This window comes from Lagenorhynchus albirostris, chromosome 5 (genome assembly GCF_949774975.1).
Source record: "Lagenorhynchus albirostris chromosome 5, mLagAlb1.1, whole genome shotgun sequence".
Lineage (NCBI taxonomy): Eukaryota > Metazoa > Chordata > Mammalia > Artiodactyla > Delphinidae > Lagenorhynchus > Lagenorhynchus albirostris.
This window is the reverse complement of record NC_083099.1, coordinates 31,347,657-31,636,014: the sequence shown is the minus strand read 5'-3', so window position 1 is coordinate 31,636,014 and position 288,358 is coordinate 31,347,657. Positions and strand designations below refer to the sequence as shown.

Sequence of the window (288,358 nt, the reverse complement as noted above, 5' to 3'; positions counted from 1 at the left end):
CCCAGGAAAGATGCAGTGGTGACCCAGTTCTCAGAGTAAGCCAGGCTTGATGCCTTTGCTCAGGAGGGTGCAGCTCCCAGGGGTGTGGCTGCCTCATAGGCCTGTACGTGGCTTAGCAAGGGATCCAGGCACCCACACCCTCATCCCTGCTTAGCCTGGGCCTGGGCTCCGGCCTGGGTCTGTGCCTGTGACGTGGCCTCAGTCTGACCCTGCCACTGTTCCCCACTGCACCCAACAGGAAAAATAAAGGCGAGTTCTAAGCTAGACTCTAGCAGCCCAGGTCCCCCATGGAGCTGGGAAGGGAATGGTCCCCTTACTTCCCAAATGGTTGATAGGCAAAGGAGGGGCTCCAGGGCCCAGGGGGCAGCATCAAAGGAAGACTCTGCTAGTTGTGAAATCCTCCCTTCCAGCTTCCCCTGGACACTTCCTTTGACAGGTTATGGGACACAGGCTGCCCACCAGAATCTGGAGCAGGGAGCAAATTCACAGAAAGAGCCTGGACGTTGGGATGGAAGTTCCCATCTCCACTTCCAAGAGTCAAGCTGGGGGCCTTCTTCTCTTTGTCCTTTTGCAAGTCCCCGTGGCCCACTTTCTGCCCCCTTCTCGGCCCTCCCCCACCCCAGGTTTCCCCGTAAGTCTCTCCTTCCACTACCACCTCTCCTTCTATTCCAGGCATCAGGCCCGAATCTCCATCAGGCACTGGCTGTTTCACAGGGTCTATGTCTTTCGGGGGATTAATTCCTCCAGAGTTGGAGCATTTTGGAAATTAGGCCCCACAATGGTTGAGGTAAGAGGATGTTATCCTAAAAAATGAAGGAGTCCTAACTTTCCAAACTGCACACACCCCTCAAACCCCTGGCCTCCATCCGTGCCCCTTGGCTTCTGATGCTTCTGCAGGCCCAAGGCTGGGATGATTCCTGTGGGCAGTGAAGTCCCCCTGGGGCAGGGTCTCTGAACACTGCTCCCATTTCCCCTCCCTGCTCTGGGGTCTATAACTGCCCAGAATTTCCACTGGCCCAGCCCTGCAGACAGGTGTGTCCGGTGTATATTGTGAATAAACGGGGAAACTGCAGGAGTCCACTTTTCAATGTATTCTTATCTGAGCAGCCCTCAGGCTGGGGAAGGTGATGGGGATGGAGATCTCAGAACTGGCATATTTGAGGCAGTAAAGGAGGGAAGATCGTTTTGAAATATCAACGTAACCCCAGACACCGGTCTTTTCTGCAAAGCTACTTTGTACTGAGTGGGTACCGATTTGGTGGATGCTCACTGCTGCTTGGAAAGAACCTCTGCTCTTGGCCAGAGGCCGCAGGGAATGTGAGGAGGCCCCAGGGTCTGCAGGGTTCCTTGAAGAAAAGAGCCTGGGGCAGGTTTCTGTGTCTGCTTGGGCAGGGCCAGTGTAATGGAAGAGTGCCCCCTAGTGAGACTCATCCCTGGCTACTGGGGACAGCTCTACCCAGGGCTCCCAAGGTGGACCTGGGGTCCCAGAGCCGGCCAGCAGGGATGTTCGGGACAAGGTTTCATTCCAGGGACACGTATTTCCCAGGTCCCTCCAAGAATGGACTAATGGCTCCAGTTGTGTTTCAGAGCTTTCCTCGCATTTCAACCTCTCCTGGGCTTTCCCTTTTTCTTTAAGGAGATACCATCTTTAATACAAACAATCTTACATCATTGACATCATTGGGAAAATACCTTTCATTTACTCACCCATTCACCCTTCCATTCATCTCTTCTGTCTTCTATTTCATGTATTCATTCAACAAATATTTCCTGAGCATCTGCTCTAAGCCAGGCCCTCTGAATTGAAGGGGGTCTCCATCTTTGCGGAGGTCATGGGTCACTGGGCACGGGAGAGAAAAGGCCAGTACACTGCAGAACGGAAAGTTCTGGAGGTACAGGGAGGCAGTCAGGCAGGCTTCCACTAGGAGGTGGTCCTCAGGTTGAGCGCTAAAGGCCAAGATGGCCTGTGAGGTCTTCCCCAGCCTGGCATCTGGAGAACCCGCACTAGAAACACAGACCGAAGGGGGAGGTGTTGAGCCATTCACAGGTGGTTCCTGACCTCCAGTCACCCATACGTCCCTGTCCAGGAATGATTCTGAGTGGGAGGGACTACAAAGGGACACAAGGAAACTTTGGGGGAGTATGGTGTGCATATGCCCAAATTTATCAAATTGTGTACTTTTAATCAGCATTGTTTATTATAAGTCAAGTATACCTCCATAGAAAAGAAAAACATTTTAAAAAGTCAAATAGTAGTACAATGTAAAAAGCAGCACCCTGTCGTACTCTTCTCCCCACCAAATTTCATTCCAAAGAGACAACCACTTTCAAGTCTTTTAGATGTTCTGTTATTTACACCTAAATTTCTAAAAAATCTTTTATTCCATGGTGTTTCTGTTTTAGGTACTGCCTATCTACTTCCTACTACTTCTTACTCACCGCATACACACACAGACACTTAAACACATACACACTTCTCCATCCTCCACATGGAAACATGACAGTTTGGTTAAATTACTATTCAGTGTTTATGTTATTGTGACTGTGTAAATATTGCTAAAAGCTGAATCACCTACTGTGCCATGAGTACACTTCCTTTCTTGTACAACTTTTGTTTTTCTTGGAGTTAAATATTTGCCTCATTTTTTCATTTTCTTGGCATGCTATATATTTAGCATTGATTTGTGCCCAAAGGGATAGACAGAACCCTAAAATTCTACTCAGTGAGGGTAGACCCACTGGCGTTCAATCAGGTCCATTTTGGCCTTGGCGTCATCTCTCCTGTAGAGTTGGGTGGGCTGCTCTCTAGTCCCACCAAACAGCTTTCATCCTGAGATCTCCCTTCATCTTCACCGTGGGTCCTCCCCTCACTTCTGTTTGGTTCCTTGTTTTCTGGATCCCTTGTCTTCATCTTCCTAAGAATGGAACTGTGGGAGGCAAATGTTTTTAACCATTTTATGTCTCAAAGTGTCTCTACTCTACCCTCATACACTATTGATGGTTGGCTGGGTATAAAATCCTAGGTTAGAAATAATTTTCCCTCTGTATTTTGACAGTGTTGCTTCATTTTCTTCTTGCTTCCAGTGTTGCCATTGAGGAAAATGATGTGATTCTGAGTAGTGATCTCTGGATAGAAACCGTTTTCTCTCTGGAAGCTTTTAGCATTTTCTCAGCATGTATGTTGTCCTGAAATTTCCCAGGGATATTTCTTTGCTCTGGGCCCTTGATGGGTCCATCATTCTGGCACTTCAGGTCCCTAAGCACTGGGAAATTTTCTCTTATGATTTTGTTGTTACTTTCCTCCAGTTTAACTGTTCTCTTTTTTGGAACACCAGTTGTTTGGATGTTAGAACTCCCAAAATTCTTCTCTAAGTTTTAAATGTTTTTTCCTGTTACCTTCATTTTTCTGGGAAATTTCCACCCCTTTATATTTCAACCCTTCCATATTTTGCTGTCATTTCTAATTTTCAAGAGATGTTCCTTACCCAGTGTTCTCTTTTATAACATCATCCTCTTGTTACATGAATTAACGATCTTCTCTTATCCCTCTGGAAGTGGTGATTATAATGAAAATTGTTTTTCTTATTGCCATCTCCACATTATCTCTGTTTCCTTGGAGTTCATTTTTTTCTGCTTGTTTGCTTTGGTCTGTGTTTTTCGTAGTTAAGGCTTCCCTCAAATGACTTTGATTCTTGGCTGTCTGGTCCTATTTAAGAGGGAGGCGGTTAAGAGCTGAGGGAAGCCCCATGTGGATGCAGAGCCAGTTTCTTGGTGGGTCTCACAGATAAAGGATGGGATACGGTTTTGGCCCTGATGTGGAGGACCCCAAAATATCATAATATGTAGGTCGATTCCCTTGATCCAGTCAGTTTCCCAGTGACGGATCCTCTGAATTTCCTGCTGGAGGCTGGAAGCCTGGCTCCCTGTGTTTGGAGAGCCGAACAAGAAAAGGGAGCAGAAGGGGGTTGGGGAAGTGAGCTGCGCCAGACCCCAGGGCTCCGACCACAGCCTTCAGTCCCTAGACGCTGGAGGCTCCGTTTGCTAAGACTGTCTGAGGCTCCACTGACCTTGCTTCTTTCCCTCCCGGAACACTCAGCAGTGCGGGGAAAGCTAAAACCTCATCTATCTGCTTTCCCTTTTCCAGAATTTTGTTGACATTCCTCTCCTGCTCTCTCCTCCCCAGCCTTCTTTCGCTGAGCGGTTAGGCTTTTCCCTTTCAAGTCTGTCCTGTCCGGGAGGCGGGGCCTGGGGCGGAGCCAGGGTGAAGGTGCTGGTCTCTGCTTCCTCCCAGTTCGGCTGGACTGGGTCTCCTCCTGGTTTTTCTCACCGAGGTGGCTCATTCCACGCCATGTCGGGACTGGTGTGGGTACTTGGGGCAGGAAGCTGGCAAGCTCAGGGTTGTTGAGCTAGTTCTACAACTTCGGGGCTTGCTTTCCCTGCTGTGGTGGGCTAGGTCCCCGTACGTCCGCCCAGGATAAGCCGGGCTGGGGGTGCTTCCGTGACGCGAGCTGTCTGCGTGACGCACGCTCCGGGGTTCTGCCACTCAGGCCCTGTACGGCTGCAGCTAGGACATCGGACAGGATGACTTGAGGCTTGGGGTTTCAGAGCTGCAGCTCCAGGAAGTGGATGATTCTCCTTCAGACACCGCTTCGTCTTCCGAACTTGGGTCTCTGGGCGAAGGCTGGCCTGGAGCTGTCCTTGCTTCCCGTCTGACCCCTCTCGGTGCATTCACAGGAGAGGGTGGTGGGGAGAACACCGCCTCTCCCAGGCCCAGCTTTGCTGCCTCCTGAGGGCCGAGTCTCTGGCCTTTCAGCCCTGTTGGAAAGGTTCTGTTGTTCGAATGGGTAGGGGATGGAGAGTCACTTGGGAAACATCACAATATCTGGCTTAGTTCATGCAAGAGGCTCTCAGGGTGTGTTGTGTGGGTACTGGCCCTGTGGGGTGCTCCACGAGCAGTCAGCTGTGCCAGGGAGACTCCATAAACAGTATTCCTTCCTTAGAGATCCACGATGGCATCAACCTGTGTGGAGTCTGAAAAACATCTGCAGGAAAGAAACCATATCTTTGTTTAAGGCACCCATATGGGTGAGGACAGGCTGAAAGAAATTACACTGTCTGAAAAGGTATCAGGTAGTAGACAATTGGGAGCGTCCAGTGTATCATCTTGGTGGAAACTAAGGTGGCCGCAGAGTTGGAGACAGTGAAGAATGTAGCCCATATTTAGGCCAGTCCTTGGCTAAACTCTCCTGAAAGCCCAGTGGGTCTTGGCTTTCTGGCCTGCTTTTTCAGACCCTTTCGGCAAACTCCTCCCCAAAGCAGCCCAAATCCAAATGGCTGGTGCTGGAAGAGACACGGAATCTGGCCCTAGGACAAAGAAATGATCTTGGAGAGGTACAGGGAGGGTGCTTCCTCTGAGGTCAGCAGAAACAAAAGGACATCAGCCGTGGGGAGGAGATGGTAGAAAGAGGGAGAGGCAGGGTCGTGGGTCAGGCAGATCAGTTATCATTATTTCTGGACAAGATCTTATATCTTAGTAAGATACAATGTAACATAACATATATAAGAATATATATAATATATAACAAAATTCAACCTTTTTAACGTACAGTTTGATGGAGTTTGATAATTGTGTACAGTGGTATAACCACAATCACAATAAAGATTTAGATTTTTTCTATCTCTTTAAAGAGTTTCCTTGCACTGCTCTGCAGGCAGTTTCCTCCCTTGATCCCCAAGCCCCAATAACTGCAGGTCTGCTTTCTGTCACTACAGTTTTGCCTTTTCTAGAATTTTATTTTATTTTTAATTAAAAAAATTTTTTTTAGCTGCCCTGCGTGGCTTGCGGGATCTTAGTTCCCTGACCAGGGATTGAAGCCGCGCCCTAGTCAGTGAAAGCACAGAGTCTTAACCACTGGACCGCCAGGGAATTCCCATAGAATTTTATATAAATAGAATCATTAATCATACAGCAGCAGTCTTTGGCATGTAGCTTAATTTCTTTCACTTAGCATTGTTCTTTTTAGATTCTTTCAACTTGTTGCCTGTATTAATATTCTGTTCCTTTTTTAATCAATGAGCAATATTCCAGAGTAGGGATGTACCACAGTTTGTTTGTCCTTTCATCAGTTGGTGGACATTTGGGTAGTTTCCAGTTTTTGGTTATTATAAATAAAGTTGCTATGAATATTCACATACAAGTCTTTGTGTGGACACACATTTTTATTTCCCTTGGGTGACCAGCTAGGAATGAAATTGCTGGGTATGTGGAAAATGTGTGTATCTTGATAAGATACCACCACACTGTTTTCCAAAGTGCTGAACCATTTTACATACCCACCACGAATGTATGAGACATCCAGTTGCTCCACATCTGTCTACACTTGGTATTATCAGCCTTTAAAATTTTACCCATTCTAGTGGGTCCATGATGGTGTCTCATCATGATTTTAGTTTGCAACTCTCTGATGAATAGTGATGATGAGCATCTTTTCATATGCTTATTTGGCACTCATACATCTTCTTTTATGAAGTGTCTGTTCAAATGTTTTGCCTGTGGCTTGCCTTTCCTTTTGAGCTGGAGATGGACCACAAACTCTCTGGGTAACCTTGGGCAAGTGACTTAACTTCTCTAAGCCTTGGTTTCCTCATGTGTAAAATAAGAATAAAAATGGTATTTAACCATAAATTTGTTATGAGAATTAATTCATAGTAAGATAAGAAGTCTCCCTGGCACTGCCTGGGACAAAGTGGGCTATTGTTTCCAGGGGAAACTTGCTCTTCCAAGCATGAAGATGAGGTGACAACCACCATAGAGATACCCATGGCCACTGCTAGTAAACTTGACAGATGACCTGGTGCCAGGCTACATGATTGTGGGCCTAGGAGAGGCTGGGTGGGCTCCATCTGGTATGTGTAGGGATACTCTAGGCCAGTGGCCTTGAAATATTTTCTCACATACACCCAGCACTTTTGAACATTTTTTGCTCTCTAGCATGCTTTTAAGCTAACATTTAAATTTATAGCAGAAGTTTAAATAGTTCCAACTGATGCGATTTTCAGTAAAAATGATATTTAAAAATAAGACTGCTCAATTGCTCTTTTAAATGTATCATATGGGCTCTAAATATTATCACAATTTGATACCAATATGCTTTAGGGAAATAAAATTACATGAAAGATCTTTTTTTAAAAAATCAGAAATTCTAGTTAGTTCTTTTCTTCTTGAAATCGTATTTCTATTCTCTTTTCCACAGAAATTTTTCTCTTCTAGTATATTTTTATGCTAGAAAGTATTTTAATGATCCCTCCTTGTTCCTCTCTTCAATAAAAATATAAATTAAACTTTTAAAAAAATTATATTTTTATTGAAGGGATAAAGTAGGAATTTGGGATTAACAGACACACACTACTATATATAAAATAAACAACAAGAACCTACTGTATAACACAGGGAACTATATTCAATATCTTGTAATAGCCTATAATGGAAAAGAATCTGATAAAGAATATGTATATATGAATAACTGAATCACTTTGCTGTACACCTGAAACATTGGAAACCAACTATACTTCAATAAAAAAACTTCCAAAAATAATTTGAAACATTTAAAAATTGTCTGTGATTGTAAGGCTCTAGGAATTAAACATTTCTATCCTGAATTGAGTTATTATTGCAATTATTATTAGTGTACAATTGATCAAAACAAAACATATTACACATTTTGAAAAATAATTATTAAACAAAGTAACATTTTGTTGGAAATCTATTTCTCAATGATATGGATGGGGTGTGTGTTAAATGTCCTCTTGTCTGGGATTCTGGCCCTGGGTGGGGCAATGCACGTAAGTGAGACTGCTTCGCCCTGTGGAGAGGGTGAGGCTGAGAGTGGGGATGGGAAGGAGTCCAGCAGGACACCTCTATCACAGGACTCTCAGGTAGACCAGTTTTAAGAGGTTGTACAAGTAAACTGAAGATCAGGAAACCGGTTCTGTTAAAACACTTGTGCCCTCATAGTCCTTGGCAAGTCCATAGACACCCCGGGAATGTGCACCAGTTTGCAGCATGCCAATGTAGGTTACACAGAGGACTGTTTGGCCTGTGTCCCATGCCAATGATGCAGACATCTGATGCATAGGGTGAGTGTGTGTCTGGAGGTGAGTGGGGCATGAGTGTGGGGTATGAGGTGTCTATAAGGAGGCAATAGACCAGTAACACACAAGCAGAATAAATAAATAATACACAATAAAATGCTTGGTGTATTTTATCAATGTTGCCTCCTCAGCAAAGCAAATGGCAACACATTTTCCCCCCAGAAATGTTTTTTTTTTTTTTAATGCGGTACGCGGGCCTCTCTCTGTTGTGGCCTCTCCCGTCGCGGAGCACAGGCTCCCGATGCGCAGGCTCAGCGGCCATGGCTCACAGGCCCAGCTGCTCCGTAGCATGTGGGATCTTCCCGGACTGGGGCACGAACCCATGTCCCCTGCGTCGGCAGGCGGACTCTCAACCACTGCGCCACCAGGGAAGCCCGAAATGTTTGTTTTTTATGCATAGAAAAACAATTCATATTGAATTGAATTCACTGATATAAAAGGCAACTTAATCTAAGTAGCTTTTTTTTAAGAGAAATGTAGCTGTGGTGGTTAATTTTATGTGTTCACTTGCCTAGGCTGTTGTGCCCAGCTGTCTGGTCAGACACCAGTCTAGATGTTGCTGTGAGGGTGTTTTGAAGATGTGATTAACAATGAAATCAGTAGACTTGGAGTAAAGCAGACTGCCCTCCATAATGTGGGTGGGCCTCATCCAATCAGCTGAAGACCTTAAGAGAAAAGATTGAGAACCCCAGAAAAGGAAGGAATTCTGCTTCGAGACTGCCTTCAGACTCAAGGGGCAACATCAAATCTTACTGGAATTTCCAACCTGCCTACCCTACAGATTTTGGACTTGTCAGCCTCCACAATTGTGTGAGCCAATTCCTTACAATCAATCAATCTCTCTCCCTCTCTCTCTCTCTCTCTCTCTCTCACTCTCTCCCTCCACACACACATCTTATAGGTTCTGTTTTTCTGGAGAACCCTGACTAATACAGTAGCCAATGTTATATTCATTGGATTTTCAGATTACACACAACCTGCCCTGGGATTTTTGTGAGAAAAGAATAAATTTCTTGTTTTTTAAATTGCCGCAACTTGGGGTTTATTTATTATTGCTGCCTAGTCCACAGTAATACACAAATCTACTATGTGCTGGACACTGTCTGGGGATAATATTCACCTCAAGTTGTTTTTTTTTTGTGAGAGTTTAATGACGTCTTATCTGTGGGAGAGTGGTTTGGCTACACAGGGTCTCTCGTGAGGTTGCAGCCAAGACACTGGTGGGGCTGAAGTCCTCTGAGGTATTGACTGAGGCTGGAGAATCGACTCCCAAGGTGGCTCACTCGCATGGGTAGCAAGTCGGCGACCCTCAGACCCTCTCCTCTTGGTCTCTCCTTTGAACATGCATCTCCTGGGGATGCCCTGAGTATCTCCTTTCTTTGCCTGGGAGCCCCAATGTATCCTTAAGGACTCAGCTTGGTGATTACTGGGAGGAAGTCTACCGGCTTCTTGAAAAAGTCAGCTGCCTACTGGGAGGGATTCCATTCTTTAAGTTTCTACATAGCTTCACTGCCAGCTTTTACGTTGACATGTCTGAACACTTCGTTTGTGCCATTGCTTTCCTTCTACAGGCACCACTGGTGTCATGAGTGTGACCCTCTGGCGCAGCCTTGAGCTCAGCTGCAGGCATTGTCATCTGCATCTGCCGTAGGTGCAGGTTTGGAAGAGCCCCCTGAGCTCTCTCCATAGCCTCCTATCCCCATTGAGGTGGAGTTGGCCCCTCCTACCTGGTCCCCTGTACCTGTACAGACCTCTCTCTCCACACTTAGAAGAGCAGCCAGTGAGCTTGTTCCCATGACCATCTTCTCACTGGACACCTTACAAAGGCAGGGACATGGGTCTTACTCATGTCTTGGCACCTGGCACTTAGGAGGTGCCTAGTAAATGCCCATTTCTCTCCAGCGCTACTAATTTTACCCTAGTCCACACCACTGCCCCCTCTCTCCTGGCTCTGCAATCGTGTCCTCACTCATTTCCCTGCTTCCACGACTGCCCCCTTCAAACTATTCTCCCCACCACAGCTGGGGTGATCTTTTAGAAACACGACTTAGATCACAGTAGCTCCTTTCCTGAAAAACTTGGTCAGGCATTTAGAATGACATCAGAGTCTTTTCTGCGTGGCCCCTCTCGGCTCTGCTGCCCCGTCTCCCTGGAACTCACAGTGCTCCAGCCGCACTGGCCTTTTATCCCTCACGCTGGGGTCTTTGAGCCTGCAGCTCCCACCACCTGGAACGCTTCTGCTCCGCCTCTGCCCATGGCTGGTCCCTTCTCTTCCTTCATGTCTGATCTCAAATATCACCTCCTCAGAGAGGCTGTCCCTGACCACCCAACTGAAAACACCCCTACCTGCCATGCTTTCCAGCACACCTTGCTTCTTGTTCTCTTTACAATGGAACAGCGATTCCATTACCACCTAATATTTTGTGCGTTAGATTGTTTCCTCATTGTCAGTCTTCCTCCAGTGACAAGTAAACCTGATGAGGAAGGATTGTCTTTCTTCACTGCTTTATTCTCAGTGCCAAGCACAGTGCTTGGCACAAAATAGTTGAATTATAAATATTTATTGGATCAATGCATACAAAGAAGAAAGGGAAAGAGGAAAAGAAGAAAGGAAGAAGACAGAGGGCAGACTAAAAGATCAGAAAGGGAAAATTGGGGAGAGGGGAGGGGAGAGAAAGACCATATGACAGTGGCTATGAACCAGGGCTGGGAATTCCCTGGCGGTCCAGTGGTTAGGACTCCATGCTTTCACTGCCGAGGGCCCGGGTTCAATCTCAGGGAACTGAGATTCTGCAAGCCATGCAGTGTGGCCAAAAAAAAAAAAAAAAGAGAAAAGAACCAGGGCTTTGCATCAGCAGAATCTTGAGCATGTGACCATCTCATTTCTGTCTCAGCCCCCTCGTCTATGAAATGGAGTTTCCCTCACTGGATAAAAGGGAGGGAGAGAAAAGAGAGAGAACTTTGGGTCTCCTCTCATGCGTACTCACTTGGGAACTCTGTCTCCATTCGGGGGAGTGGAGCGCTGAGGAGCATCCCGCTGCTCAGACGTCTTCATGTCCTGGCACACACTGGTGTCCAGCTCCTGGTGGCTGAGATGTCCTGTTTACAACGAGCAGATTAGAGGGACTGAGCAGGCTCCAGCTGGGGTTCCCCAGGAGAGCTAATGTCCCCTGCACGTTCCAGACCCCTCCCTTTGGGTCGGGGCCTATAAAAGTGTCTGCCCCTCAGCCTCATTTCCATGAGGAACAAGGGCCTAGCAAGGAAGGTCCAGGGGAGCAGCTGGGTGGGGCAATGGGGTCGAGGGGTGGGATGGGGCCTAGGTGAGGGCAGAGCCCCTGGTCTCTGCAGCTGTGAAGCCCTTAATGCTAAGACCTGGCCCTTTGTCCCCTGCACCTGCGCTGCCACCGGGCCTCTGGAACCACAGAACCCATCTCAATGCTTCAGTCAGAGGAGGAGGGAAACGCTCAGCTCAGGCTTCCAAGGGGGGCCAAGACTTCCTAGTGTTCCCTTCTCTTTACTTCTGCATTCTCTGTAGCCCCTGCCCTTTCCCCGATGTCAGCCTGAGGTCGGCCCTGGAAATTGGATGGGTGGGTTTCTGAGGTGCTGAGGGCATCAACGAGGGAAGCTTCCCTCCCCATTTACTAGCTTTGCCACCTTTAGCCAAAAGATGAACCTCCTTCTCGTCTTGTGTAAAACGAGCATCACAATAGAACCCATCTCATACATAGGGTTGTTTTGAACATTAAATGGAATGATCTTTCTAATGGCATCCAGAATGCGTGTAATAATTACCCTCACCACAGAGCAGTTCTGTAAATCCTCACCTTACACTGCTTTGCAATGGGACCTCCCATATGCTCGATTGCCCCTCCCCAAGACTTAAGGGCAGTTCCCAAGCAAGCAGCACCCTCAGCCAAAGCCATCCAGGAAGACAAGTTGTATTTTTCTGGAATCTTTCCTCTGGCTTTGTCATGAGTGGGTTGAAACATTTTGCCCATGTCTTTTGTCTCCTACTTTCTCCATTCAGATCTTTCATCAAACATCACCTCTCAGTATGACCTTCCCTAATCATACTGAATAATCATTATTTAAGTTGCAACCTGGACTTCCCTGGTGGCACAGTGGTTAAGAATCCGCCTGCCAATGCAGGGGACATGGGTTCGAGCCCTGGATCTAGGAAGATCCCACGTGCTGCAGAGCAACTAAGCCCGTGCGTTACAACTACTGAGCCTGCTCTCTAGAGCCCGCGAGCCACAACTGCTGAGCCCGCGAGCCACAACTACTGAGCCCGTGTGCCACAACTACTGAAGCCTGCGCACTTAGACCCCATCTCTGCAACAAGAGAAGCCACCGCAATGAGAAGCACGTGTACCACAACGAAGAGTAGCCCCTGCCTGCCACAACTAGAAAAAGCCCACGTGCAGCAACGAAGACCCAACGCAGCCAAAAATAAGTAAATAATAAAATAAATTAATTTAAAAAAAATTGCAACCTACCCCATTCCCTGTTCTCTTTCCTCCACTGTTTCTCTCCATCAACTTATTACCATTCTATATGCAATTGATCTCACTTATGTATTTGCTTATTGCTTCTCTCCCACACTAGAATGTAAACTGCAAGAAGCCAGGGAGTTTTGTCTGTTTTGTTCATTGCTGCATCCCTGCTGGCTAGAACAATGTTGGGCACATAGAAGATGCTCTATAAATATTTGGTAAATGGGTGCAATGAACTCATGGACATTTGTTTTTGCCATGGGAAGATCCATGTTGTTTTATGATTGTTGGCTGCCTACAAGAAATCACTTTCCCCTCCTAACTCATTTAAGTTGCTTATACCCCCATAGCAACATCCCTCTGGGTATGAGAGATAGGCACTTATGGGGCATTCCTGTGGCTGGCCCCAATCCATTAAACTCCCCTGCAGTCTGATTCGACCAAATGGTCTAAGTTACATTGTGTTCATTAGAGGTTTTGCATGGTACACAACACAGTGGTTTTAATTGGTTTAAGGTTAGTATCTGACACTCAAAGGGTTTTGCAGATGTAATATCCTCAACCTTGTGTATCAGGAATTGTGCTTAGCCACAAGCATTGGACACCACACACAGAGTGGTTTAAACTTTAAAAAGTTAGGGATTTGTTTTTCTTTCATAAAGCATGAAGTTGGAGGTGTGTTGTCTAGGGCTGGTATGGTAGCTCCACAGCATCTTTAGTGTCCCAGCCTCCTTTTTTCTTTCTGCTCATCCATCCTCTGCCCACAGCTTCTAGACTCAGCCTCGTGGTTGTAAGATGGCCACTGAGGCTCCAGCAATCAAGTCAGTCTCCCAATAATTAAGAGGGTTAAGGCTAAGGGGAGCAAGGCAAAGGGGTGCATGCTCCCTAAGTCAGCCTTCCTTTGAAATAATCTGATAATCTTTGATCTTAATTGGAGCATTTAGCCCATTTATTGAATATATTTAATAAAATTACTAATATCTTTGAGTTTAAATCCATCATCTCACTATTAGTGTTTTATTTGTTTCACTTGTTTTTTGTTTTCTTTTTCCTCCTTTTTTGCTTTCTAAACACTTTTTATTATTCCATCCCATTTAACTTATTAGTTACATATTCTTTTATTATTTTTTAGTGGTCACTCTGGAGATTATAATATGTACCTTTGACTTATTAAAGTTTAATATAAATTAATATTTTTACCATTTTCAGGACAATGCAAAGATATTAGAACACTTTAATTAACTCCATGACTCCCCTCCCATCTTTTGTGCTTTTGTTGTCATGTATTTTAATTCCATATATATTTTAAACCTCACAAGGCATTATTATTATTTTCTTATATATTATCAATATTCATTTAGTTTTACCATATATTTGCCCTTTTCATTGCTCTCTATTCCTTCCTTCATCTCCATTCTTTTACTTGGGGTCATCTTCCTTTTGCTTTCTAAGTGTTCCCTTAATGTGGGTTTGCTGGTGACAAAATCTTCCCATTTTTATTGGTTGGAAATGTCTTTATTTTGTCCTTGCCTCCTGTCTGGAGAAGCAGAGCACTCTTGGCTGCCAAGGTGGGGCCCTTGTAGAGCCAGGCTGTCCTGGATACCACAGGCTGGAGAGAAAGTCCACCCCTTCTTTCTAGGATGTGAGAGGCATCAAGCAAAGCCAGTGTCTGACAGAAGTCAGAGGCAGGCATTTGATTCTGACTTGGGCCAAGGGATCAGATCTGGCTCGGGTCAGATTTTGGCAGGAGAGCTGTTCTTGGCACCTCCTCTCACAAATCACCATCTCCACTGAGCAGCTCTGGTGTCCAGCCTCACTCTGGGCAGGTGGGGTGGGAAGGAGAATCACTGAGTGCACCCAGACGTCCACTTTCACACACAATAAGATAACTTTATCTGGCTTACTTCCTTTACAGGGCAAGTAAAAAACATTCTGTAAACTGCTCTTCCCTTGAATTCCTCAGATAAGCCTAAGGGCTGTGCGGATGGAAGTGAGTGGTCGTCAGTGCCCCTGTCTCCAGCCAGCTCTCAGCAGCTGGAGTGGCTCTGGATGGATGTCTTAGACCCTCAGGGGGTCTGGCCCAATGTGAATTGGTAGCTGGCCCCAGGGATTTCAAAGTGAATGGGACCGTTCAAGTCTTCTCCAGATGGTATCCCTCTGGCCTGGGGTCACAGCCACCCAATCCTGACATCCTATACTCTGTGTCAAGTACGAAAGCCAGTCCAGGGCAGAGGGCGGGATGGAGAGGCAATAGGCGACATCCTTCCCTCTCTTAAAATCACAGAAGCCCCACCTGCCAAGGTGAGTAACTGCCTATATTGAGGACACAGGAAGCAAACAAAACAGAAACACAGCTTACCTCTGTCTGGACCCAGAGCTCTCTCTGGAGCAGGAGGAAAGTCGGAATGCATTTCTGGTGGGCTGCCTGGGTTTGGTTATTTTTCCTACAGGCTAAAAAGAGAAGCCAAAAGCCTTTCCTTCTCTAAATGTTATTTTGCCAAGCAAAACAAAAATGTATTCTAGACCATTCCTTCTGTAAGGAACACTTTCCCCTTAGATAGCCCATGGCCCACGCTTTCACTGCTGGTCTCTGCTCAGATGCTACCTTCTCAGGGAGGCCTTTCCAAATACCCTACAACTACTGTCAACCCCAGTTACTGCTTACCCGAAACCCTGGCAATTTCCCATTCCCCTTCACCAGGCTTTGTTTATCATCTGCCTCCCCTCACTAGGCTGTCAGCTACATGAGGACAGGGTTGTGTGTATGTTTTGTCCTCTGCTATGTCCCAGGACCAAGAACAATGCTTGACACATTGTTGGTGTATGAATCATGCATTGCTTCGTAACAAATTACCCGCAAATTTAGTGGCTTAAAACGACAACGTTTACTGTCTTATAACTACTGTGGCCAGGAACCTGGTTGCAACTTTACTGGATCCTCTGGCTCAGCATCTCTCACTAGGCTGCCATCAACACGTCGTCCGTGGCTGCAATCTCATCTGAAGAACTGAGTGGGGAGGATCTGCTTCCGGCTCACAGGGTTGCTGGCAGGATTCAGTGTCTTGCAGGCTGTTAGACTGAGGGCCTCCATTTCTCGCTGTTGGCCAGAGTCCACCCTCATAGGACATCTCACAATGGGGCAGGGGACCTCACCAGAACGAGTAAACAAGGAGAACCACAGAGAGTGCAAGCAAGGTGGAAGCTACTGTCTTTTGTAAACTAATGTTGGATGTGATGTCCCATCACTTTTGCTGCATTCTGTTCATTAGAAGCAAGTCGCTAGGTCCAGTGCACACTCAAGGGGAGGAGATTACACAAGAATATAGTTACCAGGAAATGGGATCATTGGGAGCCATTTTAGAAACTGCCAACCACATTTGATTTTCAATTAGTGTTTGTTGAATGGATGAATGACTGAATTTGGATAAATGCAGAGGGAGCATAGAGACGGGTGGGAGCATACTGGTGTTAAGAACTTGTCTCTTGAGCACACTGGAAAGCCAGGGACCTGTGCATCAAAGGGCTTGCCAGTCTCCACTTGTCATTTGCTACGTTTTCAAGATCAGTTAATTTCTACTCTGATTCCATCCTCCTCATTTACTCACAAATACATGTGTGCATACAACATACAAACAGGAGGGCAATTCATTCTTTAGAGAGATGAAGAAAAGAAACTGGCGAGCTTACACACTGGGCTCAGAGGTTTGTGAATTGCTTTCAGAGGAAAGGCTGGGGGAATTTGTTAATTTTGGGAAAAGCACATTTTTTCCCACTTGCACAACTCAAATAAGTCTGAACACTCCCATGTTGGAATTTTCCAAACCATTTCCATTTCTCAGATGGAGAGGGGAAAATTTGGAGAAAACAAAGCCTTGTTTTTAGGGAGAAATCAGCTATATCCATGGTGTACCTTTTGTGTGCTCAGCTTGATCTTGAATCTCAGAGAGGAGCACCCAGGATGGGACCAGACTAACAGCAGCGGGTAACAGTGGAACGCAGAGATCTTATTGCCTCATTTATGAGGCTCAGATGCTGTGTGCTCTTAGAGCTCAAGAAGAGGGGCTTCATAGGGCTGATGTGGGCAGGGAGGGGTTCTAGAAATATGTGGGTTACAGCTTTACCTCTGAGTATGAAAAATGTGTGAATAGGAGGAGGGCATTCCAGGTGAGGAGCAGCATGGGAGAAAAGGCACAGAAATAGGAATTGGTGTGTCATGATCACGGACAGAGAAACAGGCCTGAATAAATAGAAGGTACATGGTAACGACTCAGAAAATAATGAGAGACTGCGGGCCATGACTTTTCTGAGTTTAGGAGGTGGGATTAGCGGGAGGAGGCTTGGCAGAGAGTTGAGGAAAGTACTCAGTTTTGGGGGTAATTAGCTCATCACTGGGCCCAGGGACGGGCAGCCCCAGGAATGGCTGTGATGGGGCAGTGGGGAGAGGGGGGGCTGCCATGATGCCCTCCTCCTGTCCAGGAGAAGCTGCTGAGAATACAAGCGGGCCTTGGATACAGCTGCCGAGGGAACAACAAAGTTCATCCTGATTCCTTGTGGTCTGCTCTAAGATCAGGGGGAAAACCCATCACAGGTGAGAAAAGGGCGGGTCATGCCAGGTGACTCCACCTCTTCCCTCCCAGCTCCACCCACCACCCCTTCTTCTACCCTTGCCTCCTCTCCTGTCTCTGCTTTATTTTTCTTCACTGCACTGACAGCCATCTGACACATTGTGTGTTTATTTATTTGTCTTGTATTTGGTCTGTTTTCCCCACTGGAATGTAAGCTCCATGAGGGCTGGGATTACCAGAAACCAGAGCACCTGGCACGTTGTAGACACTCAATTAATATCTGTTGAATGGAAGAGAACTTGTTACAAAGTGAAAGCTTGGCTATTATAGCTTGATCTGGTCCGGAGGACAGGGGTGGTGGGGTCTGCTCCTTGCCCACAGCCGGGGCAGCTGCGTGGGCATATGTGTGCGTCTCCACCTGCAGAGAAGAACTTGCCCTTGCTGGGATCAGCCCCCACCTTGGTCTGGGCACCCGGGAAAGCCACAGGTGACACAGTCTCCCCCAGGGTCACACTGGGGTCCCCATGTTTTGACTGCCCCTAACAGCCTAATTTCCCATGCCACTGAGTTTGGGACATCTGCTGGCCTGGAGGCCTGCACCAGCCTGCCCTACCTCCCCGGATGTCCGTAGGAGTCCCCTCTCCTCGGTCCCCTCCTGTCAGCCTCGATGGGTGCCAGGACCACCTCTGCGTGAGACCCTGGCTGGAAAGGACAGGCAGAGCTGGGGTTTTCTCTTCCCCACATCCAACCCCAGCACCAAGAAGCATCAGGAGAAATGGTTGGTGGAGGTATTTCAGAGGCTCCATGACCCCATAAAATATGCTTCGTTTTTCTCAGAAAATGAGCCATTTTTTCCCTCTTATGTTTTCATATGGTGCCCAGAAGGCCCTGGATTTCCTGGAATTTATATGAAGAATTCCAGCTATTCTAGCCATCGTTTTCGCACACATAGCTCCTGCCAACAGACTTTGGCCATCTGGGGGCAGCAGTGGGGGTGGGGTGAGCTCGCGGGAGCCCTAGAGATCCGGTGAGGGCTTCTCTGCTGACCCTGTGCTCACTCTTGACTGCTTCTAAAGAACAGTTTTGGGGCTTCCTTGGTGGCACAGTGGTTGAGAATCTGCCTGCCAATGCAGGGGGCGTGGGTTCGAGCCCTGGTCTGGGAAGATCCCACATTCCACGGATCAACTGGGCCCGTGAGCCACAACTACTGAGCCTGCGTGTCTGGAGCCTGTGCTCCGCAACAAGAGAGGCCACGACAGTGAGAGGCCCGCGCACCGCAATGAAGAGTGGCCCCCACTCGCCACAACTAGAGAAAGCCTGCGCCCAGCAACGAAGGCCCAACACAGTCAAAAATATAAATTAATTAATTAATTAATTTAAAAAAAAGAACAGTTTCGTTGAGATCTCATTGGCATATGATAAACTACACTGAACAATGTGTTAAATTTTGACTGAATATACGAACCACGAAATCATCACCACCATCAAGGGAGTGAACATATCTATTGCCCCCAAGGTTTCCTTGTGCACTTTACAGCACCCACTCCTCCCTGGCAACCACTGATCTGAGACCCTTTCTTGTCTGGTTTCTTTCACTCAGCATCATTCCTTTGAGATTCATCCAGCTGTTGTGTGTCTCAATAGTTCATTTTCTTTTATTCTAGGTTGTATTCCATTGTATGGGATATACCATGATTTGTTTATCTTTTCATCTTTTGATGGACTTTTGTTTTCCCCCCAGCTCTTGGGTATTATAAATAAAGCTGTTATGGGCTTCCCTGGTGGCGCAGTGGTTGAGAGTCCACCTGCCGATGCAGGGGACAAGGGTTCGTGCCCCGATCTGGGAAGATCCCACATGCCGCGGAGCGGCTGGGCCCATGAGCCATGGCTGCTGAGCCTGCACGTCCGGAGCCTGTGCTCTGCAGCGGGAGAGGCCACAGCAGTGAGAGGCCTGCATCCCGCAAAAAAATAAAAATAAATAAATAAAGCTGTTATGAACATTTGTGTCCAAGTGTTTGTATAAACATATATTCCCTTTCCTCTTGGGTAGTCACCTAGGAGAGGAGTGGCGGGTTAATCTGGCAGGTATATGCCTAATTTTTAAAGAAGCTGCCACACTGGTTTCCAAAGTGGTTGTACTATTTAACTTTCTCACCCACAGTGTATGAGAGTGTAATTTCCTCTACAGACTCACCAGGGTTGGTATGGCAGGTCTTTCTAATCGTAGCCATTTAATAGGCATGTAGTGATATCTCATTGTGGTTTTCATTTGAATTTCCTTCATGGCTATTGAAGTTGAGCATCTTTTCATGTGTTTATTTGCCAACTGTATTTCTTCTTGTGAAGTGTCTGTTCAAATATATTGCCTTCTCCCCCTTTTAAATTGGGTTCTTTGTTTATTATTGAGTTTGAGGATTCTTTATATATTCTGTATTCGTTTTTATTTATGTATTCATTTATTTTTTTGGCTTATGGGATCTTAGTTTCCCGACCAGGGATTGAACCCGGATTCTCGGCAGTGAAAGCGCTGAGTCCTAAAAACTGGACCACCAGGGAATTCCCTATTCTGGATACAAGTGCTTTATCAGATATATGCTTGGCCAGTGTTTCCTTCCAGTCTGTGGCTTGTCTTTTCCTGCTCTTAACAGTGTCTTTTGAAGAGCAGAAGTTTTTAATTTTGATAAAGTCCAATTTATCCACTTATTTTTTTATGGATTGTGCTTTGGTGCTATATCTAAGAAACCAATGACCAACACAAAGTCATGAAGATTTACTCGTATATTTACTCCTAGCTTTCCTCTAAGAGTTGTGTAGTTTTAGCTCTTATATTAAGGTCTATGATCCATTTTGAGTTAATTTTTATTAATGGTGCAAGGAGTGACTTTCCTTCCCCAGCTCCCCCTTCTTCTCCTCTTCTGAGTCTTCATTTTGCCTATGTATAAATCCAATTGTTCCAGCATTATTTGTTGAAAAGGCTGTCCTTTCTCCACTGTGTTATTTTGTCCTTTGTCAAAAATAGGTTGTTCATTTATGCATAGGTTTATTTCTGGATCCTGGATTCTTTATTCTGTACCATTGGTTTATTTGTTTATCTTTGCACAAATACTATGTTGTTTTTGTTACTACAGCTTTGTAATAATTTCTGAAATCAGTGTTTTCACTGTGGATAAGAAAGTTAAATATACAACCACTTTGGGAAACAGTTTGGCAGCTTCTTTAAAAATTAAGCATAGGGCTTCCCTGGTGGCGCAGTGGTTGAGAGTCCGCCTGCCGATGCAGGGGACATGGGTTCGTGCCCCGGTCCGGGAAGATACCACATGCCGTGGAGCGGCTGGGCCCGTGAGCCATGGCCGCTGGGCCTGCGTGCCCAGAGCCTGTGCTCTGAAATGGGAGAGGCCTGCGTACCGCAAAAAAAAAAAAAAAAAAAAAAAAAAAAATTAGGCATACATCTGCCAGTAGTCCTCCAACTTTTAATCTCTTTTTTAGGGTGTTTTTAGGTATTCTAGGTTGTTTGTATTTCCATATGGATTTTAGGATCAGCTTGTGAATTTATATTCTTTAAAATGCATGTCAAATTTCTGACTTGGGTTGTTTGTATCTACAGCTCTTAGATGTTTTAACTTTACTTCCTCCCGGGGCTTCAGTTTCCTCCTCTGTCATGTGGAGATGATAATTCCTGCCTTGCAAAGCAGTTGGGAGGTCCATATGGGCTAATACTGTAAAACTTCTGACACAGTTCCTGGAGCATAATAGAACTAAGAGATGTCAGTTCTTTTATACCTTGTAATATGACAAAACCTTTCATCTTTTACTCCTAACCTTCCTTGTAGAATTCCTTCTGTCATTTTTGGAAATTTCACTATATATGCATACTGCCGTGAATGTGACTTTTTTTTTATCCTTCTCTCTTTTAAGTGGCCTCAGAAACAATGTATTCAAGATCTGTTTAGTTTGAATCACCAAGACAAAATCTGAGCTTAAGCTCCAGCCATTAATCTGTTAACTTCCACAGTCAAACTCTTGACGGAATTCTTCCTCTCTAAGTTTGATCCTCTCCAAAGTTCTGAGCTCTAGCCTATTAGTTAGGAATGTGCTCAATTGCAAGTAACAGTGAATTTGGCTAATGATGGTTTAAACAAATAGGGGTTTATTTCACTCAAGTAACAAAAAGACTGGAGGTAGGAGGTTGCTTGCATTGGTTCAGATGGTAAACAATGTGACTGGAAAACCAGAGGGCTTCCCTCTTTCTGATCTGCCATGCTTAATCTGAAAGCTTTCACCCTTGAGCTATTTTCTCGTGGTCATAAGATGGCTGCCAGGGCTCCAGACCACACTTCACTTTAAGGCAGGAAGAAGGATGTGGGAAAAGTAGAAATTTTCTCAGAATACTTCCTCCCCCAGTAGACTCCTGCTTATTTTACATTGCTGAGAATAGGCTTACATGGCCACCCTTAGCTGCAAGGGAGTCTGATTCTGCAGGGAATAGAATTTGTGTGATTCATCACTAGGGCTGGACACATTCTCACCCTACAAAAAGCTGGAGTTCTAGTGTCAGAGAAGATATTAGGATATTAGGAGAATGGATATTAGGTAGGCAATGGACAGTGCCTTTTACGCTTAGTTTTCTTACCTGAAAATGGAGATAATAATGAAGTTGTTGTGGGATTAGATGAGGTGATGTGTATAAGGTGCTTAGCGCCTGGCCCATGTTAAGTGCTTAATAAAAGGTATATTATTATTTTTATTATCATTCTGCCGCGCTGAGTGGCATGCGGGATCCTAGTTCCCCAACCAGGGATCAAATCCGTGCCTCCTGCAGTGGAAGCGTGGAGTCTCAACCACTGGACCGCCAGGGAAGTCCCAGTATATATTATTTTCATTACAATTATTATCATCCTTGACAAGGTCCAAAGAATTCCTTCATTGCTCATAAAACCCATTTGGTCCCCAGTGAAATTAACTCCTCCCTCTGGGCATGGAATCTTTCCTACTCTCTGTCCTCCTCTCCTGACCACAAGGCATTGTTGTAGCAGATATTTAAGAGCATTCGGCATGTTCTAGGCAGTGGCGTTGTCACAGAGAACAAGGCAGACAGCTCCAGCCCTCATGGGAAACAGGCAATAAAAAACAAATAAACAAACAAGGGTGATTACAGTTAGTGATGAGTGGTACACAGGAAATAGAGTGGAAAGCTGCAGGGCTTGGAGGAAGCCTCTTGGATAAGACAGCCTGGGAAGGCCTCTCTGAGGACCCCATTTGAACTGAGGCTTCAAGGATGAGCTGGAGCCTCCAAGGGAAGTGTATATATTCCAGGCCAAGAAAGCAGCAACAGCAAAGTTCTAGAGATTTGAAAGGGTTGGTGGACTTGAGGAGGCTGGAAGAGGGTCAGGCTACCCAGAGCTGACCCTCAGCCACAAGCTGACCCTTCCTCAGCCATGGTAAGGAGTGTAGATTTCATTTTAATTGCAATCATTTTAAGATTTCATTTTAAACAAAAGTTTTTAGGATGGGAGGGAAGTGGTCTAAGTTTTTAGCTGATCGCTCTGGCTGCTCATTCATTCAGTCACTCATTCAAGCACTATTTATTGAGTGCCAGGCAATGTGCTAAATGTCAAGAATAGAAATAAAGCAGTGAACAAAACAGAGGACAATCCTTGCCCTTGTGAATGACCACCATCCAGTTTTCCAGGGACTTCCTGGGACATGGTCATTTCAGTGCTAAAATAGGGACAGTCCTAGGCAAACTGGGATGGCCATGATACACAGAATATACACTATCCCCACGAGAGATGAAAAATAAGCAAACAGATGAGTAAATTTTATCTCTGGTTTGATAGTGATAAGAAAGGGGATCTGAAAGTTTGGGTAAGAGGTGATTTTTTTGGATAAGGTGGCCAGGGGAAGTTTTCCTGGGAAGGTGAAGCAAGGGGATTAGCTGTAGGAGTTTTGGGGAGCAGCATTCCAGGTAGAGGGAGCAGCAAGTGCAAAGGCCCCGAGGCCATTGTGTGCCTGACAGTGTTTGCAGAGCAGTCAGGAGGGCAGTGTGGCTGGAGCAGAATGTGTGAGGGCCAGAGTATTAGGGAGTGAAGTCGGAGAGGTGGGGAAGTGAAGGCAGGTTATGTAAAGCTTTGTAGACCATTACAAGGACTTTGCTTTGCTCTGAGCTGCGAGCCATCAGAGATTGGGAGCAGAAGGGTGGCATGATCTGATCTACTTGTAAGTATCACTGTCACTGCTGTGTTGAGAGAAGACTGAAGGGGGCAAAGGCAGAGCAGGGAGAGCAGTTGTGAGCTATGGCAGTCATGCAGGTGAAGGATGCTGAGGGTTTAGACCAGGGAGAGGCATGTTTTGGAGGCAGTATCATGCTGATGGGTTGAGTGCGGTGAAGAGGGGGTAAGGGAGAAAGTGGGTGAAAGGCGATCCTCTGCCTTTTATTTGAGCAAGAGGGTAGAAGAGGGGACCACTGCTGAAGTCAGGTTTGGGGTGGAGGCAGGGAACCCGGAGTCCCAGTTGGAGAATGTGTGGGATCTGCAAGTGGAGATGCTGGGGCGAGATGGGTTGTGGGAACTCAGGGGGGGTTTGAACTTAGGGGACGACTGGGGACTGAAAGGTAAGTTAAGAATCCTTAGCAAATGCATAGCATTTAAGGCTGTGGAGATGGGTGTTCCTTAGGAAGGGAATGTAGAGAGAAGAGATTGAAATGTTGCTCCCAGTTCTTTGCTCCATGGTAATACATACCATTGCCACTATTTCATCATGAACATAACCCCCCTTGACTTTGGGCCATGTGACTTATTTTGTCCAATAAGATGTTAGCAGATATTATGCTTTTGTAGTTTGGCTTGGACGTCATGTTTCTGTCATTGCCAGAAGAACATACCCCAGGGAGTAGGACACCTCAGCCTAGCCTTAGGATAAGACACATGGAACAGAACTGGCCCACAGTTTACAACCTCAAGCAGAACTGCAGCTGGCCTGCAAGTGCTGAGGAAGAAAGAAATGCTTAGTATAAGAAATGCCATAAGTATTTTGTGGTTGTTTGTTATGCAGTGTAAGCTACCTGACACACCTCCCTTCAGCCTCTCGTGCCCATTTTTAATTAACTCCAGCTCTCCTCCACACTGGAATAGCCTATAACCTCCCAGCTGCCAAATCTTTCCTTTTCTCATCCAAGATCTTCAAATCCTATCCCCTTGGACTTTGCTCAACAAGGTGAGGGGGTGAGAATAGTGCTTTGTTTCTAGTAGTCATGACTTGCCAGCACTCAGCACTCCCGCGGGCCTGGAGCACTTTTTACACATTCTCATTTGGTCCTAACAACCTCATGTGGCAGATGTTCTTGCCGTCATCTTGCTGAGGAGGCAGCCAAGGTTCAGAGAGGAGAGTCTTGCACTCGGTCCCACAGCTGGAGGCAAGACAGGAGCCCAGCAGCTGAGACGGAAGCCTTCCTGGGGCCAAGCAGAAATCAAACACTGGCATTCTGGGAACAGGGTGGAGGAGAGAATTGTTTCTCGCTGAATAACCATTTGTTCCTTTGGAATTCTGTGCCACATGCATACATTATCTACACACACACACACACACACACACACACACACACAAACACATGCACGTGCATATACACACAGCCCAGGAATAATCAGCAATATTAACACACTTTTAAAAATCCATTTGTTTTGGGGGATGGGAAAGGGGGAAGCACAATTTTTATTTCCAGTTCTGTCCAAGGGAGGAGACCTGAGGTGCAGTATCCCACAGAGGCCTCTCTACTTCCAGTTCTGATTCCACCCCTCCAGGCCTTCCTTTGGATGGAGAATTAGGAGCTGGAAGCATTGAAAGTTCTAGAGGAGAAGAGCGTCACTCTAAATGCGATTCTGCCCTGCCTTGTGTGAACATGCTTCCTGGGGATCTGAAACTTTTGGGGTGCTGGCACTCTCCTTTCCTGGCCGCAGGGTCAGGAGACAGACACCTACTAAGGTATCAGCCTGGAGAGACCCCACCTGAGAGGTCAGCCCCAAGTCTCCCCCCTTGAGCCCTGACACCCCTCTTTGCATGGATATGCCTGCTAGTAATAGCAACCCAAATTGAGTGTGGGTGCTTTTGTTTTTAAATCCATAAAGACCACATCTGTCCACAGTTTCCTCTGTCTCTTAGTCTTTGGTTTTCCATCTGTGAAAAGGGGTGATGTGTTGGTTGTGTGGGGGAGAAGGGAGTGGGGTTGAGTGGGAGAAGGGTGAACTCCACAAGCTGCAGCCTGAGAGGTGCCTAGGAGGGAGGGTGGATGATTAGAATCTTTGGGGGACACAGCAGTAGTTGTAACAGTAGAAAAGGCGAGTAGTTTGAAAAGGTGAGTTCACAACGGCCATAGCTTTGTTTCTGTTTGGTTTGGTTTGGTTTTGGTCGGGATATGCCAAAGTATTTGAAACTTCCAGTAACTTAAAGGAAGACGTGAGCTATTAAACACATGTGGCTGAAGAGAAGACTGCTGGGGCAGCAGGCTGGCAGGTGGGACGGGAACGGGCCGCATTTGCAGTTGCAGAAAAGAGAAACTCTTCTTTCAAGCCTGTGTCCCAAGAGGCCCGGACAATTGGGGTAAACTAGGAGGTTCAGACTTGCAGACAAAACCTGCATCTGCATTTGAAACGGGATCGCAGGGGCTCTTCAGGAAGGCTTCCGGCGGGATCTGCCAGCTGACGGGCTCCTGCGGTTCCGATAATATCCCAGAAAGCCCAATCAGAGGGCTCCGGCTAAGATGGCGGACCCTGGGTGTCCGGGTGCAGGAGGGGCCCCCAAAGAAGCCCTGTGCCCAGAGCTGGAGTGGGAGGGTGCCGGCGAATGTCCCCGGGTTTGGCTATTTGGCTCAAGGTCACCTCCAAACGGGATTGGAATAAACCCTCCTTGTTTGCCTCTCGCCCGGGCTAAGCCCCGGGTCCCCTTGGGTGTCTTCCAGGACGCCAGGCGCGGCGGCTTACAATTGCGCTCAGACGACAGATGGCGCGCGGGGCGGGGCGGGGCGGGGGGGGCGCTGGCAGGTGCGCGGGGCAAAGGGCGGGGGAGGGGGGACGCGCCACCACTGCGCCAGCCGCCCCGCTGAGCTCTCAATGGACTGCAGCCCGCCGGCTGCAGGCGCCCCCCAGCCCAGCCCCGACAACAGTAACCGAATTCTCGGAGCACCCCGACCCCGGGCTCGGCCACGCGCCAGCCGGGCTCGTCCATCCCCGTGAGCCCGGAGCTCCCGGTGGGCCGGCGTAAGGGCCAGCGCCTCGTGTGCGCTGGGGTACACGTGCACGCATGGACACACACACACACACACACGCTCACGCGGGGCTCTGGGCCTGTGAGTGCTGGCAGAGGTCGCAGGTGTAGCGATGCCAGTGCCGAGAGCACAATGGCTTTCTTCCCTGGCACGCACGCCGACCTCAGCGAGAAGCGACGATTGGCTTGAGTGCCGAGCTCAGTATCAGAAGCCACGGGGCTGGTAGATCAGACAGGGCAGCGACACAGAGGGCCCCGAATCGGAGTTGGGAGGCCCGCAGCCTGGCCCTGGCTCTGCCTCGCGGAGGGGCCAAGTCGTGGGTTCGCAGAGCACCTTCTCATGCGTTCGCCTCTCCCCTCTCCGCTCTCGCCCGCAGGCCCTGGCAACTACTGTTACACGCCCCTCCCCTCTCTGTGCTTTGTGCTCCTTCCTAAAAAAAGGGAACCTGAACCCGCCAAGGCAGGTAACCCACAGCAGCCCTTTCTGTCCATCTCCTCAGGCGCGAAACTTTCCTGAGGTCGGTGAAGCACTTTGTGAGCTAAGTGGAGTGTTAGGTCCTTGGGGGGGGGTGTCTCCCGAATCCTCAGGAGACACTGAGCAGTTGGGCAAGTCCATCGCAGATGGAGGCAGGACCCAGCGCAGGATGAGCCAGGACCCTTTGTTGTTGAGGAGCTCACAGCAGCCTGGTGATGTGGGTTGGTGAAAGTTTAAGGGGTGTGTTTGTGTGAGAGAGAGAGACTTTGAGAGGGGTGTGGTGTGTCCCAGCAGGGCCTCTTAAAGGTGCCACCATGACCTCCCTCCCTCCCTCCCCCATGCCTTGTGGACAAGTATTAATGAACATTACACAACAAAAGAAACAAAAGAAATACGTGAGGCACCTACTTTGGAAGGAATTCCTCCCTGTAGTAAAGGCATATTGGGCTTTGAGGTCCTCAGTAGCCCAGACCCCTCTATGGAGGGGGTCCCCGGTGAGAGAGGAAGTCCCTTGTGATGGTTACAACTCCTGTCCAACCTTTCTCTAATAGCCCCAGGGTTCTGTGTCCTTGCAGCTATTATATCTAAAACATTATAAAGTCTGGCTCCTTGCTTTCTTGAACTATCTGTGTCTGTCCTAAGTTCTGTCTATGTGTATGTTATACATATTGATACATGTGTATTGCACATACACAGTGTGTATATATATATGTGTGTATGTATGGCTTATCTCACCATGGAGAAGTCATTTTACTAGTTTAGTTCTGATTGTGAGCTTTTTTTTTTTTTTCCTTTAAAGCAACACATAACACCTTGTTAGAAGAACACTCTGGTAATTCTGCCATGTAGAATTCTGCTGTGAAAGGAAAATTCGACATTTTTCTGGTGTAGTATTTCCCAGGCTTTGTTGTTCACACACCACCTTTGTGATTTCTGTCATAGCATGTATTGTCCATAATATTATATACTTGAGGTTTCTGTAAATTCTTCTGCTTTTTAAACTAAATTCATTTTAAAAGGATATTTTAGAGGTGATTCTGGGAACACGGTAACTTGAATGTGGTTCCCTTTCCATCCATTTCCAAATGAATTTATCGCTCTCTCTCAAGCTAAACAGTTTTAGGTACCAGTGGAAAGAATGAGGGATAGGTGTTCTCCCCAGTCAGTTCGTCAAATACTGGGGAGCCTTGAAATGTCCAAGAAAAGGTGGAGCCTGGCGAGAGTTTGCACCCCAGAGATCTGTGGATGTCCAGAGGAAGGCTGACATTGGGTCAGATGAAGACACCTGGACCCCTCATGCGAGCAACTAAGAAGTTGTTGAACCAGTGGGATTAGTTCCCTTGTTCCTGAGTCTGGAGATGCCAAGGAACCCAGACCAGGAAAGCATCTTCCAGGTACCCCCACAGGAGATGGGCAGTATGCCTGCATCTGTGCTGCCTTGATTAGGACAGAGCTCTTTCCCCTGTTTTCCACCAATAGAACGCCCATCCCTTAGGCTGCTAATTACTGTCTATTTTCATTATTCTAGGATGCTATATTTGCAAATTCACATACTTGCTAAACTTTCTTTGTAACCCGAAATCAATTTTGCAAAGTACAATACGTATAGGAAATGCAAAACGTACAACTACTGTGGAAGATAGTTTGGCAGTTTCTTACAAAACTATACATACTCCTATCATACGATCTAGCAATTGCCCTCCTTGGAATTTACCCAAATAAGTTGAAAGCTTATTTTTACATAAAAACCTGCACATGGGTGTTCATAGCAGTTTTATTCATAATTGCCAAAATTTGGAAGCAACTAAGTAGACGAGTTTCCTTGAGTAGACAAATGGATAAAATTAACTGTGGTTCATCCATACAATGGCGTATTATTCAGCGCTAAAAAGAAATTAACCATCAAGCCATGAAAAGACATGGAAGTACCTTAAAGCATATTACTAATTGAAAGAAGCCAATAGGAAAGGGATCATACTGTATGATTCCAGCTATGTGACATTCTGGAAAAGGCAAACAATGGAGACAGTAAAAAGATCAGTAATTCTGAGGGGATGGGGGAAGGGACAGAAGGGAGGTGAAACTAGTCTACACGATACTGTAATGATGGATATATGGCATTTTACATTTGTCAAAACCCATAGAATACACACCAAGAGTGAACCCTAATGTAAACTATGGACTTTGGTGACAATGATGTGTCAATGTAGGTGCATCAGTTGTAGCAATCGTAGCAAACACAGCACTCTGGTACTAGTTGTTGATAGTAGGGAGGCTGTGTGTAGGGGCCCTGGGGGAATATGGAAACTCTCTGTACTTTCCACTCAGATTTGCTGTGAACCTAAAACTGCTCTAAAAAATAACTATCCATCTATCTTGGATTAAAAAGATCAAAGTTATATAACAAACTGTCTAAAAAGCAATGGAAAACTGAAAAATAAAGAAACTGAGAATTCATCTTACAAATGAGAAAAGCAAATAAACCAGAAAAAGTCAGATACTAGATTCTAGTTTAAAAAATAAAAGAAAGGAATCAAGAAAAGGGAATCTAAAAAGATAAAAACTGAAATTAATGACATAGAAACAACAACAAATATGTCAAAGGAAAAATAAACCTCAGAATAGTTTTTTTGAAAAGATGAATGAAATAGATAAACTCTCCACCCACTTGATCTTAATCCTTAGTCCAAAGGGAGAGAAAGGGCAAAAACAAACATGATTAAGAATGAGAAAGGAGACATAGTTACAAATGAGATTAAAAATAATTATAAAGAATACTACATGCAAGTCTTTTAACAACAAATTTGAAAACTTACAGAAAATGGCTGTTTCTCTGGAAACATAAATTTCCAAAATTAGCCCTATAGAAGAAGTAGAAAATATGAAAAGGCCAATTACCATACATGATGGGAAATGTGATAAAAGACTTACTACTGAAAAACACTCTAGTAGCAGATAGGTTGATGCCTGAGTTTTTTCTTACCTTTAAGGAAAACCAGGCCATAGAAAAAGTTGGAATGTTTCTAATTCATTTAATGAAGTAAGTTGTATTAGTCAGGTTCTACTGCAATAATGCTGCATAACAATTTAAAAAAAATCTCAGTGGCTTCCAACACAGGCTAAGGTCTGTGGGTCAGCTATGTGTTGGCTGGGCTTGGTTAGGCTTGGCTTCAGGCTACAGTCTGGGTTTAGTTCTGGTCCATACGTTTTCTGATTCTGGGATGAATGATTCCCAGGGAAACGTTTTTCTCAAGGAGGAGGATAGCATGGGAAGGAGGCAAGTCAAACCAGGGATGAATGTGGCATATGCTGTGTTTGCTCACATTTCACTTGTCAAAGCCACTCACATGGCTAACGGCAATGGGGTGACCATGTTTACTCCATCCTCACTGAAGCCTTGGCAAAGGTGGTGGGGGAGGTGGAAGGGGAGAACTGTGTACAAATAGTACTATTTACTTGCCAGTATAAGTTGAATACCAAACTTTACTATTTTATTTTATTTTATTTTGGCCACGCAGCATGCCATGTGGTATCTTAGTTCCAAGACGAGTGATCTAACCCACGGTCCCTGCAGTGGAAGTGCGGTGTCTTAACCACTGGACCTCCAGGGAAGTCCCCCAAACTCTACTTTTTAATATAAATGCAAAAGCTCTAAATAAAATATTAGCAAATAATAGAAATATCTCTACATTGACCTGAGTGGTGGGTATGTAATTATTTGAGCTATTCACTTAGGATTTGTGCTCTTTTTTTTTTTTTTTTTTTTTTTTTTTTTTTTTTTTTTGCAGTACGCGGGCCTCTCACTGCTGTGGCCTCTGCCATTGCAGAGCACAGGCTCCGGACACGCAGGCCCAGCGGCCATGGCCCACGGGCCCAGCCACTCCGCGGCATGTGGGATCTTCCCGGACAGGGGCACGAACCCGTGTCCCCTGCATCGGCAGGCGGACTCTCAACCACTGCGCCACCAGGGAAGCCCTGTGCTCTTTTTTGTAAGTGTGATATTCTTCAATAAAAAACCTGAGTGTATACTAGAAAATTAGACACAAGACCAGGCAACCGACAGACCTATGAGCAAAGAATAAATGGTTTGTTATTGAAGGTCATTGAATTTTTTAAACAGCTTCCTAAAAGGTAAAGCTTCATGAGGTCAGAGATTTTGTGTTTTGTTTGTTGCCGTGGATCTAAACAATGCCCTTGACATGGTAAGCTATCCATAAGTATTTGCTACGGATAATGAAATAAAGTAACAAATAGATTCCACCAAAATATCAAAAGAATAATGTATTTTGACCAAGTAGATTTTTTTTTCTAGGAATAAATATCAGGAATTCCATTCAACATAATTTATTATATCAGCAGGTTAAAGGGGAAAAATTGTAGGCTCATATTAATAGATACTGCAAAGGTCTGGTAAAATTCAACAACCATTCTAAAAAATTTTCATAATAAACTTGAAATAGAAAGAAACTGCTTAAATATTTCAACAGACTATTCACTAAAATCCAATAGGAAATGCTATTCTAAGTAGTGAAACACTGAGATAATTTCAATTAAAATGAGAAACTTGGTAGGGGTGCCTACTATCATCATTGCTATCCAACATTGCTTTGGAGATTCTAACAAATGCAATAATACAAGAATATGAAATAATTGCTATAAACAATTAGAAAAGGAGAATTAAAATTATCTTTTTTTCTTTCTGTTTATGTTATAGTTCACCCAGAAAATCCAAAGACTAGGAAAAAACCTGCTGGAATTAATAGGATAATTTTGAAAGTGTTTTAGTAGGTGATATATATGTCAGAATAGCCTTTCTTTATTTTGGCAATAAACACATAGATATAGAAGTAGAAAAAAAATTTCAGTACAAGGGTGGTAAAAGATATATGGTGCCTAGAATAAATTTAACATGACAAGCACAAGGTCTATTTATAGGAAAATCTGAAATCTTATTTAAAGACATTCTTAGTTGAGAAGGCAATACTATAAACTATCAATTCTTCCAAAATTAATATATAAATAAAAAACTTTAAGTTTCCATAATAATTTTTGAATTGGATAAAATTATTGTAATGATTATGAAGAATAGTATAATGCCTGAGAATTGGCCAAAAGGTTAATATCTATAATATGATAACAGCTCTTACAAATTGATAAGTAAAAGATGACCTAATTTTTTTAAACAAGGGCAAAGGTTATGAAAAGGAAGTTTAGAATGTCCAAGAAGCAAAAAGAACATACTCAAAATACCAGCCATCAAGGGACTGCAAATTAAACTAAAAATGAAATAATACTTTTCGTTTATTTGACAAGAAAAATTTTAAAGGTACAGCATTGATTGTTGGAGGAGATTCAGGAAAGAGGTACTATCATACAGCCCTGGTGGAAATGTGAGTTTTGGGGAATACAACATCTACTAAAATAAAAATATAGCTCCTCTTTGACCAGCAACCTCACTCCTGAGGGTCTTCTCCTTAGTTATTAAACCATGGATGTATAAAGACACATATACAAGGATGTTTATAGCAACGTTGTTTACGAAGGACAAGAATCAGAATCAGTGTGAATGTTCATCAGTGGGCGAATGGTTGAAAGAATTGGGACACATCCATGCCATAGAATATACATGGTACATACAGCTTCTAAAAGAATGGATTAGGGCTATAGCAGTGGACTTGGAGGAATTCCCAAGAAGTGGTTTTTTTTTTTTTTTTTTTTGCGGTACGTGGGCCTCTCACTGTTGTGGCCTCTCGCGTTGCAGAGCACAGGCTCAGGACGCGCAGGCTCAGTGGCCATGGTTCACGGGCCCAGCCGCTCCACAGCATGTGGGATCTTCCCGGACCGGGGCACGAACCCATGTCCCCTGCATCGGCAGGCGGACTCTCAACCACTGCGCCACCAGGGAAGCCCCTAAGAGGTAGTTTTAAATAAGTAAAGCAAAATGCAGGACAGCATATACAACATGATTACATTTTTGTGGAGCAAACAGTGCCAAAGTCCTTTAATGAATGAAATAAATAAAAAAAAAAAAGAAAACTAGCATGATTTTTCAAATAAAAAAGTAAAACGGGAAAGAAAGAAAAAGGCTTTTGTCCCTGCTAATAGTCAGACATGTTTATCTACACCTAGTTTATTTCTGCTGAGTATCTGGATAGATAACAAAGCAGTGTAAGTCAGAGTTGTCATTTGCAGGGTATATGCTTGAATTGATCATCTTTAATTCAATTTGCTAATGCCTTAGATTTTCCTTGGTCCATTCTAATATTTAGAAAGGTTAATCCCAACAGGTTTACTTAAAGCACACTCCCTAGCCCAACCCCTGCTTTCCTCCCTACAATGTAAAATGCAAAGCCCTTTTTAATGGAAAAAAAAAAACTGAAAAGGAATCTATATTTTCACCATAAGTAGAAAACTAGATACAGTTAAAATAAATAGAAGGTAGCATAAAAAATTAAAATAGTAAAATCAAAATGAAGTTATGTAACTCCAGCTGCTACTGCCAGCAGATGGCTTGGACCCAAGACTCAAGCTCAACCTGTAATAAAGGAAGATTAAAGTCATTAGAGAGGTGTTAAAGGCCCACCAGCACCAAACTGAGACTTTCTATGTTCCGGTATTAAAGAACCGAAAGATAACTGCAAAGAATTCTTTCAGTGCCTGCTTAAGTCTCATCTGATGCTCTGCTCTTGTGCCACCTAAATTCCCTCGTGTCACAGCTCCAGCACTTGGGCAAATGCTGATTTAGTCTAATCTTCATTTCTCCAACTGGAAAATCAACCCCAGGAAAGATGGGTGTCTCATGCAAGGTCAAACACCTGGACAGTAGCATGTCCTTCTGCCTACCAGGCTGGCTCTTCCTGAAGAAGCAAAAAAAGAGATGCATTCAGTTCTATTCTTTGCTGGTTGTGGAAAATAACTCCTTACTCCTTTCCTTTCAGTCATTTAGAAAAATAATCTTATTGCCAATGAAAATAAAAACAGACGTTCAAAGGATAGCATGGAATATGTAAAGGTTCTCAGAGGAGAAAAATGTTCATCAAGAAACCATTTAAAGTGCTTTGTCTTGTTTCTCAGGGCGGAGGAGGGATTTAAGAATAGAACTCACAGAAGCAAGGGTTCCAAACGGAAGAGAGCAGGCAGGGTAATTACAATGTGATAGGTAATTACCAGCGGCTGGGTAATTACAATGTGATAGGTAATTATGGCTTTCCAGGAAGTGCCTAAATTACAGGGCAAGTGTCAGGTCCATGCTGCTTCCTCCTGAGAAGAATAATACAGGCCAGAAAAATCAGGTCTGGCTGGTAGGCATTTGAAACCTGGGCACATCTGGTCCAAGGCAAGACAGTTTTGTGTCAGGGGCTCACTACTGCCCCCTCCCTTCCTTCCGCCCCTTGTCTGGGGGGTTGAAGGGGCGCTGTCACTGGCACCCTGCTCCCTTCCCTGACCAATCTCCATAGTAGGGTGGTGCCCTTCACCAGTCTCCTCCTGGCCTTCTCCTTAGCTCCAAGAGAGATGAAATGGTGAGAAAGCCAACACTGATGAGGTCATGGAGAACACGCGGCCATGAAATAGCAGATTCTCGTTCCCCTCTCCTCTGTACAATGGCAACCTTTCATTCCCTTGGAAAAGTCCACCACGGGCCCTGGTGAAGAAATGGTCTTCCCCAGGACTTCTGTTTACCCAGCTCTTGCCTGGGAGGCCAGGCCTGGCTGACACAAATGCCATCCTTTTAAGCCATACTGACCTTAAATTGGCAGGGTGGAAAAATAAGAGTTTGTGTGAGGGGATCCCACAGGGAAGGTCCATGGAATTTTCCTGCAGCCATTTTGACTGCAACTGCAGCAGCTGTTAAACACACGTTGTTTTGATGAGGGGCTGTTTTGACTCAGCCTAAAACCCAACCATTAATCTTTAGGCTTAAAAAAAATAGGCCAAGTACACAGACGTCCCTATCCAGCTCTTGAGCCTCACCCCTTGGGTGGGGTGAGTCAGGAATGGAGTAAGAGTTATAAGAGTCTGTTTTACACATTGATTAATGATTTTAAGAAAGTGTTTTACACTTGTACATAACCTATCAAAGTGTCAAGAAAGTAGCATCAGAATGGCCACATCAAAACATCTTGCTTCTCATCCAGCCTCACTCTTGCCCTTCCACAGGGCACCCCCTTTCTCATAGAGCCTCCTCTGTTGGTTTGTGTCCCCGCCCCAGCATAAACTCCTCAGGGGCAGGCACCACTTCTTCTGAATAGCAAACAGTAACAGCTGCTTAGTGCATGCTTATTTGACTAACAGAATAAAATATACTTACATTCAGCTAGGACTTTACCCACGTCTCCAGAAGAAAAGATAATAAATGAAGATCTCTAGACCAGTGGTTTGTTCAAACTCTTTGATCACTATCTAAAACAAAAAAAAATTTAAGCATTCTATACTACAACCCAGTGTATAACCTCTCTCTCTCTCACACACACTCACACTTGATACAAAAGTTTGGTAAAATAAAACTTACATTTACTATGTGCAGTGCACTTCGCTATTTTCTATTCTATGCTATTTTGTTCTCCTTGATTTCATTTTCAAAAATGCTTGAACATTCTGCATTCAGCTGATTTACCCGATGGATGTTGACCCACGATATGAAAACACCACTCTTGACTTTTGCTGGACCCATTCCTGACAGTGCTCAGCAGGGCATCCGCCTTGTGGGTCATTGCTCAGGGCTCACTCACCTCCCTGAAGGTACCTAAGCAGGAGCTGCACTGTGTGCTTCTGAGCTTGGGCCCATGATGGGTCCCATGCTCACTGGCCAGGTAGCTGGCACTCAGTTGACTTTATGGGATAGGTGGATAGGCTGAGTGTTTTGTGTCAATGTAGAGCTCAGGCCTGGTATGCCAGTATGCCTGGTATGCCAGTCAGGGTGCAGTTGGGAAAAGGGAAACCACACTGGTATTTCAACAGAGGGGAATTAATATAGGGAATTGCTAACACAGCTGTTGAAGGGCTGACAAAACAAAAAGGCATCATGAGGTAACTCAGAGGTAAAGTCAAGCAGTGGTTCCTAATCTGGCTGATTTGCCTGGTAAAGGGACAATGAAATTTAGACAAGTGGATTTAGACAGTTTATTTCTCACAGCACAACAGGTCTCACGAGCTTCCTGTTTGCATCCATTTCCCTTGTCCTGTATTCCACATTCTGTCCAGTGCAGCGGAGTGATAAAGAGAGAGTGACAGAAAAAGAGGAAGGGGAGAGCTCCCTGCAGGGACATAGAGAGGGCCTGAGAGAGGGCAGGAGGCCACGCTCGGCCACCCAGGGCCCCGTCTGTGGCCTCTTCCTTCCTGCTACAATCCCTACCTGCCCTCACCTCAGGGCTCATCCTTGCCCTCTCTGTGCTCCCACTTCTCAGTCCCTGATTTATTTTTAAACCACTCTATTGAGGTATGATTGACATGGAAAAGGCTGTACATATTTCATGTATACACCTCAATGAGTGGTAAGTATACACCCATGAAACCATCACCACCAACAGGCAATAGACATATCCATCACCTCCCAAAATTTCCTCCTGACACCTTTATTATTATTGCTATTGTTATTATTATTGTTACTGTTATGTGTGTGGTGAGAACACTTAGCATATACTGCATTGTATACTTACAAAATTCTAAGTATACAAGGCAGTATTGTTAGCTACGGGCACTATGCTGTCTAGTAGATCTCCAGAACTTATTTATCTTGCATACTTGAAACTTTATACCCTTTGACCATCACCTCCCCATTACTCCCTCCCCCACAACCCCTGGCAACTACCATTTTACTCTCTGCTTCTATAAATTTGACTATTTAGATCCTACCTATAAGTGAGATCATATAGTATTTATCTTTCTGTATTCAGCTTATTTCACTTAACTTGATGACTTCAAGGTCCATTGTATTAGTCAGGGTTCTCCAGAGAAACAGAACCAACAGGAAATATATAGATACAGATAAGAGGACATTTATTATGGGAATTGGTTCATGTAGTTATGGAAGCTGAGAAGTCCCACAATTTGCCATCTGCAAGGTAGAGAACTAGGAAAGCCGGTGGCGTAATTCAGTCCAAGTCTGAAAGGCTGAGAACCCAGGGGCCACTGGTGTAAGTTCTAGAGTCCAAAGGCCCAAGAACCAGGAGCTCTGATGTGCAAGGGCAGGAAAAGCTGAATGATGTCTCAGCTCAAGAAGAGAGCATATTAGCCCTTCCTTCACCATTTTGTTCCAATTGGACCTTCAATGGATTGGATGCCCACATTGCTGAGGGTGGATCTCTTTACTCAGTCTACTCAATCAAATGCCGATTCCTTCTGGAAACACCCTCACAGATACATCCAGAAATAATGTTTTACTAGATATCTGGACATCCCTTAGCCTAGTCAAGTTGACACATAAAATTAACCATCACATCCACCTATGTTGTTGTGAATGGCAGGGTTTCCTTCATTTTTAAGGCTAAATAATATTCCATTGTATGGATATACCACATTTTCTCTATCCATTCATCTGTCAGTTGATATTAAGGTTGTTTCCATATCTTGCCTATGGGGAATCTCAGCCTACCCACCATGATGTTCCCAGGACCTGGACTTTGGCCACTACCTGTGGACAATGGAGGAAGAGAGAATTTGGTACCCAAGACTCTGGATAAGGTCCAAGGTTCACAAAGGGGACATTGTTTAGCACCTCAGAGCTAGAAGTGATTTTAATCACCACCTAATTGAAGACTTCATTTCACAGAGAAGAAGGCTGGGCTCAGGGACACCCACAGGTCTTCAGGTTCCTCTGGCATGGTCTTGCCCACCATTGCAGAACTCTCCCACCCAATCTGGGCTAGCCAGGGCTCTAGTACCAGGCCCTGTCTAGAGCAATTTTACCACTGGATGTCATCTGTCCTTGCTTCTTTCAGTGTGTCCTTGTACTGTGTTCTCTCTCCTTGAGGAAAAGGATGGGAACAAGTCCTGGGTTCAAATCTGGACTCTGACAGTTACTTGCTGAGCACCTTTGAGCATCATTTCACTTCTCTGAGACCAAACCTCCTCTCTCTGAGAATGAGGATCTATTTTTTTAAAGATGTGGTACAGACTGGATGAAATAATGTTTACGCATAAGGCAGCTATGGCATCATGGAAAGAAATCAGAAAAATTGGGTTCAGTTTCCTGACTTGCTAGTTGTCTGAACTTGGGCAAAGTTGTAGCTTCCCTGACCTCAGCATACTGATCTGAAAAATGGGGATAAAAATCCCTCTCAAAAACGGTTGTTATGATGATGATTTTATTCATCCATTCATTGAACAAATATTTATTAAACTATAAACTACTATGTGCCAGGCTCCATTCTAGATGTTAGGAAAGCAGCAGTGAATAAGACCTACAGAATCTGTCATCATGGAATTTATATTCTATTGGGAGAGACAATTAATAAGCAAATGAATAGATGCACATACAATCTAATATTCTGAAGTGAAAAGGACTATGGAAAATGAGAGAGAGAGAGAGAGGCAGAGAAAGAGGGAAAAGAGAGAGAAAGAGAGAGGGAGAGAGAGAGAGAAAGAAGAGAGATTGATTGTAGGAAGGCACTTGGTAAATTACAGAGCACTAAATAATTGCCTGGCATTTAGTAGGTGCTCAACAAATGCTAATTTCCTTCTTGTCTACATTTCTTATTTCCACTTTCCTCAGGCAATTCCATGCTCACTGTTATTCTCAGGATGCCCATAACGCGACTTTGAGCATCCTCACCATTTCCATCCACCATCCACCCAGTCATGATGTGCTCCTTCCCACACCCCATCTCTTGCAGCCCCTGGGCCAGGCACTGGGCGTTCAGCGATAGCAGGGCATCAATGACAGTAGGAAGTTTTGCGCAAAGCAGTGGAAAGGCAAGGAAACAGAGGCACATAATATAGCCGGGAGCATTCCCCTTGGTGCTGTGCAGCTGCTTATGCACTGGGGCCTTGCCCTTTTAGGACTGGGAGCTCATCCTGGCCAGAACTTTCAATTTAGTAATGAAGAGATTTTTCTGAAAATATCACACTGATTATCAAGGATCAAGCCTCTCTCTCCCAAACTTATTCGTATTAATGAAGTTTAACATCATTGATTTATCTTATTCACCAAAGAGTATAAAAAGCAATTCCAAAATATAGAGCAAAAACAAGGAAAAAAATTTTAATGAAAAAAGGCAAGGAAAGGAAATTTAAGAAGTCCATCATACTTTTTTTCCATTTGTAAATACATACCCTGTCCTCTTGTACTCTCTCCCTTAGTTGTGAATGACTCCAGGTGTGAGGTGCTTGCCTATTCTGCTCAGAGTTCAAGGTCAGGAATACCCTTGATTAGTTCTGTTTGGGGTGTCAGAGGGACAGCTTACCTCTATTTGGGAGAGAAAGAGTCTAAAACAACCTTCCTTCCATTGCAAAGCCTCCGTTTTGCTCTTTTCTTTCTTCTAGGGCCCCCATCTCAAGCTCCCTCTCTGGAGCAGGCACCTACAATTCATCTCTGAGCGAGGCTGGATGCTGGTCCTGGGGGGCACTCAGGGGTGAGGACACAGAGGCCCCCTCTCAGAGAGAAGTTACTTTCAGTTCCAGCTCAACCTTTCACCATCCAGGCCTGTTTCCCCACGTGTAAAACGAGCGGGCAGGCAGAGATCAGTCATCCACGTACAGCAGTCCCATGAGATGCTCTGGGGAAAGCGACACTTTGGACAGTAAGCTGTGAGCCACTCCCTCCTCCAGGAGCATCTGGGAAGGGCTGCAGGTGAAAGGTCAGCTGCTGCATTGCACCCGCCCCAGCCGCCCACCCTGGTGGGACACACATCCCTTTCCTGCCAGGTGCCTGCAAGCAGCTTTCTGGGAAGAGCCCGCTGTGGGTTTCTGGAGGCCTTTCCTAGTCAGAGCACAGGGCTGTGAGGCTCTGGGCACCCTCTATGACGTATGGCCTGTGGTCACATCCCGCCTCCGTGGAGCTGCTACAGCTGCAGTGGGGCCTGATGCTCTTCAGGCTGGTGGTTAAGGGGACAGGACCCAGCCAGGTGCACAGCAGCAGCCGTGAGCAATCGGGGCTTCGCTGCCTGCAGCCCCAGACAGCCTGCCTCATCCTGCCCCTCCTCACACCCTCCCCCAACCCCCTCCATCTTTTCAGAGATTCCCTGGGGCAAGAGAGACTCAAGCTGAAGCTCGGAATATACCGTGGAGGGGCAGGTCGGCCTTGCCTGGCGGGGACCCCTGTCAGAGTCACCAGCAGGGACATTGCCCAGCTTCTAGAAGTGGAAGAGGGGCAGTACCATCAGAGCAGCCGAGTTAGTTTGATTCCAGAAGGAGGTGACAAATGAACCACCCTTGGTGAAGGGAAGGATGGACGGTGCACAAAGCCCCCGGTTACTGAGACCGTGGTGGCAAAGGTCAGTGAGAGGGAGATGGTGACCTCAGCTTCTGTGAGGTCGGCCAGGAGCCCAGCTGGTACAGCTGCAGGAGCCAGCAGGAGGTCTGGGTTGAGTGTAGACTGAGGCATCCCGGGACGGCAGAGTCCAGGGTAGTCACCCCTGTGAGTGATGAGCGCCTTGAGGGAGGTCAACGTCACGGACATGTCTGGAAGGTGAGTCAGGGACCCACAGAACAGAGGTCTCGGCAATCCTGGGAACGGCTTCCTCTACTGCTTTTTTCTCATGTGTTTTCTCCCCTGAGTGACCTCAAAGGAATGAGAGCCTCACAAATGACATTTCTACAGCAAAATGAGCCAGTGTGCATCAGCGCTCCAAAGGTTGGAAACTGTGGGGATTCGGAGGCTGATAACTCTTCTCTTCTTCCCTCCCTCCCTCCCTCCCTCCTTACTTCCATCATGTCTATATGCATCTTTCAAATATTTACTAAACAACTACTGAGTGCAGGCAGTGTGGCTGGGGACGGAGAGATGAGCGAGACATGGATGGTCCCTGCTCCCACATGCCCTGTTGTCTACTGCAGGAGAAGGACACTGAACAACCACAAATAATCAAGTGCAATTTGAACCTAGTCCTGGGGGCTCTGAATGCCTCTAAGTGGACTTGGCAGGACCTGGAGGGCCAGGGAGGGCTTCCTCAAGGGCAGTACACTTAGGATGAGACAGGCAGGGCGGAAAGTTCACAGGGAAGAGTGTTCCAAGCAGAGGAGACAGAGGAAGCGCAGGCTTTGAGAAACAGTGTGGTCAGTGTGGCCTGAAAGCGGGGAGTGACGGGGAGGGACAGGAGTCAGGCCAGGCAGGGCCTTGTGGGGGCTGCGCTGAGGATGCTGGGATTTATCTTAAGAGCAATTCTCAGGCAGGGGAGGGTGGAGGACAGGGTCTCCGGTGGCGCTGCAGTTGTGAATCCTGCTGGTGAAGTGTTCTGATCCCCCATCATCAGTCACACCTGTGTAAGGGTGCAAGCCCACCGCCAAGGGGAGAGAGGCTCCGGACCAGATGTTCTGCCCCAGGAGGCTGGCTTCCAGGTGTCATGCTGCCCAGACCCACAGTGGCTGACTGGGCAGATGCTTCAGTCCCCCTTACTGTAAAATGAGTTGAGTAAGACTTGGATCAGCATGTCGAATTTCTAAGGGGAAACGACTGCAGTGGCTGGAGGGGAGCACTGTGCTCTTCTAATGGACAGTCTAGGCCTAGATAGAGGCTGCTGATTGCCCCGCTCCAAGCCAGCAAACCCTGGGGTCATGGACCATAGCAGTCTCTTCATCGTGAGGTGGTACCTTACTCTAGGAATTGGAGAAATCCCAAGGAAGAACCAAGTAGTTCACAGATACTTTGATATAGTAGAAGGAGTCCAGGCTTTGGAGCCAGAAAGCCTTGGACTTGCATTCTGGATCTGCCACTAGATGTGTGGCCTTGAGCAGTTCACTTAACCTCTCTGAGCCACATGTCCTCATCTGTGACTCAGGAACAGTTACAACAAGCTACCCTTATCCAGCTCTTTCAAGGATTACAGATGGTGTTTGTAAGTGGTGGAGGCAGGGAAATGTTCACACCATCTGAGAGAGGTGGCTTTTCACCTGTGTTCTGAGAAAGGAGAAACTTCCTCTGCCATTAGGGCCCTGTGACAGTCCTTTATCCATCAACCATCACTGTCAGGAAGTCCTGCCCTACGTCTCTCTGCGCGGCAGCTGGAGCCCATCTTCCTTGATCTGTCCCAAGTCGAGACTGGCAGCGTCTGGGCACCATCACCAGTGAGAGGTGCCTGGACCCCTGGCCACTTACAGGACTCCTCCCCTAGTTCCCACCTCAGAGCTTACAGATGCAGGGAACACTGGTCCCGCTGAAATAGCAGGAAGGCTGCCTGGATTAAACCCAACGCAGGCACAGACACCCCCTCCCCATCACTGTCTTTGAGCCACACACCAACACCTATCACTGCAGCACTAAACCTTCCAGGACCAAAGCAGGAGAGGCCCACCCTGAAGTGAGCAGGGGGCCAGGATGAGGATACAGGGTTCTGGGGCTGCAAACACACACCTACATACACATACAAGGACACACATGGGAACACATAATTATGTAACACACACAAGGAGAGACGTGTCAGGGGACCCAAAACCTAGAGACCCCCGGACACTTCAGTCCATTAAAATGTTATTTAACTTTTCCAGACCTCAGGTCTCCTGTCTGTGAACAGGGAGGATAGTAAGAGGGTAATGTGGTTAAGGTTACACAGAAGGTACGTGGAACACTGCAGAGCACAGAGTGGACACTCAGTTTTCATTAGCTGTGATTCATTACAGTTGGAAACCTTCATAGGACACAGGCAGACATGGGAACACCAGTACACCAGGCCCTCAGGATCAGATCACAGGCACACATACCCCAGGTCTGACCACAGATGCAGGTGCAGGGGCCCATCTGAGAGAAGCCTGCTGGTGGCCAGTGTGGTAGGGCCCACATGGTTTGGCCTTGGCCCAATTAGGCCTGGTCTGTTTCAGCCAGACTGCAGGAAAAAAAAAGAATGAAAAAAGAAATTGCCTGGCAAATTCTAATGAGCAGAATTTTGAGGAGTGTGGAGGGAGACCAGGGAGAGAAGGAGGGTGTGAGGAGAGTAGGGGGGCTGGGCCTTAGAGTCAGAGCTTCTCTCCAGAGTTCAGATAGTCTGTTTTTAGCTGTCTAATGGCTGGGCCTGTAGAGTTGCCCCCTCCCCAGCCCCTGCGTCTTCAGTGGAAGGTGTATTGCTAGCAGCACCTGACATAACAGGTGTTTGGAGATGACACAAGAAAGGGGGTTGTGTCCCCATCTGAGTTACTGCAGCACTGGCCACACTTAGAGGCAATGACTAAGAGATGATGGATTCAGTGGGAGCAGGAAATTAAGAGTCTGCTGACCAGGACAAAGGGAAGGGGCCTGAGGCCACTCGAAGACAGGGACTGGAGCCATTTGTATGGCTGGACGGCCATCTGGGTGGCCAACTTCTGAATTATAAACAGAGCTGAAATATGAGCACATCTGTCCAGCTCTCGCTAAAACAATATCCCCACCTGCTAAGGGAGGCTGGAGGGAGGGTGTGGGAATTGTGTGGGTTTCGTAAGAGGAAACTCTGTGAAAGGTGAGTGTGGAACCCAGGAGACGCTACATTGCGGTTGACCTGAAAGCAGTGCGCGTTAGATGGTGAGGGGCTCCTCCAGGAACTTTCTCTCCATTCACTAAGAGATTTCCCCTGCTCCCACACTGTGTAGATTTAAGATGAGTCTGAGTGGCCCTTGGATAATTAGTCTCTATCGTCTTTCTTTCAAGGATGAAGCCTCCCCCCACCCCCACCCCCACCCCCCACCCCCCCACCCCCAAATCTGTGATTAACACACACCGGCTCTGGATGTCACCGGGGATTAAAGGAGGGGGTGAGGTGCTTTTGAAGAAAAGGTGGCCATCTGGAAAGTTCAGGTGCAAGGGCTGGGCTGGAAGGTGGCAGATGGTTTGGTTTTCTGAAGACAAATTAGGGAACACGGAAGATGACAGACAGGCAGGTGTTGTGAAAGGGTTTTGCCCAGGTGAAACAAAGATTTTTTTCTATTTAAATTTGGGATGAGCACAAAGATTTCATCACTATTTATTAACTGCCTTTCAAACTTTGCCCACAAACACAGGAGGAATCTCTTTATGGCAAATTAATTTGGGAAATAACTCAAGCAATAAAAAGAAGAGAAAGGAGAAGACAGGCAGGCCTAGCATCCCTTACCTGCAATTCCAACAGGTCAAGACAGCTCTGAAAACTGCAAGTTGTAGAAGAACTCATTTGGCAGCACGACCTGACCTGAACTGACCTGCAGCTCTTTGTCATCTTTATCCCACATAGTGCAGACGTTTGGTGCAGAAATACTGATGCATTTGACTATTGAGTCCTGCCCCAGGCCCCACTGGGGTTTTACATAATCCAAGTAATATGCACTATAGTAACTTTCCAAAATCCCAAAAGTTCTGGATTCTGAAACACATTTGGCCCCTGGCGTTTGTGGACGGGCCCCGCCCACCTTCAGGGACAGCTGAGAATGAATGCAGGGTGGGCTGCCTGGTGGTGGGTCTCAGTGTGGGATGCTCAGGTGAAAGAGAGTGGAAGAGGCTCCAAGGAAAGGCTGCAGCTCTTTGTATGGGTACATTTGGGGAGGGGGTGGGGTACACTTGGGGAGGGGATGGAGGTACCCTTGGGGAGAGGGGATCGGGGTACACTTGGGTTAGGAGGACCAGGGATATGGTACGTGCCCAGGCTGGTTCTACTGACTCCAGGTTGTGAAATAAAGAGAAAGAAGAAGCCCTTAGGAAGCCACCCTCCCGGATGAAATGATAATTCACTTTGACATAGTGCTAACGATTAAAATATTTTTCATGGCAGTTTTCTTTTTAACAGACTCGTTTGGTTAAGTCCACCTGCCAAGCCACTCCCACTCCTTTTACAACACATTTCAGAAGTCTGGGGTGTGATTTTGCTGTCCCCTGACTTGCCTTTTTGTCTCCATCAGGTGGGTCCCTGTTCTTGGCCCCTCAGTGTCCCTTCCTTGGCAGTGAGGAGGAAGGCGGAGGTGGGAGGGATCGGGGCCAGGGGATCATAAATAGATTTCGCCTTCCCCGTTCTTCTCACTGAGGCCTCCTGAGCTTCCCCAAACAGCTGCAGCATCTGCAGCCGTGGCCACAGGAGTGTTGGTATCACCCAGGACACAGCATCAGGTAAGAGGGGTCCTGCTGGCTGGGAGCTCCAGAGCAGCTGATGAGAAAGGCTCAACAAGTAAACAAATAAACATCCAGAGAGCTCTCATAATAAAGGAGGAAACTTACCAATTTCTTGGACAATTTTTAAAACCTAGAGCGTAATTCAAGAAGAAATATCCTGTGTGGTGTTTCTGCAGAGAACCTTGAGTGACCTGCATCTGTAACAGTGGTTTTGCCATTGATGCAAATGTAAATTTTTAATGATTTTTTTGTTGATGTGACCAACAATGGAAGACTTCAAAAGAGGCTCCAGACCAGTGATTCTTTGGGGGCCACCTCGAGCATTCAGCACAAGCACTCCTGTTACAAAGGATGTGGTGCAGGCTGTGCTAGGTCCCCTGCACAGGGTGCAGGAAGAGATGCTCTCGGGCAGAGCTTATTAGGCAGGAGAGGCTAAGGCTCTTGGTGGGAACCCAGAGTCCTCTTCACAAATTAAAGGACTTTCAAAAGAAGGAGAAATCAGGGAACCAAGACCAAGGGGAGGAGTCTCTATAGTCACCTTCTCTCTGACTCCGTCGAAAGAACGCTTCCCAAATGACGGAATGGGCTGTAGGGGGAAGCAAGGAGCTTCTCATCACTGGAGGTGTTGAAGCAGAGGCTGGCAACTCATTGACAGATGGGTTGCAGAGGGGATTCATGTATCAGGTGGGAGATTAAAGTAGACAAGTTATTGTAGCAGGAAAGACAGTGGAGAGAGGGTTTCTGAATCCATGGGTGGAGGGGGTTAGAGTTTACAGTTCTCTTTGGAGCCACTGATCTGCTGCTCCCCAAATCTCACATCATGAATTGCTGAAGCTGGTGGGCAGGTATTGTGTCCTTTAAGCTGTTGGGGAGGAGAGGTTGAGGACCTCTGGACTGTTGCTCTCGCCTGAGGTGCTTGGAGAAAGAAATACCTGGGTAGCTAATGGACAATACTGAGTAAGAGCTTCCTAGGAGTATTTCAGCCCAGGAAGGGAAGCTGAGTTCACGTTTGACAAAAAGCAGACTTCCCAGGGGTTGGCTTCTTCCCCAGGTAAGCAGGACCCCGAAACCCCACTGCATTCCCTGGCCTGGCTAGGGGCTGCTTCTGGTCTGTAGGCGATTGAACATAAAAGACTGTGGTGTCGGCAAGTATTTAAAACCAGGAGAAATGTGGATCTATCTAATTTATGTCTCTCTCCCACTGCCTATCCCCAGGCCAAGCGCTATCCAATAGAATTCTCCGCGATGTGAAAATATCCTCTGATCCAATATGACAGCCACTAGCCACAGGTGGCTTCTGAGCACTTGCAATGTGGCTAGTGACAACGAGGAACTGAAATTTTTAGTTTCATTTAATTTTCATTGATGCCATTTAAATAGCCACATGCTGCTTAAGTCTACTCTATCAGATGGCACAGGACTAGACTATTTTGTTCGTGGGTTCTGCATCCATGGATTCAACTAAGCTCAGATCGAAAATATTCAGAAAAAAAAATTCCAGAAAGTTTCAAAAAGCAAAACTTGAATTTGCAACTATTTACGTAGCATTTACATTGTATTAGGCATTAAGATGATTTAAAGTATACGGGAGGATGCGCATAGGTTACAAGCAAATAGTATGCCATTTTATATAAGGGACTTGAGCAGCCTTGGATTTTGGTATCCCAGGGGGTCCTGGAAAAAATCCCCCATGGATATTGAGGGACAACTGTATTTATTCTTTGAGAGCAGACATTGTTTTTTAAAAAATCTTTGTGGGACTTTCCTGGTGGTCCAGTGGTTAAGACTCCAGGCTTCTACTGTAGGGGCTGCGGGTTTGATCCCTGGTTGGGGAACTAAGATCCCGCATGCTGTGCAGCACGGCCAAAAATAAAAAAAAAAAACTTTTTGTCTCCAACTCCTTGGATAATGCCAGTAAGTAGATATGCGATAAACAGATAATAAATGAAAATGAGGACTTCCTGGGAGGTTCCTGGAGAGAGCATGACTGAAATCTGAAGCCTAAAGGATTGCTTTTAATAGATTAATGTAGAAAGCAAGTCACTGGAGATTGTTGGCTGGTTTGTCTGCAGTTTTGTTCCCAGTGGTTTTGGTAATTTCTGCCATTTGCATCTTGACAAATGTACACAAACATGTCACCACCACCAAAATCAAATATAGAGCATTTCACCCCTACTAAAAGTCCCCTTGTACCCAGGGTCGGTTTCATGGGTGTGCGACCTGTGCCCTCACACAGGGTCGGGGAGTCAGGCTCAGAAGGGCCCCTCGCTTGGTTTAATGCTCTGCTGTCCCTGCCTTGAAATTCTTAACTTCTGAACAGGGTGCCCCACATTCTCATTTTACACTGGGCCCCACAGATTATGTAGCCAGTACTGTTAGTACCTCTTCACAGCTTATCCCCTCCGACAACCCCAGTCTCAAGCAACCACTGATCTGCTTTTGTCAATATAGGTCAAATTTGTCTTTTTTTGGAATTTTCCTACTGAACCAAACTTGGGTTCGCTCGCCTGGTTTGCAGCAAAGGCAATGTACTGACACCAGGTTGCGGTGAAGGAAAATACAGGGTTTATTGTAGGGCCAGGTAAGGAGAATGGGCAGCTCATGTTCAAAAGACCAGAACTCCCCAATGGCTTTTAAGGAAGGGTTTTTAAAGACAGTGTGAGGGAGAGTGTCACAGGGTGCACAATCAGCTTGTATGTAATTTTCTGATTGGTGGGTGGTGAGGTAACAGGGAAGGTCAAAGGGGTCAGCATTATCAGTCTTCAGGCTCCAGCCCGTCTGGGGGCTCATGGTCACCATGCAGTTAACTTCTTCCACCTGGTGGGGTTTTAGTATCTGCAGAACAGCTCAAGGATATGGCTCAGGATATTATCTACCCCTTGAGGAAGAACTAAATGCCCTCGATTTTGTTCTATGGCTAAACTATTTTTATTTTGTCTCACTTGACTCTTTTTCTGTGTCTCTGCATTTTCTCACTTCTCTACTTAAATTTGCTCTTTGGAACTCAGGGAAGGCCTAGGAGGCTAAAGCTTTTACATAAACAAGAGGCATGGGACATGCAGGTGTGTACCTGGGAAGGCCCCATGGTCCCACTCAGTTTCAGTTTCATATAAATGGACTCATAAATATGCACTTCTTTGTGTCTGGTTTCTTTTACTCAAAACAATGCTCTTGAGATTCATCCTGTTTATGTGATTATCAGTAGTTTGTTCCCTTTTTATTGTTGACTAGTGTCCATTGTGTGGATATGCCACAATGAGTCTATCCATTCATTTGTCGATGAACATTTAGGTTGTTTACAGTATTTGTATATTATGAATAAAGCCTTTGTGTGGACATAGGTTTTCATTTCTCCTGGGCAAAAACCTGGGGATGGGATTGCTGACTTGTAGTTTAAGTGTATGGCTAACTTTTCAGAAACTGCTAAACTGTCAAATCGCCGAAGTGTTTGTAGCATTTAGTATGCTCACCAGCAATGTGTGAGAGTTCCAGTCGCTCCACATTTTCGCCAGTTCTCTGTATGTCCATCTTTTAAATTTTAGCCATTCTAATGGATGGGTCATATCTCTTATTGTGATTTTACTTTGTATCTGCTTGGTAATTAATCATGTTGAGCATCATTCCACATGCTTTTGATTATTTGTGTATCTCCTTTTGTGGTTCCTGTCCAAATCTTTTGTCCATATTTGTTTGTTTGTTTTCTGATTATTGAGTTCTTTATATATTTTAGATATACATTCTTTGTCAGATGTGTGTGTATTTATCAGATATATTTTCTGCCATTTTGTGGATTGCCTTGTCATTTTCTTAATAGTGTCTTTTAAAAGTAGAAGTATTTAGGACTTGCCTGGTGGTCCAGTGGTTAAGACTCTGCACTTCCACTTCAGGGGACACAGTTTCAATCCCTGGTCAGGGAAGCCCCATGCCCTGTGGTGCAGCCAAAAGAAAAAAGTAGAAGTAGTTTTAACTTTGAGGAAGTCCTTTCTATTTAATAATCTTATCTTTTATGATTTGTGCTTTTTGGTATCCTAAGAAATTTTGCCTACCCTAAGATTACAAAAATCTGCTCTTAAGTTTTCTTTTAGAAGTTTTATAGTTTATTCTTTATCTTTAGGTCTATGATGCCTTTTGAGTACATTTTTGTGTATGGTATGAGATAAGAGAAAAGATTCTTGTCCTTTTTTTTTTTTAAAACATACTACATCCAGTTGTTCCAGCACCACTTTTCCAAAACCTTCTCTTCCGACATTAAATTACCTTTGCACTTGTGTCAAAAAACAATGGCCACATATGTGTGGGTCCATTTCTGGATTCTCTGTTTTGTCCCATTGATTGATATGTGTATCCTTATGCTAATGCCACATTATCTTCTTTTTTTTAGCATCTTTATTGGAGTATAATTGCTTTACAATGGTGTGTTAGTTTCTGCTTTATAACAAAGTGAATCAGCTATACATATACATATATCCCCATATCTCCTCTCTTTTGTGTCTCCCTCACACCCTCCCTATTCCACCCCTCTAGGTGGTCACAAAGCACTGAGCCGCTCTCCCTGTGCTATGCTGTTGCTTCCCACTAGCTCTCTACCTTACATTTGGTAGTGTATATAAGTCCATACCACTCTCTCACTTCGTCCCAGCTTACCCTTCCCCCTCCCTGTGTCCTCAAGTCCATTCTCTACGTCTGTGTCTTTATTCCTGTCCTGCCCCTAGGTTCAGAACCTTTTTTTTTTTTTAGATTCCATATATATATGTGTTAGCATACGGTGTTTGTTTTTCTCTTTCTGACTTATTTCACTTTGTATGACAGACTCTAGGGCCATCCACCTCACTACAAATAACTCAATTTCATTTCTTTTTATGGCTGAGTAATATTCCATTGTATATATGTGCCACGTCTTCTTTATCCATTCATCTGTCGATGGACACTTAGGTTGCTTCCATGTCCTGGCTATTGTAAATACAGCTGCAATGAACATTGTGGTACATGACTCTTTTTGAATTATGGTTTTCTCAGGGTATATGCCCAGTAGTGGGATTGCTGGGTGGTATGGTAGTTCTATTTTTAGTTTTTTAAGGAACCTCCATACTGTTCATCATAGTAGCTGTATCAATTTACATTCCCACCAACAGTACAAGAGGGTTCCCTTTTCTCCACACCCTCTCCAGCGTTTATTGTTTGTAGATTTTTGATGATGGCCATTCTGACTGGTGTGAGGTGATACCTCACTGTAGTTTTGATTTGCATTTCTCTAATGATTAGTAATGTTGAGCATTCTTTCATGTGTTTGTTGGCAATCTGTATATCTTCTTTGGAGAAATGTCTATTTAAGTCTTCTGACCATTTTTGGATTGGGTTGTTTGTTTATTTGATATTGAGCTGCATGAGCTGCTTGTAACTTTTGGAGATTAATCTTTTGTCAGTTGCTTCATTTGCAAATATTTTCTCCCATTCTGAGGGTTGTCTATTCGTCTTGTTTATGGTTTCCTTTGCTGTGCAAAAGCTTTTAAGTTTCATTAGGTTCCATTTTTTAATTTTTGTTTTTATTTCCATTTCTCTAGGACGTGGGTCAAAAAGGATCTTGCTGTGATTTATGTCATAGAGTGTTCTGCCTATGTTCTCCTCTAAGAGTTTTATAGTGTCTGGCCTTACATTTAGGTCTTTAATCCATTTTGAGTTTATTTTTGTGTATGGTGTTATGTTGTGTTCTAATTTCATTCTTTTACAGGTAGCTGTCCAGTTTTCCCAGCACCACTTATTGAAGAGGTTGTCTTTTCTCCATTGTATATTCTTTTTCTTTTTAAAATAAATTTATTTATTTTTGGCTGTGTTGGATCTTTGTTGTTGTGCGAGGACTCTTTCTAGTTGCACCAAGAAGGAGCCACTCTTTAGTCGCGGTGCGCAGGCTTCTCATTTGGTGGCTTCTCCTGTTGTGGAGCTCAGGCTTAGGCATGAGGGCCTGAGCAGTTGCAGCTCGTGGGCTCCAGAGCACAGGCTCAGCAGCTGTGGCTCACAGGATTAGCTGCTTGCGGCATGCAGGATCCTCCCAGACCAGGGCTCGAACCCTTGTCTCCTGCATTGGGAGGCAGATTCCCAACCACTGTGCCACCAGGGAAGCCCTCCATTGTATATTCTTGACTCCTTTATCAAAAACAAGGTGACCATATGCGCGTGGGTTTATCTCTGGGCTTTCTGTCCGCTTCCATTGATCTATATTTCTGTTTTTGTGTCAGTACCATACTGCCTTGATTACTGTAGCTTTGTAGTATAGTCTGAAGCCAGGGAACCTGATTCCTCCAGCTCCATTTTTCTTTCTCAAGATTGCTTTGGCTATTCAGCGTCTTTTGTGTTTCCATACAACTTGTGAAATTTTTTGTTCTAGTTCTGTGAAAAATGCCATTGGTAGTTTGATAGGGATTGCATTGAATCTGTAGATTGCTTTCGGTAGTAGAGTCATTTTCACAATGTTGATTCTTCCAATCCAAGAACACGGTATATCTTTCCATCTGTTTGTGTCGTGTTTAATTTCTTTCATCAGTGTCTTATAGTTTTCTGCATACAGGTCTTTTGTCTCCTTAGGTAGGTTTATTCCTAGGTATTTTATTCTTTTTGTTGCAGTGGTAAATGGGAGTGTTTCCTTAATTTCTCTTTCAGATTTTTCACCATTAGTGTATAGGAATGCCAGAGATTTCTGTGCATTAATTTTGTATCCTGCTACTTTACCAAGTTCATTGATTAGCTCTAGTAGTTTTCTGGTAGCATCTTTAGGATTCTCTATGTATGTAGTATCATGTCATCTGCAAACCGTGACAGCTTTACTTCTTCTTTTCCGACTAGGATTCCTTTTATTTCTTTTTCTTCTCTGATTGCTGTGGCTAAAACTTCCAAAACTATGTTGAATAATAGTGGTGAGAGGGGGCAACCTTGTCTTGTTCCTGATCTTAGTGGAAATGGTTTCAGTTTTCACCACTGAGAACAATGTTGGCTGGGGATTTGTCATATATGGTCTTTATTATGTTGAGGTAAGTTCCCTCTATGCCTACTTTCTAGAGGGTGTTTTCCATAAATGGGTGTTGAATTTTGTCAAAAGCTTTTTCTGCATCTATTGAGAGGATCATATGGTTTTTCTCCTTCAATTTGTTAATATGGTTTATCACATTGGTTGATTTGCATATATTGAAGAATGCTTGCATTCCTGGGATAAACTCCACCTGATCATGGTGTATGATCCTTTTAATGTGCTGCTGGATTCTGTTTGCTAGTATTTTGTTGAGGATTTTTGCACCTATGTTCGTCAGTGATATTGGCCTGTAGTCTTCTTTCTTTGTGACATCTTTGGTCTGGTTTTGGTATCAGGGTGATGGTGGCCTCTTAGAATGAGTTTGGGAGTGTTCTTCCCTCTGCTTTATTTTGGAAGAGTTTGAGAAGGATAGGTTTAGCTCTTCTCTAAATGTTTGATAGAATTCGCTTGTAAGGCCAACTGGTCCTGGCCTTTTGCTTGTTGGAAGATTTTTAATCACAGTTTCAATTTCAGTGCTTGTGATTGGTCTGTTTATATTTTCTATTTCTTCCTGATTCAGTCTCAGAAGGTTGTGCTTTTCTAAGAATTTGTCCATTTCTTCTAGGTTGTCCATTTTATTGTCATATTGTTGCTTGTAGTAATCTCTCATGATCCTTTGTATTTCTGCAGTGTCAGTTGTTACATCTCCTTTTTTATTTCTAATTCTATTGATTTGAGTCTTCTCCCTTGTTTTCTTGATGAGTCTGGTTAATGTTTTATCAATTTTGTTTATCTTCTCAAATCACCAGCTTTTAGTTTTATTGATCTTTGCTATTGTTTCCTTCATTTCTTATTCATTTATTTCAGATCTTATCTTTATGATTTCTTTCCTTCTGCTAACTTTGGTTTTTTTTTTTGGTTTTCTTTCTCTAATTGTTTTAGGTGTAAGTGTAGGTTGTTTATTTGAGGTGTTTCTTTTTTCTAGAGGTAGGATTGTATTGCCATAAACTTCCCTCTTAGAACTGCTTTTGCTGCATCCCATAGGTTTTGGGTCATTGTGTTTTCACTGTCATTTGTTTCTAGGTATTTTTTTATTTCCTGTTTGATTTCTGCAGTGATCTCTTGATTATTAAGTAGTGTATTGTTTAGCCTCCATGTGTTTGTATTTTTTACAGATTTTTTCGTGTAATTGATGTCTAGTCTCATAGCGTTGTAGTAGAAAGAGATACTTGATATTATTTCAATTTTCTTAAATTTACCAAGGCTTGATTTGTGACCTAAGATATGATCCATCCTGGAGAATATTCCATGAGAACCTGAGAAGAAAGTATATTCTGTTTTTTTGGATGGAATGTCCTATAAACATCAATTTAGTCCATCTTGTTTAATGTGTCATTTAAAGCTTGTGTTTCCTTATTTATTTTCATCTTGGATGATCTGTCCATTGGTGAAAGTGGGATGTTAAAGTCCTCTACTATTTTTGTGTTATGTTGATTTCCCCTTTTATGTCTGTTAGCGTTTGCCTTATGTATTGAGGTGCTCCTCTGTTGGGAGCATAAATATTTACAATTGTTATATCTTCTTCTTGGATTGATCCCTTGATCATTATGTAGTGTCCTTCTTTGTTTCTTGTAATAGTGTTTATTTTAAAGTCTATTTTGTCTGATATGAGAATTGCTACTCCAGCTTTCTTCCGATTTCCATTTGCATGGAATATCTTTTTCCATCCCCTCACTTTCAGTCTGTATGTGTCCATAGGTCTGAAGTGGATCTCTTGTAGACAGCATATATACGGGTCTTGTTTTTGTATCCATTCAGCCAGTCTGTGTCTTTTGGTGGGAGCATTTAATCCATTTATATTTAAGGTAATTATTGATATGTATTTTCCTATTACCATTTTCTTAATTGTTTTGGGTTTGTTATTGTAGGTCTTTTCCTTCTCTTGTGTTTCTTGCCTAGTGAAGTTCCTTTAGCATTTGTTGTAAAGGTGGTTTGGTGGTGCTGAATTCTCTCAGCTTTTGCTTGTCTGTAAAGGTTTTAATTTCTCTATCGAATGTGCATGAGATCCTCACTGGGTAGAGTAATCTTGGTTGTAGGTTTTTCCATTTCATCACTTTAAATATGTCCTGCCACTCCCTTCTGGCTTGCAGAGTTTCTGCTGAAAGATCAACTTTTAACCTTATGGCGATTCTCTTGTATGTTATTTGTTGTTTTTCCCTTGCTGTTTTTAATATTTTTTCTTTGTATTTAATTTTTGATATTTTGATTAATATGTGTCTTGGCATGTTCCTCCTTGGATTTATCCTGTATAGGACTCTCTGCGCTTCCTGGACTTGATTAACTATTTCCTTTCCCATGTTAGGGAAGTTTTCAACTATAATCTCTTCAAATATTTTCTCAGTCCCTTTCTTTTTATATTCTTCTGTGACCCATATAATTCAAATTTTGGTGCATTTAATGTTGTCCCAGAAGTCTCTGAGACTGTTCTCAATTCTTTTCATTCTTTTTTCTTTATTCTGCTCTGCAGTAGTTATTTCCACTATTTTATCTTCCAGGTCACTTATCCATTCTTCTACCTCAGTTATTCTGCTATTGATTCCTTCTAGAGAATTTTTAATTTCATTTATTGTGTTGTTCATGATGGTTTGTTTGCTCTTTAGTTCTTCTAGGTCCTTGTTAAACGTTTCTTGCATTTTCTCCATTCTATTTCCAAGATTTTGGATCATCTTTACTATCATTTACTCTGAATTCTTTTTCAGGTAGACTGCTTATTTCCTCTTCATTTGTTTGGTTTGGTGGGTTTTTACTTTGCTTCTTCATCTGCTGTGTATTCCTCTGTCTTCTCATTTTGCTTAGCTTACTGTGTTTGGGGTCTCCTTTCTGCAGGCTGCAGGTTTCGTAGTTCCCATTGTTTTTGGTGTGTGCCCCCCGTGGGTAAGGTTGGTTCAGTGGGCTGTATAAACTTCCTGGTGGAGGGGACTAGTGTCTGTGTTCTGGTGGATGAGGCTGGATCTTGTCTTTCTGGTGGGCAGGACTGCATCCAGTGGTATATTTTGGGGTGTCTGTGACCTTATTATGATTTTAGGCAGCCTCTCTGCTAATGGGTGGGGTTGTGTTCCTGTCTTGCTAGTTGTTTGGCATAGGGTGTCAAGCACTGTAGCTTGCTGGTCATTGAGTGGAGCTGGGTCTTAGCGTTGAGATTGAGATCTCTTGGAGAGCTTTTGCCATTTGATATTACATGGAGCCAGGAGGTCTCTGATGGACAAATGTCCTGAACTCGTCTCTCCCACCTCTGAGGCACAGGCCTGACACCTGGATGGAGCACCAAGACACTGTCAGCCACACAGTCAGAAGAAAAGGGAGAAAATAAATAAATAAAATAAAATAAAATAAAAAATAATTATTAAAAATTAAAAAATTAAAAAGTAATAAAAAAAAGAAAGAAGAGAGCAACCAAATCAAAAAACAAATTCACCAATGATAACAAGCACTAAAAACTATACTAAAAAGAAAAACAACAAAACGGACAGACAGAACCCTAGAACAAATGGTAAAAGCAAAGCTATACAGACAAAATCACACAAAGAAGCATACACATACATACTCTCAAAAAGAGAAAATGACATACACACTCTCAAAAGGAGAAAAAGGAAAAAACATATATATATATTTAAAAAAAAAAGAAGGAAGAGATCAACCAAATCAATAAACCAATCTACCAATGATAATAAACTCTAAATACTAAACTAAGATAAACATAAAACCAGAAACAAATTTGATGCAGAAAGCAAACCCCAAGTCTACAGTTGCTCCGAAAGTCCACCGCCTCAATTTTGGGATGATTTGTTGTCTATTCAGGTATTCCACAGATGCAGGGTACATAAAGTTGATTGTGGAGATTTAATCCGTTGCTCCTGAGGCTGCTGGGAGGAATTTCCCTTTCTCTTCTTTGTTCTCACAGCTCCTGGGGTTCAGCTTTGGATTTGGCCCCGCCTCTGCGTGTAGGTTGCCTGAGGGCATCTGTTCCCCGCCCAGACAGGATGGGGTTAAATTAGCAGCTGATTAGGGGGCTCTGGCTCACTCAGGCTGGGAGGACGGCGGGGTACAGAATGCGTGGCAGGCCTGTGGAGGCAGAGGCATGATGTTACAACAGCCTGAGGCTCTCTGTCATTCTCCCGGGGATGTTGTCTGTGGATCACAGGAACCTGGCAGTGGCAGGCTGCACAGTCTCCCGGGAGAGGAGGTGTGCATAGTGACCTGTGCTTTCACACAGGCTTCTTGGTGGCTGCAGCAGCAGCGTTAGCGTTTCACTCCTGTCTCTGGTGTCCGTGCTGATAGCTGCGGCTCGCACCCGCCTCTTGAGCTCCTTTAGGTGGTGCTCTGAATCCCCTCTCCTCATGCACCCGAGGTACGTGGAGAGTTTCTTGCCTTTTGGGAAGTCTGAGAGTTTCTTGCCTTTTGGGAAGTCTGAGGTCTTCTGCAAGCATTCAGTAGGTGTCTTGTAGGAGTTGTTCCACATGTAGCTGTATTTCTGATGTATTTGTGGGGAGGAAGGTGATCTCCACGTCTTACTTCTCCACCATCTTGAAGGTCCCCTGCCACATTGTCTTGATAGTTATAGTACTTAGTAAGTCTTGAAATCAGGTAGGTAAGAACTCCAAATTTGTTGTTTATAAAAATATTCTTAACTATTCTAGATCCTTTGTACTCCTTTATAAATTTTAGATTCAACTCATGAACATCACATTGAATCTATAGATCAATTTGGGGGGATTTGATTTCTTAATGATATTGAGTCTTCCAATTCATGTACTCTGTCTCCATTTATTTAGTTCATCTTTAACTTCCTTTAGTGATGTTTTGTAGTTTTGAGTAGATGTCTGCACATTTTTTGTTAAATTTATTCTTAAATATATCATGTTTTTTCAATGGTATTGTAAATGGAATTATAAAATTTCTGTTCGAATTGTTCATTGCTACTATATAGAAATACTTCTGTTTGAATTTTGTATATTGACTTTGTATTCTGAGATCTAGAACTTATTACTTCTAGTAGCATTTTGTAGCCTCATTAGATTTTCTATGTATACAATTGTGTTATCTGAAAATACAATTTTACTTTTTAAAGGTTTATTAAATTGTATTGTGGTAAAATATATATAACATAAGATTTATCATTTTAACCATTTTAAAATGTAAAGTTCTGTGACATTAAGTACATTCACAATGTTGTGCAACAATTACCACCATCCATCTCCAGAACTTTTTCATCTTCTTCAGCTGAAACTCTGTACACAGTAAACAATGTAGTTTTACTTCTTACTTTCCAGTCTGAATGCCCTTTATTTCCTGTGCTTGTCTCTTACACTGACTAAGACCTCCTGTACAGTGTTGGATAGAAATGATGATAGCAAACATTCTTTCCTTCTCCCTGATCTCAGGGAGAAAGCATTCCATCTTTTACTATTAGGTATGAAGTTAGCTGTAGGGTTTTCATTGATTCTGTTTACAGGTTGAGGAAATTCCCCTCTGTTTCTGATTGGTTGAGAGTTTTTACCATGAATAGATGTGGAATTACGTCAAATGTCTTTTCTTTTTTTTTCTTGAGACAATCATGTTGTTTTTCTCTTTTATTCTGTCAATATGGTGGATTATGTTGATTGATTTTCAAATGTTGTCAACTTTGCATGCCTGGGATAAACGCTACTTGTTCATAATACTTTACTCCTTTTAAATATTGCTAAACTTTCTGTGCTAATATCTTGTTAGATATTTTTGTGTTTGTATTCATGAGGGATATTGGTCTATAGTTTTCTTTTCTTGTAACATCTTTGCTTGATTTTAGTAACAAGGTAATGTTGCCCTCATAAGCCAAGTTGGGAAATGTTCCTTCCTCTCTTTTATAAAGAATTTATGTACTACTAGTATTAGTTCTTTCTGAAATGTTCAAAAGAATCCATCAGTGATACCATCTAGGACTGCAGTTTTCCTTATAGAAAGAAATTTATTTACAAATTCAATTTCTTTAGTAAGCATATGATTATCCAGACTTTTTATTTCTCCTTTTCCAGTTTTGTTATTGTATTTTTCAAATGATTTGTTCATTTAAGTTGTCAAATTTATTGGCATAGAGTTGTTCCTAATATTCTCTTGCATCGTTTTAATGTCTATAGCATCTGTAATGATGTGCCCTCTTTCATTCCTGATATTAGCAATTTGTGTCTTCTCTGTTTTCTTCTTGTCAATCTACCTAACAGTTTATCAATTTTACTAATCTTTTAAAAAAAAAACTAGAGGTTAAAAATTGATGTTCTTATCATTTGTCCATTTTCATTGATTTTCACTCTCTCTACTTTGGGTTTAATTTGATCTTCATTTTTTAGCTTCTTAAAGTGGAAGCTTATATACTTGATTTTAGACCTTTTCAAATATAAACATATAAAGCTATTAATTTTTATCCAAGTACTGCTCTAGCTACATTGTTCTAATTTTGATATGTTGTGTATTCATTTTCATCCACTTCAAAGTATTTTCATGATTTCTTCTTTGGCCCATAGGTTATTAGGAAGCTTGTTTTTTAATTTCCAAATATTTGGGGAATTTTTCCCCTAGATATATTTGTTACTAATTTCTAATTTAATTCTGAGTGGGCAGAGAACATATACTTCAATATTTTTATATTTATTGAGACTTTTTTTATGGCCCAGAATATGGTCTATACTGGTGAATGTTCCATGTGTACTTAAAAAGAATGTATGTTCTGCTGTTTTTGGTGGAGTATTCCATAAACGTTATGAAATCAAGTTGGCTAATTACTGTTCAAATCTCCTATATACTAGCCAGTTTTTCTGTCTACTTGTTCTATAAATTAATAGAGAAATGTTGAAATATCTAACTGTAATTATGGATAAAGTCTATTTCTCTTTTCAGTTCTGTTAGTTTTTGCTTCGTGTGGTGTGAAGTTTTACTTTTGGGTACATAAATGTCTAGGATTATTATGTCCTCTTGGGGAACTGACACTTTTATCATTATGAAATGTCCATCTTTACCTTTGATAATATTCTTTGAGCTAAAGCCTACTTAATTAATATTAATATAGCATTGTTAGCTTTCTTATAGTTAGTATTTGCATTTTATATCCTTTTCTACAAAATATATTTTTACCTTTAACTTTTATGAGTCTTTATGATTAAAGTAGGATTCTTATAGACAGCATATAGTTGGGGCTGTTTTTTTTTTTTTAATCCAGTTGGTATTTCACTTCATCTCTACTTTTAGTTTTTAGCTATATGTCTTGTTTTATTTTTTAATGGTTGCAATAAGATTTACAATGTATATCTTTAACTTACCACAGTCTACATTTAAGTAATATTATATCACTTCAGGTGTAATATAGAAATTTACAACAATATATTTAAGCCCCTAATCCTTTGTCCTATTGTTATCATACATATTACTTCTGTTATAAATCCTACAATATATTGTTATTATTTTTTTCTTTGAACAGCAAGTTATCTCCTAAATAAATTTTTAAATGAGGAAAAGGTATTTTATATTTACCCACTTATTTACTATTTCTGACACTTTTCATTCCTTTGTGTAGGTACAAGATTCCATCAGAGTCATTTTTCTCCAGCCTGAAAAAGTTCTATTTATATTTATAAAAAATATTATTTTGTAAAGTAGGTCTGTTGACAAAGAATTCTCTCAACTTTTGTTTGTCTGAAAATACCTTTATTTCACTTTTAGTTTTGAAGCATATTTGCACTTCTTATAGAATTCTGGATTGATTTTTTTTTCTTTAAGCATTTAAAAAATGCCATTTCATTGTCTTCTGGCTTGCATTTTTTCTGATGATAAATTTATGGGAATTATCATTTTGTTTTATTTCTTTTTTTTTTTTTTTTTTTTTGCGGTTCGCGGGCCTCTCACTGTTGTGGCCTCTCCTGTTGCAGAGCACAGGCTCTGGATGCACAGGCTCAGCGGCCATGGCTCACGGGCCCAGCCGCTCCGTGGCATGCGGGATCTTCCCGGACCGGGGCACGAACCCGTGTCCCCTGCATCGGCAGGTGGACTCTCAACCACTGCGCCACCAGGGAAGCCCTCATTTTGTTTTATTTATGTTGTATGTCTTTTTTTTTTTTTCTCTGTCTGCCTTTAAGATTTTCTCCTTATCCTTAGTTTTAGCAATATGCCTTCATGTTGTTTTATTTGTGTATGTCCTTCTTGGAGGTTAGTAGAGCTAATTAGATCTGTGATTCAAAGAAAAATTTACCAAATTTGGAAATATTTCAGACATCATTTCTATATGAACACATGTTCAACCATTTGACTTGTTTTCATGGTTCACAGGTTCTATTAATTTTTTCAGCTTTTTTGTTTTCCTCTCCATGTGTCAGTTTGAGAATGTCTATTGTTCCATCTTCAAATTCACTTGCATTTTCTTCTGCAGTATTTTATCTGATGGTAATTCCATTCACTAAACTTTTCATTTCAGATATTGTATTTTTTATCCCCAGAATTTTTATTTGTTCTTTCTTAACCCTTCTAGTTCTTCCCTCATTATGCCTATTTATGTTAACATATATATAATAGCTGTTTTAATATAATTGTTTGCTTATTCCAAAATCTCTGTCATTTCTAGGTATGTTTCTGTTGCTGATTTTTTTCCTAATTATGGGTCACATTTTCCTGCATCTTTGTATGTCTAGTAAATTTTTGTTGGGTGTTAGGCATTGTCACAGTAGCCTTTTTGAGTGGATTTTTTTGTTTGTTTTTTTTGTTTTTCTCTTTAAAGAATATTGAATTTTGTTTCAGCGTACACTGAATCAATTAAATTTCTTGAAGGTTTGCTTTTAAGTTTGTTAAGGCAGGTCTAGAGTAGCCTTTACTTTAGGTCTATTTTAGCTCTACTATTAAGATATAACCCTCTAGGGTCTCTACTAAGTGCCCTTGGCGTCCAGTGAACTCTCTTCCTTGGCTGGATCTATACTATCTCATATCCCTGAGTAAGCTCTGGGATTGTTCAGCACAGATTCCCAGTACTTCTTTGCATAGCCTCTTGGAGTTTCACCCTAAGCATTCACAGCTTGGTTTTCAGCAATAATCTCAAGGAGACCACTATGTAGATCCAGGAACTCCTTCTTCCCATAGTTCTTTCCTCTCTAGTACTCAGCTCCATAAATTCCAGCCATTTCTGCCTCTCTGAACTCTGATCTCTGTCTGCTTAACTTGACAAGACTGTAATGCTATTCTGCACCACTGTCTGGAAAAGTGGCTTCTGACAGAAAGCCAGGGCAATTGTAGGGCTCACTGTGTTTCCTAACTCTCCTCGACCAGTGTCCTGCACTGCCTGTTGTCCTGTACTTGGAAACAGCAGTTTCATACATTTTGTCCAATTTTATCATTTTTTTAATAGTGGGAGGACAAGCTTGGTATCAGTTACTCAACCATGCCTAGAAAGGAAAGATGGATTTTTTAAAAGATCACATTCATAGCAGTGGTGATTCTAAACGTTTTTTATAGAGCCACATACCAAGGGACTTTGGGAACTGGAAAGGACTTTGGAGAATCTGAGGTATGGAGATTTGACAATTGTAGCAGAGGCCCAGGATGCCAGGAAAAGGATCTCAGCAAAAAATCTGACAGTTTAATCTAGAACAATTGTAATTCCTGGTGTGCAGGCTGAGAACAGGATAGGAAGAGGATTTGAGTATTTTCTATCTAAAATTATTTGCTTCTTCTTGAAGCAGAGAACCCAATATAAGATGGACCAGGGACTTTTCTTCTAAGAACTGCATCTCAACCCCGGGTACATATTAGAATAATCAAGGGAGTTTTTACAAATCCTGATGCTCAGAAGTATTGAAAAAAAAATGTCAGTCTCTGGGTGGGTCCAGGCATCTGTATTTTTTCAAAGCTATTTAGGTAATTCCATTGTGTTGCCAATGTTGAGGCAACTGACCTAAGAAGCTCCACAGTCAGCATGAGGGCTGTAGTTCTTTCTCCTTGGGGAGCTGTATCAAATGCTCTCTCTGTATCAGATGTGTATCTCACCTACTTAATACCCTCTTCCTTTACTTTCCTGAGCATCTTCTCACCTTGCTGTTGTTCTGCTCAGAAGGAAGCACAGGTGATGAGACAGTGGGGAAGGCCAGGCAGGATGCGTTGCAGTGGGAAGGAGGAGTGTGGATCCGGGAACGGTGAGGGAGGTGGGGGAAGAAAGCAGAGGATGCAGAGACAGAGGGGGTCCCCACTGCCCCTTCTCCTTCTCCTGCTCTCACACTTTCTTCTTATGCTCCAGGCCCATATGAGTTTGGAGCTGGGCAGCTCGGTTGGCGACTGCCCAAGGACTTCTGCCCACAGTTCCTGGCCACAATTCTCCTTCCGGGGTGGTGAAAGGGCCCTGGAAGTCCCTTCCTATTCACCGAAGAAGTGTGGGCTTGTTTCTTGGGAACAGAATCCACAGTGTTTCTGTGATGAGAAGCACCCCGGGTCAGAGCTCCTGCCCTACAGCTGACTCCAGAGTGATCTGGCCCAGTTGCTTCCCCTCCGTGCCCCTCCGTTTCCCCACCTGTAAAATTAGGGGACCACACTGCATGGCTTTCCTGGTCTTCCATCTCTTACAGTTTGGACACATGAAGGAGGCCTTGTGTTCCACTGGGAAGGCTCCAGAACTAGACTCCAGAACTTCTCCTGAGATGTGTGGTGTCTGGTGGGTGTTGTCTCTGATCTCCCCTCCTGAGTGTGCCTAGCTCTGAGAAACAGGTTGGAAATGGAAATCTTCGGCAGCTGAGAAGCTGTCAGGTGGATCATTTGATGTGTAACAAAGAATGCAGTGGAACTGGATTGTAGCGTGGCCTTTTCTTTCTTTTTCTTTAAAACTGAGAAAAATGACTACTTTGAAAGGGTCATGCTGGGGACAGACTAAATGTCTATTTTTATTATTATTTTTAAAAATATTTATTTATTTACTTTATTTATTTGACTGCGCCGGGTCTTAGTTGTGGCACGCGAGATCTTCAGTCTTCGTTGTGGCATGTGGGATCTTTAGTTGCAGCATGCGGAGACTTTAGTTGCGGCATGTGGGATCTAGTTCCCTGACAGGGGATCGAACCCGAGCCCCTGGCATTGGGAGCGTGAAGTCTTAGCCTCTGGACCACCAGGGAAGTCCCTAAGTGTCTATTTTTAAAGGAACCATGCAGTACTACCACGTGGTCTGGGGAGGGAGAGACCTGCTCTCTCAGGGCTGAGCGAGTGCCATGGAGTTACCTGGGGATTAGGTGGGGTGAGGGTGGAGAGCCATATGGCAGGTGCCACAAGAGGTCCTCGGAGGATGTCTGGGAGCTGGGAGAAGCCAGCCAGCCAGACAAGGGACTTGGCAGAAGGAGCCAGGCACTGTCTGAGAAGATGCGTGGAGCAGCAGTGGAGGAGGGATTTCTGTTCATGGGTGAGGGGCCAATGGGAGAGTTAGGTCTCTAGGCCGGGCCCTGCAGCAAGGCTCTGGTGGGGCTCAGCCCAGCCACACCCACAGAGACATGCCTTCACGTGGACCTTAGGCAGAGGGGCAGAAGTGCTGGGGCAGAGGATGAGTGAGGAGGCTCTCTGGAAGCATGTCTCCAGAGCCCACCAGGGACCAGATTTCAGAGAGCCCGGATTCCCTGACTGGGAGGACGAGGGCTGAGGTAGAACAAGAAGTGGTCCTTCCTTTACAAGCTGGGGTGTGAGGGATGCTCCTTACAGCAGTACACAGAGATACCACACAGAACAGGGCAAAGAGCTAATTACGAGAGCAGACTGTGTAAGACCCAGTGCCTTTGGGTGTGTTTATAGAACTGCTGCTGTGATTATCACCATTGCTAACGATCCATCATGGGAATATTTTCATGAACTGTGGCCCAATTTTATGGATCCTTTTGTTGACTTTTTCTGGGTAACAGGGATACCACGGTCCAGGCCTGATCCTCAGATTTGAGGGTCCCAGGCCAAGAGTGCAAAGGGAGGCTTATGTACTGAAACATTACAGATTCAGCTGACAGCCAAATTGAATAGCAATGGGAATGATGTAATAAAATTGCAGAAGTTTCCTTAGCCTCCATATATACACAACTGCCGTGAATGCAGCACTAATTGAGAACATCTAGAAGCACACACTGGAACAGGAAGAGAACAGGAAAGTGGATGCTCAGTACGACTGGGAAATTATATTCCGTTATGTAAGAATCTATTGCATTCATACTTTCTGAGAGGAAGGATCAGGCAGGTTAATTTGTCTTTCTTGATCTGAGCACCCCATGTCCACCTAAGCACACTGCACTTCTCTGAGGCCGCCCCTTCACAGCAATCAATAGTCACTTTATTTTGAGGATTCGGAACAAAAGCTCTGGGGATAGGTTTTCCCGGGCTCTCAGTGGTGCTCATCACGAGGGTGGATGCTTGGATTTTGTGTTTGTAACATGTGGGGTGCTCAAAAGTATGGGGCCCCTCTTGCTGGGTTAGCATTGCTTTATTTCATTTTATTTTCTCTTTGGACCTTAGCTACAGAGATGTCAGTTCAGTGTACTCCTCATCTCACAATACAGTATAATCCTTGGTGTGTCCAGGGGCCTCTTAACATTGGATGTAATATTCAGGATGAGTTTTTCAAAGAACTATTAAATTAGACTAAATGTACTGCTAAGATGTTCTATTCTATTTTGAGAAATATGACTTAAACTTAGTTTAAGATAGATTCAGCTTAATTCTTGAATTTTTTATCAAAACAATTTTCAGGTGTTTTCTTTGATACCAGTTACTAAGCTCCTGAGGATAAGAAGGATTGACACCACTGGGTGTAGACAGGTGTTTATAGAGGCGGGTGTCTACATTTGCCCCAAGGAGAATATAGGGAACCAAGGAAGAGTAACTAAACTTGCGGGCTGGGCTGCCTGCCTGTGAGGGTCATGTCATCACTGGCCTGTCCACGTGATGACTCCTGGTGGTCAGCCACTTCCGGTCACCCTGGCCAGCACTGGCTGGACTTTCCACCACGGAGTCCCCCCCCAGTTGTCATTCAGCCATCACAGCTGGCACCTCTTGAGCCTTGGCAAAGTTTCTGGTGTCTCCTCAAACCCCAGGAGCCCGCCTGTGCCCTCTGTGCCACCGCCCCATTTCATCCCTACTGTCTTCCCCAGAGGCCAAAGGCTCTGCTTACGGAAAGCCTCCCTTGGTGTCCATCACGGCAGTGGAGACTGGAACCGTGAGTGAGGCCACCAGCATGGCTGACCCTGTGGGCAGCCACTGGAGTGAGCCACGCAGCTCTCCCTTCAAGAGGGAACCTGTCCAGAGGAGCTAATAGGCTCCGGCTGCACCACCCCTAGGATCCGTTGCTGTGTTACAGCCGAGGCCACACTCTTCTGGGCAGCAACAGGCAATGACCACGTACATGACTGTCTCTGTCCAGTGCAGGGCTCCTCTCATGGGCAATCCTTGTTCCGGAGCTCCCAGCGGGGGCTGGCTGAGATTTTCTGGGGCTTGTACTGCTCTGAGGCTCTTGCTACTTATTTCTCCTTCCTTCCTTCTGTCTTTCATGGGGTCAGAATGGCACTGTGGTCTGAAGGCTCTCCCTGCCTCCCCGCCTTCTTCTCAGTCATCTCCAGGAAATCCCTTGCCCTCCTAACTCCATCTTGGTGTCTGCTTCCTGGAGAACATGAACTGATTTAACATATGAGGAAGTCTGTGTGAGAAATACCACATGTGGCTTTTCAGCTGTCAGCAGAGAGGGCAAAAACGGTTTGAGGGCGGGGCGAGTCAGCAGTGGCCTGCCCAGAGCCACTTGCCCGTGAGAGCATGGCTTGAGCAGGAAGTGAAATGGGGAAAGTTTTGCGCCTCTGGTTCCTGTGCCTCCCGAGATTTCCCCTTTTCTGGGCGGAGTGTAGGGACCCTGGGATCCAGGGCTGCTGCTCACCTTCTGCCTCTGGCTATTATTGGCCCCCATCCCACCCCCAACTCCTTGCAGGGTTTTTTAACAGGTGGAGTGTGAAAGGGAAGAAACTGGCCTCATGACCCTCTTTTCATTTGGCCAACTTACCTACATATAACGTCATATCTGTATTAATTCCTAGTGCAAATATCTCTTAAATGTCCATCTTCACCTCTACAATGTCATCTCCATGTGCAAAGGGGCCCTGTCTGTACTGTTCAGAGTCGATTCCTTGGAACCAAAAATGGTATCTGAAACATAACAGCAACTCAGTAATGTTGGCTGATGAATAAATGAGTGAGTGAATGCAGGATGGACCATATTCTTATACTTCCAGCAGCTATAAAAGTGAGTGAAGAAATAAAAGCCTTCCCAATAGTTCAGTATTCTAGCCAAAAAATACACCCCTCCCGTGGCTACCTTTCTAATGGGCATGGTCCCTGTGCCGGGTCTGGTTACCCTCTCATGCCATCACTGAGCAATCCTTCCCTCCTGAATATCTGTCCCTGCCCTAGAGATGCCATTCCTGTATTTAAGATGTTGTTTAAAAAAAATTCCTTGTAGGCAGCCTCTTCCCCCACCCTCTGTACCCAGACTTCCCTGAGAAGCTAAAGCCAGCTCCACATTGGCCAGCGTGTTTAGAGTGCCTGGAGATTACTCCTAACTCAGGAAAGCCTGTGAGATGACATTCCAAAGAGTACTCCTCCCATCTTCTTTCATTTAAATAATTACAGGTCTCTTCCTCTCCAGGTCCTGAAAGAAGTTTCCCATGGGGCAAAGTCCTTGGAAGGTGATCCAAGCCTGGTTTTGTTGATGTGCATGCATACTTTACAAACCATCCTCTATCAATCATCTCAGGCACTGGGCATGCTAGCAAGCAATTATTTGTATATACAAAGAGGAAAAACGATAGTCACACTTGAGAGTTGAATTGAGCTCGAGGCTCTGAGCTTTCACAGTGGAGGAGGGAGGTCTCTGTCTATGCTTCTCTTCACAGAGGACCAGAGGAGAGCTAATGGGTTGAAAAGGCAGTAAGCATACCATGGGCTGTGTGTTGCTGAGCCGTGGATCCTTTAACAAATAAGGTCAGTTTGTTCTTGCAGAGTACGTTAGATGTGCTCACAGAGAGAGCTGGGCTCTGGATAAAGTCTTGTGTTCCCTTCCTCCTTGGTCACCTCAGGACACTAAACCAATTAAAGGGCAAGTTGCCATACCAGGGACGAGTCCTTTCAACACAAGAGTCTTTATAGCTGAGTTTCAGTCCCTCACTTGCTCTGTTTTCCAGAAAACATTATGTTACATAGGAGGAAATTTCTCCAAGAGCAAGGTGGGAAAGAGTAGGTTCAATCAATCATTTATTCATTCAACAAACGTTCATGACATGTGTACCATGTGCTAGGAATTGTTCTAAGAGCTGAGGATGTGGTAGTGAACAAAGCAGACAGTGTTCCTGCTCTCACAGAGCTTATGCTTTCATGGAGGGGAAAGACTAAAACAGGCAGAAAATAAATGAGCAAGACAATTTCCAATAGTAATGAGTTCTTCGGAGACAATAAAATGGATAATGTGACACAGAGAATGGGAGCTCTTCAGGCACATGTTGAGGACAAAGTTGCTAATTTGCGTTGGTGGCCAGGAAAGAACTCACCGAGGAGGTGCCATTTGAGCTAATACCTGAACAACCTCAAGAAGCCAGCTATACAAAGACTTAGAAGTTGGGCTTTCTGGGTAAATGGAAGAGCAAGGGCCAAGGCTATAAGATGGGAATGAGCCAGATGTATGTGAGGAATCAAAAGAAAGTCCAAGTGATTCAAGTGCAATGAGCTTGGGGGAGAAGAAGAGGTCAGAGATGTAGAGTGTGTGGTGAAAACTGCCAACCTGCCACACTAAGGAAAACATTAACTGTTCTATGCCCATCTCGATCTCTAGGCCCCTAACACTAGGTGCCAGTGGGGCAGGGAGCTGACTTTGGTCACTTCCATAGTCACACATATATGCAGGTGTATGTAGAATCCTTTGTTCCCACCAGGCTTCTGGCTGGTCTCTTCCATATTTTACTCTCATCTTGGCCAAGTCAACAGAAGTGACTTTGCAGACAAGCATTCCAAACCAACTACAGAATTCCCATTTAAAGAATTGGTGTTCTACGAGAGGGAAGTGGTTAGCCCTCTATGCTTTCCAGTGAGGCCTCTGACTTCCACGTTAACTCTCTTATTATGCAGCATCAGTCTGTAGACCAAAGCTGATTCAGAGAGTTGATGCCAAAGCTTCTCAGTGATCAAGCCAGGACCTTGCAGAGTTTTGCAGTACCTTCACTCATTTTCCCTAGTGATTGTATCTTCTCCGACTTTCTGTTGACTGCTAGGGTCAGAAGAGTCATTTGAGATTCATGTTTCCCACCCAGTGAAGGGATCTCAGTGCCAACAGCCTTGTCAGGAAGCCATCCATCCTTGACTGGATTGTTCCTCTGATAAGGAGGTCACCTCCATCTGAAGAAGTTGGTTCCTTTGTTGCACAACTTTAATTATTAGAAAACTCATCTACCTGCTGAATGGACACTAACACCCATCGACATGGTATTTGAAGACTTACTGTGTAGTATTAGAATCTTCTCTTCTCCGGATTACATCACCAGTTCCTCAGCTGCTCTCCTTGGTGAAATTTCCAGATCCTTCCAAGCACTCAGATGCACTTGTATCAGTTAGGATACAAGTTTGTTACCCTTTTGGTAACAAATGACTGAAAATCCAAATCAAATAGATTTAAGCCCCAAAGATAAATTATTGGCTCAACTAACTGAAAAGTCCAGGAAATGCTCCAGGACTGCCATGGTCCAGGGGTTGGTTTCTCCCTGTCTAGCTGACAGGTTCAGCCTTCCTTTGTGTTTGGTTCATTCTAGCACCCCATGTGATGGCCTTCGGAGCTCCAGGCTCCAGAGTTTACAAGTGATGCTCTGACTGGCTGGTCCTGATCACAGTCCGGCAAGTAGAGAAGGGGTAGGAATCCACGGCACTAGGAACAGGTGCACTGACCATGGAGGAGAGGCGGTCCCCCAGAAGAGAAGTGATGTACAGCTATCTGGTAAAAAGAGTGAATAGATGCTTTGGGAGCAAAATAATAGCACTCCAACTAAACCACAGATTTAAAAGTAACCAGAAGGGGTTATGGAGATATATATATGCATATGGCTGATTCACTCTGGTGTACAACAGAAACTAACACAGCATTGTGAAGCAATTATACTCCAATAAAGATCTATTAAAAAAAAAGTAACAAATATGTTCCACTTCATCTGCTTGGGGTACAATTGAGGTCATATCTCTCTTTGCAGTATTCCAATTAAACATCTTGTGCCCCCAATCTCAACTCATGTTTTCTCTCTTCCTGGAGTCTACCCTGCCAGGGTAAACTGAGAAGCGTCCAAGTTGTTAACTTGTGTTTGTTGCATCCTGCCTCACAGTGGAGAAGAAATCAGACCTATCCCAGAAGCCAGAAATCAGGCATCACAGCCGATGCCTCTGATGTCCCTGGAGACCTCTGCTGCCGTTGGGGCCCTCATCACAGAAGGATGTCACACCACTGGTCACAGGTGAAAATCAGTGGCCAGTTGGGACTGAGTCTCCTATTTGGGTGCAGCCTCTGGCAGAGGCGGAGGGTCTGCAGGTGGGGATGGAGGCTGACTTCCCTTTCCTCCCCCTTCCCACACCCTCATGCTGAGGCTCATACTTTGGTGTCCTCAACAAAGTATGGCCTGAACTCTAAGCATGTACATAAACAATTCTTTAATGGTTGAGGGCTTTTGAGGATGGAGAATTACTAGTCCTGCACTTTGTTTAATGGTTCATTCATCAATCTTCCAAATTTATCAAATGATTAACATTCCATTAATTTTAGATGTTCCATATTTCTCTACATATTCACACAGCACTTACACAATTATAAGTCAAAACTCATTGACTTACAAATTAAATTTTCCCAATCATTTTTTCCCACTGATGGAAAATTATTTAATTTTCTAAACATTTATCATATTCTAAATCATATTCTAAAATTACAAATTCATTATATTAGCCTTTCTTAAATACTTTAAGAAATAATAACACTCCAAATATCAGTCATCATAAAACTGATTATTAGATTTCTATTAAAATCATTTACAAAAGTGCTAGTACCTAGATTTAATTATTATTATTTGTTCTTATCCTAATTCTTACTTTTATTCTAATATCTCATTGAAGTTCTCTTCCTAGGGTTTACAATGGTTTTAAAGGTTTTATTTTAAAATAGAAACCATCTATGTTTCTAACTTTCTCATTGTAAATAGACTGCTTGTACCAAAGGACACTTCTAGCAAATTCAGCTTCAAACTTGGTAAAGTCCAATTTACTTCACAATGTTAATATAGCTTACATCTGGGGAGTGGCAGTGGGAGGAAAAAGGAGAAACTTTAAATTTTACTGTATATACTTGTGTATCGTTGGAATTTTTAATCAAGCATTTACAATTTGTAATAATAAATGCAATTCTAAGCGCTCTGAATAATAAAAACTAAACAACCCATGGTAAACACTGTTAATACTTTTTGTGGTTTCTTCTAGTCTTTTATTTCTCTGAGGCATCTGTTCCATTTTGCACAATTAGAATCATAATCCATATTTGATTTTTTTCATCCTACTTTTAATTTTAACTTAGCATCATGTCAGAAACACTTTCTCACCTTAGATATTCTTGGGAAACAAAGGGATTGTAACAGCTGCATGATACTCTATCATGAGGACGCACCATAATTCACTGAGTCATACTCCTATTGTTGGCAAAAAATTGCTTCAAATCTGGGACGTACAGGAAAGAGCATCCCATTTTTCTTATTTTCCAGATGAGAACACTGCATTCCCCGAAGCTAGTAACTTGTCCAAGCACAGCCAGCTGGCCAGAGGCTCTGCTGGGACCTGGCACTCCTAGGCCCAGCCCTCTTCCCTGGCTGTCACCACACGCTGCCTCCTGGGCCTCTGCAAGGCACTTTCTGGAACCTAACTGTAGGGCACTGCCTACATTCTTTCTAAATTACATTTTCTCATTTGGGACCCGTTATTCCTGCCTGTCAAGCTCATTTTTTATCTTCTGTCATATAACCATTAGGTAATGAGGGACACCATAGCCAACATTGGAAATTATGGCTTTTCCCTCTATCAAGATGTGCTTCCTGAATCATCTCTGTGCCAACGAAGGGGGACTATTGTCATCACTTTTATCAGATAATTCGAATAGTCACCAGCAATTATGGGGAAGGGTGCTAATGAGCTTACCTCTGTCCATGTTTCTCAGGGATCTCCTGGGTTCTCACCTTCTGTGATCAACACACCAGCAGATGCCTGAGCTCTGCCTAAGGGCCGATGCTCACAAGGTGGAAGAGGAGTAATAATTGGGCGGGAAAAGAGGGGAGGAGGGAACTAACATCCGTGGCCGACTCCTTGTCCAGCTCTGGGTACCGGGGTGTGGATGCCACAAGCATCACAGGAGGGGGACCGTGGAGGACGGGACTGGTGTGCCTGGGGGGAAGCAGGTGGACCAGGGTAGCTCCCTTTTACTCAGTCTCATTTTGAGGCTGTATTATTCAGCTCTACATGGAGGAACTCAGCATGGTACAGGAGACTGCTCTAGGAGGGCTGAGCCTTATTCTGCTTCTTCCTTCACATGGTATGAAACACATTTTATCCAAGCTGTACAAACGAGTCTTTGACATCAGTGTCTGTCATCACTAGAACCACTTTTTGAGTCACCTAATGTTGTATTTTTCCAGGATTCCATGTTCCCTCCCACCTAATTTCTTGGAGGTACAGCCCCGTTAAAAATCTGTCTTTGGAAATGTAGTGGCTTGGGCTTATCCTGAATTAATATTTTTTGTGTGTATTGCTTTTCAGAAAATTCTTAATTCATGTGAATGTGATTGGCAGGCGCCACAGAATGTGATGGTTTCTATTTATGGTTGATGTTAATCCCTTGACCTTATGGTAGTTTAAATTTCTGGTACAGATTCCTTTTCCACGATGTTATAGCTCCTTCCTGGACTGCTGTAATTGTGTCGTTTATCAATGTGAAAAATGGACTTTGAAATGTAATAGTCCAGAGCTAATATGGGGAGCAGCAAGGGAATTTAGTATGCTTAGAGAAGAGCTGTTTCCATGGAAACTAATTCCTTTGAGCAAGGTCCCTGGGTCCCCTGGCTGCAGGGTGATTTGTGTGTCCAGGTGATACGACCTGGATTCTAGGCTTAGCTCTGACATGAATCACCAAGTGAGGTAGGCAAGTCCCTTAACCTCTCTGGGACTTAATGTGCTTATCTGTGACTTGAAGAAGGCAGACAAGTTCAGTGTTTACTAGACTTTGGAGTATTAGGGACTGGTAATATATCTTTTAAAAGTTTTTATTTTGAAATCATTTTAGATTCATAGAGAATTTGCAATGATAATACAGAGAGTTCCCACACCTTTCACCCAGCTTCCCCTAATGTTAACGCATTACTAACCACAGCATATTTAAGAAATTAACACAGGTACAATATTATGGACTAATCTACAGGCTTTATTTGGATTTTCCTAGTTTTTTCACTAATATATTTTTCTCGCCCAGGATCTGATCCAGAATTCCACTTTGCATTTGGTTTTCATGTCTCCTTAGTCTCCTCTGATCTGAGACCATTTCTCAGTCTTTGTTTATTACACCTCGTCAGTTTTAATGAGTACCGGCCAGCTATATTGTAGGACTTCCCACCAGTAATGCTTTTAGAAAGCAAAACAAAATTGGAGGACCAGTTTAGGGCTGGAAAAGTTAGACAAGAGAGGTGTATGAGTGAGGTCTCTATGTTGCAAGTGACAGAAAACCAACCTTGAACTGTCCTGTCAAACAAGGAATTTATTGACTCAGGTAGCTAAAAGGCCAAAAGGCATATGTGGCTTCAGAATGGCATTCGTATCCAGTTCTGCTCTGTCTCTTTGCTTGATTCTTCTCTTCTCTGAACAGTCAGATCATTCTCAGATATGCACTCACCGCATAGTTACAAGACAGCTGCCAGCAGCCCACATGGCTATATCCATCCAGTGTATGCATGTGTGTTACTCACCTCTGTTCCTCTTTCCCAGCTAGGCTCTCATTGGCTCTGATTCTGCCATCAGCCCATCCTCGAACCAGAGGGAAAAGATAAATGGTTTTCTGCTTCAGATGTGAGGATGTGTTGTTGCCCAGAGTTGTGGCCACCATCTTGTGACCAGAGCAGAGCAAGCTGACAGCTGAGGAGGACACAAGAACCTTAACAATCGACAGGAACCTGGGTTCTGGATGATGTCATTTAGCTGTGGAATTAACCAACCTTGGATCTGGGTTGGTTACATGCAATAATAAATCCCCTTGATTTAGCTTCCGTTAGTTGAGTCTCATATTACTTCCAGCCAAAAGCATCCTAAATAACACACAGATATTGCAGGTTTCCTTGTTGGATATAGGATATTACCTTGATACAGGCTTGTCTGTGGACATGCATTTGACAGCACAATACAAACCTGAGTTCAATATATTCTGGTTCATAGTTTTTTTTTTTGTTTTTTTTTTTAATCAGAGTTATGTTGAAAAATCCAGCTTCACATAGGCATTTTGGCAAAAACAGAAGTGATGCTCTTCAATTTTACATAACATAGAACATCTAAGTAATAGCTCTAATGTTTCTGGTGGTTTGTCCCCATGAAGGCTGGAAGCAAGCCACTGGTGACAGGCCAGGGAGGGGACAGGAAAGGGTCTGCAGGGTGTTCCTCACTCAGAACACGCCCAATACTTAGGCTTCCGCTCATCCAATGGGTACAATCTGGAGTCGGTCAGAAAGGGACACCTTGCCTGGAGAACACTTTCTCATGACAAATAATTGGGCACCCTGGGCTGAGATGATCTCGTCTAAGGCCCTTTCAAATCAGTCAGGCTAGTACTGCATGCTGTAATGGTGTGGAGGCCACCATGCCAACAGCAGTGGGGACCTTTCAGTGTAATTATCAGTGAGATAATGAAAAGCTGAGTGATAAAGAGTTTTTTTTAATACGATTTTTATAAAAGGATAAAAAGTTTTTTATAAAAGGATAAAAAGTGATTTTTAAAATCCTATTTAAACCCCCTTTTTAGAATTACTGGGATTAAAAAACAACAGTAACAGTGTAATTATCACTGAGAAAACAAACACCAGCCCATGATTTCCCATTAAGGAGTCATCATTTCAAGAGCTAAAGGAATGACAATTTGGAAATGCATTGGCTTCTCCCATCTTTATGTCCTATACACTCACTTTTGTAATGATGTATATAAATAGTTTTTGCTTGCCCTCTAAGCTTTTAAAAATTAAAACAGTTTCTACTCCTTCCCTCCATCCCACACACACTTTCTCACGAGCAGAAACATACTTATGTGAATACACTCAGACCTCTTGTGGATCCACATATTTTGGGCATGTACATGAAACCATTTATGGGGGTTTAATCCATGAATCATAAACAGAAGATTCTCATTAAGAACGGGCAGTGGCTTCTTTAAGCTTGCATAGTACTTACGGTATTATGTACTCTCAACACTTTATGGGAGTCTCAGAGATTCACAGCAGACTCTGCATTGTAATATTAACTCAGATACGGTATTAAGCCCAAGAGGCAATAATCTGATACAGTAGCAGCCCTTTATTCAGGGCCTGGCATAGAGTACGTTGTTAAAAATATTTGCTGAGAAAATGAATGATATTCCCCCTCCCCCGCCATTTTTTACAACTAAATAAGGGAAATAGGGGTGTCAGGATAGAAAGTTATAAGGCAGAGCTTTAGGGAAAAACCAGTGACTTCAGGATAAATAGCAACTATTCCTGGATTACTCACTGAAACAATTTTTAAGTTTCTATATAAATTTCAACATGGCTGTGGACAGTTGGGCAGATTCGTCACTTTCCTGTGAATGAAATTTCATCTTTAGTGTAAAACTGGCTCTGTTTCTTGAGTCCATGTTTTGGGGGTAGCTGCTGCTCTCTGCAGCCCACACAAAGCCATCAGGGCCTGGCTCTCAAACTGCTGAGAGGCTAACACTTTCCTTCTTGGTCTCAAATTAGTTTAACTGAAACCCTATCTTTATGTGGGTCAGGGCTTCCTTTTTCCTTAAAAACTTTTTTTTCCCATTTTGAAAACAAACAAAAAAAACACTCTCCTATTTCCAGAAATTCCTTGCAATTCTTTATTTCCTGTTGGCTTCTTCAGGGGCATTTTTTGCTAATGAAGTTTCAAGATGATTTCTTGAAACTGTTATAAAGTTATGTAACTTTGCTCATTTAAAACTATCTTCTTTGCTAAATTCTTAACTGTTGAGTCTCTCTCTCTTTTCAGAACGGAGACTCGTTCTTAACTATTGATGGTCACGATGGTGAAACTAGGGAGGATTTTACACCATATTGATCTCAGTTGCGAAGAATATGAAGTTAAGCATTTTTTCCCCTTTTCTGCAACTGTCCTCTGCTCTGTAACAGTTGTATTGCCTACTATTTTAACCCTGCTGATTCATACTATTTCACCAAAACCCACTTTTGGACTCCAGGGTCAACCATGGGCTTGTTTCTGGGGTCCTGGGACATGCTGTCCAGAAGACAACCTTGTACCAGGAAGCAGGACATGGGGCCCAGCCCCCGATTCTGCCTTGGTTTCCCTGTCTGCAAAGCACAGAGCCCGCAGTAAGTGTCTTTACGGTTCCTTCAGTCTCAGGCGTGCTTCTGTCTAGGTATTCTGCCAGGCATTCTCTTTCTAAAGGTCTCAGAGAAGAAAATTCTAGAGTCCATGGGTTCTTTTTTTAATTTTATTTTTAATTGAAGTATAGTTGATTTACAATGTTTCAGGTGTACAGCAAAGTGATACTTATGTGTATATATATATATATATATATATATATATTCTTTTTCAGATTCTTTCCATTGTAGGTTATTACAAGATATTGAATATAGTTCCCTGTGCTATACAGTAGGACCTTGTTGTTTATCTATATCATGGGTTCTTTAATTTTTTCTGCCTGTTAGCTCTAAAAATTTCTTCCTTCCATCATATAGATCTTTTCCCATTCAGTCAAGATCCACATCTTCAGCCACAGGGATAGCTGGCATTTGTGTGCCGATGGATGTAGAACAGTTGACTTTTCTTCATAAATGTTGACTACCGTAATTATTCATTTGTTTCAGAATAACGATTACAGGTGGGATGGCCTGGTGCAAGGAGGATGGGTTGGGTTGGGAAGGCCGCCCTCCGACCTTGGCTCTCTGAATTTCCTGACCCCCTGTGTAAAGTGGGGACCTGGCCACCCTGGCCCAGTGCTGTTGTGAGGCTGAATTGAGACGATGCGGAGGGCGCCGTCCTCAGGCTCTGCGATTTTGGGGCCGCCCGTCTCCCGCTGAGGCAAGGATCGGCTGTGCACCGCCACCCCTCAGGAGCGGCTTTAGACCCGGTGCAATGCTTGGTGGAATGCGGGGGGCTATAAATAATAAAAGGAATAAGGTGAAGACAGAGACTCTGAGAGAATCTGGCTCCCTGTGGTTCCGTTGGGGTGCCGGGCAGGGAGCGTTTATTCGGAGCACCGCCGCTCCCTCCTGTGCTTCCCCCGCAACCCCGGGTAAAAAACAAACAGAAAAACTTTCCCGAACTTTCCCATTCCTCCGTGGCCTGGCTGCGAACGCTGAAATTCCAACCCGTGTTTGTTGTCACCCGCGGGCCCGTTTCCATGGTTACCCAGATTCCAGGCGCTGGCCCAGGGCCCACCACAATGCATCCCCCAAAGTCTCCTTGACAGAGGAGAACCAGAGCGAAGAAGGGCCCTCTCCTTCTCCCCGCAGCCCTGCCTCACCCCCCGGTCATGTGTGATGTGCGTGTTATAGGTGGTTCTGTTCAGCATCAGTTTTGGGGGGTAAGCACGATATAACAATTTCCTTCACTTCTCGTTTCCTCTTTGAAGCTGAGGAATTACTTTCTTATACCAAACATTACACCCTTGGCAAACACTCCAGATGGTTCTCATTAAAATTCCAATTCCTTTTTTTGCAATTTCTTTTCCCCCCATTCTTCTCACACTGCTATCTCAAAAATAAACACCAGGTGGAAGACTGATGAAGGGTCCTGTGGCCATGAAGGAGCCCCCAGGTCCTCTTCTTACCAATGGCCACCTCTACCCTTCATGGGGCTGGCTGGCATAAATACACACCTGGGGTGGGGCATATTTCATGTTAAAAGTGCCCTTGGCTTTGGTCTCTGTAGGAAGAGGGGCAGAGAGACAGCTAGGTCCCTGCTCCCCACTAGGCCCTGGCCCAGACTCTGCCTGCAGAGGGACTGGGGAGGGGGCTGCTGACCACCCCAGTTAGTGTACACTGAGACCTCTACAGCCTACTCAAGACACAGGAGTGAGACACACTTGCTTTAAGAAGCCAGAGGGAAGGATTGCCAATGCTTTTTGGCCATAATTGCAGCCGAGCAAGCCACAGGATTTGCTCACACATTTGGAAAAATTTGCTTGCGCAGGAAAAGTGTGTATGTGTCCAAGGATGTGTATTTGATGTGTTTTTATTTCCAACTTTATGAGAAAAATTTTAAAATAGTTGAAAAAATAATACAATGAATACCCATATCCCTCCACCTAGATCCAACAAGTATTACATTTTGTCATATTTGCTTTCTCTCTCTTTCTCTCTCTCTCTTACTACGTCTTTCTAGATAGATGGAGAGATGATAGATCAATCTCTATGTCAAATGTCTAGGTATTTGGAAGTTGGAATCTTGCCCCTGTAGTGTTTTATAATATTTTATGTATTATAATTATGTAATATATGAGTACATTCTTATTGTAAAATATTCATATGTTCAAATAATACAGAAGATTAGAGAGTAGAAGCAAAAGCCCTGTGCTGGTCCCTCCTCACCCTTCAGGGTAGTTTGGTTTGTGTCCTTCTTGACCTTTGTCTGATTTTTGCAGACATATGCATGTTTAAATAGAAACATATACTTTTGTTATAGTGTTTTTTGTTTTTTTTTTGCGGTACGCGGGCCTCTCACTGTTGTGGCCTCTCCTGTTGCGGAGCACAGGCTCTGGACGTGCAGGCTCAGCGGCCATGGCTCACGGGCCCAGCCGCTCCGCGGCATGTGGGATATTCCTGGACCGGGGCACGAACCCATGTCCCCTGAATCGGCAGGCGGACTCTCAACCACTGTGCCACCAGGGAAGCCCAGCACTTTCTTTATGACATTGTAATAATCGTTTATGATGCTTCTCTCACCAACTGGTATTTCTCAATGTGTTCACCATCAATATTTTAGAATAATTCTTTACTGCAGTATATTTAACAGCTCTGGCCAAAATACCACTAAATACAGCAGTAGCCTTTGAAACCTCCCTTCCCCACCACCCCAGTCACTGTAACACCAAAATTTCTCACATGTTTCCAAACATACCAGCTCTGTCTCTTAGTTGGAAGGAAGTGAGAGAGGGAAGAAAAAACTGGGATAGAATCAGGAATGACAGGATATCATCACTAAGGGACTTTCCCAATTCCCCTTTTCATCTCTAGATGTCCAAAACCAGCCTGTCTTTCAAAGGCTATCTTTTCTGCAAAGCTTTTCTAAATTCCCTCAGCTCTAGACCTATTCCTCTTCTGCCTTCCTCCTTTCATGGCATTATCTTTATATCTCCATCCATCCATCCATCCATCCATCCATCCATCCCTGTGTCTATCTATCCAGAAAGTATTTACTGAGCACTTATAGTACACCAAGCACACTGACCACTTTCTTCTTAGATTATGACTCTTTGCCTAAGTGTCTTATCTGATCTGTTGTAATCTCAGGTAAAATTCCACATCTGATCTACTTCTGCATCTCCCAGAGTGCTTCACACAGAGCTGGTGTTCCTGCTGAACGTCAGTAGAATGAGTTACTGAATGCTGACACAAGTTTTAACGTACGTTCTAAATCTTTATTCAAAGGCAGTGGAAATACTTTTTTTAAAAGCAATGCCATTCTGATTTTCACAATATCTACATTATAATTTTCAAAAGTTACCCATAACCCCAACACTATCCTTTTCCAGAAGAAGATAGAGTAAGATGTGACAGTTTCCTTCTTGGCCGGTCTAATCTTGTTCTAAGAGGCAACCACTGCCAATAATTTGCTGTCTTTCCTTCCAGACTTATAAAAACATGTTTATGTACATTCACATACAGATATACCTACATGTACATTTATTATGTTTAAATTAGCACATATGTTAAGAGCTCTATGAAACATGAATTTTAGAATAAATTGTGAATTTATGAAGTAAATAAAGATGTCTAATGTAAGTGTATACAGTTCTTTATAACTACAAAACAGTTTTGAATTTATTGTACTCATGTTATTCCCTAACCCTGTGATGTAGGCTCAGAGAGGTTGACAGGCAGGCTCCTGGTCACACAGCTGGTAAGTAATAGAGCTAGAACTTGAACCCAGGTGTTTTGCCTTCTAATTCCTTGCTGGTTCTATTACATAAAATAATCCCCGAGGATTTGGGGGGAATAATTATCTACATAATAAAATGGATTATTCTTTGCTTTACTTCTGAGTATCAGTGTAGAATTATTTTGGAAACGCTTATTTTATTATATTGAAAACAAATAAAAGCTAATGTCTATCAAGTGCTTCCCACGTGCCAGAAACTGTTCTAAGCACTTTACTTGCATTGTCTCATTTAGTCCTCCAATAAGCCATCACGTAAGCAATATTGTCAACCCAATTTCCAACATGGAAACTCAGGTTCAGAAAGGTAAATAACTTATTTGAGGATGGGCACCAGATGTGCTATGCTGGCTTTTTTTTTTTTTTTTTCTACGCTGGGTTTGCAACCTAGGTCTTTCTGCCTCCAAAGTCTATACTTTTAGCCACTATACTTTGCAGCAGCCTATATATGCTTTACTTATATGTAATTTCATATAAGTAAATATTATGTAAAATAAAACAAGATGCAAATGTGATGTGAGTTCTACTTTAAAGGAATTTGCAACATGAAAGAAGAAAGATAAGTCTAATGTATAGAGGAAGATATTTAGATAAATGCTTGAATAAGAGAAAGGGAGAAAAATAGCAAGAAAGAGAAATAGGAACATACACAGAGAAAGACTGATTCCTTGACTGATTTTAGAGAAAGACTGAAACCTGATGAAAGAGGCAGGAAGCAGTCAATGGGAGGAGGGGGGACCAGAGCCACAGCCCTTCCACTCCTGTCTTGAGTCCAGTCCATCAGGAACCCTCCAGTCCGGCCTGGGGCTCATTTTTCTTGTACTCCTGAAGCCTCTGCTGCCTGTACTCCCTGGCTAAGAGCTTGGATTTGTCAGCACTGAATCTCTTAGAAGGCAGTCCTGGCTGAACAGCAGCTGTAAGTGGGGCAGAAGGAGTATCTCCCAACATCTGCATAGCCCTGGGAGTTGAGAGCCTGAGCTGGGAGGAGAGTGGCTGGGAAGGCGAAAGCCAGGAAGATGGGCCTGAAGAGAAGGGCCTCACCAGGTAGGCCTGTTCCCATCTGTCTGGGCTGAGCTGGGGTAGGCTGCGGAGGGTCTTATTGGATGACAGATGTCAGGGTGTCCCCACTGGCAAAGAGGCAGGGAAGCTGTCACCTCACTCTTCCTCAAGAAGACCTCACAGTTAGACTGCCTGCCAGTTAGAGTGAGTACCAATCTGTGAGCACGGTGGTGGGGGCAGCGGGTAGTGCTTGAGACTGAGCTGCATGGGCAGAGATGTCAGGAGAACGGAGGCAGGACCATGGCAAGGGCGGAGGAAAACCTCTTTGGCCTTGGGTGGTGGCGCGACGATAAAGGGGAGCTGAGTCACTAGGGGAGGCATGGAATCACTGGGATGGGTTTATGCATCAACCTCCCTCACTTCCTTTCCAGTCATTTGGCTGTTTTCACATTCTCCACCCTTTGCCAACTCCTCACCTCCCCCACCAAATCTGGTTTGTGTGCGCTGTGTGTGTATGTGTCTTTGGGTGTATTCACGCACAGTTGGCTCTAGGTAAGAATATTAGCTAAAGACAGAGGAAATTGTGACTGATGACTTTGACCTATAAAAGCAGCTTTTTCATATGGCTCAACACAGAAGGGTAAACTAAATAAAAACCTAGGTAGAACGCGTATGAAGGAATGTGTTGACGGTGTTTCCCAGCTCTGTAGTTGTGCTTCTCCTCTTACTTGGTCAGAGGCTATATTGTGAGCCAGCTGCATTGCCGTACCCAGGGCGGCAGAGTACACATCCATATAGTAGTCGGCTGAGCTCCAGATGAAACTTGGGCAAGAACACGCCTGGGATTGGGTGATCATCTCTCTTCAGGTTCTCTTAGCCATCCACAAAAATCTGTCTTGCTGCACTTCTAGCATTTCTATACATACCCCTCACCCCAGGGTCAGCTATCAGGCAGCAAGAATGACAGAGGAGCTCAGGAAACAATTTCAGCAACTGCACTTGTAGGATTTGCTGAGGAGCCAGAATACATTTCAGGACTCCGCAGCAAGCCTGGAGGTCTGCACCAGCTTTTCTCTTCCTTTTCCCGGACCTGCCTGCTTTTCTGTCACCCCAAAGGCCGACACTCATGGTGTCTTGAATTCTCACTAACAAGGTGGAACCCCTACAGATGACTGCCAAGGACCAGCTACAGAATTTACAGAGCCCAGTACAAAATGAAAATGTGGGCCACTTGTTCAAAAATGATTACTGGTTTCAACAGAGCCACAGCAGGGCCTTCTGCGTGCAGGGCCTGTATGTCAGGTTGTGTGCTCACGAAGCCAGTCCTGGTTGGTTCAGGTGCAGAGGCCAAGGCCAGGAAGGCCACAGACGTGAAGTCCTCTCAAGAGATGGCGCAGCTGCTTTTCCCCGCCAGCCCCTAACCTCCCCCAGTACTTCCCAGAGGAGCCCATGGATGAGGTGCAGCGTGGCAATGGACTGGGGGATGAATTTAACCGCGGCAGGGCCACATCAAGGAGGAAGATTTGGGAAACAAACAGTCTTTCTAGAGTCTAATAGATCATTCCAGGATGGTACCTAACATCTCCAAATAACTTAACACAAAGAGCTGGGAAACGGCATGGTAAAGAGTCCCCAGGCCGGACTATGTCTATAAGCTGGGGTCACAGGTGGGCAAACCCCCTGATTCTGGCTACCTTTTTCTGTAACCCAAATTCTGAACTCCCCACACCTTCCATGTGCCCTCTTGGCCCCCCACAGAGCGGGAGTGAGAAGCCCACTAGGTGAGCTGTCCAGTCCATGTGTGGCCAGCCAGAATTCCGGGGACTCACACAAATCCTTACCCAGCACACTGGGAATCCAGATACGCAGAATTGCTCCCAAGCAAAACACCACATTTATTCAGGACCTTGAGTTAGAGTTTACTTAAAGTTCCGCCAGCAATTCTGACTTTCTTAAAGGAATTGAGCGCCTCCTGCTGGGTACTAAGTAACATTGACATCAAACTGTCAAAGCACCAAAATCTGAAAACACATCTTAGGGATTTGACCTTGTACACAAACCAGTGACAACAACATGACTCATGGTGGTAAAATTATGAGTTATATGAATTATATATAGGTTTGGTAATAGGTTGAATTTTTAAATGTTTCATGACTCCTAGGTTCCTAGCAAAAATTTTTCAGTTTTTTTATCTCAATTGTAAAAGAAGGTAAACATTTGCAAGTTCTAAATGATCCAATAGGATTTTCTTCCCACTTCAGAATGCAGTGGTCACAGAAGGTTTTTCAGGGGACATCACGTGGTCCAGGAAGAGGACACAGATTTTAGGATCAGACAGCCTAGGATGGAACCCATTTACTATTTGAGTGACTTTAACTTGGAATGAATTATTCAATTTTAAGCTGCCATCACTTGATCAATGAGGACAATAATATCCACCTTAAAAAGTGGACATGAGGGCTGGAGGTCACGTGTCTAAAACACAAAGAAGCACTCAGTTAACTGTATTATTGTTACTATATTATTAAGAAGTGGGTTTAAGTTGGACTTCAAAGGATGGGCAGCTCCTGGACCAGATTCTCCATTGCTAGAGGACAGAGGCTGCACCCAGAGTCGTGTGTCTGGCTCAGAGAATTTCCCCCTTGGTCACAGGTTAGCACTCACACTGGGCACCCGAGTCTCTTTTGAACCACACAACCACCATCCGGGGTGCTGGCTTCCTGACACACACCTCTCACCTGGCACTTGTGGGCAATGACCTCTAAGGTACTCCAAGTCCCTCTACTGCCACCCCCATATTGCTGGTTCAAGCCATCATCAGCCCTCACTTGAGCCAAGGCAAACTCTTCCGTCTTTCCACTTCTGTTCTTACCTGCTCAAACTCAGAGTGACTTAGGTTAAAAAAAAAGGTTAAAAAAACCAAAACCTGATTAGGCCACTCCTCTACCTCCTCCTGCCTCCCCACCCACCTTGTTCGGGATGCCAGCTCCACCTCTGAGCTTTATGCAATTTGCTCTTGGCCATCAATCCTCACCCCCTAATTCTTACCCTGGCTACTCCTACCCATCTGTCAGGTGTTGGCCCACAAACTCAAAGAGGGTACAGGAAATATCATGTTTTCTTATTTTCTTCAGAGCAAATTAAATCTTTTCGGCTCCATTCTGCTGTGCTGCAGCAGAAATTAGATCTGTGGTCCCTGAGGCATCCTTTCCTCTTTCAGGGTCTCACAAGCATTTAGGATTTTCATAAATGAGCTTGAAAATGGGCGAGGACCTCTACTCTCCAGTCCATCTGCGTCCCTGATGCTATCCTCACCATCAACTCTGAGGGGCCCTTGAAGGAGGTGGTTCCAGTGCTAGGGTGTCTTTGCTCAAGCTGGGAGACTCAGGTTGACTTCAGGTTTCCTTTGGGGCACCCCCAAACCACAAGCTTCTGAAGTTCACCATCTCCCTGGGTACCACCAGCCACTGGGGCGCAGACTTCCACTACTCCTAAGAGGCTCCTCCTCTTCCTCCCTCCTCTGCTCCCCAAAAGGGGGTAGGGTTGGTTTTGAGCACATGCTCTCTGCTGTGAACTGGAAGCACTAAGGACCTGGCCACTTCCTTGGACAATGGAAAAAATTCAAATACAAAATATTTGAAATTATGTGCTATAAAAGCGACTTATCACAAAGTTTTGCTGTGATTATCTAATCTAAATCAGGTCCCCAGTCATACTCCCTATACCCTGCAATAGTCACTGCTGGGGCCCAGATCCCCTTTGCCCCGTCTGTCTGTGCACCCATTCCCTGACTGTGTTGGCTGCCAGGAGATACACTGTTCCCTGGAGAGCCCTGGACCCTGGCAATGCCTGGTTATGCCCTCCCTGGGGGACGGAGGGAGGGCAGAGCCAATGGCTGACCACTGCATACTCAACACGAAGGCCTAGGATCTTGCTTCAAGGTGGGAAGTCTCTTGGTAACATCGTGCTCTGTAGCTCCTGTGGGATCAGGCAGAGGCCAGACTCCAGCTGAAGCCACATCTTTGCTCAGGTTCTTCCCCTGCCCTACCCTGCTTCCCTCACAGATTTCTCCTGAGCGCACAATCTCAATAAATTCCTTGCACAAGAAACTGCTTCAGATTTTGCTTCTAGGAACCTAAGGGACATCTTCTATTTTTTCTTCCTAGCATGTGTCACAATTTAAAATCAAAGATTTGTATGCCTATTGGTTTAATGCTTGTTTCCCTCACTAAATGAAGGCAGAAGCCATACTTATTCTGTTCACTGCCACATCCTCAGCACCAAGTGAGGTGCCTCCCATAGAGGAGAGCAACACACATGCTTTGAACTAGAAAGTTACAGGAGCCAAGGCGCAGGAACCAACTGGAAAGCTACAGGGACACAGCCTCTGAGCCTCCCTCTGCAGACACTTTCCTCCTTGGGTATTCTGGCACATAAGGTTGAAAAGGCACCCTACAACGGCAGCCTAGCATCTCTTGTGCCCATGATCCTCAAGCCAGTCCTAGATGGGCAGATTCCAAAGCTGCAGTTAACAATTTGGCCCAGAATTTGTCACCTAATTCCTCACATGAGCTATGGCTGTCACCACATCACAGGTCACAAACTTGGCGTGGGGGCAGTTCTCAGATAAGGGTCACAAGCCAAGCAGATAAACCAACAGCTGCCTGTCTTACAAGCCTCATTCTGATTCAGCTGAAATCCAGACAGCTTTCATATTTCACTGTTCTACCAATACCCCTGGGAAAGGCTGGGTCCACAAGCATGGATGGATTCATATGAACATCTCCTAATGTCCAGATGTCAGTGTTTTAGGTATTATACACCACAAATAAAGTTGTAGTAAAGCCCTCATTTAACTAGAACATGGAAGAACTGTGGAATTTTAGGTACTTTAATTTTTTGAAAAGCTTTGTTCTCTTTCGGTATAAAATGTTTTTTCTGAACATCGTAATTCTCTTTTCTACTGGGTTGTCTGTCTTCAGTTATTGAGGGACTGCAGACTTGGGGTCTTTATTCTGAGATAAATGACTTCTAGGCAAGTCACTGATCCACAGGGAGATCAGCCTGGGTGTGTCTGGATGTCAGGTGAGTTGTTACAACCATGTTTCTTATCGAAACCCTAAAATCGGTTCATTTGTTTTGTGGTACACTTCCTACTCCTAAAAGGTATGTAAATAAAATGACCCAGTTAAAAAAACGATGAGAAGAGAGATTTCAATTATTCAGTGTTTCCAGTTTTTCAATGAGGGATACAGATGTAAAAGCCAGGGCCTCTTCCCACAGAATTTACAATCTGGGGAGAGAATAAAAGAGATCCCACATAAAACAGGCAAAGAATTCTAGGAGATAATGTCCATCAATGCGTTTTCCAAAATACAAGTTATTTCACAAATGTGTAACCAAATATGGATTCCATGGTGCTTCAGTTATATCTGAAAGGGCTTTGAGAAAATAAGAAGTCCTGTTACTGGATAAAACTAATGGTCTATCTCGCCTTTCCAGCGGCACCAAAGGAAGCTGTAGGGAGAGCAGGGGTTAACCGTCAAGATAGCTTTTAATTTGTAAATTTATCCAAAGTTTGAAAATATCATGGGGAATCTTAGGAATCCCAGTAGTCAGTGAATGGGCCATCTATACGTCCATTACATCTACAGACTCCACACACACCCACTCAGATGATTCTCAGAATGGGGGTACATGAGAAGTTAATTCTCATGTCTGGCTTCGTTGTTCTTCACCTTTCCCTCTCATATCTTCAATCACCTGTGTCACAGGACATATATAAGTAGTTGGGAAGTGTTAAGCTCTGACAGTAAAGCAAAATCAGAGTTAAAGGCAAATGTTTAATCAATCATGCTCAAATACTAGCTAGTCAATGAAGAACTTTAGGTTCAAAGGGCCAGATATTCTGCAATCCCAAGAAATCGCCATCAGCTTCCGGTTCGGGTTGAGTATTTCCACATTGCATTTTGTGGCCACAAAATTAGTTGTACATTTTTGAGCATTGATCTAACACTAAAAGACTCAAATTAGGAGGCTGAAAGAAAACATTTTGTATCTGTATTTAAAAAAAATCTGTGGATGAACAAGGAGCCAGGCGTCAGTTTCCAATGGGGGGAACGTTCTCATGGAGGTACTGTAAGGCCAAGTCAGTCCACTTCATTTCTTGTTCTTTAACAGATTCTGTGGTGCCGCCATTGTCCTGTTCAGGTTCAGGAAGCTCATTCTGAAAAGGTACAATGGACATTCAGGACGATGTCACACTCTATGTTTACAAACCCCTTAAAACTCAAAAGCACTTGGAATTAAAAACTGTGAGTTCCTAGAAACAGGCAGCATAGAAGCGTATCCTATGGAAAGAGCTAGAAAATAAAAAATGTGAGGAAACATCACAAGTCTCGCTCAAACGTGCCCCATCCGTCTCCAGCCGGGAGTGATGGCATTATGACTCTGGTACTTGTGTGGCAGGCAGCGTGGCAGAAGGCTCAGGACACAGGCTTCTGGGAGCCACTGGGATCCAAGGCCATGACTCCACCATTTGTTGGGTTACTCAGGCAAGGTATTCAGACCCTTGCAGCCTTTGCTTCCTCTTAGGCAACAAGAGAAAAAAAGTAGTCACCATCTCACAGGACTGCTGTGAGGGCTAAATGAGGAAATGCAGGTCAGGTGCCCAGCACTGCATGGGGTATCCAGTGCAAGGACTGTCATCCTTACTAGCGGCTGGGAACACTGAAAAGAGCCAGTACTAAATCTTTTTTTGGGAAGGCTGCTTTATAGAATACCACACTTGCTGGCATGTTCCTTAAGCACAAGAAAGGTATTCAACAACGATCCTGTATCCAATGTGCCTATATTATAATGGAGGTAGGAGCACTGAAAATGTAACACAATAGATGAGGCTTCCCCCTAGTGGTGGAGCAGGGCAACATAAAACAACATAGCCTACCCGCAACTTTCTTAAAATGGTAAGCCATGGGCCACACTTAGTGTAGAATCTGGGGAATTTTTTTATATATTTCGAGCTTTACTGAGATTTAATTTACATATAACATTGTGTAAGTTTAAAATGTACAATGTGATGATTTGATACACATATATATTGTGAAATGATTACTGCAATAAGGTTAACACATCCATCACCTTGCACAGTTCACCATTTTTTGGCGTGTGGTGAGAAGTTTTTGATAGTTTCCTTGTATTTTAAATTTAAATTTATTACTACTGGAACTCTGTTTCGTACTAGAATTCACTGATACCAATATATTTCTTTTCAGTTATCTGAATTTAGACTTTTTTTGCTGTACGCGGGCCTCTCACTGTTGTGGCCTCTCACTGTTGTGGCCTCTCCCGTTGCAGAGCACAGGCTCCGGACGTGCAGGCTCAGCGGCCATGGCTCACGGGCCCAGCTGCTCCGCGGCATGTGGGATCCTCCTGGACCGGGGCACGAACCCGCTTCCCCTGCATCGGCAGGCGGACTCTCAACCACTGCGCCACCATGGAAGCCCGACTTTTTTTTAAGTGTAGCAAACTGTTATTCAATATCTAGACTTATGATTTCCCACTGGACTCCAATGTGAAGTATATGAATATAATAACTTTTTTCCTTCAAAGTGATGTTCAATATGAATAAAATGATTTAATTACAATATGTACAAGTATGTTTGAATCACATCTTGCTCTACAAATACTCAGATTCAAACATACTTGTACAAATTGAAAGGAACTACCATTTTCTCTAAAGCAATATCGCAAAGAGAAAGTTTTTTTTCAGTAACTACTTACAGTTGACAAAGCATAAACAAGTCCTTGGTTAATCAATTATTTAATTCAGATATTATTTAGTTTCATCTTGTTCTAAAATAACACGTTTTTCATTTGGTCACTATTGTCTCTTGCAATGAATGCCAACATATAAAATTGCATATATGCCTGGAAAACAAACACAAAGTATCATAAAGTATCGTGAACATAACAATCATCTATTGTGGGGTACTGCAAAAATGGCCACAATTCTTTGTAGCCACTCCTATGAAAAGGCACTGTCTATTTCCCCAATCTTGCATTGGGGCTGATCATGTGACTTCTTGGCCTAGGCTCCATGAAGCCTTGCAGTTTCCTCTCATGCTGCTCTTAGAACCCTAAAATGATTGTGAAGTCTGGGCTAATCTGCAGGATCATGAGACTGTGGCCTAGTCAGCTCATCATCCCAGCCTCCAGCCAGCCTGCTGGCCGACTGCAAAACACCACCAAGTCCAGCAGAGATCAACCGAGCTGGCAAAGATCACAAGACTCTCTCAGGTGAATGACAAAATCATGACATAAATAACGGCTGTTTTAAGCCACTATGTTTTGGGGTTATTTGTTAGGCAGCAACAGAAGCTAACGACACAAACATTGCCTTAGAATCACACGTCCTGGGAAAAAACACAGATTAGCAACAGGGCCAGGCTACAACTTGGAAGTCAGCATGGAAATCTTCCTCTCCCTCAACCCCTTCCACACAAATGGTCCCCAAATCCTACTATTAGTATGTCCAGAATTCAGCAATTCCCCTCCACTTTCTTGCTTTTGTTTAGGTCCTCCTCCCTTGTCTAGACACTGCATTAGCTTTCTAATTGGTCTCTTTGCCCTGTCACTGGCCCCTTTCTCCTTGACACACGTTCTCTAACAATGCTGCTAAACTGATTTTCTAATATATTTGAGCATGGCAGATCTCTACTTTGAAGATCACTCACTCCTGGATATCCTCAGGATGAGGGCTAAGCATGGCATCAAATGCTCCTCTCAAAATTGGGTCCAAGACCAACTTTTCTCCCTACCTTTTATGAGAAGTATATCCTCCATCCACACTGAATTGCCTCACCAGCTCGAAAGCAGTTTAAAACTCTGAGCCTTTGCACATCTGTCCCCTCTGCTGGTTGGCCCCTGTCTACCCTCACTAAACCTCTTTTCCTCCCTACGACCACCTTAAATGTGATTTATCTCTCTGAAGTCCTTCCTGATGCCCACCAGGCAATCAGCCACTTCTTACACTACATAGCTGTTCACAACCCTCACTTAGAACACTTACTATTACAATTATTTATTGATATATGTTGCCTCTCTAGACTCCGAGGGGCAGAAACTGTACTTATGTTTACCAAGTCTTAAGGCACATAGTAGGCTTCAAGAATTGCTTGCGGAATGAAAGAACCACCACCGGACAGGATCTGGAGCCTCACAGACTTCGGTGTGAAGTCCAACTTATTGGCTACCAATCTTTGGGCAAGTTCCCCTCTTTGATTCTGTTTCCTTCCTATACAGTGGGCAGAACACAACCACCCTTGAAGGGTGTCTTAAGGATACAGATAATGTATGTCAGATTTCAACCTTGGTCTATGACACAAAACAGGTATTCAATAAGTGGAACTATAATTCTCATTATGCTCTTTTGATTATTTTTCTAAACTTGAACTAAGCTGTTACTTGTTATTTGCTATGTTTATTATTCACTGAACATTATTACCTCTTATTCTTAGATGAAAATGTAAATGGCAGCAGCACATGGTCTGCCTGCAAGCTCTATTTTATTAATGGCTCTTTGCAATTGGCAGGCTCTAAAGAAAAACAGTCTCTGTTCTCCTTGCTAGTCCTCTGTGACATAAATAGGATTTTTAATAAATATTTATTCAAGCAAAATGTTTAGGTCACTTATTACGTTAGGTTTAACAAACTCATTGCAGGAGAATTTTCCAGAGGTCAGGAAAGAAAAGAGTGTGATGGTCTAAATGCAAAAGAAGAAAAGCCAGTTCTCTTCCAAATACTTTCCAGGGAACCTAGAATAGGTATGTGTTCCAAAAATGTGAGTTTCTAAAAATGTCAACTGACAAACCACAGGTAGGGAAGAAATAAAGTGCACATGCCACTGCTTCTTATTCCTCCTCATTGTGTGCATTAAACTTTCATCATCCGGTTTACTAGCTTTGGTGTGGTAGACAGAACATGGCTCAGAAGACCTGGGTTCTAGCTCTGCAATGACCCCCTAACTGAGCTGGTCACGTCAGCCCTCTGAACCATATTTCTCTTCAAAGTCAAGCTAAATGTTCTCCAGAAGCTTCTAGAGTTAGAGGACTCCACAGCTTTGATTTCTTTGCCTGACTAGTTTATTTGTCTTGATATCCTACCCCTACTAGGGTCTACCAGATCATACCTTTAACCTATCACCCTCAGCACAAATTACAGCCTACCAGTGGTATTGCAACATCCTCATAAGGCAGCTTGTCTTCTCGCCAAGCATCGTCAATCAAATCCAAGATCCTTCCATCTCTCTGTACCTCACTGTCCATTCTCCTGCAGCTTTGATCTTGCCAGATCTGTAAGCCAAAAAGATTATTTCTTAAACATGAAGACTGAGGAGATGATGTAATCTAGCAGTAGGGTTCTCCAGGCTTTTTAGCCTGGATGTGAATTGTGGCATGATATCACCCTGGGAAAGACTCATCTCATCTGGGTCAGGTTGCAGTTTATTTATAAGGACATAGTCCCTCCCAGCTGATTTTCCCGGTCACACACAAATTCCACCTTTCTGTAAAGTTTTCTCAGATCACTCCAGCTTCAGCACACATTCTGCCCTTGACCGGTTCCTTCTTGTCCTTATGATCCACTAAACAAGTTAGGTCTGCTTTATGACTGATTGCTCAGGCATTACTGTTTCCAATTGCTGTGTGTAAAATTTGTATCAATGACTCAGCATAGCCTTCCCCAATCTGGCCTCAATCTTTTCCCACCTGTCTCTCTTCCAAACACCTCTAACCCTGTCATACTTTCCAACCTTTGCACTTAAAGGTCTTTTTGCCCCATCACTAACACCTACTCTTCCTTCCAAACTCAAAGTTGGGCGTCAGCCCATCGGGGTCAATATCCCATTTCCAGAATTAGGCGCTAAGGTGCCTTCACTCTTCAGGAGCTGGAAGGGTGGATAGCATAAGGTGTGCAATGACCAGGACACGGCCACCATCCCAAGCACTTTGCCACACTTGCCACTACAAGCCATTACCACTTTCCTGAACAAAATTTTTTTTTACACGTGTGACTATTCCAATGCTTGGAATGCACGATCTTGTTCCTTTTTTCCCTAGCTAACCCTCAGTCAGTCTAAAAACTTAGCTCCCAGGTCGCCTCCTGCAGGAACTTTCTCTAAGCGCCAAGGAGAACGCGGTCCCCGCCCCTCCGCGGGCCCCATAGTTCCCTGGGCGCAGTGAATGGTCCCCATCGGGAGCTTGTTACATTGCCCGTCACAGGGTCTTCCCAGACAGGCGGTGCGTACGTTCCCCGGGGCAGGGCAGTTTTATCCATCTCTGTTTTAGAGCTCTGCAAACGTGTAGTTACAGTAGCAAAGCTAGAACTCCTTTTCCCGCGCTAAAAATGACCCTCGCAGGCCACCGCCATCCGTACAGGTGTGGGAGGCGGCCCCACAGCCGCGGCTTCCGGCCCGAGGCAGGATATACCAAATGCGGCAGCGGGGGAAGCCCAGGACCGCCGCGCAAGTCCCTTTCCACCTCTCCCGAAGTGCGGTGAGGGGAGTGGTTATGAGGATGAGGTTAAGAGAACGGCCTCGGCCAAGAGGAGCAGCATAAGTCCGAACGCACCCCCGCTTCTCCAAGACGTAGGCTAGGGGCGCGGGAAACCCTTACCAGCACCCGGCCCAGCGCAGCGCCCGCCTCCAGCGGACCACACCCTCAGTGTCACGTGACCGGCACGGTCTTCTCTCCAATCCCCAGATATGGGTGAGCCCATTTGCAGGCGCGGAGGGGGAGTCAGGGAGGATGTTGCTTCAATTAAAAGTGAGGGGGCAGTGGGCGGAACGAACGTGCAGACGACTGTGGCTGGACGTTAGGTTGGCGGTGACGCGCGTGCGCGCCCCCGGCGGGAGGTAACGGCGGGAAGCTTCGGGGGCGCGCTCGCGGCATCCCCGTAACAGCATGTGGGAACGTCGGACGAGAGAGGCGTGGCAGTGTCCACAGGCAGCTCTGGCTGCGGTGGGGCCGCGGCCAGTGCGGTCGTATGGCCTGGGGCCAGCTTCCTCAGCGGCCCGCTGGCCTCCAGGCTCGCCCCCGCCGGTCCGGGTCCGCCCCGGCGCCCCACCCCTCGGCCTCGCAGCGGACGCTCTGCGGACCCGCGAAGACAGATATGGCCTCCCCCAGCGCACTGTTCGGGCCAGCCACGTGGTCAGCCCTTCCCCGGAGGCCGGGCCGGCGGGAGGGCTGCGGGTTGGGCGAGCTGCTCATCTTCCCCGAGCGGAGTCGGCCGCGGGCCAGTCTTCCACTTCAGGGGAGGGACCCCCGGCCCAGCCCTCCCGCCTGGGCCGCCTCATCTGGTTAGCTTCCTAACATTGTTGAGACTTAGGTCTTTGATGGCAGGTGATAGCGGTTCATTTATGGGTGGGAAGTTTAGCAAGTTGTAAAAAGTGAGTTGATTTAAAAACCTTAATGTTAGTACATTAGGTACTGAAATGTGGCAGAAATCATGAAGGACTGAAGTTGGGGAACCCTGAACTTTTGGATTGCTCCATTCAAATCAGGGATGGGAAATAGATAATGAAGTAAGGGAATAAAAGGAACGGGTTCTTAGAATACTTTAATCATGAAGGTATTTGAAGGCAGTAAATCTCGGCTCATAATGTGTTGTTTTGTTTTTTTAATGACTTACAACATCAGGGTAAAGATGAGCTTGCTCTCAGCGACTAGTCATCGTTTACAGTTAACAGCACTCTTACTTGCAGAGTAGTATTCCTTGAGCCTTACAGACGATTCCTAAGCCAGTCTTAAATTTTTTTTTCTTCCTTTAATAAAAGTATTGTAGGATCTGTGCCCTGTACTTATACAGTTCCCCACATGCTTGCATTTAATTTTATTTTCTAGATACGAAGAGGAAATCATAAGGATCGTTAACTACATGTTACCTTCAAATATTTTTATTTATATTGATCATAGCTGTAGCTTAATGATATAACAAAGGGTATGTATTTTCTTATTTGGAATGCAGTATCATCTTTAGATTGATTTTTATCCTGAGCTTCTTGCCTTTTGACTATATCATTACCAGTGATCAGTATGGTAAGAATGACTGAAATTAAAGTGGGTTAGATATTTATAAACATTCAGTTACACTGCTCTTTAAAATGTATTCAGGTTTTAACAATTATTTGTAGTTATTGTATATGTTAATTGTACTGATGCCACTTGTCTCCCATTAAAAGGTAGAACACCTTTGCTTGTTCCTTCCTGTTCTCACTTATGTAGTAGTGGTGGCAGATGGTGACAGTGTCAGTGGTCCACTTTATCAGAGCTTCCTACTTTTAAACATATGTCAACTTGATTTGAAATTCAGCTAAAGCCAACATTGACCTGGGCTTCAGGAATTGAATTTTCGGTTTTTATGTTACTTTGGGTTTTCTTTCTTCAAGAACTAAGTTTGTGTTTTCAGTTTTACAAAACCACAGTATTGTCATCACATCTATGAAAATTAATAAAAATCCCATAATGTCAATATTCAGTCTGGGTTCAGGTTTCCCCACCTGTCCCATACATGCATTTTTATAAGTAGCTTGTTTGGATCAAAATCTCATAGAGATCCACGTGTTGCATTGAGTTGATAACACCTTTTCAGTCTTTTTTAATATAGCAGTTTCATTGCATCTCTTTTTTCCCTTAACATTTTAGATTTAGTTGATTGCATCCACATGGTATCCTTTAACTTGTACATCTATTCCCTTTATTCCCTCTAAACTGGTAGTAAGGTCTAGAAATGCACTGTCCAATATAGTAGCTATCAGCCATTGGTGGCTATTTAAATGAATTAAAATGAAATAAAGCTAAAAATTTCAGTTCCCTAGCTGCATTGGCAACATTTCAAGGGCCCAATAGTTTGGTGTATATGTAAAATATTTCCATAATTGCATAAAGTTCTGTTGAACAGCACTGGTCTAGAAGATTGATCAGATTCAACCTTGACTTTTTTTGTGGGGGTGAGGGCAGGGCAAAATTTCATCGGTGGTGCAAAACACTCCAGAGAGGCACATGATGTCTTGAGTTTTCTCTCTGTGATTTTAAAATTGAGCATCTTAGTGGGTTCAGGTGTTGTCAGCCCAGTCCATCCATCATGAAATTCTCCATGAGCCTTTCACTTAATGGTGAGATCCTTTCATGGTTTTAGGTTGCCTGTATCCACTATTGCATCGGCGGTTGCAATATGGTGATTTTCTGATTCTGTCATTCCTCAGCATTTATTAGCTGGAAATTTTTTATGAATAAGAACTTTTTACTTCACCAGCTATTTGACTACCCCACCAGCTATTTGAAATAGTTTGTATAGGAAAGGCAAGAAAAATGCTTAATTCTTTCCCTCTATTTTCAGAGCACAGTAATGAGTTGGTGGCCTGGCAACCTCAAAGGTAACCATGAGGGTTTTGCCATTTTTTTTTTATCATCATGAAATTATAGACTTAAATATATTTAAACTGTTTCAACCTACTGCAGTCTTTTTTTTGGGGTGGTACTCAAGTTGTCCTTTTGTTGGCGAGTGGCAGCCTATTTAAGTTGGCTTCTGTCCACTTTGATATGACCAGTAATCTTTGAGAGTTTCCTTATTTTCTGGTAAAACATGTTCCTGGCTCATTTAAACATTTCTGGCCACCAAGAAGCCCTGGTTCCTTTCAGTGGGAGATGGTGTTTAGAGACCAGTCTGGGTGCTGAAGGTGCTCTTGCTACTAGACTGGTCACTGGTTTTAGGATTTACAGTGGCCAAAGTTAGGAAATACGTACATTTTTTAAAAAGAGAAATATCCAGAATTCACAGTGATACTTCCAATTTAATTTCATAGTTTTTTTTAAACACTTGATTTTATATTTGTATCTTTTTCTTTTGCCTATTAACATACTTTTTCTGTATTATATATAATGCTTTCAAATTAATGATACCAATTTTGCTATTAATAATATGATTCCTGAGTGATGTTTAGGGTTTCTCTATAGTACGTTTTTGTCCTTAGTATATATCCCAGTTGGAATATGTACAGTAAAATTGTTGCATTTTAAAACCAATGAAACAATTTGTTATATGGTAAGGGTGCCAACTTGATATCTAATTGATAGTTGATTTATTTCATTTTGTTTCCAATATTTTTTTTTTTTTTTTTTTGCGGTACGCGGGCCTCTCACTGTTGTGGCCTCTCCCGTTGTGGAGCACAGGCTCCGGACGCGCAGGCTCAGCGGCCATGGCTCATGGGCCCAGCCGCTTCGCGGCATGTGGGATCTTCCCGGAACGGGGCACGAACCTGTGTCCCCTGCATTGGCAGGCGGACTCTCAACCACTGCGCCACCAGGCAAGCCCCTCCCACCTTTTATTTAAAAAACAGAGATCTCCTTAACTAAGTCTTACACCATCATTTTAATTTCTGAAATGGCTATTTTCCCCTATGTGGACTATTTTCACTGTTGTGCTACTGCCACCTGGTGGCCATGGTGGTGACATCATAGTTAAGTTTGTATATTTTTTCCTGTGTCCAGACTTTTCAATTTGGTTTGATTTTGTTTATGCCAAGAACACATTATTAAATAAAAACAAGATATGCTGATGTATTTTAAGATCTGTAATACTGTAAAATATATAAAGTTTGCACATTGGCTGGAACTTAGGAGTCACATTGCCTAGGTTTGAATCTTAGGACTGTGGTTTGTAGTTTACCATAATCAAGTTATTTAACCTTCTGAGCCTCAGTTTCCTCAAAGTAATAGTAGTTATGTTTTAAAATTGTTATGAAGATTGAATGTGACAATATAGACAGGCAGAACAGTTGAGCATTCAATGACTTTTAGCTTCTATTATAAATATTCCTAATTACTAAATAATATCATCCAGAAAATATATTAATGTATTGTATGTTACTAAATCTGTTTCTAATATATATTACTAAATGTATTTTTTAAGAATAACATGACCTAAAGGAGTATAATTTTACTAATGATGGTTTTGAATAACTGTAGTAGCTCTGTCCTTAGGAAGAGCACTTTCCAACGTATTTAATAAATATCCATGTAGAGTTGTCAGGAGCATGCATGGTGCAGAATATATGTAATTGGCTATTAGAATCCCATTAAAAAGCTGGAAGAAACCTTGGAGATTATATAGATCATGCTGCTTACTTTATAGAGGCAAAAACTGAAGTCCAAGGACACAAAGCTACTTAGTTGCAGAGCAGGACTCTATCCTGGGTTTCCATATACATGGTACTGTGTGAACTGTGTACTGCCTCTCAGTTCCCTAGAGTGGATCAAAACACAGAATCTGCGTCCTCTTGTAATTGACTGTATCATTGTTTGAAAGAAAGTGGAATAGACCATGAAAACATTTTTCTTTAGGTTTTTATTTTGTCTAATGTTGGTGTAATACAAAGGATAAACCAGCTGGAAGGAAATCCTCTCTGCCATATGTGTGCGTGAACAGTTATTTAGTACTCCTGTTAGTAACTTTAGAAATAGATGCAAATAACGTGTAGTGGTTGTATTTTCCAGTCTTCTCATTCTCCTGTGTCTCTGTTTTATCTCCCTTCCCTTCTTTCTCTGCTAGACTCTTCTCTGTAGTTCTCCAGCTATGACCAGTTTGCATAGGGGGATAGGTGAAAAGGGAGGGGAATTGAGATACATTCAGCCAAAAGCATTCAGCACAGGCCAGGCTGAAATGCTACTCTAAGCCCTGGAGCTGCAGGTGTGAAAAAAACTGGTTTTCTACCCTTGACGGTTGAATAGTAGGGGGAAAAGGTGTGCAAAAGGACATTTCCAGGGTGGTGTAACTCCTATGAAAGAACCTGTTAAGGACTGGGAGCAATGAAGTGCAGAGGAGGGAGGGCCCACGAAGCTGCCTCTTAGGTGAGGGAAGGTGTTCTAGGAGCTTCATGGGCCTGTCATCTAGCCGGTGAGTAGGATCTCCCATGATGGGCCAAGAAGTTGAAGCGCAGGGCGTTTAACCTTTTTACAATATCTCTTTAAAAGAAGCTACACATTTCCTCTGACCTCTCAATTTGTTAGTGTCAGTGTTCCTCTGTTGCTAGCACCCCATCTCCACCCAGGCCCACTCTTACATGAGGAAGTAGGGACGTGACAGTGAGGTATTTGATTTCAATCGTGCAGGGGGAGTGTCAGTGGCAATTCAGATCATTTTAAATTGTTTTAGTCTGAAATGTATTTGGTTCTAGTATTTCTTGAAGAGATATTCCTTGACTGCTTCTACAGTCATCTTAAGAAGTGCTGCATTTTCTCATTGTTATTTGTATGCTTTCATTCACATTCTTAAGTTTGTAAGTTGGAATGTTAGAACATAAAAAATGAATTTTCTCCTGACAGAGTTCTTTGCTTTCCCAGTTGCCAAAACAAAGGGGATTTGGCGATGGAGGCTTTGTTGGAAGGAATACAAAATCGGGGACATGATGGGTAAGTTTACTTTGACCTTAAGCTTCTCACTGAGTTTAAAAAGCATGTCTGAGTTATGCCTCTGACCATTTTGTGCTTTGGGTACAGAAGCAGAAGTGTGACCAAAATCTAAACTGATCCATGTCGTGTTTGTGGACAGTCTCTCTCCTTGGGGTGTTTCCCTCATCTCAGCAGTGTGAAGCTGGATGCTTACTATCATCCCAGTTAAATTTTCTGCTTTTAAAAAGCAAAAGGCTATAGAGGTTTTGTGACACTAAGAACAAATGCTTTTTTTTTTTTAAAGTATTTAAACCTTAGGAGTTATCTCTCTGTGGCCATTCCCGGAAATCTCTGAATCCAGTACATCTGTGTCCACTTCTGTTTCTACCTTTGTAACATTTGGCATCTCCAGAAACATTGAAGGACATCAGTAAGTTTACAACAATAAGATAGGATGTGGTAAGTTTCTAATAATAAGTTGGGAAGAAATAGTTGGAATAAATTTGGCTCAAGGATGGAGGTTCTTAAAACAGCTCTTAAAATTGTATTGTCATTTCCCAATAGCCTACTTGTTTCCAAAGCTTTTTATTTTGTTTGACTAGCTGAGAATGTGACATATGCTTGCCTGGATTCTTCCTGAAAGCTTCCCTAAAATGTTACAGAAGAGCTAGTTGTTGGTTGTGGAAGTCTCACTCACAAACTAGGCTTCAAACATAAACCTTGTGTTTGACCAGTTGACTTAGGCTTTAGGTCGGCTACTGTAGGAAGACAAACTTCCGTGGAATAAGTGATCATCTTAAGTGAGCATTAAAAGGAAAAGCTCAGAGATCCTGTTCTCTGCTTCTGATTATTTGTTGATACTGTTCCACTTCAGGTAGCTTTACATCTGCTATATTTTTACATGTGAAAGATGAAAAGCCACTTGGAGATATGTTCTATGTTCTTAAGGGTCTGTCCTTATTTATAGGGGATTTTTGACATCCTGTGAAGCAGAACTACAGGAGCTCATGAAACAGATTGACATAATGGTAGCTCATAAAAAATCTGCGTGGGAAGGACAGACACATGTTCTAGAAACTTGCTTGGACAACCGTGAACGGGAACTTAAGGCTCTCAGGAGTCAGGTGGGTATGAAACACAAAGAGGTAAAGCAGATGATTTGCTACTCTTTTTGATATTTTCACCTTACCTTTTATAATAAATATGTTTCTTAAATATTTGTTGAAGAAAGCATTTAAAAAATTTTGAATTCAATTTATTTAAAACAAAACACAGTTCACCCATTTCTCCCATCCCCTGATCCAAGCCTTGTCTCTTGCAGCCACCAATCTGTTCTCTATATCTATGAGCTTATTTTTTGTTTGTTTCTGTAGATTCTACATGTAAGGGAGATCATACAATATTTGTCTGTCTTTGTCTGAATTATTTCAGTTAGCATAATGCCTTCAAGGTCTATCCATGCTGTGGCATATGGCAACTTTTTTTATGGCTGAATAATATTCTTTATATATGTGTATGTGTACCGCAGTTTCTTTTTTTTTTTAAATAAATTTATTTATTTATTTATTTTATTTTTGGCTGTGTTGGGTCTTTGTTTCTGTGTGAGGGCTTTCTCTAGTTGCGGCAAGCGGGAGCCACTCTTCATCACGGTGCGCGGGCCTCTCACTGTCGCGGCCTCTCTTGTTGCGGAGCACAGGCTCCAGATTCGCAGGCTCAGTAGTTGTGGCTCACGGGCCCAGTTGCTCCATGGCATGTGGGATCTTCCCAGACCAGGGCTCAAACCCGTGTTCCCTGCACTGGCAGGCAGACGCTCAACCACTGCGCCACCAGGGAAGCCCCCCACAGTTTCTTTATCCATTCATTCATCAATAGATACTTAGGTTGTTTCTAAGTATCTTTGTTATTGTAAATGAAGCTGCAGTGAACAGGGGGGTGCATATATCTTTTTGAATTAATTTTTTTTTGTTTTCTTCAGATAAATACCCAGAGTGGAATTACTGGATCATATGGTAGTTCTATTTTTAATTTTTTGAGGCATCTCCATACTATTTTCCATAATGGTTGCACCAACTTAACATTCTCAACCAAGTGTACAAGGGTTCCCTTTTGTTCACACCCTTGCCAACACTTGTTATTTGTTGTCTTTTTGATACTAGCCATTCTGCAAGGTGTGAGTTGATATCTCTGTGGTTTTGATATGCATTTCCCTGATGATTAGTGATGTTGACCATCTTTTTCATGTACCTGTTGGTCATCTGTATGTCTTCTTTGGAAAAATGTCTGTTTGGATCTTCTGTCCATTTTTTCAGTGGATAGTTTTTTTTTTTGCTATTGAATTGTAAAAGTTCTTTGTATATTTTGGATATCAGCCCCTTGTCAGATACATGATGTGCAGTTATTTTCTCCCATTCAGTAAGTTGCCTTTTCATGTTGTTGATGATTTACTTTGCTGTGTAGAAGCTTTTTAGCTTGATGTAGTCCCACTTATGTAGTTTTGCTTTTGCTGCTTTTACTTTTTTTGCTTTTGCTTTTGGTGCAGATTCAAAACATCATCCCTAAGACCTATATCAAGGAGCTTACTGCCTATGTTTTCTTCTAGGAGTTTTATGGTTTCAGGTCTTATGTTCAAGTCTTTAATCCATTTTGAGTTAATTTTTGTGAATGGTGTAAGATAGTGGTCGAGCTTCATTCACTTGCATGTGGCTGTCCAGTTTTCCCAACATCATTTATTGAAGAAACTGTCCTTTCCCCATCGTATATTCTTAAATTAATTGACCATATATGTGTGGGTTTATTTCTGTGATCTCTATTCTCTGTTCTGTTCTATCGATCTAAGTCTCTGTTTTTATGCCAATACAGTACTATTTGTATGTAATAATAGCCTTATAATATACTTTGAAGTTAGGGAGTGTGGTGCCTCCAGCTTTGTTCTTTCTCAAGATTGCTTTGGCTATTCAGTTCCATGCAAGTTTTAGGATTTTTTGTTTTATTTGTATGAGAAATGCCATTGGAATTTTGATAGGGATTGCACTGAATCTGTAGATTGCTTTGGATAGTATGGCAGTTTTAACAATATTGATTCTCTCAATCCATGAGCATAGAATATCTTTCCACTTATTTGTGTCTTTTTCAGTTTCTTTCATTAATGTCTCGTAGTTTTCAGTTTACAGATCTTTTACCTCCTTGGTTAAATTTATTCCTAGGTATTTTATTCTTTTTGATGCAGTTGTATATGGGATTGTTTTCTTAATTTCTCTTTTTGATAGTTAGTTATTATTTTTAAAAAATAGATTTTTGTGTATTCATATCGTATCCAGTAACTTTATTGAATTCATTTATTAATTCTGTTAGTTTGTGATAGAGTCTTTAGGGTTTCCTAGCTATTTTCATGTGATCTGCAAACAGTGAGTTTTACTTCTGCCTTTTCAATTTGGGTGCCTTTTATTTCTTTTTCTTGCCTAACTATTCTGGCTGGTATTTCCAATACTATGTTGAATAAAAGTGGTAAGAGTGGACATCCTTGTCCTGTTCCTGACCTTAGAGGAAAAGCTTTGAGCTTTTCAACATTGAGTATGATTTAGCTGTAGGCTTGTCATATATGACCTTAACTATGTTGAGGTATGTTTCCTCTATACCTGCTTTTTTGAGAGATTTGAGATTTTATTATAAATGGATTTAAATTTTGTCATATGCTTTTTATGCATCTGTTGAGATGATCATATGATTTTTGTCTTCATTTTGTTAATGAGGTGTATCACACTGACTGATTTACAGATATTGGACCATCCCTGTATCCTTAGAATAAATTTCACTTCATGATTGTATATGATCCTTTCAATGTGTTGCTGAATTCAGTTTGATAATATTTTGTTGAGAATTTTTGCATCTATGTTCATCGGGGATATTAGCCTGTAAAAAGAAATTTTTTTTGTTTGGTGGCACTCTTGTCTGGTTTTGGTATCAGGCTAATACTGGCCTCATAAAATGTGTTTTGAAAAGATTCCCCCTCTTATATTTTTTGGAAGAATTTGAAAAAGGTTGATATTAATTCTTTTTTGAATGTTTGGTGGAATTCACCAGTGAAGCCATTTGGTCCTGGACTTTTGTTTGTTGAGAGTTTTTGTTTAATGAATTGATCTGCTTGCTGGTAAGTGGTCTGTTCAGATTTTCTATTTCGTCATGATTCAGTCTTAGTAGCTTATATGTTTGTCAGAGTTTATCCACTTCTTCTAGTTTGTCCAATTTGTTGGCATGTAATTTTTCATAGTAGTCTGTATGATCCTTTGTATTTCTGTAGTGTCGCTTGTAATATCTCCTCTTTCATTTCTGACTTACTTGAGTCTTTTCTCTTTATTTTCTTGGTGAGTCTAGCTGAGGTTTTGTCAATTTTATTTCTCTTTTCACAGAACTAACTCTTAGTTTCATTGATCTTTTCTGTTGTCTTTTTAGTCTCTATTTCATTTATTTCTGCCCTAATTTACTAACTTTGGGCTTTTTTTGTTCTTTTTCTAGTTCCTTAAGGTGTAGTTAGGTTGTTTGTCTGAGGCTTTTCTTGTTTCTAGAGATAGGTGTTTATCACTATGCACTTCCCTCATAGAACTGTTTTTGCTGCATTCTGTAAATTTTGGCGTGTTACCTTTCCATTTTGTTTTTCTCAAGGTATTTTTTTATTTCTCTTGATTTCTTCTTTGCCCATTGGTTATTCAGTAGCATGTTGTTTAATCTCCACATATTTGTGTATTTCCCATTTTTCTTCGTGTAATTTCTCATTTCATGCCATTGTGGTTGGAAAAGATGCTTGATATGATTGCAGTCTTCTTAAATTTATTAAGACTTGATCTGTGGCCTAACATGATCTATCTTGGAAGATGTTCCATATACACTTGAGAAGAATATGTATTCTGTTGCTTTTGGATAGAATAGTCTATAAATATGTGTTAAGTCCATCTGGTTTAACATGTTGTTTAAGGCTGATGTCTCCTTATTGATTTTCTGTCTGGATGATCATTGATGTAAGTGGGATATTAAAGTTCCCTACTGTTACTGTATTGCTGTCTATGTCTCCCTTTAGGTCTGTTAATAATTGTGCTACATGTTTAGGTGCTCCTATGTTGGCTGCATAAAGATTTACAAATGTTATATCCTCTCATTGGATTAATCCCTTTATCATTATGTAATGTCTTCTTTGTCTCTTATTAAAGCATTTGTATTAAAGTCTTTTTTTTGTGTGTGTGATATAAGTATAGCTACTCCATCTTTCTTTTCCGTTTCCATTTGCGTGGAATTTCTTTTACCATCCCTTCACTTTCAGTCTGTGTCTATATCGAAATTGTATCTATTACAGGCAGCATATATAGGTGTGTCTTGCTTTTTATTCCTTCAGCCACTCTGTGTCTTTTTGTTGGAGAATTTAGTCCATTTACATTTAAAGTTATTATTGATGGGTATGTGCTTATTGCCATTTTGTTAATTGTTTTCTAGCAGTTTTTGCAGTTTCTCTCTGTTCCTTTTTTCTTCTCTTGCTCTCTTCCTTTGTGGTTTGATGACTTTCTTTAGTGGTATGCTTATGTTCCTTTCTTTTTCTCTTTTGTGTATTTATTCTAGGTTTTTGCTTTGTGGTTGACGTGAGTCTTACACTTAACAACTTATATCTATAACAGTCTGTTTTAAGTTGATAGCATCTTAAGTTTGATCCCATTCTAAAGCTCAACACTTACTCTCATGTTTTATGTTTTTGATGTCACATTTTATGTATTTTTACCTTGTGTATCTTTTAGCTAATTATTGTAATCATAGTTCTGTCTTTTAACCTTTATACTAGCTTTATTAGTGATTAATCCACTACCTTCACTATATATTTATTTTTCCGGTGAGATTTATCCTTTCATATGTGTTCTTGTTACTAATTAGCATCCTTTCTTTCAGCTTAAAGAAGTTCCTTTAAAGTTTGTTGTCAGGCCAGTTTAGTTTAGTGGTGGTGAACTCCTTTAACTTTTGCTTCTCTGGAAAACTTGTTATCTCTTCTTCAATTCTGAATGAAAACTTTGCTCGGTAGAGTATTCTTGGTTGGAAGTTTTCTTCTTTCAGCACTTTGAATGTATCGTGCTTTCTGGCCTGCAAAGTTTGTGCTGAAAAATCTGCTGATAGTTTTATGAGGGTTCCCTTGTATAGAACTAGTTGTTTTTCTTCTGCTTCTTTTAAGATTCTCTCCTTGTCTTTAACTTTTGACATTTTAATTATAATGTGTCTTGGTGTGGGTCTCTTTGGTAGCATCTTTTTTGGGACTCTCAGGGCTTCCTGGATCTGGACGTCTGTTTCCTTCCCCAAGTTAGGGAAGTTTTCAGCCATTATATTTTCAAATAAGTTTTCTGCCCCTTTCTCTCTTCTTCTGGGAGCCTTATGAAGTAAATGTTAGTCTGTTTGATGTTGTTCCATAAATTCCTTTTTTCATTCTTTTTTCTTTCTGCTGCTCTGGTTGGGTAAGTTCCACTGCCTTGTCCTTGAGTTGACTGATATTTTCTTCTGCTTCATCTAGTCTGCTGTTGAACCCCTCTAGTGTATTTTTTTCAGTTCAGTTAATACATTCTTTGGCTCTGTGACTTCTATTTGGTACTTTCTTATATGTTTTCATCTCTTTGTTGAAGTTCTCACTGTGTTCATCCATTCTTCTCCCCATCTTTATGACCATTACTTTGAACTCTTTATCAGGTAAATTACTGATCTCCATTTCATTAAGATTTTTTCTGAGGTTTATCTTGTTCTTTCATTTGGAACATATTCCTCTGTTTCTTCAGTGTGCTCGACTCTCTGTTGGTTTCTGTACAGTAGATTAAACAACCACTTCTTCCGGTCTTGATTGAGTGGCCTTGTGTAGGAGATGAACCTTGTTATTCAACCCTGCCTCAGCTCCTGGTTGTCTCTCAAACCTCTATGCTTGTCCAGGTAGCCTATTGTATTTTTAGTAGCTCCCAGTAGTTGAGGATGTGCCAAAACCTGTCACTGTCCCAGAGTGGAGGATCTCAGCACCTAGATTCAGGTTGACTGGAATCTGGACCCTCAGGCAGCAGCTTTTAAAGTATGCAAATATATACAGTTCTGAGGGGCTGTGAGGGTAGGCCACATTGGTCCTCAGAGCCAGGTGATCTGGAGGTGTCCACTATGTGGGGTCCAGATGAACTATTTTCTGGGTGATACTGATGGGTTGGAGCAAGGCAGAGGGAGAGTGCCTAGATGGCGTCCACAGCCTGTGTTTCTTGATAGCAACTCCGTAGGCCACTGAATGTGAGCCAAACCTGAAGCCTGCTCCTCAGGCCGAAGGTCCAAGACAAGTAAAGATAAAGAGGACTCTTTCACAGAAACCCTAGGGAGTGTGCCTCATTCTGCTTTCTGTGCAGTGCCTTGGGGTTGGTAGCCTGCCAAGAACTATCCCTCTGATTGCCATAGTCTTGTGGGATCCAGGAATGCAAATCCCTCCAGTCACCTAGAGCTAGGTAATTGAGGGGAGTCCCCTGGGCACCAGCCACGTGTGTAGCTACCCTCCAGGAGACACTGGTGCACTAGAGGCAGCAGAGTGTGAGAGCAAAGGTAGCACCTGCCCTCCAAGGTCTCTGGAAAGGATTACAGTCAACCCCAAGATGCATGCCTAATCAGAAGCTTGCCCCTCAGTTAGCAGTCAGGATGATCAGTTAATAGTCTCCCTTCGCAGAAAGATTGAGCTCCTGGGTCTGTTGCCTTTGCTGTGCCCTTGGGGTTGTAACTGTTTAAGAACTCGTTCTCCTTGGGCTACAGCCCTGTAGGACCTATGAGTATAAGCCCCACTGACCACCAGAGCCAGTTGATGTAGAGGTGTTCCCTAGCATCAGTCACAAAAATCCAGGCACCAGACGGGGGCATGAGCTCCTTTCTGGGTGACACCAATTATTACAGTTCCTTGGGACCCAGAACACAAGCTCCCCTGGCCTCCAGAGCCAGGTAACCAAGAATCATATCCTGGGTAGCAGCTGTAAAAGTCAGGACACCTGATGTGTGTAAAAGCTCCCTGCTGAGAGATACTGGTGCTCTGGAGCACAGCAAAGGTAGTGCCTGCCAGTCTTTGTTCCCAGAGCGCTCCAGCAGGCTTCTAGATATGTGTGTTGAACTAGATTCCTGCCCCTCTGATGGAGGTTTTAATATAAGCAGGTGAGCCTTATTCACTTTAAGTCTAGGCATGATTGGCTGCCTCTGAGCTGGACTCTGGGGTGGGTGAGTCCAAGCACATGAGCCCTCTAAGAGGTATTTCTCATCACTATCATTTTGTGGGTCTTGGGACACAAGACCCATTGGTTTTCAAAAATTAGATGTTTTGGGGGCTTATCTGTCAAGTGCATGTCTTAAAAGCTGGGGTGCCCAATGTGGGGTCTGAATCCTTTGCTCCTCAGGGAGTTTTGAGTTCCCTTCTGGTTGTTGGTTGCTAAATCAGGGGTGAGGTTTATGGTGAGATTGTGTCCCCATCTCCCCTACAGGCTTTTGTATGGTTTTCTTCTCTTTTACCCAATGTGTAGTCGTCACGCAGCCAGCCTTTAGGTTCTTTTTTCGAGAAGAAATTGTTCCATATTTAGCTGTAGATCCAGTGAGTCTGTCGGAGGAGGTGAGTTCAGTATCTTCCTACACTGCCGTCTTGAACTGGTGATACTGTCTTTTTCATAATGCAAAGAAAGCATTTGTGTGTCAAATTTGTGTGTCAGAAAGCATTTGTGTGTCAAATTCTGATGGTTTCTTTCAGAAGAAGAATTCATTGGTGAAAATGCATAAGAGTATTAATATTTATTTCAAGGATCATGTTACCTTGGTCACATGTAATACATACAATAACTTCTTTAAGAAAATGTGAAGGGTGTCACATGATCTTTGTAAAAACCTTCATTCTATTACATGCCTATGTTAATAATCACCGAGTTTAGCAAACATTGTTTTTGGCCTCATTGTATGACTAGTGTAAAAAGTTAAGCCCCAAATTCAATAATTGGCTTCTTTTGGTTAGGTTTAAAACAAAATTCAGAAAACTCTTCTTAAAAAATTTATATTTGTGGGCTTCCCTGGTGGCACAGTGGTTGAGAGTCCGCCTGCTGATGCAGGGGACACGGGTTTGTGCCCTGGTCCGGGAGGATTCCACATGCCGCAGAGCGGCTGGGCCCGTGGGCCGTGGCCGCTGGACCTGCGCGTCCGGAGCCTGTGCTCCGCAACGGGAGAGGTGAGAGGCCCGCATACCGCAAAAAAAAAAAATTTATATTTGCACTTGTTAACAATTAGGGAAAAAGAAAGAAAAGAGGAAAATAAATATTATTTGCGATCTCATCACCCAATGTTATTGGTGATTTGGGGGAAAAGTTTAATAACATTTGCTAATTGATTTCTCTTTTTTTTTTTGTGGTATGCGGGCCTCTCACTGTTGTGGCCTCTCCCGTTGCGGAGCACAGGCTCCGGATGCGTGGGCTCAGCGGCCATGGCTCATGGGCCCAGCCGCTCTGCGAGATGTGGGATCTTCCCGGACCGGGGCACGAACCCGCGTCCCCTGCATCGGCAGGTGGCTCTCAACCACTGCGCCACCAGGGAAGCCCTGATGATTTCTCTTAATTTAGCTGGTACAGTGAAAAGAACATTGAATATTGGAAGGGAAGCAGAAAGCATATATAAGTGCAAGAATTGCCCCTAAATTTCTGGCATCAATGTTGATCTCAGAAGGATTGGAAGAGTTGTAGGGAAACACTGGTCCCAAGCCCCACTTGGATGGGCTTTCCTACCAGTAGGATCACCAGTGCTGTCATTCAGCTTCTTCAGGGGTGCTTCTGTGAGTGGTAGATTCTGTTGATGATACTTACTTATCAAGAATATTTTAGAAATGTTTCATGTCACAAGGAAAGAGTTAGGCTTCATAAAGTGTTTTTTTCCTTGTCAAGAGAATCTCTCAATTGGCCATGTGCACATTGGGTCAAAGCAGTACAGTTGACTCTTGAACAACGTGGGGGTTGGGGGCATCAACCCCTAATGCACTCGAAAATCCACATATAACTTTACAGTCAATCTTCCTTATCTGAGATTCCACATCCATGAATTCATGTAGTACTGTAGTATTTATTGAAAAAAAAATCCATATATAAGTGGACTCATGTAGTTCAACCATGTTGTTCAAGGGTCAACCATACATAGTAACATTGGCCGTGTTAGATTTAGATTCAGTGTTCTGAGAATGCCACTTGCTAAACTGGAATTTATTTTAAAATTTGGGTAGACTTTTGAGAATGTATTTTAAAATTACACCTCATGGGACTTCCCTGGTGGCTCAGTGGTTAAGAATATGCCTGCCAATGCAGGGGACATGGATTTGAGCCCTGGTCCGGGAAGATCCCACATGCCGCGGAGCAACTAAGCCCGTGCGCCACAACTGCTGTAGCCCGCGTGCCTAGAGCCCGTTCTCCGCAACGAGAGAAGCCACCACAATGAGAAGCCTACACACCACAAGAAGGTTAGCCCCCGCTCACTGCAACTAGAGAAAGCCCACGTGCAGCAGTGAAGACCCAATGCAGCCAAAAATAAATAAATAAATTTTTAAAAATTAAAAAAAGTAAAATTAGACCTCATGAAAAGATATAGAAGGTGGGTAAAAAAGTGCATGGAATGATAATCATATTTGATTTTTTAAAAATCGTAATTTAGGTAGGGTCAGTGCTCCTTGGTAAGTTACTTTAGTTACTACTTCTTTATTTCTCCTGGGGCAAAACAAAAGTAGTTCTGTTTAGAAAGTTAAGGTGGTAGTGCTTTCCTAGTTAAAAAACACTGTACAGTTGACCCTTGAACAACCTGTGAATTAGGGGCACTGATCCCCGATGCAGTTGAAAATCTACATATAACTTTACAGTTGGCCCTTGTATCTGTATCTGTTCTGAATCTGCAGATTCAACCAACTTTGGGTGGTGTAGTACAGTAGTACATATTTATCGAAAAAATCCATGTATAAGTGGACCTGCACAGTTCAAACCGTCAACTGTGTATGTGGATATCTAAGTTGTTTACTTTGTTAGAAACCCATTAAAGAAATTCCTGTGTGTGTGATCATGAGAATATTCATGCCGAGGCCGTTGAAACTTATTCCTGCAGCTTAGTTTTGATGTCAAGGGCATTACTGCACTACATGCAGCAATAAAACTACTCATTTTATTGCACTTCACTCTATAATGCTTTGCCGATATTGTATTTTTTTACAAATTGAAGTTTTGTGGCAACCTTGTGTTGAACAAGTCTGTTGGCACCTTTTTTCTAATAGCATTTGCTCACTTCATGTCTCTGAGTCACATTTTGGTGATTCTTGCAATATTTCAAATCCTCTACCAACATATAGATTATGACCCACTGAAGGCTCTGATGATGGTTAGCATTTTTTTCTTTAGCAATAAAGTGTTTTTAAATTAAGATATATACATTGTTTTTTAGACATAATACTCTCGCACACTTAGTTGACTACAGTACAGTGTAAACATAACATTTATATGCACTGCGAAACCAAAAAAATTCATGTGACTCATTTTATCACAGTATTTGCTTTATTGTGATCTGGAAGGAACCTGCAGTATCTCTGAAGTATGCCTGTACTTAATACCTTAAAGAGGAATTAAAGAGATTGAGTAGATAGGTTCCTTGGTAAAGATTTGAAGATTACAGGTTTGGCCTGGGGACATAAAAGATGTTTAGAAATGTAGCTGTCAATGATTTGCTGCTTCATTGATTGGGTTGCTGGAAGTTGATTAAATTTCTAGAGGTAAATACTAATTATAGGAATCTGTTCCATAGAGTTTGTCTGTGAAATTGTAATTTCACTGTTATTGGTAATAATATGTTTATAATCTACTTTGAAAAGTACATGATAGAAGAACTAGAATATAGAGCTTTAAGTTTTTGTCAGTTTTATTTGTTTGAAAGTTTCAGTCCTAGAAGCAGTTAATCCTATGGTATAAACCAGTGCTACTGAAATGACAGGTCCATGGTGAGATGAAAGGATTGCACCAGAATGTAAAGTAGTACATTGCATCCTTCACTTCACGGAAAGTTTTGCTGTATAAAAATGTCAGTTGCACTAAACTGTGTTTTGTAACATAGTTGATTACATTCTGCTTCAAGGTTCTTATCTCACACTGGATTGCTGTTGTGACCAGCTCCAGCCCATCTGCAGATCATACTTGGAGGAGTACTAGTATAAACAACTTGTTTCATAAGTGAATGATCTGTTTTCTGATTACATTGTTGGGATTGGATTGGTTTTAATGGACGTTTCTGCTGCTGTTACCTTCTAATGCCCTATAGAGCAGGTAGAGCTAATGAAACAAGTAAGGAATTTGGAGTCCTGGCTGTGCCTTTTCTCAGCTGAATGGCCTTGGACAAATAATTTAACCTCTCTGAGCCCATTTCATCATGTGTAAAATTAGGATATAATCCCTGTGTTCCCATGTTGTTGTGAAGATTGAGTTACTGTTTTAAGAAACCACTTTGAAAACTCTAAATTGTAGTTAAAACGATATCATCCATACTGACAGTTTTCAAACCTCTCTTCCATTTCTCTAATGCCATCTCTTGCTCTCAGCAATTAAGCTCTTTCTTCCTCCTCTTTTTCTTTAAGAAATTTAGATATTGTTGCGTGCCCACTAAGAACCAGACTCTGGTAAATAAATGAAATTAAACAATCTTTTCTTCACATTTTATATTTATGCTTGCCTTACATAGTAAATGAAAAGAAAAATGGTTCTACAAAGCTCGTAAGAAAAAACAGTGATCATCTGCCCTAGTCCTCTGAACCTAGGATTCTTGCTTCTCTGAGGCAGTCATTTCAGTGTCTTTTACTCTTTTTTTGTTATTCTCTTCATATTTCTATATAACATTTTATGGCAATCTTCTTAATTTTCAGTTTTAACTATTTATCTAATAACTTGCTGCTATGAAAATTGAGGGCTTTGCTCTCATATACAATTTCCATCCCCTCATCCTGCCAGAATTGTATATCTTAATTTTTCGTTAGGTCAGTGTTTAGTGTTTATATCATTAAGATGGTAATTATTATTTACAACTGAGTCAGATAGCATAATAATAATCAAGCTTATTTCTTGTGCAATGTTTTTGTTTTCTGGGGAATTAGTAACTGTCTCATTTTTATTTGCTTTTTTAAAAAGTACCTTCTCAATGATAGGAAGAATTGATAATGCCAGTATCTAGATTTGCCATGGATCTCTTTCTTTTATTGCTTCTACTTTTTTTCACTTTTGTTGTCTTATCTCCTTGCATGTGTAGGGTTACTTTCTGAGTGGGTTATCAAGCACTGTATTTGTAAAATTATTTGAAGAAATAGTTTAAGGCACAGAATAGTGTTTTTTTTTTTCCTTTGGAGAAAGAACTTGTTCCAAGTTCCTGGAATCCCTACCACTTTGGAGATGCCTGGGGACAGACGTTAGCACTCTCTTAAGATCATCTTAAACTGATTTCAGAGATTCAGATGTCTGTAGTTGATTGGCAATTTCAAGAAGTCCTGTTCTACATCTGGCCCATTCTTACTCCTAGGGTACAGCCTTTCAGGGTCCCAACTCAAAGCAAGGATGGGTTCAGAGCTGTCTTGGGCACAAAATCTTTTATTCTCTTAGCCCCTTGAAGTTATCAAAACTCCCATTCGGCCTCTTATCCTTTCAGCTGCCTTCTCTAGTTTCAGTTAATACTTGCCCCAAACTCTGGGCTCACCTCCCTCCACCTCTTGCCTAGCCCAGATGCTGACCTGGTAATTCTTCCCTATCATGTTAGCGCTTGACTTCAGGCACAGTTTTTAAGAAATCTTACTTATATAGTTGTCCTCAGTGTATGGACTGGCCCAGAATACCTAGCCTGCCATTACCAAATGTTAAAGTCTGAAAGATTCACATTTAACTAAAAACATCCTGAGTGAAATTTACTACTAAATTCTACAGCCAATCAAACTTTCAACCAGATGTGAAAAGAGAATAAAGGTATTTTCAGACATGTAAAATCTCAAAAGAATGTTCTACCAAAATGAGAAGTAAACTTACAAAGAAGATGACAGAGAATTTTTTAAAAAAGCAAAAAGCAGAAAAGCACAGAAAGCCTCCAGAATAATGGTGAAGGGAGTTCCCAAGATGACAGCTATACAGGTAGCCTAGAGTAACTTACCAATATTTGAGAATGGCAAGCTCCAGGAAGGATGTTTTCACAGGAAGAAAGAAAGTAAAAGAAAGAAAAGGAAAGGAAATTGCAATAGCTATGTTTACTGTGTTCAAGGAGATAAAAGATAAGATTGAGCATTTCTTATCTTTTGAAAAAATTGGAAACTATTAAAAGATGAGTGGAAATCATAATGTTGAAAAATAGAATAAACGAAATTAAGGCCTTTAAGATTAAGAGATAATTGGTGAACTGGAAGATATGACAGAAGAAAATGTTTGGAATAAAGCACAGACAGAATGATAGAAAATATAGAAGAGAGGATAAGAGAAAAGAGGATACAGTGAGAAGGTCAAATATGAGTGTTTTGGGGATCCCTGAAGGAGAAAACAAAGTGAGAATGGGCTAAAGCAATATTTGAAGATAAATTGACCGAGATTTTGCCAAAAGTGAGGAAGGCCGTGTACTTAAGAAATCTGAAAACCTCAAGCAAGATAAACAGAAAAAATTATATACCTAGGTTGAAAACTAAAGACAAAGAGGACATCTGAAAAGTTATCAAAGAAAACAAAATAAAACAAAACCAGATATTTACCAAGAAAAAAAGGTGATCTACGAACGGCTTCTAACAGCTGACTTGTCAGCTAAAACAGTGAAAGGCAGAAGACAATAGAATCATGTCCACAAAGAAATGACTTTCTTCCCTGCCAAACCAGAAATAAATTCTATACCCAGAATAAAGATGAAGTCAAGACATTTTCAGATCAACAAAGATTGAGAGAATTTGTCACTAGGAGACCTGCACCAAGGAAATACTAAAAGAATGTTCTTCAGGCAGAAGGAAAGTGACCCCAGATGGAAGCTCAAGAGATAAAGGAAGAAACGAAAGGTGACAGTAAATATGTGGGTAAATCTAAACAAATATTTACTGTATATAACAACAAGAGCCTTCAGTTGAACATATATGTGGAATTATGATGGCATTTCAGTCAAGTTGGGGGGGCGGTAAATGGAATTAAAGTATTTCTGTAGTCCTTGGGTTGCCTGGGAATTGGTAAAACTAATGTTAATGTTAGCTAATGTTAATCTAATTAACGTTAGTTAAATCTAGTGTTAATTAGTTAAGTTTTAGTCTTGAGAGAACCATTAAAAGTATATAGTAATATGTTAATAGAGTATATGTCTTCTAAGCTAACAGAAGGAGAAAAATGAAGTAAGAAGTTATCAGCCCCAAAGAAGGCAAGAAAGGAGAGAAAAAGGAACATAGGAACGTAGAGCTTATTAAGTACAAATAGCACTTAGTAAGACAATAGATATAAATCGAAAGAGGTCCCGTAAATGTAAATGTACTAAATGGCTTAATTAAAAGATAAAAATTGTCCAACTGGGTAAAGATAATTGAACTCAATTATTTGATGTTTATAAAGATACAGCAAAGTTGAAAGTAAAATGTAAAAAATATATACCATACAAACACTTTGAATAGAGAGATGGTGTAGCTAAACTGTACTTGAAGCAGAAGCAGTGAACGTTACCAAAGGTGAAGAGAAACACTTCATAATGATAAAATATGAAACCTCCGTATATGTAACTGTAGCAGATATTCTTATTGGCCTGTATCACATCCTCCTTGCCCCCTCATTTCACCTGGATATTACATACAGCTCACTGTGTACTGCCAGCATCTCACTACACTGTGCTTCTCTTTCTGGAAACTTAAAAGCTGCTCAGGTGAAACCTGGGATTGTGGGGGCAGTTAACACTCCTGGGGCAAGCCTCAAGCAGTGGAGGGACTGGAATCGGTGGATAAACTCTCCAACTTCCCATCCCTTAGAGGGACAATTCTGAAACATATTCTGTTTGTTTCCTTGGTGAGTTCCCTGTGGGAGCGGTTCCAGCACTTACTGCAGAAATCAGCTCAGTAACACACTTTATTGGCTTTCCTTCCTTCGTGGATCTCTCTCTTCATTTCCTTACTGTGTTTCCTGGGATCACCTCCATTACCTAACTGCCCTAAAATCTACACTTTTGGGAGAACTCAAACTAAGACCAAAAAAAATCTGAATTTGTAAGTTTCTAATTTTAAATTTCTCTCTGTTTCTCTTATCTGTATGCAAAGAGTGGCAGAACTACAAGGAGGAATAGATGAAGCCACAATTGTAGTTGGGGATTTTAACCCAATTTTCTTAGTAACTGATGGAACAAGAGACAGATATCAGTAAGGATGTAGATTTGAGCACCATGATCAACAAACTTGACCTAATTTATATATACAGAACATTGCACAAGAGAACTGTGGTGTACGGTTTTTTCTAGCACAAGCAACTCTTTCTAAAACTGACCATATGATAAATCTTGACACAACTCAGAGTCTTGAAATAATGGAGTATGTTCTTTGAACATAGTGGAAACAAGTTACAAAAAGATACCTAAATACTAAAAACCCTTTGACATACTTTTGTAAATGTTTTTCTCAGTTTATTGATTTTTAATTTTAATGGAATTTTTTCAAATATAGAAGTTCCATATTTTGCAGAGTCAAATCTGTCATTCTCAAATGACTCATTAGTTTTAAGCTCAGTTTCTCCCTATCCAGGAATTCAGTAAATACTCATTTAAATAAAAAAAAAATTAAGTAGTTTTTTCTATTTTATTGGCTATACTTAATCATTCCTCTGGTTTGAGTTTCTCCCTATCCAGGAATTTCTCCCTATCCAGGAATTCAGTAAATACTCATTTAAATAAAAAAAAAATTAAGTAGTTTTTTCTATTTTATTGGCTATACTTAATCATTCCTCTGGTTTGAACTTCAGAATCACTTTTTCGTTCCAAAAAAGAATTCTACTAGAATTTTTAATTGCAATTGCATTAACTCCTTGTTCTTATAAGAATTTTATTTTTGCATTTTTTAATTCAGGTATAATTGAGATATAACATTATATTAGTTTAGTTATACAATGTAATGATTCGATATTTGTATATATTGTGAAATGATCACCACAGTAAGTCTAGTAACATCTGTCACCATACATAGTCACAAAATTTTTTTTTCTTGTGATGAGAACTTTTAAGATCTACAGTTTTTTTATTTTTAAATTACCATTCTGTATTGTGATTGAGATTACTACTTACTGTTCCCAGTTCTTCCTTTCCCTTCTAGCTATTAGTAGATGAAATGCTAACTGGTTATTGAGAGATGTAGGGAAATGCTGATGCATATTGATGGAAGTGAGGGCTGGGCATGAGCTAGCTGTGGCTGGCATCAAACCACTGAAAAATGGGTTAGGATAACATGCTCACTCTGGCTGGTGAAACTGGTTTTCTTTGAAGTGGGGTAAATGGTAAAGCAGGTACAAGTCTCCTGCTATCTTTCTGTCTGATGTTACTATTCTGTACTTTGATTTATAGAATTTATTCTTGAAGTCTTATAGATTTTTGTTCCATATTTTTAGATTCCAAGGTTCTTGTAACTTTATCTCTCTTAATTTTTTGTGAGGTTTTTTTTGATAAAAAGGGTTGGGGAGAATAAATGAGACAGAGGAAGTTTCTCTCTAAACCTAGCAATTCTAGAACAATTGCTCGTTTTCCATTTTTTGGCATTGTTATGGATTATTAAATAATTAGATATTTGACTTCCTGAGAAATTGTACAGTTGAGAATGTGTATTCACAGATAAGTACAAAGGTTATTTCCTATTTTTGTGTTTCAGGGTTATTGTTTCAATGCTAATAGTGAAAAATGCTACCACCTCTCTGCTTTTAGGTTGGAATGTTGCGTCAGCAGGTTGAAGAACATGAAAAAGTCAAGCAAGAGATGGCCATAGAGTATAAGCTGGAGTTAAAGAACCTACATGAAGAAGTAAGATTTTAATTCTGTTATGTGTTGTATAATTCTGTCTCTTCAACCCATGAGAATTTTGTTAACGAGCCAGTTTCTACTTCATAGAGTGGATGTATATATACTAAGGGAGGTGCAGGGGTGGAAATCTATTTCTCTGTTCTTAAACCCAGGTAAAGAATCTTGCCTATTTATATGTTTGATACTACCTACAACAGCGATTCTAAAATGTGTTTGTTGGTTGAGGACCTGAAAGAAATAGAGCTATTTTTGTATAATACCATGAAATACTGATACCAAAAGGTTATATTAAATGTTTTAATTTTTAAGTTGAATCAGTTACTAGATTTTAAATAATGGAGGATCCAAAGGTTTCAGAAGCATTTTGGGATAGATAAGAAAAGTAAGAAAATTCTATCAGTTAACTCAATTTTATTCTTCAGATTGGGAAAAAACTGCTTTTATTTTCATTTAATTCCACAGTACTCCTCTCTTGCTTACTTACTCAGTGTTCCGCAGGAGAATGGTTCAAGAACCACAGGCCTAGAGAAGAGAGACAGGGTTTTTATTTGCTGCTTTTATTGTGGGGGTGGGTTTAGGGGCCCCTAAGTGCAAGGCGATTGTACATTGTAAGAAAAATTAACTTCTGTTTATAAAATATTTTCCTTTTATTTTTCTTTGACTCAATATATTTCTTTTCTGGTGTTTATTTTTTATATGTAGTTTTGAGTTGTTATTTTATCTGACATGCTGTCTATTTTCAGGGATACTAGTTAGCTCTATGCGTGCTTTCATAATGCCAATTTGTTTTATCAGCACTGTTTACACATTCTTAAATTTTAAGTCTAGAAATAACTGTGTCTACAGTTAGGCAGACTGAAGAGAAGCTATGAAAAGCTACAGAGAAAACATGTAAGAGACTTCAGAGGAAATGCCAGAAATCACAGGGAAGATCGGTCTGAAATTGAGAGATTAACTGGAAAAATAGAGGTATGTTCGTAGTACTGATTTGCTCATAGTGATTGTCAGCCTTCATGTAGGAAAATGCTGTTTCTAATAGTGCTATTTCCTGAAACCAATTTTCTCTCATCTCCAGGACTACTACTGAGCTGTTTCAAAGGTGGGAGGGTGATCCACTGTGCATCCTGTCACCAGGATGGTTACTAGCTATCAGTAACTCTCAACAGGGCAATACCCTCCTTTGAGGGCATTGGAAATGTATGGAGACATTGTTTTGGTTGTCAGAATGGCTGGGAGTGAAACTGGTGTGTAGGGCACAGGGACCAGGGACACTAAACATGGCTGGGACTTTTCCACACTTGAAGGAGTATTGAACCCAAAATGCCAATATTGAGGAACATTGACTACCAGTTACTAGCTGTCCTCCATGGGCAGTGTCCTTGTCTTATTTATCACCTAACAGAGTAGGGGCTTAGTAAGTGTTGAAGGTACTAAGTGTTGAAGCTTTTTTGTACAGAGTACTCTGCATATCAGATTGTTTATCGTCAGTTCCCATTTAGATATGGCAAGTCACTTACCTCCCCCTTTGCTGACTTTGTTTTTATTAAGACTGAATAACTCCATTATTATTGTATATATTGATTCCCTAGAGGAGTTAAGGGAGTGGTGGGTTAAAACCACCAAGAGTAGATGAAAGAGCAGCACGAGGCTGTCACTTTTTTCCCCTTGGATCCCCTCTGTCTATGCTCTTGGTTCTCAACGGTACCTAAGAGTCACCCAGGGCCCTCTTTAGGCTCTCAGAGATTTTGATCCAGTTGTATGGCATGCGAGCTAGGACTCTGCATTTTATCTAGCTTCCCTAGCCAATGCTAATTTGAGAAACATTGTTCAACATCTTTGTGTGATTACTTACAATTTTTCTACTCAGTGACGTGTCACCCACAAATGCCAGTATATTATTACTACCTAGAATTTTAATTTCTGCATTTAATATTTTTTTATATCTCAATATTTTTATACATTTGAAGAGCTTAGAATCAGATACTGCTTTCCCTCCAGCCCTCTTCAGTGAAATCTGGGTCTTTTTTGAAAAACCCCTCATGTTCTTGTTCCCCATTACCACTTCCTGACCATTGTCTTTTCTTTGTACCTCAGAAACTCCATCTTTTAACATCTTTATTAGAGTATAATTGCTTTACAATGGTGTGTTAGTTTCTGCTTTGTAAGAAAGTGAATCAGTTATACATATACATATGTCCCCATATCTCTTGCCTCTTGCGTCTCCCTCCCTCCCACCCTCCGTATCCCACCCCTCTAGGTGGTGACAAAGCACCAAGCTGATCTCCCTGTGCTATGCGGCTGCTTCCCACTAGCTATTTTACGTTTGTTAGTGTATATATGTGCATGCCACTCTCTCACTTTGTCCCAGCTTACCCTCCCCCTCCCCGTATCCTCAAGTTCATTCTCGAGTAGGTCTGCACCTTTATTCCTGTCTGGCCCCTAGGTTCTTCTGACCATTTTTTTTTTTTTTTAGATTCCATATATATGTGTTAGCATACGGTATTTGTTTTTCCCTTTCTGACTTACTTCACTCTGTATGATGGTTTCTAGGTCCATCCACCTCACTACAAATAACTCAGTTTCATTCCTTTTTATAGCTGAGTAATATTCCATTGTATATATGTGCCACATCTTCTTTATCCATTCATCTGTCGATGCACACTTAGGTTGTTTCCATGTCCTGGCTATTGTAAATAGAGCTGCAATGAACATGGTTGTACGTGACTCTTTTTGAATTATGGTTTTCTCAGGGTATGTGCCCAGTAGTGGGATTGCTGTGTCGTATAGTAGTTCTATTTTTAGTTTTTTAAGGAACCTCCATACTGTTCTCCATAGTGGCTGTATCAATTTACATTCCCACCAACAAGAAAATCCATCTTTGATTTTCATGTCATCAGCATATACCACCAACCAGTGTACATACAGCCAAAGTTAGTCATCTTCTGATCCCTGGTTACTCCCCTGTTCAAAGACTTCAGCTCCCAGTTCACTGTCATTCTCTCCAACCTTGTTCTTATCATAATTCTTGAGGATTTCAGTATCCACAGAGTTGATGCTTATAATACTGTGGTCTTTGAGTTCCTTGGTGTTCTTTCCTCCACGGATATTTTGATCTCCTATCTGTCTCTTCTCCCTTTTCCCATTGTCCTTCCTTAGGTGTTATCATTACCAATACTTGCAACCCTCCTAGAATCACATTTTTAAGCATCACATTCTCCAACTACCATCCCTGTCTTTTCAGCTCTCTCCCTCTGGCTCCTGATGCTCGATACTCACCTGACCCCCTCATCCCTTAAAGTGCTTGGATCCTGCCACTTGTCACTGCTCTGTCTCTACCTTGTGTCCTCAGTTACAAGTCCTTACCCAGCTTCCATCCCATGGTTACACTCCTTATATTCCCCTTCAATTCTGTGCTCTCTCTTACTTCATCGCCTTTGCTTGGCAAAACTGTAACTCTCATTAAATCCAGCTTTCTCCCCACTTTCTACCTGTCGTGTGGCAGACCATGGCTGGAGAAAAATATAATCGTGCTGATTGGCCTCATTTTAAATTCATGGTCACTCACCGCAAATGGGTCCTCATGCTGCCCAGAATCATATTATATTTCCCCTCACTCTCCTACTTTCCATAATGACTGTTTCATACGTTCTCTTTTCTTGAATTTTCAACACTTTTCCCCACATCCTCACTTTTGGATGATGATCTTTCTTTCTATTTCATTGAGAAAATAGAAAATAATTTTCACAAACTTCCAGCCTTGTGTCTATCTGCCTATTTGCAACTGCACCCGTATACCCTGCCTTCCTGCTGGAGGGACTGTCCATGCTCTCCCTATTCCCTACCCATGACATCACTCTAGAAATGCTCCTCTCTTCTGCATCATCAGGTTTTTCCTCCCTACTGGATATTTTCCACCAACATGCAAACTTACCCCCTCTTAAATATCCTTTCTTGACCTCTCTTCATACTCTGGATACTGCCCCATTTTTCTCCTTCATTTTATAACTAAACTACTTTATGTACCTATACTTGTCTCCAGTTCCTTTCCTTCCATTTTTCTTACACCCACTCAGTAAGGCTTTTGCCCCCTCTCTCTGCAGAAGCTATTTGCATGGAGGTCACCAGTGACTTCCCCATTACTCAAGCCTGTGGCCAGCCCTCATCTTCCCCATCCTGTCTGCAGCACTGGACCCAGCTGGTCTCCGTCCTCCTTACACCTCTTTCTGGATTTGGCTTGGAGAACGATTGCACTTTCCTGGGTTTTCTCCTAACTTGTTTGCCACTCTTTCTCAGTCTCTTTTGTTCCCCAACCTTTTAGCATTGGAACACCTCACGGTTGTGTCATTGTACTCTTCTTTTTTCTGTCTAGGCCCACTCCCTTGGTGATATCATTCAGTCTCATAGTTTTAAGCATTGTGTATATGTTGATAATTCCCACATTTGTGTATCTAGTCCTGACCTCTCCTTTTTGCTACAGAATAATTTCCAACCTCCTGTTTCACATCTCCAATGTCTAAAGCTGTCTCAAACTTGACATGTCCAAAATAAAGGTCCTGATTTTTTTCTCTCCTATCTTCCAGCACCATTTCTGTTTCAGTTAATGGCAACTCCATTCCTCAGATTGCTCAAGCCTAAAAACCTTGGAGTCACCCTTGATTTCTCTTTTCCCAGCACAATAGCCAGAATGATTCTGTTTTAATGTAAGTCAAATCATGTCCTCTCCTGTACATAAACCTTCCAGTAGCTTCTCTTAAAAGACAAAGTTATCATAATGACCTATGTAGTTTCACCGCCTGTTAACTCTGACCTTTCTCTTCCTTTTTTTCCTTTTACTCACTCATTCCAGCCACACCAACCTCCTTGCTCATCCTTGAACATACCAGGATGCTTCCACTTCAAGGCCTTGTACTTGCTGTTCCCTCTTCCCAGAATAGTATAACTTCATCCCTGTCTCCCTTGGTGTTTACTTAAATGTTACTCAATGTGGCCACTCCTTTTTAAAATTGCAGCCCCCAACTCTGAGCACTTCATGCTCTATTTTCCCCAAAACAGGTATAGTTGGCTTTCTGTATCTGTGGGTTCCGCATCCATGGATTCAACCAACCATGGATCTAAAATATTCTGGGGAAAAAAAATTCCAGAAAGTTCCAGAAAGCAAACCTTGAATCTGTCATGCACAAGCAACTATTTTCACAGCATTTACATTGTATTTACAACTATTTACATAGCATTTACATTGTATTAGGTATTATAAGTAATCTAGAAATGATTTCAAGTATATGGGAGGATGTGCATTGGTTATATGCAAATAATACACCATTTTATATAAGGGACGTGAGCATCTGTGGATTTTAGAATCTGCAGAGGCCTGGAACTAGTCCCCCACAGATACTGAGGGGTGACTGTATTACTATCTAAGGTACTGTACAATGAATGTGTTGCCTATCTCCCTCCAATTGAGTGGGGCTAGAATTTTTGTTTTGTTAAATAGTGTATCCCCAGCACCTAGAACAGTACCTGGCATGTATATGGTAGAAATAATGAATAAGTGAGTATCAGCTGGTGAACAGTAATTACCCTAAGCTAGCATGAGACTTCTGGAGTTGAGGCTCCTGGAGGACAGTGATGGAAAGACTGAGTTTCCTTTCTCTTTGGTTTGCCTCATTTTCATAAATACTGGGCTCATTTTCTTGATCGTGCAACTTGAAGTTACTATTGATCCATCATTGATTTTGAACTGTTTGGCTTTGGGTTACAGATAGCTGTTAAAATTTAATACAGATATTTCTTGTTATTCATGTCTTTGCAGTTCTGTTGAGATAATAAAAATTTGGATATCAAAGGATACTGTGTTAACTGAATCTATTTGGTTCCTGAGTTTTAGACACTGATAAGAATTGGGCTACCCAGGGATTTATCTGAAAATTTAATTGAATCTGTTCAGTTCCTGGGTTTGGATATCAAGAATTTGGGCAGTGAGGGGTATCTGTAATCATATTTTGAAATTTTCATTATCTTAGCATCAGTTTTCTGAAAAATCACTAAAAAAATTATTAGCAACCCTTAGGTGGCAGCAGATCTTTGAAAATCATGAATCCAGTATTTAGCATCTGTGTTTCATACTCTTCACCATTAGGGTGTTAAATTTAGAAAGACAGATCTCCAGAGGCACAGTATGTAAGGAATTTAGTATTACTCTATAGTTCTATCAGCTAAGTGAGTAATGGGGCTCCTGCTGTGGAGAAAGGTGCATGTGTACCCAGGGACCTGGGGAACAATTAAAGTAAAAGTGAATCTGGAAAGTAGTGACAGCAAGGGGAAGCACTTAGAAGTTAAGTACCTTAATTGCTTCTTCAGGAATTTCGTCAGAAATCACTGGACTGGGAGAAGCAGCGCTTGATTTATCAGCAACAGGTATCTTCTCTGGAGGCTCAAAGGAAGGCTCTGGCTGAACAATCAGAGATAATTCAGGTAAGTTTAAGACATTTTGGGATAATGAGAGGCAGAGAGGTTTTGATTAAATTTGAGCAGGCTTAATGCTGTGCGCATGTGCTCACCATGTCCACCCACATCCCCACGCCCTCTTGCTCCCTTGCTTGCTGCTTTTCTCAGCGGTTCCTAACTCCTCACTCCTGCTCTTTCTTGCTCTCTCACTCTGTCACTGTCTTGCATTCTCATGCTCACTCCACACTCACATTTGTTACACTCTCCTAATCTTGGTCTCTCCCTCTCTCCTTTTCTCTTTCTACCTCTGCTCTCTCTGTCTCCTTTTCCATTTCTTTCTGGCTCTGGCTTACTTATTCTGGCTGTTTCTGGCTCTTGCCTTGGTTCCACTTCTGTCTGTGTCTTGTTCCATCTCTGATAGTTCGGAGTGTCTTGGCTGAGGTCCCTCAGCCAGGGAGCTTCGGCCAGTCCACCTGTTTGGACACAAATATTGAAAGATTCACACTAACTAAAAGCAGTATCTTTGTGGTAACAGAAACACTTCTTAGAACACTACTAGAAACTGTTTTTTAATGAAAAAGTAATGGCTTAAACAAAACAAAAAATTAGCTACCCAATTTAGGAACTTTCTTCTTAGAACGTATTCAGTTTGTTTGCTTTTTCAATTAAAAACCAAGATCAAAAGGGAAATGAAAATAGAGGGTAGTGAATATTTGTGACCATCTTCTGTGTGCTAGACACTGTCTCAGTGCTTCTTCTAAATGTAGTTATCTAGAATATATAGTTATATGTTATCTGTTTAATACCATGATAATTTGTCAAGGTTGGTAGTTATCTCAGTTTTATAGAAGAGAGAATTACTGGAGAAGTTAAGAGAGCTAGAGAGAAGCTCTAAAAAACTTTTTTAAAGAAACAATCTGTATTATTTGCTGCTCTAAGTTTCAGTAATATATTGGCTTTTAATCATCCCCCCTGAAATATCAGCAGGCTAGTAAACTACCACAAATGGCTCTGCTGTTAGTGAGTCTACTCAGAATGGCAAGAGGGGCCCACAGCAATCTCAAGGAACAAAATTATTTACTAGGCTGCAGCAAGCTATGCAGCCAGAGTGGGCCAGTAAAATCCTGGATGTCTAGACCAGCGTTTTTTGGCCTGAATGCTAAAGCACTGTATAAACATAAATAGCTGTAAGATATTGTAGGCCTCAGATTGGCAAAATAGAAAATTGAGTCCTGGTTTTTAAGTTCTCAATTATTCATCTATGTAGTATGCTTATTGTTGATTGTAGATCCTTTTTTCAAATTACTATTGTGATTACTCAGCATAATTAAAGCTTCATTGTTAGTAAAAATGAGATTTTTATTTACCATAATTTAGCTGGGGCTAGAGTAAGATGCCTATAAAAAGCCAACGTTTGTTTTCCCTACTTAAAGGTATTTGAATTATTCTTCTGATAGTTTTCTTTAAACTAAAACTGCTCTGATTAAGTAAAAAGTGTTACTTATATTTCTTTCTCCCTTGTGGTCCTCATTTAAAATTTTTTTAAAAAATGAATTTCTGTATACTCATTACCCAGCAATAATAGTTATCATTTTGCCAATCTTTTAAAAAATTGTGGTAAAAAGCATTAAAACTTACCATCTTAACCATTTTAAAGAGTACAGTAGTGTTAACTATATGCCCCTTGTTGTGTAACAAATCTCTAGAACTTTTTCATCTTGCAAGACTAAGACTCTTTGAGCAACAACTCATTTTGCCAATTTTGTTTCATCCTTCCCTACTTTTTACTTTTGGCTGGAATATTACAGAGCAAATCACAGACATTGTCTTATTTCACAGACAGACATTGTCTTTTTTTTTAAAAAAATGGACATACCAGAGTCACATTAACAGACTAACTTCTTAAATAATTTAATATCTAGTCTGTTCAAATTTCCTGAGTTGTGTGAAATAATGTCTTGGACTCCAGTTAAGGTTGAAACATTGCATTTTGTTGATATGTGAATCACCATTGAACAATAAAGGTAGAAAGTTTTGCAGATTGGATAAATGGATATCAACATCCACACTTCCCCTCAATTTAAAAAAAAAATTGATGTAAAGTTTTTTCTTCTGTATTTTTTAACATCTAAAAGTGGAGTTCAGGGAATTCCCTGGCGGTCCAGTATTTAGGACTGAGTGATTTCACTGCTGTGGGCCCAGGTTCAGTCCCTGGTTGGGCAACTAAGATACCTCAAGCCACATAACCAAAAAAAAAAAAAAAGTGGAGTTCAGAATAACTTCTCACTGTTTGAGTCATATATTTGCTTGATTTTTTTCTTTTAGTCAGCTATTAAAATGACATAATACATGTTCATTTTAGAAAAATGAGAAAATGTAGATGAAATGAGAATTAAATAAAATTACTCATAATTCCATCCTTTAGAGATTTACCATGGTTAACATTTGCATGTAAGTTTCTTCTGACTTTTTCTGTGCTTGTACGCTGTGCACATTGCATTCATGTACATTTGGTAGGAAAAACACTGTATGTGTGTGTATGGGAAGAGAGGAATAGTTGCAAACTTAAAAAATTACTAAGAATGGCAAAATGTTGATAATTGTTGAAGCTAGGTGATGAATCTATAGGGGTTCATCATCTTACTCTTTCCATATTGTATACATTTGAAATTTTCCATACAACATAATGTGAAAATGTAAATTATATGCTTACAATGTGACAGGCAGTATGCTAATAAGCACTTTATAATGCAATATTTTATTTAATTTTCACAAGTTAAAAATTTTCCTTTTTAAATACATGTCAACAAATGTGAGTCATAATGATTGTATAGAAGTTCAATCTACCATTAAATGTCTTCATTTATATAACCAATCTTTTGTTGTGGAACATACAGTTTTTTAATTTTTTCACTCTTATAAATAGTGCATGGGTGAACATCCTTATTTAAATATTTAGGAGTATATGTCCATTTATTTTCTTAGGAAATGACCCTAGAAGTGAGATTGCTGCATCAGAGTAGTAATACATTCTTAAAGATTTTAATATATATTGTCAAAGTACTCTTCAAAGGTGCATTGATACACACTTTCACCAGCAGTGTTTGGGAATGTCCATTTCCTCACACTTTCTCAATATTGTCCATTTCCTCCCACTCTCAGTATTGGGCACTATTATTTATTTTATTATTTTTTAAAATTTCTCCTACTTTTAGGCTTGTCTTTGTCAATCTGATAGGTGGAAAAAATGGTATCTGATTATTTGTTTTAATTTGTATTTCTTTAATTATGAATGAGATTGAGCATTTTTTTCATCTACTTATGGCTATTTCCATTCTTTTGTAAATTATTTATGTTCTTTGCTCTTTTTTCTAGTTATTTTATTTATCAAAATCTGTTGTAATTTTAATCAGTAGAGATAATATTTTAAACTTTGTTAATTAGGAGAATACTTTCTATAAACTCAGTATATTTTTTCTTTCAGAACAGTAAAATAAAAATGTCTAAATGTACAAAGCACTAATCACTCTGACATATTGTGTGGAAGAATGTACAGCAGTTCAAGTCACAATACACTGATTTTCAAAAACCAATATATTTTCTTCTATTTCAATCAAGCATTAGAGTCTGAGACCCAGAAGAGGTCATAATGAAACCTTATCCAACCAAATCAGAACTAAAAAAAAAAAAATTTAAACCAGTAATGCACTTGTGTAGCCTCTTAGCACAGTTACCAAATGCTGCTTACATACATTCAACATCTAGCTTACTGGCATGATTTTTTATAAAAATGAGAAAATTTTGCAGATATATGATTAGAAAGTACACAGATTGCATTACATTAAACACAAAGGCAGTGTGGTCCTTGTAGGAGAAGTCAAGTCAGTACCCCTTGGTAGAAATGTTCTATAAAAATGTGTCACATTGAAGCATCAGTGTTTTCAGCCAATTATCTGTCCCTGATGTATTTCCTTGGAGTATATGATCTGTCAGGACTTCAGGTTTCTTAATCCAAAATATCTGACTGAATTTAGGTACATCTGGAAAGCAGCTGAAAGGGTTTCTCCAATAGTCTGACATCACAGAAAGTGGGTTGAGAAATCCCTCTCTTTACCTGAAGACGTACTTGTTCTACTTCAGGCGTCAACAGCTCACAGAAGAAAAGAAAAAAACAATCAAAACTTCCCCTCCCACACAATCCCACACAAGCTAAACAAAAACTACCCCCTCCCCCCATAAAACCCCAGCACCAAAGTGTCAATCATTCCTGGGAAATAGAACATACCCCTTGGATTCTCTGATTTATTAACTGTTCAAACTTGAAGGACAGAAATGACCTTATGTCCTTGTGGGGAGGAAGGAAGACATGTTAATAATGACTGTAGAGCCATTGAGACAGTGCATTATCTATTACACAATCAACTTAGAGCCCTGTCCTCCAACAGAGGTGGCCACAACTTCATTTAAATTCTTTGCTCATTTTTTTAAGGATATTTATATTTTACTATTTTGAAAGAGCTCTTCCTACATTAAATATATTAACTCTTTGCTGTTTCATTGCAATTGTGTGTGTTTTCCCAGTTTACCTTAATTCTGCTTAGTAATTTTTATGGAAATACAATTGTTTTATAAACAATTGTTTAGAATGGCTTAATTCTATTAGTTTTTTAAGGTTTTTATCTTGGTTGTCATACTGTAAATCCTTACTAAGCCAAGATTTCTTCTAATGCTTTATAATTTCTTCTTAATATATTTGATCTGAAAATTATTTTGGTATAAGGAATTTGGTAGGAATCTATATTTGTCTTTTTCCAAATGGTTATCCACATAATTTGTTGACTGTTACATTTTGAGAACTTTACAGAATGATTCTAAAATTCATATGGAAGGATAAATGAATGGTACTAGGCAACATTTTTAAAAAGAAGAGTAAAGATGATGTTTCTTTTATCAAATATTAAAATGTATTAAATTTAAAAGTACAGTTGTTAAACAACATGACAATTATTATATGCAAAGACAGAATGATGGTTATTATAAGCATAGGAAAATATCAGTATAGTCACTAAAACATAAGGTCTTTTCTGTTTAGAGGTCAAAGAATCACTTGCTCCTTTCCCTCCTGCTCAAATAATATAAGAGTGAAAAGGAAACATTCAGGGAAATCTTAGAGAACATAAGAACATTTGAAAAAAAAAATAAAAGTATTAAGCCAATACAGAGTGTAAAATATTTAGCTTATTCATAGTATGTGAGAAAAGTAAAGGCTGCATTGTATATGTTTTCCTTTTGAAATATTTAGATGAGCTATGTGATATTGTTCAAGTTAGTTTTAGATCCTCTGTTCAATTATATATGTATATTTATAGGTTTGAATATATGTTATATTTTTAAAAGCACCATTTTCCTTATGAGGAAAAGATGATCCTAACTGAAATGTTAATCTGTTGTCTTGGTAGAATTATCACAGAGTTAATTGAATTGGCTCAGACCTACTGTTTAAAAGTTTATGATGACAGAGACACAACAGTGATAAGAAGGTCTTACTGGGAGCTATACTGTTAATGGGCTGGCTCTTCAAGCTGCTACTTAGTGGAAATACTGCAGAGCTGTGGCCTGCACTGACACATTTGGAGTTGACTCTGATGGGGAGCTTCGTAAAAATTGATGCCTGCAGTGGCCATAACGTCATGTTGAGATCCTTTGGAAAATAAAAAACCCTGTTGCTTTGTATCATATTCTTCTCAGTAATTTCACTATATGGAAAAGTTATTTTCTTGAAGTCCCAGGATTACATACCACAAAGCCAGGGGGGGATTTGTGTTCAACCCCCAATCCCCAGCCCTTCCAAACTATTTTCACACTTTCGCTGCCCACCCTCGGTTTTTGTTTTTATCTCCGTGACATAAATTGCTTTCTTAATTATTTCTTTACTTTTAACCACCTCTGTTGTGATTTATGTTGTTGAAATAATTCTACCCACTCCACTAGAATAGTTAGGATGCTATATATTATATTAATAAGAGGAAACTCTGGTTTCTGGTTCAAAAAATTAGTGGCAGTGGTTAGTGGGAAAAAAAGGTTTAAAAATATATTAGCCTTAAGATACCTCTTACACCAGATATTTAAGAGAAATAATCATTATTTTATAATGTTTATATTTTTATTTCTGACTCTCTTCATATTGGAAAGAGGTAGTCTTGAGATATTGTAGTGTAGCTTTGTCCAATAGAAATATGAGTCACCTATGTATAAAATTTTCTAGCAGTCACATTAAAAAAGTAAAAAGAAACAAAATTAATATATTCTGTTTATCTGAGTTTGTCAAAAATATTATTACATTCACGTTTTTAAAAAATTGGGTCTTTGATATTCAGTGTGTACTTCATGCTTTGAGTACATCTCAATTTGGACTAGCCACGATGCAGGTGTTCAGTGGCTACGTGTGGCTAGTGACTGCTGTATTGGCCTAGTGTATTCATTCTAGTTAATGAAAATTTAGAATTTGTTCTTGCAATAATTATGTAATTTTCACTATGCTTAAGAATGGTGTATTTGTATGTGATTGAAATATTGAATAATTAAAGATAGGCTATGCCTGCCCACAGCAGTCATGGCCAGGCTTTACAGTCAGCTGGCCTGGGGACCAATCCCACCTACCAGTATGCCTGCAGTAATTGTGGTCCAACGTAACAGGAGGGCACACCCACACAGGGGATACCCCTGGAGCACTTGGCTGAAGATGTAGCTGATATACCTCATACATAGAAACGAACATAGAGTTAGGCAAACACAGAAGAGACAAAGGAATATCTTCCAAATGAAAGCTAAGACCAAATCTCAGGGAAAGAAAACTATATGAAGCAGAGATAAGCAATTTACCAGATAAAGAGTTCAAAGTAATAGTCATAAAGAGTCTCCAAACTTGAGACAAGAGTGGATGAACTCAGTAAGAGCTCAAAGTGATAGAAAATATAAAGATCCAGTCAGAACTGAAAAATACAATAACTGAAATGAAAAATGCACTAGAGGGGATCAAAAGCAGATTAGAGAATGTAAAAGAATGGATCAGCAATCTGGAAGACAGGGGAGTAGAAATTATCCAATCAAAACAGCAAAAAGAACAAAGGATTTTAAAAAATGAGGATAGTTTAAGGGATCCCTGAGATAACATCAAGCATACTATCATTGGCATTATAGGGGTCCTGGAAGGAGAAGAGAGAGAGAAAGGGTCAGAAAGCCTATTTGAAGAAATAATGACTGAAAACTTCCGTAACCTGGTGAAGGAAACAGGCATGAAAGTCCAGGAAGCCCAGGAGTTCCAAACAAGATGAATCCAAAGAGGCTCACATAAAAACACAATATAATTAGATGTTAAAAGTTAAAAATAAAGAGAATCTTAAAAGCATCGACACGTGTGCACACACACACAGGAGCTAGTTACGTAAAAAGGAATCCCCCACAGGTTGTCAGCTGATTTTTAAGCAGAAACTTTACAGACCAGAAGGAACTGGCATGATATATTCAAAGTGCTGAAAGAAAAAAACTTAACAACCAAGAGTACTCTTAACTGGCAAGGTTAGAGCTTCGAAGGCTCAGAGGAGAGTACAGCAGCTGGCTTGTGGCAGGCAGAACAGAGAAAGAGCAACACAGACAATCCTGGCCACCTCACTACTCCCCAGCTGGAGACATGTATCTGATGGTGCACATGGGGGCTGGGTGCTGAAACTTGGGCTTCAGAGGACAGACCTGGGGAGAGGACTGGGGTAGGCTGCATGGAGATAGCCTGAAGGGGCTGGAGTGTTGGCCAGGCCACAACTGGGAGTGTATGCAGGACAGAGCCCAGGTCCACTTTAGAAGCTGCATGGTTAAGATGCATGCAAAGGGATACGTGGGGCCCCATGATGGGAGCCTCATTTTCAGTGTGCTTGCAGTGGGTATGGCTCTGCTTCTATGAGCTCTGGGAGTGTGCAGTTGCGGGAGGGTTGCCCACACACGGAAGCCCACACACGGAAGCGGGGCTGGAATTTGAGCAGATCCCCAGGGGCCACATGACTTTGGAAGCAGGGCTGAAATCTGAGCCATGTCTGACGGCTTTGCAACTTAAGTGGATTTACACTGAGGTGCCTTTGTAAGCTCATTGTTATCAGGACATCAGAGCAGATTACTGGTGCTCCTGTGGTTGGGGTGGGTCTGGAGTTAGCAGCTGTGGGCTTTGTGGGCAGGCACTCGTGGAGCCAGGGCCAGGGTCTGCACTGATACTGTAGCTCCCATGGTGGGTCCAGGTGCACAACTACTCGTGACTGTGGTGGGTCCCAGTGCCTGATATAAGTAGATCTGTGCCAGTGGATCTGTACTGGTGACTTTGTGAGCACAGTGCCTGAGGACACCTGGTCCTACATTCCCACAGCTGAGGTGGGCCTGCAGGCAGTGTCAACAACAGTGTACTTTGTGAGCATGCACAATGGGTGATGGACAACACCACAGAGCATACTTCCTGATGGACAGCTCCTGTGGAGGAATGCTCTGTGACTCCTCTCCCAGTGGAAGTTCTCCAGTCCCACCTACCCCACACTGAAGCTCACAAATAGATCTGGGGGCTTCTACTCCAACAACTGGGGAGAGACCCTGTTCCTGACAGGGCTTTGACAACCACAGAGCAAAGAGGAGGTGGCCCCGCTCAACATCCAGTGCAGGCTCTGGTCACTACAACACCAATCACACCCTGTATCAAGGGGATAACAGCCAGCACACCCTGAGGAAAGACATGGCAGGCACCCATACTAAAAAAAAGCCCTTGCACCAAAAACATTAGACTCACGCAGGCCACACAAGGATGCTCTCATAAAAACAGCCCTTCAAGACCACAGTAGATAACTATTTCTCCTAAATTTATAGAGTCAGAGAAATATAAGGATAATGGAGAAGCAGAGGAACCACTCCCAATTAAAAGAACAAGAGAAATCCCCTGAAAGAATAAACAATGAAACAGATCTCTCCAATCTACCAGACCCCAAAGTTCAAAAAGGAGGTAATAAAAATACTGAAGGAATTAAGAAAGGCTATCAATAGAAATGTAAATCACTGTAACAAGGTACTAGAAACTATAAAGAGGAGCCAATTAAAATTAGAAAACTCATTTGCCAAGATGAGAGCTGAACTAAAGGCAATAAATAGCAAACTAAATAATGCAGAAAAATGAATAAGTGATCTGAAAGATAGAATAATGGAAATCACCCAATCAGAACAGCAGACAGAAAGACAAAGAAAAATGAAAACAATGTATGAGACCGATGGGGTAATATAAAGCATCCCGACAAGTGCATAATACAGATCCCAGAAGGAGAAGAAAGAGAAAAAGGGATCGAAAGTTTATTTGAAAAAATTATGGCTGAAAACTTTCCAAATAGAAAAGAAGCAAGAATCTGTAGGGAAGAGAAAATCATAATTGGAAAGCAAATCACTTAAATAAGCCAGTACATAGATTAAAAATTTTTAGTGTGTGTGAAAGTGATGATAACTACAATGAACAGCAGAAGGATAAACATGAAGATATAAGAGAGGACATCAGAATCATAAGGTGTCAGGGAGGGGAGTAAGAAAATGTAGATTTTTTTTTTCAAGAATGTGTTTAAGCCTATATGACTATCAGTCTAAAGCAAGTATATATAGTAGTGGGTTAACATACTTGAAAAACGGGTAACAACAAATAAAAAGCATACAGTAGACTCATAAAAACCAAACAGAAGAGAACTCAAGTATAATACAAAAGAAAACCATCAAACCACAAAAGGAAAAACAAAAAGAGAGGAACAAAGAAGAAATACAAAATCAACTGGAAAATAAGTTTTAAGATGGCAGTAAATACATATCAATCAATAATTACTTTAAATGTTAGTGAACTAAATATTCCAGTCAAAAGACAGAGTGTCAGACTGGATAATAAAACAAGAGCCTACAGTATGCTGCCTACAAAAGACCCACTTTAGGGTGAAGGATGCACATCGGTTGAAAGTGAGAGGATGGAAGAAGATATTTCATGCAAACAGAATGACAAGAAAGCAGAGGTAACAATACTCAGACAAAATTTAAAGGTCATAAGGTACTATATAATGGTAAAAAAATAAATACAAGAAGAAGTTATTACACTCGTTAACATATATGCACCCAATATAGGAGCACCTAAATACATAAATACTAACAGACATAAAGGGAGAAATTGACAGGAATGTAATAATAGTAGGAGACTTTAACACCCCACTTATATCAATGGACAAGTCTTCCAGACAGAAAATCAATAAGGCAACAGAGATCCTAATTGACACAATAGAACAGTTAGACTTAATTGACATTTTCAGGACATTTCATCCAGAAAAAAAAAAAAAAGACTTAAAATACAAACTTTTCAACTGCACATGTAACATTCTCTAGGATAGACCACATACTAGGATGCAAAACAAGCCTCAGCAAATTTAAGAGAATAGAAGTTATTTCAAGCATCTTTTCTGATCACAATGGCATGAAACTAGAAATCAACCACAGAAAGAGAAACGAGAAAAAGAAAAAACGATTCTGTGGAGACTAAACAACATGCTACTAAAAAAACACTGGGTCAGTGATGAAATCAAAGAGGAAATTTAAAAATACTTTGAGACAAATGAAAATGAATACACAAACATGTGAAATCCTTGGGATGCAGCAAAAGCAGTTCTTAGAGGGAAGTTCATAGTGATACAGGCCTTCCTCAAAAAACGAGAAAAATCTCAAACAACCTAACCTACCACCTAATAGAATTAGAAAAAGAAGAACAAACAAAACCTAAAGTCAAAAGGAAGGAAATAATAAAGATTAGAGCGGAAATAAATAAAATAGAGATTAAAAAAAAAAATAGAAAAATAATAAAACCAAGAGCTGGTTTTCTGAAAGGGTAAACAAAATCAATAGACCTCTTGCTAGGCTCACCAAGAAGAAAAGAGAGAGGACCCAAATAAATAATATAATGTAACAAATGAAGGAGGAGAAATAACCAATACTGCAGAAATACCAAATAAAACCCCATAAGGTAATACTGTGAACAATTATATGCTAACATATTAGACCACCTAGAAGAAATGGACAAGTTTCTAGAAACATACAGCCCACCAAAACTGAATCAAGAAGAAATAGATAATTTGAAAACCCCAATCACTAGAAGTGAAATAGAATCTGTAATAAGCAAAAAAACAAAAACAAAAACACCCTGCAAACAAAAGTCCAGGACTGGATGCCTTCAATGGGGAATCTACCAGACAAAGAAGAACTTATATCGATTTTTCTCAAACTAATCCAAAATAGAGGAGGCAACACTCCCAAAGTCATTCTGTGAAGCCATTATCACCCCAATACCAAAACCAAAGACAGTACCAAAAAGAAAATTACAGGCCAATATCTTTGATGAATATAGATGCAGATATCCTCAATAAAGTATTAGCAAGCCGAATCCACCAACACATAAAAAAGGTGATACACCCCAGTCATGTTGGATTCATCCCAGGGTCACAAGGATGGTTCAGCTATGCAAATGAATCAATGTGATACACCACATCAACAAAACAGAAGACAAAAACCACAGGATCATCTCAATAGGTGCAGAAAAAGCATTTGATAAAATTCAATACCCATTCATGATAAGGACTCTTACCAAAGTGGGTATAGAAGGAACATATTTCTATATAATAAAAGCTATTTATGACAAACCCACAGCCAATATAATACTCAATGGTGAAAAGCTGAAAGCCTTCCTGCCAAAATCTGGAACAAGATAAGGATGCCCACTGTCACCACTTCTATTCAACATAGTACTGGAAGTCATAGTCAAAGCAGTCAGACAAAAAGAAATAAAAGGTATTCAAATTGGGAGGGAAGAGGTAAAATTGTCATTATATGCAGATGACACAATACTATATATAGAAAGCCCTAAAGACTCCACACAAAAACTACTAGAACTGATAAACAAATTCAGCAAGGTAGCAGGGTACAAGATTAACATACAGAAACTTGCTACGTTTCTTTACACTAACAATGAAATATCAGAAACGGAAAGTAAAAAAAAAAAAATCCCTTTAAAAGTTGTATCCCAAAAAATAAAATACTTACAGATAAACCTGACCAAGGAAATAAACGACTTATTTTCTGAGAACTATAAAACTTTGATAAAGGAAATTGAAGGTGATCCAAAAAATGGGAAGGTATCCCATGCTCTTGGATTGGAAGAATTAATATTGTTAAAATGGCCATACTACCCAAAGCAGTCTACAGATTTAATGCTATCTCTATCAAATTACCCATGACATTTTTCACAGAACTAGAACAAATAGTCCTAAAATATATGTGGAACCATAAAAGACCCAGAATTGCCAAAGCAATGTTGAGGGAAAAGAACAAAGCTGGAGCCATAACCCTCCCAGACTTCAGGCAATACTACAAAGCTACAGTAATCAAAACAGTGTGGGGCTTCCCTGGTGGCGCAGTTGGTTTAGAGTCCGCCTGCTGATGCAGGGGATGTGGGTTCGTGCCCCGGTCCAGGAGGGTCCCACGTGCTGCAGAGCGGCTGGGACCGTGAGCCATGGCCGCTGAGCCTGCGCGTCCGGAGCGCTCCGCAACGGGAGATGCCACAGCAGTGAGAGGCCCGCGTACCGCCAAAAAACAAAAAAAAGTGTGGTATTGGCACAAAAAAGGACATATGGATCAATGGAACAGAATAGAGAACCCAGAAATAAACCTCACACACCCACAGTCAGTTAATCTTTGTTAAAGGAGGCAAGAATATACAGTGGAGAAAAGACAGTCTCTTCAGCAGCTGGTGTTGGGAAAGTTGGGCAGCTGCAGGTAAATCAATGAAGTTAGAATACCCCCTCACACTATACACAAAAGTAAACTCACAGTGGCTTAAAGATTTAAATATAAGAAAATGACGCTATAAAATGCCTAGAACAGAACATAGGCAAAACATTATCTGACATAAATCGTAGCAGTGTTTGCTTAGGTCAGCCTCCCAAGGCAGTAGATAAAATAAAAAATAATCAAATGGGACTTAATCAAACTCAGAAGCTTTTGCACAGCTAAGGAAACGATAAACAAACGAAAAGACAACCTATAGATGGGGAGAAAATATTTGCAAACAATGTAATCAGCAAGGCCTTAGTTTTAAAAATATAGAAACAGCTCATAAAACTCAGTAACAAAAAGGTAACATAATCCAAAAATGGACAGATGACATAAATAGACATTTCTCCAGAGACCAATAAGCACATGAAAAGATGCTCAACACCGCTAATTATTAGAGAAATGCAAATAAAAACTACAGTGAGGTATTACCTCACACTGGTCAGAATGGCCATCATTAAAAGGTCTACAAATAATAAATGCTGGAGAGGATGTGGAGAAAAAGGGACCTTCCTACACTGTTGGCAGGAATGTAAATTGGTGCAGCCACTATGGAAAGCAGTATGGAGGTTTCCTTAAATACTAAAAATAGAGTTAACATATGACCCAGCTATCCCACTCCTGGGCATATATCAGGAGATAACTCTAATTCAAAAAGACACATACCCCAAATGTTCATAACAGCACTGTTTACAACAGCCAAAACATGGAAGCAACCTAAGTGTCCATTGGCAGATGAACGGCTAAAGAAGATATGGTATATATATACAATGGAATGATATAATGCCATTTGCAGCAGCATGCCATTTGCAGCAACATGGCTGGACCTAGAGATTAGCATACTAAGTGAAGTCAGACAGAATAAGACAAATATCACATGGTATCACTTATATGTGGAATCTAAAATATGATACAAGTGAAGTTATTTACAAAACAGAAACATACTCACAGACATAGAAAACAAACTTATGGTCACCAAATGGGAAAGCAGGGGTGAGGGGAGGGATAAATTAGGGTTTTGGGATTGGTATCTGGAAGCTACTGTGTATAAAATAAACAGCAAGGACCTACTGTACATCACAGTGAACTCTATTCAATATTGTGTAATAAATTATAATGGAAAAGAATATGAGAAACTATATATATATACATACATATCTTATATATATATGTATAACCGAATCACTTTGCTGTACACCAGAAGCTAAGACAACATTGTAAATTAACTATCTTCATTAAAAAAAATTGAAAAAGTAATAAAATAATAAAATTAGGTAAGTGATACACAAAATAAATGTAAAATATGCCATCAAAAACAAAATAGGGAGTAAAAATTTAGTGCTTTTAAATGCACTCAAATTTAAGCAACCATTAAGTTAAAATAGGTAAGTTGTTAACATATGAACCTCGTGATAACCACAAACCAAAAACCTGTAACAGATACACAAAAAATAAAGACAGAGGAATCCAAACATAACACTAAAGAAAGTCATCAAATTCCAAGGGAAGAGACCATGAGAAGAAGAAAGGAATGGAGAAGAAGTACAAAACAACCAGGAATTAACAAAGTGGCAATTAGTCCATACCTATCAATAGTTACTTTAAATGTAAACGGACTAAGTGTTCCAAAAAACAGAGGGTGGCTGAATGGATAAAAAAGGAAGAGATTCACCTATAAGATCTCTCTTCAAATCTAAAGTCTTGCACAGACTGAAAGTGAAGGGATGTAAAAATATATTCCACGCAAATGGAAACAAAAAGAAAACTGGAGCAGCAATACTAATATCATACAAAATAGACTTTTTTAAATAGGTTTATTTATTCATTAATGAAAAATTTAATGTTTATTAGGCATAATAGAGGTGGATTTAACTCAATCCCATTAAAAATTTGCATGTACATTTTATTAATTTATTTTATTAGTCATCAATTTTATGCACATCAGTGTATACATGTCAATCCCAGTAGCCCAATTCATCACACCCTCACCTCCTCCACCCCCGCGCCTTTCCGCCTTTCGTGACCATACGTTTGTTCTCTGCATCTGTGTCTCAATTTCTGCCCTGCAAACCAGTTCATCTGTACCATTTTTCTAGGTTCCACATATATGTGTAAATATACGATATTTGTTTTTCTCTTTCTGACTTACTTCACTCTGTATGAGTCTCTAGATCCATCCACATCTCAACAAGTGACCCAATTTCGTTCCTTTTTATGACTGAGTAATATTCCATTGTATATATGGACCACATCTTTATCGATTGATCTGTCGATGGGCGTTTAGGTTGCTACCATGACCTGGCTATTGTAAATACTGCTGCAGTGAACATTGAGGTGCATGTGTCTTTTTGAATTATGGTTTTCTCTGGGTATATGCCCAGTAGTGGGATTGCTGGATCATATGGTAATTCTACTTTTAGTTTTTTAAGGAACCTCCATACTGTTCTCCATAGTGGCTGTATCAATTTACATTCCCACCAACAGTGCAAGAGGGTTCCCTTTTCTCCACACCCTGTCCAGCATTTGTTGTTTCTAGATTTTCTGATGATGCCCATTCTAACTGGTGTGGGGTGATACCTCATTGTAGTTTGATTTGCATTTCTCTAATAATTAGTGATGTGGGGCAGCTTTTCATGTGCTTCTTGGCAATCTGTATGTCTTCTTTGGAGAAATGTCTATTTAGGTCTTCTGTGTATTTTTGGATTGGGTTGTTTGTTTTTTTAATATTGAGCTGCATGAGCTGTTTATATATTTTGGAGATTAATCCTTTGTCCGATGATTCGTTTGCAAATATTTCTCCCATTCTGAGGGTTGTTTTTTCATCTTGTTTATGGTTTCCTTTGCTGTGCAAAAGCTTTTAAGTTTCATTAGGTCCCATTTGTTTATTTTTGTTTTTATTTCCATTACTCTAGGAGGTGGATCAAAAAAGATCTTGCTGTGATTTATATCAAAGAGTGTTCTTCCTATGTTTTCGTCTAAGAGATTTATAGTGTCCGGTCTTACATTTAGGTCTCTAATCCATTTTGAGTTTATTTTTGTGTATGGTGTTAAGGAGTTTTCTAATTTCATTCTTTTACATGTAGCTGTCCAGTTTTCACAGCACCACTTATTGAAGAGACTGTCTTTTCTCCATTGTATATCCTTGCCTCCATTGTCATAGATTAGTTGACCATAGGTGCATGGGTTTATCTCTGAGCTTTGTATCTTGTTCCATTGATCTATGTTTCTGTTTTTGTGCCAGTACCATATTGTCTTGATTACTGTAGCTTTCTAGTATAGTCTGAAGTCAGAGAGTCTGATTCCTCCAGCTCCATTTCTTTTCCCTCAAGACTGCTTTGGCTATTCGGGGTCTTTTGTGACTCCATACAAATTTTAAGATATTTTGTTCTAGTTCCGTAAAATATGCCATTGATAATTTGATAGGGATTGCATTGAATCTGTAGATTACTTTGGGTAGTATAGTAATTTTCACAATATTGATTCTTCCAATCCAAGAACATGGTATATCTCTCCATCTGTTGGTATCATCTTTAATTTCTTTCATCAGTGTCTTATAGTTTTCTGCATACAGGTCTTTTATCTCCCTAGGTAGGTTTATTCCTAGGTATTTTATTCTTTTTGTTGCAGTGGTAAATGGAGTGTTTCCTTAATTTCTTGTTCAGATTTTTCATCATTAGTGTATAGGAATGCAAGAGATTTCTGTGCATTAATTTTGTGTCCTGCAACTTTACCAAATTCATTGATTAGTTCTAGTAGTTTTCTGGTGGCATCTTTAGGGTTCTCTATGTGTAGTATCATGTCATCTGCAAACAGTGACAGTTTTACTTTTCTTTTCCAATTTGTATTCCTTGTATTTCTTTTTCTTCTCTTATTGCTGTGGCTAGGACTTCCAAAACTATGTTGAATAATAGTGGTGAGAGTGGACATCCTTGTCTCATTCCTGATCTCAGAGGAAATCTTTCAGTTTTTCACAATTGAGAATGATGTTTGCTGTGGGTTTGTAGTATATGGCCTTTATTATGTTGAGGTAGGTTCCCTCTGTGCCCACTTTCTGGAGAGTTTTTATCATAAATGGGTGTTGAATTTTCTCAGAAGTTTTTTCTGCATCTATTGAGATGATCATATGGTTTTTATTCTTCAGTTTGTTAATGTGGTGTATCACATTGATTGATTTGCATTTATTGAAGAATCCTTGCATCCCTGGGATAAGTCCCACTTGATCATGGTGTATGATCCTTTTAATGTGTTGTTGGATTCTGTTTGCTAGTATTTTGTTGAGGATTTTTGCATCCATATTCATCAGTGATATTGCTCTGTAATTTTCTTGTTTTGTAGTATCTTTGGTTTTGGTATCAGGGTGATGGTGGCCTCATAGAATGAGTTTGGGAGTTTTCCTTCCTCCACAATTTTTTCGAAGAGTTTGAGAAGGATGGGTGTTAGCTCTTCTCTAAATGTTTGATAGAATTCACCTGTGAAGCCATCTGGTCCTGGACTTTTGTGTGTTGGAAGATTTTTAATCACAGTTTCAATTTCAATACTTGTGATTCGTCTGTTCATATTTTATATTTCTTCCTGGTTCAGTCTTGGAAGGCTATAACTTTCTAAGAATTTGTGCAGTTCTTCCAGGTTGTCCATTTTATTGGCATAGAGTTTCTTATAGTAGTCTCTTAGGATGCTTTGTGTTTCTGTGGTATCTGTTGTAGCTTCTCCTTTTTCATTTCTAATTTTAATGATTTGAGTCCTCTCCCTCTTTTTCTTGATGAGTCTGGCTAATGGTTTATCAATTTCAGAATAGACTTTAAAACAAAGACTGTAACAAGAGACAAAGAAGGTCATTACATAATGATTAAGGAACCAATTCATCAAGAGGACGTAATACCTGTAAATATGCACCAAACATAGGAGCACCTAAATACATAAAGCAGACGTAAAGGGAGATATTGACAGTAATGCAGTAATAGTAGGGGGCTGTGACACCTCATTTACATGAATACATATGTCATCCATACAGAAAATCAATGACACAACATTGGCCTTAAATGATACATTAGACCAGATGGACTTAATAAATATATAAAGAATATTTCACCCCAGAACAGCAGAATGCAGATTCTTTTTAAGTCCATATGGAACATTCTCCAGAGTAGATCACATGTTAGGTCACAAAACAAGTCTCAATAACTTTAAGAAATTTGAAGTTGTATCAAGCATCATTTTAATACCACAATGGTATGAAACTAGAAATCAAGCACAAGAAGAAAAGTGGAAAAAACCACAAACGTGGTGGCTAAAGAACATGCTATTTGACAACCAGTAGATCAATGAAGAAATGAAAGAGGAAATTTAAAAAATACTTTGAGAGAAATGAAAATGTAAACACAACATTCCAAAATCTGTGGGACACAGGAAAAGCAGTTCTAAAAGGAAAATTCATCGTGATACAGGCCTACCTCATGAGACAAGGAAAATCTCAAATAAACAGTGTAACCTTGCACCTATAGTACTAGAAAAAGAAGAACAAATATAGCCCAAAATTAGTAGAAAGGAGGGAATGATAAAGATCAGAGCAGAAATAAATGAAATAGAGACTAAAAGGACAATAGAAAAGATTAATGATACTAAGAGAAGGTTCTGTGAGAAGATAACCAATTTGATAAACCTTTAGCCAGATTTATCAAGAAAAGAAGAAAGGGCCCAAATAAATAAAATGAGAAACAAAAGAGGTTACAACAGACACCACAGAAATACAAAGGATCATAAGAGACTGCTATGAACAACTTTATGCCAACAGTTTGGAAAACCTAGGAGAAATGGATACATTCCTAGAAGATTTCAATTTTCTAAGGGTGAATCAGGAAGAAATAGGAATTCTGAACAGACTAATCACTAGTAATGAAACTGAATCAGTAATCAAAAAACTTCAAAAAAAAAAAAAAAAGTCCAGGACCACAGCTTCACAAGTGAATTCTACCAAACATTTAAAGAAGAGTTAATACCTGTCCTTCTCAAACTGTTCCCAAAAAATTGAAGAGAAAGTCTTCCTACACTTCCAAACTCATTCTGCAAGGCCAGCATTACACTGATACAAAACCAGATGGAGATGCAACAAACAGAAAATTATAGGCCAATATCCGTGATAAACATACATGCAAAGGTCCTCAACAAAATATTATTAATCCGAATTCAATAATACAATAAAAGGATCATATACTATGATTAAGTGGAACTTATTCCAGGGATAAAAGGATGGGTCAATTTCTGCAAATCAATTAGTATTATACACCACATTTAAAAATGATAAAAGATCATATGTTCATCTCAATAGATGAAGGAAAATCATTTGACAACATTCAACATTCATTTATGATAAGAACTCTCAAGAAAGCCGGTGTAGAGGGAACATACCTCAATATAATAAAGGCCATATTTGACAAACCCACAGCTAGCGTAATACTCAACTGTGAAAAGCTGAAAGCTTTTCTTCTAAGATCAGGAACAAGACAAGGATGCCCATTGTCACTAGTTTTATTCAGCATGATACTAGAAGTCCTAGGCATTGCAGTCAGACAAGGAAAAGAGATGAAAGGCATCCAAATTGGAAAGGAAGAAGTAACTGTCACTATTTGCAGATGGTATGTTATTATATATAGAAAACTAAAGCCTCCACCAAAAAACACTATTAAAGCTAATTAATTCAGGGCTTCCCTGGTGGCGTAGTGGTTGAGAGTCCGCCTGCCGATGCAGGAGACATGGGTTTGTGCCCCGGTCCGGAAAGATCCCACATGCCGCGGAGTGGCTGGGCCCGTGAGCCATGGCCGCTGAGCCTGCACGTCTGGAGCCTGTGCTCCGCAACAGGAGAGGCCACAACAGTGAGAGGCCCACGTACCGCAAAAAAAAAAAAAAAAAAAAACTAATTAATTCAGTAAAGTTGGAGGCTACAAAATCAATATACAGAAATCTGTTGCTTTTTTATATACTAATGATGAACTATCAGAAAGATAAATTAAGACTTCAGTCCCATTTACAAGTGCATCAAAAAGTATAAAATACCTAGGAGTAAGTTTAACCAAAAAGGTGAAACACATATACTTTGAAAACTATTAAGATGTTTATGAAAGAAATTGAAGATGAAGATGACACAAATAAATGGAAAGATGTACGATACTCATGGATTAGAAGAATAAATATTGTTAGAATGGCCATACTACCTAAAGCAATCTACACATTCAGTGCAGTCCCTATCAAAATTCCAATGACATTTTTCACAGAACTGGAACAGATAAATCTAAAGTTTGTATAGAACCACACACACACAAAACCAAACCCCAAATAGTTAAAGCAATCTTAAGAAAGAAGAGTAAAGCTGGAGGTGTCATATTCCCTGATTTCAAACTATACTATAAGTCTATAGTAATCAAAACTATGTGGGGCTTCCCTGGTGGTGCAGTGGTTGATAGTCCGCCTGCCGATGCAGGGGACACGGGTTCGTGCCCCGGTCTGGGAGGATCCCACATGCCGTGGGGCAGCTGGGCCCGTGAGCCATGGCCACTGAGCCTGCGTGTCCGGAGCCTGTGCTCCGCAACGGGAGAGGTCACAACAGTGAGAGGCCCGCGTACCGCAAAAAACAAAAACTATATGGTACTGGCACAAAAACAGACACATAGATCAATGCACCAGAATAGAGAGTCCAGAAATAAACCCACGCTTATATGGTCAATTAATTTATGACAAGGGAGCCAAGAATATACAATGGGGAAAAGACAGTCTCTTCAGTAAATGGTGTTGGGAAAACTATACATCTATAGGCAAAAGAATGAAACTGGATCACTTTCTTATACCCTGTACAAAAATAAACTCAAAATGGATTAAAGACTTAAATGTGAGACCTGAAAGCATAAAACTCCTAGAAGAAAACATAGGCAATATGTTCTTTGACATCGTTCTTAGCAATAGTCTTTTGGATCTGTGTCCTCAGGCAAGGAAAACAACAGCAAAGATAAACAAGTGGGACTATATCAAACTAAAATGTCTTTGAAGAGCAAAGGAAACTATCAACAAAATGAAAAGGTAGACTACTGAATGGGAGAACATATTTGCAAATGATTTATTTGATAAGAAGTTAATATCCAAAATATACAAAGAACTTAAACAGCTCAACATCAAAAAACAACTTGAGTAAAAAATTGGCAGAGGACCTGAATAGACGTTTTTCCAGAGAAGACATACAGATGGCCAACAGACATGAGAAAAGATGCTCAGCATCACTAATCATCAAGGAAATGCAAATTAAAACCACACTGAGATACCACCTCACACCTGTCAGACTGGCTATTATCAAAAAGGTAACAAATAACAAGTGTTGGTGAGGATGTAGAGAAAAGGGAACCCTCAAGCACTGTTGGTGGGAATGTAAATTGGTGCAGCCACTACGGAGAGCAGCATGGAGATTCCTCAAAAATTAAAAATAGAACTACCATATGACCTAGCAATTACACTTTTGGGCATTCCCCCCCCCAAAATCAAAAAGATATATGCACCCCTCTATTCATTGCAGCATTATTCACAGTAGCCAAGATACAGAAGCAACTTAAGTGCCCAGTGATAGATGAATGGATAAACAAGATGTGGTATATGTATACAGTGGAATATTAGTCATGAAAAAGAATGAAATTTTTACCATTTGCAACAACATGGATGAACCTAGAGAGTACTACTCTAAGTGAAATAAGACAAAGACAAATTCCATATGACCTCACTTACGTGTGGAATCTAAAAGACGAAACAAACAACAAAACAGAGACAGACTCATAGATACAGAGAACAACTGTAGTTGCCATGGGTTTGGGGTTGGGGAGTTGGGCAAAATAGGCTAAGGGAATTAAGAGGTACAGACTTCCAGTTATAAAATAATTAAGTCATGGGGATGAAATGTGCAGCATAGGGAATATAGTCTATAATATTGTAATAACTTTGTATAGTGATATATGGCTACTAGGCTTATCATGGAGATCAATATGTAATGTATATGTGTAGAATCACTATGTTGTAAGCCTGAAACTAACATAATATTGTATGTCAACTATACTTCAGTTTAAAAACATAAAGAAAAAAATAAACCTATGTTATGTTCTTCTAGAACAAAAAATTTCACAATTTGCATGGAAACACTAAAAACCCCGAATAGCCAAAGCAATCTTGAGAAAGAAAAACATAGCTGGAGGAATCAGGCTCCCGGACTTCAGACTATACTACAAAGCTACAGTAATCAAGACAGTATGGTACTGGCACAAAAACAGAAATATAGATCAATGGAACAGGATAGAAAGCCCAGAGATAAACCCACTCACGTGTGGTCACCTTATCTTTGATAAAGGAAGCAAGAATATACAATGGAGAAAAGACAGCCTCTTCAATAAGTGGTGCTGGGAAAACTGGACAGCTACATGTAAAAGAATGAAATTAGAACATTCCCTAACACCATACACAAAAATAAACTCAAAATGGATTAGAGACCTAAATGTAAGGCCAGACACTGTAAAACTCTTAGAGGAAAACATAGGCAGAACACTCTGTGACATAAATCACAGCAAGATCCTTTTTGACCCACCTCCTAGAGAAAGGGAAATAAAACCAAAAATAAACAAATGGGACCAAATGAAACTTAAAGCTTTTGCACAGCAAAGGAAACCATAAACAAGACGAAAAGGCTACCCTCAGAATGGGAGAAAATATTTGCAAACGAAGCAACTGACAAAGGATTAATCTCCAAAATATACAAGCAGCTCATGCAGCTCAATAACAAAAAAACAAACAACCCAATCCAAAAATGGGCAGAAGACCTAAATAGACATTTCTCCAAAGAAGATATACAGATTGCCCACAAACACATGAAAGGATGCTCAACATCACTAATCATTAGAGAAGTGCAAATCCAAACCACGAGGTATCATGTCACACCAGTCAGAATGGCCATCATCAAAAAGTCTACAAACAATAAATGCTGGAGAGGGTGTGGAGAAAAGGGAACCCTCTTGCACTGTTGGTGGGAATGTAAATTGATACAGCCACTATGGAGAACAGTATGGAGGTTCCTTAAAAAACTAAAAATAGAACTACTGTATGACCCAGCAATCCCACTACTGGGCATATACCCTGAAAAAACCATAATTCAAAAAGAGTCATGTACCACAATGTTCATTGCAGCACTATTTACAGTAGCCAGGACATGGAAGCATCCCCAGTGTCCATCGACAGATGAATGGATAAAGAAGATGTGGCACATATACACAATGCAATATTACTCAGCCATAAAAAGAAACAAAATTGAGTTATTTGTAGTGAGGTGGTTGGACCTAGAATCTGTTACACAGACTGAAGTAAGTCAGAAAGAGAAATGCTAACACATATATATGGAATCTAAAAAAAAAAAAAAAAAGGTTCTGAAGAACATAGGGGCAGATCAGAATTAAAGACACAGACATAGAGAATGGACTTGACATGGGGAGGGGGAATGGTAAGCTGTGACGCAGTGAGAGAGTGGCATTGACATCTATACACTACCAAATGTAAAATAGATAGCTAATGGGAAGCAGCCGCATAGCACAGGGAGATCAGCTAGGTGCTTTGAGACCACTTAGAGGGTGGGATAGGGAGGTTGGGAAGGAGATGCAAGAGGGAGGGTATATGTGGATATAGCAGATTCACTTTATTATACAGCAGAAACTAACACACCATTGTAAAGCAATTATACTCCAATAAAGATGTTAAAAAAAGAAAAGAAAGCTATGTTCTTGATGCCGCAAAACTAGTTGTTTAGTTTTTAAGTATCAAATCTTGGCCAGCTGGTTAAACTATAGCTTAAACTATAATGTCAATACCAGTTTACTTTAAGGTCACAGATCTGAACTGAATAATGTTAAATAGCTGTTAACAGTGTTAAAAAGACAATGCTAGTGTTTTGCAGTTATGTATTGTTTTTCATCCGGAGCGTCCAGTTGAACAGTGGTTTTCCAGCTATGTTCTGTCAAGCCCCAGGGCTGCTGTGCAGTTTAAAGTAGGGTTGGGGAGGTTCAGCATGTTGGGCTCTTTCTTATCATCCTCATCCAATGTCTTCAGTTATATATTCTGTACAGAATTCTATGTAAGATTTCCCCTTGTTGGGGGTGGGTAGTTTATATTGTATTTTAAAAGTTTGGAGACAGTTGCATCCTGGCAGTTATTCTTGTGCATTTAAACCTATTTGATGTTCTTTTTTCACACTGTTGCAGGAATCTGGTAAAATTTTTTTGAATCTTTGTGCTGGAATCTTGGATCTGTAATTTATATAAACACTATTTATCTGCCTCTTTGCCTTTCTCCTCCCACCCTTTTTCTGGCTTATGGGCATTGTTGAGCGTCTACTTTATGCGCCCACAATATAGGATTTTGGCCCTGTACTATTCACAATAAAATCCTTAAATCCACAGCAGATAGATTTCCCAGAGACATTTCCACTTAAATTTCTAAAAATAAAATTGTGTGCTTTACCTTTTTTTTTGCGGTACGCGGGCCTCTCACTGTTGTGGCCTCTCCCGTTGCGGAGCACAGGCTCCGGACGCACAGGCTCAGCGGCCATGGCTCACGGGCCCAGCCGCTCCGCGGCATGTGGGATCCTCCCGGACCGGGGCACGAACCCGTGTCCCCTGCATCGGCAGGCGGACTCTCAACCAGTGCGCCACCAGGGGAGCCCTGCTTTACCTTTTAAAAATATTTAGAATAAGGGAAGTTTTACTTACACAAATGATTTATGCCTATCTTCAGTGTGAAGATGAAGTACTTTTCAGGATGCTGGATTAAAATTTCTGAAAACTAGAAAGTTGGGAACTAAAAAACAGTATAGCTGGGATACATAGCCTAAAAAATCATCCAAGTTCTAGGAGCTATGTACTGCAGGTCCATGAGACAGTTGCTAAAATGGTCTTATTGGTATGTAACTCAGTAGATAAAGCATAGAAGGAAACTTTGAGATTCACTATATTTAGTTGAGTCTTTTAGCTCAGGGAGTGTCCAAAAGTTGATGACAGAACAAATCCTTCCTCCCCTCCACACACCTTTTTCCTGAAGGAACAAAATTCTACAATTCTCTTCTCCCCACTCCTTTCCTCACACAGGTAAACATTTTTGTGGTCAATTTGAATCATTGGAATGTGTGTGATTTTCATGAAAAGAATGTTAAAACACAATAATTAACTACATGAAACATGTTTGGCGGTGGGGAGAGAGGAAAATTTGACCTGGAAATTTAAGTGATTTAGTGATTTAAAAAATTTTAATTTCTGCACTTCTGTAAGAAATAAAATAAGGCACTATAGTTCCTTTTTCCTATGTTTTAAATAAGAGATAAATCCAGTTTTCCTATATGATGAGTCATGGATATAGTTAAACTTCTGTACAAGTAGGTAGAATAATGCAGCTGTCTTTTCAGTAGGTAGGCAGCGTCTCTTCTCCATCCATCCATAAACATATCCATCATTATAATATCATACAGATTATTTTCACTGCCATAAATTTCCTCTGTGCTCTGCCTATTCATCACTCCCCTGCCTACCCTCCCCATAATCACTGATCTTTTTATTTTCTCTATTGTTTTCCCTTTTCCAGAATGTTGTATAGTTGGAATCATACAGTATGTAGCCTTTTCAGACTGGTTTCTTTCACTTAGTAATATGAGTTTAAGACTCCTTCATATGTTTTCATGGCTTGATAGCTTATTTCTTTTTAGCATTGAATAATATTCCATTGTCTGGTTATAGCATAGTTTACTTATCCCCACACGTACTTGGTTGCTTCCAAGTTTTGGCAATTATGAATAAAACTGCTTTAAACATCCATATTCAGGTTTTTGTGTGGACATACATTTTCAAACTTCTTTGGGTAAATGCGAAGAAACACAATTGCTGGATTATATGGTAAGAATATGTTTTGTAAGAAAACATCAGACCGTTTTCCAAAATGGCTGTAACATTTTGCATTCTCACCAGCAATGAATGAGAGTTCTTGTTGTTCCTTATCCTCGCCAGAATTTACTATTATCAGTGTTCCAGATTTTGGCCATTCTAATAGATATGTAATTGTTGTTTTAATTTGCGTTTCCTTGGTGACATATGATATAGATCATCTTTTCATATATAATATTTGTTTGCCATCTGTATTCAAGTCTTTGGCCTATTTTTTAATGGAGTTGTTTGTTTTCTTGTTGAATTTTAAGAGTTCTTTTTATATGTTATATAACAGTCCTTTTATCAGGTGTGTCTTTTGCAAATATTTTCTCCCAGACCTGGCTTTTCTTCTCAATCTCTTGACATTGTCTTTCACAGAGTAAAAGTTTTCAATTTTAATGAATTTCAGCTTATCAGTTATTTCTTTCAGGGATTGTGTCTTTGGTGTTGTGTCTACAAAGATATTGATCTCGGAGAGATAGTGGTGAGTGGTCCTGAAGAGAGATCTTAGTTTCCTGGCCAGGAATTGAACCTAGGTAGTCTGGATGAAAACCAGGAATCCTAGCTGCTAGACCACCAGGGACTAGAGGCTAGAAGCATTGTGCCCTGGCTGTAACCCCCATTGAAGGCAAGAATGTTTCAAGGAGGCAAAAACTGTAAAAACAGGTACAAAGTTTATTATTAGAGAAACAGCATATCATGTGGGAGAGCACACAGAGAAGCAGTTTATTTAAGACAGAAGCAAGGCAGAAATACACACCAGGAGAGGAGTGCGGTCATCCTGAATGAGGAGTGCAGTAAGTCAGAAGTTAGGCATAAATACACACCCAGAGAGAAAGAGTATGTGCGTCCTGTCTAATGAGGAGGAGTGCAGTAAAGAGTTGATTTAAATCCTTTATGTAGGACAGTTCTTCCAGGTCTTTGTTTACCTTTGGCCAGTTATCTTGTTTCTTTTTTCACACCTGACTGGTCCTAGGACCCTCCCCAAGATGCGTGCGCAACTTTTTGCAAAGATGGATCCCACTGCAGAGGCCTGTGGGGATATGTCCACACTTATTATGGGGTGGTGCCCCCTCTCTTTTGGACCCCCAAGGAGCCTTCCTGCACATATGCAGACAGGGAAGTTTTCCTTGACCTCAGGACTGGTCATCTTTTTACTTCAGCAGAGCTCAGCTTTTGCCACTAGCTTTGTCCTTGGAGTGGCTGGGTGAGAACAAAGCTTCAATTTTACTTCACTTGCAGACACCAGCTGTCCAGCCCAGGGGTCCATCTATCTCCTACCTCAGTAGGTCCTCTATCTCCTACTGTCCCCAAAGTCATCTATGTTGTCTCCTATGCTGTCTTCTAAGAGTTTTATAGTTTTCATTTTACATTTATGTCTATGATCCATTTTAGTTAATTTTTGTGGAGAGTGTAAGGCCTTTGTCTGGATTCATTTTTTTGCATGTGGATGTCCAGTTATTCCAGCACCATTTGTTGAAGAGACTATCTTTGCTCCATTGTATCACCTTTGCTCTTTTATCAAAGATCAGTTGACTATATTTATAAAGGTCTATTTCTGGGCTCTGTATTCTGTTACAGTAATCTATTTGTCTGTTCTTTTGCCAGTACTACACTGTCTTGATTACTGTAGCTTTATAGTAAATCTTGAAGTTAGGTAACATCAGTCATCCAACTTTGTTCTTCTCTTTTGATATTGTATTGGCTATTCTTAGTCTTTGCCTCTGCATGTAAACTGTAGTTTGTTGATATCCATAAAATAACTTGATGTTTTGATTGGGATTGTGTTGAATTCATAGATAATATTGGGAAGAACTGACATCTTGACAGGATTGATTCTTTCCATGAACATGGAATATCTCATTTATTTAGTTTTTTAAATTTCATTCATCAGAGTTTTGTAGTTTTGCTCATATAGATCTTGTACATATTTTGTTAGATTTATACTTAAGTGATTTATTTAGGTGTTACTATAAATAGTATTGTGGGGGTTTTTTTTGTTTTTTTTTTTGGCAGTATGCGGGCCTATCACTGTTGTGACCTCTCCGTTGCGGAGCACAGGCTCTGGACGCGCAGGCTCAGTGGCCATGGCTCATGGGCCCAGCCGCTCTGCGGCATGCGGGATCTTCCCAGACTGGGGCACGAACCCGCGTCCCCTGCATTGGCAGGTGGACTCTCAACCACTGCGCCACCAGGGAAGCCTATAGTATTGTGTTTTTAATTTAAATTCCACATGTTTATTGTTGACATATAGGAAAGTGATTGACTTTTATATATTAACCTTATATCCTGCAACCTTGCTATAATTGCTTACTAACTCCAGGAGATTTTTTTTTTTTTGGTTGATTCTTTCAGATTTTCTACATAGATGATCATGTTATCTGTGGACAAAGACAGTTTTATGACTTCTTTTCTGATCTGTGTACCTTTTATTTCCTTTTCTTGCCTTATTGCATTGACAAGGATATCCAGTGTGACACTGAAAAGGAGTGGTGTGAGGAGACATCCTTGCCTTGTACCTGATCTTAGTGGGAAAGTATCAAGTTTCCCCCCTTTAAGTATAATGTTAGCTGTAAGGTTTCTGTAGATCGTCTTTACCAAATTGAGAAAGTTCCCCTCTATTCCTAGTTTTTATCATGGAAATTTTTTTTATCATGAATGGATTATATATTTTTAATGAGCTAATGCTATATGTATTTATGGAAGTAAAACTCAGTTTCATTTTAGTTTTCCTTATTCATTGATTATTCTTTTACCTTTTCACTTTTACCAGTTGTTAATTTGTGTGTTTCTAGGCTCAGCTTGCCAATCGGAAACAAAAATTAGAGTCTGTGGAGCTGTCCAGCCAATCGGAAATTCAGCACCTGAGCAGTAAGCTGGAGCGGGCCAATGACACCATCTGTGCCAATGAGTTGGAAATAGAGCGCCTCACCATGAGGGTCAATGACTTGGTTGGAACCAATATGACTATTATGCAAGACCAGCAGCAAAAAGAAGAAAAATTGAGGGAATCTGAAAAACTGTTAGAGGTATGTTTTTAAATTGTAATATACTGTAACTGAGGAAATGTGTGTTTTAAGAGAGACTAATGAACCTGGAACTAGGTTCCAAAATCTATGGTTTCTTCCCTACTCTGTAGCCAATATATATTGATTTAATAACAGGATCAGATATTAATAACAGGCCTTATTAATATGGTGCCTGTTAGATAACTTACAGTTTGATTCCCTGGCTACGTTTTCTCATGAAATAGAAAAATTTAATAACATCTGACTTTTTTTCTGAGTATTTTTGCAGGTTCTGCAAGAAGAAAAGAGAGAATTGAAGGCAGCTCTTCAGACTCAAGAAAATTTCATGTGTGAGACAAGAATACAAAAGGAGAAGCTACAAGCAAAATTAAAGGCAACTGACACTCAACACACAGTAGAGACCATAAGGTATATTTAATCTTAAATATTATTAATCTTAGCCACGGGGTGGTTTAGCATTAAGCACCATTTTTAATATTGCATAGTCATAATTTTGTGTTTGATCATATTATGGGTTTTCTTATTCAGTGTTAATTTCTGAGTTAAATTTTTTTATATCTTTAGAAAGTATTGTATGATTAGTTTTTTCTGCCTACAGTTTGAGTCCCCTAACCAAGAGACTCTGATGTTTAGAAAGTGAGGAACCCTTTTGTCAATCCATACCCTTGCCAAAACTGCAAACGTGAAAGGAATTATAGTCTACGTCTCCTGGGAGGCCTCCCTTCCTTGGTAGAACAGGTCATGTTTAGTAGCTGCTTATCATCAATAAGCCAACTATCGAGATAGCCCTTTAAAAAATTCCTAAAGTTAATTTTGCTTCTATGTATGAATTGTTGCTCTGAAGTTTATAATTTAAGTCTGGTGCACATTTCTGTTTTTGTCTATAACTTTTCAGTTTCTTTGACTCAAGGTATCAAGTGTCAACAAGGTGAATTTTGCCATTTTGTCTTTTTCCCTTGAAAAACAGGCCAAATTCCAGTTGAGAAAGGAGTAGACTGTTGCTGACTTTTTTAGAAGCATCATCTCTGCCTCTTTACTCGCCCAGTTTTTTGTTTTGTTTTGTTTTTTCGTAAATCAGGAAACAAACTGAAGAGTTCTGAAGAGTTTCATTACCAAAAAGAGTTGGGAAATATGAACTGGCTGTGTGTTGCTTTTGTTTGCAAAGATACAAGGCGTTTAACAGTCCTCCTGTGTCTTCCCATAGGTCACTGGAGGAGTCTCAGGCAGAAAGGAGGTATGCCTCTCAAGGGCAGGGAGACTTAGAGAATGTGCTCTCCCGACTGGATTTTACCCACACTAGTGAAGAACTTCTGCAGGCAGAAGTGACTCGTCTGGAAGTCAGGTACATAATTACATACATTTCAGAAACACTCAAATTGTTAGAAACTATTTTCAATCATCATATTGATAAAGTAAGCTAATATAACAAGTGAAAAAATTTTTTCCTCTCTATCATTCACAAACGGCCTAACTTCTTATTTCATTGAGATTAAAGGAGAACTGTAAATCTCAGTTAAAGGAGAACTTCCTAATATTCTTACCACCAAACCTACCAGTCAGCCTGCCATCTGTCTGTGTCCTTAATCTGTTAGAGTGAATGAATCAGTGGATGATGTCTGTGCTCCTAAGACTCCACTTACATACTGATTCTACAGCTTCTCCTTTTCTCTTTTACATCATCAAGTTTTTAATCTCTGCTAAATCATTTCCACTAGTATAAAATACGTTTTAATATTCCTCATCTTGGGAAAAAAATGAAAATCCTCCTTTAATTCTATACCCCTGTCAAGTTCTTTCTGTATTTGTCTGCTGTCCTTTAAAACCAAATTCTTCAAAAGAGGTGTCTCTATTGACTGACTGTACATCTTCACATTTCTCCTGTGCAGAAGGCCTTCAGTTAGGCAGCCTTTCCCCTCTACCAGCCACATCACTGGAGCTGCTCTTGGGAAGATCTCCCTGGACACATGGTGCTCCTTCCTTCTGTGCTGAAATGCTGTTGATATTTCCTAGTGTGTTGATTGAATCCTGACTTATGCTATACCATGCCCAGCTCACTTGTATCACCATACTGTGAATTTTTTTATCATCCCGCTGAACTTGCTGATTGGGAAGAGTTTGATATTTTGTTTAAATGTAAATCATGGTCATTTGTAAAGTAGTATTTTCTGCTGTGTAGAAGATAAAAATAAAATAAATAAACTGTTAGCCTTTAGGCAAACAGATAACCAAAAAATTGCTGTTTTACCCTTTTAAGTACAGTAATAAGTTTTTTGTCCTATCTTTAAGTAATATATCTTTTATTTCTGTTTTTGCAAACCACTAAATATTTTCTTTACATATTAAATATACATGCATACACACACAGAGTTTTTGTTTTATTTCTTTCTCACCTTGGAATACTTAAGATATTCTTAGTTGTCATTACTGAGGTATATTTGCATACTTTAGATTGAATAAAGTAAAAGCTTAGTATTCTTATTGACATTAGAACTAATATTTACATTTTTTATCCTGATTTTCCATTGATAGACTTTTTTTTTTTAATTTTTTTTTTTATTTTTTTATTTTTTTACATCTTTATTGGGGTATAATTGCTTTACAATGGTGTGTTAGTTTCTGCTTTATAACAAAGTGAATCAGTCATACATAAACATATGTTCCCATATGTCTTCCCTGTTGCGTCTCCCTCCCTCCCACCCTCCCCATCCCACCCCTCCAGGCTGTCACAAAGCACCGAGCCAATATCCCTGTGCCATGCGGCTGCTTCCCACTAGCTATCTACCTTACTGCGTTTGTTAGTGTGTATATGCCCATGACTCTCTCTCGCCCTGTCACAGCTCACCCTTCCCCCTCCCCATAACCTCAAGTCCGTTCTCTAAGAGGTCTGCGTCTTTATTCCTGCTTTACCCCTAGGTTTTTCATGACATTTTTTTTTTCTTAAATTCCATATATATGTGTTAGCATACGGTATTTGTCTCTCTCTTTCTGACTTACTTCACTCTGTATGACAGACTCTAGGTCTATCCACCTCATTACAAATAGCTCAATTTCGTTTCTTTTTATGGCTGAGTAATATTCATTGATAGACTTTTTAATGATCTTTTACATGTTTTGCTGTGCTCTCAGCAGGCCCTGAAGGCTTGCCTCTTGTTTCTGACACACTGCCTCTTGCATTGTGACCTGGTACACTTTAGTCTCTTTAGGCCTCGATTTTCCCATCTGTAGATAGGACAAGATTATCTGATTTTCTTCTCGCTCTACCTCAATGTTTGACACACTGTAGTCACATTCTAAGTACCAAATAAATAAGCATTCTAGGATTTTTAGAAATAGGTAAAGTTGGAATAAATGGATACAAATACCAGTGTTCAGTAGTAAAACAAAGACTTTCAAAATTATTTTTCTGTATCAAAAGGCAAGTAGAAAAATGAACCCTTTTAGACAGCTTATTTGTGTTGTTCAGTTTGAACAGAATATTCCCTGAAACAGGAACTGTAGGAATTTAAGTGATTGTTTCTGTGTTGTTGTATTGTAGAGATGGTATTTTTGAACGATAGCTTATCTGGTAAGTTGGCTGTGTGGGTGAAACAACCTAGATAGTTATTAAGCCTGTATTGAACAGTCTGGAACCAAATGATGCAGGGCATAAGGGTATGGTGGGCAAGGTTAGAGGGAGGTAAGAAGTAAAAGACATTATTTTAATCATAGAATTTGTGGTTCGAGAAACATAATATGCACATTAAAGGACCTAAGAGCAATTTAAAGTGAAAATTCTAGAAAATGTCTACATTCAAGCTCTAACAATTGAAAATAGACTGTTTTTAAGGTAATTAAGGAATGAGGGTCAGTGTGGCTCTATCCAGGTAAATGTTGATCTGACTCTTGAAAGGGTGTTGACTATCCATTGCCTGGTAGGAGGGGAAGGTGCTGTGTGGTCAAGGGGATGGTGTGTGAAGAGACAAGAAGTCAGGCTTAGCAAATGGCACATGGCAGACAGTAAAGCCTAGCAATTTAGCGGCAAAAAGACTTTATTAGTAGATATGAGCTGTGAGATAAGAGAGGTATGGTGCCCCTGAGGTTCTTGTATCTGATGAGTGATTGATTCTTAAGTAAGGGTGACAAGTTGGAAACTCTTTGAAGAAGATTCTTTTGGCAGCTGTGTGTAGGATGGGATTGTAATTAAGTTGGTGAAGACTGAGATTATGATGCAGCTCCTGTACAACTAGAGAGAAAAAAACTACCTAAGTTGCTATAATCTTGAGAATTTTGTAACCAGTAATATTCTAAGCAGAGAGAAAGAATATAGGTAAACACAGAACTCAAAAGTATCTCCAGAAGTGTGAATTGGATTTAGCTGCCTCCAGTGATAAGGAAATCAGAAATGAGTTTTATTTTGGGGTGGGAGGTGATGTTTAAGGGTATTTCTTGGACATCAAGAAGGTAAGGTTAGATAACTCAATTTGTGGGTTTCAGGGTTTTGTTTTATTTTAAATATGTGACCTTAATTTTGTCATACAGCTTGGAATCTGTGAGTACGACATGTAAACAGCTGAGCCAAGAGCTAATGGAAAAATATGAAGAACTAAAGAAGATGGAAGTGCATAACAATGAGTACAGGGCAGAGATTAAGAAGGTAAAGGTCCGCATGCCTGGGATCGCAAAGCCCTTTGTGTTTATGGACTGAGCTGTGGGTTGAGAGGTTACAGGAATTATTTTTAATGAGAGAAAAATGTAACCCAGAGGCCATTTGATGCTCACGAGTAGAGAGTACCTGGAAGGTGCTTAGGAGAGTGTCTTTCTGTGTCATCCCCAGGGATGCCGTGTAAGTATTTTCAAGAGAGTTGAAGCCTGCCCCTTTGAACTCTACAACGTTATTTTAAATGTGCCTTGATGAAAAGTTTTCTAGAAGCTACGCACCTTCTTGCTTGCACAAGCACATGAACATATTATATGAGCTGGCATTTAATATTTTCTTACTGACCAAAGGTGGTGATGGATGTGTATTCTCTTCTGTGCTGTGGGTAGTTATATCCTCATTGGCATTTGAAGTGTGCAGAGTTTGTCTCTATGTTAGTGGGCCCTGGGTGTCCTGTTTGTTGACTCATATTTTTTATTACTTCTTTGAGATTACTTCTAGCCCCTTTCTTCCTCTTGCCTTTCTGTTGTCTTCTGTGAACCAGGAAACTATATAAGCAAAATTTTTAGATTTGCAACTAGAAAAAGAATGAAGGTGACAGGTGCTGTCCTCTAAACAATGTGGCTTCGACTTTGATACTGGTTCTCAGCATTTGAGTAAGGCATCTCTCCCTGTTTTGAAATCTAATAGGTAATTGTGGGTATAACCACCTGACCTTCAGTACAGATATGCAGCTTGGTAAATTGCTAATTTTCTGCAGATTTAATCAGGGAAAAATTCATGTCTTGAGGTAAGGTAGAAAATACTTTATTATTATATTTTTCTATCTAACATGTCTTCTCTTAATTTTTAATGCCTTCTATTTCTTTGTAGTTGAAAGAACAGATTTTGCAGGCTGAACAGAGTTACAGTTCTGTACTAGAGGGAATGAAGATGGAGATCTCCCAGCTAACTCGAGAGTTACATCAGCGAGATATCACTATTGCTTCCACCAAAAGTTCTTCCTCTGACATGGAGAAGCAACTCAAAGCAGAGATGCAAAAGGCAGAAGAAAAAGCAGTAGAGCACAAGGTGAAACTAGAACAAAAATTCTCTTTATTTGAAGTTTGTTTTTTAAATTTATTTATTTATTTTTGGCTGCATTGTGTCTTTGTTGCTGTGTGCAGGCTTTCTCTAGTTGTGGTTGAGCGGGGGCTACTCTTCATTGCAGTGCGCGGGCTTCTCATTGCAGTGGCTTCTCTTGTTGCAGAGCACAGGCTCTAGGCGTGTGGGCTTCAGTAGTTGTGGCACGCGGGCTCAGTAGTTGTGGCTTGCGGGCTCTAGAGCTCAGGCTGAGTAGTTGTGGCGCATGGGCTTAGTTGCTCTGCGGCATGTTAGATCTTCCCGGACCAGGGCTCGAACCCATGTCCCCTGCATTGGCAGGTGGATTCCCAACAACTGTGCCACCAGGGAAGCCCCTGAAGTTTGTTTTTGAAGATTCAATTTATTAAAGGTATATTCCATAGTAGTTAATTTAGTAAATTTTTATTAGCCCTCTTCTTCAGGCTAAGGGTAGGCTGGTTAACAAGCAGTCTAGTGGAGATTGGTGGGAGGTGAGAGTAGATGAGACAAGTGAAGAGACCCTCTCTATGGTGTGTAGGGTGTGTATTAAGGCTGTGCCACGTTCGCTGTGACAGACCAGAGTTCAGACAGGGCGAGTGGTCAGGGATGAGACTGGAAAGCAGTGACCTGCTCCTGAAGGGCCTGCCCACCCTGTGCAGGAGTAAAAGGTCTCTGTGGTTGTCGTGTGGAGAATAAGTGAGGAGGCAAAGAGACTCAGATGCTGTCACAGCAGCGAGACTGTGGCCCAAGCACTACGCCAGGGAGGCAGAGGGAAATGGATGCATTCTGGAGAAAATCGACTGGGCTTTGTATTTGATTGGACCAGGAGAATGAGTTAGACAGAGTTAGGAGAAGATGTCACTCAGGATTCTGGCTTGGGCAACTGAATAGGAAGTGATGCTCTTTAGTGAAATACAGAAAAGATAGGGAGCAGGGTTGAGGAGGATAATGAGTTTGTATAAAGGGTACATAAAATGGGCAAGCTGGGACACTGGTTTGAGATAAAGGCTGGACTTCCATATGGAAATATCTAGTAGTCAATTCCACAGAAGGCCTGGAGTTCAAGATTAAAATCAAGGTAAGACATTTAGTTGTGGAAATCTTTGCATGAAGTTGGCATTTGAAACCCTGAGAGACTTTGATATTATAGCGAGAAGGCATAGAGTATGAAGAGGAAGAGACTTGCACCAAACTTAGGAATCTACTCATTTAGGGTAAAAAGGTGTTGGAATGGAGCTAAAAAGAAAAGTAGCAATAAGGAAGGAAATCAGGTAGTTTTCACAAAGGAAGTAGGAAGGCAGGGAAGGAAGGAATCTTTTCAAGTAGGAATGGCTAAGCAGAAAAGCTAAGGAGAATGAGGACTGAAAATAAGTTTTACTGCCTTGTGAAAGGAGTGCAGTCCACATGATGCTGGAGGTGGAGGCCAGTAAGAGGAGTGCTGGGGGTTACCAGTGCCTGATTCATCTTCTTAGAATAGTATTCTAATTGCATGCATATGAATTCATGTTGAAACACCTTTTCAACAACCTTTCAGAAAGTATTTGTATATATGAATGAAGAATGTGACCTCGCCTAATGAAAATTACATGTGGAAAAATTTTATAAGATGCGCTTGATTTATTTGTTACATTTATTTGTTTTTTGCTTTTCCCTTCTCAGGAGATTTTGGCTCAGTTGGAGTCACTCAAGTTAGAAAATCATCGTCTTTCTGAAATGGTGATGAAATTGGAATTGGGTTTACATGAGGTACATAAATAGAAACTTAAGTTTTTCTACTATCCAAGCCTTTAAAGAAATCACTTTGTAAATACTGATATTGTAAAGAGAAAGTTAAGATCAAACTATGAAACAATCCTTCTGCAAAAACTTTCTCAAATGAAAAGAAGTCAAGACAGTGATGGGAGTGAGCAAAATATAACTCTCCACTCCAGCAATTGGAAGATTTAAAAAAATATTATGTATGTGATAAAATACATAATGTGTTCTTAATAGGGAGAATGTATGTAAAGGGCTTAGCATAGTGTCTGGCATTTAGTAAATATACAATAAATGTTTGATGCTGTTATTATTATTACTGAAATTATTGTGTTCACAATATCTTTTCATTATAAAGTATATGATCTTTTAAATAGTTTGGTTTTAGTTATATTTCTACAAGATATAGTTCATTTCATCAAATAGTCTAGAATCTTTTATGTTCAGAGTATTTTACTAGACAATGTAATGGACACAAAGATGAATTAAGGTAAGATTCTTGCCTTTACAAGGTTGAGGGTAATCTAGTAGGGAGGATAAGAAATGTAAACAAACTGCTGTGAAACCAGAGAACATGATCAGCTACAGTGAGTTATAAACTGTGTGGATGCTCCTTGAACTATTTTGTTATAAAATCTATGTAATTTTCAAAATGACCCATCTGATCTGACCCATCTTTTCTTGATGTAGGTCAAATGCCCAGAGATTGTAGAAATTATTTTTTTCTGTATTTCCAGAGAGTGTGTGCCTCCAAAGATTCATGGTGACACAATGCCCCTGTTTGCTCCTAAGTAGTTTTAGTTCCACACTCATGGATTATGGAGGCTGTGGTGGCAGAACATGCAAAAAACTACATGAATACGTTATTTCAGCTAAAAGAAAATACGGGGGACCATTTTTATAATATTTTGAGAGGGTGAGACTCTCTTAGTGTCACAAAACCATAAAGAATTTTACAACATAAGGAATTTTACAACATAAAAATATAAAATTTCTGGATGACAAAAGACCCCATTAAAAAAGACTAATAGACTAGAGGAAAACAATCTATTAACAGATAAAAGGTTAATATAAAATATTAATATATAAGGATTTCCTGTAAAGATAATAAAAAGATTGGAATCCAGTAGAAAAATGGGTAAAGGACATAAATAGATAATTCATAGAAGTAATGCAAAAATCCAGTAATGAAGAAAAGCAGTTACACCCCTCTAATAATCAAAACAAAAGAAATAAATATTCTTTTGTTTATTGGCTTGACAGTGATTTTTTAAATCCAGTATAGCCAGTGTTGGCAGGAATATAGAGGAACAGGCTCTTCAGTGCTCTGTTAATGAGAAAGTGAATTGACATAGCTATTCTAGAGGGCAATTTAGCAATGTCCATTAAACTGTATGTAAATACATGTAGCCTATAAAGTCCTGAGTCATGTGCTTTTCTGATTTTGATCATCATTGTTTTCCAGAAAGGTCGTATCAGTTTGCATTCCCAAAGAACCCATCCTGTAGGAGCAAAGGCATAAAAATGGTCATTTCAGTGTTGTTTGCAATATCCAAAATTTTGAAAAAAACTAAATGTTAATCTATAGAGGGATGGTTAATCATGACTTTCTATACTAGGAAATATTATGCCATCATTTAAGGTGGCAGATGAATGTGCACATCTAATCTTGCTCCCTCCCCAAATCCCTCTAAAACTATAATGAAAGGATTTTTTTTTTTTTTTTTAAAGCACAAACCTACAAGGATGGAAAAAGTGGGAGAGGAGACAACAGCTAAACATTTTGTAAGGGGGAAGATGGAAGGAAGGAAGGAAGGAAGGGAGGGAGGGAGGGAAGAAGGGAAGAAGAGAAGGAGGGAGGAAAATGACTTTATATGCCCTGATTTAACCCAGTACTAAGCTAGTGGTGGAGAAAACCTAGAACCAATCTGATTTGCACCACAGAATCTTCAGAAGGCTCAGGATTTGGCAATAGCTGATTGACAGAATCTTATCTTATGCAGTGATTACCTATTCATATTTAATAGTTGGGAACTCTCAGGGGTGCGTAAGCCAGACTATGACCAGAGAATCTGTTCAGCTTAATTTCTCCTGAAACCTCTATCTAACAGTGGTGATAATGTCCTTTCTTTACACAGCAAGGTGTGTGCTTGCTATGCACTTTTTATATTACCTTCCACATTCATTTATCTGTAATTGTTGATAGTAAAATAATAAATTTGAGAAAAAATTAAAAGATGCCTGCCTGGCAAAAGCAAACATTATCTTCTTTTAAAAAGTATATTTAAATGACATCAGAAATCAGACTCTGGCGGGGGAGAATCCTGTTAGCAGTTTATACTTCCTCTGGTTTTGAAGTTACACACAGTGTAAACATGGTGCACGTATTAAGATCAATTATTAGAAAGTGCCGTTTTGCATTTTACCTTGGAGGAAGGTGATATTACTTTTACAAATGAATATTTTAGCTAAATAACTGTTTTAATAAAAGTATCTAATTATCTTAATAGTAAAAGCAATAGCTCTGATAAAGTATTTACCACAGTAAAAATAAAAATTGACAGTAGTTTATAGTTTAACTCCTATGTCCTGCAAATTATTTTTTGAGATTTTAGCATTTTGTAACTTACTGTCACTGCTAGAACAGATAGTTAAATGGTTTTATTTTAAGATTTATTTTTTTGCTAGGTACATTCTGTTTGTCAAACCACTGTTTACCAGCTTATTTTCGGAAAGTTCTTTATAGGAAAGACCAAGCTAAACATCGAATTAAATTCCAAAGAAGATAACCATAATTTTTCAGAATGCTAATGAAAATATTTTGTCATTAGAAGAAAATGGTCCAGACCTCTGTCTTTTTAGGTACTGTATTACCAGGAAACACCTAGAATTGAAGAACAATAAATAATCACAGAATTCAGACCAGATCAGAGTAGTCATACCTACCTTATCCTTGAATACTGCCTTATCATGTCCAAATTTATTTCACATACCAGAATAGGTGCCAACATTACGTAAAACTCTTTAAGACCAGAGAGTTGTTTATTTAAAAGTTGTCCCTGCCAGCCAGAATTCCTTTTCAGAGCCTTATGTCCAAATTTCTTTCTTTGAAATAGGTCTTTTGATTTTCTTCCACAGGTGTTCTGGGGCTATTCAACCTTCTCTTTCCTTTTTTTTTTTTAATCAGTAGCTTTGTTTTTAAGTTAAAGCGTAGTTGTATAATTGTATAGTATAGTTACAATATTATATTAAAGTGTACAACATGATTCAGTATTTTTATAGATTATAGCCCGTTTAGAGTTATTGTAAAATAATGGCTTTATTCCCTGTGCTGTACAATATATCCTTGTGGCTTATTTATTTATACATATACATGCATTTGTACCTCTTAAACCCCTACCCCTATCTGGTCCCCCCCCTCCCCTCTCCCCATTGGTAAACCACTAGTTCTGTTTCTGTTTTGTAATATTCATTTGTTGGTTTTATTTTTTAGATTCCACATCTAAGTGATAACATACAGTATCTGGATTTCTCTTTCTGACTTATTTCACTGAGCTCAACGTTCTCTTTCTTGAGGAAGAATCCATGGCTGCTATTTTCTTTCTTTTTCCCTGTTTTTGATTCTCATCCGTAGCTTTCTTCCATCCTAGTTCCAGCTTTCCTCCAGTTCCTTGGATATTCCTTGGCACATCAGGGAAGCCCATTGTGCTCCTCGTTTTCTGCCCCTATTCACTGTAAGAAACAGAACGTTGTTTCTCTTTTAGGGGACCAAAACCAAATCTTCACTTTTTCCTGAGTAAAGCCATAGATTAACTAGTCATAGCTGAAAGTAATTTTCCAACAGCAGTATCACAGATTACAAGTTATTCTTGTATAAAGTAAGTGACTCTAGTATTCTTTTTTATTAGGCAAAAGAGGTTTCACTAGCAGACCTCCAGGAGAATTATACTGAGGCATTAAATAAATTAGTGTCTGAAAATCAACAACTACAGAAAGATTTGATGGATACCAAAGCTCAGCTGGAGATTTCTACTCAGATTTACAAAAAAAACCAGGACAGGATCTTTAAACCAACACACAGCAGAGTACCTGAGTTCAAGAACATGGAGTTCAAGTAAAATTTCTTCATAGTTTATTTAAAATATATATCTTTATAATATAATTCTCATTTCTTTGAGAATAATTTCCAATTTACAGAAATTAAACCTTCGTCAAAGGACTCTGTTTAATCCTGAAGTACACCGTGCACAAGTAAAGCTGTTAGGTTAAGAGGTGCAGGGGTTCTAAGCACTTTCATCGAGGCTTCTGGATGTAGGTGCAAATGGCAGCCTATTCCACTGAGCCTCCTCATGCCGCCTCCTACCTCTCCAGCCCCACTTGCCCCATAAGAAGTAGAAGTTGGCTTTTTGTAAAAAGCTTCTTTTGTATTTTTGGTCAACTAATGATAGACTGTTACCTAAGAAGTCAGCATTCAGTGGAAAACCACCTGGCTTCAGCTCCTACGGTACGGTTTACACGTTTTCCTACCGGGAGCCTTTGTTGACACCCTCACCCCCACTCCCACCTCTTCCTCAGATGAAGGTAAGGGCCTTCTCTCTGCACAGTGCTTCCCTCTATCCTAAGCACCAACCACACGGGGTCACCCTGGCAGCTTGCTTATCTTCCTTGCTGTATTGTAAGTGTGTGGGGGGCGGGGGCCTGGCGGTGGGGATCGGGGATTGGGGCCGGAGTGAGGGAAGGACCATCTGGTCGGAGCCAGCTGCTCATTTGGTAAATTACAGCCTTCTTAGCCTGGTCCTGTGAGTTTAAGTGAACTTCAACAACAAGTATGTTTTAAAAGAGGAAAGTTGCTACAATGTTTATCTGTTTGATTTTCTCATCTGCTATCCAGGCCAGCCAGTGGCCAGCGCAAGCATGATGGGATGGAGGCTGAGCACTACAAAGCAGGTCTTCATTCTACGCAAGGACAAGCATTGGATAGCGTAGAGGCTGTGTCCTGGGGCCTCACCCCGCCGAGTCATCAGATCAGCCCTTGCTGCTCCACCATCTCTCTGCCTTCTAACTTTCTGTGCAAAACTCACTCTTTGCCTTCAGTGCTAGATACAAATGAAACCAATTTTTCTGACACTGTCTCTGAAAGTATAAATGACCAAGAAGACTTTATATATTCGGTATGGAGACTTGCTGAGCTTACTAGTGTATTAAGTTTATTTAGTTTGATTTTATTTTTTATTTTAAGGTGGAGCAGTATTCCCCCTCCCACCCCCCTTACTGGTTCTCTCTCTTAAGCAGCCTTTGTTATCCTCAATTATTTCTGTCTTAAGGTTTTGCTTGTGGAGACACTTGTCCACGACTACTTTTCAAAATGCATCTTAAGAAATATAACATAAGTTATAGGTATTCATTTCTTTTTAGCCTGAATGGGAAATTCCATTCCTGCCTTTTTCAGAGAGGGTCAATTTTGTGTTGGGATGATTGGTTCAAGGAATATCTCTGCCTGCCAAGATAGTCCTGGGGCATAGACAGTGGGGAAGGAGAAAAGGAACGGTTGGAAAGGGAAAGAGGTGGGTAGAGGCGGGGGAAGGAGTCGCATCTGACGTGTCTAGAACATGGACTGGGTGCCACACAGTGGTGGCCCTGGTGTCAGAGGCTGCCTTTCCATGTGGACTGGCCCCTTGTTCTCACAGCTGCTGTGAGGACTCCACTCCCCCATCTTTTCTTTACCTTCTGTGCTGAAGCACTCGCCTCTGGCCATTCATTCCCATCAACCTCCCGTGGTCGTATACCTGAGAAAGTTCAGTATTTTTGACTTTTTAATGTGCCAGCAAGTCCATGGGAAGGTTTTCTTTTAGTTGTCAAAATATATGTAATATATGTATTTCTGAAATCCAAAAAAGTCCTGACAACTAACTTTCTTCCTAAGTTTGTCAGCAAAACTTATTTGGCGCTGAAACCTCACCTGGCCTGAACTGAGCTGATGTGATAGTATGTATAGACTTTATTGATCCCATTTAGCATTTTACTTCAGAAATATCAATGTGTTTGATTATGGGAGTTACCTCTGACCCCTCATGAGTCTGTATTTGCGAATTCGTCTACTCACTAAACTGTAACCCCTGAGCAGTACTCATGAGCACTTCCACAGTCATTCGTGAATGTGTGCAGAGGTGCACAAAATTTGAGTCACTGGACTTGCGTGTTTCCAGCTGAGGTCAGTCAAGGTGGCACTTTGCCCTCTTGTTTCAGCTCTTGTGCTGAGTTGAGATACCCAGAGGATGGAGCCCCTGGGGGACAGCACAGTGCAGTGCAAGAAGCTCAGATGCTGGCGTTGAACAGGGTTTGAACCCCAACTCTGGCACCCTTTAGTGGGGTGGCCTTGGGCAGGTCACTAAACACTCTCAACCATGTTTTCTCTTTTGTAAAATAAAGAAAATAGAATCTACTGGATGAGTTGTTTTTAGGAGTTAGGATTATAGTCTATGTGAAGTGTGTGTGTGTGTGTGTTTCCCATAAGAACAGTGTTTCAATATTCATTAATTCAGTGTTTGAGATGACTTTCATAGAAAATAACTACTGCAAATGAGGATTGACTGAACTTGGTACATGTGACCTTTCTAAAATCTAAATTCTGAAACCAGTGGTTTCAGATAAGGCACTGTGGACTCAAAATTTGGAAGAAGGAAAGTATTGATTTTAACTGATATCTAATTTATTATAGGTAACTTTTCTATGCTTTAAAACAAAAGTAACATTCAGATTTTAAAAGTGTGTTTGAAGTAATAGGCATTAAGTATTTCTCTTCTGGGGTATAGAAGGATATACAAATGCTTTCAGAGGAAAGCATTTTTTAAAACATCACCTTTTAATATTGCTAGTTAGAAAATATCATGAATAATGTGTCTTAGAAATATACTATTCAACTTATGTGTGTCAAAATGTGTTTCTCTTCTAGCGTCCCTTGCCTCTGTCTCCTCTTGGTTCAATAGCCACAAGATTTTTGGAAGAGGAGGAACTGAGGTCTCATCACATTCTAGAGTGCCTGGATGCGCATATTGAAGAACTAAAAAGAGAGAGTGAAAAGACAGTGAAACAATTCACAGCCCTAAAGTAGCCTCTTAAAAAATCACAAACTTGGAAATAAAAATAAACACCGAAGAGTTACTGTCATCGTGAAGTAGCGGCTCTTTGAAAGGCCAAACATACAGACACCATAAAGATGAGATGTACTAATAAAGCTGCCATGAGGAGTCTGAGAAACTGATATTAGCTCTAAGGTGTTTTCACTGCACTGGTTTGTTCGAAGGACTTTTTCCAGCAATAACTTGTAAATAAACCACTTTGCTAGACTTTTTCTCATGTTAATATTTATTATCGTAAAGTGATACTTTCTCCTGCTGACTTAAATGTGAATAGCTGTAGACTAACTAAAGATTTTATGATTCGTGTTGAAAATAAAGTAACTATAGGAACTTCCTCTGAGAGCAGTAGCATTGTATGTAGTGGAAGCATGGATCTCGGACTCAGAGTGATCCAGGTTGGTGTACTGGTTTTGCTTCTCATTAGCCAGCTGGGCTGGTAATGTGTGAGGTTGGGCCGAAGTGTGTAAAGGGGCTGAAGGACTTTGACAGGAAGCCTTCTCTTGCTCAAAACACAGGGGGAGGAGAGAGGTGGGGTGGAGCCTGGGGCTGGGTTAGTGTGGGTGCCTGGGGACACACGGTGGAAATCTTGCTATCTGCATTTCTGAGGAGAGGTTTAAAGGGGAGACGGAGCTCTCAAGGTGCAGGGGCATTTGAAGCCACGGAGAGCTGAGGAGGAGGAGGGCAAGGAGAGAGAAGAGCAGAGCTTAGAACTTGGCCGCCCTGAAGGACACCGGCACAAGAGCATCATGCGATTAGATCCAGCAGAGGAGCTGGAATGTGCGACTAGAGACCAGAAGGTGAGGTGTAGGGCTCTTGCCCCCAGGGATGGGGCTTCTGTGATCTGACCCTCTCGGTGGATCTTTCCCGTCAGCATGGAAACATCCTGTTATTCTTTCTTTAAAGCAAAACAAAACCTCGGTTCCGTATCCTCCCTATCTACTGCTGCATACATTTGCTCCCCTTCACGCAGACACCTCTGGTGAGAATTGTCTGCAGTGACTGTTCCCATCATCTTCCTAACCTTCTCCATCCCCACTTCCCTCCCTGAAACTGCTCTCCTGCTCTAGAGGTTGCCAGTGACCTCCTTAGTCCTGAGCATCATTTCACACACTTGGCCCCTCCCTCTTCCACTCCTAGCTTCTTTGACCTGACACTCCTGCCCACTGGCCACTCCATCTCATTCTACTCTTGTGGCTTTTCCTCTTCTAAAGCCCCCCCCCCCACAGGACTTCCATGTGGGTTTTCTCACTCAACATGCTCTTCCCTAGACTGTTCCATTCAACTTCAAGCTTTTAGTACCATCTGTAGACCAGTGACCCCTGCATTCAGAACTGATCTTGACCTCTCCCCAGAGCTGCTGCCTTACATATTGAACTGCTTATGGAATAGCTTCACGTGAATGTCTGATAAGCATCTCAGGTTGAACGTTTCCAAGAGAGAACTCTCGATTCTCCCTCTTGCTTAGGTTCCGTGTCAGGACAGCGTCATGTGTGCCGATTGCTAGGAGTTATACTTAATTCCTTCCTACCCACACGTCTGTATCCAAGCCATCGGGAGGTCCTCTCCATGCTGCCGCCTATCTCAGGTCCAACCATTTCTCTCCTTCTCACGGCTGCCGACCAGTCACTCACCTAGGTTCTGGCAGTAGCCTCCTAGTTGGTACGACGACTCCTACTCTTGACCCCACTAATTCATTCTCCACAGCGCCTCCGGAGATACCCTTTAGAAATGTAAGTTAAACACCGTCAAGCCCTCAAAGGCTCCTTACTGCTCTCAGTTTAAATCTGAATTGCTTGTCGTCGCCTACAAGGCCCTCAGTACCCGGTGCCCGCCTCCGTCACCCGCGGCATCATCGTCCTTCCCTCGTGCTCCAGCCACGCTGGCCTCCTTTCTGCCTCTCGAGTGCTGCCAGCTGTAACCTGTGAGGGTTGCTGCACTTGCCGTTTACCTGGTGTCCCTTTCTCTCACCGTGCCTGCCATAGGCGCTTTCTCCAAAGCCTCCCTGACTGCTGTCTCCAAAACCCGCTTCTCCCAGCTCCTCTCGCTCCCTGCCCTGGGTTATTTCCTTCATAGCACTCGCCACTCTGCAGTCATTTTGTTACTTGATTTACGTTTTTATTGTCTATTCTGCCTTTAGAATTAAGCTCCTTGAGGGGAAGGACTTGGCAGTCTGGTGGGGCCCTCATCTCTCCACACAAGCCCAGCACTTGGAGGTGCTCAGTTCAAAGAGCAGTGAATAAATGTCCTTCCTCAGAGGCAACACATTTTCCCTGTGAGTCTTTGTGCGTGCCGTCCCTTCAGCCAGCCCTTCTTCCCACACGCTTCCACCCCCACACCCCCCATGCCCTTAGTACCTCGGCTGCAAGGCTTTCGTACATCCCAGGAGGAGTTCCTCGTTTCTCACAGCGCCCTGTGTGTGCGTCTCTCAAAGCGCTGAGCACCCTGTGCTTCCTCTTACAATTTCTGTCTCTCCCGCTGAACGGAAAACTCCTCAAAAGCAGGGGCCATCCTCAGTCAGCAGGCTGCCTAACACATAATAGATACTAAGCAAACACGAGATGGATGAAGATCACCACCATTCTAGCTTTCATTGTACTGACCTCTAAAACGGGGATAACACTTCATGGGGTTGAGAGGATTTACTGAAAAGGTATTTCTGGGAGGGCTTTGCAGACTCTGAAAATACTATACCAGTGTGGACTGGTGTGAGGAGATTCTGAGTTTAAGACTGTCCCAAGCTTCCACTTAGAATATATAGGGTACAAACCCTGCTTCTGGAATGCTCATAGTACTTGTTGACTAGGAGGAACAATGGCAGACTCTGTAGTCACTGGAAGCACTTAAGGAATCATGAGGTGCTATGTATTTCCTTAAATTTATACTGTGTTGTTTAAAGTTGAAGTAGTTAATGATTGTCTGAATTTGTCAGAACATTTGATTGTAATTTCATCTCTCAACTTCATTCTTCAAAAAGATATGCCAGGGGCTTCCCTGGTGGCTCAGTGGTTGAGAGTCCGCCTGCAGATGCAGGGAACGCGGGTTCGTGCCCCGGTCCGGGAAGATCCCACATGCCGCGGAGCGGCTGGGCCTGTGAGCCATGGCCGCTGAGCCTGCGCGTCTGGAGCCTGTGCTCCGCAACGGGAGAGGCCGTAGCAGTGGGAGGCCGGCGTACCGCAAAAAAAAAAAAAAAAAAAAAAAAAAAAAAGATATGCCACATATTAAAATGTGTCAAAATTCAATTTGAGTTAGTTTCTTCATATACAATACATTTTACAAAACCTCTCGGTGATCAGGGTGCCCAAATTAGCTGAAAAGATAAGGGTGCTGTTGTCTACTTCTGGGTTTTCGGATGATGTTTTGTTGGGTGAATTATTCTCCTTGGCCTGGATTCTAGTGAAGTTGTGTTTGGATTTCTACACAGATTTTAGCCGAAGAAGATACAGATGAGTTCCCACTATGGGATGGACATGACCTTCCCATGGAGCCTCATTTGATTTCAACAAGTCTAGGAGGCAGTGAGTGTCATTGTCCCATGTGACAGGGAGGATTTAAGTGGCTTGCCCAGGGTCCCAAAGCCCCAGCTCTTTCTAGCAGCGCCTGGGGATAGAGTGTGGACTCTGCAGGCACACAACCCTGTTCCTAATCCTAGCTCTGCCACTTATTAGCCCTGTGACCTTGACCAAAATAATTAACCTCTCCATGACTTCATTTTCTCATCTGTAATGTGGGGGAAATAAAAATTGTACTTACCTCATAGGATTTGTGAAGATAAGTATTTGTAAAGCACTTAGAACAGTGCCTGGCCTAGTAAACATGGAAGTATCTTGTTGAATAGAAACAATACAATGCTATGTGTTTCTATTATGTCTGCTTAGCTGCAAAAATTTCTACCTTCCTTTTCATACACAGACATGTAACACCTGGTAAACTATAGGTGATGGTTGTCTGTTTGCAAAATATCCTTGAGTCCAGAACCTAAACGTTACATGTGAGAAAAATAACTACAAGAGAAGCTCTACCTGTCATTGAGAACGTACATTAAGCAAACAGCTGTCATGCATGGCGTTTCATGAAGTGCACATGAGGTGCAGAATGGCAAGGTTAGAAAAAGAAATGTGTTGACTTGTTCTAGAAACAGCTTGAAATGGTATACAAAAATGCTTTAAAAAGGAACTAACAGTGGGGTTGGGCCAAAGGACAGGTGAGGGCTATAAAAGCTGGTCCCAAACAAACAGCTAGTCCAGTCCAGTTGCCAGAGGCAGGCAGCAATGCTGCTCTGAGCTTATTAAGGGCCAGAGTAGAGAAGAAAACATTATTACTTACTTAAGTACATAATTAAATTATTGTTTATTAACTAATTATTACAAAATCAAAACACCGTGGGTTCAAGGGAAGCACTCTCTTTCTCAGTGTATGAGCCGTCGGAGCGGGACATAGCATTTTTGTAACTAATAAGAGGATCGGTACAGCTTCCTTACCGGGGGCTTCACTGTGGACTGCTGGCGTAAGGCTGAAGTGCAATTCAGAAGAACCGGTTCTCAGAAGTCCCCAGCATGACGGTGTGAAGCTCTCATGGCCTGGCTTGATCAAAGGGGAACATTTAGAGGAATGATGGACGGCAATCTTCTACAAAAGCTATTTCTCCACAGTGCGATTTTAATAACAACACGGTTCACTCTTTCTCTCTGTGGGAGCTTAGAATTTGGGAAACATTAAGGCCACATTCAAATGATTTGACAACCCAATCAGAAGTAGGTTTATACTCCTCTTATGAAAAGAAAGAACCTAGTCAAGGCAAAGCTTGAATGGTGGAAAGTCCAGGAATTCCCTGATACTAAATGCAGGGAGAAGATCCATAGTTCCCACCAGACGCTCAAAGATATCTGTGAGACAAAAATGGATTAAGAACCACAACTTTAGGGGCTGGAATTCTCCCAGAATGGTGTTCCATTTCCTGGGGAGAGATACAAAATTGGAGGAGCCCAACGAATTCCTATGGGGGCTGAGTTTTAAAGTGCAGTTGAATAGTCATGAAAAACTCAAGCTTTTCAATAATAAAAAGACAAATAACCCAATTTAAAAGAGGGGAAAAGATCTGAATGAACATTTCTCTAAAGAAGTTATACAAATGGCTAATAAGCACATGAAAAGATGCTCTCAGGGAAATGCAACTCAAAACCCTTCACACCCACGTGTAATAAAAAAAGATGGAAAATAACAAATGTTGACAAGGATGTGGAGAAATTGGAATACTCATACATTGCCGATGAGAATGTAAAATGGTTGTTACTTTGGAAAACAATTTGGCAGTTCCTCAAAAAGTTAGATTTAGATTTACCATATTACCCAGCAATACCGAGCCTAGGTATATACCCAAGATCAGTGAAAACATATGTCCAAAGGGTTGCACACGAATGCTCATAGCGACATTATTCATAATAGCCCCCAAATGGAGAAAACATAAATGTCCACCAACTGGTGAATGGATAACAAAACATGGTATATCTATACAATGGAATATTGTTTGGGAATAAAAAGGAATGAAGTACTGATGCTACAATATGGATGAAACCTGAAAGCATTAAGCTAAGTGAAAGAAGCCAGTCACAAAAGAGCACATATGTGTGATTCCATTTATTTGAAAAGTCCATGATGTGCAAATCTGTAGAGACAGGAAGTAGTTGCTGATTGCCTTGGGCTGGGGGGTATGGCAGGATTGGGAGTGAAGACTAAAGGGTAAGGGTTACTTTGGGGGTTATGAAAAGGTTCAAAAATTTGATTGTGGTGATGGTTGCACAACTCTGAATATAGCACAACTGAAAACCATCGAACTGTACACTTCAAATGGATGACTTATATGGCATGTGAATTATATTTTAATGAAGCTCTTTCCGAAAAAAGCCTCTGATGCACAGCGACACCTAAAAAAAGTCAAGTTTATATTCAGAAAACATTACAGCACATACAGCACATGCTATTCTAAAATTTCATATTTTCCACTTTCACACTTGGGAGTAACAGTGGCACCCCTCTTTAGAGGGTGGTGATCAAGCTCTGTCTGAATAACTGCTTGTGTGGGGACAAGATTACACACTGAGACACCGTGGGTAAGGGCTTTGCCGGGATCCGGGTCACCGAGATCTCCTGCTCTCCCCGCAGTGGAGCGCAGGCTTCTGCTGCCGCTAGTGGGGCAGCTTCCAGGATGACTGAGGGCCCTGGCAGCAACGTCCGTGGTCACCAACCAGGCAGATCTTCTTGGCCAAGTATATTGTCTGGAGGGGCTACGGGAATGCTCGGCGCTCTCTCAGTGGTTAGAGGAGGGCTGTTTACAGAACATTTTAGATGGAGTTCCAGACCACTGCTGGGAAGTGTGGGAATACGAGACTGTGCCCTAAGACTGCTTGGCCAGTCCCCAGTGTCTTTACAAGCGTGACAGCAAAACAGAGGAAGAAAAGCCAGGTACACGCCATACACCCGCTCATTTCTTCAGCTAGGGGATAGAAGATCAACTAGGACACTGGTCAACACCCCTTTGCCCGGTGCTGTTATGGACCCGCCACGCTCTGGGAGGCATCCGGTGTGGATAAGCTGGCTGCTAGCTCTGGGAGCTGTCCTGAGGCCCGAAGCACTGGCTTGGGGAAGCGGCATGGGCCTCTCGCTGGGCCATCTCTTGGATGTGTCTTGCCCCTAATGTGTAATATGGACTAAAACAACTCACCAGTCTGAATCTTTCTGCAACCTAGGACATGCATTTCAGATCCTCAGCCTAAAATTAAATGCCACAAACAAGGCAACAAGTGTTTTCTACCAGTTAGTCCCTTCAGCCATGGCTGAGCACAGCCCTTGCTCCCAGCAGGAGCATGTGCTACAATGTGCAGGTCCCCGTGTAACCCGACAGAGTGGTGGCTGAGGCAGGAGCCCTGTGGCTTCCCTAGTGATACTCCTCTGGGCTGACAGGCGCCTCAGCCCAGTGTGGAACGCTGGCAGCAGCCTGTTCTTATTAATAAGAGTTGGACCGTGAGCAAAGGATGGGGAAGGTTCTAGACGGGTGATGTGTCCAACCTGCTACCTCCTGCGTGAGCTGCCGCTTGTGGACTATGAAGGCATCCCCTGATCTCTTTAATTTGCTTCAAAAGTTTTAACACTAACACATGGTTTAGCAACACCACTCAATTCCAATATATCCCCAGGTTAAGCCATTCCTTAAATCCACATTTCTCAAACTATGTTCCAGACACCTGAAATTTTTCAAAATTTTAATAAGAGCTCCTTTGAAATGTACCAAAGCAGAATGGGAAAGGCTGCATGTCATCCCCGCAGAGCGGGGATGGAATTGGGAGAGCTGCCTCTCTTCCTCCCACTGGCCACGACCCCTGCATCCCTCTCCCTGATAGTCTCCCCTGTGCTTTCCAAATCACTGGGAGCTGGGGGCCTTAGGCACTTAGACGTTCTTAACATTTTGTGTGCCAGGGACTTCTTTGGCAGAGGGATGAAGCCTATGAACCCCTCAGAATACTGACTAAGTCCACAAAATGAAATATATAATGTTAAAAAGAAAACCAATTACATTGACATTCAGTTATCAAAACCTAAGAAAAAACAAATTTGTGATTAAAGTATGACATGCACCTCTTTATTAATTCATTAAATAATGAGACCCAGTGACAGGTCTATTGCCCACTATGTTTTGAAGCAATGATGCATGAAGATACTATTTTGAGGTGTCTGCAACAACTGTAGTGAGAGGTGAAAATACCTGTGATTTCTCTTGGAATAAAGCCCCAGGTACTGCTAGTGTTGCTGTAGTTTATAGCCAATATTCCTAATAGAATGGAAACTAAATTTCAGTTAGAGCTTATTGAGAATAAGGATGTTGAGTTTTCCCACTCAAGTTCATAGAGGCTTAAATTCTCTCCTTGGACCCCTTGGTAGGGGGTCCACGGACTCCAGGTTAAGAATTTAGAGGCTTAGAGCTTATTTATGCTTTACCTTGTTCCTGGTCAGTCTGGTTCTCTGTGAACATTCACTTGTGTAGTGGGGGCAGTATTTGTGCTTAGTGTCACCTGTGATTCTAAGAACTCAGTCTTTAAACGGATGAGATCACAAACCAATTTATGCAAGAGGAACCTTATTTTTTATTATTCGTGGAGTGACTTTGGGCATCTTGGAGAACTAGTGTTATGCACTCGACAGCTCAGAGCGTTCCCCTGAGTTACAGGGGACCCTGGGCTGTGGATGTTCTCAGCATTTAGGGCAACCAGGTCAAGCCTGGGATGGTCAGAGCTCCTGGCCTGGGGATCCCTGTAGGTGACAAACCCAGTGGGTGACAAGTGGCATCTTGGGCTTGCTGCACGTGATCAGGGAGAAGCTGGACCACTCGGACGTCTCCTCCAACAGAGCTGCAGAGGGTGCCACCGTCCACTGTGGACAAGGAGCTATGAAACACGGGGGTAGCTGGGGCTCTGTGCACCCAAGCAGAATTCTGTAGCCCAAGGGCAGCCACCCGGGGACTGTGGGGCAAGGGACCGGAGGAGGGTAGCTGGTGCAGGTGAGACAGGCTGGGACCTGGGAGCCTTTGCTGCAGTGCTTGCACCTGGACACGCCTATCCTCGAGCAACGCAATACAAAGAACGATAAGGGACTAAAAATAACTGCATGCATGTGCAGTCGGGGCAAATTATGAACAACAAAACACAAAAACACCAAAAACCCACACAGCACCCCCAAGGGAGTGGGCAGACTACCTAAGCCACCCCTCCGGCCCAACCCTTGGACCAAACCCTACGCTCACCCCATATAATTAACCAGCTAACTGAACCCCCGCCCCTTGGGGATCGAGGAAGGGAACCTGTTGTTTGTTCTCGCTCCCTCCTGCTGCAGCAGAAGCCCCAGTAAAGCCTTGCCTGAATTTCTTGTCTGGCCTCTGATCAATTTCTATTGATTATGGAGGCCAGGAACCCTGGTTGGTAACACAGGGAGGCCAGTCGGAGTTCCTGTAGGTACAACTCTAGATGGCAGTCCTGAATCTCTGTCTTCACAAAACAATCCAGTAGTCTCTGAATCTCAGGACATGTATTTTGGACCCTTGGCCTAAAATTAAATCCTACAAACAAAGCAAATGTTTTATCCAGCAATGGTCAGATAATCATAGCTCTCTGTTGTGTACCCTCGCCTCTCACCCCGAGCCAGCTACAAGATGACTCTACTCCAATGAGAAACAGAAGTTCCCTAAACTAGTGTTTCTCATAACTTAACAGTTGACTTAAAAATGCTTCATTGGATTCAAAATCTCTCCATAAATTACTAGAAACTTCAACAATAAATTTGTCAGTTAAAGAAGAGGAATTGCAATGAGTCTTTAAATACATTTTGTAGTGCGGTAGTTTTCAAATTAATGTTGTAAAGAAAATTATCACTACTTTGTAAAGTTTCTCATCAAGGTGGACTAGAAGGAATTTAAAGACACTGTTAGCTAAAAATATCTTAATTAAGAATTGTTTGTAACAATTTCCAGTATAAATCCTGATATAAAAAGTTAAGGTCATTAATCATACTTAAAAGCTTTTGCACAGCAAAGGAAACCATCAACCAAATAAATGAATAGACAACCTACAGAAAGGGAGAAAATACTTGCAAATGATATGACCAACAAGGGGTTAACTTCCAAAATATACAAATAGCTCATACAACTCAATATCAAAAAAAACAAACAACCCAGTCAAAAAATGGGCAGAAGACCTAAACAGGCATTTCTCCAAAGACGTACAGATGGCCAACAGGCACATGAAAAGATACTCAACATTGCTAATTATTAGAGAAATGCAAATCAAAACCACAATGAGGTATCACCTCACATTGGTCAGAATGGCCATCATCAAAAAGAATACAAATAAATGCTGGAGAGGGTGTGCAGAAAAGGGATCCCTTATACACTGTTGTTGGGAATGTAAGTTGGTGCATCCACTGTGGAGAACAGTGTGGAGGTTTCTTAAAAAAGTAAAAATAGAGCTACCATATGATCCAGCAATCCTACCCCTGGGCATATACCTGGAAAAGACAAAAACTCTAATTTCAAAAGATACATGAACCTCAATGTTCATTGCCAGCACTATCTACAATAGCCAAGACATGGAAGCAACCTAAGTGCCCATCAATAGGGGAATGGATAAAGAAGATGTGGTACATATATACAATGGAATACTACTCAGCCATAAAAAAATGAAATAATGCCATTTGCAGTAACATGGATGGACCTAGAGATTATCCTACTAAGTCAGACAGAGAAAGACAAATATCATATGATATCACTTATATGTGAAATCTAAAAAATAATACAAATGAATTTATTTACAAAACAGAAACAGACTCACAGATATAAAACAAACTTATGGTTACCAAAAGGGAAAGGGGAGGGGGGAGGGATAAATTAGGAGTATGGGATTAACAGAAACAAACTACTACATATAAAATAGATAAGAAACAAGAATTTATTGTGTAACACAGGGAACAATATTCAATATTTTGTATTAACCTATAATGAAAAAATTCTGAAAAAAATATATGTAACTGAATCACTTTGCTGTACACCTGAAACTAACACAATATCATGAATCAACTATATTGCAATAAAAAAAAGTTAAGGTCATGAAAGAAAGCTCAGGGTTTTCATTAAAAATTTTGAAAAGATCATATTGGAAGTTTTATATAAATTCAATGTCTTTCCTAATACTTGCATTTTATTTTTATCATCAAAATTACATATTGCAGAGAAAATGTAATGAATTTTGTCTCATATAGACACCCTTAAATCCTCTCCAGTTTACCCCAGAGGGTTGTGCAAATATTATTGTCTATGCTTTTCATGGGAAGTCTTCCCTTAAATGAGAAGGGGGCCTCGGTGGCGAGGGAGGGTTTGGCATGGGTGCATTGTAGGCTACCCTTCTTCCTCTTCTTTTATGCCTGAGCTAAAATATTTCTGCAGTTAAAATGTGTTGTGATTAATAGTTAAACCTATGTGGGCTACTCAGATGACAGTTCATCCATTTATTAATTCATTCATCAAATATTTAACCAAGCAAACTCCTCATCTTAGAAGCCTGAGCTCCTGTGATTCCCTGAAGATGCCGGCGACACAGACCCCAGCTCCCAGAACCTCTGACAAGTGTGCGTGACGGGTGTAGTAACACACCTGCGCCCTTAGCAATTTGCATCACCAATGCTTAAAGAAGGCCCTAGTGCCCAGCGGGATGGGCCGAGTGAAATGAGTCTGAGAGCAGAGAGGGAAACCTCAAAGCTGGGTCTCCACTTACCAGCTGTACGCCCTTGGGCAGTTTCTTCATATGCAGAATGTGGACTCTGATACTCACTCAGTGAGGTTGTCCTGAGGCCAGGTGAGATGCTGAATAGGGAAGAGAATCAAAAAGCTGTTGATGCGGCCTCACAGGTAATATCCGTCACTGAAGGGGGCAGCTGTAGGAAAGCATCCACTCAGGGGCGGGTAGCTGACCCTGGCTTCAGGGTCTGGGAGATGGTCAGAGGGAGAGGGGTAGGAGGACCTGGGCAGCCAGCCCGTCCAAAGCGAGCGCTGCAACTCTGTTCCCTGTGGAGCTGTTCACAGGCTTCTTGGGAAAAGTTGCCAGTCAGATTTTAATGTGATTTTCCTGATTTTTAAATGGTGGCTGCAGTTAACACTGTGCAGTCTGAACAGTAAGGTTTGTAACCTCTACCCACACCAGTGTGGAGGTGATAAGGATGACCTGGGGCCAGGCTGCATCACCACAGCCAAGGCCTCTAGGACAGGGGTTGGGGAGGGCCGCAGGAGGACAGGCCACCTTCCCTTGTCTGCAGAGCTCCGAGGGACACTGAGGCCACAGCAGCTGGCTGTCTGCCACGTGCTCCTTCCATCCTCCAGGGAGAACGGAGCTCATAGAAGAGAGTGACTTCCATTTAGAGCTAAAACTATAAAACCTCTAGAAGAAAACAGGAGAAGATCTTTGTGATCCTGGGTTAGGCAAAGATTCTTTTTCTTAGATGGTGGCATTGGGTGATTTGTTTTCCCCTGGATTTAACAAATGCCGGCATTTCATCATATATGCTTCAAAACTTACCTAGCATCAAAGATTACCGAAAACTTTTCTGTGATCCTTTCTAATTTCTTGCCCTTTCTTCTATCCCCAGAAGCAAGTGCTATCCTGGTGATAGTGTTAACATTTCACAACCATATTTTTGTATTTGTACACATCCACAAAGAACACACTGCATGATTTCAGGTACTATAATTGTTATTTCTGTACACTAGAAAAAAACAAGTAGAAAATGAACTTAAAAATTGATACCATTAAAAAAAATTGATACCATTTACTGCATCATGAAAAATACATCTGTGCTTACTTAGAAATATATCTAATAAAAGATATGCAAGGCTCTAAAAAAGTTTACTAAACATTACTGAGATAAAGCAAGAATTTCCACCCTCATCCTCTGAAGAGGGAGACGGTGAAGGGAGAGTGGGGTTGGGATGCATCAGATGGGTCTTGTACTGGTGGCTCAGGGCTCCTGCCACATGGTGGTCCTGGAATATAACAGATATATCCACCAGCCAGTGGGTGGACTGGTCAACTGCTCTCACTTAATGCCCCTTTCAGCAGAAGTGCCCAGTAATGTAATAGCTGCCTTGAGAAGTGCAGAGCTCCTGGTCTCTGGAAAATTCTAGGACAGGCAGGGTGGCCAAGTGTTGGAGACAGGATTTCTTCTTTTTAGGCTGGAATCAGTGACTGGTATGATTTTATGAGGGGCCTGCGACCTTCGGATTCTTCAGGGAACAACACACAACACATCAGTATCATCCTCGTGATGCTGGTGACAACTGTGGCGTGGTGATGATGACAGCTGAGTCTCACTGAGCCCTTCCTATGTGCCAGGGGCTTTGTTCACTGTGTTCTTTTTCACTCATTCAAACCCTATAAGAAGCTTACATGGTGTGTGCTGTGATTATCCCCATTTTAGTGATGACAAAACTGAGACAGGAGGCTTGGTAACTTGCCAACAGCAGCGGCAGGTGGCCGCGCTGGGTTGGAATCCGGGTGGCTGACTGCACGGTTGGTACCATCCTCGTGTCATCCAGGGATCCGGCCTCAGGAGCTCTGCGAGGAGGGGTCCCTGGGGATCCTCAGGCCCCGCCCCCCTCTACCCTGAGTCAAGCCAATGTTTACAGAGAGAAACTGAGGTTTCAGTCGTGCATTAATGGCTCCTGACCGCACAAGGCAACTTTTGCTCAGTGACCAGCGGCTAAGAGGCCATCTTTCCTTTGAACACTCTTGTTGAGCTTTAAAAATGTCAAGTGAAGCTTTCACAGACAAAGTCGATTTCCTCCCAAGATCAGGTTCTCTCCACTGCATTTCTCCTGGGAGGTGGGGAAGGGGATCTGAGGCTGATGAAACAGACACGAGAGGGTTCACAGTGCCCACGTTCATCATCCAGTCCTGAGGGCAAGGTGGGGAACAGCCTCCAGAGGCCTACGGTATCTTGGCTACATTGAATTTTTTGTCGTATAATGAAATGACCAATGTTAACTTTCAGATCCCCTTGGTGTTCACATACACACTAATACATATGCAGACCGGCAGAGCGCTCACCAGACAATTTGTCATCCCGCAGTCATTTCTTTTACATAAACGTTCCTCGTTCTCCCTCATCACCACTCCTTGTCCATATGGGAGCTGCCAGGGGCCCCTCACTCCTAACATCTGTTCTCCATTAATCGTGTGGCCCAATTCCTCCTGGCCATTCTCGGTGTGGCTGCCCCTCTGCCCTCATGGCACGATCCTCCCCACCGTCCTCCCTGCCACCCTAGAGGGGGCGTCCTCGCCCGGTCCCCGCACAGCTGGGGTGGAATTATGTCTGATTCCTCGTGTCACGGAGGCATTCAGCCGTCCCCCCAGTGGAAACAGAGCAATCTCAGCACAAGCCTAGGGCGGCAGTTCCCCCGGGAAGAAGGGCACTCCTCCGATCAACCGGTTGCCCTGGTTGCTTTTTGGAGGTGAACACCAGGAGTACGCCCAGCCAGGTGGCAACCTTTGTGCCCCTTAAATCCATATTTCCCACAGGGGCAAAGGAGCTCGTCGCCCAGCATATAGCTTTCAGTTAGTTGGGAAAAAGAAGATGACTCAACAGTCTTTTGGGTCAACAGCCATGTAAATAAATCCAGTGATTTATAATTTCGTTTTTGAAAGGACAAATTAATGTTCACTTCAAACACGTACTGACTGCTTATTCTAAATGCAAGGTACTGTTTCATCATGAGATGAAATAACACACAAGTTCGGGGTGCTTTCTCCTTCCTGGAGCATTATGTCTGTGCGCGTGTGTGTGCTCCACGCGGGTGGGTTGGGTGGTGACCTCCTGGAGTCCAGAGGTGGTCAGGACGCCTCCAGAGCAACAACCTCGGGTCTATGGTGGGAGGTGACTGATTGTCCGTCCGTGGGCAAAGTTGTCGGGAAGCCAGCGCTCACCCACTGGTCTGAATAATCTCCTGCATCATTTGGTCTTGGCTTGAGTTTGGCTGCCTTTCGGTCAGAATTGGCAAATGCGTGGTGCACCTCACCCTTCAGTCCAGTGTCTATGGATCACTAGCTAATCACAATACTCTTTCCTACTGAGCCCGATGTGACCTCAGAATCCTTCTTAACCCAATGCTCCAGGCAGCAATGACCAAACATGTGGAGAGCCGGTTTAAGTCCAGGTTTCCTTCTCATTCTCAAACCCTTGTGACTCAGCTTTGCCACTGGATACACAAGGACCTTGAGGCATTTTGTCTCTTTTATGTCTCATCCTGTAGGCGCTTCTCTTTAGAGGATCGGCCTTGGGGACAGTAATGCTCAAAGAACCAGGAGCTCTGAGTGTTCACTGGACCACTGTTTTCTGAGACATCAACCTTCCCTCCTGAAGATAGGCCTGAAAATACTCAGACTTTGTCAGTAAAAAATGTTTATGCTTTTTGGTCTTAAATAACAAAAATGTGCCATTTTTGCAGCTCTTTCCTAAGGTAACGGGTTTTCCTGGGGTCTTAGAAGCTTTCCTGTAGGAAGGTTTATTCTCTGGGCTTGTTTGGGTGGGACCGGCAGGTGCCTCCAAGGGTATTTGTGTTCCTGAACGGAAGCACCGAGCTTAGGTTATAGAGCCTCCTTCAGACTGGGCCCTGGGGGAGAAGCTGGGGCAGGAAACATCGTTAGATGAAGGAAAGGCAACTCCATAAGACTCTTCATGGCCAGAGGGTCCCTGACCATCCTCTGCCATCACCCTTACCAGCAGGGTGACCACCTGCAGCCAGCACCGCTGCACCTGTCCGAGGTCTCCCCTGGCTGTGGTGCTAAGAGCTATCCTCCACACTGTCTCCTAGAGACGTCCTCAGCACCTTGCCTCTTCAGAGTCCAGGAAAAGGAGGAGACTCTGGGATTTTACCTGCCTCCCTATTAAAACCAGGTTTTGTTTGAAGACCTACATTTTCCACCAACACCTGACCAAATTATGCCTTCTCCAGAGGTGGCAAACTTCTGGAAGGTTTTCATGGACACCTTGTCTTAACCAACACACTAGTCCTGGTACTCAAGTAAGAGGAAGCATGGAGAGTCACAGGGCAGGTGGAGGCTCATGTCATCAGAGGAAGCAGGACACAGTGTCACCGGGAGACGAGGAGGGCCAGAATTATGGCAAAGGCTGCTTAAAGGAACGCTCACGGCGTTGGACTGTTCCCAATAGGGAACACGGCAGAATGGACCAGATTTCCTCACTGAAGGGGATGCTGGGGTTACTAGTGGCCACCATGAGTTTGACTTAGGGGATGGGGATGCATTTGTTGGGGGCCCAGGAGGAGGTGGAAGTAATCTAGGGGAGAGAGGTGACTTTGGTTCAGTATCTTTTGACTCAGGGATGCGGGTGGGATATTCCAAGAGACGGCATCCCAGTTGCCGCCTGACTTTTAGTTTTCTTTAGTTCTGCTCACTAAATCAGAGATCCTGTCAGGGGCTGTTGCTTCCCCTTTGGTCCCTCAGGCAAGAGAGGAGCCAGCAGCGCAGTCTGCTGGGGGCCGCAGGGCAGGCTCTTAACCCAGCAGGGCCCTTCAGATGTTCCGTCACTGACAATCCCAGGCCTACCGCCTGCCAGCATCTGTTCACGGAGACACAGCATCACAAACTCTCTGGACTGGAAGGGATTTTAGAGGTCATCCACTGCAGCCTCGGGGCTGACATTTTCAAACTGGTCTAAGAATTTGAGAGTCCCCCCTTCTATTATGCGGAAAGTGTGTCTTCTGACTTTCCCTTATCATGCTGTTAAAGATCACCCGTGGGCCTCCTTCGTAAGGAGAAGCGTGCTGGGGCTTGTGTTTGTGGGTCTAGCAGTGAGGGGCGTGACAAGGCCAGATTTGGGAACATGAATTCTTTTTGTCCTTCACACGACAGCTATGAGAATGGTCTCCATGGTTACGGCAGCTTCTTAGAGGTGTCTAGATTTTCATTTTCTATATTTCCCTAAATGTCTAATTTATGAATAATCTGTTTCGATAACCTGCTGGAAAGTTTCTGCAAGTATACGTATATCAAGGAATATATATTTATATATATTCACAACGACAACAAAAAGTAGGCTGATAGGCATTTTTGGAACATTTTTTTTTCTCCCACTAAAAACAGAAATTAGGATCGAATTAAAAAATTTCAAGTTAAACAAGATTCAATGAAACGAACACTGCCTTTATGTTCTTCAAAGGCACGTGTGCCGGAGAGGGGCTGGAGCTAACCTAATTATGTTTGCTTTAATGTGAAACAGCTATTTGCCTGACATTCTATTTGCATCTCACCATCACATTCAAATATCTGGGACATTGATTTTTTTTTTCCTAGCGTTCCCTTTGAACATCAAAGTGTTTTTTCCTGTTCTTTACCCCCCTTGTGAGAACAGTGATAAGCATGGATCGATAATTACATTGTTGGATAAAAATGAATATAAATTTTATTGAAAAACAACACGAGCAACAATGTGGGGGAAAGCATACTCAACAGCCAGTGGCCCACACAACTCAATGCACACGTTATGAAAACTAATCACCTCTTCAGAGCTCCAACTGCTCATCCAAATGAAAAGAAATGATCGACCTCAGATAAACTGACGGGGGACACAGATGCCGACAACCTCTGAATGCTTAGCCGACAGCAAAGGATGCGACCATACCATTCTGGTCCCCTGTTTGCTGTGGGTGATCGAGCGTATTTCAAGAATTAAACTGGTTTGGAAAGAACCTAGTCCTTCCGGTTAGTGTGGCATCAAAGACCCCAGACCACTGGGAAAACTTTTCTATTTTTCCCGTCCTTTAAGAAGAGGATTTCACAAACTTTCTTGGCAACTTGTCCCTCCTGCTTAACAACAGGAAATACTTTATGTCTAGCCTAAATCTTTCATGCTTCAGTTAATCTATTTATTTCCTTTTAATCTCAGCAGGCTGTGAGGGGTTCGCCCTGGTGGGACAATGTAACATATGGGGAACACACAATGATCACAATCAGATTGAAAACGGAGTCCAGCTGTGCTGGTGGCGCTTCCGAAACAAGCTGAAAAGAAGTTAATTGCGGTTGTGTTTGTAGCCCATTTGCCCCATCCTACTCCCCCCACCCTCCACGATCCTCCATGCCCTTCTGGGGACTTGCAGCAAAAGCTCTCTGAGTTCGATCAGTTCCAATCCTTCACTGGCGCAGGAATGAGTGTGGTCAAACTGTTCCATCCACTCCTACGGGAAGGGATTTCCGGGCAAAATACTCCCCAATCCTATTACATTCACGTCGTCTCACCATGCCAGGAAGGGCCCCAGTCTCGCCTCACAACTTGTGCGTGGCAACGACGTGCTCCATGTATACACGAGGAAGCGCTGAGAAGCCACTAGAAAGCACTCAGTGAATTTAACATAAACATCTCAGCTGCATTTTTCAAATTCTGTGTAAAAACCCCGGTGATAGATTCAGCCTCAAGGGGATTTGCAGCGCCCGCAGCTCCGCACATCGGGCACCAGGGGGCGCCCGTGCCATTCCGCTGGCCGCTGGAACGCCTCGACCGGGAAACAAAGATAGGGATTTGAATAAAAGACTTCGAAATGCAACCCCGAATTCTACCCTGAGCAGCGTGCGTGTAAAAATTCATGAAGATTGGATTTCATTTCATGTATTTTTACTTTAGTGGGAAGAAATGCACGTGTCGTCTGACTGTGCCTACAGCTGTCTTTACAAGGGGCGGGGGCGCCTGTTGAAATGAGCAGGGAGGGCCGCTGATGCTCCCCAGCGCTTTGAGAGGCTGGGCCTCCGTCGCCGTCTAGGGACAGTTCTTATTTTTCTGGGTGGCATCCTTTGTGTGCTCTAGAATGTATAGATTAATTGTATTGTTTTGTAAAGGATGCATGCTGTTCCCGGCAGGACTAGCAGCCAGCTCTGGGTCCGGGGAGTGACATGAGTCATAGAAGGCACTTATTATTTTGATGAAACACAGCACATTTCTTTCAGCCCATAAAATCAAAGGGGTGAGAAAAGGCTGTTTTCAGGGTGTAGAAACTCCCCTTGTTTCCCTGTTGTGGTGCACAACGGTTCTGCGTCTGCGGCCTTTGTGCATTTTCCAGACATGAGTGACACGGTGCTGAATGCCTGGGTGGCAGAGCCTATCAGAGGACGGCTGGACACAGGCCAGGGCAGCTTGGCCCTCCACGGTGTACTGCCCTTGAGTTCCAGGGCCCCCCGCCTGGTGGAGGATGGGCACCCCGTAGTGACACGTCTCTGGACCGGGCCCATACTGGGTGACGGTGGGGGTTTTCGGGGCAGAGATCCTAGGGGGATGATGGACTGAAGTGTTAGGAGTCTGGAACTTGAAACAGGCCTGGGCAAGAGAGGCTGCTGCCACCCACCCTGAGCTCTGGGATGGCAAGGGCAGGGCCCCTTGGTTTCCTCTGTAACCCCAGCATGAAAGGTCAACCGACGCCGTACCTGGTGCTTATTAAGTGCTCCACGAACATTTGTTGAATATACAAACGTGAGGATGAAGGCTCAGGAGGCTGTGAGGATCCCTGGGGGCCCTGGCTGTAGCTGAGTCCGGGCATGTGGAGCGACAGTGTGTGGAGGAGAGTGCTGGGCAGTGCTGGCTCTCAGGGGCTGAGGCACTGATAGGCAGGGGCTGCAGAGCTGGAGAAGCCAGGAGGGCAGGCGGAACCACCTCCAGTGTCTCCATGTGCTGGGATGGTGCTGCAGTGGCCACACAGGGCCTCTTGGGGCCTCTCCATCCTTCCCTTCCTGCTGCCCTTGCTGGAGCCAGCCTTTCTGCTGTTGCCATGGCAACGTTGGCCCGAGGTGTTGCTAAGGGCCGGCTGGGCAGCCATGCTTCTCAGGCCTGAGCAAGTAAGGGGCTCTGGACTGTCCCTACGGAAGGCGGGCCCTGGGGGGGTCTCTCTTGTCTGAGAAAGGGAGGAGGGAGCATAGGATAGCGTTCAGCACAGAAACTGCTCCCAAGACAGGTCGAGGTCCCCCCAGGTGTGGCTTTGGTGGTAGGGATCTTGGGGCTGGCAGGGCCCTGTTATCGTGGGGGCCCCTTGGCACTGCGGCAATCTCACTGCTTCACCCAAAGTCTTTATTTAGGGTTACTTCCAGGGCTCCCCAAGGGCCCAGCAGCCTCCTGGGGCCTCCTGTGAAGGGTGTGGCGGGGGGGCCTGAGAGGGCCTGGAGGGGCCGAGTGAATTGCTCTTAGACAGAGCGGACTGAATTACTCCCTGTGAGAGCAGAGTCGGAGGTCTTACATCCTTAGACTCAGGTGGCAGGGCTGCCATGTATCCCTGCACCTCCTGGCCCCTACCCAGGACACCAAGAGCGGGCACCGGCTGCTCTTGGCCTTGGAGTCTCCCATAACTTTTCTGTTGCCACATTCCCAGCACACACAGGGATTGTGGAGGCCCTCAGCCCCTAGTCAGCTGGGGGGCAGTTAGTTTCCTCTCCACACCTTCCTTCTCGGACCCTGGAACAACAAGTGGCATCGGGAATGCGGAAGGTGGTCAGGTCTGGGAAAAAGATGACAGTCCAGCCTCCCCTGGGGTCCAGGAGTTGGTGAGAAACACTGTGATGCTCCTTGAAAGGGGCTCTAGGATTCAGGATGACTCAGCCTCGTAGAGTACGCCCTCTTCTCTCTCCCCATCATAGGAAAAGCTTTCGGCCCGGGCAGCATCCCTGCTTTCCCACACCAGCCAGATAACAACGACAGCATCAGCACGAGAAGGGGGCGTCTGGGCAGTGGTGTACAGTTTACAATACTTTAGATTTACATAGCACCTTTGTCTTCTAAAGGGCCTTTGCCTCTGTCCCCTCGGCCACCAGAACACAAACGTCACAGCTCCCGCGGCAGAGCAGCGAGACTGAGGCAGAGGCCTAGAAGGGATTCCATGCAGACTCAGGGGTCTCTGGGGCTCTCTGCACTGCCCAGAGCAGGGGTGGCGGGGCCCCAGCCCTCACTGGGCGTTCACCTTGTATTTCAGGATGTAGGAGTAGAAGTTGTGGTTGGCATTCTCCAGCACCATGACGTAGACCTCCTGGCAGCCGGCTGTGTTGCAGCTGCCCTCCCAGTAGCCCTCGTGGTTCAGGGTCAGGGGCCACGTGTCCTGCCCCTTCACCAGGGCTTTGGCGACACCGTGCAGCTTCAGTTTGAACGGGACGTTGTGGTTGGCGGGCAGCACGCCCGACAGGGGCTCCAGTAGCTCATTGTCCTGCCCCCAGTTGCCGAAGCTCTCGGGGAACACGGGCCAGTTCACCTTGCTGTTGGTGCAGCACAGGAGGTAATTGAAGACGAAGACGTAGTTGCCCGGTTCCTGCCTCTTCTTGACGAAGATCTTGAGCGCGAACTTGCCGGCGTGGGGCAACTGGACTTTCAGCTCCGTCCGCTTCTCCCGCTGCAGCTGGAAGATGTAGCGCCGCTGTGTCTCCTCGGTGACGGGGCCATCGTCCCCGTGCAGCGATGCCAGGACGCTGATGCCCTCCTCCATGCCGAAGCTGACGGAGCAGCGCCCGTCGCTGGTGTAGATGACGGGCTCGGGGTGGGACGGCTTCGTGATGCCCATCTGCTCCGAGAACCAGCTGGGCCCCACGGGCTGGTGCAGCTCCGCGGGCAGCCGGACGTCGATGTCTGCGTAGTGGCACTTGAGTGTGTACTCCAGCACCGAGCTGTAGATCTCCGAGTTGCCCTTGGCGAAGATCTGCAGCTTGTGGGTGCCCACGGTCGGAGGGTACACGTCCAGCTTCATCCCGTTCTTCCTGAGGCTCAGCAGCCCGTGCTCCTGCTTGCCGTTGAGCATGAACATGAACAGCGTCGGGGCGCAGCTCTCGATGGTGACTGTGACCTTCCCGTTCACTGTGGGGAGAGAGCCAGGGTCAGGTGAGAGGGGTCTGGCCTGTGCGGATGTGCTGGTAAATGTTTAACAACGGGATCTCTGGGGGGAAAGTGCTGACATATAGCGTCTGCCCATTTCCGTGGTGTAAATACCTTCACCATGACAGTTTTTTGTTTGTTTGTTTGTTTGTTTGTTTTTTGCGGTACTTGGGCCTCTCACTGTTGTGGCCTCTCCCGTTGCAGAGCACAGGCTCCGGACGCCCAGGCTCAGCGGCCATGGCTCACGGGCCCAGCCGCTCCGCGGCATGTGGGATCTTCCCAGACCGGGGCAGGAACCCATGTCCCCTGCAACGGCAGGCGGACTCTCAACCACTGCGCCACCAGGGAAGCCCAACCACGATAGTTTTAAGTCACCAGTGTGATCTCACTGAACATGATATAGCCAGAAGCAGCACACCTCTGGAAGGGCGCCCCTACCCCCTCTAGGTGGCTCTCTTTGAGAGCTGCAAGCTGGGTGGGAGGGTGTCTCAAGAAAAAAATCTGCCCCCAGCTGTATGTGCTCGCCTTGCCCATTTGATTCGTATCAGATGAGTGTTACACGGAGCCTTAACCTGATTCTAGGGCAGGGGAGAGGGCCGAGGGACAAGGAGGGCCCAAGACCCTGGTTGGAGAGCCTCCAACTCTCAAGTCTTGCTTTCACACTGCTCCCTCCAGCATCTGGGCGTTACCTTATCACAGCTGTCATGTCAACACATCACCTTACAAACGGGTTGGAATGGCTTCCCTCCTGGAGGCTGTGCTCAAGGGGCAGGGCTGCTTCCTTGCGTGTCCCCCACTCTCCCTGAGCCCCCCCTGCCACCCCAGGCCACATGTCTCTAATGGGGTCAGTGAGTGCAAGGGAGGGTCTTCTGCACCCACCTTCCCCGCTCCTTGCCTCTCCCCTTGCCCTCCAGTGCTGTCTTCCTCTGTCCTGGTCATTGCTGTCGGGGAGAGGGGCCGAGTTCTCCGGTTATTGCAGCCCACCAGCAAACCCCTACCTGGCCCTCCCTGCTTCGCAGGGCCACAGGGAGGGGGAGGGCCTCTCTGAGAGCCTCGCCTTCCTCTCAGAAGCTGATCTCCTGCTCCTCCCAGCTACCTCCCTGGTCCCGTGCGTGGATGAGCGCAAAGGAAGGAGACAGACTAGCGTCTGATCCAGGCTCCCTAGTAGCCTTTCCCCAATCAGGGGTCCAGTGCTCTTGCTGGGTAGGCAGAAAGCCATGCCCAGGCTCTAGGACAAGTGTCCCTGAGACTTCCTGTCTAATCAGCCACAAGGTCCCTGACTCCAGGTTGCTCAGCGACTGCATTCAGTGCTACCTCCTCCATCTGGAAGACTTTCCCTGCCTTCCCAGGTACTGCCAACTCCTCACCTACCTTACTCTCCCAAACACCTGCCCACTGCAGTTCCCCTCCACCCAGTCAGCTCTCTGAAATCTGGCCTCCGTTCCCATTCTCCAAGTGTTCAAGTGTTCTTGGATGAGCTGCGCCACTGGCCATGCCCTCCTGGAAGTCCTCTCCTCGCCTTGCATCCACCACCCTCTCCAGCCTGGCCCTCTCTCCACCCTCTGACCACCACCTGATCCCTTCCCTTTCCCATACACTAATTGTGGCATTCTTTGTGCTTATGTGCTATTTTCTTTGTCTACACTCTTTCTCCACTGCCACCAGCCACCATGGGACCTGGTGACCTCCAAAGGAAAGTGACCAAGATCAGCAAACTTGTTATCAGCCTCTCTCGGTTGAATCCCTTCTCTCCCCTCACTTCCTAATCTAAGCCAGCTCAGAGGGCAGAAGCTGTCTCAGCCCTCAGCTGCTCATGGACCCTGTCCTGCTCCATCCTGCACCACAGTTGGTTGTGTGGTCCCCGTGCAATTCACCTTTGATGCATGGAGTACTCCCAGCATCTCCACATGGCAGCCCGAGGACTCCTGAAAATATCCACCCGGTCACTCCGGGGCTCACTTCACCATCAAACCAGAGGCCAGTGGAGAGGCCTGTCCCCTCCTGCCTTGCCTGAGTCAGGACCGTCTTCGGGCCCGCACGGTATTCCCTCACATCCTCCCGGGGGACACCCCTTCACGTCCCAGGGCCCTCACACATGCTCTTCCCCATACCGTTGTCCCCCAAACCTGGATAAGACCTCAGTGTAACGTTCTGACTGCAAAGAAAGCTTTCCTGATGTCCTGGGGTGAGGCTGAGCTGCCTGGAAGCCTCTCTCCTGGCTCTGCATCTCCTCCAGGGAACTTAGCACTGTACTAATGAATTGGTTATGGGTAACGTCCGTCTGTCCTCCCTGAGGGTGCCACAGGGAAGGGTCCACCTGCCTCCTTTCCTGCCATGTCCCAGGCCTGGCCGGGGCGCCTGGCCCAGGGCGTTCTTGGCAAAGGTAAGTTGACTGGCTGGGAAGACTTGAAATCAAGGATTGGAGACACCTGGGGACCAAGCTGGAGCCTGTGACCACCTCTTCCTCTCACCCCTCCTTTGCCTCCTCTCACTCTCTCCTCCCTGCCTTTTGCCCACCTCAGTTTTCCTCTCAGCTTTCTTCCCATCCCCAATCTTAAGAAAACTAGCTCCAGCAAAGAAATGTTCTATAAATATGCTTCATGAATATGCAATCACATTTTAGGTTTACTATATATTAAGAAACCCAGTGTTTACATTTCTCTGTCTCTTGAAAAGGCAAACCCCTTGGGGGCACTGTTTTGACGCTGGTGTGACCTGGCCCATTCCTCCCTGTGGCCCCGTGGCCCATGACAGCTGGAGCAGGGCCCCATCTGACATACGTGTAGGAGCCGCACTCCTGAGACGGCAGCTTCACGACGTTATCTTAGCAGTGGGAGCTGCCAGGTATTTGTAGTGTTAGAAAAAGTATTCCCAAGCTCAGCAGCCTAGTTAAGGAGACTGTTGTGAGGTAGAAGGGACAAGTCAGCTGGGACTAATGTGGGTGCCCCTATATTCCTGAGTGTGGGGTGGGGGTCCCCCGAAGACCCTCCCACAGAGCCCGCTGTGCTCATACCAGGTGAGCTCAGGCCTTCTCTCCTGGGAGCACACAGGGCCCTGGGGGCAGAGATGGGGCCCGTAGGCAGTCCTTGGAGGAAGTGTGGGGGTGCACTTATCCTGCTGGGCTGAGCCCTGACTGTGGCTCGGGCACCCCTGGGCCCAGCACCCCCATAGGCCTTGTAGTTCCCAAACACACCCAGCTGGCTGCCCGTGGCCCCTGTGGGGAGGTGGGGAACAAAGGTCAGTCCAGGCCAGCCTTGGGGACAGCTCGGCCGGGGGTCCTGCATGCCCAGCCCTGGGGAAGTCGGCTGAAGAGGCTGGTCCTGCCTTCAGGAGGGAAGGAAACAGGGCAGCGGGCAGAACCGGCCGGCATCCAGGCAGCGAGGGGAGCTCTGAGAGGCCAGGCAGCGCCCCTGGAGCCCGGCCGTCGTCTGGGGTGCTTGAGCTCAGACCTTGGAGGCCTTGCTGTGTCCTTCCTGGAGCACGTCCTTCCATGTCCCGTGATGCCTGCTCTCCTCCAGCTCCCAGCACCCAGCTCGGTGGCTACCTCCCTACTACAGCCCCCAGCGCTCTGTCCTGGGACACGCCCGCCGCTCGCCCACTAGCTGCTTAAGCCACTGACACACAGACCCTGGCTCAGCCGGGTCAACACACGTTCTCTGCCAGGAGTTTAGGAGCATCTGTCGGGCACCTGAGCTGGGAGGCAGGTGTAGCCAGGTCTGAGGCAGTCCTTTCCCTGCTGTGTGAGCTGAGAGAGACTCCCCCAGCTCGGGCCCACCAGCCCTGGTGCCCCGACCCCGGGCTGAGAACGCGGCCCTCAGGCCAGGGAAACCTCGGACCCCCTACGCATCCCTGTCTTGGTTTATGCTGGTGGGAGGGGCTTCTGTCCCCGCAGATGTGACCTGAGGCTGCGTCATGCCCTGATGGCCTGACGGCCCGGGCTGCCTCTGTCTCCCCTGCACAGCCCCCATATACAGCGTCCAGTGAGCTGGGCCCTGGCAGGGCAGCCCCACGGGCCCGGGTTACCTGTTTTGATGATGGAGGTCTGCGGGTGGGCGCTCAGCATCCCCTTGTTGTAGAACTCACTCTTGTGATACATGTTATTCTCAAACTGCCTCAGAGATTGAGGAGGCTTGAGCAGCTGCCAGTTCTTGTTGTCCGGGAAATGGTCCTCGATGAACAGTGCAGGGTGGGTGAGGAAGTAGAATTCATTGTAGCTGGAGGAGGAAAGCAGGTCAGTAGTCATGTGGGGGGAGCAGGCCCCAGCTGTGCAGAGGCGCAGGGGGGCCCACAGGGGGACTTTGGGGCCTTCTTTGGGCTAACGTATCCTAGGGGGGGTCCAAGCCACTACCCAGTGGGAAGAGGCACCATTTCCGACCCTAACGTGGGCGCTGCAGATGCCCCCTCAGTGGCCGCTTCCATGAATAGGAGGTGAGACAGGATCTGAGGCCCCTTTTAAGAGAAGGCCACCACCCAGGAGGGGCTGTGACCAGGCGGGGAATGGGCTGCCCCTGCTCTCAAAGCCAAAGAGATTTGAAGGGAGCAAAGCCGTGACCCGCAGACCAGGTGCCAGTGGAGTGGAGGGAGGGCAGGGAGGGAAAGCCTGGTGCACCGGCTCCGTCCCCATGGTGACCTGATGTGAGTAGCTGTGCAGGTGGGAGGCCCTGGTGTGGTCCCTGGGGCTGCCTAGACACGGCTCTCTGGTCAGTGATGCAGATCAGGAGAAGAACGGGGGACTCATCCGACATGGGCGAGCCTTCAGTGAGCAGCGCCCAGAGCTGAGGCAGCAAAGCAGGGGTGTGAGTGAACACGTCCTGCATGTACGGGCTCCGCGCACGCACTTGTAGCGGCCCCGCGTGCAGGACCACCAGGATTTTAGCTGCACAAATGGGGCCGTGCTCTCATTTCTCTGGATGAAAAGGCATCTGAGCTGCTGACGGCCATCAAGATCCAGCACGAATGCCAGGCCTGAGCTTAAGGCTGGAGCCTCAGCAGACAGGTGCGCTCCAGCCCCCACTGTGGCCACCGGGAACCTGCACACCCCAGCACCCCGTCCCGCACACCAGACCCCCCTTCGCAGAGGTGGGATTCAGCTGCATTCAGCCCAGAGAGCAGGAGGAGGAAGCCCGGTGTCTGCGAGAAGCAGTAGGAGACAACTCTGGCAACTGTAACACGGTCAGTGGCCAAAGGCCTGAGGGGAACCTACAGACACTTAGAGAAGCTTCTCAGCCCGGCCTTGCCTTGCACTTGGCCTGTGGGCAAACACTGTGCTTTTGGTACTTGGGTGGAGGGAGCGCTGGGGAGACAGAGGGGGGATTTAGACAGTGGAGAGTGAGGTGACAGGAAGGCCTGGGCCCTTATCTTGGCCTGCAGCTAGCTCACTCCCTCCACCAGAGGAAAGGTGGGAGTGGCCAGCAGCACACGGAGGAGGCCCCCCAGCCCTCCTTCCCCTTCCATCCAGCCTTCTCCGCCTGCTGCCTCCTCCATCTCCACCCACCAGGCACCCCGCAGAACCAAGGTACTTACAGGAAGGTGAATTTGGAGGTGGTGGAATCCACCAGGCCGCTGCCCCAGGTGCTGTCCACCAGGTGCCATCTCCCCTCCAGGAACACGGCGTTCCAGGCGTGGTCAAACTCCCCGGAGAAGCTCTGCCCCGGCTGGTAGCCAAAGCCCTTGGAGTAGCCAGGCACCGTCATGCACTGCACGCCAGCGATCCTGGGGCGGGACAGGGCTCTGAGAGGCGGCTCCTGCTGGGGCTGCGTCCAGCACAAGTCTGTCTGTCTGTGGCCCCAAGCCTTAGGTGCATTTGCTGTCCGGAAGTCCCTCCGGGCCTCTCCTCTTCCCTGACTCTCGCCCAGTCACACACACACAGACTTTTGTCTGCAGAGCCGGAGGACAGGGGGACACAGGGCTGGCTGGTCCCTCTGGCACAGCCTGGCTGCGGTCCCCGCTGTCTGCTCCCCCTCCAGCCTCTACAGAGCACTTGGGAATGTCTCTCCCCAGAGCCTGCCTGAGGGCTCCGCCGGCAGCCGCAGGAGGACAGTGGTGCAATGGTGAGGGGCGCCTGGCGGACACGGAAACCAGGGGCATGCCAATGCTCTCGACTCGATTCACGTGGCTGGGGAGTTGGGTTGAGGTGCCACGGGTGGGGCGTCAGGCAGGGTGCTGCACGCGAGGGTTAGGGAGAAAGCTGAGCTCACCTCCACCGCCACGTCCTGCCCGCGGACACCTGTGCGGGGACCCCTGGGGCAGGCCAGCTGGGGTCCCCATCTTGACCTGGGGAGGACTGGCCCACTGCCAGGGCCACCACGGTGCATTAAGGCCATTTGCCGACTGATCGCCCTGGCCACGGTTTCAGAGTCCCCTGTAGCTGTTACTTCGGGAGTGGAAATGCTGAGCGGTCAGCTCGAGCTTTTATCAAGACCCCCTTGACAGTGTGTTCCCTCACTGCTCACAACCAAGCTGGCCTGGACGGTGGGGCGATGGGCGCTGGTCACCTCTGGGGACCAAATGGCAAGCTCTAATCTGGGCACTTGCAGCTGGAACACTGAGGCCCAGACCTGGGCTGTGGGCAGCACCGCACGGCCACGGCAAGCACCCCGAGAGTCTTGCCATGGCCAGCTGGTCCTCTCCTTCAGCAGCCCTGCCCCCACATGGCAGCTCTTCTGGTGCAGGGGACCCCTAGTGCCAGCCCTTCTGGGGCCTCTGTGTGAGCTAGAACAAGGTGCTCCTTCTTCAGGACACTTTCCTTTCACTGTGGAAGGTTGGTGTAATCAACGCCCAAACCCGTGATATCCAGGATGTTCGTGATGGCCCATCGGATGGGGCTCAGCACGAGCTGCCCGCTGACTCTGCCCTCCCCTTGCACGAACCGGGGCTGTGCTCCGGGTGTAGGCCCGGCCTGAATCAGGGAAGCGGCCTCGGGCAGCTGGGGTCCCTCCGGGAGCAGGTCTGCAGTCTCAGTTGCTCTGAACAAGAGGCCATGGAGCCTCAGGCTAATGGGGTGAAATCGCCATGCACACAGGATAGGAATGGGGAAATTTTCCGTATAAAAACGACCATTTAATTAACAATTAGTAGAATATTGGATTAAATACGACTTATCTCTATTTACATATCATTTGTTGAAAGACCTAGTGGGGCAAAATATGGAGCCTGCAAATTACCAGATTCCACCTTGCCATGGGGGCCGCTCACGTGCCCACGCGGCCTGAGCTCCCCTCTCCTGCCGGGGGGCAAGCCTGCTCTGCTGAGGCTCCTTATGGGCTGGGAAGTTTTGCAGCCCCCCACCCTTCTGCCTGCCAAAAGGACGTCCAGGCCTCCCAGGCTGCCTAAGAAATCCCATGGGAACAGACCAGCCGGGCCCGTGGGGAGGATTTCGGGACCCCTTGGGGGGCGGGAGCAGAGAACGAGAGAAACCAGATTCCCGTGGATGTCAGGATTCTGCTGGTAAAAGCCAGCACGGACTCCCTGGAGCAGAAGGGCCGCCCAGAGGCTCGAGGCCTGGGAGGGGTGGGCCCAGGACCCCAGGGGAGGGAAGTGCAGCAGCATGCCTGGAGAGCCCCCTCCTCACTTAGCTGCAATGGGATGAGGCCCAGGGGGTTCTCAGCCTGTGTGATCTGAGTGAGTTTATAGTCTTAGAAGAAACAGCCAGCAGAGGGGAGAGGCAAGGGTCCCATGCCAGGCCAGAGGGCTGGGACTGAGGTACGTGGGAGGCATAGGGGCGCCTTCCATAGGAGGTAGGGCTCCCTATACTCAGAGAGTGGACGAGGAGAAGGAATGTTGTGAAAAACATTTAACGAGGTAGGAGATGTTCCTGACACGCTGTTAACTGACAAGAGCCTATAAACCCCTGCCATCAGCACAAGGGGTGTGTGTGTGTGTGTGCACGCGTGCGTGCGCGCATGCATGGAAAACAAGAGATGGGGGAGGGCAGAGTGAGAGAGACAGTCCAAAAGTCATCTGGTCTCTTAGTGATGGGATTATGGGTGATTTTAATTTTCTTCTTTAAGCTTCTCTTTAATTTTAAAATTTTCAATAACGATTATGCGTTACTTTTCGAATTGGAAAAGAATCCATAAATACTACTTGAAAACGACACTTTTAGTGAGTTATTTTCCTTTCTTGCCCAGAACGTCGGTGCATATGAATTTCTAGGATGACGTGGAGGAGTGTGGAGTACTGGGACACCAGTGTTTACACAAGGGGCTGCTTTGCAGGAAGGGAGGGGAGCTGCGGGCCTTGGGAGGGTGGCTGCTCAGCTCTGAGCGAAGTCAAGGGGGGGAAGGAGAGGTGCTGAGCGCCTTTGCGGCCTCCAGATGCTGTGAGAAAGATGGGGCTGGGGCTGATGTGGGCAGATGGCTGACTCGAGCTCTGCCGGAGTGTCCTCCTGGGAGAAGCCGTGTCCCCGGGCAGAGGTATCCTCCCACCACGGGTGTGAAGTGGAGGTCAGAGTTGAGCACCAACTAGGGGAATAAGAGTGAACACCCCGCCCCAAGCCTGGAAAGGGCCGGAGGGGGGAGAAGCGAGTGGCCAGCTGTCCTCCCAGAGGGCTGGGGGCGGGGGCGGGCTGGAGGCGGCGGTGACTTGGCTGAGCCGGGAGGGCGGGGCTCACCCCAGTGTGACCTTGCCAGGCTCACTGTGGGCAACACAGAAGGTTGGCATTAAATGATCTCTAGGGGTTGATTCTCTTCTGACAGGCTGAGGAGAAGCTGGGAGGGCCGTGGGGAATGCCTAGGGCAGAGTAAAGATGAAAAAACCCCCTCAGCTGTAAGCTTCTGCCATGCTTGACTATGACACGAGGATGTTTTATTACCTGGCAGCCATGTGCTAGATGAATTGGACAAAGAAGTCATAATGTAAAGCATTATTGTTAATAATCCATAACTCTCATGCGAGGGTGTGGACCTAGTAATTCTAGCTGCTGATTGCTAGACAGATGACCCACCACCATCTCAGGTCGTCAAAAGATCACCAACGGTATACACTGCAAAGCACTGTACCAGGCGCAGGCACCAGGGGATAATATCACATACATCATTTCAAAATGTAATAAATAGCATAACATAATAAGTTGTAATATTCTAAACATAAAGGTCACTGGCCACCCTAGATGTGCTCATAGTCGGAAGGGGGCAGATATGTGAACCGTCACGAAAATGCTAGTGATAAGCACGGCCCTTTCAGGGAACCCAAAGGAGCAGGAATTTGCTGGAAAGCTAGGGGAGAGCACTGAATAAGCGGAGGACGAGAAACGTTTCCGCCTCTCAAAGAACCCCAACCAGCCAGCCTAGAGCCCCAAATATTAGCCAGGGAGACGTATCTAATAACCTCGGGCTGCAGAATCTTGGTTTTTACTTTTGACAGTTTTGAAAATCCCAACACCAGTGGTTTTACGGAGGAGGTGATGGATCCAGACTGTGACTCATTTTAAACAGAGACGATCCGGGCCTCGGCAGCAGGGTGGCTGAGCGGCCTGGGGTGGGCGGTGTACCCTGCACATATCAGCCCCTGACCATAGTGGGCTTCCTCACCTCGGACCACTTCTCCCAGGATGTCTGAGCCACACAGAAAAAAGCAGGGAGGGTGGGAAGGCTATAGGAGAGGCAGTGAGGCATGCTCTTTTTTCCCATCTTGATGAAAACATTGTGATTTCTAATAGTAAAATTAGGAAACATGGTTTCGTTAACGTTAAGCCCAAGGGCCAGTTTAACTGGGCAAATGTGTGAATTAGAATTTTTAGGGCCTTGCTGTTCCTGAAATGGTCCTCAAGAAGGTCGTAGAAAACAAATTTATGGTTACCAAAGGGAAGGTGGGGGAGGGATAAATTGGGAGTTTGGGATTAAAATATACACTCTACTATATATAAAACAGATAACCAACAAGGTCCTACTGTATAGCACAGGGAACTATACTCAATATCTTGAAATAACCAATAATGGAAGAGAATGTAAAAGGATATATATATGTATGTATAACTGAATCACTTTGCTGTACACCTGAAACTAACCCAACATTTCAAATCAATGTTTTTCAATAAAAACTAAAAAAGGTATATTATATAAATCCAAAAAAAGGTAAATTCTAAACTGGCAAAAAAATTGTGATTTCTATACTACAGCAGGACATGAATAACCATGATTTATGTTTCACAATTTATGTAGTTGATTTCTTGTAAATTTGACAGTGTCTTCATATTTCTGCTATATGGTCGGTCCCCTTACCCTTTTCTTATACCACCACCCTTACAGCAAGGTCAGTAACTGTAATCATGGTAATAATTTTCACTCCAAAGCCCTGTTTAGAGCCTTTTGAGGTTGACTTCAGCGGCCTCCTCTCTGACAAGTGAGGAGTTGGCAGTTCAGAGAGGGAGGCTGACTTGCCTGGGGACACTCAGTAGTCCAGGGGCCAAAGCAGCGCCAGGATTCATTTTTCCTGATGCACAGTTCAGTAGGCTCTGTAATTGCACCAGCCCTTTTGTACACCGAGATTTGTTTTAATCTATAAACTGGGTGGTATACAGAGTGAAATTAAAGGCTGGTTTGCTATAGTGATGTAATTCATCTTCGTGAGCACTCTCCTTTGGTGTATCTATAAGGACGGGAGAGTTTAGATGCCCCTTTCAGAGGCCGTATATGGTGAGGATCATTTAAGGTTATTTAATGTATCCAGGCTTCTGGGCCTTTGGAACCAAGTGATGTTCTGGGATGGGCTGGGGCACGCAGCAGCACGCCACTGTGACAGCTGAAGGATGCATGGAAAACACACTGACATCTGATTGGTGACAACGCGTCTCCTCAGCACCAAAGTCTCAAACTGGTAATGAGCTCCTGGCCTTATCAGAAGCCCCTGGACAATCTGCTAGCTGGTGGTGCCAGCGCGGTGATAACGGGGAGACATTGCACTGGAGGCTGACTTAGCGGCAGAATTCTGGGGAATTAAGCTTGACTCTTGCAAGGAAATGAAGCAAAATTCATGAAGGCTGTCGGGGAACTGAGGCAAAAGGAGAGACATCAATGCTGGACGAGAGAAGGTCAGAAAGAAACTGGTCCAGCAGTTACAAGCAACAGTGCTAACAAAAAAGGTATATTGGTTACTTGGGAAAGACGATGAAGAAATGAATGACATTGCAAAAATATCTGAATTCCCCACCAAATTACTTTATTATATCAGTCTTTAATGAGGCCACCGCAGGGAGGTGAAATGGACTGGCAGAAGTAATGACAGCCGTGTGGATACAACTCTTGCTAAGAGGCCACCTTGACAACTAAGCAGGGGTAAACCAGCAAGTGTGGATTACACGTCTTCAGTTATTAAGGAGTCCGGTAATGAATTTACCAAACCTTCAGCAGTTATTTTAAAGGGAAGGGGACTTAGGAAGGATGCATGGACAAGGTTACCGAACTTTAAAGCCAAAGTTAAAGGAATTCAGCGAACTGTGAGCTATTGTTAAATGTCCCAGGCAATGCAGAGAGTATTTCACATGGTAACTGCCAAGTTGGAACCTAGCTTTAAATGATGCAAAACGTTGGGATGTGTTTTAATGATCAGCTTCAGGCCAGAATACGGCCGTTGTTAAGTATCTGGACCAGGCCAAAAGAGCTGACAGTTCCACTCAAGGCCAATGTCAATTTTCTGAGCCTATGTGAGTCTATGTGGGTCTGTAGGAAAGTTCTACAGAGCAAAGACACTCCAGTACTGTGGGAAGACAGGGAGGATTAAAAAAAACAACAAGCCCCAAGTCAGGTTAGCAAACTGCAAACTGCATGTTCTCATTTAGTCCTGCAGTCCTGCAAGTAGGCAATAAAGTCCGCAGTGTACAGATAAGAAAACTGAGGCTCCCAGAGGCTTAGTGCCTTCCAAAAGGAACAAAACTAATAAGTGGTACATTAAGGACTGGAAATCAAGGACTGGTAAACTAACTGAGGCCTGGAAGTATAAATCTGATACTCCTTCCATACCATGCTAAGAAGGCTTCTACTGGATAAAGAAGGATATGTTCTATGACTTAAAACCCTGAGTGTTTTCAAATTTGCAAATTGAGATGAAAATGCTGAAAGGTGCTAGGCACAAATAGAGCTGAACACAGAGGGAGGGCTATTCCATTATTTAAAAAGAGAAGAAGGTCCATTTCATACAAGTCTGCTAGGAATATCCTGTCATTTCCTGTCATTGAGGACCTACTATGTGTAGGATTCTGAGATGTATATTCACAGGGAAAGCAGAAAGGGTCCGGGGAGACATATGAAGACACAGAAGACCTATAAGACCTATAAGAAGAAATGAGCACAGGCAAAGCCTACATGATAGAACAAAGTCCAGAAAGGAATATGACAAAATGTCAAGTGTCATCTCTAAGTGGTAGGATTCGGGTAACTTAATTTTCTTCTTTTTGCTTCTATGCACTTTATAAATCTATAGTTAAGTTTTATTTTAATTTACAGAAGTGAGTTAAAGAAAAGCCTAAGCAAGACCTGAGCTGGTGTACAGGTGTGCTGACGGCACCCCGGGAGGGGGAGGGGGGCCATCCTGCAGCGGGGCCCAAAGAGCATTAGGGAGAGGAGAGCAGAAAGGGCCTGAGGAGCTGGAAGTGGGGGGAGCGGCGGAGGCGGCAAGGCCAGGAGGGAGATGAGGCTGCAGTTGGGAGGACATCATGGGGCAGCGTAAGCCTTTAGTCTGGTTCAGGAACCCAGGGCCTGGGAGCCTGGGCAGGGGGCCGGTGAGGACCCCGGTTTCTGGAGAGGCCCAAAGGCATGTGGGGTGCCTGGGTCTAGGGTGGGGTGGGAATGTGGGGGTTGGGAGATGGGTTGCACCTCTGCACCCTGACCCGCCGTGGGCCCCCCTCTAAGAGCAAACGGTGAGCAGGAGGGGTGGAGAAGCATGTCTGCGCTTGCTGGGTGCGGGAGGCTGGACCACTGGGGGTCAGGCAGGGACTGGGATGCGTGTCCCCCAGGAGCAGGACATCCTGTGGCCGCTGTACAGCACCGACACACCACGCCCGCCCGCCCGTGGACTCAAGTGTCTGTTGCTACTCTTGGTTTGATGAATTGCCCCCTGCAGTCCTGGCTGGCTGATGTCTGGGTGCCTGAGAACCCCGGCTCCCAGAGGGCTGCAGGGGCAGTGGGCACAGTCTGTCTACACCCCTGGGGATGGGCTTTTCAGTGGTCCCCAGGGCTGGCTGACTGCTTCCCGGGGAACACGGCAGACCTCAGAGAGCAGGCACAGGAAGCTGTGCAGGTCGGCGGGGCTCCCCCAGCCTTGAGTCTGTCTCCAGGTCACCTAGAACCCGCAGTGAGGTCTCCAAACACAAATGAGAGCAGCCACTCGCCTGCTCTCACCCACCTGGGCAACCTGGCCAGGTGCTCGCTCCCGGAGCAATGGAAACGGAGCCCAAAGGCTCCAAGAGACAAGCTGCTTCCTAGCTATTCAGCTTTTCCAACTGACAAATCTTTTCGAGGGTGGAGCTTTTGTTTGCCCCAAGAGGGCCCCTGTGCCAGCCCTGAGGACAGCCTTTCACAGTCCTCTTGGCGCCCGCAGTCACTGTCCTTGCGTTCCCAGATCTGCCATTCTTCTAACCTTCAGCTGCACAGAGATGGGAGAAGGTGGAAAAAGGGCCTTTTATAACCAAATTATCTCTGTGCATTCATCTGCCATTATGTTAATGTATCCCGAAGCCCGACAGATGGTACAAAGTCAATTACGCTGGTGTTAAAAAGGGAGAAATTGACCTTTTCAGGACTCACTTGGATTCAGAGCAGAGTTTGCAAACTCGGGTTTCAGGCCTGGCACGTGGGTGAAGGTGCAGGGCACTTGGCAGGGGGAGGGGCTGGGTCAGGGTGGTGAGCCCGGGATGCCTCTGTACCTGCACATTCTCTCAAAGAGCCCAGCGTAGCCATCACAGTTGGTCTTCTGGGTCTGCAGGATGGCGGTGGGTTTGAAGGCCTGGCGGTCCTTCTCCTGGGCGGCCTCGATGTCATACTCTGGAGGGCAGAGGAGGAGGCCGTGAGGAACCAGGTCCCTGGAGACGACCCGGCTGGTGCAGAGGAGAGAGGGGTCCACAATCTGTGGCGCCGCCCCTGCCCTCCACTGTACTTCCAGCATCACTTGGGCTGGCCTCCCTCAGGCCGGGGAGAAACCGCTATGGACTGAAGGGAACAGGGCCCCAGTCCAGGTGCTATCTGGCAAATGTCCCCTCTGTGTGGGTGAGGGCAGGAAGAGCAAGGCATTGGCTGAGGGGCCACTGGCTCCTTAGGCCTCGTAGGAGCGGCTGAGAGGGGAGGGACAAAGACAGCACTGGGCTGGGGTTTGCCTGCGTGTCCCCACCACAGCACAGCTCTGCAGACGGGGCCAGTGAGGCAGCTCACCCATCCCTGCGGCAGCCCCCAAGGCCAAAGCCGCACACTGACCTGCAGGGGGCGAACTGAGCCACTATTAAAACTTGTCCCAAACAGAGAAGACAGACTGTCACTTCAGTAACAGTAGAGCTTAAGGCACGGGGGAGGACCTGAGCCTGTGGCCTTTGAGGGCACAAAGGAGGTGTGTGTGTGTGTGTGTGGGGGCTGGGGGGTGGTGTGTATGTGTGTGTGTGGTGGTATGTGTGTGTGTGTGTGCATGCGCACGTGTCTGTGTGTGCATGTGTGTGTATGGGGCTAGTGGTATGGTGTGTGTGTGTGCGCGCGTGTAGTGTGTGTGTGGGCTGTGTGTGTGCGCGCGCGTGTGTGTGGTGTGGTGGGTTGTGCGTGTGTGTGCACGTGTGTGTACATGTGTGTGTGTGCACATGCGTGTGTGGGGTGTGTGTGTGCATGCGCACGTGTCTGTGTGTGCATGTGTGTGTATGGGGCTAGTGGTATGGTGTGTGTGTGTGTGCGCGCGTGTAGTGTGTGTGTGGGCTGTGTGTGCGCGCACGCGTGTGTGTGGTGTGGTGGGTTGTGCGTGTGTGTGCACGTGTGTGTGTACATGTGTGTGTGTGCACATGCGTGTGTGGGGTGTGTGTGTGTGTCCGTGTGTGCATGTGTGGGGTGTGTGTATGCCTGTGTGGGTGTGTGTGCGTGTGTGTGTGATTGCAGTGTGTGTGTGTGCGCGTGTGTGTGGGTGGGTTGGGTTGTGTGTGTGGTGTGTGTGGGGATGTGTGTGTGGGGTGTGTGTGTGTGTGTGGGGGTCTGTGTATGTGTGTGGGTGGGTGTGCGTGTTTTTGATGTGTGTGTGTGTTTGTGCGAGTGCATGTGTGGTGTGTGTGTGCGTGTGTGTGCAGGGTGGGGTCTGTGTATGTGTGTGGGTGGGTGTGCGTGTTTTTGATGTGTGTGTTTGTGCGAGTGCATGTGTGGTGTGTGTGTGTGGGGGTTGTGGGTGGGTGTGCGTGTTTTTGGTGTGTGCATGTGGAGTGGGGTGGTTTGTGTGTGTGTGTGTGCACGTGTGTGTTTGGTGTGTGTGTGTGCGTGTGGGTGTGTGGTTGTGGGTGGATGTGCGTGTTTTTGGTGTGTGTGTGTTTGTGCACGTGCGTCTGTGGGGTGGGGTGGGCTGTGTGTGGGTGTGTGTGGGGTGGGGTGGGGTGTGTGTGGGGTGGGGTGGGGTGTGTGCGTGTGTGTATGTGTGTGGTTGTGGGTGCGTGTATTTGGTGTGTGCATGTGGGGTGTGTGTGGGGGGGTGGTTGTGGGTGGGTGTGCATGTTTTCGGTGTGTGTGTGTGCATGTGCATCTGTGGGGTGGGGTGGGCTGTGTGTGGGTTTGTGTGTGTGTGCAGGGTGTGTGTGTGTGCGTGTGTGTAGGGGGTGGGGTGGGGTGTGTGTGCTTGTGTGTGGGGTGTGTGTGTGTGGGTTGTGGGTGGGTGTGCATGTTTTAGGTGTGTGCGTGTGGGGTGGGGTGGTTTGTGTGTGTGTGTGCGTATGTGTGTGGTGTGTGTGTGGTTGTGTGTGGGTGTGCATGCTTTTGGTGTGTGTGTGTGGGGTGTGTGTGTGTGCGTGCCTGTGTGTGTGTGGGGTGGGGTGGTTTGTGTGTGCTTGTGTGTGTGTGTGGTTGTGGGTGTGTGTGTTTTTGGTGTGTGTGTGTTTGTGCGTGTGCATCTGTGGGGTGAGGTGGGCTGTGTGTGTGTGGTGTGTGTGTGTGTGTGCATGCATGTGTGCATGTGGGGTGGGGTGGTTTGTGTGTGTGTGGTGGTGTGTGTGTGGTGTGTGTGTGTGGTTGTGTGTGTGTGTGTTTTTGGTGTGTGTGTGTGTTGTGTGCATGCATCTGTGGAGTGGGGTGGGCTGTGTGTGTGTGTGTGTGTGTGCGTGCACGTGTGGGGTGGGGTGGTTTGTGTGTGTGTGGGGTGGGGTGGTTTGTGTGTGTGTGTTTGTGTGCATGTGTGTGTGTGGTTGTGGTGTGGTGTGGGTGTTTTGGGTGTGTGTGTGTGTTTGTGTGTGTGTGTTTGTGTGTGTGCATGTTGGGGGTGGGGTGGGCTGTGTGTGTGTGTGGTGTGTGGTGTGTGTGTGCATGTGTGTGGTGTGTGTTTGCGTGTGCGGGGATGTATGTGTGTGTGTGTGTACATGTGTGCATGTGGGGTGGGGTGGTTTGTCTGTGTGTGTGCATGTGTGGGTGTGCAGGGGTGTGTGTGGTGTGTGTGTGCACGTGTGTTTGGGGTGTGCATGTGTGGGGTTTGTGTGCGTGCATGTGTGTGGGGGTGGGGTGGGGTGTGTGTGTGGATGTATGTGTGTGTGTGTGCGTGCATGTGTGCATGTGGGGTGGGGTGTTTTGTGTGTGTGGTGTGTGCGCGTGGGTGCGCGTGGGTGTGGGTGTGGTGTGGGTGTGCGTGTGTGTGCGTGTGTTTGGGGTGTGCATGTGTGGGGTTTGTGTGTGTGCGTGTGTGGGGGGGGGATGTGTGTGTGTGGGTGTGTGTGCGTGTGTGTGCGTGTGTGTGTGGGTGTGTGTGGGCAGTGCAGCAAACAAAGTCCTGACGGATGTCCTGTTTCCCATCCTGCCCCCTTAAAACCCAGGCTGAGTGCCAGGGCTGGAGTTGGAGGAGTGGCTCCTCAGGTCCTATGGCAGATGCCCTACCTGTGTCAGGTGAGTTCATCCTCTAAGCTGCATCCCTAACTGCTGCTCTGGGAGGACAAAGAGAAAGCCCAGTGGCAGCAGGTCAGGGAAGCCCTGCTGGTCTCTATGTCACAGGGAAGTCACTAGAAGTCCATCCCACCACCCAGCTCCTCCATGGACTGCGGGGTGCAGCACCCAGCTTCCCCTTAGCAACCACCTGTGGGATTGGCTTGAGCTGGTCAGACTCTCAAGGGTGTCCCATGCAGAGCTGTGGGCAGCTGCGCAGGCCCAGGTCCCCTGGGGTGGCTCTGAGAACCTGGAGACTGGGCTGAGAGCAGAAGCTGAGGTCCCCACTGTGGGAGCAGGCAGCCGGGAGAGGGGTGCCCACTCACCCACCACTCCCGGGTGTTTTGAGAAACCTCTGGTGTTACAGCAACTTTTCAAATAGCTATGGCTCATCCCCAGCCTCCTCCTTCTTGGAGATGACCTTCTGCCCTGGGTTCTCATCTCTGTGGAGCAGGTCGCCCAGGGAGGCAGGACTGAGGGAAGGCTGCCGCTGGGTGAGGGGCCTCAGCTCTGGCTGTGGGCAGAGGGCCACGTGGGATCCTTGCCCATGCACCCTTCATGGAGACTGATAGCACACAGTGAGTTAACCTTGGTTATTGAACCCAACCATCTGAGAGCCCCTCTCCTCCACCTTCCCTCTTCCTCCACACACATGGGTGATGGAGTCAAGCCCAGAGACGTTCCTCTGGGAACAGGGTCGCAGAGCCAGTGGCCCTACCGGCAGGCCTACCTATGTGGTGGCAGATCCAGATCCAGATGGCGCGGACCCTCTCCAGGTCACTGTGGGCCTCCTGGAGCAGGTCGCTCACCAGCGCGTCCAGGCCGCTCTTGACTGTCACCTGGGAAGTGGGAGGAGTGTGCTACGTCAGGGCCCAGATAAGGGCTGTGAGGAGCCCGGTGCCTTGCCACCTGCAGCCAGCACTGCCCTTCCTCTGGGCAGAGAAGGAGGAGAGGCCCAGAGGCTCAAAGACTGGGCTTAGGGCAACCTTGATGCGGTCTGGACGCAGTGGGAAGTGCTGACCAGCTGAACCACTGGCCCTAGAGCCATCACATCTCTCTGCAGCAGCTCCTGGGGCCAGTCAAGTGGCCATCCGGGCGCTGTAGCAGCCCCTAGTCATGGTCAACACTACCCAAAGCAATCGACAGATTTAGCACAATCCCTATAAAAGTCCAACAGCCTTTTTTGCAAAAACGAAAAAACCAGTCCTCAAATTCATATGGAATTCTAAGGGGCCTGGAATAGCCAAAACCATTTTGAAAAAAGATGAACAAAGTTGGAGGACACAGATTTCTGGATTTCAAACTTAAAGTTACAGTAATCACAACAGTGTGATATCGACATAAGGGTTATATAGACTAATGAAACAGAATTGAGTCTAGAAATAAACTCATACGTCTATGGCTAATTGACTTTTGACCAGGGTGCCAGGTCCATTCAATGGGGAAAGAATAGTCTCTTTAATAGATGGTACCTGACAACTGGATATCCATATGCAAAAGAAGGAAGTTGGACCCCTACATCATACCATATATAAAAATTAACTCAAAAATAATCAATGACCTAAATATAAGAACTTAAACCATAAAACTCTTAGAAGAAAACACAGGGGTAAATCGCGGCGACCTTGGAGTTGGCAATGGATTCTTAGATATGATACCAAAAGCACAGGGTATAAAAGAAAAAATAGATTAATTTGGCTTCATAACAATAAAAATCTTCTGTGCATCAAAGGACAATATTAAGAAAGTGAAAAGATAATTTATAGAATGGAAGAAAATATTTGCAAATCATATACCTGATAGGGGTTTAATATCCAGAATATATAAAGAACCCTTATAATTCAACAACAAAATGACAACCTAATTTTAAAATGGGCTTGAATATACATTTCTCCAAAAATATATAAATGGCCAATAGACACATGAAAAGATGCTCAATGTCATTAGTCACTAGGGAAATGCAAATCAAAACCACAATGAAATACTACTCCATACCCACTAGGATGGCTATGGTAAAAAAAAAAAAAAAAAGGCAATCATAAAAAAATTGGCAAAAATTTGAAGAAATTAGAACCCTTGTACATTGCTGGTGGGAATGTAAAATGGTGCAGCTGCTATGGGAAACAAACAATTTGTCAGTTCCTCAAAAATTTCAACATGGAATTACCATATGACCCAGCAATTCCACTCCTAGGTATATATACAAAAAGAACTGCAGACAGATACTCAGATACCTGTTCACCAATGTTCATGGGGCAATATTCACAATAGCCAAAAGGTAGAAACAATGCAAGTGCCCATCACAGATGAATGGATAAACAAAATGTGGTATATCCATGCAATGAAATATTACTCATCCATTAAAAGTAATGAAGTTCTCAGACATGTTAACAACATGGATGAACCTTGAAAACACAGTGCTAAGTGAAACAAGTCAGACACAAAAAGACACAGTGTATGATTCTTACTTATATGAAATATCTAGACTAGACAAATTCATAGAGACAGTAAATAAATTAGAGGTTACCAGGGGCTGGGAGGAGGGAGAATGGGGAGTTATTGCTTAACGGGTACAAGGTTTCTGCTTGGGGTGATTTTGGAAGTAGATGGTGGTGATGGTTGTACAACACTGGGAATGTAATTGATGTCACTGAATTGTACACTTAAAAACGATTCCAATGGCAAATTATATGGCATATGTTTTACCATAATATATAAAAAAAGAGCAAGTTAGGTTTTCTGCATGGATCCTCAGGAGAAAACAGGGCTGGGGTTGCTGGAAAGGCAGCCCTGGCCATGCTCACTCTTTCTAGAGAAGTAGGGGCACCTGTGCGCTTACCTCTGCAATGGTTGCCCGCGCCTCCGTCAGCTCCCACCCTAGGTCCTCCTGACCTAGGAGGTTCCGCCGCTCACACGGGAGCTCCAGGACCCACCCTCTGAGCACAGGGAGACGGCCAGGCCCCTCCACGTGTCCCCTTGCCCAGCTGCTCCAACACCACAGTCCTGTCTTTGTCCCTCTCCCAGGGCCTAGAAGCACACGTTGCAGGCCTGCATTACAGCCTGGCTGACTCCTGACTTAATCCCCAGCTTCGGTTCTACGGTTTCTGGCCCTTTGGTCCCCACTCACTGCTCTCTGAGGCTGTCCAGCAGCCTGTCCATCCCTTCTGGCAGCCATGACAACATATCCCACCCTGCACAGACTCTGGACGCCCCCCTTCCCTTCCCTCACTCTCGCAGATGACCAGGCCTCAGACTCAACAAGGCCCAGGGAAGACTTCCTTACCAGCGAGCCCTCCTCCTCCGCTGGGCTCTCTGCTGGCCTCGGAGCCAGGCCGCCTGCCTTGGCAAAGCTGCCCTTCCTTCCTCAGGCGCTGCCCTCGCTCCGCTGCGTCCTCACCTCCTCCTCCCGGCCCTGGCGGCCCCAGCCTCTCCTGTCTGCCGTGTCTCTTCAAAACGCCCCCCAGTCTCTCTCTCAGGACACCCCACATCTAGTCTCCCTTCCTTGCCAGGCTCCTGTGGGGTCTTCCCTCCACTCCCTCCCCCTTCAACCCCCATTTGCCCTTCAGCCTGCCGGAGCCTGTCCGAGGCCTTCAACCTCCTCTGAGCTGCCCCCCTGGAAGTACGAACGGCCTCAGTGCTGAGCAGCGGAAGGGAGTCTGTCTAGCCTCGCCTGGCCAGAGTGAACCATGACCGCACCTTCTAGAACACTGACCCTTCCTGGTCTCGCCCGGCCTCAGGTGGCTCCTGGCCCTGCCTTCCCCAAGATGGCACCCTCCCTATGGCTTTAGCTCTTAGCTGAATCTGACGGCTCCCAAAGCAGGGTTTCCGGCCCAGACCTCTCCAGGCTAGATACAGCTCCGGGCTCAGCTATCCAGCTGCCCAGGGGTCACCTCCACAGGCGCTAGAGCCCACTGCACCCCACACAAACCATCACCCCCGACACATGCTCCAGCTCCCTCACTCCGCGCGCCGAGAAGCTACCCTGCCTGCCCTCCACCGCTCAGCGCAGTGACTGGGCAAGCCCTGCCCCACCTTTACCTCACTGCACACACACTGGGGAGGGGTCCTTCCCCTCTGCTTCCAGCTCCTCTCCGTTCTCAGTGTCCCCGCTTCATCCAGGGATGCCTCCTCCTGCCAGGACAGCTGGACACCCCCTACTGATGCCCCTGCCTTGAATCAGACTCTCTGATCCGAGCTCCTATCATCACTCATCAGTTCAGCAAACAAGCTTCCTGAGTGTCCACTATGTGCCAACCCCAGGGTGGTTTTTCTAGGACTGTAGACGATCTCCCGGCTTATCGGCCTAGGATTGCTCACCCTGACCTTAGCGACGGGTCCAGCTCCTTAGCTGCTCCAATCAGACTCTCTGTGGTATGGCTCCTGCCTGGCTCCCAGGACCCCAGTGGGTCCCTAGGGCAACAGCTCTTGTAGCTGCCCCTCCCCACACCTGCCCCAGATGTGCCCAGGCCCAGAGGTGTGGGAGCTCAGCCGCCCACGTGTTCAGGGGTGAGGACTGCTGTGGTCATGTGGGTGCTGGCCATCTGCATCTGTGGTCCTCCCCCCATCCTCACGTCCCTTCCTTCATGGGCTGGGGCTGGCAGGGCTCAGCAGCAGCAGTGCCCCAGTGGGCAGGGGAGGATGGGACAGGGCTGGCCGGAGGCGCCTGCCAACAGGGCGGTGTGGGGTGTGTAGCCTGGGACGAAAGCATCAGGACCGTGGGTGGGGTGGGAGGGTGAAATGGCCTCTGTCCGGGGCCCTTCTGTCCCCCTCCCACATACTGTGGAAAGGCGCTCCGTACTATCCACCCAAGGGACTCAGGATACACTCAGGAGGGGTCTGGGGAGAGCCTTTGCCGCTCTGGTTTGGGAAACTCCAAGCCGCCTTGTGGGGGTGACCATCGCAGGCAGAGGGCCCAGCTCTCCTACCTGTGAGGCATAGGTGTCCAGTTTCTCAAACTGCTGCAGGTCCAGGGGCATGGATTTCAGGCTGGAGCGATCCCAGGGGTAGGCTGGAAACACAAGGAGGTTGGTCAGGGTCTGAGACCGGCCAACGGGACTGCCTGGCCCAGGGCTCCCTGTTTTTTTGAGGAGCTGTGACGGCCTGACCTTCAACATGATTCCCGGACTGAAACACTGCTCTCAAGAGCTAGATCTCTTAGAAGGGTTCCTCGGTCCAACTGGTTTGGGAACCGTGGTAACTCCTCTAGTCCTCTGGGAGACCCACAGGGATAGTAAGCAGACCCCAGAAGCCAGCAGTAAAAGAAGTGATGGATCGCACCTCAGTGAATTCAGCAGCCCCAGACGGACTGATGACAGAATCCCTCCTCCCCACCCCACAGTTTCCTGCAGATTCCCTGCTAGATTTTCCAGGAATGAATGCTCTGTGGGAAGCACCCAGGCAGCGCTGCTTGCCACTGATGTCCTGGCCACGGTGCCCAGGGTGGTCTGAAGGGCACCCGGGTGTGGGAGAGGGCAAGATGGTCCTGGGCCACCTGGACCTCTGTAGGGTGAAGTGCGTTTGGCACCCAGACAGGCTTCTTCCCTTGCCCATGGTCATCTGGAGACTGACCGCTTGCACCCCAAGAAAGTTAAGAGTTCTGGCAACAGGTGCCCAAAGTACAGTGGGGGGGGTGCCCTGAGGGAAGCTGGGCCTCAGAATCACTCTTCTACGCACAGCCTTTCTCAGAGGAAGCCAGGACACAGGACAGCCCCAGGCAGCTGCTGCAGGGTTGACTGACCAGTGGTCAGACCAACCCATGGATGGATGGGCAGCAAACCCCTGTCCCAGCCCAGAGAAGAGCCTGGGGTCTGGCTGGGTCTTTCTTATTCAAGGCCCTCTGAGCCAGGCTGACCAAAATCAGGCAAGCTGGATAGGAGGACAGGGTGGGGGTGAGAGGCGGATGGGGCCAAAGGGGCACTGATCCCCTGACTCCAGTGAATCAACTCTCAGCCTGCTATGTCAGGAACCTCTGGGTGCTGGGTGAGTCAGGGGTGCTGGTGGGACCCCAGGACATGACAGCAAGCCTGGGAAGAGCAGAGTAACATGGGAAAGTGCCTGGTGGGGCTGCACAAGGCCTGGGATGTAGTCCGGTGACCTCCCCCTCACTGGGCAGTGCTAAAGCCAGCAGCCCAGTCTCCGGCGCAATCTATGGGGCACCTGGGAGAGTGAAAGAGACGGTGGATCACGTGGTAAGGTCAGCAGCACTCTTCTCCCTGGGAGGGTGCAGGGTGAGGGTCCTCTGCAGGCAAGCGCAGAGCAGGGGTGCGAAGCCGCTGTGCCCGGTGCGGGGCTGCGCCCGCATGTACCCACACAACCCTCGTGGACTGTGAGAGTCCTTTTTATTTTCAGTTTAAAAAGAAAAGTAATTTATTAAATGTCTTCAAGTAACTGCGTGAGCTACAGGAAGACCAGAGCAGCAAGTGTAGAGGCTGCACAGCCAGAACCAGGGCTGTAAGTCAGACTGTGGAACTGCAGGGGACAGGATGCTGGAGAGTGTCGCCATTCCCACCGAGATGCATACAGTGGTTTCCTTGGTGCTATAGACTTGAGAGGTGTGGTGAGAGGGTGGGGACGCCACCAGCACTGGCTGGAGCTGCTCCACGACCCTCCCTGGGCCAGCATTGCATGTCAGGCAGTGCCAGCTGGTCAGGGAGCTGGTCAACGTCTGGCCACAGAGGAGCTCCCAGCCTCCAGTCAAGTTCAGCCGTCAGGAGCAGGCCACACGGGTCCTTCTGCACTTCCGCACTGCTGTGGGTCCCTTCCTGCTAGGATCCAGGCCTTCTCCCTTCTCAGCCTCAGACTGGATTTGGCCCCCTCTCCCTGCTCCCTCAGTCCCTGCTGACGCCCTGCAGGAGTCCTCGTTGGGGGGGGGGTGCAGGGTGGGGGGAAGGAGGGTGTGGGGCGGGGCGAGGTGCTGGTCCCTGTGACCTCTGACACATCCAGGATCCGAGGCTGTTCCTCTCCTAAGAGGGGACAGGGTGCATGGTGGGCAGGCAGGCTGTGCAAACTCTATGGTGAGGCTGTGGCCTCGCCCAGCAACCTAGCATTTTCTTTCTTCATTTTCTGCTCCTCTAATAAGCACCAAGACTCCCTGGACGTCCCCTGCCCCCAGCCCTCTGTCCTGTACAGTCTTACCCTGGAGCTCCCTAGAAGCCCAGCGCCATAGCGGCTCAGTGACTGTCTGGTGCCAGAGCTGGGATTTCTCGCCTCCCATCACTCAGATCACTTCAGGGCCTATCTCGGGTGGTCTACCATGCGGCCCTTGTCCAGCCAGACCCTCAGAAGGGAGGGGGGACACAGCAGGAGGCCCTGCCGAGCTTCCCCCCTTCTTGGTGCCCTCTTCCCCCCACGGACTCTGGTTCCTGCCATCCCCTGACAAGGGCCGTCACAGTGACCTAAGTGGATATGAAGTGGACTTACCCATTTAACAAGCGTCAGCTCTGCAAATGAGGTCTCCCCACCCCCATTTCAAAGAAGGATGCTGTTTCTAAAATGGGACTGAAAAACCCTATTATTAAGAAAGTTTTACCCTTTCTTGGTTCCATTCTACAATATCTGAACATTAAGAATATCCATAATGATTTATGCCTCATTAAATTTACTTTCTGAGCAGATTATATAATATTTGAATATGATTTTGCATAAATACATTTTAAACACCAGTGGCATTAACTAAGTTATTCTAATTTTAAAGCAAAACAATGGGAAGAAGTACCAAACTGTACTAAACCTTAGATGCCATCTGGTCTGAGCCGAGGGGGAAACTGAGGCCCAGGGAAGGTGAGTGAGCGCCAAAAGCAGGATTTGAACCCAGGCCGTCTATTACCCATTCGGGATTTCTTCCTCTGCCCCACTCTGCTTATTCTCCTGCCTCCCTCCTTACAGATGCTTGGCATTCCATTTAAAGTTAATACAATTCTGAATTCTGTTTTTAATATTTCCCATAATGGGCTGCCTTGTTATTGGTGGGGTTTATGCTTTAACTCTGGGATCACATCTAGTGCGTGAGCTTTTTACTTCTCTACCTGTGTCCATGGCAGACGCTGCCAATCAATCATGATACTCCTGTCCCCTGAGCCCAGAGGTGGCCCAGACTCCCAGCACAGTGCTCCAGGGAGCCATTTCCAATTGAGCACAGATTGGCTCATGAGGCTAAACCAACTTACCGTCTCAGAGAATGGCTCCAAGGAAGGTACCACAACTTACCGTGGGCGTCTTTCCCTCCAGGCTGCCGGGCTCTTGTGTTTCCATTTTTATCACCTTGTAAACCTACAATATCCCAAAGGTCAGAAGTAGAGACATTTCAGAAGAAATAGAAATGCAAGCACAGACGATTCTCTGTGTGGGTGTCCTTGTTTCTGACATCTCCTCTTCACTCTCCCTCTCACAGCCTTCTTGGTCCCATCCCCACCCACCATGGAATTGCTGCTGGGATTGCCCCGGGCTTCCTGCTGAGGAATAGGGAGGACTGACAGCCAGGGACGGGATGACAAGAAAGAGAAGTGCAGTCTGTGAGCAGAGGGAGAATTTGCTTGGGCATCAAGCCTTGCGATTATTCAGTGGGCCTGCCTGGAGTTCCGTGTTCCTCCCTCCTCTGGACGCTCCTGCCATCTCGGACCACAGCTGGGGATCCTGAGAGCACCAGTGAATTCACTACCAGATGACCCCAGGACAAGAACTGACCATGGGCAGCTCATGAAAGGGGGGAGAGGGGAATTATTCCTCGGGAAGGTTCAAGGACAATCAAATCCTATAAATCCAGGACTGTTAAGGCAGAATGGTCAGCAATTGTTATTAGACTCCACAGGCAACAGGAGAGAATTTCCTGCTGATCTGAAGCCAGGTCAGGAAGATGTGGGTCCCTGTTGGAACCAGAAGGAGCCAGAGGTGGGGAAGCCAAGGCAAGTTTTTCTCTGCCCTTGAAGGCCACTGTAGGTCTTCAAAGGTACAGAAGGTTGCAAATGTACATAGGCCACTCTGAGAAACAGTGGACCTTGTCTTTCTTACAGCCACATTTTGTTTCCACCTACATTCTTTGGTAGAGTGATGGGGGTTCAAAAGAGTAGCCAGATTTTTTGTGTACTTACTACACCTGGCTTGTGCATTATTGACGATCTCATTTTAGCTCATGACAATCCTATGAGGGATGTTGAATTATTTTCCTCCTTTTATACATGAGGAAATTGAGTCCAAAAGAGAGGTTAAGCCACTTGCCTGAGGTCACACAGCTGGGATCTGAACCCAGCCAGTCAACTCCCAGGGCCTGACCTCTCTACACCTGCCTGCCCTCCTGAGGCCCTGGCTGCTGAGGGCTGCAGGACCAGGCAGCCTTGGAGGAGCTGCCTCGGCCCCCGCCACGAGCAGACATGAAGGTTCACTTCATGAACCTCAGCCTTGGCTGTCCTGCAGCCTCCGTTCCTTGGCCGGCATTTCCCCAGGCCCCTGTTTACCCACAGGATGGACAGATGCAGGGAGAGGACCAAGAACGGAGCAGAGGAGACATCGTGGGCGTGGGTCTGGGCCTGTGCGCACAGCACAGAAGGTAGCCGGGTGCGGTGGTGAAGGGTACAGGCTTCATTAGGACCTGGGTTCTGATCCGCTTCCTAACTGGGTGACTGGCAGCTATTTCACCTCTCTGAGCCTTTGCTGATCTACAAGGTGGGGATAATACTGGTGCATATCAAAGAGTTAAAAACTCATTGAGTGTACAGTGCTTAGCACTGCGCATGCCACTTTTTAGGCAGTCAATAAATGGTGTCTAAAAACAACAGCACTCTTGTGATGAAATTCATCTTTAGCTAAATGCCTTGTGTTACCCACACCTAATGGCAGAGACTTAAGAACAGGGGTTGTTGAGTGTGGAGAAGAGAGTGCCCAGGATGAAGCTGTCGTGTCTCTGCCTCTTCCCGGTGTGTAGGCCCAGGTCACTCCTCTCCTTCACCAAGAAGGTGTCCAGGCTGGGCTCTGGCCCTTCCAGCTACCCTCAATCCTCCCTGCCAGCCCTTCACACATGAGTAGCCCTGTACGTACGTACGTTTAGCCAAGGAGAACTTCTTGAGCAGCTGGGGCATGGTATCCTGAGGGTGGACCTCCACAGTCAGCTGTGTCCCTGCAGAGGAATAGGGGGTGATATTCTCAGCCAGACGCTGCCAGGAAAGGGTGCAACGTCTCATGACAGATGTTTGATCAATAAAACACAATTGATTTTAGAGCTTTTTTGAATATGCAAATAATTTTTGTTTACAAAACCAAAAAACAAGAAATAAGCAGACAGTTTCCAGATCTGGGCAAGATGGAGTAAACAAATTCTACCTTGTCTCTCCCACCGAATGCAACTGTAGGCATTGGAAAGAATGCATGGGCTAACTCTTTGAGGACTCCGCAAAGTAAATGATAGGCAAATTGGGAAAGAAGATTAGAATTTAAAGCATCATCAAATTGGCAGAGTTGACCATTCCCCACCCCCAATTGTATTACCTAGACTGGACTCAAAGGCAGCCCCAAACCCAGCAGTGCACAATGGATGCAGAGAAAAAGTGCTCTAAGAGAAGCCCTTTCTTTTGGCCTGTGGAGTGAGAAAGGGAAACTCTAAGACTCAGAGTGTGGGAAATCCCCTGTTGTTTTTTTACCCCTTTTTTCCATTATCTCCTGACTCAGCCCCCAGGGAAGTTCTGCTGGTATCAGTGCAGCAGTGAGTTTGGTGGCCCGGCAGGCACCTAAGACTTTGAGGGGAGGTACCAGTGAAGCTATGATTCCCAAGAGTGTGGGAGAAAATACTCATTGATTTTTTTTCTCTTTGTTCTCTGCTGATTGGTTCCAGATGCAGGCAGAATTGTGAGAACTACCCAGAAGAGTGGGGAAACTAAAACCGCAGTTTTGGGGCCAGAGGACTGGGAAGTGGGTCATAAAGAGGAGGGAGCTCAAGAAAGCAATTCCATAAAGTTATGGATGAACTCCTGTGGTCACCTCTTCATGGATGGACCTCATTCATGTTGTGCAAGCTTTGATCTCATCCTAAGCATCATATCACAGTCTTTGAGAACTAAACTAGGGGGTAGACCAATGCCCAGACTGGCTGCTGGGTGGTGCATGTGCAGGGCAGATCTGTATAGCATTGCAAAGGCTACAATCCCAAATTACTCAGTATAGAGAAACCCTAGAAAATATCAACTTAAAAAGGAAAAGAAAATCAACAGATGCTAACCCCATGATGACACAGATTTTGGAATTATCAGACAAAGACTTTGAAAGAGCCATGATAACCATGCTCTGAAAAGTGAGGGCAAATAGTTTAAAATAAATGGAAAGATACAGAGTATCAGAAAAATGTAGAAGACATAAAGAAGAAAGAAATAAAAATTTTAGAACTGAAAACTATAGTTGTTTAAAAAATTATCTGGATATGCTCAATAGCAAAATAGAGATGACAAAGGAAAGAGTCAGTGAACTTGAACATAGATCAATAGGAATTATTAAGGAAAAACAGAGAGAAACAGTGAACAGAGCCTCAGGAACTTGTGTGACAATGCCTGAAGATCTAATGTTCATGTCACTGAGATCCCAGAAAGAGAGGAGAAATAGTGTGGTGCAGAAAAAAAAAATATTTGAAGAAATAATTATAGAATAATCAACAAAACCAAGAGCTGGTTCTTTGAAAAGATCAGTAAAATAGATAAAACTAACCAGAGTGGCCAAATAAAAAAGAGGTAAGACACAAATCAGGAATCAAGACACCAATATCAGAAATGAAATGAGTGATATCACTACAGACCCCGTATATATTAAAATAATAATAAGGGAATAGTACACATAACTCTATGAAGAGAAATTCGGCAACTAAAATGAAGTGAACCAATTCCTTGAAAGTTACAAACTACCAAAACTCACCCAATGAGTAGATAACCTGAATTTTCCTATATGTATTTTTAAAACTAAATTTGTAGTTCAAAATTTTCCAAAAACAAACAAGCAAACAAAAACCAGACCCAGATGGTTTCACTGGCAAGTTCTAACAAAACTTAAAAAGAAATAACACCAATGACAATTTTTCACAAGATCCTTCAGAAAACAGAAGAGTATCGAATAATTTATATCCTTTTATGATACCAAAACCAGACAAGGACAGTATAAGAAAAGAATATTACAGACCAATATCCCTTATGGACATAAACATAAAAATCCTCAACAAAATATTAGAAAAATAAAATCCAGCAACATAGTAAAAGAATAACATACCACAACCAAGTGTGGTTTACTTTGGGAATGCAAGGCTAATTCAATATTTGAAAATCAATGAATGTAATTCACCATATTAGCAGGCTAAAGAAGAAAACCTACATGATCATATAAACTGATGCAGAAAAAGCATTTGACAAAATTTAACATCCATTCAACAAAATCTCCCAAGAAGCTAGGAATAGAAGGGAACTTCTTAATCCGAAAAAAGGGCATCTACCAAAAACTCAGAGCTAAGAGCATATTTACTAGTGAAAACTGGAATGCTCTCCCTCTAGGATTGGGAATAAGGCATGGATGGCCACTCTTACTGTTCCTAATAAACACTGTACTGAAAGTCCTACTCAGTGAAACAGGACAAGAGAAAGAAATAAAAGTCATATAGATCAGAAAGGAAGAAATAAAAGTCTTCTATTCACAGATGACATGTCTGTCTACAAAGAAAAATCCCAAATAATCTACAAAAGAATTTCCTAGAACTAAAAAGTAAGTTTAGCATGGTCACAGGATACAAGGTCAGCACCCCAAAATCAATTATATTTGTATTGGCAATAAGTGATTAGAAATTGAATTTAAAATTACTATTTCTCATATCTCTAAAAATGAAATACTTAAGTATAAATCTAAAAAGAAGTGCAGGAACTCTAGGCTGAAAGCTAAAGCATATGATCACACAAATTAAAGAAGACTTAAATAAGTGGGGAAACATATCATGTTCTGAACTGGAAGTCTCAATATTGTCAAGTTGGCAATTCTCCCTAAATTTATCTATAGATTTAATGCAATTTCAATCAAACTCCTTGCAGGAATTTTATAGATGGTACATATAGGCAAGATGATTCTAAAATTTAAATGGAAAGGTACAGCAACTAGAATAACCAAACTAATTTTGAAAAAAAATTAACATGACTCCAGCTGATTTTAAAATGTACTATAGGACTCCTCTGGTGGCAAAGTGGATGAGAATCCGCCTGCCGATGCAGGGGACATGGGTTTGATCCCTGGTCTGGGAAGATTCCACACGCCACGGAGCAACTAAGCCCGTGCACCACAACTGCTGAGCCTGTTCTCTGGAGCCCGCGAGCCACAACTACTGAGTCCATGTGCCACAACTACTGAAGCCTGCGTGCCTAGAGCCTGTGCTCCGCAACAAGAGAAGCCACTGCAATGAGAAGCCTGCGCGCCACAACGAAGAGTAGCCCCTGCTCGCCGCAACTAGCGAAAGCCGGTGTGCAGCAATGAAGACCCAATGCAGCCAAAAATAAATAAATTAATTAAAATCACTTAAAAAGAATAAAAGATGTACTATAAAGCTAGAGCAGGGCTTCCCTGGTGGCGCAGTGGTTGAGAGTCCGCCTGCTGATGCAGGGGACACGGGTTCGTGCCCTGGTCCGGGAAGATCCCACATGCCCCGGAGCGGCTGGGCCCGTGAGCCATGGCCGCTGAGCCTGCGCGTCCAGAGCCTGTGCTCCGCAATGGGAGAGACCACAACAGTGAGAGGCCCGCGTACCGCAAAAAAAAAAAAAAAAAAAAAAAAAGCTAGAGTAATCACAACAGTGTGATATTGGCAAAGGAATAGATACATAGCTCAATGGAACATAACAGCGTTAAGAAATAGACCCACGCAAATATGGCAAATTGATTTTTTACAAAAGTGCAAGGACAATCCGATTAGAAAATGGGTAAAAGAATAGATATATCACCAAATAAGATGTTCAACATCTTGTTGTTGTTCAACATGATTAGCCATTAGGAAAATGCAAATTGAAAGCAGAATGAGATATCACACCTATTAGAAGACCAATAATAAAAAAAATAGTGGCAATACTATATGCTGACAAGTATATGCAGGTGGGATTGTAAAATGATACCGCAGTTTGGCAGTTCCTTATAAAACAAAACATGTACTTAACATATGACTCAACAATTACACTTTTGGGCTTTCATCCCAGAGAAATGAAAACTCATGTTCACACAAAGACATATACACAAATGTTTATAGAAGTTCTATTCATAATCACCCCAAACTGGAAACAACCTAAATGTCCTTCGATGGGTGAATGGATAAACACTTTGTGGTACATCTATATCAAGCTGTACTTCTCAACAATTCTCTCAGGAATGAATGATGGGAGGATGTGACTACAAAGAGTCTGCACAAGAGACTTTTTGGGGTGACAGAACTTCCCTGTATTCTGATTGTGGTGGTGGTGACGTGAATCTGTGCATGTGTTAAAACTCATAGAACTCCACACCAGAAAAATCCAATTTTACTGTATGCTAGTTTAAATGAAGATAAAAATTTTAAAATACCAACCAAACCCCAAAGTCAAAGCAGAATGAAAACAAAACAAAAACTTGTATGATACAGAAAGATGTAAAAATAGAAGGTGACCCTGAAAAGCAGGATTACAATAAACATGCTTTTTGTATCCTGCTTTCCTCACTTAAGTCTTTACATGTCAGTGAATATAAAGTCATCTTCACAAGTCATCATTTTAAATGGCTGCATAATACTCTGTTCTACAAATGGTTTATAATCATTATAAGCAATCCCTTTTCGTTGGATAGTTAACATTTCCCGTATGTTCTGCTATTTAAACAGTGATGTGATGAACGTTCTGATACACACTGCTTTACACACTCTTCACATCAATTCCTTCAAATACATTCTTAAACATGGATCAAAAGGTATGGAGATTTTTAAGGCTTTTGTTAGATACTGGCAAACTTTTCACATGAATGATTTTAAGTTTACGATCCTCTCAACAGTGCAAGAGAATGCCTACTTTGCTCATCCTTGCCGTGTTTGATGGCAAAATTGGCCACACTACTTTGTACTTCTTCCTAAGAAGAGGTCTTTTATTCCTTCCATCACATCTGGCCCAGCCTAATGATGTGATCTGGCCAGTTAGCATGTGGTAGAAGTGACGCTGTGCAAGCTCCGAGCCTAGGCCTAGAGCCTTTGCCGCTGCCACTTCCATTCTTGGGATTCCAGCCACAACTGCCAGGTGACTGCACCCAGGCTAGCCTCCTGGAGGATGACAGACCACATGGACAGAGCAGAGCCATCTCAGGTGAGGCCACCCTAGACCAGCTGCTCTCCAGCCAACCCTCCAACTGACCACACACATGAACGAGCCCAGCCAGGACCTGCAATCAGCCAGGTGTGACTCAGACGAGAATATCCAGCCAACCTGTACACTTGTAAGCTGGTAATTGTTTTAAGCCACTGAGTCTTGGGGTGGTTGGTAATGTAAAAATAGAGTACCAATACACTCACTGACATTTGATTGTTATTAATCCTTTACATTTTTATCAATGAACAATGACATCTCATTGTTTTTGTGTATTTCTTTAATTTTCAGTGTAGTATTTTTCATATACTTATTTGCCATATTAAATCTTATTTAATGAATCACCTATTTGCCTATTGATGCGTTAATTTTTCCCTGTTGATTTTGTAAGAGCTCTTTTTACTAACCCTTTGCCTGTTAAATGTGTTTTCACAGAATAACAATACTGACTTTCCTGTGTAGCTCATGAACTTGCTCTGCCTGCCAAAGAGGGTAATTCTCAAACAATTTTAAAAGATACAATGTGGCCTCCCGAGGGATTACTTTAAAGGGGTTAATATTCATTTTGAGTGTAGTTTCTAGCACATTCACTGTCAAAGAACATCAGCCTGCGATTTGACAAGACGTTAAGCATTTCAGAGTTCAAAGCATCATTCAGGTCTGGTCACAGGATCGGGTACCATCGCCATGGGCAGCCAACTCTGCCTGTGTGTCTTCCCACGAGGCACGAGGCACGAGGCACAGCCTGCTCACCTCTGCCTTTGCACTTTCTCCCCCAGAGACACTCGGAGTCAGTTTTCAAAGTGGGTGCCAAGCTGTACTTGGCTGCCAGATTCCTTGTGAGAAAAATGCCCACTTTCTCCCCTTTTGTAGTTCGCAACACACAATGCTCTGAGAAGTCCTGCAGAAGTCTACTGGACCCAGTACTATTTTATCAAACAAAATCTGGGAAATGCTGAGCTGCAACGATCTCCAGAAGTGGAGGGAAGCTGCAAAACTGACCCACCTGTTGGTTTAGGGCTCAACAACAAACCTCTTCCCCAAACTTCTCCTAACGTCTGGGTACTTCCAACCACTCCAATCCAGCCACGTCGCTCTGTCAGAGAATGAGCAAGCCGAAAAACAAAATACTCTTTAAGCCCTTCCGGGGTGGTCTCACGCTGGGAACTCGCCCTGGCCGGAAGCTCCACCCATCACTGTTTCTCATCCCTTCCTGCTTCCTGCACTGCCTCTTCTCTCTCCCCTCTGACGCCCAGCATCCTCCTGAGGCCCACTCCTGGCTCTGTCCCAAAGTGGCGCTGCTGATTATCGCTCCCCTCCCTGCCTCCCTGATGGGTGTGGGAGTGTGATTCCCGCTCTCATTCACCGCTGTGTAAGAGCCCTTCCGGGAGGCTTCTCTGCTCTACACAGGCCTGGGTCTGGGCATGCTGTCCCCTGGTGAGCAGGGTCACAGTACCCGTGCTTCCTAAAGGTGTGAAGTGCTAAGAGTTTGCTGACTACAACATTCCTGTATCAAATAGGACTCTTAATTTATGGAAAAAAATTAATTTGGCCAATGATAAAGAGTGGAGCATTATTGGAGCACCATTTAAAGTGAGATCTAAACCCTAAGTGCAGTCAGATACCATGACACTAATCTTAGTCACATCTAAACCCAAAGCAGCCCCTTCCTGGGATTTTGGGTCACCTGGCTGGCTCTCTCATGGCACCCCTCCCCACTTCTACCAGTTGTCACCCAAACAGCATTTTCTGAAGCTGAAACTTTGGCTGTCTTAGTAAAAGTGTATTAGCGATTATTTTCTGCTACATCTGAGAAGTGGTTCCCAGGCCCTTTTCCCAGATGCTACGGGCTCTGCTTCCGTCTCCCCACCCTCGCAGATGTGGAGATGCAGCAGGCAAGCCCAAGCCCGTCCACTGGCCTGCTGCCCTGGGCCTGCCTTCTACCCCGTCAGGAGAGTCCTCCCACGCGAGAGCTTATCTCCAGGTCTCTGCGGCTTTGAATCAGGCTGTGTCTAAAGGCCTAATTTGCTCAGAATTCCTAATGCAGAGATGGCAAACAGATTTCGTGTTGTTCATTAACTCTGACTGATTGGAAGTAGTTGCCTGGAGCGCTTATCAATTAGCAAAGATTGTCAGGTATGTGCGTGTGTATGTGAATGTGTGTGTGTGAGTGCACACACACACACGTGGGTGTATATCAGTGTGTGGAGGCTGCAGGATTCACGTCAGATGTTTGCCATCATTGACTTAAGGTGGTCCTTAATGCTCCCCGTAACTGGCTGCCTGCCGCCTTTACAACCTGGATCCTCTGCCTTGGAATTTCTTCCTGCAGTAGCTGAGAGTCAGAAACCCTCAGCTAAAGCATTTGTAATTATTAAAAAAATGACCCTTAAACAGCCCCTGGCTGGGTGTTCAACAGAGGTTTCTACCCAGAGTATGGCAGTCAGCTTTAGTGCCGGAAGCGTAAGCTCTGACATCCCAGGAACAGTGAGCTGAATGATGACCCGGGACGGTCCATCTCTGTAGATCCCGCACCGGGTACTGCGGTGGCTCTGGTCGTGGGATGACAGACAGTGTGCAGAGCTCAGGGCCAAGACCTCAGGGGCACCCGTCAGGGGGTGATGAAGGGCATCTCCTGCAGCCCTGACTGACCCTGGCTTCCACTGGGCTCTTGAAAACCCAGGGCCATTCATGATTCTTTCTGCAGAATGGAGCTCGACAGGGATGTCACAAGTCTGGAAACACAGCAGTTGGAGCTTAGTGCACGCGTGATCCAAGAAGGCACAGAGTGTCTGCGTGGGGATGAGGGTGGGTGACCTGGAAGGATGAGGCCTCAACCCAAATCTGATTCGTCACGAATAACTTTCGGGGCCTGAGGTCACTGGGGTCCTGTGATCGTTCCCCTCTCATTCAACGCACACACCCATTGCAGATGAATCCTCCGAAGCCCTCTTCCGCACGAAGATCCAAGATTCCAGTGATCTTTCTGTCACCTGTCGCATGAAGTTACCACACCCGGTGTCCCTCTGCTGGGAGCTCTTACCCAGAGGCCGCATGACCCGCTGCTCCACCGCCTCCCTTACTCAGATGTCACCTTCCCAGGGAGGCCTTTCTCAATCACTCTATTTTAAATCATTCCCTGTAGTAGCTGCATGATGGCCCTTAAAGCTATCCATGTCCTAATTCTGGAACCTGTGAAAGTTACCTTATATGGCAAAGGGGACTCTGCAGATGTGATTCGCTTAAGGGTCTCGGGATAGGAAGGCAATCCTGGATTATCCGGGTGGGCCCAATGTCATCACCAGGATTCTTATAAAACAGAGGGGACTGTATCTACTTTACGGAGAGAAGGCAACGTGATAGTGGAAGTGGAGATTGGAGTGACGCAGCTACAAGTTGGCGAGTGCCAGCAGCCTCTAGAAGCCGGCAGAGTCAAGGAAAAGGTTCTTACCCAGAGCCTCCAAAAGGAAAGGAACCTGCCTGCCAGCCGAGAGACTGATTAGCCCAGTGAGGCTGACTTGGGACTTGTAGTCTCAGAACTGTTAAAGAGAATACATCTGTGTTAAGCTACCAAGTTTGTGACAATGTGTTACAGCAGCTGTAGGAAACTAATACACACCCATGTGCACCCCCCATCCCCCTTCCTGCTTTATTTTCTCCCCCAGCCTTATCTGACACCTTGCATTTTCCTTGTTAGGGTCATCTGTCTCCCTCGCTAGGTGTCAGCTCCGCGGGGACAGGAGCCTTTGTCTGTTGTGTTCTCTGATGGATCCCCAGTGCCGGCACCCAGAGCTGCTTTTTGTGGAATGGACGGATCAGCGTCAGCGTGGACTCTGGCTCAGCCCCAGAGCAGGGCAGCCTCTCCCTCGCTGTGGTCCTGGCTCCCTTAAGACCTGGGGCGGCCCATCCTATCCCAACCTACAATGGACCCTCTCCTGTTTGTTGGATGCCAAGGCGACCCTCCTTCCTGCCCTCTGGAAGCCTCAGATACTGGGAGGTGGCACGTGAATGGCCCATGAGAGCCAGGGTATGGTGTGGCAGGTGAGGCTCTGGAGAGTGGCAGGCCCCATCCCACTAGTCCCACCCCACAGGTCTGACAGGAGCACCCCGCTGGGGGACTGCAGCATCCCCAGTCTCCGACTCCTCCTCTGTAAACAGGAATAACACCATGACCCCATCAGGGATGTGGCCAGAACTAAGCGAGAGAAGTGGTTGCTAATCCACTCTCACTCTAGTGAGGTATCACTTACTCTTATTTGGGGTGAGCTGTGCTGCTAGGTCCATTTCAGAGAAGCAGGGGGCCTGGGTTTGTCCTGCAGCCATAGTCCCAGGAATTCTGCCCTAAATGGATACTGACCTAGATTGCAAGGACAGCTGGCCACCTCCTGCTGGGAACTTGAGCTGACAGGCCCTTCCTCACTACCTGCCAGTGCCTTTCCCTGGGGATGGTGGGTTAGCCAGTGTCTCAGACAGCGATTCCCCGAGGACCTCCGAATCCTCCAGGGCATCCTCCTTCCACACTGCACCCTGGACGTAACCCTTATAGATTAGGACATCAGTGCTGAGAGCACCAGTGGTGACATCTTGGGGCTGAGTCTACGAGAGCTCTCAGGCACCAGGCCCTGAGCAGAAAAACTGGGGTAGCAGGAGGGGAGGTTAGTCGGGGGGGGAGTGGAGGTCTCTAACCTGGCCTCTCCTCCAGCTGTAGCTGTGGAGCCATCCCGTCTCTACCCCGCCGTGCTCTCAGATCCAGTCACCTGCAGAGTCCGCACGGGGCTGCCCTTGCCTGCCCTCCCTGAGCCCCCAGGACCCGTCCTGGCAAAGTGAGGATTCTTGAGGAAGGGCTCTCTCACTCCCCATTGCTGAGTTAAACTTGTCCCTGGGTGGAAGGGCCTGGAAGGCTCAGCCTCGGGAGGAGAGGCCAGGGAACTGCTGTGACTCAGTGGGAGGGAAGGCTTGCACACGGCGAGCCAGTAGGGGGAGGCCAGTTTCTACGAGAAGCAGAGCTGTGAGAAGTGTAACAGCTGAGGCCCTGGTGGTGGTTGGGGGGTGGGTGGGGCCGGGGGGCAGGGAGGGGGTCAGGCGGCTCCCGCTCTGACTCTTGCTGGCCATGTGATCTTGGACGAAAGAAAACCTTTCTAAGCCTCAGCTCACTCATCTGCGAGATGAAGATAGTAAGAGCACCGATCAAATACGACTGCTGTGAGGCATAACCCACATGAGAATGACCATGTACGTGGTCTGGCAGGGTGCCTGCCATGAAGCTGGCACTCAGCAAATGTGAGGTATCGTGATGACAACAGGGTGGTGATGATGACAGCAGTGCATGCTGGAGCCCGAGGACTTTGCTTCTCTGTTCCACGACACATGCAGCCTCTCACTGTTTTCCATGGCATGTGGGAGAGGAGAAGGGTGCTCCAGCATCCCCAGGACAGAGAGGCCCCTGCTCCCCACGGTCTGGGCTCTGCACCTGCTGTCTCTGGCCAGAACAGTGGATCCGGGCACACAGGAGCTGGGGGAGAGGTCACAGGCAGTGGCGGAACCTTACCTTGGTTGTCGTAGGAGGTGATGACCTGGGTCTGCTGGGCATGCTGCTTCTCCACCAGGTTTCCTATTTAAGGAAGACAGAGGGAACTGCAGTGACCACTGGGCCCACGGTGGGGTGGATTTTTCCCCAGGCAGAGGAGAGAGCTGCCAGGCGTGGTCTAAACACGTGTGAATCAGCAGAGTCACACACCTGAACACAGGCAAGTGACCGGGAGCCCGTGTACGCACAGCCTCACGCTCTCGGCAGGTGTCGGCAGAGGCTGGGTTTTTCTAGAGAAGCTGGGGACGCCTCCCGTGGGCTAAGTGACCACAGCTCCTGACTTTGCTGCAGCCGGGCCCAGTTCCCAAGGTGCAGAGGGTTGCCCCGCTGATCTCCACACCTTTCTTTGGAACAGCCAGGGAGGCTCCTATCCTGATTACGGGCCTGAAGCTTCGACTGGTTAACTTTGCCAAAGACCCCACAGCCAGGTGAGACGCGGGACTTGAACCCAAGTCTCCAGCCTCCTGCCTCCCTCTGAGAGGAATGGGGGGGTGTGGGTACCCTGCCGCCTACTGTAGCCTAGGAGCTGGGGTGCTTGCAGTTTTGTTGTTTCACAGACATTTGCAGGGCACCTGTTCTGCAGGGTGAATGCTCTCCATGCACTGGCGATATTCATGTCCCGGGACACAGAGCTGTCCTCAGAGCCTAGTGGAGCCAGGCTGCTGTGGAGAGATGCTCAGCTGCTGCCATAGGCCATGGAGGGGGAACCCACAGGCTTATCTGCCCCTCCTACACGAAGCACCGCCTTCCCTCCATCTTTCCCGTTACAGCTGCTGTGGTGGCCTGGTCTTGCCCTTGAACCTCTGCTTCAGAGGGGTGGGGGAAGGGCCACTACCACCCTGGCCTGCCATCTTCTCCCCTGGTCTCCCACTGGGCTGCAGAAAGGCTGTTGGGCCTGTCACTGGAAGTGACCACTGGCACCTGTGCCTGGACCTGGTGCAAGCACTCAGGGGCACTGGCCTGACCTGGTTCCATTCATATGACATCCCTTGTGTACCCAACCAGATCTGTCACTCAGCGTTTCCCATGCCTGGGCTCAGGCAGAAGCCAGTCAGGGTGGATGGGTGGGTGGGTCACTGAGCTGGGCTGGACGTGCGATCCTCCTGGCTGGGAAGCACATCCTCTCCAGCCTTCTCTATAAGCAGGCCCAGCCAGGACCCTTAGCCCCCACCCGGCTGAGGTCGGTTGGTTGGCCAAGGGCCAGGACCGCTGTGTGTGCCAACCCAGGGTGATGCAGTATGCTGGGCAGGAGCTCCAGGCCAGACCCAGGCGAGGACAGGGCAGCTGCCTCCTGCGGGCACAGCTGGCCGCATCCCTGCTCTGCTGGCTGATGGAAGAAATAGGATCTGGGAAGGGAATCCTCAAGGAGGATGATTGGCTGGCATAGCTGCTGTGGGCTATTTATAGTCAGGGTTGCACAGTTGGTTTCCCTGTAGCTATGGGGCGTTAGTCCCTGTGCTGCTAGGCAGACTTCGGCCAGGACCAAGGAAAGCAGCCAATCACAGCAGGGGAAGCCCGTTGCCGAGCAAGCTGGTGGCTCAGCCCAAACACCTGCTGCTTGGAAAAGTTTGGAGTACTCGGGCTCCCCCCACCCTGCCAACGCCCCAGCCCAAAGAGTGCACAGTGCAGAAAGAGGGGGGACATGTGCCCTTTTGGACCAACCCCACGTTCAGCCACATTTGTGCACACTCCACCAAGCACAAGCCATCAGCTGCTTCCTTCTCAGATGAAAGCCATCCAGTTACCAGGGCTGGGTGCCTTGGGCACCAGCAAGGCAAGTATGTACCCAGGACCTCACCATCAGAAAACACAGAAAGAAGCTGGAATTTTAACCTCTGTACGGATGCAAGCATGCCACTCGAAAGAATAAATAAACTTTGACTTAGTAAATTTTAAATTGCGTTATGTTGGTGGAGTGGTGGAACCATCATCTTTCCCAGGCTCAAGGCCTCTGTGCGGCCTCTCTCCAGCCCTGCACTTACCTGAAACTCTCAGTTCTTGGGTGGTATTGCAAGAACTATAATCATTCTCTTTATCGGCTGGTACATTGTACTAAGACCCACTTCATGTCTTAAGGAAGAGTCTTGTAAGAGTTATCACGTCTCTTTGTGTTTTGTTATATTTTTCCACTAAACTTCCCCCAAACCAGGAACCCCGAAGACGGTAAAAAGAGGATGAATTCAGTATATTTCAATCCTCTCCTGAGGACTGATAACATTAATAACATGCCCGAGAAGCCATAAGATGAATTTCCAACAACTCAGGCCAAGTAAGAGCTGCAACAAGCACAGACGCAGTGTCTCTTTCCTCCCACGTGGCCCGCCTGCCCTCCACCCACCCGCACACTGGCCGAGCACGCCTCCCTGCACGGGCTGCTATGTGCTTCTGTGGCTGTCAGGTGTCTGGAGGTCTGATTCTTACTGTAATTCTCAAAAGCCCACAGCACAGTTAAGCTAACCTTGGCGTCTGCTTAGGTAGAGCTGGAACTGGTGCGTCTACCATCTGATGGCCCCGTATCAAGGTTTAGGAAGCCATCCCACCCATGCATGCCCATCAGCCAGGACTCAGAGGGTGGTCCCTGGTGGGGGGGGTGTCTTGAGGATAAGTTATCTCCATGCACAGTGCAGGGGACACAGGCAAGCTCTTCATCTCCAGGGTGCTGAGACTCGGCTGTGGTGAATGGCATTACGATGCAATCATTCTAACATGGCCCCAGGAGGGCAGGCACTCCCGACTGTCCCATTCACTGTTCCATCTCCAACAATTAGAACCCTTCCCGGCACAAAGTAATCACTGTCGACCTTTACTGAGGGAATGAATGCATGAACTTACTTTTAGAATTTCATCCTCCCCTTTTGTTACTGTCAGAAGGATGGCAGAGCATAGGTGCTCTGTTTTGTTCAATTGGGGTCCTGTTTCCCCATTTGTGGAGGGTCATGGGGGCGTGGATCCCTTCCTACTGGCATTTGATGAGTCAGTCATCCAATCCTGGGGCTCACACAGTCGGAATCTGACTGAATCCCCTACTGGGGCTCAGGGAATGGAGGTCTGATTCTTACTGGAATTCTCACATGCCCACAGTGCAATTCCACAGTGTTTGTTCCTGGAGGCCGGGCTTACAAACCTCACAATAAGGGCACAGAATAAGGCCCAGTATAACGGTTCATGCATGGCCTGGTCAGAGAAATTCTGGGCCTGCAGGGGGAAAGACACCTGGCACCATAAAGAGGCTTTGGAAGCTGATTTCTTCTTATTGTATTCGGGATCCCAGGCCAGGAGCCACAGAACCCTTGAGTGGCATCTCCCGAGGCAGGCTGCTCTCTTCTCTGTTCAGAAATATTTTCAAAAGATGGGTTCCCCAAGATGCATGGGATGCATGACCTGGGAAGCCCCACCTCCCATGGGAACACACCCAAACCCACCATCCCATATGATGCCAAGTTCTTTATAGCTCAGTCAGCGAACAAGTGGGTGCTCAGGGTTATAGCATCGCTCCGCCTGCCTCCCCGCACACCCTCCAGGAAATTGGTGGACCTGTTGCCAAGGAAAATTTTCCAGGGTCACAGTGCCCCCAGAGGCCTGGCTGCATCACAAGCAGCCACTGTCTGAGTGGTTAGATGTCTAGACTAGTCCTCAAGCAAGTGAAACCCAATGCTTCCAGGCATTTTTCAGTATGTTGAATTCCAGAGATCGAAAAGAAAACAAAATGAAAATGAGAGAATTTACCATGTAGGTCATTTCTTTCTAATTTCTGCCATCTCCGGATTCCGTTTCCAACACCTTGAAGCCCTGTGAAGTAACAAGGACTGGCGTGAGGCTCTCTGTGGTGGGGAGACTCAGGTCAAGTGTGTGATGCACCAGTTGCAAACTGATCTGGGCTAAAGCGGGGCTGGTGGAGCTTGGCTCTCCCGGGATCCGAGGGAGGCTGCCCACGAATGAAGTGTACTTGAAGGAATGAATGCAAACCTCCACGTTCAAAACATTAAAAAAATATTACCACGGTAGTTTCCAAGGGTGGCGGGTTGGTTATCAGGATCATTCAGGGAGAATTTTCACAATAGAGGTGTCCCTTTGTCACTCCCACATTTCCACTGCATAAATATGGAAGCATTATTGTAAAGACATTTGCCATTCATTTTTCCTGCCTACTTCTGTATGTGGTGAATCTCCCACTTTTAGAGTCTTGATGTGGGTGGCGGGTGGGCAAAGATGGAAACTGATGGATCCTTATGGGAACTGAACGTGATGGTTGCCTGCTCTCCCAGCCTCCCTTGCAGCTAGAGCATGGACCTGTGTGGCCGAGGCATCCACTGATATGAACCTGTGTCCCATTCTGTCTTGGGACCTAGTGAGGCAACAGGGAAGCGAATGGAACCGCTCTCTCTCTCTCTCTCTCTCTCTCTCTCTGGTGGTGGTTGGAAGTGATGGCTGCAAGGTCGAGTTCCTGGCACAGAACTGGCAAGCGTTCTGGCAGCGCAAGCTGCTGCAATAATTTCAAGTTCCTGGCGCAGAAGGAGCGTCTAGGGCTCCTTGGTGGCAGCGGAGGCTTCCTCACCAAACCAGCCATTCTGCACAGCTTATGGTCGCGTTCCTGGAAGCTCAGCCTCCAGTCTGGGTCTCCAACCCTTTGCACCACTCTGAGCGCCCCCAGGCCTTTCTTGACACCCTTCTTTTCCGCAGAGCCCTCCATAGTCAGTGTCTGGGCCTTACCACTCAGAACCTTCACCGACACTTGGGGAGTGGAATGCACACATTCCATCCACTTTGGGGATAAAACCTAACACGTTGAAGCTTTTTCAGACCTGGTGTGGCAGCTTTAGGCTACCTCCTCCATGGCCAGGGGAATATACAATAGGAGTTGAGGGCTTCTAGGCATGTTTTGGAGAAGTGCGGCTCTAAGGAAACTGCTGGGGAAATGCTAGGGCCCTGCAAGAAAGGGGAGGGAGTATCTGCTGACTTGCAGCCCAAATTCCCAGTGCACACGCTCCCTGCCCCCTTGTCCCTCTGACTCTTTTCTGCCACAGGGACACAACAGAAAGCCACCTGGTCACACCCTTACTCAGTCCTCTGCATGTGAGAGTAACCAAGCTTTGCTCTTTTCTCAAAGCAGAGCTCAGGCCCTCCTTTGCAGAGCCGGGGAAGATTCCCTGTCCAGCCGGGGGCCTGGAGCGGGGAGGAGACTGGAGGAGACGCCTGGAAGTGGGAGAGGGGTGGGTTTTGGATCTCTGTGCACTAACAGGAGGCCTTGGAACAAGCTGGTCTTGTCCAGCATTTCCCCTCCTTAGCTTGTCCCAAGGAGTGGGCCCGCAGGCTGGCTTAGCCAGCGGTCTCCTGGACATTACTGCTGCCCAGCGGGCCTTGGAGGTCATGCATGCTCCGTCTTCCCTGCTCTGGTGCAGAGCTGTCTGATCATCAGTAAGTGACACGGGTCTCTCCGCTGCCATAACGCCTGGGAGAAATGTCTGTCAGGAAAATATCTGGAGAAAAATTTCAGCAGAGAGGGCTCAGCAAACAGCGGTTTTCTTTCCCTGAGTCACGGTCATGAGTGTGAAGTGCATTGGTCTGGCCTCATGTAGGTTTTATGCCGGGTGCTGGACACTTCTCTGAGCAGCCCCGATCTCTGGCATCTCTGGGCCTTCTCTGTGTTCTCTGCCCTCTCTTTCTAGTGTCAGAGCCTTTCGGAGAGATGTGATCAGAAGGAGAGAGGGAGGAGGGGACTCATGCGCTAACCTGGAGCTGCACCTCGTGGGGGGCCTCTGGCCTTCTGGACCGCAGTCCGTGCAGTAGGGGCAGCCACATTTCTATCAAGGAAGGTCAACGGCCTCTGCCAATTTCCTCATTACAAATACCCCTGCGCGGGCCATCTCCCCTTCTCCCAGGGGCAGCTCTGAGAACTAAAGAACCAACTAACCCAAATAACTCCTGGGCCCCAAATCCCTCGGGAGACTGGGGCACCTGCCAACATTCTCAGCTCTCCAGAATCTCCATTCTTTCCCCTGTCTGCCTCCCCAGGAGGTCACCAGGAGCTATGGGGCAGCTGCAGCTTGTGGGGCTGGTGGGGGGCAAAGCCACCCACGGCACCGTTGCTTCAGCAGGGTAGGTGGAAGGTGCACGTTCAATGTGCATAGGGGCTGTGGGGACAGAAGAACTGGGGACCACCTTCAAGGAGCTCTGGAGCTGGAAGGGAGACAGGAGGCAGGTCATTTTACCTTGAGGGCTGTGAAGCTTCGCTCCCAAAAAACCAGGACACAGTGCGTCTAGTGCGCCCTCACACCAGCCTCCTCAAGGGCTCCTGAGGGCTTCCTCAGGGACTCGGGACCAGGGGGTTCCCAGATGTATGAGGGGCTGATTTAACCGCCATTGTTCTCCATCTCTACTCTCTTCACGTTGTGTCCTGTTCTCTGGAGAGTACAGAGGCCAGAGCCCTGCTTTCCACAATCTATGAAAAGTCGCTTTATTTTACCAGTCTACTCTTCCCCAGAAAGTCTGTAGGACAAGTAGAATCAACAGAGAAGCCTAAGTGGGGAGAGCAGATTTCAAGTCTAAGCCTACCCAAGCTTGTGTGCCTTCTACACCTGGCATGCCTTCTGCTGTAGGAGGCTGGGAGAGGGCTCAAGAAAGGGGACAGTGAGGCCATGAACTGTGCAAGGACACCAAGGGAGGGTCCCACCTCAAAGTTGACTCAGCACACGAATCCCCCTGCGTCCCCTGTGCCCTGCAATGCGGCCTCGGGCACGCAGGAGTCAGGCCCGAGGTCCCTTTCCTCCAGGGCATCTTCCAACCTGATCTGCACCCTTCAAAGAGTGACCAGGAGGAAACCTGCTCCCGGGGGTGACGGAAGCACGGCAGGCCTGCACGGGGTGTCAACTGGGGCAATCGCGGAGCTGCGCGTTGCCACGGGATGCCAGAGGCGCAGCGCGGAGGCGCAGCCAGCCTTGGGGAGCGGGTCGGCCTCGGGGACCCCTTTCGGGGGGGCGCGTAGCGCGCCCCCCCAACAGGCGGGCCCTGGGGTGAGGAGGTCCAGGGGCTGGAGGCCGGGGCCCTGCCTGGGGGCGCATTACCTCCTCTGCGCTGCGGAGGCGCGCCCGGGTCCGCCTGGCGGTCCGAGTGCGCGCCCTGTGCGGCGTGCCGCTTCTCCGAGTGCACGATCAGCAGCATGTCGATGGATACGGCGTTGCTGTCCTTCTTCAGCTCCATGGTGCAGCCAGCTCCGGCCCGTGCGCGGCGGCCGCTCGCGAGGCTGCCTGAGCTGCAAATGGCTCGTACGCGCCGCTGCCCGGCGCGGGAGACGGCGAGGGTGCGGGAGAGGGCGCTCCTCGCCGCCCGGCAGCCGCGCCGCGTTTCGCTGACTCTGCCAAACTCGCCATTAGGGCCCGCCCGGGAGGGCGCTACCCTAATGAAGAGGTTCTAAGTCACCTTTGAAAGGAAATTCCCGTCCGGCCGCTCTCCGGAGCCTCCCTCCCCGCGCCCCCTGTCTCCCGCCCCTGCCGGCCGGGCGCTGCCCCATCCCGCGCTCCCCCGGGCCTTCCTGAGATGGCCAGCAGCAGATCTCCGAAAGCCGCGGCAAATAGAGAAATTGTACAGTGCTGTCAACAGGGAGAATCAGTGCAGGGAAAGAGAAACGGCAAGGGGGCCCCGGATTCAATTCCAAAATGTGGAGAAATTGGCCAAGTTTTGGCCTGGGCTCCACTGCCTCCCCGGGTGGGCTTGGAGGTTGACAGCTCCCTTCCTCAGAGGGAGGTGTGTGGGGCGTTGGGGTCAGGACACCCCTCCCCCATTATGGCCCCATCAGAACTTGGAACTTGCCCACCGGGAGTCAGCCTAACAGCCCTGCCTGGTCTGAAGTGAAAGTCTTAACATCTCTGTACCTTCTAGAAGCCTGGCCCTAGCCCGCTGGGGAAGGGGGAGAGGGAGGGGAGGAGGCTGGGTGTAGGGAGCGGCCTGCCTCGGTTGGCAGCCAGGGAGCTGGACCTGAGGGCCCGTCTATTTTTAGTGAGGCCTGGCCTGCCCAGCCAGCGGCAGCAGAGCCTTTGGCTCTGGGACTCAGGAGTGTTTACAGCGCATCTGCTTGGCAGCCCGTGGCACCGCGGGCCTACCGGGCTGGGGTCAGTCCCTTAACTTGAGCTTCCACTGTTAAGAAATACCGTGGGCGTGGAGACCTTTTGCTCTGGGACCCTCCTTGCTGTGGAGTTAGGTGACCCTACCTTGCAGCGTGGCCGCTGAGACCTCCCGCTACCTCTTGAAGGCAGACCGTATGGCACAGGCCTGGGTTCCACACTTGCTACCCCTGTGACCTTGGACAAGCCACTTCCCCTCATTTTGTCACTCGTATCATGGGCATAATGCAGGTCCTGCTGTAACAGTGACATGCATGTGAGGTGCCTGGTGCATTGTAAGTGGTCTTCAAGTGGTACCTGTCATTCTTACCTGATTCTAAGGGCGAGGAAAGGGACAGGTGAAGTGACAAGTCAGTGATGGAGCTGGGGGTCACAAAGCTGAACTCTCAGACTCTGAAGATCTTTCCTCGCTGACTGTGGCTCACAGTTTAGTCGCATGTAAAGACCGCCACCCCATTGTATCACCGCCGCCCCATTGCCCACCGGGCATCCGATGAAAGGAGCGGTCACTGGCTTCTGGCAGTGTTGACTGGAGTCCTGAGAGAGCTGAGTGCAGGACCAGTAAAGATGATGACTTGCAAGTCAGTTTCTTCATGCAGCAAGCCCTGTCCTTCCCTGTCCTGTCTGCATGTGGGCATGTACACACACACACACACACACACACACACACACACACGCAGGGCTGGGAGGCTGGCTAAGCCTTGCTCTCTAGATGACTAGGGAAGTAAGAACTATGGATTATTCAATATCTGAAGCTGCTGGGGTCTTGGAGATTGTCCAGGCAGCTCTCTGTTCCTAGCATCACCTCACCACTGGGGCTAAGTCCTTTGAGGGTGCGGATCCCAACAGAAGCTCCTGTGCAGCACCTGAATGGGGCTGCGTGGGGAGGGCAGGGAGCTGAAGCCCCCTCAGCAGACATTTGCGTTCCATCCCCCATGCTTACTCCCCTGCTGGGAGTGTCATTTTAGGAACTCGCTCACCATGGCGTACCTTCCATAGCTGCCTTTGGAGGAGGGGATGATGACCTGGGGCAGGGGGGAGGGTGGTGGTGCTAGCCTGAGCTCCAGGAAGATGGTCTGGGACCCCCTGCCTTTCCAGAGTACTTGAAAACAGATCTTTGGGGCACGGCTTCTCCCCCACGGCACTATGGACATTTGAGGCCAGAGAGCTCTTTGCTGTAGGGGGACGTCCTGTGCACTGTAGGATATTTAGCAGCACCCCTGGCTTCTACCTAACTAGGTGCCAGGAGCACCCACTTCCCAGTTGTGACAACCCAGAACAACTCCAGTTGTTGACGTATGTTTCTTGGGGGGCAAAAATGCAGTCAGAACACTGCTTTGGAAAAAACCCGTAAATATAGAGGCCACGTTGCCTTGACTGCTTTGGGAGATGCTGCCGCTCCTGGATCCTGATGCTGCCCAGAACCTGGACCCACTCTGGAGAGGCTCCCACCCACAGCCCTCAGTCTTTGGGCCTGCCAGAAGCATGAGCAGAAAGAAGAGATGCTTTCCTCACCCCCACCCTCCCCCATCCCCGGCCTCCAGTGACCCATACCCTCATCTAGAGCCTCATCGGTTCCGGGCTGAGAGGGAGACACCACGGGGAAGGTGATGTGGGCGAGGGCATGTGGGTGTATCAGGAAAGGGAAGGGGGAGCAGGACTGAAGACCGAGGCTACGAGGTACCCGTCAGAGGATCTATCCCTCTGCTTAAAATCCCTCTCCAGTTGTTCCTACAACCAGCGGGACAGAGAACAGACGCTCAGCCTATGATTCACACCCTAGTCCAGCCTCCTTCTACAGACCCATGTCTTCCTCTTTCGCTGCCAACTCACACACGCTGCAGCCACAGCCATGCCCACTGCTCCCCGAGCACATCTGGCCTTTCTGCTGCCAGGCTTTGCTCTGCACCCCCTAATAGCCCCTCTATCCTGCCACCATCCTGAACAACACGGGATTCAAGGACCTCAGTATTCTGACCCAGCTAATTAATCTACACCCTCGTCTGAGGATCTGACAAGCCGGGGGATATCTCCATGTTAGGGCAGAACTTTAATTATTTTAATCACAATGACTTGGAAATTTCAGGACACCGAGAGACAAAGAGCAGTCATATGGCTGTATTGTCTCCTTTATCCCCTGTCACATCTAATACCCAGACACATCCAGCTGTCACCCACATTGCTTTCACCCCTTTGCTTGAAGGGGGGATTTGTCAATTGAGTGGTTCTGAGCCCCGAGCCCACTTTGCTATTTTGGCGGTGGGGGGTGGTTGATGGGAGGAGGCTCGCCCTTGCCAGAAGGGGTTGTGTTCTGACTCACATTATTGTTTTTCCTCAGAAATAGTAGTTCCTCAGGGACCACCAGTCCTAACTCTTACTTTTCTAGAGATTCCAAGAGGCAAGTTTTCCCCTTTTCTATAGAGACCTAATAGGCAAGCCAACCCACGGAAGGCTCTTAGCCGGCAATCTGTAGACACAACACGCTTTTCTCCATTGGTGCAGTGGGGAAGGGGTGCACAGAGAGGGGGGCGACTCGGGGAAGGGCAGCAGACCGGGTCCCCGCCCCTTAACACTCTCGCTTCCCCTGAGAGGGGCAAACAGTTACACGGGGGACCAGACATCTTACCCTGAAACCTTTTTCACAGCTGTTGTGGGCTTCTCCTGGAGTCATGACCAGGCTGGCTTGGCTGGCTTCTACTTCTGAGTCTTTGTTATTGCTTTCACTTCTTCCTGGAAGACTTTTTAGACGTCCCTGGCAAGCACGGTCTAGCCATCCTTCAAGGCCTGACATGAGACCTCACCTCCACCCTGAAGCCTTCCTGGGCACCCTAGTTCCTGCAAGTCCTAGAGAATGCCAGCTCTCTGTGGTGCCTCTCTTTGGATCCATCCCGATAGTTAACAGGACTTGGAAGATTATCCCAACTCTGGTCCCACACTCATCAAATTTACAAAACCTGTCAATTCCCACTGAAGCAGTTATGCCAGGAAGATGTATGCTTCCAGATTCCCTCCTAGCGGGGTGACCTTGGGCAATGTACTTAACCTCTCTGAGCTTCAGTTTCCCTCATCTGTCAAATGGGTGAGGGAGTTGAGATAAAGTGCTTAGCGATAGCTTAGTTAAAGCTATGGTGGTTTCCTGTATTCTGGTCAGACCCCTGTCTGTCCTGGTCTGAGGAGGTTCTCATGGATGTGGTTCCACAGTTGGGGAGGGTGGACAAAAGAAACTGGAGGCATCCTTGAACCCCTCCTGGAGCAGGAAGTTGCCTTCCCTCCTGTGTCACTGTCCTCTGTCGCTGTTCTGCCATTGCAGAGAAACTCAGTGAGCCACAGAATCCACTTCTTGCACAACTGACTTCAGATCTGTGCAGCAGAGTGTGGCTCAGCACAGCTCTTCTTCCCTCCCCCCATCCCCCCCCACCTATGCTCTGTGAACACGGTGTGCATTCAATGGGATGTGCCTCTGTATTATCTCCATTTTATGGATGAGAAAACTGAGACTCAGGGACCTAAGGAGACCTATACAAGGTCCCACAGTGTCTCATACATAGCACTGGTGCCCTAACCCTAGACACCATACCCTGTATGACCCCGAAGCTCATGTGCTGAACCACCCCCCGCCCCCTGAGACCATCACATGCTTTTGAGATGCCTAGCGTCCCAGCCGAGGGGAAGAACAGCCGTCAGCCTGCAGGGGAGATGCTTTCAATGGTCATAAGGAACACACCTTGAGCCAGGAGCCCAAGACATCTGTTGAGGTTCCTGGGAAAATTCTCTGAGCTCAAGCCCTGAGTTGGGCCTTTGGGGACAGATTTCTTAGGCTCTGTGTCATCTCGGTGGGTGAGAACTGGTGGCAGTGGCAATAGACAAATATTGGTGGTCGGGAACATTCAGCAGCCTTTAGGAGCTGTGAGGGATGGAGAGGGAGGCAGAGTTCTGCCATTTGCAGAATCATTAGGAGGTGTGCTGCAGAGAGGATGGTTAATCTGTAAAGAAGCCTTGCTATTTCTGCTGGGTTTGTCTTGAGGATGCTTCCTGGCACCGGCTGCAACTTGTTCTTGAGACCCTACTGTGGGCAGTGCCATCATGATGAAATGACACAGTAAGCGCTCAGGGAGGCGGTACCTGTCCTCCTAAAGAGGAGGGTCCAGAAAGGCTATGAGGTGGGGCGGACATCCAGACAGTGTCCTTGGTGGTGAATGAGTCGGAAGAGCCCCAGAAGGGCGAGGACTTTCCAGGCTGAGGAACAGCCTGTGGGGGAGAGGGTGGGGGCAGGGAGAGTGCTGGAGGTGAGAGAGAAGATGACACGTTTCAGGAAGTGAAAGCAGGGTGGTCTGGTTTTTGCCGCAGTACAGGGAGGAGAGCTCAGAGGGGAGCCCAAGAGCAGCAGGGGGTCAGCGTGAGGGGAGGCCTGCAGTGAGTGGGGCTCCTGTTGCCACCCTGAGCCGTGATGGATGTTGTCAGCAGGGAAGGGAGAGCAGGGAATGTTCACGAGGGCGAGGCCTGAGGGTACATACTGTGGGCTGGGCTTCTGGAGAGGCTGCTGGGTAAGGGGATGCTGGTGTGAAAAGATCGTCAGACACCACACTTGGGCTGTGTGATGAAGGGGCGTCTGGGAGTGTGGTGCGAACTGCCCAGGTGAGGTGGGGAGCTGGGCTCAGAGCAGGCAGGAGCACAGGCAGGCTCCAGGCGCTGGTGGAGCAGGCAGGTGACACGAGGGGCCTCCACTCCAGCTGGAGGGCAGACCCAGCTCAACCCTCAGACACAGGTGACCGTTCAGGGTGAGGGTGGGACCACCCCCAGCAGGGCTCCCTAGAGGGGTCTGTGAAACAAGCCGTCCTGCCAAACTCATGCTCATTATTGAAATGCAAACGTTATATAGGGAAGAAAATAAAATCACCCAATCTCATCATCCAGGGATAATCACTTTTAAACATTTTGTTGTTTAGCATTTCCTTCAACTACAACATATAATTATTACAACATATATAATAAATGTGTGTGCATATATACACACATATATATGTGTATATACTTATTTAAAAAATAAAACTGGGATCACATCATATAGAGCTTGGTCTCGTGATTTTTTTAGTCTCAACACAGGTAGTGAATAGTTTACTGAAAGGTATTCAAAACCTAATTTAAAAGGCTGCTTCATCACCCACTATACCGATGTACCTCAATCCATTTTTCTATTTTCTTGTTGTTGAACTTTTAGTTTGTTTTGCATTTTCCACTTTTATAAATAATATGTTGATAAATATCTGTGTGCTTATACCTTTGACCACATTTCTGATTATTTCTTTAGAAGTAGATTCCAGGTAGTGGAATTACTTGAGTCAAAGGTTATGACTATTTTAAGGCTTGAGATAGATATAATGTCCAATCACTTTCCAAAGAAATCATGCCTGTTTACAATCTCACTAGCTGTGTACGTCCAACTCCCTGTAGACCGTCACAAGTAGTGAATACTGTCATTGTGTGAACATTTGTCATAATATAATTGATACATGGTAACTCTTTCTAATTTTCATTTTAAACTTACCACTGAGATTGAACAATATTTTTTACATAAATTTACGTGTGTGGGTGTGTGTGTGTTAAATCATTAAACTTTAAATAGTTTGAATCCTTAGTTCCTTTTTCCTACTGGAATGGCACAAACATTTAAATATCAGTTTGAAAAATGAATACTCTTCCAAACTACCTAGAGCTTTCCTATTTCATAGCAAAGTCTATGGTGAGGTCATGGCCACGCTGGGATCACGATAAGGTCTTTGAGGACCAACTCATGGTCTTCCTCATTCCTGAGTCCCCCTTCCTGGGCCTCCTATGTGTCTCGCACACAAGAGGCGCTCGATAAATGTTTGAATCAAATGGGGTGGAATGAGTGTTCCCAGCCAGCAAGACCTCTCCCTTTAGCTGAGAGAGGTACCAGCCGTCCAGAGACTGGTAGCACTTGCTCTTCTGTGTATCCCTCGGACCTTCAGGGGATGGAGGAGAAGAAGGTGAAATGAGGACAAGCAGCTCTAAAAGTGCCTCCCCCGCTCCTGGCAGAACCATCTGGAGCACGGATCTGGGGAGAGTTTGGTTCTGACAGTGTTGTTCAGTCCCACGCAGCCGCCCCACCTCACCGCAGCCGGGAGCCAGAGCTGTGACATTTCTGTTAAACACGGTTTCCGTTCTCAACCTTTCTGGTATGTCCCTCCCCGATGGCCTGTCAGCCGTTCCCTGTCAGTATTTCTGCCCATGACACCCTCATCACCAGTACCTATTTTTCTGTCCATGGCTCATTCCGACCCCCTTTCTTGCATATGATGAGATGCACCTGTGGGAAGAATCACATCCAAGTTCCAGGTAGTTTAAATTTTGGAGTCTTTATACTCGCTGGAGTTCTTGGCCTTTTCCTGTGGATGGATATGATGAAAATCAATTTGTCTTTCATCATCACTTCCAAAATATCTCAGGCCATGCCAAGAGAGGTATCCAGTGGCACATGAAAGCCCATGGAGAGATTACCCCTTCAGCTTCACCAAGTGTTTATTGCCGAGCTATTGAAATGTCCCTTACATGTTCCTCGATCTGCTTCTCTCTCTGATGGAAGCAAGGCGTCCTCACACCTACTTCCTGCTTCAAAGTTCGTCCACCTGCCGTCACCTACTTCTGTGCAGAATTCTGCATTTTTACTTCTGTGAACTCATGTCGTCCTCGCTCTAACCCAAGGCTGGGCTGACGCCTTTTGTCTGTTTTATTGGCAGAGAAACAAGGAGCAAGAAATCTGTTCACACGGTTTCACCAGTGTACCAACTCTGGCTTCTAGATGGGCCCAGTGCTCACACACTTGCCATCCTGTGTGTTTTAATAGAAAGGGCACAGATGTCTTTTCCGGGAGCAGGCTAAGACTTGGGTGGGCCACTTGCGGGGCCCAGAGCTGTGCTCCTGGTCACGCGTGTCCCCTGGGGAAGAGCCCTCGTGCCTCATGGTGGGAGGCTGTCTGACGGGGTGGTGAGGAGACTCCCAGAAAATGGCTTTGGAGTATCTGAACAAAAACACACACGAAGGGTTTCCCTGGTGGCGCAGTGGTTGAGAGTCTGCCTGCCAATGCAGGGGACACGGGTTCGAGCCCTGGTCTGGGAAGATCCCACATGCCGCGGAGCAACTGGGCCCATGAGCCACAACTACAGAGCCTGCGCGTCTGGAGCCTGTGCTCTGCAACAAGAGAGGCCGCGATAGTGAGGGGCCCGCGCACCGCGATGAAGAGCGGCCCCCGCTTGCCACAACTAGAGAAAGCCCTCGCACAGAAATGAAGACCCAACACAGCCAAAAATAAATAATAAATAAATTTTAAAACACACACACACACACACACACACACACATGAAGTCAGAACAGCCTTTTGATCATTACTGGGGATCCCTGGGGACTGTCGGGAGGAAGCTGGTGCCCATCTGCCCCAAGCGGGACAGGCCCAGTGGCCTAGATCCCAGGGGGCACAAGGGAGCCGGTTTTCAGTGTCAGTGCGGGCTCCAGCCCTTCCTGTTCCTGGGCAGAGCCTCCAATAGGAGACATGGGTATTTTTAGTCTCACGTGTGCAGGCACAGGACAAGGCGAGCTGGAAGGGAACAGCTAATAAACCATGGTCCTTATTAAGTTGGGAAGGATGAAATGAGGGGAGGGTGGGGAGCCTTGTGGAACTTTTTTGCACATGCCTCATTTTCAGAGAACTCTCCATAATTCACAGAGAAAGATTGAGGTCAGGGCGATCATGCATATCCCTGGTTACAGAAGCCTGAAAGTGGAGCAGGCTCACATCCTGCAGCCTGCTGGTCCCCTCCCCACAGACCCACTCTACCCTCTGGTGAGCAGGTGGGTTGGATGTTCAGCTTTGGGGCTTGGCTATCAAGGCTCTCGTGGTGGCAGGGTCTTCAAAAGGACCCGATTAGAACCCATGCCCAACAGGATCCTCGCAGGCTCAGGGGATAGTTGAGTGGTATCAACTATTATCGTGATTTCACAGGATTTGGAAATGGAGGTTCAGAGACATGCAGGCACTTGGATAAGGCCACACAGTTGGGAAGTGGTAGAGCTGGGATTGAAACTCAGTGTCCTAGATCAAGGTTTACTGTTGTTTACCAATACATTCCACTTTTCCCCAAATGATAGTCAGTCGTGTGTAAGACTCATTATCTGTTTTATAAACCATAAAACTTTTTTTTTCTATGCCAACTCTTTGTCAGGAACTCTATCATTGGAATGAGGCAGTGATCAGTGACAAGGATACAGTTGTTGTTCTCAAGAGCTCTGGTCTTGTTGAGGGTAACATAGACCCATCCCCCTCATTCACCCACTCCTCCATCCCCATCCCATTAACAATTCCTTCATTCCATCTAGAACCAGACACTGCGTTCCAGGCCTTGAGTCTGGTGTGGTGGGCACACAGAGATGAATGAGGCTCTCTCTTGTAGTGGACCTAGAAAACAGTGTGCAGATCCACGTGTGAAGGAAACAGTGGAATTTAAGAGGATCCTGAGAGGAGCGACAGAAAGAATATTGCTGCAGGACAAACAGAAGAGAGGGGGCTGAAGGAGATCAATTAAGGTCCCTAGCTTCTGCTTTGGGGGGAAGATGAAAGAAAGAAAGAAAGAGAGAGAGAGGGAGGGAGGGAGGGAGGGAGAGGGAGGGACGGAGGGAGAAAAGAAGGAAGGAAGGAAGGAAGGAAGGAAGGAAGGAAGGAAGAGGGAGGGAGGGGGTAGGGAGGGAGGAAGGAAGGAAATATGCGTTGAGTATCCACTGCATGCGAGACCCTGTGCTAAGTGCTTTCATTCGTCTTAATTGTCTCAACAACATGCAGTTTGGAGATGAGGGACAGGGTCTCAGATAGGGCATCTGTTTAACATGAATAAAACCTGAAGAGCAGGGCTGGGTTGAGTACGCTTGCTATCACAAAGCATCAGAGCGAGAGCTTGAAGCGAATCGGTCTAGGACAATTGAAGAGCGTGTTATCTGACAGTTCACTTCGGGACTGTGGTGCCTGAAGTTGTGCCTGTGGACAGGAACCACGAAGTTGATCGGCTCCTGTGGTGCTCAGAAGGAGGTCATGGGGGCACGCACACCTGCTGGAGCTGGATGCCAGGTCGTATCTGTTTGACATGGAATTGGAGCCTCCCTTGGTGATTGCTCCAGATTCAGGGTCCTCCTGGAAGATTCCTGGCCCTGGACCCTCTCTGCAAGGATGTAGGCTCAGGCTAGACCTACTGAACTTCAGCCAGTTCAGTGTCCAGCTTTGCTTTGCTTTTCTGGTTCAAGTCCTCCCCCTGGGGGTAGGGTCTTGTGAGGACCCAATAGAGCCCCAGAGAGGAGAGTTCACCTTTACTTCCCACCTGTTAGGGCTTCAGCCAGGGCTCCATGAGCCCCAGCCCCAGGCGCCTCTGACACCCAGGATGTAGTTTTCTGCTGCTGACACATCATTCCTGGCACTTTCTGGATCCACATACAGTCCTCATTGTTAGATGTCACCAAATAGTTCCCTGACTTTTGTGATGAATCTCTAAGGACGACTGATTGTCAATATATGTCCCCAGGCTGGAGTGTCCCCAAATAGGTAGGTGGTCCAAGCAGCCGAGGACTCTGGTGACAGCTCAAGGCGAAGGGACCCTGTGGTTTCCCAGACGGATGCCTTCCAACAGGTGCAGAGCTGTGGGGTTAGGGAACAGCACGGAGGCTGGGTGGGGATGGCAGTGTTAATCAGAGATTCTAGTATTACAGAGGTCTCATTCAGTTGCGGCCTGCTGCTTCCTACAAACTAGTGGGTCTTCTCCCTGGTGTCAGTCCGTCTGTCTTTTGAGAGACTTCTCACTGGGCCTTTGCCTGCCTGCCCTGGAGAGCAGGTTTGGGTAAAGGGAATGCAGGTGCCCAGGTATCAGTCCAGGGCCCAGTGGCTCGGGCCCAGCACCCAGGACTGGGAAGGGGCATGGGTGGGGAGAGTGGCTGCTCTGGGTCCAGTTCCCTTGGCTGCCCTTCCCCCCCCAGCTCTCCCCTCCGCACGGCATGGCCACCTGCCAGCTCAGCTGTCCTTGCGCACCATGGAATCCCTGCCAGGAAGAGGGGGAACATGAGCCGGGCCTTCTCCCACTGCATCCTGCCATCCTGTCCTCCTTCTAGCCAGGAGGGACGGGACGGCTGCTGCAGCAGCGGGGGCCTCCTGGATGCACAACCCCCAGGAAACCAGGCCTTCCCTCCGGAGCCCGCGCATGCGCAGGGCCTGCTCTGGTTTCTGGCACCTGGACACCTGCTGGGCCCGTTCAGTCCAGGAGAGTCTCTCCTGCCTCCCCTTCGCTTCTTCCCTGGCTCTGGGGTGGGGAGCCCTGCTGGGTGCTTTTATTTCCATCTTAAAAAAACCACTTGGGGGCTTCCCTGGTGGCGCAGTTGTTGGGAGTCCGCCTGCCGATGCGGGGGACGCGGGTTCGTGCCCCGGTCCGGGAGGATCCCGCATGCCGCGGAGCGGCTGGGCCCGTGGGCCGTGGCCGCTTAGCCTGCGCGTCCGGAGCCTGTGCTCCGCGGTGGGGGAGGCCACAACAGTGAGAGGCCCAAGTACCACCAAAAAAAAAAAAAAAAAAAAAAAAAAACCACTTGGGACCTAGGGAGCTCAAAGTCCTGGCGTGGACAAGCAAGTCAGAGCCTCAGTCTCCCCATCTGTAAGCCAGCAGCCATCATGCCTGCCGCCCCGGCTAGAAGACAAAGTGACGTAGTACAGGCTGTGGCCCAGCACACGCTGGCGCGGGGTGGTGCCTGTGCACAAGCCGTGCAGGCTGGCCCTGAACCGGGACATGGCTGCTTCCCTCATTGTCAGGGGCGTCTCTGTACATTGCGTGGGAGGAGCACCTCTCCATGGGACCCCAGGGACAGCAGGGTGGGGTGCAAGTACTGCATTCGTTGGGTGCTCTGCTGCCGGGGCTGCCTTTTGTTTGTGTTTTCCTAGAGCAGCTGCTTCTTGCACATGACCGGTGCTCCTTTCAGGCAGTTCTGAGTGTGTATGCATGTGTGTAACAAGGCCATTTGGGTCCCCCACTAGTGCTGTGGGACCTTGGAGCAGTCATGTCCCTTCTCTGGGCCTTGCTTTCCTCATCTGGAAAATGGGTGTGCTGATTCCTGCCTGACGCAGCTGTTTTGGATTCTGCAGCGGGCCCCCTGCGTGGCACAGTGACCCCCCCATCCAGTGCAGAGGTTTTCTCAGCTGCCTTAGCGTCTGCTCCAGGAAAGAAAGAGGGACTGGAGGGGACACTGCATGGGCAACAGGGGTGTGGGGGGCCCTGGCTTTTCACCAGACACTGACGCTCTCTGCAGACAGAGGCGGGGCAGCACTGGCCTCGGGGCAGCAGCACAAGGCCACTTCTGGCCCCCCTCCCGCAGGTCTGGGAGATATTGGGCAGGGGGCTTTAGGGCATGCCACCCAGCCTGGCTTCTCCCTGTCTCCTGCTAAGGGAGGGGGCCAGAGTGGAGGCCTTGACCTTGCCTCTCAGTGAGAGATGGGGCTGGCCAGTTTCCATGGAGGACCGCGACCTTCGCGTGATGCTCTGGGGAAGAGTTGGGTTCTCCTGGGTTCAAGCCCCCGCCCCCGCCCTCCCCCCCCCCCCTCCCGCCCTCTCCTCGAGGCCAGGCCTCTGGCTCTAGAGCAGCTGTTGCGCAAGCAGAGCTGGGAGCTTGGCCTTGCACAGGGTTACCCGAGGCAGGCTGGGCCCTGGGCTGGGCCAGGCCCTGGATCTCGGTGGTGACAGTGACCTGTTTGTGGCAGGACAGTTTGCACTCCCCAGGTGGTTGCTGAAAAGCCACCAAGGAGGGAGGAGCCTGTGTGATGAGACGGGCCTCGGGCCAAGCCTGACAGCCATCTGCTCCACCACCAGCCTGCAGGCCTCCGGGGAGGGATGGGGCAGGGGAAGAAACAGAGGGAGAAGCAGAGGACAGAGAGGGACAGAGACCAGACACAGAGAGACAAAGAGACAGAGACAGAGGGACAGAGACAGAGAGAAACACTGAGAGACACAGAAACAAAGAGAGACAAAGAGACACTCAGAGACAAAGGGACAGAGAGAGGAAGGAGCCACAGAAAGGCAGAGAGACACTTAAGAGGGAAGGTACTCTGAGAGAAAGAGGCAGACAGAGGACGAGAGAAATGGAGGACAGATACAGAGACTAGGGAAGAGAAATAGGACAGAGAGAGAGACAAAGAGACACAGAAAGAGAACAATAGGAACAGAGGAACCAAGAGAGTGATGGAGGGACTTGGGGGGAGGGTGGTGGGGCGGAGAAGGGGGCAGGGGATAGAGACAGAGACAAGGAGGAACTAGAGAGACACAGGGAATCAGAGAGACAGGGGAAGACAGACATGGAGAGAGACAGAGAGGCAAAGAAATGCCTGGAGACGGGTACAGAGAGGGTGCGTGCTGGGGCAGCTGGAGCTGGAGTCGGGGAGACGGGCAGATGCTTCTGGTCAGGCTCCTGGTGGAAGGAGCTTCTTCAGAAGCAAGAAGTCACACTTGGCTGGGGGTCCTGGGTCCAGGGTCCTAACAGTGGTTCTCAGCACATTCAAGTTCAGGTGCCGGCTCCATCCCCAGTCTAATCCACTGGTCAAGGGGAGGCCTGGAATCTGCATCTCCAGCAGGCTCCCCAGGAGAGTCTATAGTGGGGTGACACCAATCACAGTCAGGATGCTGCACTAGAAGGGCCGAGGGGTGGGTCCCCCTCCCGGGTGGGTCCCCCTCCCTCTCCCTCCCTCTCTCTCCCTCCTCTCCCCACGCTGCGGGGGGGCCCTAGGGGGGCAGGGCCAGGGCTGGGAGGACTCTGAGGGAACCGTCTCCACAGACCTGGGGGCTTCCTACCTCTTGTTTCATCACCAGTGATCCCAAGAAGGATTGGGGGCCTGCCTAGCCCTGGACGGGCAGTCTGGGAGGCACCTTAGAGCTCATGATTCAGCCCTGGCCACCCTGTGCAGTTGAGGAAGCTCCATGGCTGGACCAAGGCAATGGAGATAACATGAAATGTTAATTTATCAAGCCCCTGCCCAGGCTGTGTGCTCAATACTATCTCATTTCATCCTCTTGAATAGGGTAGGGGTCATCACTCACTCCACCTTAGAGGTGAAGAAATGAGGCCCAGAGGTGACAAGTAACATGCCCAAGGTCACAGAGTTAGCAAATGGCAGAGCAAATCCATGCGCACTCCCAACCTCTCCATTATTTCCGCTAATGGCTCTTTTGCCTCTCAGGTTGAGATCCCAAACTCAGCTTACCTTGGTTCCTTCCACCTGTTCCCATCTGTTTGGGGTGCAAGGCCTGCCGACGCCATCCCACAACAGTCCTCTCATCATCACCATCTTCTCCCACTGTAATGTCTCTTCCCAAATTCAGCCTTCATATCTCTTGCGTATCTATCTGGACAGTAATCTTTCAATCCAATTTTTCCCCTAAACTTGTTACCTGTACCACTGGAAGGGAGAGAGATGATTTTAGGCAGCTGTCTTTCCAGGTACCCTAGAAAACAGAGCCGGAGGCAAATTCCTCCACTGACACTTTCTGAGAGGAGGGTGGTGGGTGGGACGCAACCCCAGGGCAGCAAGGGTGAGGGGGGATTGGTGGGAGGCAGTGAGAAGGGAGAGGACAGTCAGGAGGGCGTGTACCGAGCTGATCGCAGTCTCAAGAAGCAGAGCTCCTTTCCTCAGGCACATGGGCTGTTTCCAGAGAACAACGCCTTCCCTTGAAACACTATGTGTCTGTGGTTGAAAGGGCCAGGGATTCCTCTCTCTGCTCCTTGTCTTTTACTCCTTGCTCACCTCGAAAGGCAGTAATTAACTTCCCTGTACTTCCAGGCTGTTACCTGGCTCCTCCTGGGCAGCCGTGGGACACCCTGACTTGGCGCTGGAACTGTTGCACGCCCCACAGTGGAGGGTGTGACAGGCTGTGCCCCGGCCGGCCCTCACCCCCGGGAAGGCGGCAGTGTTAGGAGATGGCGTGAAGACACCAGGAGCTGGGCTCTCCTCTGAGCAGATGTGGAGTAAATTAGACAACAAAACATATACCAGTACGGTTAAGTTCACGTATTTAGAAACAGGTGCGCTCGTGTCTGGAAGCGGCTCACTGTGTTTTCTTCCTTTCACACTACACCACACTTACAGCACTCAAACCAGCGCCAGATGTGTGGCTTTTCCACCCCAGCAATTCTGACGCAAACAGCCTGGGGCTAGCGTAGACCCCATGGGTTAGGAGCTCAGTCCCACAAGACTGACCCCATTCCAGACACCAATTAGAAGTCGTAGGTCCCCAGGTTACCCACTTCTATCTGACTTGACTGCAAATTGGAGATTCCCGGGACCCCTCCACAGGTTTAATAATTTGCTAGAGGGGCTCACAGAACCCAGGAAAACGGGTTACCAACTACTGAAAATTTATCACAAAGGATAATGTGTACAGATGAACAGTCAGATGAAGAGAAACACAGGGCGAGGTCTGGAAGGGGCCCAAGCCCAGGAGCTTCTATCCCCATGGAGTTGGGGTGCATCACCCTCCTAGCACCAAGCTAGGAAGCTCTCCAAACCCCACACTTTGGGGATGTTTATGGAGGCTTCATCACATAGCCATGATCATTATTAACTCATTTTCCAGCCCTTCTCCCCTCTCTGTAGGATGGAGGGTGGGCCTGAAAGTTCCAAGCTTCTAATCATGGCTTAGTCTTTCTGGTGACCAGCCCCATCCAGGAGCCCACGCAGACTCACCTCACTGGCGCACCTACCCTCCTATTACCCAGTACATCACAAGGGTTTGAAGAGTCTGTGTTGGGAACCAATCACTGGGGCAGAGACTAATATATATTTTATATTTATTATTTCACAACTTGACCATATGAAAAACCCAGTGAAACACACATGCGTCTGCTTTACAGACGCGTCTTCTTTACTGACACATCTGCCTCGTGACACTTCCTGGAAGGGGACTCCCTGGCTCAATTGTAGTGGCCAGCAAACTTCATGCTCCAGCCACTGGGGAAGGGCTTTCAGGGGGCTGCCCCCCTGCCAGACCACAACCTCTGCCTGGACCCATCTGATGGAAGGGCCAGGGACCAGAAGTGTGGGCTGGGGCTGCACCATGAGGTTGCCCGGCAAGGAGGGGTGTGAGACCCATGAAAATGTGTACATCCAAGTCTGCACTTTGTGAACTCTTGGGGTGCTCTGACCTGCTGTTTCTCATGTGCCCCTGACCAGGTCATGGGGGCAAGGAAACCATGAAGCCCACGACCATGGTCTTCCTGTCTGCCCAGCCATCCACCTTGGTGTGAGGAGGAAGTTGAGGACTGAGAAATGCTGTCCAGGTGTGAGCCAGCCAGGAGGGGAGCTGCCAGCCCTTGGCTCCCAGGAGCTGGGCCTGCCCAAATCCAGGAGCAGAAATAAGAGGTGGCATTATGAGGTCGCCACCTCCTTGACCTTCAAGACAAGTCAAGAACAAGTCCTGGAGCTGCTGCTAATAGCGAAGAGGGCTTTCCACATCTTCTGAATGGCTTTCTGTCTGATCTGAGTGGTGTCCAGTTAATGCTCATGAGAAAATAATTTCTGTTTCTTCTTTTAACTGAACTCAATAGCTCTTCAGGTAGGTGGCCGCTCACATCATGTACATTTCCACACAGGTGGATGCACTCTCTACTTTTCCCTTGGACTGGTCCCTTCTTAATAAGGCACAACTTATTGCCACATTTCTATCAAGAGGTCACCAACTCCACCTCCACCACCATCATTATCTCCACCTCCACCTCCACCACCATTTTCACCTCCACCTTCACCGCCCTCGTCATCTCCACCTCTACCACTCCCCTACCACCATTGTCATCTCCATCTCCATCGTCATCTCCACCTCCACCACCATCGTCATCTCCACCTCCACCACCATCGTCATCTCCATCTCCACCACCATCGTCATCTCCACCTCCACCTCCACTGTCACCTCCACCTCCACCACCATCGTCATCTCCACCTCTACCACCCCCACCACCAGTATCTCCACCACCTCCACAGCCTTCACTCTCACTCTCATGCCCAAAAGAGTTTGTCCTACTCCTCAGAGACCCTCAGTCTTCAAATTAGCCGCTGATGGAAGTGGGGCAGACTTCCATCAGAGGTGCACACACCATGGATGCAGAGCAGCAGCCCTTTCCCTCCTCTTTGTGAACCTGTTCTTGGGGTTCTGGTTAGACACTGTGTTGGTGTCATATCCTGGCTTCCCCTTCTACTCACTCCTCCAGCCCTGAGGCTTGTGGCCCACATAATGCAAGAGTCTGGCAGTGCTGTAATGACAGGAGCTCTCTGGCTTTGCTTGCTCTTTACCTGGTTTTCATGGTCTGTCTGCACCAGGCTATTGACAGGTGCTATCTGATGGATTGATCAGCCTCTGTGTGGTACAGATCATTAAGTATTTTGCACAACACCAGTGCTGTCCAGGCTTACTGTGACTCAGTTCATGTTACTTATTGATGAGGCTGATGGTGATTTCAGTCATGATAAAGCTCTTTAGTCTTGTTCTGTAGTTTTGGGGGGACTAAAATGCCTGGGTAACTGGATCAAAGAATCTTAGGTAATAATAGAGCTAGCACATGTTAAAAGATGGAATTTGGGGGGCTGGCAAATTATTTCTGAGCACAAGCAAATGTTTTCAACCATTACCAACTAGATAACCTAAATCAAATATGATTTTTGAGGCTCTCTGAGCTATGTTAGAGGACAGTTTTGCAAGTTGTTGCCCTCCAATGTGAACTCCTCCCAAATCCACACACAGCCCCTCTAAAATTTAAACTTGGGTGAAAAATCAATTCTAACTAAGGGGTATCTGATTTGATAGGAGCACTTGGGGAAATGCTCTGGAGGATCTTAGATGGCCACAGTCTGAGCTTACCAACGGGGAAAGTGCATCCATCACTGTAAGGTAGTTCCTTCAAGAGTCAGCATGGAAAGGAAACGATGCTGCTGAGAACAGCAGTGAATTCCCTCTTTCATGTTAGAGGATAGCATGGTTGGCAACACCATGGTTTGCTCTGGGTAGATGGACTGCTCATAGCAGACTGGGGGGGAATATAAACTGTTACAATACTTTTAGAGAGCAATTTGGCAACGTCTAATAAAGTTGAAATATACATGCCTCATGACCCAGCTCATATCATTAGAGGTTGTTTATTATAGTAGCGCTTGTAAAACTTACAAGCTGGGAAGTGTCCATGGTCAGGAGGGTTGTACAAATCATGATGTCCTCTCACATTGAAAGTCTATATGGATGTTACCATGGATGAACTAGATCTCCATGGAACTGTATGGGTAAACATCTACAACAAAAAACTGGGTGAATGAACTAGGGTTGGAATATTACAGCATGATATCACTTAGATGTAGTTTTAAAGCATCCAAAACAATATGTATTGTCCACACATGTATACATGTGTGGAAAAGGTTTAACGAATGAGTAACAGAACTGTTACTTGTGGATAGTGATTCCATTGTGGAGAGAGAGAATTGGGGAGGGATTCATATAGATCATCAATACATCTGTAATAGTTGACTTTCATTAAAAAAAGATCTGAAGCAAACATAGAAAAATGTTAGCCTTTATTCACTCCCAGTTGTGGACACGTGGGTATTTGTTATGTTATGGGTGTCAACAGTGCTTTTCTGTGTGTTTGAAATATTTCATAATGAAAATAATAGATGTGAAAGGAAAAGGAAAACCAGGAGTCCTGCATTTGTGGAAGCGTTTAAACAGAGGCTGTACAGCTGTCTGTGCGTACAGTGAGCCAATGCTTCTTGCATGAGGGGTGTTGGGGGCTTCAGCAATGCCCTATATATCAGATAAAAGGGTTTGAACATGATTTGTGGGATGTCACAAGTGGTGGGGTTGCCCCCATCTCTTTGAGCCAGTTTCCTCATCTAAGAAATGGAATGCTGTGAACTGAGGGAGGCTGTGTGTGGATGTAGATGGGGAGCATCATGCACAGTAAACATTATGACCTGGGCTGGCTCAAGGTCTCCCTTGGGAACCTCCAGTAACAGACAGCTTGTCAAGTTGAGTAATATTTAAACAAATGTGTAGAGTGGAGCCTTTAAATAGATTTTGAAAATGGTGTTCCATTTTCAAGGACCACAAAACCCATGCTGTGTAAAAAAGGGGTGCACTAATTCCATCATTGAGAGTTCAGAAAAAAATCCATACATCTATGACAATTGATTTTTGACATGGTTGTCAAGACAATTTAATGGGGAAAGAATAGTCTTCAACAAATGGTGCCGGGACAAGTGGATGTGTACATGCAAAAGAATGAAGTTGGATACCTGTCTCACACCATAAATGAAAATTACATTAAGATGTATCATAGGCCTAAATGTAAGAGCTAAAACTATTAAACTCTTAGAAGAAAACATAGGTATAAATCTTTATAACTTTGGGTTGAGTTTCTTAGATATGACACCAAAAACATGAGCAATCAAAGCAAAAAAATAGATAAAATGGACTTCCTCAAAACCAAAAATGTCTTGTCAAAGACACTAACAAGGAAGTGAATTTTTACAACTCACAATATGGTAGAAAATATTTTCAACTCATGTATCTCATAGGGACTTATATCTGGAATATATAAAGAATTCTTACAACTCAATAATAAAAACAATGGCCCAATTAAATAATGGGCAAAGGATTTGAATATACATTTTTCCAAAAAAATACATGATGATCAATAAGCATATGAAAAGACACTCAGTATCATTTGTCATTAGGGAAATGGAAATTAAAACTACAATTAGATATGACTCACACACATTAGGATGGCTATAAAAGAAGATAGATAATAATAAGTGTTGGTGAGGATGTGGAGAACTTGGAACCCTCATTCATTGTCAGTGGCAATTTAAAATGGTGTAGCTGCTGTTGAAAACAATTAGGCAGTTACTCAAAAAGTTAAACACAGAGTTACCATATCACCCAGCAGTTTTACTGATAGTTACATATACAAGAGATTTAAAACCATATGTTCACAGGCCTCAGGAAGGGAGGTTGGCTAATATGGTGGAAAAGAAAGATGCTTAGCTCACCTCTTCTTATGGGCACACCAAAATTATAAATATTTGGCAAACTGGTACAGCCACTATGGAGAACAGTATGGAGGTTCCTTAAAAAACTAAAAACAGAGCTATCATATGGTCCAGCAATCTCACTCCTGGGCATATATCTGGAAAAAACCCCATAATTCGAAAAGATACATGCATCCCAGTGTTCACTGCAGCACTATTTACAATAGCCAGGACATGGAAGCAACCTAAAGGTCCATCAACGAATGAATGGATAAAGAAGATGTGGGATATAACATATAATAGAATATTACTCAGCCATAAAAAAGAATGAAATAATGCCATTCACAGCAACATATTTGGACCTAGAGATTGTCATACTGAGTGAAGTAAGTCAGACAGAGAAAGACAAATATCATATGATATCACTTATACATGGAATCTAAAAAAAATGGTACAAATGAACTTATTTACAAAACAGAAATAGAGTCACAGATATAGAAAACAAACTTATGGTTACCAAGGGGGAAAGTGGGGGAGAGATAAATTGGGAGATTGGGACTGATGTATACACACTGCTATATATAAAATAGATCACTAATAGGAATCTACTGTATAGCACAGGGAACCCTACTCAATACTCTGTAATGACCTATATGGGAAAAGAATCTAAAAAAGAGTGGATTATGTATATGTATAACTGATTCACTTTGCTGTACATTAGAAACTAACACAACATTGTAAATAAACTATACTCCAATAAAAATTAATTAAAAAATTACAACTATTTGCAGGATAACCATTGATGAAAAAGATATAAAGAAGAAACTACAATGAGATGGGTAGGAGGGGTGGAGTCGAGAAATAGTCAAGTCCCATGTTATCCCCAGTTAGCTGATCTACAAACAGGTGAATAATTACAACTGCAGAGGTTCTCCCAAAGGAGTGAGAGGTCTGAGGCCCACATTGGGGGTTCTGTCCAGCCCAAGAGTCCTGCACCAGGAAGGTGAACCCCCAGAGCATTTGGCTTTGAAAGCCAGTGGGGCTCACTTTGGGAGTCCCACAGGGCTGGGGGAAATAGAGACTCAACTCTTAAAGGGCACACACAAAGTCTCACATGCTCTGTGACCCAGGGCAGAAGCAGTAATTTGAAAGGAGCCTGGGTCAGACCTACCTGCTGATCTTGGACAGTCTCCCAGAGAGGCAGGTGGCAACTGTAGCTCACCTTGGGGACATAGACACTGGTGGCTGCCATTTGGGGGACCTCATTCTACCACATGGACACTAGTGCTGGCAAGTGCCATTTTGGAATCCTCCCTCTAGATTATTAGCCCCAGGACCCAGCCCTGCCTGACCCAACAGTCTATAGCTGCCAGGGCTGGGATGCCTCAGGCCAAGCAAATAACTGGGCATGGACATAGCCCCACCCATCAGCAGACAGGCTGCCTGAAGATCCCAGGAGACCAAAGCTGCCCCTGGACACGGTCCTGCTCACTAGAGAGCCCAGGACATAGCCCCATATATCAATATGCAGGCATAACAACCAGGAACCCCAGGACCCTGTAGCCTGAGATGCTGGGACACTGCTCTACCTACCAGTGGGCAGGCACCAGCCCCAGAATCCCCTGGGCTCCACTCCCACCCACCAGCAAGTCTGCTCTATCTTTGGAACCTGCTTCATCCACCAGTGGGCAGACAACAACCTCAAGACAATTGCAGTCCTGCAGCCTGTAGACCTGGCCTACCCACCAGCAGGCCAGACCCGCCCTGAGACTGACTGAGCCCTGGTCCTGCCTGCTAGCAGGCCAACACAAGTTTTGGGACACCCTGGACCCTGCAGCCAACTGTGTCAGGAATCAGCCCCACGCACCAGCCATCTGACACCAGCTCTGGGACCCCTGGGCCCTGCAACCAGACCCCAGGACACGTCTCTGCCTGCCATTAGGCTGTCACTAGCCCCAGGATTTGGCTTTACCACCAGGGGGTGGGCAAGAGGCCTGGGGTCACTTGGACCCTGATTCCAGCCACCAGTGAACTAGCACTAGCCCTGGGACCCCCTGGGGTTCTGCAGTCAGCCATCTCATGATCTGGCCTCACCAACCAGTGGCCTGCAGTCTCCACACAAGGCAGGACCTGGCAACCAACTGGACTAGGAACAGTAGTCAGCTCACCACAACAGAAGTACTCACACAGCCTCTGCTGACAAGAAGACAGTACACTGCTGGGACACATAGGATGTCTCCTAAAAAGGTGACTTCCTCAAGTTTGAGAAATGTAACCAACCTATCAGACACATAAAAATAAAAACAGCAACTTAAGTAAAATGAGGTGACAGAAGAACATGTTCCAAAGGAAGGAACAAGATAAAACCCCAGAAGAAGAACTAAGTGAAGTGGAGTTAGGTAACCTATCCAAGAAATAGTCCAAAGTAGTATTGTAAAGATGATCAAAGAACTTGGGAGAAGAATGATTGTACAGAGTGAGAAGTTAGAAGTTTTTAACAAAGGGTTAGAAAATATAAAGAACAACCAAACAGAGAAGGAGAATACAATAACTGAAATGAAAAATACACTAGAAGGAATCTAAATGATAGACTAAATGATACTGAGGAATGGATGAGCAAGTGGAAAGAGCATCAGCGGAAATCACTGATGCTGAACAGGAAAAAGAAAAAAGAAATGAGGACAGTTTAAGAGACCTCTGAGACAACATCAAGCACACTAATATTTGAAGAAGAAAATAGGAACAAAAAAGACCTACAAAAACAACCCCCAAACAATTAACAAAATGACAATGAGAACATACATATCAATAATTACTTTAAATGTAAATGGGCTAAATGCTCCAATCAAAAGGCATAGATTGGCTGAATGGATACCAAAACAAGACTCATCTATATTCTGCTTATAAGAGACTTACTTCAGATCTAAAGACACATACTGAAAGTGAGGGGTTGGAAAAGGTATTCCATGCAAATGGAAACCAGAAGAAAGCCAGGATAGCAACACTTATATCAGACAAAATAGACTTTTAAACAAAGACTGTTACAAGAGATGAAGAAGGACGTTACATAATGATCAAGAGATCAATCCAAGAAGATACAATTGTAAACATATATGCACCCAACATAGGACCATCTAAATACATAAAGCAAATATTAACAGACATAAAGGGAGAAACTGACAGTAACACAATAAGAGTAGGGGGCTCTAACACTCCACTTATATCAATGGATAGATCTTCCAGACAGAAAATCAATAAGAAACACTGGCCTTAAATAACATATTAGATCAGATGGATTTAATAGATATATATAGAACATTCCATCCAAAAGCAGCAGAATACACATTCTTTTTATTTTTTCTGTTCCCTGGCCTGATTTGTTTGTTTATTTATTTATTTTTTAACATCTTTATTGGAGTATAATTGCTTTACAATGGTATGATAGTTTCAGCTTCACAACAAAATGAATCAGTTATATATATACATATGTTCCCATATCTCTTCCCGCTTGTGTCTCCCTCCCTCCCACCCTCCTTATCCCACCCCTCCAGGTGGTCACAAAGCACCGAGCTGATCTCCCTGTGCTATGCAGCTGCTTCCCACTAGCTATCTACCTTACGTTTGGTAGTGTATATATGTCCATGCCTCTCTCTCGCTTTGTCACAGTTTACCTTCCCCCTCCCCATATCCTCAAGCCCATTCTCCAGTAAGTCTGTGTCTTTATTCCTGTTTTACCCCTAGGTTCTTCATGACACTTTTTTTTTCTTGAATTCCATACATATGTGTTAGCATACGGTATTTGTCTCTCTCTATCTGACTTACTTCACTCTGTATGACAGACTCTAGGTCTATCCACCTCATTACAAATAGCTCAATTTCGTTTCTTTTTATGGCTGAATAATATTCCATTGTATATATGTGCCACATCTTCTTTATCTATTCATCCAATGATGGACACTTAGGTTGTTTCCATCTCCGGGCTATTGTAAATAGAGCTGCAATGAACATTTTGGTACATGATTCCTTTTGAATTATGGTTTTCTCAGGGTATATGCCCAGTAGTGGGATTGCTGGGTCATATGGTAGTTCCTTAAAAAAACTACACATTCTTTTCAAGAACACATGGAGCATTCCCCAGGATAGATTGCATGCTAGGCCATGAAACACTTGGTGGGAATGTAAACTGATGCAGCCAATGTGGAAAACTGATGCAGCCAATGTGGAAAACAGCTTTCTCTAAAAGCTAAAAATAAACTACCATATGACCCAGCAATTCCACTCCTAGGTATATATCTGAAAAAAATGGAAACCTTAATTCAAAAAGGTACATGTACCACAATATTCATAGCAGTATTATTTATAATAGTGAAGATATGGAAGCAACCTACGCATCAGCAGATGAATGAATAAAGAAGTTGTGATATATATATGTATATATATATATATATATAAGTTGTGATGTATATATATAATGGAATATTACTCAGCCATAAAAAAGAATAAAATTTTGCCATTTATAACAACATGGATGGACTTGGAAGGTATTATGCTTAGTGAAATAAGTCAGAGAAGGACAGATACTGTATGACATCACTTATATGTGAAATCTAAAAAATAAAGCAAACTAGTAAATATAACAAAAAAGGAACAGACTCACAGATACAGAGAACAAACTACTGGTTACCAGTGGTGGGAGGGAAGGAGGAGGGGGAAAATAGGGGTAGGGAATTAGGAGGTTCAAACTACTATGAATAAAATAAACTACAAGGATGCATTTTACAGTGCAGGGAATATAAACAATATTTTATAATAACTATAAATGGAAGATAATTTATAAAACTACTGAATCACTATGTTGTATACTTGAAACTTGTATAATATTATACATCAACTATACCTCAATTAAAGCATTTAAAAAACCAAAAACAAAAAAGTTCATATAAAAACTTATGCAAGGACTTTCATAGTAGCATTACTCATAATAGTCAAAAAATGGGAACAACTCAAATATCCACTATCTGATGAATAGATAAACAAGCTGTGGTATATCCATTACAATGGAATATTATTTAGGCATCAAAAGGAATGGAGTACTGATACACAAAACATGGGTGGAAAAATTATGATAAGTGAAAGAAACCAGACACATCAGTCCACATATTGAGAAAGAGAGTAGATGAGTGGTTGCCAGGGGCTGAGGGTAGGGGGAAATGGGAAATGACTGCTGGTAGGGACAGGTTTTTGGTGATGGGTGAGGGAAAAGTCCTAGAATTAGATAGTGGTGAGTGTTGCAAACCTTGTGAATAAGGTCAAAATGATTTTAAAGTATAATTGTCCACTTTTAAAGGGTGAATTTTATAAGTGAATTATATCCCCATTTTAAAAAAAAGATTAAAAAAGGTGACTCTGTTTGGAAATGGGGTAGACGGCGAGGAAACAGGGACAGGAGCTGGAGGGGGAGAAACCAGATCCTGTGATACTGCTCGAAGCCCCATATCCGGTTATGCCAGAAGGCAGACTACCTTGGAATGTTTCAGTTATGTGAGCCGACAAATTCTCTGCTTCTTAGGTCAGGGTGGCTCAGGTTTTCTGTCACTAACACCCAAGGGTGCCCAGGCTGGCACTCATGCCCTCTGATTTCCTGGGGGCCTGGTCCCTCCAGCAGCACTTTTCCTTTTGTTTCTCCCCTCTGCCTCTATTGGCTTCTGCTTCATGCTTCTTCCATTTAAAAAGGAACTCTCCTCGAGTCCACTTCATACCTTTCTCTCTCCCCCATTTCACTCAGATCTCCCTAAGCGTGGCCTACATTTGCTATTCTCTTCCCTCACAGTCCCTTTCCATCTTAACCTGGGGTCCCTGTCCCACACTCCCCGGCGGCTCTACTGCCCTCTTGTGGTCAGTCTCCCGCACGTCCTGCCCTCCATCGTCCTGGCCCTCCCTACATCTGGGAGGGCTCTGAGCTCTCTGGGCAGCCCTCTGACCTCTGCTCCTCGGCTTCCTGGTGGCCCCTGCCTGGTCTACTCACCCCTGGACGTTTGCGCCTCCCCTGACTTTGGGCGAGGCCTCTGCTCTGCTTCTTCTCCCTGGGCGGCGGTCTCCATGCTCCAGCCTCCTAGCTCGATTCCTCGCAGCTGGATCCCCTGCTTGTGCTTGGCCTTCTCTGACCCCCCTTCTCTTTTGGAAACACCCCTGTGGACCCAGCCACCTCTCCCCCTCTTCCTGCAGTCACTGAGTTACGCTGTGCCAGGTCCCCTCCTGAGCACTCCTGGCATCCCTGCTCTCTCTGTACCCCCATCACACTAGAAGCTAAGTCACCCAGCCAGCCACCCAGTTGGCTCCTGGGTGACTTAGCTTCTAGTGTTCTCCCCTCCGGTTCCACCTCTTGCTGTGCTCAGGTTTAAAACACACATCCAGGTATGCCACTCCCTGCTCAAACCCACACGGGTTCAAGTCCAAGCCCTTGGTGTGGCACTGGGCCCCTGGCGCTGGCTCCCATCTGCTTCTCAGATGTGTTTCCTGTCATCTCTGCTTATACTTAAGCTCCTCCTACCCAGAACTGCCATGGGTTCCCACGGGGACCACACTGCCCCACTTCACTCTGCACATGTCCCCTCCCACTGTCACCCCTTTCCCAAGACATTCTTGCTCTTGCTTTATGATTGGACCAGGTGACATGTTCTTAGAGATGTTTTTCTGGACACCCCATCCCTCCACCCCGACTCAGGCCAGGTCACGGGCTCTTCCTGGTTTCCATAACTTGTTGGGCTTTATCTCTGTGAGGCTATTTACAACATCGTTTAAACGGTTTTCACATCTATGCATGCTGTGTGCTTCTGGAGGGCAAGGCTGTGTGTTCCCAGAGCCCAGCATAGTCCCAGCACCTACCAGGTGCTCAATCACAGTTTAATGAAAGAACAGGATGAACTAGAATGGCTATCGCTCCCGGGTTACTGACTACGTGCCAGGCACCACTCTAAGGACTCTTCTTATATGAACTCATTTAAACTCCACAACAACCTTATGTGGTGGGCACCACAATTGTCCCCATTTTACAGATGAGCATACTGAGGCACAAATGAGACTAAACAACTTGCCCAAAGTTATGCAGCTGAATTCAAGCCAGCTCTAGGGGCTGGCCTATAACCCATCACACTGTGCTGCTTCTACAGCCCAGCCCTCCCCAACTGCTGACTTCTGTGCCACAACCCCTACACTGGGAATGTCGATGCCCCGTCACCTCCCCCACCTTGCTCAGGACCCAGCTCAAGGTCCCACTTGCACAAGTCATGCTCAGTCCACCCCGAGCTCCCTGGCCTAGCAGCGAATGAGCCCTTTACATGTACCGTTCATTGGAACAAAGCACTGCACCCCCAGAGCTCATTCTAGGCCCAGAGGCCTTGTACCCTCTCAAAGAGAGCTGGTGACCTATGGGCCCATCAGACATGGGCCATTAAGAAACACCATCACTGATAGCCGTGCCTTTGAAAATGCCATCTTTTTGTGGGGGATGTGTTAGTTTACCTGAAAGGAAAAAGAGACATAGTTTTAATGACTTTCATTTATTTGGTATTGTTACAGTTCCCAATGTGCTGCCACTTCCTGGCTGTGTCTTGTTTGCTCTCCCCACTTCCCTGGGCAGAGTTCAGGACAGGTTGGCTCCAATTCACTGAAGAGACAACTGAACGTCAGCTGCAGGCCCCGCATCTCACCGGGACCCGGTTTGCTGGCTCTAAGCTTGCGCTTGCTCCCCATGATTCTAAGCACTCTCTGGCCACGAAATGACCCCAGGACAATGTCGTTCAGCTGGCAGATGGCTGAGAAAGCCCTGCACTTAGGTGTCTCAGCACAGACCAGGGTTTTGACCCTGGGGGTTAGGACTTCAATGTATGAATTTTGGGGTGGGAGGAACAATTTGGTTCACAACAATATGTATGTGTGTTTGTTTCTTTTTTTAACACTTTATTGGAGTATAATTGCTTTACGATGGTGTGTTAGTTTCTGCTTTATAACAAAGTGCAATATGTATGTTTTTAAAAGAGAAAACTGCCTTGGTAATTAGGAACACAGTGGGACGCCCTTATGGGAGGTCAGTGCTGTTGACCCCTCAGATGTGACTGTACATGGAGATAGAATCTTTAAAGAGGTAGTTGAGGTAAAATGAGGCAATTATAGTGGGTCCTAATCCAATAGGTTTGGTGTCCTCATAAGAGAGGAGGAGACACCAGGGATGCACCTGCACGGAGGAAAGGCCATGTGAGGACACAGCAGAAAGGTGGCCTCCTGCAACCCGAAGAGGGAAGCCTCAGGAGCACCCAACCCTGCCGACACTTTGATTTTGGACTTTAGTCTCCAGAATGGTGAGAAAGTACATTTCTGTTGTTTATACCCCCAGTTTCTGGCGTTTTGTTCTGGTAGCCCTAGCAAACTAGCAAACTAATGTACACATATATTGTAAAGCTCTGTTGAATCCTGTGACCATTTATTTAGTGCAGTTTTTCAGTAGCCCTAGTTTTGTCAACACTGTTAAGTTTACCTAAATATTGAGGAACAGACTCCATAACTCATGTCGAAGTCACCCTTTGAAGGGCTGTGCACTGTCCTGCATACTGATGAGGCAAGAGCTCTGGGCAGCCTCCAGCTTGGCCACTCACTCCCCGAGAGGTCTGGGGTAACAGGCAGACTTGACCCAGCCTCAGTGTCATCAACTGCACGATGAGTCTGTGGAGACATAGGATTCAGTTCCCTTCCAACCTCCAAATGCCATCAATTCCTGATGGGAGAGGGAAGGAGATTTCTGGCTCAGTGATGCTCTGAGATATTCATATTTCGGGTTGGGAGGGTCCACAGCCCCCCACCCATCTCTTTCTGTTGAAAGGCTTAAATACAAAAGGCCCTTTAGTTCCTTTGCAGGACTGGGGCTGGTGACATGACAAGGAGATTGCTCAAAGAGATCTGAAAGAAGCTGGAACTGCCAGCTCACAGGAGAGGTGGCTGGAGTTTTACAAGAACTTCAGCGAGTGCCTTTGAAACTTTCTGCTATTCAAGTCTGTTTAAAGCTTGCTTCTGAAGCCTGATATCTTTCAACTGGTTGACTTAATTCTTCCCTCCTGCCTCGGGGGCTGAGCCCAGAGGAGCCTTGCAGGACAGCGGCACTTGTGAGTGAAGCCCCAGGACAGGTGGCACTCGGGACAGGAGCCTGGGAGCATGCAGGGGCAGGCCTCATAGCGGGACGAGGTTCAAGGATGGGGAGAGCCGGGGGGAAGGGCGGGGAGGTGGACCCTCTCCGGGCCAAGTCCTGTAAGGGGCCCTCTGTGTTGAAGGCAAAGCCGAGAAAGCACGACTTTTGAGGCAGACACCATGAAAAGGGGGCTGAAGAAGGGGGTGAAATTAGTTTTCTGTGGCCGTTCAAATGAGAACATGTCATTTTGTTCTGTGCCACCTTGTAAACTGTGAAGTGAGGGACAGTTACTGTGCCCCTTTGGGGATGACTCGCTTAGACGTGGCCAACAGGAATGCTGGCCAAGCACAGACGTGAAGGCCAGAGGCTTCTGAAGGTCAGTTAAGGCAGAGACCTTCATCTCGGGGTACATGTAGCCCTAGGAGGCCCGTAGAGGGGCTTCATGGAATCTGAGTCACATGCAAAAGCATGGTCATTTTTACAGGGATAAGGACCATAGCTTTTGTTAGATTCGCAAATATGTATGGCCCTTAGAAGGTTCAGAAGCTTTAATTTGGGGTGAAATATGGTGAATGTTAAACTAGAACCTGCTCGAATGCTTTTCTGTGGGAGGGCTGCCATGACGTTATGGCAGGAGAAGGTGGAATCTGGGAAACGATATATTTAGAGTTTATCCATCACTCAGGAGTGAGAGTGATCCAGGGTGCAGGGACTGATACTGGCTCTGGGCCAGAAATATATCCCAAGAGAAGGAAGGACACTCAGAACAGTAGCCTTGGACCACTTGTTGGTGAGACAAGCATTTGACATGTATGATCTGTCAGTTCTCACAGCTACTTTGGTGTGAGTACCATGGCTCTACTTTATAATTGAAGAAACTGAGGCTCAGAGAAGTTAGAAATTTGCCCAAAGTCACCCAGCTAGCAAACAAGTCTTGCTAGAGTAGCAATCCAGCCCTACTGTACCCCTCAGCCTTCTCTCATTATACTCTGCAAGCCTCTTGGGGGGTTGACACCTCCTGATTGGCAGGCCCACTTTAGTTCTGCAGCCAGCCAGCAGCCTTTTGGGGGCTCAGAGGGGGTATCGTCTGGGAGGGAGTTCTCGAAGCCATGCCCGAGACTAGGGCTCTGGTCTAATCTAATTCCTATTATGCTCAATAAATGGTCTTTCTGAGTCATCAGTTGGTTTCATTTAAGAGCATTTTAGGAGAATTGGTTCCCAAATCCTGTTACTTCTGAGCGCCCACAGGGAATTGAGTTCTGGGGTCAGCTGGTCACTCTGGGTATCTCTTAGCTAAAACAGACATAATTGGGGAATGAGTCTGCACTTGTATCGGGAGCAGTTCATATTAGATACCCAGAAGAGCAAATTTATACTAGGAGGTGAAAATCATTATTAACTAGACATCGTGGGTCCTGAAAGCCAGTAGCAAAATCTCCAAAAAGAAGGGATTTGAGGGGGGCCTCAAGAGCGGGCAGGAATAGCAGGAAGGGGTGCGGGCTGTGTGATCTGTCTCTTCTGAATTGCTACTTTTACATGTCTAGAACACCATCATTAGTAAGTATTTACTGATAACCTGTGCAGTGTGAAATATTTTTGAGTCCTTCACACTTTAACCATTTGTTCATCCAGCCAGCCATTCAAGCAACCATCCACCTGGCACGAGGAGTCCATCCAGAAGAATGATGATGAAGATGAGAGTGAACATTTATACTGTGCATGCTGGGCACTGTTTACTCATTCAGTCCTTACAACAACACTTGGAGGAAGGTACTAGTATTATCCCCATTTTACAGATGAGGAAACTGAGGGGGCAGAAAGATTCAGTGATGTACCTAGGATGCTCAAGTAGGCAGGAGTGGGAGGAGGGATGAGAGCTAGTGGGCAGGTGTCCGACTTGGCATCTGGGTTGACAGAGTGTCACTGAAGGGCTTTGAGTCAGGACCCTAGAGTCTACTGACAAAGCAACTACAGCTCTGTTCTCCGAAGATTGTTAAACTGTTACACCTCTCTCATCTCTGAAAGAGTTTGTGGCTTAAAAAGCTGAGTGAGGGGCTTCCCTGGTGGCGCAGTAGTTAAGAATCTGCCCGCCAGTTCAGGGGATATGGGTTCGATCCATGGTCCAGGAAGATCCCACATGCTGCGGAGCAACTAAGCCCATGTGCCACACCTACTGAGCTTGTGCTCTAGATCCTGCGAGCCACAGCTACAGAGCCCACGCGCCACAACTACTGAAGCCTGTGTGCCTAGAGCCAGTGCTCCGCAACAAGAGGAGCCACCGCAATGAGAAGCCCGCGCACCGCAACAAAGAGTAGCCCCCGCTCGCCACAACTAGAGAAAGCCTGCACTCAGCAATGAAGACCCAACGCAGCCAAAAAAATAAAATAAATAAATTAAAAGGCTGAGTGAAATAGACTGTCTATAGCTACAGCCGGGTGGTACTCATTAGAAGTTGGAGGAGAGTAGAAGTTTTCTGGCACCAGAAACTAGCAGATGACACATCTCTACCGTGATTGTGGTTCTATGTTTTGCTAAAGCAAAGAGATCTTACATGGTTTTCCTCATCTGAAATTTGATTAAACTTTTAAAACTTTTATTTTAATGTTTTGAATCCACATTTTTGAAGAAAAATGGTTTTGTGTCTAAATCTGAGTGTGAAGGTTGCTAAGAGACTGCTTATAGAGCACAAATACTTGGCCTTATATAAATAAGAGGACCTGGGAGATCGGGTTCCATGCCTTATTTTCATGAGGACATGGATATGACTTGTTCAAGGTCAGACAGCAAGAATTTGATGTACATTAGAAATAACCTAGGTCTTTTACATATGGCCAAGAACTAAATAATAAGAAAGAAGGAAAATCATTCTTTTTTAAGGTTGAGATGTGTTATCAACCCAAACTCCGTTAGTTACAAGTGATAGAAAAACAAACTTAAGTGATCAAGCAAAAATTGAGAAGATACCCCTTGCTCATGGAAGTGAAAAGTCCTGGATTCCGGCTTTAGACACGGGGCTCAAATGATATTATCAGGTCTCAGTCTGTCTCTCAGCCCGCTTTCCTCTTTCTATCTTGGCTTCATTTTCAGGCAGCTTCTTCTCACAAGCCACCAAAATGATCCCAGTGCCTCCAAGATGGCTTACGTCCTTACAGGCTTAGCACATAGGGAACCCCTCCCCACTTCCCACCATCAACAGTTCCATCGCATTAGCTTGGATTGGCTGGGTTGGGGTCACCTGCCCTCACTTGACTTACCGCCAGGAGGGAGTGCAGCGCTCTCATTGGCCAACATGCTCACCCTTGTATCAGGGGTGGGCTCAGACCCACCGCAAACCACACTGCCTCAGGGTCACGGCATTAGCAGACCCAGGAGAAATGAACACAGGCGGGCAAAACAACAGATGTGTGATACAAGTTTTCATGAGAGCCAATTGCTCTAAGACAGTTTTCATTCTCATTTGGCTTTTGCCATGGAAGGAACTGTAGTGTTGACTGATGCCATGAGAAGAGTTAAGAACATCTTTTGGATTGAGAGAAAAGTAAACAGAGCACTCTCATCTATATCAGGGGCTGGAAGCAAGCCCCTGGAAGAAGACACGGCTGCCGGTAAGAGTTTTAGGTGCAAAGTTGCTCAGAGCACCTAGAAGTGTGCCCGTATTCTGGGAACATGAGCTCAGCCCTGGCTTGTGACTGTGGGCAGGTGATTGCATGTCCCCTCAGGGCCTCTTCTATGTGGCTCTCCCCTGCCCCCACTCTTCCTCCCTGAATAACTGGGGACCACGCTGTTCTAGGCTGGCTGTACGTTCCAGCTACAGAGAAATCTCTCTCCATTTTAGCCATCCTTCTGCTTCAGGGGCTGTGGCCCAAGTCAAGTACTCCTTTTCATATTTTCCTATGACTCTCTGGTCAAATAATCCATATAGGGAAGTGTCTCTAGTGCTTAATCACAGACTCCTTCATTAATCCCTTATTTTCTTCCGCTATCTCTTCCCACTTTTGCCTCATTATGTCAAGAAAGTTCCTCCCTCTTCATTTATCTCTAGACACACCTCCAGCCTGCACGAGGATGCTTTCCTGCCTCAAGGAGTAGAAACCTCCCTTGAATTCAATAGAAATTCCTGCAAAACAGGAATTCCAGAGGCGGGGCCACTGTGGCGGCAGTGAAGCCCAGGTTTGGTGTCCCTGGGTTCTCTGGCCCTGAGCTCCTCTGCTGCTGCTCTGTTCTCAGCAGCCTCACTTGTGCTGGCGTAGTGGCTTCCAGAGGCAACTGGGACAGGTTCATGCTCAGCAAGAGAGCTGGGAAACCTCTCTTCCACCCACAGGTTCAAGGACCGTTCCTTCAGTCCACCTGGACCAACATAGGTCTCTCCCCACTCCCTGGACCAATGACAGCCGCCAGAGGCATGCCAGGTGCTGACTGGATACCTGAACACATGAGATGAGCTTAGCATGCTGGCTCCACTAACCAGGACCCTCACTGGAGCTAGAGCTGGTCCAGGGGCCTCGGTCACGTGGCTTGAGTGGAGGAGGGAAGAAGGCTTGGATGCAGGTAGACCTTATATTGTGTTTAACTGGGCTGTACATGTTTAACGGGTTCTAACATAAATATTTTTCATTAAAAAACAGTATTGCTGACATGTTATGATTTAAACAGACCTTTACAGATTTAAACTTATAACCTAAGCATCATATATAAGATTGTTTGTTTGGAAAAAATATATAACCTCATGCCAAACATCTTATTTACAAATGCATTTATACCAATTTAAACTCTGTTGGGATGAAGCATTGATCAGAATAATTAGGTCTTTGTTTGGGGAACTGAGGTCACTCGGACACCTTCTAGAGCTTTGGGGATGCCCTGTCCGCCCCACCACAGGACCTGTGTCAGGCACACGTACACACAGACGTGCTTCTCTCTGGGGAAGCTCGTCACACCCCTCGTATGAAAATGCTCACCTGCGTTTATCCTTTGCCCTTTCTCCCAGAGTCGGGGTGTAGACAAGTGGTCTGTGGCCCTCTATGTATTGATTAGAGTCTGTGTTTGGAACAAGGTAACTTGGGGTGTCATCTCTGGGTGCCCATCTTTAGCCCTTTCTGAAGAGTATTCTGGTTGGGGGGCAGAAGAGTTTGGGTAATAAGAAGCTGTAAATGATGCTACCCCCAGCTTAACTGGTGTTTCCCACCCTCTTCCAACTGGACCCCTGCGCCTGGGGGCTTCCTGCCCGCCAGTGTGTCCTTCAGCAGTTACAGGGTGCGGACAAACACGCAGGAGGTACTGCAAGTACACGTTGGGTGGGAGCACAAACTTGTCAGATCTCTTCAGATTCTGGCCAGATGGACTTCTCTGTCCTCATACTTAAAGAGGGGACACTGCTTCCTATAATCTATTTGGCTGCCGTACACTGAGGGCTTACTCTGTGCTGGGATCTGAGCTCCCAAGCTTCCCTACATCACCTCATCTAATTCCCCCAAACCACAGCAAGCAGATATTATCATCCATATTTTACCAATGAAAAAACTGAGGCTCCAGGAGGTTAACTGACTTCCTCAAGATCAAGATCCTGGGGCTCAGGGCCTAGTCTGATTGCAGTGCCTCTGCTCTTATGACTCACTCCCCCACCGGCTATAGATGTGGAGAAATGGGAAAGAGCACGGAAAGACAGTGGTCCAGGATCCACACCCATCCATGGGGTGTTCACAATGAGGCCGGGTTTTGCTGATGCCATAGTTGTTATGAAAACCCAAGGTCCTGGACAATCCCCAGCATGACATCCGGCCCTGCAGAAGCTTGAGCTGGGCATGGTCTCCTTGAAAACTTGTTTATTGCTCATGTGGTTGTCTGAGGAAAGAGTTGCCTGCCCGCTCTCAATCTCTCAGGCTCTCAGAAGGTAGACTCAAGTTACTGAGCACATCCACCTGTTGTCCTGGGCCAGGAGGGGCTGGAGAGCTCAGGTGACACAGCACACGTCTGATCTGGGCTGGGGTCAGCAGTGTCCTTGGCAGGATGAGGGGCTGGCCTGCCGGGAGCCTTCCATCTGGGGGTGGCAGCAGGATCTCATGGCCAGAGACCTGACGGGGGCAGTGGGGGCGGCTCTGGGCCCTCAAGCTTCCCCTTATGGCCTCCTGGCCCCCATGCCCACCCCAGACAGAGCACAGGGTTCTCCCCGAGGCAGCTCCACATCAGCAGCAGTGAGGGCAGCTCCCAGCCCCTGGGAAAGTTCAGAGAAATGCAAGGAACCGCAGCTATGAAAATTATCAACGCTGGTGAATGCTTCTTAAGCACCAGGATCCAGGCTCAGGGCTCCCTCTTCACTGTCTGATGTGACCTCCCAACACACTGAAATGAGTGAAGCACTGTCATGGGTATCACTTTAGGGCCGGAAAAACTGAAGCTGAGTGAGATGCGGTGACTTGCCTAACCGAACACAGCAGGCACAGTATGACTTGCTTGCTATATCTAGCATGGAAGTTTACTTTCTTAACCATGATACTGAAGTGTCTCCTCCAAAGCAAAAGATTGGGGCAAGGCTGTTTTATCTCACTTCCCCTCAGTAAACGTTGGCATAATGCCAATGTTGGGAAAAGTGTCAACCACGAGCAACCAACCAGACAACATTCTGGTGCTCTCCTTATCACGAATCCTCACAACGGTCCTGCAGACTACAGCTCAGAGAGGTCGGGTGACTCACCCCAGGTCACAGAGCTCTCTATGCTTTCATAGAACCAACTTTGGTCACCCAGGAGATGTTCTCAAAGTGCACGAGGACACATTTTCTGATACCCTCCATCTTCATTAAATTTCTCAAAAATTTGGCCCTTCTCACCGCTTGATGTGATCCTCTGGCGAGACTCTAACTTTAACTCACCTGAGCCTGTGGCAGGTCTGGAAAGGTGAGCTGCAGCCTGAATGAATGTGCTGCTTGTCACCCAGGTGCCTGGAGAGCTGGGAGATGGCACCATCCTCCTTATTGCTGAAGGCATTTCCCTGTGTTGTCTGCACTAAGAACAAATCCTGACCCACCTGATGCCTGCTGGTCTTATTCCAATAGGCGATGTCAGCTCCAGCTAGTGTCAGGAATGGGGCACCATGGGAAGTATGAAATTCAAATGGGTGTTGTTGCAAGTGACAGAACCCCACGCAATCTCACTTAAGTTTTTTTTAAAAAAAACATTGTATTGAAAAGACATGGGGGTAATATACAGACCCCAAAGGGAGCAGAATAATCAGGCCTCAAGAAAGGTAGGAATCCAAGGACCTGATGCAGGAGGAGAGGCAGCTTTCTCGGTGCACAGCCAAGGATGGGTCAGCCACAGCTGTGGCCCGCCCTCACTTCATGTGGCTCAAGATTCAAATTCCCAACCCACAAATGCCTATAATCAAAAAGGCAGACAACAACAAGTGTTGACAAGGATGTGGAGCAACTGTAACTCTCCTACATTGCTAGTGGGAATGTAAAATGGTACAGCTACTTTGGAAAACAGTTGGATACTTTCTCAAAAAGCTAAACATAAATTTACCATGTGATCCAGAAATTCCACTCCTATGTGTTCACCCAATAGAAATGAAAATGTAAATCCATGCAAAGACTTGTACAAAAAGGTTCCTAGCGACCTTGATAGCCAAAAGGTGGAAACAACCAAACGGCTGTCAATTGAATGGATAAACGAAATATGACATATCCATTCAATTGAGTACAAGTTGGCTATAAAAAGGAATGAAGTACTGATGCATGCTGTGATGGATGAAACCCAAAAACATGATGTGTATTTTACGATTCCATTTATATGAAATGTCCAGAAATAGCAAATCTATAGACAGAAAGTAGAGCAATGGTTGCCTTGAGCATAAGGAGTGCCTGCACACGGGCACAAGGTTACTTTTTGGGGTGATGGAAAGGTTTTAAAATTAGATTGTGGTGATGGTAGCACAACTCTATACATTTCTGAAAGTTAACCAAATTGTATCTTTAAACCAAGTGAATTTTATGGTATGCAAACTATACCTCAGTGAAACTGTTACAAGAAAAATATTTGGATTTCTAGTAGAGAGTCTGCATCACTCGTGTGCTGCCCCTTGGCCACCTTACTCCCAAAAGACCCATCAAGGAGGTGACAGGGAACTGGAGACAATCAGGCTGTTGCTCTATTAGCAGCTGAAGTGGGAAGAAGGGTTGCTGACAGGAACCTCAGACACCCCTTCCTGCCCTCAGGGTGGCAGGTGGTGGCTGGGACCAGCATTTTGTCTTCCTCAAGTGTCAAAGTCACTGGTCCTTGAACTGCACTCCTCTGCAGCTGAGGTCGGGCTTATGACACCCTCCCCCAGCATCCAGGTCCTCTTGACAAAGGTCTTCTTCTGCCAGGGGCTTAGCAACTGAGGCTGGGATTGGGTTCTGGCATGGAGACCTTGAGGATGGCTTCCAAGGACAAGCCTTAAACCAGGAGCTCACAGAGGTGTGGTTTTGCTCACAAAAACAAAATAGGTATGTAGTGATTGCTGGGCAGGACGCAGTTATCTCCAGCTATACATACACAAAAGTGCACATGGACTGTGCACATGGACCCCCTGCCCCCATCTATTCAATCTCCTATTGGTTTCATTCTCTCTCTCTTTCTGTCTCTCTCTCTCAGGCTCCTTTCTACCTCACAAACAAGATAATGAGGAAGCCCAAACTAGAAAGAAAGAACAGCTGTAAGCTAGACAAAGTAGACAGAGGAGAGGGTACAGACTTTTTCAGACAGCAGGATGAGAATGGAAGTGACTTCCAGAAGGCAATTGAATCACATCAATGGCGGGGTCCAAGAGCAGAGCTTTGCAAACCCTGTGTTTGTGAATAATGTGAAGGACCATATTACTTTTAATGAACACTTAATAATGATTTTATGTAACTCACTAATGAGGATACCAGTGAGATGTTACAACAAGTTCAAAGGGAAATCCAAAGAACAGACATAATTAGAGTAGGAATATGGCAACGAATGAATAAATGGAGGCTAAACGGTCCTCAGCCGCAGTGAGGGAGGAAGCCAGTTGCATGACAGGAGTTTTGCGTGTCTATAGGCAGAAATTATTTTGTATTACTATTAGTTATCTACAGTATATAAAATTGTAAAATAGCTCAGTGAAAGGCTACAATCAGGTAGGCAGGAAATGTGTGCTCTCAACCATGCACAGTTTGCCCTTGAAGTACAAAATTTTCTATGGAATACTTTGTCCCCTTTTTTGCTTGGATAACCAGTATTTATCCTTTAAGATTCATCTCAGGCATGAAAGGGCCATATTTTGAAAATTTCCAATGCATCATGGAATACTTTTGCCAAGTACAGTAAAAATAAATTTCTGGAAAAATAAAATGAAAGAGAGAGGACCTACAAAATACAAGCCCAGCTTTTCCTATTATTAGTTTCAATAGACGTAAAGCTACTCTATCAAATTGTTATGGAAGTTTCTAGAAGCTTCCCTCGATTTCTGTACTTATGTCAACAGTGACTAATATTAGGTGAATAGTTCTCAGCCTGGCCCCCATCTGTGGAGCACATCTTGAGCAGCACTGCACTAGGATATTTATTCCTGTGGAGGCTCCCGGAGCTGCTGCCTTCTGACACCAGGGCCTCGAGGTCCAGCCTTCATCCTGTTCCCTCCCTACTTAATTCCCAGGAGAACCTTACTAGTCTCGTCTAGGACAACAGGTTTCCAACTCTTCTGTCTCAGGACCCCTTCACACTCTTAACAATTATTGAGGATGCCAAAAATCTTTTTTAAAGTGTAGGTTATGGTCATCAATATTTATCCTATTAGAAATTAAGACCAAGGAATTAAAAAATTATTCATTCATTCATTTAAAAATAACTGTAATAAATCATTATATGTTAACATATTTTTAAGGAAAATGACTCTATTCTTGAAAACAGAAGTAAATTTGTGAAGAAATTTTGAGAAGAGTGGCATTCTTTTACATTTGTTGAAAATCTCTTTGGTGTCTGGTATCTCTATTTCTTTCTAACAGAATAGAAGACGGTTGGATTCTCATATCTGCTTTTGCATCCAATCTGTTGCAGTATCACAGATAATATAACCTCTGGAAAGCTCCTCTGTATATCTGTGAGAGAAAGAGTGAAATAGGCAAATAACACTTTAATCTGCTGGAAAAATAGCCCGACCTCACAGATCCCGTAAAAGGTCTTGAGGACCTCCAGGGGTCCTTGGACAACATCTTAAGGAGCGCTTAAGGAGCACTGGGCTGGGATCTCTAGTCTAACAACACCCGGTTCACACACACATATATGTGTGCACATTCAAGGTGACCAGCTGTCCCTCTTTGCCTAGAACTGTCCCGGTTTTAACACTCAACATCCTATGTGCTGGGCAAACTGTGTCTGTTGCCACCCTAGCGCACACGCACACACAACTGGGCGTCGGCTCTGGGCTCTGGTTGTGGGCTCTGCCCCTTTCCCTTCTCTTCTCCTTCTCTCTTCCTCCTCCACCTCTCTCTAATCCATTTCCCAGAGCCTTCAATGAGTTGGCTGAGACAAGGGCAAACACAGAGCTGTGTGGTGGAGACCACCAGGTGCCCACTCCACGGCCTTTCTTCCCTCCCTCTTTATTAGCAGAAATCCCATTTTGTTGGAATAGCAATGCGCCCGGGGGGGGGGGGGAAGCAGCCTGCCTTGTGGATGGAATGGTCATGTGATATAGTTCTGGAATACAAGATGTTCAAGAAAATTGTCAGGTGGGGCCTCCAGAAAAAGTTATTTAAAACACAGTAGATTGATAACACACATTTTGCCCTTGCCCTTTTTCATCTTCCTTCCTGGAACTCAGCTGGGATGGCTGGAGCTCCAGAGTCAGCTTGCAGATGTGAGGACCAGGGCCACACTTGGAGGCAGCAAGGCTGAGGGCCAGAAGGAGCCTGGCTCCCTAAACGGCTTCATGCAGCTGCTGAAAGAGCCTGGGGTTAATTATTCCCAGAGTCCTTTTGTAAGTGAAACTAACTAACTAGGTAACTAAAACCCCAATTGGGTTTAAGTCACTGTTTTCTAGATTTCTGTTGCCAAACACAATTCTTAAACAATGCAAGGTGTTGTTTTCTTTACAGGGTAGAAAGATTCTTTACATAAAATAGCAGGAAGCAGGAAAAACTGGGCTAAACAATGGCTAGTTTACAGCTGCACTTGGGACTCAGACATTCCTAGGAGGCAGGAGCCTCTGTGGAGAAACGATTCTTCATCTCTGGGCTGGATTCATTGGCTATTGATCTCTGCCCACAGTCAGCAGACTCCTGGAAGCTTCACCACTCAAGACCGGAGGGAAACTGAGCCGGCAGGACTAGGACCAGGGAGAGGATTCCCTTCTCGCAGCTCTCTGCAGGTGCTCTTGCCTCGCACAAACACCGGCCTGATTTCCAGGGCCCTGGAGCTGAGTTCATAGTCCTTGTGCTCGTGGCAGTGGGTCAGAAGCATCCCCCACCGATGGCCGCTAGCTGCTGTGCCCTGGAGGCAGGAGCTCAGGCTCAGGGCTCTGGGAGGAAGGCAACAGCACCCGGCAGGAATGTTGGCAGCCGCCCCTCAGACACATGGGTAGCACTCCTTGCCCAGGCCCAGAGGTTAACCTTCTCCATCTGTCCACTGGCTTCTGGCCCCCTCTCCAGGAGGCAAATCCCAGGCTCCTGAGCATGGCCATCGTGTGCTATGGGAGGCACGGGATTCTTGATGTCTCCCCGACGTGGCTGCGGTCAGGGTGGGCTCCATTCAGATGGCAGGCAGGTGCAGTTGTCCTGTGCACCCTGCCGCATCTGCACACCTGCCCTCCTGCTGCAGGAGCAAGCCTGGGAGAACTGTGCAATCAGCCCCGCCCCGCCCAGACCTCAGATTAGCTCCTCCTCTGGTTGCAGACGACCCTGATCCTTAGAGCTTCCGTCCCGCTCAGCCAACACTGTTGTTCTGCAGATACTGACCCAAGTGAAGTAAAGTGGCACCCAGTCTCTGAGCGGAATCTGTCTTCCTGCTCCTCTTGTGTCTTCCTTCCTTCCATCATCAACAAACATTTCCTGAGTGCCTGTTTGTGCCTGGACCTGTGTGAGGGACACCCAGATGTGTGGCTGCCCCCAGGGCAGGATAGACACACAGGCCCACAAGGTGACGCGCCTGCTTCCTCTGCTGCGATATTTCTCACTGCGTCTCCCTCAAGGACTCCCTGAGTGTGGTCTCATTTTACTTTACTCTTGCGTTTCCAGGCCCCGTCTCCGTTTCTTTCACTGGGGCTCCCCTGGGTTTTGGTACCTTGCGGTCTAGGCAATGAACAATTTTTTTTCCTTCTTACCATGTATAACAATTAGTACTTACCTGGGATGGTTTATCACAGGCAGAGAAGCAAGCACGTGCTGTGCGTGTGCACATGTGTGTGTGGGCATGTCTCATCATGCTGTGGAGTGGAAGGAGGCTGGACCAAAGCACGGGCTTGCGGGACAATGATGTGAGGAAAGACCACGGAGCAGGTTCTTGCAAAGATGAGTTAGCCAAGCTCCTGACCAGGCAGCACAGGGCTCTGAGGCACCAGGATGCTCCGGGGCAGCCGGCCAGGACCGGCCTGAGCTGTAGGGGTGGGATGTGTTATTAGGTGGGAGAGGCTGGCCCCTTTGTGCTCCAGGTGTCCCTGCAAAGTCAAAAGCCACTAATACAAATAACCACCAGGGCATGATTTTTCATGCCCTGATTCCAATCACAGACCTTTCATCCAAGAAAAATATTGAAGGGGAAATTCCATTTCCTTTTGTTTTGCGGTACGCGAGCCTCTCACTGCTGTGGCCTCTCCCGTTGTGGAGCACAGGCTCCGGACACGCGGGCTCAGCGGCCATGGCTCAAGGGCCCAGCCGCTCCGCGGCATGTGGGATCTTCCCTGACCAGGGCACGAACCCGTGTCCCCTGCATCAGCAGGCGGACTCTCAACCACTGCGCCACCAGGGAAGGCCCCCATTTCCTTTTAAACCAAATGTCCCCCACAGAGGCCAACGGCTTGTGGAAACAGCTCTGACTGGAAAGAGTTGAGCATGCATTGGTCCGGCTTCTTGAGCGAGAGGTGGCAAAACTCATTGTTTACTGACAGATGAGTTTATAGAGAGAGGGGTCCCGCTCACACATGGAGGTGACCTTTCTTGCTTCCATGGACCAGACACTCAGCTCACAGGAGGAGGCTGGGGCCCATCTGGTCCTTGTGGACAGACGGACATGGATCCTGGCAGGTGGTGAATCTGGGCACAAGTTACTACACCGCAGAGGAGTCCTGAGGGAAAGAAGGGGCTCTGGACCCCTTCCAGAGAGCACTGCAGAGGCCAATGCGCTTGTCCTTGTATTGTTGCACCTCGTCCACACATAGGGAATATTGAAGTATAGAGAAAGAGAAGGTGGCAGGCCTGATGGCCTGAGCACTTGACACAGGGTCAGGCGGCCCAGGTCTCCTCCCTGGTCTGCCACGTCTGACCTGCGACCACTGATGACTGATAGTTTCTGTGCTAAGCATTTCTAAGTATTAAACTCAGTGAATCCTCACAACAACCAGGGGACGGAGTTCTAGTACTATGCCCTTTTTTTTTTTTTTTTTTTTTTTGCGGTATGCGGGCCTCTCACTGCTGTGGCCTCTCCCGTTGCAGAGCACAGGCTCCGGACGCGCAGGCTCAGCGGCCATGGCTCACGGGCCCAGCCGCTCCACGGCATGTGGGATCTTCCCGGACTGGGGCACGAACCCGTGTCCCCTGCATCGGCATGCAGACTCTCAACCACTGTGCCATCAGGGAAGCCCATATGCCCATTTTATACTGGTAGAGGCTGAGGCTCAAAGAGGCTAAGAAACTTGCCTAAGGTCGCATAGCTAGTAAGTGCCTCTGGGACTTTACTACCTCGCTGCTCTCCTCCCTGGCCCTCCTGGCATTGCTTTCCACCTTGTTCATATAGTAAGACAGTCACCAGCAAGCTCTTCATTGGCCCATCTTGGGTACACTTTTCTCCAAAGTGGATGCTTCTATGCTCTAATGAGGCTGCACCGCACAGGAGAGGAACTGTTTAGGCCCCTCACCTCCCATGGAGGCTCAGTGGGCTTGCCTGGAGGTCTGGCCAGTGGGCTTGGGACCAGAATTCAGACTTGGGCAGGTAGGATTTTTTATCTGACAGGGCCCAGAGCAGGAAGTATCACAGGGGGGTGTGGGTCCCTCTGGGTAACAACATTTGTCCTAATCACCCTTGTATCCACTGTGCCTAGCACCATTCCTGGCACTGGAAGCTTCAGAAACAGTTGTTAAGAGAATGGCTGGAGAACAGCCATCAGGCAAAGCTTGGGAGGGGGACTGCTGCACCCTGGAGTGTGAGGTCTGGGGGCATCTGGATGGAGACAGCTGCACGTGCTACTGCATCAGAGCTGGGACTTGGACCCAGCCAGGTGCCAGAGCATGAGTTCTATTCCCAAATAAATATTTTTAACAGTTTTGTGCTCATTTTAAAGTTGCATGTGTACCAGAACATCAAACCTGGGGCTTTATCAAGCTTCCTTTTAAGGTACATTTATTTAATGAAAAACTTTCACTTTGAAAATATTAAGTAGACAATAGCAAAGGAGACACATGGATGTGGCAGTTGTGAGGGTGACATGTAAACGACAGACAATTGGGAATTCATGGAAGAGGAATAAAGGGGCAGAGTTTTGCATCTGAAGACCTCGACTTGAGTGCTAGGACCTGCCTCTGTCCCAACTATAAACACAAAACCAGGCAAGTACCTCAACTCTGGGAACCTGTTTCCCCATCTATAAAAGGGGATAACAAGAGTCCACACTGCTTAGAGGGTGGTACTGAGACCAGATGAGATAATGCACAAGTTAAAAGCACTAAGTAAATTGTGAAATGCTAGGCAAATCTAAGGGGTGATTCCAAGGAATACCATGTAGACCCAGTAGGGGTGGGGAATCCTACCCTGGCCCCACTACCACCATCCCAACTTCGGCCTTGCAAACAGAACTCAGATTTTGTTGCGATATCAGATGGTTAAAAAAAAGAATGGCTCAAGCCCAGTCCCTGGAAAGCCGTGAGGGGCAAGACCAGAATCACTGCCTGGCTTGTGAGGTCCTGGGAAGCAGGGAGAGGCGCCGGCTGCAGGGGCGGTGGTGGCCTGGGGGTGGGAGGGAGCAGAATGGACAGTGAATAAAACAACAGCACAGGCGGGGAAGAGCATGGGCAATATGGAGTCCCAGGTGGTCACACAAGGGGCTGGCCTGAGGCAAGACAGAGGACAAAAAGCATTCTGGCCTCTTCGCAGCACCATTTCTGTGAAGGTTGTGGGTGTGAGGCATTCAGGACAGTGTCCTCTGCAAAGGCTCTCTTCTTGGTTTCTGGAAAACCAGCCTCTCCCAGGTTCCCTTCTACCTGCCCGGCAGCTCCCTCTCTGTCTACCCTGCTGGTCCCTCTGCCCTTCCTTGTTACATGCCTGAATGTCTGCGACCTGGCCCCTCCTGTACTTTCACACAATTCTTTCTGGGTTCCCCCGTCCCAAACATGGCTTTAAGCACCATCTCTATGCTGAGGCATCCGAATTTCTCTCTCACTTGTGACTGCCCCCAACTGCAGACTTGAACCGCTTGACAACTTTACTAGACCATGAATAGATGATTCAATCATGACTTGTCCAAAATAAAATGTTTTTAATTTCTGTCCTCCACTGTGACCCCTATGCTTTTGCCACTAATTTCTCCATGTAAGTAAATAGCACCAGAACCTGCCACGTCGAGGCTGGGATGAGGGTGGCGCCAGCACAGCTTTCCAGGGGCCCCGCTCTCAGGGCCCCACCTGCACCTGCGTGGCCCCAAGCTCCAGGACCTCCTTGGATGTTGACCCCCTGGGGCTCGCAGGTCTCACCCTGTTCTCTACCCTGCCTGCACCAAGTCGCTCCAGCCACGTGCCTAGAAATTACATTTGGTTCCTCTCATTTTTTCACTGCCTCTATTCAGTCCTTCAGGAAGTCCTGTGGACTCTGTCTCCGAAACTTTGCAAATGCATCCTGTTCTCTCCTCTTCAATTCCTGCCATGTCAGTCCTGGACATCATCATCTCTCTCCTGGACCACGTAATGGGTTTCCCTGCTCCCATTCTTGCCCTCCACCAATCTATTCTCCACACAGCAGCCAGAAATTCAATTTTATTTTTATAAAAGTAACACATAGACATAGTTTAAAAAGACAAATCATCCTATAAGGATTATAATGAGAAACAGCGGGCTCCTGTCCCGTCCCTCTTCGGTCACAATTCACACTCCCCAGAGGTGACCACTTTCAACTCTTTTGGCAGTTTTCACCATCCTTAGGCTGCTGGCTTTTGAGTTTTAGCCTTTACTTATTTTCTACTGAATTTCAAACATGGAATAAAACTTATCCCTCTCATCTCCTGCCCCCCCACCCATCACACAGACATTTCCCGATAACATCTTTCCAATTTCTTTATATCACAAGTTGGGTTAAATCAGCAGTACATATGTAATTGCTGTTCACATGGAGGGAAGGGGTATGGGGGTCTCACTCTCTCTTACACTGCTCTTCAACCCATTCTCCTGTGTTCAGCGTGCCTGCCCCCAAGACTTCAGAGCAGCCTCCCTTCTTGCAGTTCCAGATGGTAGAGCAGGAACCAGCTTGCCTCCTGGCTCACTCCCTTCAGACAAGCATCCTTCACCCTCAGCTAGCCTGCCAACATGGTTGCCCTTGTCCATCGGCTTTCCACATTATACTCTGTTGGTATCTTGTCTGTAGTCATCTGCCTTGTATTCTTTTTGTTTTTATTGGTTAATTCTGTTTTACCTCTTTTTTATTATTTTGCTGGGGTCTGGAGAGGACATGTGTATTCAATCCACCATGTCCAGCTGAAGCCAAAGTTGTGCTTTGTGCTCCGCATACAGTGCTCAATTTTTTTTCTTTTCATAAAGCTATTTCTTTCTTGAATGATTGAGTGAAATACTACAGATATAAAAATTGTCATGATCTGTGCTGGTCTAGGGCCTTGTATAAAATTTTACAAATTATTGATACATCCAACAATATTTATTCAAAAATATTGAGCACTGACTACATGTTAAGCACTGCTTTAGGAGTTTGACATAAAGGGAAAAACACAAACTTGATGCCTACCCTCAGGAAATTCATCCATGTTGGGGGAGAGGTCAGATGCTAAACAGTTACTGTAATAAATGGGTAAATTATAGAATGTTTTAGAAGGTGATGAGACCTACAAAAAATGCAAAGTAAAGCTGGGTAAAGAGGACGCAGAGTGCCGGGGTAAGGGCAGCTTGCTTTACTCAATGGCGTAGGCAGGCAGGACTTCACGGGGAGGTGACCTTTGAGCCGCGACCCACTGGAGGAGAAGGAGTAAGCATGCAGGTGGCCAGGACACCGGTGTCCCAGGGAGGGAGGGAGTCAGGGCAGTGGGAGGTGGTGAAGGCAGAGAAATGATGAGGGGCAGATGCCATAGAGACCTTACAAGCACTTGTAAGAACTTTGGGTTTTACCCTGAGTGAGGTGGAGGCTCTGAGCTGAGATGCGATCTTATGTTGGCTCTTTAAGAGGCTACTGTGGGCAGCAGATAGATTGTAGGGGTGAGAGGAGAAACAGACACTTTCAACCACCCAGCGTGAGATGACAGGGGCTTAGATGAGGGTGGCAGCAGAGGGGTGGCGAGAAGTGTCAGATACTGGACATACAGTAGCTAAAACCTGTAGAATTTTCTTCAGGTTTCAAGTAGAGTGTGAGAGAAATAGGAGAGTCAAGAATGACTCTAAGAGTTTTGGCCTGAGCCTTTTGCCAAAGGCTGAGGAGTAGAGGAATTTGGGGGGAGGTTCATGAAGAGCCAGAGAAATGGAGCCAGGAAATCAAGCCTAAGGGTAGCAGGAAACACACAGAAGACCCAGAAGACCCTTTGGTGCAGTTTAAATCCCCAGTGACTTTCCATTGCATATAACACAAAGCTCCGTGTCAGAATGATGAAGAATCTACATACTGGCTTCCTCCCGCTTTCCCCGCCTCACTGTTCATCAGTCTCCCCAGCACCCAGGGCCCTCCAGCCGCACTAGCCTTCGGGACATTTGCTGGAGCTGTTCCTTCTGCCTGAAATGCTCTTAACCCAGATTTCCACAGGGCTGGCTCCTTCTTATCATTCAGATCTCAGTTTAAATGTCACCAACTCAGAGAAGCCTTCCCTGACCACCCAAATTACCACTTTATATTACATCATCCTGTTTTAGTTTCCTGCTTTTAATTTCCACTTATTAAAGTGCCTTTGATATATTAGAAGGTTATAGCTCTGTGAGCAGTAACCTTGCCTGTCTTGTTCACTGCTGTGTTCCCAGGCCTAGACCTGCACCTGGTACACAGTAGAGCTTTCCTGTTACTGAATGAATGAACATCACATAGAGCTTTCCCTCTGAAAGGGAATTTGCCTGCCCACTCCTCCACCTTTACTCTCAGCTCACTATTTGATTTTCATGTAAACTGGTTTTCTGACAAGAGCTGGATTGGTTGTATGTGATAACTTCTGATCAGATAGAAACTTCTGGTTTCCAAGGAGGGTTGTAGATGGTGAAGAATCTCTGCTAACCTTCTGGGAACCAGTCAGAGAGGAGACAGTTGGCAGGCTGGCTTGGAGCCTGGATTCTTTCCCTCCCCTACCCAAGGAAAAGCCAGGAATCTGGGGAATCTTAAGGTTTTATTCCTTTTCTCTTCCTCCAGCTTCAGCCATCATTGAAGGGAAATGAAGAGACCTAGTTTGACGCTATGATGGGGATGCTTCTTCAAGAGACTTCTGATTTTACTTAAATTCAGCTGAGTAAGGCTATACAGGGGAAAAGAAATGTGAATAAGGTCCCTTTTTCCTTAAGGGGGTGGAGAAGAATGCTTTGGGTGTTATTTGCACCTCACCCTGGCTGCTTTTAGATGATTTGAAAGATCTCTACTCTTCCCCTCAAGGTATTTTGACTTTAATTTTTGTTTCCAGCAATCCTGTACTCTGCAGGCAGAATGATCTTTTTCTCAGATAAATCTTTCTGTGCTTTACTTTGGATATTTTCTATTGAATTGTCTTTGGGTTCACTAATCCTTTCTTCAGCTGTGTCCACTTTAATGTATTAGACACAGCTATTTTAAAGTCTTCTACCTTATTTCCATTATTTTTTTCCTTTTATTATCAGTCACATTTTCTTGTTTCTTTGCATATCTAGTAATTTTTCATTACATGTCTGTCATTGTGTGTAACAGAACTGTAGAGGCTTTGGGTGATATCTTAAATCAGCCAGGATTCCTTCTTTTCTTTGTTAGGTAAGACTGTCATCTAAATCCAACCAGGGATTGAGCTAGGTTAGAGATGGGTTGCAGTTTTAATAAGATTTAGCTCATGTTTCACCAGAGGGCAGACAGCAGAAGCAAGAAGAACTACAATCCTGCAGCCTGTAGAACAAAAACCACATTCACAGAAAGATAGACAAGATGAAAAGGCAGAGAGCTATCTACCAGATGAAGGAACAAGATAAACCCCCAGAAAAACAACTAAATGAAGTGGAGATAGGCAACCTCCCAGAAAAATAATTCAGAATAATAAGATTGAAGATGATCCAGGACCTCGGAAAAAGAATGGAGGCAAAGACTGAGAAGATGCGAGAAATGTTTAACAAAGACCTAGAAGAATTAAAGAACAAACAAACAGAGATGAACAATACAATAACTGAAGTGAAAACTACCTATAAGGAATCAATAACAGAATAACTGAGGCAGAAGAATGGTTAAGTGACCTGGAGGGCAGAATGGTGGAATTCACTGCTGCAGAACAGAATAAAGAGAAAAGAACGAAAAGAAATGAAGACAGCCTCAGAGACCTCTGGGGCAACATTAAACACAACAACATTTGCATTGTAGGGGTCCCAGAAGGAGAAGAGACAGAGAAAGGACCAGAGAAAATATTTGAAGAGATTATAGTTGAAAACTTCCCTAACATGGGAAAGGAAATAGCCACCCAAGTCCAGGAAGCGCAGAGAGTCCCATACAGGATAAACCCAAGGAGAAACATGCCAAGACACATAGTAATCAAATTGGCAAAAATTAAAGACAAAGAAAAATTATTGAAAGCAACAAGGGAAAAACGACAAGTAACATAAAAGGGAACTCCCATAGGGTTAACAGCTGATTTCTCAGCAGAAACTCTAAAAGCCAGAAGGGAGTGGCATAATATACTTAAAGTGATGAAAGGGAAGAACGTACAACCAAGATTACTCTACCTGGCAAGGATCTCATTCAGATTCGATGGAGAAATCAAAAGCTTTACAGACAAGCAAAAGCTAAGAGAATTCAGCACCACCAAACCAGCTCTACAACAAAGGCTAACAGAACTTCTCTAAGTGGGAAACACAAGAGAATAAAAGGACCTACAAAAACAAACCCAAAACAATTAAGAAAATGGTCATAGGAACATATATATTGATAATTACCTTAAACGTGAATGAATTAAACCTCCAACCAAAAGACACAGGCTTCCTGAATGGATACAAAAACAAGACCCATATATATGCTGTCTACAAGAGACCCACTTCAGACCTAGGGACACATACAGACTGAAAGTGAGGGGATGGAAAGAGATATTCCATGCAAATGGAAATCAAAAGAAAGCTGGAGTAGCAATACTCATATCAGATAAAATAGACTTTAAAATAAAGACTGTAACAAGAGACAAGGAAGGACACTACATAATGATCAAGGAATCAATCCAAGAAGATGATATAACAATTATAAATATATATGCACCCAATATAGGAGCACCTCAATACATAAGGCAACTGCTAACAGCTCTAAAAGAGGAAATCAACAGTAACACAATAATAGTGGGGGACTTTAACACCCCACTAACACCAATGGACAGATCATCCAAAATGAAAATAAATAAGGAAACACAAGCTTTAAGTGACACAATAGACCAGATAGATTTAATTGATATTTATAGGACATTCCACCCAAAAACCACAGATTACACTTTCTTCTCAAGTGCGCACAGAACATTCTCCAGGATATTCTCCAGAACATCTTGGGTCACAAATCAAGCCTCCATAAATTTAAGAAAATTGAATTCCTATCAAGCATCTTTTCTGACCACAACGCTAGGAGATTAGAAATGAATTACAGGGAAAAAAGTGTAAAAAACACAAGCACATGGAGGCTAAACAATACGTTACTAAATAACCAAGAGATCACTGAAGAAATCAAAGAGGAAATCAAAAAATACCTAGAGACAAATGACAATGAAAACACGATGATCCAAAACCTATGCGGTGCAGCAAAAGCAGTTCTAAGAGGGAAGTTTATAGCTATACAAGCCTACCTCAAGAAACAAGAAAAATCTCAAATAAACAATCTAAACTTACACCTAAAGGAACTAGAGACAGAAGAACAAACAAAACCCAAAGTTAGCAGAAGGAAAGAAATCATAAACATCAGAGCAGAAATAAATGACATAGAAACAAAGAAAACAATAGCAAAGATCAACAAAACTAAAAGCTGGTACTTTAAGAAGATAAACAAAATTTATAAACCATTAACCAGACTCATCAAGAAAAAGAGGGAGAGGACTCAAATCAATAAAATTAGAAATGGAAAAGGAGAAGTTACAACAGACACCTCAGAAATACAAAGCATCCTAAGAGACTACTAAAAGGACCTCTATGCCAATAAAATGGACAACCTGGAAGAAAAGGACAAATTCTTAGAAAGGTATAACCTTCCAAGACTAAACCAGGAAGAAATAGAAAATATGAACAGACCAATCACAAGTAATGAAATTGAAACTGTCATTAAAAATCTTCCAACAAACAGGACTGGGGGAAGACAGCAGAAGAGGAAGACACGGAGATGACCTTCCTCCCCACAGATACACCAGAAATACATCTACACGTGGAACAACTCCTACAGAACACCTACTGAACGCTGGCAGAAGACCTCAGACCTCCCAAAAGGCAAGAAACTCCCCACGTACCTGGGTAGGGCAAAAGAAAAAAGAGAAAAAAGAGACAAAAGAATAGGGACGGGACCTGCACCAGTGGGAGGGAGCTGTGAAGGAGGAAAGGTTTCCACACACTAGGAAGCCACTTCGTGGGAGGATTCTGTGGGTGGCGGAGGTGGGGAGCTTTGGAGCCGTGGAGGAGAGCACAGCAACAGGGGTGCGGAGGCCAAAGCGGGGAGATTCCCGCACAGAGGATCGGTGCCAACAGGCACTCACCAGCCCGAGAGGCTTGTCTGCTCACCCGACGGGGCGGGCGGGGCTGGGAGCTGAGGCTCCGGCTTCGGTCGGATCACAGGGAGAGGACTGGGGTTGGTGGTGAGAACACAGTCTGCAGGGGGTTAGTGCACCACGGCTGGCCGGGAGGGAGTCCGGGAAAAGTCTGGACCTGCCGAAGAGTCAAGATACTTTTTCTTCCCTCTGTTTCCTGGTGCGCGAGGAGAGGGGATTAAGAGCGCTGCTTAAAGTAGCTCCAGAGATGGGCACGAGCCGCGGCTAAAAGCGCAGACCCCAGAGGCTGGCAGGAGACGCTAAGGCTGCTGTTGCCACCGCCAAGAAGCCTGTGTGCGAGCACAGGTCACTATCCACACCTCCCTTCCGGGGAGCCTGTTCAGCCCGCCACTGCCAGGGTACTGGGATCCAGGGACAACTTACCTGGGGGAACGCACGGCATGCCTCAGGCTGGTGCAACGTCACGCCAGCCTCTGCCGCTGCAGGTTCGCCCCGCACTCTGTGCCCCTCCCTCTTGACCTGAGTGAGCCAGAGCCCCCGAATCAGCGGCTCCTTTAAGCCCGTCCTGTCTGAGCGAAAAACAGATGCCTTCTGGTGACCTACACGCAGAGGCGGGGCCAAATCCAAAGCTGAGCCCCTGGGAGCTGTTAGCACAAAGAAGAGAAAGGGAAATCTCTCCTAGCAGCCTCAGAAGCAGCGGATTAAAGCTCCACAATCAACGTGATGTACCCTGCATCTGTGGACTACATGAATAGACAACGAATCATCCCAAATTGAGGAGGTGGACTCTGAGAGCAAGATTTATAATTTTTTCCCCTTTTCCTGTTTTTGTGAGTGTGTATGTGTATGTTTCTGTGTGAGATTTTGTCTGTATAGTTTTGCTTGCACCATTTGTCCTAGGGTTCTTTCTGTCTGTATTTTTGTTTTTTAATTTTTTTTCTTAATAATAATTTTTTATTTTAATAACTTTATTATATTTTACTTTATTTTCTTTCTTTCATTCTTTTTTCCTTCCTTCCTTCCTTCCTTCCTTCCATCCTCCCTCCATCCCTCCTTCCCTCCCTCCCTCCTTTCTTTCCTTCTTTTCTTCTTTCTTTCTTTCTCTCTCTCTTCCTTCCTTCCTTCCTTCCTTCCTTCCTTCCTTCCTTCCTTCCTTCCTTCCTTTCTTTCTACTTCTACTAATTATTTCTTTCTGCTTTTTCTCCCTTTTATTCTGAGCCGTGTGGATGAAGGGCTCTTGGTGGTGCAGCCAGGAGTCAGTGCTGTGCCTCTGAGGTGGGAGAGCCAACTTCAGGACACTGGTCCGCAAGAGACCTCCCCGCTCCACATAATATCAAATGGCGAAAATCTCCCAGAGATCTCCATCTCAATGCCAGCACTCAGCTTCACTCAACGACCAGCAAGCTACAGTGCTGGACAACCTATGCCAAACAACTAGCAAAAGAAGAACATAAACCCACCCATTAGCTGAGAGGCTGCCTAAAATCATAATAAGTCCACAGACACCGCAAAACACAACACCACACATGCACCTGCCCACAAGAAAGACAAGATCCAGCCTCATCCACCAGAACACAGGCACTAGTCCCCTCCACCAGGAAGCCTACACAACCCACTGAACCAACCTTAGCCACTGGGGACTGACACTAAAAACAACGGGAACTACGAACCTGCAGCCTGCCAAAAGGAGACCCCAAACACAGTAAGATAAGCAAACTGAGAAGACAGAAAAACACACCGCAGATGAAGGAGCCAGATAAAAACCCACCAGACCTAACAAATGAAGAGGAAATAGGCAGTCTACCTGAAAAAGAATTCAGAATAATGATAGTAAGGATGATCCAAAATCTTGGAAATAGAATAGACAAAATGCAAGAAACAGTTAACAAGAACCTAGAAGAACTAAAGATGAAACAAACAATGATGAACAACACAATAAATGAAATGAAAAATACTCTAGATGGGATCAATAGCAGAATAACTGAGGCAGAAGGACGGATAAGTGACCTGGAAGATAAAATAGTGGAAATAACTACTGCAGAGCAGAATAAAGAAAAAAGAATGAAAAGAACTGAGGACAGTCTCAGAGACTTCTGGGACAACATTAAACACACTAACATTTGAATTATAGGGGTTCCAGAAGAAGAATAGAAAAAGAAAGGGACTGAGAAAATATTTGAAGAGATTGTAGTTGAAAACTTCCCTAATGTGGGAAAGGAAATAGTTAATCAAGTCCAGGAAGCACAGAGAGTCCCATACAGGATAAACCCATGGAGAAACATGCCAAGACACATATTTACCAAACTGTCAAAAATTAAATACAAAGAAAATATATTAAAAACAGCAAGGGAAAAACAACAAATAGCACACAAGTGAATCCCCACAAGGTTAACAGCTGATCTTTCAGCAGAAACTCTGCAAGCCAGAAGGGACTGGCAGGACATATTTAAAGTGTTGAAGGAGAAAAACCTGCAACCCAGATTACTCTACCCAGCAAGGATCTCATTCAGATTTGATGGAGAACTTAAAACCTTTACAGACAAGGAAAAGTTGACAGAGTTCAGCACCACCAAACCAGCTTTACAACAAATGCTAAAGGAACTTCTCTAGGCAAGAAACACAAGAGAAGGAAAAGACCTACAATAACGAACCCAAAACAATTAAGAAAATGGGAATAGGAACATACATATCGATAATTACCTTAAATGTAAATGGATTAATGCTCCCACCAAAAGACAGAGATTGGCTGAATGGATACAGAAACAAGACCCATATATTTGCTGTCTACAAGAGACCCACTTCAGACCTAGAGAAACATACAGGCTGAAAGTAAGGGGATGGAAAAAAATATTCCATGCAAATGGAAACCAAAAGAAAGCTGGAGTAGCAATTCTCATATCAGACAAAATAGACTTTAAAATAAAGACTATTACAAGAGACAAAGAAGAACACTACATAATGATCAAGGGATAGATCCAAGAAGAAGATATAACAATTGTAAATATTTATACACCCAACACAGGAACACCTCAAAACATAAGGCAAATACTAACAGCCATAAAAGGGGAAATCGACAGTAACACATTCATAGTAGGGGACTTTAACACCCCACTTTCACTAATGGACAGATCATCCAAAATGAAAATAAATATGGAAACACAAGCTTTAAATGATACATTAAACAAGATGGACTTAATTGATATTTATAGGACATTCCATCCAAAAACAACAAAATACACATTTTTCTCAAGTGCTCATGGAAGATTCTCCAGGATAGATTATATCTTGGGTCAAAAATCAAGCCTTGGTAAATTTAAGAAAATTGAAATTGTATCAAGTATCTTTTCCGACCACAACACTATGAGACTAGATATCAATTACAGGAAAAGATCTGTAAAAAATACAAACAGATGGAGGCTAAACAATACAATACTTAATAACGAAGTGATCACTGAAGAAATCAAAGGGGAAATCAAAAAATACCTAGAAACAAATGACAATGGAGACACGACGACCCAAAACCTATGGGATGCAGCAAAAGCAGTTCTAAGACGGAAGTTTATAGCAATACAAGCCCACCTTAAGAAACAGGAAACATCTCGAATAAGCAACCTAACCTTGCACCTAAAGCAATTAGAGAAAGAAGAACAAAAAAACCCAAAGTTAGCAGAAGGAAAGATATCATAAAAATCAGATCAGAAATAAATGAAAAACAAATGAAGGAAACGATAGCAAAAATCAATAAAACTAAAAGCTGGTTCTTTGAGAAGATAAACAAAATTGATAAACCATTAGCCAGACTCATCAAGAAAAAAGGGAGAAGACTCAAATTAATAGAATTAGAAATGAAAAAGGAGAAGTAATAACTGACACTGCAGAAATACAAAAGATCATGAGAGATTACTACAAGCAACTCTATGGAAATAAAATGGACAACCTGGAAGAAGTGGACAAATTCTTAGAAATGCACCACCTGCCAAGACTGGATCAGGAAGAAATAGAAAATTTGAACAGACCAATCACAAGCACTGAAATTGAAACTGTGATTAAAAATCTTCCAAAAAACAAAAACCCAGGACCAGATGGCTTCACAGGAGAATTCTATCAAACATTTAGGGAAGAGCTAACACCTATCTCTCTCAAACTCTTCCAAAATATAGCAGAGGGAGG

At 44.8% G+C, this 288,358-nt stretch overlaps 3 protein-coding genes and 2 long non-coding RNA genes across 11 annotated transcripts; 3 read left to right on the top strand and 2 right to left on the bottom strand.

Annotated features, from left to right (window-relative positions):
* Window positions 1-86,455: 86,455 nt before the first annotated feature.
* Window positions 86,456-92,730, bottom strand: ANAPC13 (anaphase promoting complex subunit 13). Its single transcript, XM_060149809.1, has 3 exons — window positions 92,299-92,730; window positions 90,853-90,978; window positions 86,456-86,852 (listed from the first exon to the last, which is right to left on the bottom strand). Exons 2-3 carry the CDS (start codon window positions 90,949-90,951, stop codon window positions 86,727-86,729), a joined length of 225 nt encoding a protein of 74 aa, XP_060005792.1. The 5' UTR covers window positions 90,952-90,978; window positions 92,299-92,730; the 3' UTR covers window positions 86,456-86,726.
* On the top strand, window positions 92,117-166,460 carry CEP63 (centrosomal protein 63). Of its 6 annotated transcripts, none has more exons than XM_060149806.1 (15): window positions 92,117-92,391; window positions 98,023-98,091; window positions 99,038-99,194; window positions 116,020-116,115; window positions 116,962-117,084; window positions 122,473-122,586; window positions 151,256-151,489; window positions 151,758-151,897; window positions 152,694-152,831; window positions 156,008-156,122; window positions 156,999-157,196; window positions 158,886-158,972; window positions 162,890-163,095; window positions 163,873-164,152; window positions 165,934-166,460. In XM_060149806.1, the coding sequence occupies exons 2-15, from the start codon at window positions 98,048-98,050 to the stop codon at window positions 166,090-166,092; spliced, it is 2,091 nt and encodes a 696-aa protein (XP_060005789.1). In that variant the 5' UTR covers window positions 92,117-92,391; window positions 98,023-98,047; the 3' UTR covers window positions 166,093-166,460. The 6 variants fall into 6 exon arrangements, with proteins under 6 accessions (XP_060005789.1, XP_060005787.1, XP_060005788.1 ...); XM_060149804.1 differs by lacking the exon at window positions 92,117-92,391 and adding an exon at window positions 92,392-92,537; XM_060149803.1 differs by lacking the exon at window positions 92,117-92,391 and adding an exon at window positions 92,635-92,981.
* A 16,641-nt stretch (window positions 166,461-183,101) lies between these two features.
* KY (kyphoscoliosis peptidase) lies at window positions 183,102-232,930 on the bottom strand. 2 transcript variants are annotated; one of them, XM_060149801.1, is made up of 11 exons: window positions 232,584-232,929; window positions 229,249-229,311; window positions 225,484-225,546; window positions 214,658-214,732; window positions 212,830-212,892; window positions 209,550-209,632; window positions 205,355-205,463; window positions 201,414-201,531; window positions 193,079-193,267; window positions 191,579-191,769; window positions 183,102-187,537 (listed from the first exon to the last, which is right to left on the bottom strand). In XM_060149801.1, the coding sequence occupies exons 1-11, from the start codon at window positions 232,717-232,719 to the stop codon at window positions 186,642-186,644; spliced, it is 1,986 nt and encodes a 661-aa protein (XP_060005784.1). In that variant the 5' UTR covers window positions 232,720-232,929; the 3' UTR covers window positions 183,102-186,641. The 2 variants fall into 2 exon arrangements, with proteins under 2 accessions (XP_060005784.1, XP_060005785.1); XM_060149802.1 differs by lacking the exon at window positions 229,249-229,311 and having other exon boundaries at window positions 232,584-232,930.
* A 28,487-nt stretch (window positions 232,931-261,417) lies between these two features.
* On the top strand, window positions 261,418-264,270 carry LOC132520434 (uncharacterized). The gene is made up of 3 exons (XR_009540547.1): window positions 261,418-261,881; window positions 263,537-263,674; window positions 264,095-264,270. It is a non-coding gene; the product is annotated as an uncharacterized LOC132520434 (long non-coding RNA).
* Window positions 264,271-265,259: 989 nt separating this feature from the next.
* Window positions 265,260-266,528, top strand: LOC132520433 (uncharacterized). Its single transcript, XR_009540546.1, has 2 exons — window positions 265,260-265,509; window positions 265,947-266,528. It is a non-coding gene; the product is annotated as an uncharacterized LOC132520433 (long non-coding RNA).
* The last annotated feature ends 21,830 nt before the right edge of the window (window positions 266,529-288,358 follow it).

Bases quoted from the DNA above. Each gene is read 5' to 3' on its own strand.
- CEP63 (XM_060149804.1), top strand. From the start codon at position 92,431: ATGTTGCTTCAATTAAAAGTGAGGGGGCAGTGGGCGGAACGAACGTGC. The intron at 99,195-116,019 runs GTGGGTATGAAA...CTCTGCTTTTAG, and splicing joins TTAAGGCTCTCAGGAGTCAG to GTTGGAATGTTGCGTCAGCA. The intron at 151,898-152,693 runs GTATATTTAATC...GTCTTCCCATAG, and splicing joins CACACAGTAGAGACCATAAG to GTCACTGGAGGAGTCTCAGG.
- ANAPC13 (XM_060149809.1), bottom strand. From the start codon at position 90,951: ATGGACAGTGAGGTACAGAGAGATGGAAGGATCTTGGATTTGATTGAC. The intron at 86,853-90,852 runs GTAGGCTGTAAT...GTACCTTTTCAG, and splicing joins AGGATGTTGCAATACCACTG to AATGAGCTTCCTGAACCTGA.
- KY (XM_060149801.1), bottom strand. From the start codon at position 232,719: ATGGAGCTGAAGAAGGACAGCAACGCCGTATCCATCGACATGCTGCTG. The intron at 214,733-225,483 runs GTAAGGTTCCGC...ATTCCTCTGCAG, and splicing joins CACCTCCTACGACAACCAAG to GGACACAGCTGACTGTGGAG. The intron at 191,770-193,078 runs GTAAGTACCTTG...TTCCTCCTCCAG, and splicing joins ACCTCCAAATTCACCTTCCT to CTACAATGAATTCTACTTCC.